Source organism: Atractosteus spatula, chromosome 4 (genome assembly GCF_055471065.1).
Source record: "Atractosteus spatula isolate fAtrSpa1 chromosome 4, fAtrSpa1.hap1, whole genome shotgun sequence".
Lineage (NCBI taxonomy): Eukaryota > Metazoa > Chordata > Actinopteri > Semionotiformes > Lepisosteidae > Atractosteus > Atractosteus spatula.
In genome coordinates, this window is record NC_142709.1 from 11,021,937 (window position 1) to 11,310,294 (window position 288,358).

General features: G+C 38.0%; 7 protein-coding genes across 14 annotated transcripts; 4 read left to right on the top strand and 3 right to left on the bottom strand.

Moving 5' to 3' along the window:
- Positions 1-38,140: 38,140 nt before the first annotated feature.
- On the bottom strand, positions 38,141-45,521 carry LOC148835809 (transmembrane protein 182-like). Of its 2 annotated transcripts, XM_088913264.1 has the most exons (5): positions 45,305-45,521; positions 43,612-43,732; positions 41,467-41,565; positions 40,945-41,082; positions 38,141-39,840 (listed from the first exon to the last, which is right to left on the bottom strand). In XM_088913264.1, exons 1-5 carry the CDS (start codon positions 45,461-45,463, stop codon positions 39,617-39,619), a joined length of 741 nt encoding a protein of 246 aa, XP_088769390.1. In that variant the 5' UTR covers positions 45,464-45,521; the 3' UTR covers positions 38,141-39,616. The 2 variants fall into 2 exon arrangements, with proteins under 2 accessions (XP_088769390.1, XP_088769391.1); XM_088913265.1 differs by lacking the exon at positions 41,467-41,565.
- Positions 45,522-49,555: 4,034 nt separating this feature from the next.
- slc67a2 (solute carrier family 67 member 2) lies at positions 49,556-60,322 on the top strand. The gene is made up of 6 exons (XM_088913263.1): positions 49,556-49,648; positions 51,674-51,761; positions 52,727-52,770; positions 55,568-55,697; positions 56,166-56,375; positions 56,976-60,322. The coding sequence occupies exons 1-6, from the start codon at positions 49,565-49,567 to the stop codon at positions 57,758-57,760; spliced, it is 1,341 nt and encodes a 446-aa protein (XP_088769389.1). The 5' UTR covers positions 49,556-49,564; the 3' UTR covers positions 57,761-60,322.
- A 999-nt stretch (positions 60,323-61,321) lies between these two features.
- On the bottom strand, positions 61,322-83,054 carry slc9a2 (solute carrier family 9 member 2). Its single transcript, XM_088913267.1, has 12 exons — positions 82,469-83,054; positions 81,065-81,528; positions 75,876-76,126; positions 75,197-75,414; positions 71,199-71,398; positions 70,855-70,944; positions 70,486-70,556; positions 69,913-70,077; positions 69,261-69,357; positions 67,844-67,960; positions 66,740-66,815; positions 61,322-64,087 (listed from the first exon to the last, which is right to left on the bottom strand). The coding sequence occupies exons 1-12, from the start codon at positions 82,731-82,733 to the stop codon at positions 63,666-63,668; spliced, it is 2,436 nt and encodes an 811-aa protein (XP_088769393.1). The 5' UTR covers positions 82,734-83,054; the 3' UTR covers positions 61,322-63,665.
- A 6,728-nt stretch (positions 83,055-89,782) lies between these two features.
- On the top strand, positions 89,783-167,248 carry LOC148835812 (inositol polyphosphate-4-phosphatase type I A). Of its 4 annotated transcripts, XM_088912434.1 has the most exons (26): positions 89,783-89,915; positions 108,124-108,234; positions 123,257-123,472; positions 124,028-124,072; positions 128,530-128,648; positions 128,973-129,089; positions 129,761-129,840; positions 131,041-131,152; positions 132,397-132,487; positions 136,207-136,354; positions 137,427-137,557; positions 140,400-140,504; positions 140,983-141,091; positions 142,623-142,640; positions 144,301-144,487; positions 145,007-145,225; positions 146,431-146,713; positions 149,871-149,903; positions 151,246-151,418; positions 151,594-151,717; positions 152,730-152,856; positions 153,341-153,481; positions 153,851-153,948; positions 155,150-155,262; positions 155,742-155,896; positions 158,895-159,155. In XM_088912434.1, the coding sequence occupies exons 3-26, from the start codon at positions 123,373-123,375 to the stop codon at positions 159,073-159,075; spliced, it is 3,009 nt and encodes a 1,002-aa protein (XP_088768560.1). In that variant the 5' UTR covers positions 89,783-89,915; positions 108,124-108,234; positions 123,257-123,372; the 3' UTR covers positions 159,076-159,155. The 4 variants fall into 4 exon arrangements, with proteins under 4 accessions (XP_088768560.1, XP_088768558.1, XP_088768557.1 ...); XM_088912432.1 differs by lacking the exons at positions 142,623-142,640; positions 158,895-159,155 and adding an exon at positions 163,092-167,248 and having other exon boundaries at positions 146,431-146,569; XM_088912431.1 differs by lacking the exons at positions 142,623-142,640; positions 149,871-149,903; positions 158,895-159,155 and adding an exon at positions 163,092-167,248.
- Positions 167,249-171,866: 4,618 nt separating this feature from the next.
- Positions 171,867-180,434, top strand: gpr161b (G protein-coupled receptor 161b). Its single transcript, XM_088912436.1, has 6 exons — positions 171,867-172,024; positions 174,295-174,697; positions 176,267-176,991; positions 177,844-177,951; positions 179,066-179,194; positions 179,676-180,434. Exons 2-6 carry the CDS (start codon positions 174,339-174,341, stop codon positions 179,969-179,971), a joined length of 1,617 nt encoding a protein of 538 aa, XP_088768562.1. The 5' UTR covers positions 171,867-172,024; positions 174,295-174,338; the 3' UTR covers positions 179,972-180,434.
- A 3,755-nt stretch (positions 180,435-184,189) lies between these two features.
- dcaf6 (ddb1 and cul4 associated factor 6) lies at positions 184,190-231,536 on the bottom strand. Of its 4 annotated transcripts, XM_088912437.1 has the most exons (21): positions 231,233-231,536; positions 221,555-221,616; positions 219,234-219,326; positions 216,259-216,444; positions 215,353-215,466; positions 214,177-214,312; positions 212,220-212,431; positions 208,493-208,586; positions 207,598-207,717; positions 206,796-207,110; positions 206,013-206,171; positions 201,674-201,733; positions 199,007-199,121; positions 198,079-198,194; positions 195,284-195,665; positions 193,591-193,632; positions 191,541-191,679; positions 189,090-189,246; positions 187,637-187,725; positions 186,008-186,113; positions 184,190-184,448 (listed from the first exon to the last, which is right to left on the bottom strand). In XM_088912437.1, the coding sequence occupies exons 1-21, from the start codon at positions 231,318-231,320 to the stop codon at positions 184,387-184,389; spliced, it is 2,847 nt and encodes a 948-aa protein (XP_088768563.1). In that variant the 5' UTR covers positions 231,321-231,536; the 3' UTR covers positions 184,190-184,386. The 4 variants fall into 4 exon arrangements, with proteins under 4 accessions (XP_088768563.1, XP_088768565.1, XP_088768564.1 ...); XM_088912439.1 differs by lacking the exon at positions 206,013-206,171; XM_088912438.1 differs by lacking the exon at positions 201,674-201,733.
- Positions 231,537-233,084: 1,548 nt separating this feature from the next.
- mpc2b (mitochondrial pyruvate carrier 2b) lies at positions 233,085-243,549 on the top strand. Its single transcript, XM_088912962.1, has 5 exons — positions 233,085-233,472; positions 239,242-239,282; positions 240,099-240,183; positions 241,771-241,882; positions 243,040-243,549. The coding sequence occupies exons 1-5, from the start codon at positions 233,373-233,375 to the stop codon at positions 243,092-243,094; spliced, it is 393 nt and encodes a 130-aa protein (XP_088769088.1). The 5' UTR covers positions 233,085-233,372; the 3' UTR covers positions 243,095-243,549.
- Positions 243,550-288,358: the final 44,809 nt, after the last annotated feature.

The window sequence follows — 288,358 nt, forward strand, 5'->3', positions numbered from 1 at the left end:
ACTGTGATTCAACAGTCAGTTATTTATATCTAGTCATAAAGGTGGAATAGAATTTTAAAGATGTGATCCTCAAGAACATGAAGATAAGCTTGCTTTTGTCAGAAATGTAAAGTTGTAGAAATATTCTATCAAAATATATTTGATAAAGGTTTGAAATACACTCGAAAAAGTACATTATATAGTTTTATAATATATTTAAATGGAATTATCTAATGCTTATACAGAGATCACAAGTATAGAAATGTTACCCAAGTATAGATGCTCTAGTTTATCAGAAAATAAAATACATACAAACTGATTAAATTAAAGAGATAATAATTCCTTACACTTATATAGTGTGTTGCTGGACACTCCACTCAAAGCGCTTGAAAAGAGATGTAAATCTCTTGCAAACTATAGCTTATGTATTGCAATTTTACTCCTGCCAATGAATGAATAAGCAAACCAGAAATATTGCAGGCAATAAAGGATCAAATACTTTGAACAGCTAGTTAACTCTACACTAATTTCTTACTGACCTATAAAAATAAAGTATTGGTAGACCTGACAAATGTATGTCACAAAGATTAATACCTACAGGATGGAGCAGTTTGAAAAATTATGTAGAATAATTCAAAAACAAGAGGAGTGCTTTCGTGAGATTTTATGAAGTGTACTTATGTGGGTGAGACAAGGTCAGAATTAGTGTCTCACAATTCAAGTGCGAAACTTGAGGTATGTTATATGTCTTATATGTGTATTTCTATTCCAAATGGGTTTTATGGTTTCATTAAATGTAATAGAATTCTGATACATACCTATCTTAAGCTTGCAGGCTAAATCTTTTATTCAGTCTAATCTGACAGTGTCATCGAGCAGTGGTTAGGTCTCTAGACTCTAAAATGGGGGGGTTATACAGTAGGTGTAAGTCCTGAGTGGAATTCTGCTGTTGTACCCTTGAACAAGGTACTTTACTCAGATTACTTTTGTAAATGCCCTGCAAGTATAGTAAATGGGTGCTCTCCAGGTCATTTGTAACTGAAAATTTGTTCCTAATTGAGAAATATGTTTAAATGGAAGATTAAAAACAATGCAATGTTGAAGCTTTCTTTACACGTTATAATCAATAATACAGAATAGATGCCTATAGACATGTTAAAATATGTATTCAAGAGTAAGGTATCTAATGATATGCATATTGGTATGCATTTTGTAATGAAAATTTTTAAATACTATGCTAGTCAATCATCTGAATTAATAGATAATAAAAAGGAATTCCATTTTTATAATTAAATGTGTTCAATGATTTGTGAATTGTAAATACCCTATTTAGGATACATGCAATATTTGATAACTAAAGAAAATCAAAAGGAATTTGGTCTTTATCAAATTATGTGCATGACATTTCATGCAAGAATTTGGAACAAATTGCAAATAGTTTATTTCTAGTGGTAAGGGCAGCAGTGTTGGTAGTAGCAATAATATTAATTTGGAAATTAACAAAAATGATATGAAACAGTTTCTGTATTTGCTAAGAAAAAAAATCTATGGTATTTAAGATTTTTATTCCATTATGTTTTTGAGGGTTTTTTTGTGTCTTGAACAACAATTAATTAATTGTAATTAATTGGACTTTCACTCTTTAAATACACCTCACATTGTATTTCCATTTGTAATTGCCTGACAAAATTTTCACTTCCACCCTTCAGTCTGCAGATATCCATCACAGCACAGAGAGATGAAGACTTGTTTTCCCTGATGAATGAGGGTCCAGCTCCCTTGCTCAGGTCAACACAGAGATGGGGTCAGGGACAGAGGAAGAAATCAGAACAAGGAATCCTAAACCAGAATCTCAGGGACTGTAGGTAAAATCCCTTCATTCAACATGGTAATCTGATTTACAGGTTCAAAAGCTGCAGCTCTGCTCCAGCAATATTTCTATGAAGTGCTGCCTTTTTGACAATTATTCTATTCCATGTACAGTAAGCCGTGTAGTTCTCTGAAGTATCAACAGGGAGTCAAATTTGCTCCTCCGACTAATGATTTTAGCAAAAACAAAGCACCCAATGCACCAATGGGCAAAAATGCCTGGTGTGACCAAGCATTGCCTGACAATACACATTCTCAAGGGTCTATTTGAAAGCCGTGGTTCCCTGCATAGTTAACTGGCATGGAAAATTAGAAAATAATAAAAAGACTCACACTGACAGTAGTCTGCATGTTGTTAGAAACCTACGGAAGGGGACATTGGTTTGGTAAGAACTCAAAGCTAAAAGCTTTGAACAGCTTTGCTGTAAGCAATTTCATCAAAGCACTGTTGACTGTATACTGTAGGAGCAAAACTTATTTTTTTATTTCTTTATTTAGACCTTATTTCAGTCTTCTACTTTAAGATAATTACAATTCCTTTCTTTGGAACAAACCTTATTTCAACTGTTTATGAAGTGTGTAAAATGGTGCCTTGTGAAATTAGCAGCAATCGTCTCAACCCACTTTTGTTCAGTCTAACTTTTCTAGAAACATGAAGTCTAATAATCCTGTGGTCTTGACATAAAAAAATTGAAAAGATAATATGAGATTAAAGTTAGAAGTGTAAAAAGCAGGATTACATAAATTTATACTTACAGTAAATTAATCTGAATAATTACTTTAGTCAGGATGATTCCATGTGTCTGTGATATTCATATTTAACAGAATGATTCAGTCAATGCTAGAAACCCAGTTAAACAATTTGTCAGGGAATAATAGACATCTCTTAAGAATGTTGTAACAGTTCCAAGAGATAAATTATCTGCATTTTAAAAAGGTTTTCTTTTCAGGAGGAAATTAATAGTTACATTATTACTGACACGATGTTGACTGATACTGTTCCTTTAGGTTTGTGTGGGAGGACTATGTCTTATGATACATTTCAATAGATTTGTTACACTACAAAAGAAGACGAGCATGGGGCCACATTAGCCATAGGAATCCTTCAAATAAAGGTAAATCAGCAGCATCCTATGCTATGCCAGAAGCAGGTCACCCTGAAGTAAAAAAAACAAATTAATACATACAGTACTCTTGACCAAAGTTTAATTACATGCTATAAAATAGCACCAGCCTGAAGACAAGATAGTTTTTTTTATAAACAGGGTAGATGTAAACCTGTTGTTACACTATGTGTCTGAAATTAAAGAGACATTCTCATGCAACTGCCGAGTAACTAGAGTTATTTAAATGGAATTGTTGGTAACGCTGCTTATTTTCAGTATGGAATGGCCACAAAATTGTATCGGCAATGTAGTTCATTCTAAAGTTCAAGTGATTGTCATGCACTGGTGGAAGAACCACAAGGTCAATACATGTCAAAACAGGGATGTTTTTCCAAAATGTGTTTTCAAAGAAATTTAACTAAAAATGACAAGAACAAGAACTTCTTTGCCACCAAGCTGGCTCCTTGTTGCTCTTTTCCTTGTCGCCTTGTCTCGTTGTGCGGACCCAACAAGGATCACGGCTTCTTGTCAGATTCAAGTCTGTGCCAAGCTTGTTGTCACCAGCACAGGATGTAAGGGCGCATTGAAGACTGCCATGTCTCATTTCTTTACAAGTGTCCCCTGCTACTCTCCCATGTTTCTTTCTTCATAGATAATTTGTAAAACACATTTATTCACTGATGCAGAGACACAGTTGAGAGGCTCCTGCCTGAGCCTGATAATTGTACACCATTTACAAAAGCTTTCCTCAGTTACATTGTGGAATGCGGTGGCTGACTGCTCTTGACATGAAGGGGATGAACTGTAGGTATGGCAGCTCAGTTTTGAGTACCTTTTGCAGTACTGTGTTTACTGGAATTACTGCTGCTGTCATAAAAATAGTAGAGCATTACCATGTTAAAGCGTAAATCACATGAAATGTGTAAGAATGAATTTAATGGCATTTTTAGATGGCTTTGTTTAACCTTTCACGCTTAAATCCATTAAAACCAATGGAAACACTGTGGTTTTTTAGATTTTCATATACAGTTGTGTTAGTACTTGTGACATAGTGTGAAACTTCACTTTTTTTTCTTTTTTTCACTGGTACCAAAAACCATTGTGAAACTAGGTTTGGTGTGTCAAGAGCTCCCCCTACTGCAAATTAGATGTAACGTCTATCTTTCCATTTAAGTATTTTCTGTCCCTCTGTAGCTCATACTTGAACTAATGAAAACAATGACAATGTACCTTCTTTTTTTCTTATGTTTTACTGTTAAAATAGTAATGGTGGGATATACTGTCCTATGCCATTGCCCTCCCTTCACCACATCTGTATAGCAGGAGTATCTACAATACTGTATATGCTGTCCAGAGTGGGAGCATACCTTAGTGCTGTCTGTCTGATTGGAGCAATTATTTCATTATTCTACTGTCATGCCATTCTGTAATTATCATCCAAATTGACAAAAATTGTCTATTTTTCTGCCCTTACATTAATGTAAAAAAGATGATCGCAAATCTGAAAATCTGTACATACACATGGTAAAAGCATTATATAAACACCATTGCATTGTAATCTAGAGTTAGAATTAGGAGAGAACTTGGCATGGTAAAAACTTTATTTAGTCGTTCACAGCAAAAGACTATTGCGCTTAGTACTGTATTTGTAAATATGGCTTTATTGAATTTGCTTTTATCTTGAACATAGCATTTCCCTATTAATTTCATTCAGCCAAACCTCACTGGTTTAACTTTCAAATGAATAAAGTCATTCCTGTCTTAACTTACCCTCCTTCTTTTCTGCATACAAATGAATGAGTATTCATCAGTCAGATAACAGCATGTTCAGCTATCACTGCACATACCATGGCCCACTCCCACACACTGGTGTAACTTGCAGTTAAAACTCTAAATAGATAAGCATTGGCAAGTCATTTTCTATGTACTGTATGGGTGGTGAGTTGATAAAAGTCATTTTCTATGTACTGTACGGATTGTGAGTTGATATTTGAGCACTGGGTACTACATGTAGTACATGCTGTACAATGTGTATTTCTTCAGTCATATTGGTTTAGTTATTGACACAAACCTCTAATCTTTTCTATATTTGGAGTAAGCACAGAAAAGCAGGGAATTCATCTTTTTTTTTCTAAAGGACTGTATTAAAGATGCACTAACAAATGAATCATAATTTAACAGTAATCCTTTCATTAACAAAATATATATTAAGCGTTCATACAACTAAATTTGTACATGCAATTAACATAAATTCTATAAAACATAATAAGCCTACTTCATAGTAACTAGGGGGCATTCTATTATCGTCACAATGCAACAGAACTCTTTATTTTAATGATGTATTTAAAAATATGGAAGAACATACAGTAACATCTTTTTCTTTCATGCTCACTATTTGATATGTGAAAATGTTTTTAAAAGCCAAGACAAAAAATGTTTTACATCACTAAAATAGATGGTAGGATAATATCCTAGAAAATTGTAGATTAGTTTAAAACCCAGAAGGTATCACTTGGCCTCTTAGCTCAGGTGACCTGGTAGTTCTGTTGAACTTATTGTGGTAGGTAGTGGATAATGTCTTGTCTTCATGTGCAGTATCATTTCTCTGTATTTATCTGGCTACATGCAGGACCTTGTGCTACAAGTTATGCTTGTCATCTGACACAAAACTTCACCTTTTCCTAATATTAGTTTGAATTAATCAGAGCTATAGTATGGTCAGTTAAATAATAAATGACTGCCAAATCATCTTCAGAAAGGAAACTAACTGCTACTGCAAATTTTACATTTTAATGCCTTCAATTCATTGAAGAAATAAAGCAGTAAGAGCTAATCTATAAACATCATTCTAGGCCTATAAATAGTTAAGCCTCCTTCCCCTGCTCTTTAATGTGAGTGGTAAAGATTGCATTGGGTGATTGGGAGAAGGTGTATGGCATAATTAGAGAAATATCAGGGCTGTTGCGTGTTTCTTTCTTTTCTTGATGATGAGCTTTACAGGAGAGACTGTTGTTAGTTAATTCCCTCTAACAGCAATCTGTGTAATCACAAACCCCAATTAGCTGGCTGTGCTCTCTGCTATCCTAACTATTTCCTTGCTGCTTCACATCACTACTTTGTAATTAGCTTTCATCTGCTGAAGCAAAATATAAAAGGACTGCAAGTGATTGTACTGCCACTCAATACCCAGCACAATAATCGCAAGTGATTTCAATCAGATTAATTTTATCGCTGATATTAGGAAAATTACCTCCCTCTCCAGCCTCTTCTGAAAACAGGCTATTCTTCTGTGCTTGCTGAGGTGTTGTAGTAAATGTTCCAGTGTAAGGTGCTTCTGCTTGCAAATGTCTCCACCAAAGTTAGCTAAAATGTAACAAAGAATCCAGAAGCTTATACAATATCAAAGTCATAAATGGTTTATGCCAGATCTAAACAGATGTGTTTCAATTTCCAGAATTCACAATGGGAGATAAGTAAATTTGTCATTGTATAAAGTAAGCCTAATTTTTGCCTGGAATTCAAAACAGGTGTATCCTTGCGCTCTTTGGCCTTTTACCACTTTCCAATGACTTGTTCTGCCATTGACCAGGCACTTTCAAAACCTGAGGAAGACAATGTAACAATGTCAACTCCAATTGGTTCAATGGCCTGCACAACATCAATTTTGGAAGGACCAACGATTTCAAACAGTGAAAATATTTAAATCGTGTTCACCAAATGAGTAAAACAATTGAAATAAATGTAAATGTATTTGAAAATAGTTGAAACATTTCATTTTCAGCAAGTTTTTAAATTGTAAATTAAAATTGTGGAATATTGCGGAATAGACTTTATTTTGTACAATAGATAAGGAGTCGCCTATCTGTGTTGCTTACCTGGTGCCCATTGAAGAACTGCCATGAGTGATAAACACAGGGCCAAAGGGGTGGATCTAGTTGTCACAGTCCATATTTGAATAAATTAAATAGGAAATAGGTAGGAAAATGTCTGACAAGTCTGTGAAATGTAATTATGGACTTAGCTTGTCATGAACTCTACAAGTGCCATGTTTAGGGATAAAAGAGTAAAATAGATATTTTAAATGTGGTTTAAAGGTTTTTGTTTATGGATTATCCTCTTTATCGTTGTCAAAAAATCTGACCTGTATGAGCAGGACAAAGTACTGAGTAAGCACTGCATAGTGCACTAGAGGAGTATTTAAACTAGATATCCCAGAGGGCAGAGCATAGCATGCCAAATCTGATGGCATCAGGAAAGGATCTAATATCTTCAACCAGCTGTTTGAGAGCTTGTTGCTGCTTGAGCTAAGATTCAGGTAGAAACATAGAACATCTTCTGAAATATAACACAAAGAGGGTTCCATATTGTTTTTCACACCTTGCTAAAGTACTGAAAAAAGCACTTGTCACTGTCACATTCTAAGTTTCTATTTCCACTAAGAGAACACATATGTACTATACTGTATCAGTGTCAAAGTCTCTGTTGAGTTACTGTATGAACACAACCTTTATTTAATCAGTACTGTACGTCATTACCAAGACTCATTTTCTGCGTGTGTGTTACAGTAATATCATGAAACCAAGGATTTCACACAGTGTGGTTTCATGTTCTTATTGTAACATGCATAAGTATAATACATTATACTTAATGTTTTTTTACTTTAAATGGCAATATATACCTTCAAGGTGACCTGTGTACATTGTCCAGTTGCTACGAAGTGTCTTTCAGGACCCTGTGCAGACAGCACAATCCGGAAGGGAGTGAACTGACACGGGGAGGAGACAAGGAACTGGGCTGGGAGACGAACAGGGGGGCATGACGAAGGTGCTCGGGGGGCATGGTCCAGGCAAACAGTCCAAAGGGAGTCCGAAGGGAAATCCAATAGAGGCAAAAGTCCAGAGCTGGGTGATCCAATCCGAGACAGACAAGACGAAGTTAAAAGCTGGAGTGGGATTCGGCGAGGGGTCAAAGACAGACAAGACAAAGTTAAAAACCAGAGCGGGATCCGGCGAAGGGTCAGGGAGAAAAAGGGGGAATAGGACCAGGCGCTCCAAGTCCCAGACTCAGCTGGTTTGGGATGCCGATAGGAGACCAATGCCCTTAAGCCGCAGACCTAGGGAGACTCAGTGTTAGGCGGGCCTCCGGGCGTCCGTGTTCCAATGCAGAGCCCGGAATAGAGTGAGTGTCTGGGTTTTGTAGGGAGGCTGGAACAGGGAGCAGGTGCACAAAATTAACTAAAATGTGAACGAGCCGGAGCGCCCTTAAGGGGGAGAGATTACAATCGTGACACAAGTACTGCATTGTATTTTGTCGTATTTATCCTGCTATAACTATTTTATACCTGTTCTCTTTCCAAAGTGGTGGAGTTTAAAATTCAAAATAAAAATTGTTCACAACAACTACATTCAATCACAAATTACATTTTTATAGGCTGGAGAACAGATGGATACAGAGTAATGAAGGAGGGAAGGACTGATTGACTGTTTCTCAATCCTGATATGCAGCTTAATGTTTGACAAATGAGCACATTTATCTATAAGATTAACGACAAATTAAGCAGGATCTATGGTAAAAATAATGTGGATATTTTAGTGTAGTACTTATTTTATTACACTGTATATATCATGCTTTTGAAACATTTCAAATTCAAACATATTTCACTCTCTATTAAGAGGGGAAATGAAATCTGAAATGAGCAAACTTACTTAACATATTTTTTTACAGCCCATTGGGTTATCACTCTGGACTTCTTGGTTTATTTAATCTGTCTTACTACTCAATGGAATAAACAGCAAGTACAATTCATATTATTCAAATCCTCACTTTCGCTCTCTGTCAAGCCCCAAACCTGTCGTTACTTTCTGGGTCGAGTATAGCACTGGGGTAACTAAAAAAAGAAGTTTACAATACGTCTGACCACACCAATAATCAACTTCATTCCTCACTGCACAAATCTAGTGGTGTCGCATGGTGATGAGGCTTGTACATTGCTACACAAATGTAACCACGTGTGACAGTTTGTGATCAAGTTAAATAAGTATGAGCAATGCCACACTGTTGTCCATTTCATGAGTGTCTAATATTTTTGTATTTCATTTAAGCTTTGAGCTAAAATAAGATCAGTTTAAAACTTAAATCATTAAAATTGTTCCTCTGACAGATTGTTCCTTAGGGGTACTTGCTTTGTACGCACTCTTACCAGACGCACATTTGGAAGACATTTCACAAAGTAAATTATAGCAATGACAAGTAACAAAATTAAGAGATAATAAAATTAATCACATTACATTCACATACATGTTAACATGGCTACAGGCAGTTTTTGGTTATGGAGATTCAGATAAATGGAGAAATAGATTTTTTTTGTTTTGAATGCATATAATTAAATATGATACTAATGACTCAGAAATATTATTAGATTGTAATTCATATTCATCAAAACCCTTTTGTTTCCCAACAAAAAATGAATATGTATATAGTAATTGAAATATTCTTTTTTTTTACATAATTTGTCAGTGCACTAGCAACATTTAAAGAGACAATTGCATTGTCAGAAAATTCTCTATTTTTAATTGTCACTTTGTCCACCACAGGCCTGTAGTTAGCAGGCGTCTTACCCATCAGACAAGGGACACAATGTAGAATACATCCCTGGACAGGATGCCAGTCCATTGCAAGACACAAACCTGGAAAGCACCAGTTAACCTAGACAGTGAGCCTTTGGACTGCGGGGAAGCAGGAGCATGTAGGAAAAGTCAAATGGGTACCGGAAAAGCAGGAAAAGTTTAAGGCACCTCAGTTTGGAATCAAACGCTGGCCCCAGAAGCTGTGAGGCAGTGCTAACCACCATTAACAGAAACTGATGGACTAAAGAATTGAATAATGACAGTATATGAGAGCAAACCCCTCTGTCACCTAGTTATGTAAAAAAGGACCGTGTGTTTGTAAACAATGCTAAGAAGTATCATAGTAAACAGCTGAAACTGAAAAAAATATATTTTTTAACATTCCAAATAGCATTTTTAAATTACACCTTTGAAAGTCACCAATTTGTTTTAAAAACTGAACAATAGATAACATCATATGAAAGGTTACAAATAAGAGAAAACCTTTAGGTCCATCTAACCCGTTTGGAAGTTCCTGTAATAACTAATTAATCCAAGGATCTCCTTCAGCCTGTTCATGAACAAATCCAGGGAACTGGCTTCACCAACATGACTGAGTAACTTATAACACACACCCATAACTCCATTTTGACATAGTTTTAAAAACTGCCATGTCATTTTTAACATTAAGCTGCAAGGTTTATTTTATATGGAAAGAGAAAATCATTGAATATAATTATGTGTTTATTAGGTGTTTTTTCTTAAATCATTTGAACACATGATTACCACACACAAGCAGAGGCCACTCACCTAACTGTGCACTGAAACTTATTTAAGCTTGTCATAGTTAAGAGGGTGAATACTTAAGCAATCTACTCTACATATTTTAGTTTTGGGTTTTTATTTTGGTAGTTTTTGCCACCGTTTTATTTCTTTCACCCATAAAAGAGTTCAGGTCAAGAAAATCAAAGTTTTGATTAAAAATTTCACTTTAAAAATGTGCATACATCATTATAATTCAATAAAATAAGACAAGATTGAAAGAGGGTGAATACTTTTACAGGGAACTACAGTATATATGCTGCTGTACCAAGTGCCTAAAATTCTTATGGCACAATTAGGAGTTATATGTATATGTAAACTGAAAACATCGGAAAACAGTGAAAATAATGGAACAATGAAAACTTTCTAAAACCTTTTCACATTGCTATAAATATTTCATTTGGTAATCCTAATACTGTACTCATTAATTTTTAGTTTTAATGTAAGACCCAAGGTGTTGAGAATATTCTCAGACGCAATAAGAACACATTTACGTCTTCTTAAAGGAAATCATGCAATAAATCCTCAGGTCCCTTTCATCTGAATTAAAAATAGACGCTCAGGGACTGCTTACAGTATATGTGTGAAGCAAAATTGTTATCAATTTTATCAGGTGTGAATTGGTGACATACAGTATGTGCAACAAAAGCAACACAGAGTAGGTTTAGTGAAATATCATTTGGTTCGAAGATGTCATGATGCATGTGCATAGTGCAAGTTCCAGCTCTACAGAAAGAATGCTTTAATGACTTGTCCCATTTTGCTGCTATGGCTGACGATTGCAGAAGGAAACCAGGCACTTGAGATGCCAGAATGTAGCAGTAGTTCTTTTGCATGTTGTAATTATGCAATTATATGTATTATTATTAGACTGTGTTAGGATGGCAGGTGGTGTTAGTGATTTCTTTGTCCCGATATCCCTCATGTCATCATGGCTAGATGAGACCAAAACATTCATCTTCAGTACCTTGAAAATCACTTTCTATCTACCAGAGCTAATGCTACCCTTTGGCCTCTAAACAGGCAATTTTGCACAGCAACTTTGGGTGACAAAAGGAGGTCACAGAAAATGAGAAGATATCATTTGATTTGATGTATTGAGGCTTAATCCAGTTTTTGCTGATGGTTAACTCTGTGTCCATTGATGCCAGGGAGAGAAATGTACATGGAAGTTTCTGGGTAAATAAATCATTTGACTTCATAAAGTGAGTTCCTTCCCTTAATCTTTCAACTGATTTGCCACAAACCTTCAAACCTTCAATTCTAAAATGATTTCACTCAAGGAATTACATTACATTTTTATAACCTATAAGTATCGTTTGATGTTCCTTCATATGCAGTTCCCAGCATCAGCATGGATTATAATCTTTTGCTTTGAAAAGTTTGTCAATGACTGCATGCAGTGCACAAACATTTTCCTCATAGAACTTTGAAGCTTTTTCCTTTTGGATGTGAACATAGATGGATTATATGCTTAAAGCTGCTCATTAAAAGCTCAAATATTAAATCTGTGGAATCATTTGTTGAATGCACTGTTTCTTAAGGAACTGTTCTAATACCGTCCTAATGCTGGCTCATTGAACCAGGTACAGTTTGTTTGAGCATGGTCCTGATAACATCAAGGTCTGAATGTTCTCATCATGTTACTAGTTATTGGTTGGTGCCCAGTTCCATGAAATTTCTTAGGCACAGATACTACAGAATTGACAGTACCATAGGGCACTCTGCCATTTCCAAGAAGGTAAAGAAAAAAGTTCTGATAGAATTTAATCACTTTAAAAAGATTACGTGGGTTTTTTCTCCTTAATGCCACTTAACTGTCCACAGTTCTATTAATTATGGGGCAGTGAAAGGAGGCAGTCCCATGGTGTACAATGTTCATCACTTATCCCTCAACACATTTAACATTCTTTTAAATTTACCTCAAAATGGCTTGTTTTGGTGTGTTTCATATCAAGAATTAAATCACAGGGATCTTAATTATTCATATCTATTAGTTTTTCTGAGGGGAAATACATATGCACTTCCATAAAGTCAACTGATTTTTCTGGTTGTTTATAAAAGGTTAAAACCCAATAGTTTAAATTCAATATGGACTTTAGTCTCTGCATATGCCACTTGAGAATGATAAAGACATTTCAGTGGTTCATGTTTGCCTAGGTGATGTGCAGAGGGTTACAAAGTAATGGATGCACAAGAGCAGAATCCTCTAATTGCATTTTGACATCCATCTGCTATGACACTTAAGTTTCTAATCTTTATAAAAAAAGAAGACTGGCAATTGATTACGTCCTATCCCATTTTGAACCATATTCTTTCTATCTTGCACATAGAGGTCTTCCATTAAGTATGATTTAATGATGATACACATTTAAAGATGAATTATTTGTGAACTACCTTATAGTGTTTGATGTGTTATTTGCCATCCCTGCTGAGATATCATTGTTATGTATTTGCGAGAGACTTCACCCTTAAACAAAGTGTCACTAGAGATCTAAACACATGAAATTTGATTTATGTGATTTACACCCAAATTAAAAAGCCTCCCCAGACTGCTAGCAAAACCCAACCACCAACTAATACCATGGAATCCCTTAATACTCCCAAACATACTCTACCACTAATTAGCCTCATGTGAGACTATGAAACTAAATACCACCAATAATCTAATTAGTTACCCATTTAACAACCAGTAAGCTTAATTACTGATGCTGACGGCCTCTAGTGGCATGCTGGCTGCTATTACAGTCTTTTCATACTCAGGCCTGCTGCAGTATGTTCAATCAATGGGAAGCCTGATGGTCTGGGCAGCAGAATCTAAAATTCAAAGGCTCGATATAGCTATAAAGGGAGTGGGTGCATCAAATAACAGCAACAAAGTGAATTGGAGGAACTGCAAATTGAATAGCGAATTGTCTTATTACTTATAAAATTTGACTTATAGTGACAGATGGTGATCTGTCCGCACTGCATCACATTGAAAAGGCCCTGGTACCTTACTTGCTTCCCTTCTTGTGTCTTCATCCTGACCAGGGTCAGTCTTACCTATCAAGCATCCTAGACAAGTGCCCAGGACCGGAGGACTGGTGAAGGTGATATACTGTACTACTACAGTATATATTAGCCAGAAACAATGAAACAAAATTATCTATCTGGAGCAGAAATACGCAGAAGAAGCATTGGTTACAACCACTAGCATCAATGCATCTGTCAGTACAGAGGGACAGAGAGTATCAGCAACAGAATCAAACTTCACAGCAAGTCTGGACTGGGGTCGTGTCTGAATCTCCTCAAACATGTGCTGTAAACTGCATTCAGATATTCCTAGATCAGTGGTTGTCAAACTTTTTGGACCAAGTACCACCCCTGATCAAACCAAAGCATCAAAGCACCAAAGTACCACCTACAAAATCATCTTCTCATAGGAACCCCAGAAAATCTCAATGACCAACATGAGCGCACGTCCGTGCACACACTCACATACACATATAATAAATATTATAATAAACTTTATTTGATATAGCGCGTTTAAAGGTGGCTTCTCAAAGCGCTTTACAAAATGACAAAAGGAACAACAACAATTACAAATAAAGAATAAAAAAACACCATTTCAGTGAGAGGGGTGAGCCTGTTTAGTCGAGCAAAGCAGATGTAAATTAATTGGTCAAGCCTTGATACAATTCACAACAGTCTTAACAGATTTTAAAGCCTCAGGCATTTTCTTGATGTCCAAGGCCTCACGGTGGATGCTGCAGTGCGTCCACTTCATATCTAGAGCAACCTAATTCGTGCAACTACACCGATGTCTCGGCTTGTCATCGCTCTAGTACCGTCTGTACAGCTGTTTAGCAGTATTTTCTCCACACATAATACTGTACGTGTCAGCTCTTTTGCCAACGGTAAACAAAGTTCTTCACAAGTAGTGTGGGGCTTACCTGCTTTAGCAATCCGCAAGCTTGCATTTTTCCCCGTTTCCGTTTCAAAAGTTAAAAGAAGTTTTTGTTTCATGCGCATGGGAGCGAAACACAGTGTATTTTTTAATTAACCTAGAACAGTCCTTAAATATTCCTGTTATCTACAGTATCACGCTTTCCTTTGCTCACAAGATTGCCAGTGTTCCAAAACCACGCACATTCTCCTACCTCCCTATTTGCTGAAGATAACTTTTTAAATGCAATTGGTCACTTACGTTTGTAGTACGCATGTCTACGCTTTCCTGTGCTTACAAGGTTGGCATTGTTCCAAAATCACGCACATTCTCGTACCTTCCTATTTGCTGGAGATAGCTTTTTTTAAAATACAATTGGTCACTTGCTTTGGTAGCACGCTTTTCTACACAATGGTATACTGTATAATTACATAGTCCTCTCAAGTATTAGTGCGCGGTGTATCGTAGTACGTATTCGACACAAACTAATTTCATTAAAACAGAAAATATGAAAACCCGTCCCAATTTTTCAGTGCACATGATTTCCAGGGTCATATGGCGTACTACCTGGCGGCGCTCCGCGTACCATAGTTTGAGAACCACTGTCCTAGATGACCCCGCACTTTTGAGCTCAAGGCAGAAGCAGCTCAGAGCGCTGTGGCATTGTTAGATGAGGAGCCAGTCCAGATAACAGAGATGGATTTTCTGAGATAATGACTCTGTTCCTTGGGTTTACCAGAGGCTATTACAAAATGACAATGAAAAATGGTCACTCAGACATGACTTATTCAACAATAATTATCAGTGTTCTGATCTAGTGTATTGATTTTACTACAAAACATTCAGAAAAAAGAAAGAAGAGTTTTCCCAGAGATGGCTTTTGTTCATGTGAACACCTCCATCACTGGTTAAATGACCATCAGCTTTCTAGAGTACGCATAACAAACACGGAGAGCTGGCACCAGCAACAACTTACAGTATACTGTATTAAACACAGGCATAGCAATTGACAGTTCTAGCCAGGAGATGTTCTATATCCAACACAGATACTGCAAATCCATCTTTACAGAAGTAGTTGCTACTGAGTGTCATTTGGCTGAAAGCAATAAATCATTTTCCAAGATTCAGCCCAGAAAACTTCCATGACCTCATAATGAAACCATCCATAGACGGATAAAGTGAATGGTCAAGTTTGGTCATGAGTAAGCATGTCAAAGGAGGTGAGGAGGGGGCCATTAAAGATCGTTAGATAAATATATCCGGAGTGCACTTACTGGAGAAAGTATTTGCTGGATCTTTTTGCCAACTTCATCACTGCCCTGTGACTTCTTCCTGCATATCTCTATCACAGCTGCCTCAGGTGAGAGAAGGTGTTGCTCCTTAAAGTTCATCAAAATGTTTTTGAGTTCAACACTGTCATAGGAGCAGCTGGTGGACTGGCACAGATTTCCAATGAACGCCAAGTTTGCTGATCTTTGGACAGATGACATTGTATCAACACTTCTGAAACTCAGGCCAGGAGGGTTCAGCTTGTTACTTCTGCATTTTTACTTCTTTTACAAGTAAACATTTCTCCCTTTCTAACTTTTTCATTTTTTTCCTAGTTATAGCTAGAGTGAGTTTATTTTTCAAGCCAAATACAGTGTACCCATACTGAGATGTCAGATGAGTCAGAGACATTACATCATAATGTTATCATTATATTAGCTTTAAATTACTATTTCAAATAGAATTCAAGCAGGATAGCTTAAGTGACAGTTACTGTATGTAATGGATACCCTCCTCTCCACATATGAGCCCCCTTGAGATTTTAGGAATTTAAGAGAGGGAGGAGTCCTTTAAGCCCATCCAGCCGAGTTTGTAATAGCTACAGTAATTGATCAAAGGATCAAAACCAGACATTTCTTGAAAGAATCCATAGTATTGGCTTCAGCCACTTTGCTGAGTAACTTATTCCATACTCCCAGTGCTCCCTGTGCGTCCTGTTCTCAGTTTTAATTGCACTTCCACATATAGTATCTTGAAAGGATTTAGACCCTTCCTATGGTGTCCTTTCTTGTGAAATTACAAATGATGCACGCACATCTTTTTAAACATAATGTTTTTTTTTTTCAAAACCCAAATGCTCAGACTGTAGACTTCTAAGGATAGGTTCAAGTGAAACTCAGAAAAAACTAAACTAAAGAGAATAACTGAAATGTTTTGATTGGTCCAAGTATTCAGACTTCTGAATTCAATATTTGGTGGAAGCATCTTTTAGTTTACAGCTGCAAGTCTTTGTGGGTAGGTCTACCAACTTTGCATCCTGACTTGGTGCAAAATATTTATGTTCATCTCAGTCAGAGTATTCTGCTATGGTAATCTTAATTTATTGTATGAGTTTACTCTCCTTGATTCACTCACTTTCTTATTCTTAAGCCACTCCAGTGTAGTTGGCTTTGTGCTATGGGTCTTTCTTCTGCTGAAAGGTGAAATTTTTTCTCAGGTTTAGCTCTGATGCAGGTTTTCCTCTAAGATTTGCCAGTAATTTGCTCTATCTATGTTCCTATCAGTCTTGATGAGCTTCTTAGTCCCTGCTAATGACTGAGAAGCCTAACGTCAATATACGGTAATGCTTCTAAAACCAAGCTTGACAGAAGGGATGGTGCTGTAAGTGAAGCATCAGATACAGTATAACACTTTGCATTTTGACCAAAAAGTGTCAGTTTTGTCTTGTGTTTTGTTTTCTGACCACAAAGCCATCTGCCACATGGCAGCACTATTACTTAAATGCTTTGTTGCAAACTCCAAGCATGATTTCAGTTGAGTTTGCCACTTTGCTGTACAGGTTTGTGGAGTAATATTGTTGACTAATGCACACTTTCCCCCATCTCAACCAGTGAACTCAGTTGCGTCCCTCATCAGTTTCCTCCTTGATCAATGAAAGGCACAAGCAGATCTAGGCAGTGTCTGGGTGGTGTGAGACACATTCCACTACTTAATGATCAGTTACACAGTGCTTGAAGGTATATTCATTATATCTCATTTTTATATAACTTTCTTCTCATCTGTGCTTTTCTACAATCTTACCTGTGAATACTTGCATCCAGACACCTCCCAGTATTTTTGTTGGATGTGCTAGTATGGCACACAGTATCTGTGCGTGTGAACAGGCACATGCTTGCCTACACAAAGGAATAAGAGAACAACCAATACCTCACACAAGCTGTACAATAACTGCACAGCTTATAAGCTGCACCCCCAAAGAAGGCTCCACAGCCGAAATGTTGTGTTTCTTTTCTTCTCTTTTCAGCATGGAATAAATCTTTACTTGTTCCTTTGCAAGCTGTACAATGATGATCTGGAGGGGCCCCTTTTCCAAGATCTTGCCTAAGGCCTCCAAAAAGTTAGTGTCATGCCCTCAGTAGCCAGAGGGCGCTCCTTCTCTGTCTTGTCTCTCATTTCCGGTTCTCTGCTGTCCTTCCGGTGTTTCTCTCTCTCTGGGACTATATGTTTCTGGGTCTTTCAATCTGCCTTCGCTCAGCATTGACGTTCGGATGTCCTGAAACCCGCCTAGCACCAGGTCGCCCCACGTCCACTACCTGAGGGCATAGGTTTCTATACAGCATTCTCTGAACAGCTAAGCCTGGGCTAACCCCCGTCTCGCCGCTACGCATAGGGTCTTTTGCTCTCCTGCCATTCCACGGTTCGTCCTTTCCGACATTTTCCTGCATTCAAGACATGTTATGTTGCATACTCATTGAAAGGCAGTGCCTACTGAGCACCTTGTTCCAAAATGTAGCTTTACATTGTAGTTTTATTCACTGCTAGGAAACTAACAGCACAAAAAATCAGACGATTTGGCTAAAACCTTTTTTTCCACTTACATCTGTACACTTCCTGGATGATTCAATTTTCTTTTTTGACGTCTGATTTTGTTTGTTTTTTCTTTCTCAACAGGTACTTCTGCTGGAAAAGAACCTCTTATTTCTATTTGCACATAATAAATGTGTTCATAATTAGATCCTCAAGAGCTGTTATTTTACAGAAACAATATAAGAAATGGTTACCATATTCAGTCTGCTTGCCACATAAGATTAAATAATGCAGGGTTTACACTAAATGTGTCCAGAGAGGGCATTACTTGGAGTAGATTGGGTCTAAGCGTATCAAAAAAAAGGCAAATGGTTTCAGAAGGAAGTAAAAATGTATGGTACTTTAAGAATAAAGTTCCAAAAAACACATTTTACTGCAATTGACTGGCGTCCTGTCCATGGTGTATCCTGCCTTGCACCTGTTGCTTGCTGGGATGAAGCAGTACGAAAAAGGATGTATTGATAAACAAATTTTATTTGGTGTATATTTAAAATAAATGTAATAGCTAAAAAAGGTAGTTTAAATGACTGAATTATGGTAAGTGGCTACATAGTATGTGTGATCTCTCAATCAGTGACTAAAATTCCGAAATGGAAATGGGATATTTGTAAATATATAGAATATTTGTGCCAGTTAAGTGTAAGGCTGTATTCAACAACTAAACCATAACAAAAATAATTTTTTAGTTGAGTTAAAAGCCCTTTCAGAAAGGTAACACTACTCTAAGTATTCTGCTATGTTTATCTTTATTTTATTAGTATTAGTTTACTTTCCTTGATTCACTAAAAAAGGATTTTCAAACAAGGATACTAAGAAGTTAGAAGGATTTGTATGTAATTTTCCTTGAGCTTTCTGTGATAAACCCCAGAGAAAGCAGAATGAGCAGGGCTACAGATGTTCTTTTTAACATAAACACATTTGTAATTCCTTTTCTGTTTTGATATTCCATTTCTTCACCATAACCTGAAAAGGCTTTTTATAATGTAAAATGTAAATGTTAGTTACTAGCTTGAAATGGGAATTCCTGAAGCGTTTTCTGTATGCCTTAACTGTCCATCTCCCAAAACATATTACTAACATACAGTAATAAGATAAAAGGGAAAATAGGTTTTCTTGAATACTGTGAGAAACAGATTTTTTGCACAATAACGTTTTTGTTGTTGTGTTAAACTGTAACACTGTAAATTCAAGGGTAATCTCCACCTCCCCTTTCCTTCTCTCTTTCGCAGGTAAAAATAGCCTGTGCTTTTCTAGCCACAAATTGGGAAGTCTGGACTTACAGTAAGAAAGGCTGCCAGCTGGCTCTCTTAAGGGTGATTTACCTATCTGAGCCAAAAAGCTTTGTAAACTGAGACCATAGTAAATGTACAGCAGTACAGATATTTTATAAATGAAAAATTGTGAATTGAAGATAGGTTGATGAAGTATTCTCTATCAACAGGTTGATTAAAAGACTTCACATTGGAATCACACTTCATTCATGTGATTTGTTTTTCTAGAATTCGCCAATTCAGTAACCAAAGGATAGAATTTCAAGATTTGCATGACTTCTGGATTTAATTGCTTTTGGGGAAAATGCTCTAACTGTCCAAAGAAAGATGTATAGAAATCGATCAAGTAAGTTCATTAACCACGTTTAGACTCCTATGGGGATGTGGTTTCTTATATTTAATATTAAAAAATGTCATCTTTTTTAAATTTCTTCACACTTCACCCACAAAGAGTATTGGCAATACCTGGATTATGTTTCGTATCACAGTCTGACACACACAGAAAATCAGCAAGAGAAAATAAGTTTAATTGTCAAGCTAAATATATAGAACAAATGCTTGGAGAAACTGATTTGACATGGAAATTTATTTCCTCTCCCACATTCCACATGTGAAGGAAGAAATTGATTTTTTTAACAGAGTAAGACTAATCCCTATTATAAAACAGTCCTTTCTATTTAAGGCTTGTTAGGCAAGGGTTTTAAACCCTTGCATAGCAGGTCTTAATGCAGTTATACCACGATCAGACCATCAAAATAAAATAACGAAGCGTGCAAGATGGCTGATTAAATATCCTGTGGGCTAGGTCCACATGCATGTCTCCTGCTGTTTTGAAGTTGACCTCAGTGTCAAAACCCACACATCAGCATTGTTGAAAAAAGGCAGGATAAAGCTCGATTCCTGTGCTGGTAGCTTCTTGACTCACTCCTGCGCTGTTTGTTTAGGAATCTCCCCGAAATTGTATTTCACCGACCATACTCGCTATCAACACACAATTATCTGACTTAATCATGTGGAACAGTAGCAAATTCACCTGGGGCTTAGGAACTAATGACATTCTCGTCTGAGCTGCTTTAGTGAAATGGCCTAGCACCTGAAGCAGGAACACTGAGATTGCTGAAGAAAATTTGGTTTTCTTTTTTCTCTTTTTTTTTCCTTTTTTTCATTTCACAGCTTAGGGGCTCAGCTCGCATCAACAAACGATCCTGATTAAATAGCTGGTCAAGTTATTTTCACTGGCATGTGTTGCGCGGAATGTACACCAAGACTCTCTAAATGAGAGAAAGGTTGAAGGAAATGTCTGTGACTCCACGCTACCTTCCTGGATTAATGTCGCTGTCAACAAAATCTGCACTGAATAATTACAATATGATTACTGCAGTCTCCTCTGTAATGTCATCATACTTGGACTACAGTTTAAGGGAACAATGCAGTTTTATGCAGAATCTTATAAAATCAATATTACTAAAATTTACAATGAGTCTAGACTGACTCATATAGTAATACTAATAGTAATAGTACTTATAGTAATACTGTAAGTCTGAATGTCCAATGAACTCCCTATGAGCTTTTCTGAAAATCTCTGAGTGCCCAAACTCTAATCTTAACTGGAATTCTCATTACAGTACTTATATATTTTAATCGTCCGATTGCAGTCATTGTTAAGTAGCATGATTTTTCAACACTAAGTGCATTTCCCATCATATAATCTGTCAAAATATAAAACCTTTGTGTATCTATGTATTTATCAGCCTTTGAAACTGCACTTAAGGTCAGTTTTATGTAGCCTATTGTATGATGTCTTCTAAAACACTAATGTTTTCAATAGAAAAATAAAAGTAACATTTAGTAGAGGATGTACAGTACAGTTTATCTATAATCATTATTCTAACAAAACTAAAGGAAACTAAAGAAGTTCAAGTAGGTAGCTGCATCAGCATGCGTAGGCTGCAAAGGCACAGGTAAAGGTTTATTCTGTGCTGAAAAGAGCCCGTGGAGCCTGACAGGTATAACGTTGTGTCTCTTCTTTTCATGGAATAAGACTTGGAATAGCATAGAACATACATTTACCTGTTTCTAAAGGAAACTAATTTACACTGCAGTGCGCAATAAGTGAGAATTACCCAAGATAATTATACATTATTTTGTTAAAAATGTAAAGAACCACATTTTTAATACACTAAAACATACAGTATCTGTAGCTGCACAAGATATTCACATTTCCTTAGTACACTTAAATTTCTAACTTGTAATAAATAAGAAAATATGTTCACTATGTCCTAGTACTAGTAAACCATGAATTAAAATGTCAAATGTGCAGAACACAGGCAAAAAAGCTTTTCAAATTATCTGTTACATGTGCCCTTATGAAAGTGGTGTCCTTGTACAAAATTCACATACTGTATAGTTAAAAATCTGTTATCGATATGTGAAATCACACTGAAGGAAACTTCATAAAAATCTGGTGTGACACTTAATGTGTCAGGGTTCCATGCATATGGTGATATAATTAGGCCTTGATAATAACACAGAACACTTCTTAAATTAGTAAATGCACGATTCTTCCTGCAAAGCAGAAAGGTAAATGGATCAGAAACCTCACATGAATAAAACATTTTGCAGAAAGCTGCTCTGATGGCATGATAAAAAAGCAAAGCTGCCTACCTTGTAACGTCAAAACAGAAAACTCTAACTGTAAATGTACTGTAGTTTTGAAGTGAAGTAAAGCACATCATTTGAATTTGAAAGTGCAAGCAGGGTTTGATCATGTTAATTTCACTTTAGAAAATACCATTCCTACAGAAAAAGCAAAGCCATAAAAGCTAATAAGGAAGGGCTTATGTAAAATAGCTTTCAATTTAGATACATATACTGGAGAAGTTCAGTCTATACGATATGTCTTTGATATTAGTAATGCAAATTGGCCTCAAACATACACACACATATATATATAAACATGTAAGCATAAATAAATGACTCCTAGTAAGATTTCATTTTTAAATTTCAGTATTTGTCAGCCTTTTTTCATTTGTACAGGTACACAATGGTGTCCAGTAAATTAACACTGAATAATTTCTATATCATTACATGTAACACTTTCTCCATCCTTCATAATAATTTCCTTTTGGAAATTATGTCAGGTTTAGTTCTTTTCTCACACTTTGCCAGTCAAACATCAATATAGAAAAGCAATTATTTTAGAGGCTTTGTGGGTATTACAAGTCCATTTTCATTATGGAGTTCTAGAATAGTTAATGTTACATTGTTTCTGGTAAATCAGACTTAGAAATTGTACAATGAAACCATGCAGTACTTGTTCTAATTTGATTCTGCTATGCTTCGATTTGCAACCTGCTGTTAATATGTAGTGGGGCTGTTGGTGCATAATGATTGCTGCAAGTCACACAGGAGGGTGTTTGACTTCAGTAGTAGATGAAGTGGGTCCCCTCCTGTATATAAAGCACTTGTGATCCCTTGGGATGAAAAGTACTACACAAATGCAAGCAAAGGTGATTGGTGATGATGATGATGACAATGATGATGATTTTCACAAAAATGTGTCACATTTCATGACCAAAGAATATGTAGTTTTAAAAGTACTGTATAAAACTCATTTACAGTACGGTTTAGTACATTTATTAATACTGCTGGCTGATTGAGTAGCATTACAAATTTGTCATTAATCATAGCACTCCTCCAAAATATATAACAGAACTGCTGTCCCCCTATATAGATTTCTTAACATTTAGAAGGCAGCAGTAAACATTGTTTAAAGAGTCTTTAATGCTTCTTATGTTTGACTGTCCATATAAAATGTGTTTTTTTGAGGACTGACTGTCCTTTTTTAAATATTTTTGTTCATATAAAGACTGGCTGCCTGTCTGGAGTTCAGCATTGACGTTTTTGCTAATTGAATAATACAACAAAAGGACCACTAATTACCACAATAATGCCAAATAAAATCCCTAATTTAGGTGCATACTTCAATTTTTTGTTGCATATATATATATCTGCAGTTGTAATTATGCCACATACATGCCACATGCCACATACAGTAATTACAATTTATGGTAGAGCAAAAGGAAGTCGTTGAAAAAATGATTATTCACTGACTTTGGGTTTTACTGCTCTCTCTAAGCTCTCATTCTATCATTTCCTATCGCCTATTACTATAATCTGGGTTTGGGAAAAAATAAAAATGTGAAAAATGTGATGTTTTCACACAGCATAAAATAAATATTTTGTCATAAATAATTAAATCAGAATTAAGTCCAGAAAACATATTTATTCACAACCCTGTACTGTAGTTAATAATATGTTAACCCTCCTCTGACATGGATTACACTGACAAGACAACTCTGGTAGTTTGCTGTGATGTTCTGTCACTTTTGAGGAGGGCTTCTAACCATTCCTCCTGAGAGAATTGCTCTAGGTCCATCAGACACTTTAGTTTCCATTATGAACTGCCTTCTTGTGTCTGAAAGAGAAATCTTTGAATATTTTTTGGTGTCTTGCTAATAATGTTGATCTGGATGTACTGTTAGGATCATTGCTTTATGGGAATGTCCATTTTCACTAAACTACTGTATATAGCCAGAAGAACTAAATTTCCAAGTAAGTGCTGGGGTTCCTGATTTCCCCTGCTAAACAACCCCAAAGCCTAACAGACCCCCCCAATATTTCACTGTGGGCATGGGTGTTTCGTTTACTTCAGCTTCAACTTTTCAAGCCAAACATACTGCTGATGAGCAGAATAAAAACTTTTCATCTCACCTCAAGACATGGTCCCAGTTGTTATTGAGATGTACAGCAGATGAGTCAAAACATTTTGTGATTCACCCTTAGAAGGATCTTCTTCCTAATAACCCAACCATGAAGGATAAATACATGCAGGCAACATTTAATAGTAGTTTTCGACACTTTGTTTCCAAAACATGTCAGGTTGTGCAGCAGAGCTTGATCTGTTGCCTTTGAATTTTTGGTTACCCCATGAACCACTTGTCTCACAGCCCACGTTGGCAAGATACTCTTGCATCTTCTTCCCAGCAGTGTTGCCACCAGTAGCCCTAATGTTTTTAGTGATGGACACTGTAGTGGAAAGTGGTAGATTCAGTTGTTTGTGGATTCTTTTATAGCCATTCTCCAACTTATAATATTTGCCCGAAGCCTACAGAGAGCTCACTAATCTAAGATAACTACAATTAAATAAAGAAGCTGAAGGACTAAAAACACTTTAAACAAAAACCTATATGATGGATTTTCAACGTCATTGTTATTATAGACATTGGAAAGTCTGTCTGGTACTTGCTGTAGCTGCCTTTTACAGTGTGTGTTCTGAGAGTTGTCCTCTGGAATGAAGAGTTCACAACTCCTTCACATGAAACACATTTGTTCAGTGGCTCCTGACATGTTGGTGAGCTGCCACACAAATATTTCTAAAATTGTTTTAATACATTTGAACATCAAAGTAATTTAGAAAAAAAGAAAAAAATCAGAGCAAAATCAGGGTCTCACCACTTTAAATTAAAGTTTCCTGTAGTTCACACAACAGTTGCTTCAAAAGAGGGTGAAACGTTCATTCCCTGCAATTATCATTATAATTTAGGCTGCCACATGTCTTTGGCACTATTTTGCCATTTCTTTTTTTAATTAAAATAGCTCAAAATAATAAAATTTCAATTTTTTTAATGCATGTTAGCACACAGTAAAACACAGTAAAACAGTAAAACTTGACATGGTTTAATATCATCACAGAAATCATAAATACCCCTCAAGGATTCCATATCTTCTCTTTTCTGCCTAATAGAAGATAATAAGTGTGTGTCTGATGAATCAGTGTGCATCAGCAGCCTTGGTTTGATGATTAATCCTAGAAATGAAAGCAGATCCCGGATTTGTTATAGTTGGGCTAGCAGATGATGATACAACAAGATCTTGTAACACGACTCCTGTTCCCACCATTTCAGTTATCTCATTTTTTACAATAGCATTAATCCTTTAACTCTATCTCTTATCACATTTAACAGCCCTGAGATGGTGTCTGATGGGTTTATGATTTAAGTATTCATTTGGTCTTAAATGTGACACAAAATGAATGAAATAAACTCACACAGTATATACTGTATATATATATATGTCTTATGAGATCTAACAAAATATTTTTTTAAACGTGATGACCTCTGTTGGAGCTTGATTATTGTCAGGTTAGTCACAATTATAGGAACCCCATGTATTTTACTAACCCAGTGGAACATTACATTTCAAATGACCTCAGTCATTTATTCCCAGTTTACACTGTCTTACAATATACAACTGAAATAGGAATTTAAATTATTAAATGATGTTACTGTATATAAGTAAGATATTGAAGAAATGACTACAAGTCAAACTACCATAACATGTTTGTTTGGCTGGAAATATGAAAGTAAAGGTAGGAGAAATGGAAGATCATAAACACTTTTGCCATTTTCATGACGCAATTAATTAAAAAAAATGTTCTCTACAAACACACCCTGATAAATTTCTGGTTATTATTGTACCCACAATAACTTTTGTAAATTTGTCATAGTGGTGAGGCTGCATAGGTTTACTATGAGGTTTTTATGGTTTATGATTATTAAGATTATTATCAAGATGGAATAGAACATGAGTTTCCTTTCTCCAGAAAGCTAGACATGGAAAAAGCTTTGGGTATGATAGGTAAAAATGCTAAAAGGGAAATCTAATCTTAAACTCAAATAATAAAAAGCTGATTAGTCAGAGTCCAGTTTATTGTGCTACATTTCAGCCTACAGTGTAGGTCTTTAAGGTTGCAGGTTGAGATGTATCACCCCACTAAATTTTTTCTAACATAATTTAATTAACATTTTGTTTTATGCCTTGTGGTTACATTATTTCAGCTGAAAAACAATTCAATGTCTTTGCTGTAACTTGTTTTAAAAGTAATTCACCTGCAAGGTAAATATGCAGTTATAGGTAAATATATACAGTATAGCAGAACATAATTGTATTTTTGCTATTGTGCTATTTTGCAATTTTAACAGATGTTTGAATCATATTATTTTATTACATACAATTTTAATTTGCTCATTAAAATGTATTTGGAACAGTGTACTAGAAAGTGATAAAAAAAATTAAATTGATCTTCTTCTTGAAATATTTTTTTCATAAGAACCATTTTTAATGTTATGTTTTATGCACCATTTGTGATAAGGGGGTGAAAACTTCAATATATGGTAAACAAAGTCCCAATGTAAATTTCTTCGGCACTGAAGATTTTATGTGAAATGAGTATCTTAAAAAACAGAAATTTGAGAAAACAACACCTATTTCTTCTCATTAAAATATGTGTGGAAATGTGAATATTGCAAAATGCTAGATATTATGCTACATATCAATGCAAAGTATCTACCGAGAATTCACACATTTAGAGATCTGTGCAATGTCTATAATTCTGTATGTAGCTTTAGAGTTATGCTGGTAACTGATGAAGCTTTTGAGAGCACTTGAGCAGAACCTAAATTCTGGACCCATCCTTGTGAATTCAAGCCTTAAGAATTCAAAACCTCTGCTGTGACTGCTGCAGAAACAAATGACATTATAAGTCACACAGCAGGTGCCCAATAAATAGCATATCCAATCACCAGCTCAAAAAAACTTTCAATATATTCTTATCCTTTTTTCACTCATATGGACTGAATCTCGCAGCAGCAGTGATAATTCCTTGTGTTTGAAAAAGAGATGAAAGCATTCATGGATGAAAGAAACTTGGATTTAATCTTTTTTTTTCGGTCTCTCATCCAACACACTATGCTGATCATTTTCTTTAAAAAAAAAAGAAAAGGAGAGGCTTAAGCTCATTTTTGTCACCAAGGAGGGAAAAGAAAAACTCGTTAAAAATAATCAGATGGCCATTCCTAATGTACACAGTTCCTAATATAATCATGGCCAGGCAAGGTAAAGAATGTTGCTATCTGCAGATAAAAAAGCCCTTATTTCTTCTTCCCAGTTTTCTTTTTTATGATTAGTGTCTGAGAATGTCTTATTTGTGCAAGTAATCAATCTTTCTGGGACCTGAATAGTAATTCTTTGGGAAGGATGACAAGGACCTAGAGACAAGAAAAAAAGGAGACAATAAGAGTTTCATTCTGTACACAGCAGGTCAGCCAAGATTGACAAAGCTCATCACACTGCCAGCGCACAGAGAATAATCCCAGTGCTGAAGTTTCATTTGCAGCTGTAGCTACGTTAATGGCATGTTTAACAGGCGCTTGTTGATCTCTCAGATCTTCATTAACCTGCAGTAGGGTGAACAAGAACAGAGCAAGGAGCAATCAGAGCCTATTTATGCGGACAAACCGGGTCACACAGACAAGATGAAAGGACAGAGGGACTGGGAGAGACCAATCAATTGGCAGGAGCCGATTGACAGCTGTTTAATTGCTCAGTCAGCTGAAGACACCATTCAGGTTAATCAGAACTGATACAGGGAACAATAAAGAGAGCCACTTCTGACCACAGCACAGACACTTGTCCTGTTCAAAACCAAATCGCAGATATTACAGAAAATCTTTTCTCCTCTTTGTTTTTAGCAGGCTCCACACGCAAGCCAATTAATGCTTGACCTCCCATTTTCTGAAGCTTTTGCCATTTTGCAAAGCTCTCCACCCCCATGGTTCTGCAAAAGAGGAAGACAGAGCAGCCAGTACCATTTAAACACTGATTCTACTTCTCCCTTTCAGTGCACAAGGAATGGATTTGTTATTGAAACAATTGTGTTGAGTGGACTGTTGGGTACTTTGACTTTATCAATCAGTGCCTCATTGTGAACAGTCCTATTTTAGTGGTATTATATGGTACAGTGAACTGAGGAATTGCAAGAACTTTGGAGTACTGCAGTCCCAAATGAAAAAAGGACTGCGTTTTCAATGCTATTTTTTTGTTTAAGAATCAAGAATGTTTCTTGTTTGTGTGTAAATAATATTGTGTAAAGCAAAGGTGTAAAAATAGATAACAAACTGGAAAAAATTGTTTTATAAATAATATCTGACACGAAATGAACGTCTTCTTTATTTTGTTTTTGGAATTATGCACCTCTTTGCACTATTTACTAATAAAAATTATAATTTATAATTATGATTTCCTTTATTATGGAATCCCCAGACTAAAAATGTTCTCCTCTAGTTGGTGATACATTTTTAGAATAGGGAGATGGTTTCCCATTCACATTTGGGCATCCATGTTGCAAGAAGGAAGAGTTTGCTCTAAGTAGTATTTATTAGAATACATTTTTCTCTTTGTCCTTAGTTTACTGGGCCAGATTTCTATATTTCTTGGTCTCTAGGACATAGGTCTTGGAAACATGTAGATTTGTATACTTATTGCGTATTGTTGTGTAGTTGCGTTAGTTCTTTGTTAACAAATGAGCAGTATGTTTGTCCACGTTTGACTCTGATTAATTACTCTCTAACCAGAACTGATCAGGAGAATGAAAATAGCTTACATGCCATTTCCCACATGCCCCTGATTTTACCTAACACTCAGACATTTTCCCTGACCTTGCTATTATGTAAAAATATTGATATTTTATATGTCCAGGTATTTTGGTTGGAGCAAACAGCATTGTCTTTTCAAACAACTTAGCTTGAAAAAAGTAATTAGCTGCCTTTCTTTCTTGTTTGTATGTATTTTGATTTGCTGTACAACAGCACAAGAGTTGGTAAGTAATCAATTGACTTTTGACAGGGGAAACTTAACTTGTTTTTTGTTTTGCTGATAGTGTAGGGTGTGCAGTTGGACCTTGGACTGAATTTGAATTCTGTTAAATAGCTCTGTGCACCAGACACCAACCAAGCCTGCAGTGAACAAGACCACAACCTGAATTGGTCAGCCTTCCAGCAAGAGATGTTTGAACATATTTGGGAATGAGTTCTCTATTACAATCTCTTCTTACTCCATGACAGTTGTTAAACTGTTATTCTTATACTATTAAACTAAGCTCCCTAGAAAGGAATTAATTTGGATTGCAGCAAATACTCTAGGAAAGTCAAATCTTCAAACCATCTGTCACGACCACTAACCTGCCCAGACCAGCCCCCAAGAGGACTAATCAGTTCCAGCAGCAGGGTGATAATTACAAACGTCGCCGCACGTGTTAATTTCTCATCAGACGCCTTACCGTGCGGCAGGCTGCATTATTTAAGCCTCCCTTACCCGCATATTGCTGCTCGGTATTGAGTTCACTTCTTGTTGCTCTACCTAGCATTTCTTTACCTTTTGCCTTACTGGAATTCTGACTTCACCTTTTGCCTTCGGACTTCGGATCTCATCTCGCCCCTTGGATTGTTTGCTACCTGTGTCTATTTTCGGATTTGACCCTGCCGCTCTCGTTTCGACCACGAATCTGTCTTACGTCCTGGATTGTTCGTCTCCAGTGCCTTTACCGGATCTCGACCTACCTTACGCCTTCGGACTACGACTCAGCTCCTGGTTTTGCTCTGTTCGCTTACTCACCTCCCAAGGACTCCTGCATCTTCATCGGATCCTTTTTCACCTCTACCAAGCCGCATTACACCATCACATTTTTTTATTTTTAAACACTCTTATCACACATACATGCTTCATCACAGTTTGTCTTGTTTTAAAACGTGGTACACTGAGGAAGACAAAATACTTATCTCTCTCACACCGAGAGTCATAAATGATGAAATCGATGACCACAGCATTTCTCACACTTGCCAGGATAGGCTCCAGCTCCCCCATGACAGTCTATTAGATAAAGTGGTGAGAGAAAGGATGGAATATTTCTCACTTATCACAATTGTTTTACAGAAGATTCCTAATTGCATTATCCACCCATCCATGTTCTATCCACTTTATCCAATACAGGGTTGCGGCATAAGGCGGTATACACACTGGACAGGATGCCAGTCTATTGCAGGGCCCACAAAGTCACAAACACACTCATGCTAGGGCTAATTTTCCCAGAAGCCAGTTAACATACCAGCATGTCTTTGGACTGTGGGTGGAAACCAGACCACCCAGAGGAAACACACGTCAACATGGGGAGAACATACAAATTCTTACACAGACAGCAGCTCATGAATTGACCCCAGGGCCACAGCACTGCGAGGCAGCAATGCTCGCCACTGTGCCACCACACCACCCTTAATAACGTATAACATTTTAAGTGGTTAATGTGTCTGATCTGAGAGCACCTTAAGTACTACAGTCCACATGTCACAAGTTTAAACTTGGGTCACAGAGGGGCAATGTGCTCAGCTTCACGGGAGCTAAAGTAAGACTTACTGTAGTCAAAACAGGACTCTCTAAGCTCCCAGCAAAACAGAAAACTCTGCAACACAGCATCTACAGGCTTGTAGCGACAGTAGTGACTCCTCCACTACTCATTCAGTGCTCCTGTAAGCTGCTGCAAAGCTTGCATTATATCACTAGATACTGTACATGGCTCAATAGGTGGATGGGTTGGAGGAGCAGGCTTATTCTAATTTTTCCCATGTAAGTCCGGGAGTTGTTGCCGTGACCCGAGATGTAAAAACTCAATTTAGATTGAGTGGATATAAAATAGAAAAATAACTGGTGACTCAATATTTGAAAAATAAAAGAAGAAACATATTACATAACCAACAATTCACTTACTTAAAAGTCTTCTTACCTTCACTAAAGAAATCAGGAACTATAAAGAGAAAATAGTGAACCTAATTGCTGCCAGGATCGAAACATTACCAACAAAGTTGTTCAGTCCCTAAACAATGTATGCCAAAAACATTCGTTTTTACACTTTCAACAAAAAACACAAATATGTAAAGCTTTATTTATGAACATTAAACAAAGCGATAAGTATCTAATAGCAAGAGTACACAAACCAACAGGAAAAAGAGAGGAGCGGAAGAAGTTGTTTTTGTCTTGCAAAAAAGCAGAAAAATAATTACGGAAAAAGTTTGACCATATCCATAGTGCATACAGAAGAAGGAAAAAAATCAGAAGGAATAAAATGGTCCCTGCTGAGGTCTCTCAAATACATGTAATTGTTTTTTCTCCAATTCATAGACTATGATACTGATGGAGCAGTACAACCAAATCTACACCCAGAGAAAAAAGGAGCACAGACAAAAGATTGATCAAACAGACAGATGAACAGACAGATAGTTAGGCACTGACCGGTCCCTGCCCACTATCCCCTCAGGAGTGGAGGTAGTGATATGGTGTCATGCTCTTTACAGGCCAATCAATGCCATTAGTATAAAAACTCAATTTGTCTTGCCTTGTAGGAGCAACATCCCATTGGATGGTGGCTACTGTTCACATTAAAAAAGAACCTATTTTTACAAACCATTTTACAGAATAATGTTTAAAAAAATAGAAGAATTATTGGATATGTTGATAAATATTCAATTCAAATACCTTTCACAAATGGAATATGATTGCTGGGGCCCCAGTAGTAAAATCTTATTACAGATCCAGACAGCTCATACAAACACAAAACCTGCCATACTAAAGGCTGGTTCCTTGTTGCTGGTGATCAAGGAGAAGCATCACTATAACAGCTGTATCTTACATGTTATTCAGAATTGAAATCAATTCCTTGTTGTATAATGACACAGCCTTCTTGTTTAATTACACATGAACAGCATATCATTTCATTATGGCTTAAACGTCTCCATTATTTTTAGGCCCTGGCAGTGTTTTTCCCTCACTCAATAACTGTAAGCTCCCTGCAGTTTTTTGTCTCAAAATCTCCCAAGTGAACAGCTCTCCATCTGGACCTTCTCTTGTTGTGTAGTGTACGGAACTATGGATTCAGCTTGCTTGAATGCCATCGATTAATTTATTTCACCCTAAAGCCTGCTAACACAGCATGCAGCTCGAGAAACCAAAACTAAATAGGAAAGAGTACAATAATTTGGAAAATCAAATGGCAATCAGTTTATTGAACCAATGAATTTATACTTGTGTTCAAGTCATTCTTGTAAGTAAACATTTGAAGTCCAGAAAAGCACAATGTTTCTTCCTGGGTAAACTTACCTGTAGGTATATAACTGTGTCTGCTGGGTCTACACTTAGATTTAGATTTTCCTTAGAAAGTCCACACATACAGTAGTTATGACAATTGGAGATCAAATCCAAAATGACTCCAAGTTGGATACACAGTGTCCTGGCACATTACAATTTTGAAAATATTCGTTAAAATTAAGTATAAATGGCACTAACGAGGATGTGAAAGATGTACAGTATCTCAAAGATATATACTGTATAAGATAATACGTTTTGCATTAGTAAGTACAGTGTTTTTGAAAGCCACTCTCTGGACACCATTGACAATAAATTAGAGTAAAATAAGAGCTAACCTAACAGAAATTATACAGCATAACTAATAATACAATCCCCACAAAATGAAAGGTTAATTGGTGTCTTTTTTTTTGTCAGAATTTTACTTCTGTATAGTCTTTGTAATTATAAAGTGCAGTTTTTGTTGTTTAATTGGGTTAATTTATGTGGTAGCATTTTGCGTTTGTTCGTCTTTTGATGGATTTTTCAAATATTGCCAGCCAGAACATAAGACTGCATGCTGTAGCAATCACAGTGGCATAAATATTCTCTAAGCAATTAGAGTAAAACCAAGGACACAAAGTCAGATGGGGAGATCAAAGCAGAGTGAGAGGGCAGACAAAAGCCAAAATGTCATGCAATGGAATGACATCTCTGGTTGGTCAGATTGTTATTAAGGGGACTGCCATGCTGTGTAAATCTATCAACGAAGAGAAAATCTCATTTGTGTCTTTCAACCAGCACTTAGGCTGCAGTAAATGTTCACAGGTTAACTCAAATGTGAAGGCCTAAACATAGTATGACAGACGTAAATTGAAAGGAAATAATGTTTCATTTTGTATCCAGAGCAATGCCTTGCTTCTTTATAGGCCTTCTGAATTGTTCCATTTGCCTCTGTCAAGCCATCAGTTTCAAAACAAGGCCTTGTGGGGCTTTTTACTTTAATGCAAATAGGTTATATTTAACACTAAAACCGAAGTAATATAATTCTTCCAAACAAAAAAGAATCCATTCGATATGCTGATTAAGACAATTAGCAGAATCTTACCCTTTAAATAAATATTATAAGTGGGTTCAAACACCTTGTGTACCATTAAAACTAAAGTAGCCTGGACATTACCTGAAAAAAAAACATTCAGAAGCAGGTTCCTTTATGCTTTAAGATGAATTGCATGGTGATTACTGACTCAGTTTGACATTTGGCTTCATTGGAAACAAGATTTTTTCTTAAAAAAACAGCAAATGACACTGTACTTCAAAACTACAGGCTCTCTTTTAATGACATGTTCACCAAAAAGATTAAAATGCCTCACCGCACATGGATTTAATGTTCAACCAGTAATTGCAATGGACAGTCCCGTCTACCAGAGACAAAGAATTAGATTACGGGAAAGACAAATAGTGAAAATGTACAAGACAGAGGAGTTGGGCGAGTTTCATATGAAATTCAGGGGGCAATGTGATGCTAATGGATCTGCCAAAAGATAAAGCTGAACTGAAAGTTATGATTGAATAAGCCACAGTATTCATTAAAATCTGCCTTAAAATATCAATTTATTCCAACAGTTTCAAGGGGGTTAGTTGCCTTCTGTGCTGAATGACAAAGATTTTTAAAGCTGTGTTTCATTACACCAGCAATTGTGACACAGATGTAATTATGCTTTCCTTGTACACTGTTGAGATTAAGAGGGCTGAATGGTATATTATTCATCAAAAAAAATGAAATAGTTGTAAATTGCATTACTCTATTTGCAATCAACAGTTTTATCATCAAACTCTGGTCTGTACATTATATGTTGTATAGGTTTCACAACCTTTGAATCATGCAATGAAATCCTAATCTATAAAAAACACTGTGAAAGAGGAATTTCCTTTCAAAATGATTTTTTGCATAGCTGCAGAAAAAAGAGTTAAGATATTTAATGACATTTTACTTACGTTTTATTCATTGTATCATTATAGTATTTAATTTAAAACCTCAGACTATGCTATATAAGGCATGCACTGTACAAAAGTGTAATTTGAAGCCTTCTACGATGATTATATAGTAGACAGAAACAACAAAGAACAGTGCTGTTGCGCTCACTTGCAATTCCTGTATGTTGACAATTCTCAGCCAAAAATACCGTATAAACCTCAAATTCAAACATTACTCTGGACATGAATGCTTCTTATGGCAAATGTATTTCTGCATTTTTGTAAAGCTTTTTAAGATTCAGTGGCTGTTATGAGTTTTGAGTTTCTGATTTTATTATCACTGTCCATTTTGACAGGAGACTTTTTTTTATCAAACGTTAACCATGGCGGGTTTCCAGAAGTCTATTTTCTGTACTAAAAACAGCCATTATTAATTAATGTGTACTTTCCAGACACGTCAGACTACCTTCAACCCAGAATGTTCCCTTTGAATATACTGCTTTCTACCTGTCTACAAATATTAGTTTGAGTAATAATTATACATTTAGAGATATTCCAGCCAGTTCTGTCTTTTCTGTCACAAGCAAACCCAGACTGCCCTCTAGTGGGGGAAAAGTATTCAAATAAGATTACACCTGACGAAGCCAGACCCAAATACTGTATATCCCTGTCTTTAAGTCAATGCTTAGTACTGTACCTCGCACTATTATTAAGTAATGTAGGACAGTGGGTTATTATTCATGACTTGCTGCACAAGTGCACAGTTTGTTTTGGGTAAACAATGTAAGATCAATATCCCAAAATTGTGAAGATCCTTTATTTCTAGATTAATTGATAGAGCTTTTCCAATTGATAGACTTTTGGTGAAGTCTGGCTCTACTGTTTTTCTTTTTAAGTGTGTGATACACTATGTGTTTCCTAACCTTTCTTCATATTATTTTTCCCCTGACAGAGTTCACCATGGAAGATACACTGTACTTGTGGCCCTTCTTGTGGAAAATCAGAAGTGGTGCTTGAAGAAGTGCGAAACAATTACAATGTGTAGCTTCATATGGTTTTGTACACACAAAAGAGGTTAGAACTTGGCAGGTTTACAGCAGTATTTGAAAGTTTATTCTGAAATCCACAGGGAGCCATTGCAGGGACAGAAAAAAATGAGATATCTACTCATGCATTTTAGTTTTAGTTAAGATTTCTGGTCAGCTTCTGAACATGTTGCAATTAAAAACTTGTTTGGATATACCAGAAAAACTGCATTAATCAACATACAATAATCGAGAAATGACAAAACAATGTATTTTCTTTTTTGTAACCAAAAGGGAGAGTTGTGATGACACAAAGGTTCCTTGCCTGAGTGCTTGCTCTAAGATCATCAAACTAAAGTGCTGCAGAGCTGCTAACCAGAGCCTATGTCAGTGTTCAGAAAGAAAAAAAGTATATTACATTTAATTTTGTGATATACCTTATACAAAGTAATATACCATAATATACAGTATATGATCTATTAATATTCACATAATATCACAATGTACATTAGCATAATAAAATGATCAACATTATTAAAAGCAGCACTGAAGTCCAGTAAGACAAAAACAAAATTATATATGATATTAATTATTGACTAATAATAGTAGTTATCAGTAAATCGTTAGTGACCTTAATAAGAATCTGTTTCAATACCACAATATCTGCTGTTCTGAAATAGACTTATTGAGATGGCTTATTCATCATTTTTCAGATATATGTAACTGAACAGCAATAGTACTGTATGTTTATAGTCTATCTTGTAATTCTTGTAATCTTTTATCATATTAAAATCTGCATTCTTGTGTGTATGATGTTTCTGTTTTAATAAAAATGGCATACTGCCATCAGTGTGTCATGAAGGGCACAATATAATAAGTATAAAAAAACCATGGTAATAAAATAATCTTTCTGAAAATAAATTTAATAATCTGAGAAAAAATTATTTTAATTGATGTAGTGGAAAACCTATATATTGGGCTGTCTGTATATATTATTATAAAGGAAGAATCTTCTCATGAATCCTATGACTACTGAACTATCTCAGTTTAGCTACAAGGTAAGTTGATATGTTGATATGTGCCGACTTTAAAATAGCTGCCAAGCAAGCACAAGGTCTGTCACAGTTATGTGTAACATTATAGCTACAGACAGCAGTCCAGACAGCTGCTTCACAGTATTCAGTTGTTTTAGACTGAATGACAGAACTCTATGAGACCTGCCTCAAACTGACTCAGGTTAAAAAAAGTTTCACTTGATTCTCAATTCTCTCATGCAGGCTTTTCTTTTTAAACCCAACATTGACATCATTGCCTAACGTGTTTGATTTATTTTTCCATTCATATCACATCTGGGTTTACCGCCTTGTAGCCTATTCTCATCAGATCTCAGAAACTACACAAAGCAGGGCCGGGGGAGGACTGGGATGAGGACAGTGCACTTTGAGGAAAACCATTTTGCTGCTGCAGACTAGACTACAATTTCCAAAACCCAAGCCCCAGAGACACTATGATGTAGGAGGTGCTGTGTGTGTAAGAGATTCAGACCCCTTGGTTATTAAACATTGCATGGTGCCTGACAGATTCCACTCTGAGTTTGTACAATACAGTCTTTCTAATGGTCCCCTTTGATTCTGTAGTTAAAGTAATTTGTGACTTTTGCACCTGTTCTGTTGTAGGGGAAGACCTGATAGACATGCCCAATAAATAACGAGTTTTCTAAATTATTGTCCAAAGCAGCTGAAGGGTGCTGCTTATGTAGAGAAGAATAAGTTAAAAATAATTTCTCTGACAGAAGTACTGGCACTCTCATCACCACAATTAATGTTTCCTCTAAGTCAATCTCTTCAAATCAAAGAGTAGTATGTATTTTCTTTTGTTCTGGTTCTGTGTAGGATTTTCATTCACCATCTGGTTAATGCTGTCTTTAGGAAGACAGTTCAAAGAGTAGTAATATAAGAGCTCAACCTTCCAGCCACCTTTCAGCACCTGCTCAAGACATGTCATCTTAAACATCAGGTGTGATCTCTTAAATCTGAATATTATTTTTTAATACTGTACATTCTTGACTCTCAAACTGGAAGTGAGAATTGCTTATTGATTCTGTTCAATGTGGATGTGGACTACATGACTGCCTTCATTTACTTAGTATCTTCAGATTCTTAGTACTGTATCTTCACTATCTGTATACTGTTTTAACTCTTATTACTTCATTTTGCTGAGCATCCCTTCTTGCATTGAACATGTAGTGTGTGCTGAACTTGTGTTTTATTTGATAACTTATTACACATGATTGTCACTTACCTGTTGTAACTATTATACTGTACAGTATATGCGTTATAAGTCACACTGGACAAGGGTGTCAACTAACAACACTAGAAATAAAAAGATAAAAATTAACCTAATGCTGACAGAGATGGGGTAGTCTTCTATTACTGCATGTGGAATCAAGGGAATTACATGAATGTTGACAACAACAAGCTTTGCTGGGACCTCACTACTCACTAACATGTCAGACTTGAGCGCGTTTTTCTCTCAGGGAGAGAAAACCCAATTTAAGAGATGGTAACAGACAGAAATGACCTAGGTAAAATTAGCTCCACCAATACACAATACAATAAACCAATGAGATGAAAATATCCAACCATCACTGCCTACCTGAATATTTGTACATATGTAAGAAGTGACCAATAAAACGTTTTCAAATAACATTTTAATGGCAACTTTAACATAGCAGTATTAAATCACTTTACACAGAAAAAAGAAACCTGAATTTCCAGAATTTGAACCCTTTTGCTAATCAAGAGAAAACAGAGGATTCACTAATATTAATATAAGTCATTTAAGTAACATTGTTACATTTAGTAGTCTGAAGTCTGGTCATTTACTGCCATATTTAATATTTAATACAAAGATTGTAAAGAACACCATATAACATCTACCTCTTACACACAGTACAGACATCCAAAACAGAGTTTGGTAACCTTAGTGCTTCTGTTTAATGCATTCCACTGCAGGATTTTGATACAAGCCACACTTCTGAAGATCTGGCTGAAGTCACTGAAGATCACCACTATGAAAGGGAGGACCTGAAACAAGGTTACCTAGCCCTGTCCTGGAAGGAGGCAAATACAAGAAACAGCCCTTTGATAACTGAAAATTCTGAAAACTGAAACCTATTTAATCATATGCTGCATCGAACAAAACAAAGGCATAATTGGACTCAAGGATCCTTAGCACTTCTATAGTTCTGTTTACTGAATTGTACAGTGAGCTGATGTTTTTTGGCTACATACCAAATGAGATGTGATTATACAGAAGTACCTTGAAAGTCTTTTCAACACATTCTACCCCCAATTCACTGCAGTGAACTCTTTTTCATTTTCTGAATCTAAATTGAAACAAAAATAAACGTTTTAAAAGTCACTCAAATTTTAAAACGTGCATGGAAAAACTCACTAGCAGCACAGTGGTGAATCCAAAACGAAGCAGGAAGGTCTGGTGCCACAGTGTATTGTTATCACTGCATTATTATACTATTCTGAATAATATAATAATGTCCATATACCATTAAGATATAGGAAAGAGTAGTGGCACTGTTACAGGTACCATGCCCTATTGTTTAAAAGAAATGTGAATAAATCCATTTCAAAGCTAGTTTTGTGCATCAAACATATCACAAATACTGTGCTGCTATTTTTGCAAATTAAGTAGATATTAATGATTGCAGCAAATTTGAAAGATTTTGAAGAGAAGTGTAACAAAATTTCATCTTAATTATGATCTTTTTCATGTTACTGAAATGTTGTGTAACACATTATTACATCAAATGATAGAAATGTATTATTTATTTAATATTCCCTGTGCTGTGTATAAATATAATGTATAACAGGTAACACTAATCTGTTTAACATTGAAACAGACATGTTTCATTTACGTATCTAAATTATTTTAACAAAGCATTCAACCACTTATTACTATTTAATGTAATAAGACTTCATTTACAATAACCAGAGGCAATGTACTGTACACAGTATGTGTAGCCACACTTCATCAGATGATCCCTAACCTGTCATGATTCAATTTTTTCATGCCATGATGTATGAACATCGAGAAGAAATATCCACAGTCAGTGCTCATACAGTATGTGCGTGTTACCTGCAGATCTTTGTGATTAGTTGTAATGCATTTGCACTGTACGACCTATTAAAAGGAAAAGCAGACCAGCCAGTAAGCAAAAGAAAACGCCCACTGGAGCAAACATGAAGGACAAGCCATATCTGATGTTGATGTGAAAGTCTCTGCAATGGGACTCCTTCTGAACAGTGTACTCAGTCACCCCTTCTAACCCATGGACCCAGACGACATACATGATGATGACTGCTAGGAAGAACATCCCTGCAAAAAAATTAAACTTAGTTAGATGCATTCAATGGCTAATAAACATCCCAAACTCGAATGGGAGACAGGGTGTATATTTCCCACTTCATTGAGTTAAGTTAAACATATTTTTGCCTCTAAGTGCATTTGTGATATTGATTACAAAACAAGTTGAGCTCGTAACCAGTAATGTATTACTACAACAAGAGAAAAGGGTGAAGGACAAAAGAGGATAAGGACAGACAGATAACTCTCAGATTTCCCCACAGAGAGCCTCGATGTCCAGTAGGGTTGAAAATTAGACTTTTTTATGCGTCTGAACAAGCAATGGCAAAAGGTCTTTATATTTCATATGACTGATTAACCTCCCTTTGCTTCTTAGTGGAGAAGAAAAAGAAAATCATCACAAAAACACACAGCCAGTACAGGTGAGATTTTATCCATGTCTGTTTGGTCCTGTTTTATAGCTGCTGGACATTGGTGGCTGTGTGGGACTAGATGGAATCCTACTGCAACAGGAACTCCCTTTGCTGTTCTGGCACAGACAGTGGAACCTCTGAATAACGTCTTCCTCATAACACCACACCAACCAAATAAACTTTTCTTCAGTCAGTCAAGACCTCACCTGGATTACTAACCAAGCGCATTTACCTATAGAACCGCCTCTGTCCTTTCACTATCTAATTCAAGAAACACATTTAACCACCAGTCAGAGCCAAACTAAAGGCATGAAGTCAGCCCCATACACAGGTGTCTTTAGTTGACTACAGGTGGCTACAATGTGAGACAAAGTGGCAAACTAAACTACAGTTCTAGCTATTTCTTCTGAGTTTTGTACTAGAATATGTACTAGAAAAGTAGAATATGGGAGGCAAGTCCCACAAGCTCTGAATAATTGGAATTATTAACTGAGTCATTGACATAACAGATTTTGTTATCCTGCATGGGGTCTGAAAGTAATACAGAGACTATCAGCATCACTTTGCAATTAGCAGATTTTCACATTCTTCAAGAAAAAAGGACAAATTGTACACTTAACAATTACAGCTTGAATGCTAGCAGATTTATCATAAATTATAAAACAAGAAAGAGTCCGCTAGCCGTGCAAGTACTGTGACTTACCAGCAGTTAAAAAGAGGCCCCCTCCTGCTTTGTAAAGCTTATGGCTGGCAAATGGAGCAGCACAGATGATGATGAAGCCCCCCATTATTACAGCAGCCACTCCAATGAGCATGAATACACTCCAGAACCCTCGGTAGACTGCAAGAGAAAAATGTGCCCCATACTGAGAGTCTTGATATAACAACTAAGAGAGCCGAGACTGACTCATCAGGCATTTTATGCCAAATATGATTTCACCGTTCCTCCCATGAAAGGCAAGAAACTTTCGGCTACAGTGTTACCTTTTTTAGTTTTTTTTTCAGGTAGCAATTTTCTCACTTGGGTCCTCCTACCAGCAAATTGTAATAACAATTATGTATACCATCTAAATTTATGCCATCTGAAAAAAAATCCTATCTCTTTTTTTTATATTTTCTTCTTCATTCTCTTTTAACAATTGCAGCTTAATATTACAGTCTTAAATTATTGTAAGTTTTATATGTATGGAGTTGCAGAGAACTTAATTCGGCTCATAGTACTTACTGACAGCAGTGTCATAGGCCGTGGAGTTGTGAGACTGTGTAGGAACAGGAAATGGGAAGAGGTAGGCATGTGTACAGACCTTTGAAGGTGGCTGGTTGGCTGGGAAAGAACAAAAAATTATATTATTTCCCTTCATACGAACAAATGAGGCTTAATCTACATGCAGTGTGCATACAGTATGATCATGAAATCATACCATATACCAATAAAAGAACATGGAATGACACATAGCTAGTTGAACTATTCTATATCATGTGCTTGGTTTCCATGACATGTGACACTGGACAAGGGCAGAATGCTTTGATTGTATTTGTCCATAAATAAGGAGTAGCCTTTACAGGACAGTAGGCAAAGCATGCAGATATTCCTTCGATGTACATGAATCTCTAAAAATTAGCACTATTCACAGATTATTCCTTTTAAAAAGCTATACAGCGTAAAGAAAATTACAAATGAGAGGTGGCCATTTCATTCAATTGTGCTAATTTGGTTGTTAGCAGTTCTTTAACATGAGAAAATATCATGAGAACTTCAGTTATTTCACAAAGGCATAATCTTTTTCATGAGCTACAGAAGTAGGGAGATTTTACCCTGTTGAAGTCAGTCAAATTCCATTTGTTTTCAGTTAATTTTTCCTACAATCCATAAATTCACAAATTCCATTTCTTTGTGTATTAGGAACACCTATCTTCTAGAAGGTAGGACCTGTATTTATTTTTTCCTTTCTCACTTGGGCTTCACTTGGTTATGCAAAATTTGAATTTTGTATCCATGTTAGTATTTGATCATCAAAATGAGCTACCCTGGCTAACAATACTTCATGCTAAATTGCAGATAAACTAAAACTTTGATACTTTCAATTAAAAATCCTACAAAGGAGGTACTCCATAGTAAATATTTGGATTTTTTATTATATATTGTAAAATTGTCCCTATATAGTGTATATATAAAGTTGTGTTCAGCACAATTCTGTGAGTGAGTTTCACCTCTATGTGAACTTTCAAAATTAATACCCTAGTTTGGTAATGCTGATTATAAAAGAATAAAAAAACAGAAGAGTGTTAACTCCTTTTGTCCTGAACAAAAGCATATACAGTATACCAGCTACACTAAATAAAAACTATCCATCTCAGAGGCCTACATTCTACAGACCCTGAAAACACAGAATGCCCTGTAACCTGAAACCCTATGCAATGTCTTCACAGGCCAACAACAGAAATGCACTATGTCCTACATTATACATATGACCCAGCTCTAAATCTTCCTTCTCTCCAACACAGATGCTCACAAATGAATGGGAATCAATCTTCCTATTCTAATTATGTACCAGGAGGAGAACAATTTTGACCCCAGGATTCCACAAAAAAGGAAATCTGAATTGCATAAAATAAATAGGACAGCAAGTTCTTTATATCAAGGTTCAAATTACTTAACCTAAATCTTGTCTCCAAGACCAGTCAGGACAGGTCCTCTTTCACGGCACAAGCTTAAAGGAAGCGAAGAGTGATGGTGTTTCTCTCAGTTTTCCTTCCATTTCCTCCTTATTGTGTCCTATCTCCTTTTTCACTTGTCTTGTCTTATTATGCAGTTTCTGTGTATTGGATAATTATTCTTTATTATGACTAACCAGATTAATTCATAAGAAACCTCTCTTTGATCATCTAGGTTTACCTGTACGTTCAGCTGCAGCTTGGTAAACATCTCAACTGAAACTCATTGTTTTTATATTTTACAATGACTTCATTTGTGGCAATATTTGAAACCTCTTGCCTTAAACATTGTCTTAAGCTCATCAGTTGTTGTTTTTTTTGCATGGGCATTTTATTTGTTCTTAAATTAAACCAATTTCTGTTGAAGAAAATCAATTGCCATTGGCAGTGGCTTCAGCAGACAAATATGAACACATAAAATTATTTACAAAGCCCAGTTCTTCTCTTTAAAAATATAACCAAAAACCTACAGGCAAATAAAAGATAGCGCAGCTTGTATTAAATTATTTTTGCCAAGCAGTAAAGAAGGCTAAAAGTAAAAATGAATTCATTAATAGGGCGAGGAGTATATTTATAAAGCTTTGGCAAGCTTTTTAATAACCAACTCTAACAAATTGCAGGTACCATTATGATCACACTGGTAAAGATTACTTACTGAACCAGAACTTCCACATGTTGTCCTCTGCCATTTTCCCACCAAAACTGCATCGCCAAAAGAATCCCTCATGGTAAAACGTAGTATCTGTGTCCTTCTGTGAAATCATCCCATCTCCACGCTAAACAAAGGAACAACAAAGTATGTTCAAATCATCTTAACTTACACCTTTCTGCTCATTATGACCCTCCTTGGTTATTGTTGGAGTTTGGATAGAGACAGCCAAAGTTTTTCTTGTCCACAACTTTTCTCTTCTAATGTTAAGATCACTTTATTAGCCATATACAATATCTTGCAATAGAAATGTGTCTTTTCGCATAAGCCAGCTTGCTCTCCATGAGAGACACAGGCACACAGATGGGGAGAGAGAAGCTTGGGGTCAGAGTGCAGGGTCAACCATTTATACGGCACCCCTGGAGCAGTTGGGGTTAAGGGCCTTGCTCAGGGGCCCAACGGAGTAGGATTCCTCTGTTGGTCACAAGATTTGAACCAGCAACCTTCCAGCCACAGGCACTGATCCTTAGCCACATTGTCACTGCTCTGCCCAATGTTAATGGGAGACTAACAAATGGAGGGTTCAAATACTGTCATATATGAACATGAACAGTATAAGGCAGTAAAGGCATAAACAAATATCTGGAATAGCTGTGTCTATTCATCCAGAGAGATCAGCAGGCGAGGCTGCCCAGTATACACTCAGATTGCAGCTGTTGTAATTTTTTTCATTCTCTCTACACTGGAATGAATTACTGTACATTTCATGAATTACATTTTACATTACTGTGTGGTGGTGTTGCGCCAGACAGCTATGGCTAATTCATTTTGAACCTCACTAGAAGAATAGTGACTTGTACAAAGCATATAGGTGTCAGATTATTCCAAATTGTACAATTTTGCCATCTTAATAAAGATGTTAATATAATTATAGATATAACAATTTAATAATGATTACATGTACATACATTGTTTAATTCTTGGAAAAATATTAATTTTCACAGATATTCCACTTAGGGGATATTTATAAAAGTACTTCACAAGGCTGTCTTACTTTATAAGGGTTGAATTAAGATTTTGATGTTCAAAAATTGAGCGATATTATAACCAATGCTTTAACCCCAGAGCAGAAGTCCCTGTCAGAAACACACTGGATCACCTTACAGAAGTATTTATTACTTTAAATACTTAAGAATACATGTATATTTTTAGAGCAATGGTTACTTACTACAGGGACAGGATGTATACTGTATATCATTATTCACAATTTTAATGGACTTTTTAGGTAACTGCCATATAGTGATTACCATGTTTATCACAACCAGTATTTTAAACCATTTCTAGCAAATAAACTCATGGAGAATACTGTGGTCAGCATTTATGGCCTTTTCAATGTTTCATTTTACTGTGTAATATTTTAATTAATTTCAAATAATTTAAAATAATTTCAAATTTTTTACGTTTTCACTGACATTTTACATGAGTCATTACAAGTAAAATTAATCCTATATTTATTATTAAACGATTTAAGCATTTGCTCAATGTTAACAAAATAACAAAATTATGTCATTACAAATTTACATTTTTTTTAAATATCTTTACTTAACAGACACAGCATGCCTAAAGTAAGTTAAAGTTGTTCCAAATAATCAGTTAACTCAGAATCCTCCTCCCCCCAAAAAAATAAATTATCACACACCTCAATAGGAGCGCCATTTAATGTTTTTTTCCCAGTCTGGTTAGATGAACAGGTTTCAGATACTAAGAGCCAGTAATCTGTCCCAAATGACGCCAAGAAGAATACTGCACCCAAAGCACCAAAAAAACCAGCAAAGAACAAGGCAACACTGAGCTTCATAGCTGTCAGCTTTGACCTCCTCCTCTGCTTTCTATCTTCTGTCGGAAGGATCTCTAAGTTCCTGTTGCAGTAACTTTCATGTGCTTGGGCTGCCAAATGGTACTGTCCATCTATTTTTGGATATTGATTGAAGATCCTTTCTCCTTAGGGGTGTGGTGAAACACAAAAATAACTGGCAACTGGCCTCTACAGCCACTCTGAAAGTGGAATCACTCTAAAATACTTCAGCAGTCAAACCCTCCTACTGTACATACCAATCCTAAGTAAGTACCTGTGATAACTAGCAAAGGTTATGACCTTATTGAAAACAAATATAAAAATAAGCCCACTAATCTTATTAATGTGTTATGAACAGGGGTTTTCGAATCCAATCCTCAGGATTCAGAATCCAACATGTTTTCCAAGTTTCCTTACAGTCTCTTCCAGCTCTTCACTTGGCAGAAATGTTGAATGCAACCAGTTAATGTTTAACTTGACTGAGGTGTTCCTTCTCCAGAGGTTATAGCTGTACACAAATTAAAGTTACATGGAAAACCTGGATTCTGAACTGAGGAACCTGGAGCTGGAAGCTCCCATTCTAACCTGTTGGGAAAGGTTTAATTTAATAACAATATTTCTGATATTTACAGTACAATAAAGTACACATATATACACAGATACTTTTTAAAGATATTTTTTTTATTTCAGAGGTATGCAGATAATGAGGATGTGCACTGGGTATACTGAAACAAAAACCTTCATGAAAATAAAATCATATTTTAAGTTAAGTTATAGTTTTTAACTTTTTTTGCCAAGCAAAGGTCTGCTTGGCTTTGAAATATGAAAAATGAATGAACATTATAATAAATACATCTACTGGTTCACCAATCCATGGAAATTTATAAACCCACCCAAATCATATTGTGGTAAAAGTATATCTAGAAATATACTGTATGTACATCAATCATAAAAGAAGTTTTAGTACTCTATACTATCTATCTATACTATCTATATACTATATACTATCTACCTGTATATACCTATATAAAAAATAGTCTGTGTTGTGTATCTGTAATTTTAGTGCTTAAGTATTTAAACACTGAAATAAAAGCCATAATACTTGGAGCAGTTGTCACATTTCTGCAAAAGGAAACTAATTATCAAGAAGGTGGTGCATTTAGCTCGGGCTAAAGAAAAGCACAGGTTAATAAACATAGTAATGTGAAAGTACAGGCACAGGCTTACACCCTAGACAGGACAGGCACAAACACACGCCTACGGGAGCTCCAGTTAACACAACCAACACATCTTTCACGATGAATAACAACACCCGAGAATGAAATGTACTGAAAAATGTACGTTGACACACATTAATAACTGGCTTAACCTGCTTGGCTGAGGGCACATCTGGCCATAGGACAAGGACCAGCCTCCTCCTGCAGAGCGCCGAGTTAAACAAGGGGTCACACAGCTGAAGATAGGGTGCAGGAGGGATTCCAAAAACAAATGCCACAATTGTCAGCAGCTACTGTATATCACCCTGCAATTTACAACCGGTAATTCACTGAGGTGAAGCAGGTGTGAGCCTGGACAGTACCTGCATGGGAGACCTCCTGGGAAAAACTAAGGTTGCTGCTGGAAGAGGTGTTGGTTGGTCACTTAATTTTAGGATAGTACTTTAATGATGAATTATATCATATAGAATTAATATATATTGTTACAGTTATAGAGTAGGTCACTAGGAAGTGTCTCTTGTAGCTAAAGTGTGTGACACCTGACACTTCCAGCTTCAAAGCAGAGGGGAAGTTTGTTGAGATGTGTGGGATCCTCTGATGAAAAGCAATTGGAAAGTTTACTTTGGTGTACCCACTTAATTAAGTTGTAGGTAAATGACTCACAATGAGCAGCCCAGAAGGACACCATATAAGACCATATTTAGACAATAGAGAAGAAAGAGAGAAGAATGGAAGGACAAGAAGACAGTGGAAGAGAGAGAAGAGAGTAAAAGGAGGAGAAAGAAGGTCAGATCTCCAGACAGGAGGAGTTGGAACCTGAATCTTGCGCCAGGCCAGACCCTACTTCATGATCATCCAGACAAACCCTGATTGGGGCTAAATATCTGAACCTTGCGAGAGAGAGCTTGCTATTCTGAGTTTTTAGGGAACTTGGGTTTCCTGGGTAGAAGATACCTCGGTTAGAGAAGTCTTTCCTGCTTGTGGGAGCATTTCTAGAATAGGGAAATAGACTCTCCCTTTATTTTGTGGCATCCTGGTTTGCAGAGAGAGAGATTTAACTACAGGTTGTATTGCATTTATTAAGGAGGCAGCTTATCTCTTATTGTGGCTTCTGTGGGCATTATTTAAGAGTTCAATGCTTAGTAGCAGTCTGATTTTCTGGGTGATTAGAAAATCTGAAATGTGTTTTTGTACATTCTGTATATATAGTAATTTGTGTGTTGTATGTTTTGTTGTGTGTAGTGGTGTATTGTAGTGTTTGTATTGTCCTTTTTCAACATTTATTTATCCAAGTACGCCTGAATTATTGCTCTTTTCACCAAACCTGTGCCAGAGAATAAAGAATTCACATGCCTCTAATTATACAGTACTAACGGCTCAGGTACAGTATATATTATGGAGAAATCACTTACAAGTTGGGTGTTATGAATATTTATTTTACTTATTGTCTAAGCCCCCCAGCCAATTCCTTATTTTCACCATTTTCGTAACCCCCATTTGTATGCAATATTATTATAATTTATAAAATTATATATTATATACTGTATGAACCATTAAGAACCCAATTTCCTTAGCAAAATGATTACTTGTTGGATTTTTTAATTACTGTAGGTGCAATTGTCCCCATGCTTTCAGAGCAGGTGCTGCAGAGAGACCTCTAAAACATAGGGAATTAAAGGAAACACTAATCAACAACAGTAATGTCCTTATTAGGTCTACTGACCAAAACAGATTTTCCTGCATTTTTATAAGTACCATAAAAACAGCTTCAGACAATATTCAGAGGGGAGCCACAAAATAGGGAAACCATACAAAATTAATCATCCCTCTGCCCTTTTGCCTGTACAAAAAACATAGTAACCCTTGACCTCTCTATAACCCCCTTTCCCTTAGCCAGTGTCAGAAACCTCAGTCCCATTAAATTTTCAAATTTAACAAGTTTTATTGTTATGACTGATAAATTACAGTTTTGCCAATGCAGATAAAATCAACATCACCGACTCTCTTCCCTCTCCCCTAATAGTGTAAGAAGCCATCCTGCCCCTGTATTATACAATTTGTCCTAGTCTGTCCGTACTGTTTACTCACAGCTCTTCCTCACTGCAGTGTCTATATACTTCCTCTCAGGGTCGGAGAACAAGATTATTTAGCTACTATTTTTGCTGTTTTTATGGTGGTTTGCATTAGGAAGTATCGTTTATTTAGGCTTCAGGGGAATGCATGATGAAAATATTGCTTGAATTGATAAAGCTGGACGAAAGCGTTTTTATTTTTTGTTTTAAAAGCATCTTTCTACACTGTGTTGGGAGGGAAAAAAATAAATAAAACACAAGCAATCCTCGCAGTGCTTAATCAATGTACTCGCGCGACGAAATCCGAACAAAGCTTTTTTTTTCGCAATTGAAATCGAAGTTGGAAGGGCGAGTTCCAATTCTAGACCTCGACAGAACCAAAGTATCATGAGAATTGCAGAGGCACAAGACAAGATACAAGAACACGAAAGCTGTATTGACGACACCTTGGGACTCGGAATCTGCTCTTGTTTGGGAAGAGCCCTCTGTTTTCAAATCCGCCGCCTCTGTAGCCTTGCCACCCACGTCAACAAAAACACAACTGGACTGTACCACTTCCACATTGCGTTGTAAAATACGGGACACGACGGCGCAATAGAATTAAAGGATAAAACGGTATTAACGTCTGATGTTCTGAAATGAAAACGGACGTGACATTTTGTAACTCCTCTTTGTCTTAGTTTCTTTAAAGCGAAATGCACACAGGAACACGTAAAAACGGCCGAGACAGGTGGGAATGTCTCTGTCACTGGCTCACCGTAGTGCTTCTGTGCACATTTCCGCATTATTCATTGCCGGTTGTGGCAGTCGGGAGAATGTTTAATCCAAAATGTAGCACATTTCAGAGACCACTCAGACAGAGGCGATTTATACTGTGCATGTATTTTGTAGGATTCATGGTAAGTGAAACGTTATACAACTCTGCAAGAAAACGTAAGTAAGAATACAGCTTCTACTTGCCAGAAAAGCATATCTGAAGATATCTATGAGAACTGTATTTTCCACTGTCATTTTACGGAGCAAAAAGTGTATAATGCGAAAACGGTGAGGGCACATAATACATTAGAATATCCCTGTAAATCTCCAGATTTGTTTATTCTTAATGTCAGTCGTGTTATTGATAGTATTTCCGTGCACTTCTTGAAACGCTGTATCCCTGGTCTTTTTTGATGCTTAACGATTGTAGTGCTGGGAGTAAATCACCTGCTCGTCGAATTCTTTGACAGGTGACAGTTCGCACTTCCTAAAAGACCCGAATGATATTAACATGTCGTGCTATTTACATAACTTAAGTGATTTAAAACTGGATTTGTAATACATATTGTCTACTTGAGTCTACTCTGTAGCAGAAAGGTTTCCGTTCATACCTATCGAGAGCGTTTCCTTGTTGAAATTACCATTCACTAGGGGTTATACTATTTTGTACTCTGCAAGGAAAAAAGGTCATATGAAAAAAATAAACACCTTCAAGTGATGACGTTTGAGAGTGTTTGATATACCGAGCGTCAACAGATTTTAAGTTTCTTTTTTAAAAAATAAAGGCTTTAAATATTGAAAAATGTTTTTGGCGAGATTTTGATGAATTTACCATTAATGGCTCAGACTGACTGCAATAACACCGTGATTGTCTCTTTTCTGATAGTACCTTTGTGAATTTGTTGTACGTTTAACTGATATTTTTTAATGCTCTGTGTACAGCATGTATCTCATTCTCGGTCAGGACCGATCTTATACAGTAATGTATGTTTTTTAAAAGATTTAGTGTTGCCAAAATAATAGCCTAGGGTGTGAATTATGTTATTTCAGTATCCTCTCTTTGCGGTTAGCAAAAAATTAAGCTGTTAGTGTAACAGAATGTGAAATGTGCTAGCATATGTGGTTGCTCTTTTGATTAAATAAGAGTCTATCAATCCATTCTGCTTTGAGGGTGTTTTTTTATAAATACTACAACCCTTTAATGAGGAGATATTAGTATTTACACACTATAACCTTGTACTGTACTGTATGTGCAGTGCTGATCTTTTTAAAGAAAAGGTTTGCTGTACATACAGTATGAAGTAACCTCATAACTTTTTCTGTAACTTTTAAATAAATAACTTAGAGGCAAATTAATTGGAATTATTTGTACAAACATTTGATGGTCACATGGCTACCTAAAAATACTGATTAGGTTTTCCTTTTTTATTTTCCATGCTACTTTTGCACTGAAGTTTGAATTACTTATTGATTTGGACATGAGGTTATTGTAGCATGTTTTGAGTACAGTAACTACAGGAAGACATGAAGAGAGCTTTTAGGCATCATATTTGCACTGGTCTGTATTATACTGGTGGCTCTCTGGTAGTGCAAAGCATGATGTACTTTGTTATGAATCAAGATTGAAAATTAAGCTCCTGTTCTTGAGAATCTGCACCAGTAGTAAACAGTAATAAAGTGAATGATACAACAGGCACACTAGTCAAGACTTTTGGAAAGAGGATCATCTACAGTATGTAGTAGGTTGTGGATGGTTTTTCAGTTGATGTCACTTCCTAGGTAGGAGACGGTAGTCCTCAAGGCTGGCCTTATGAACGTGTCTCCTCTCCTGATGGGCTGGGCCGGTGAATTAAGACATTATATTACAGTATATACAATACAGCCATGTATATAGCATGGACTGTAAACATTGTATCATTGCGCTGTTATAATATTACAATGCAGGTTATAAGTAGGACACTCTGCAGCTGATTATGGTTTTAAAGAAAAGATTATGGTGGTTGGATGACAGAAGCTTTATTGTTTACTCTTTTGGTTGTAGGATGCTTCTAATGATCCCTCAATGTTAATGGCTGCATTATAAGGAGCCCACAGTTGATATACATTTATTGATTATGTAGAGTGTGTTCCTTATACAGCAAACATGTCAAAATCTTTTTTTTTTCCAGGACCTTTTTGGAGTCAGCATGATTGTTCCTTTACTAAGTCATCATGTAAAGTCACTTGGGGCAAGTCCTACAGTTGCTGGAATAGTGGGTAAGTATTATGTTTTCTTCTTTATCTTTTTTATTCCTATTTAAAGTCTTTAAAGATCAGACCATGGAAAACTGAAGCAGTGCAATTGTGTGAGTTGGAATACTCTTTTACAGTACATGTTGAAATGCAGCAGCAACACGGTCTGATGAATGTTTTGTGGAAAAATAAAGTACAGGGAAATTAAACAATCCAAAGATCATCTGATGGTCTAAATACAAAGTGTATTAATTATCACATTAAACCTTCTATGTCATCAAAGCTGCAGGGTATTAGTAATTGCATTAAACCTTCAGAATGGACAGTGAAATATGACTCAAGTGCACAAAAAAAGTAAGTGGAATGTAAGTAACTCTGAAGCCTGGGGCTTGTCAAAAAATGCCCTCGGTTCAAAATCTGCATACTGACTCATATGGACCATTTCTGGGGCTGTTAAGAGAAGGGCAACATTCCTCCCCAAAACTAATGATCAGGAATTATGTGGGGTTATTTTTGTTTTCTCATCAATTTATATCCAAGAACAGGGGGTGCTTCTTCATCCTAAGGGTTGTGGGAGTGTCCAACAAGCTATCCAGCCATGCGGTTGAGCTGTTTTGTTTTCAGGAAACTGTTGGATGAGATCGTTGGATGAATTAACTGCTAACTGTTTTTTTTTTTGGTAATTAACTACGAAATGTGCTAGACGAACCGAATGGCCTCCTCTCATTTGTTCTCATATGTTCTCATTTGTTCATTTGTTCAAACATATATTTTTCTTTTAACACATTGAAGTGGTAGTACTGTGTTGAAAAAGCAAGTCTTTGGGGAAGTAAGTATCGTAAAACAATAAAAAGAATTGTGATTTAATATAGGAAACTGAAATCATTCAAATGTAGTTTAAGTGGCATCATTAATTTGTTTCTCATGTTTCAAGCTATCTTCAAAATAAGGTACAGTATGGTAACATTATTTATTTGATATGGTTTCAGGTTCCACTTATGGTATCCTTCAGCTTTTTTCCAGTACATTAGTTGTGAGTATTATCTCTTTTTGGAAAACCTTAAGTTGTATTTTTTTGTGTTGTCACCCTAAGACTGTCTGATTGGTTGATTGGCCTATAGTATAATGCCTTCTTCTCACTGCTCAGGCAAATTGTCTTTCACACTTGATGATTGCTTTATGATTCCTTACACTTATATAGAGCTTTTTTCAACACTCCATTCAAAGAGCTTTACAGGTAATGGGGACTCCCCTCCACCACCCCCAATGTGCAGCCCCACCTGGATGATGCAACGGCACCCATAGTGAGCACAGTACACTCACCACACATTAGTGGGAAGGAGAACAGAACAATTAAGCCAATACATAGATAGGGAATGTTAGGAGGCCATGATTGGTAAAGGTCAGAGGGAAATTTGGCCAGGAAGCCGGGTTAGACCTCTGCTGTTTTCGATAAATGCCCTGGAATTTTTAATGGCCATGGAGGTTTTATGCCTCATCCAAAGGACAGCGGCTTTTTTTTTCTGAGACAGAAGCCTGGATCTGTGTAAGGCTGAGTCCGCAGCCTGCTTTTTAGTTCAGTTTTGCACAACTGAGCAATACTTCTGAGCCTGGTACCTTAGTGTACCTTTCATGAAAACCCAGTGCACTTCTTTTTATTTAATAACTTAACAGGTGGTTACCCTAGGTTATTAACAGTCCCTTTTTTTGTGAACAAAGCATTGTTGTATAATTTTGAGCTTCTATAGGGTATTCCAGATCCTCCTTGCTAATGTGGTCAGGATCACCACAATTAATATTTTCAAAGGGCTGTATGTCATTTCTCCTGTTCTCGCTTGAGTGGCACACAACAGTTTTAAGCATCTGTTGAATGTCAACTGATGAACCTTAATTGCATAGGCAGCATGAAAAACCTTAACAGATAGCACCAACCTGAGACTAAATAGAATTTACTGTGAGGGAAGAGCAGCCTGATGCTTTTGTGTGTATTGTTAAATTTGGAGAAGCAAGAGTTCTGCAGTAATGAGTAATGTGTTTTCCCTAAGTGTATGGTTTATGGAGGCTCATAAGTATAAGGCAAAGCAATCTACAGTAAGTCTAAACAAACACAGACAGATATAATAACAGAGAAATACATATACTGTATTTTACTCCTTCAAATTAGCATGTTCAAGTTGTTGAAAAAAAATGATTTTATTTTTTTTTATGGACAACTTAATGTGCTACATGAACCATTATGTCATTATACATAGTATACTATATTCTATATTGTATGCTATACTATACTATATTTTGCATCAGAAGTCATATGTATTCTCAAGCAGGTAAAGTACCATCTCATAATTATTTAGGCTGTGAGGGTCTAGATATTAAGTTCTATCCTTGTTAACATTTTCACATCATATAGGGCTCTCAAAAACAGATATTCTTTGTGAGCAAGTTTACTTTTAAAAAGAAAAAAAATGGTTTTTAATTAGTTTAAATCACATGTGTCATGAGACTGTATACTAAAAGAACTCATTTATACTATGATAGCACATTTTACATTTACACATTTAAACTATGCCTTGTGACTTTGAATAAAAACAGCCAGGTCTATGGTAAGCACAGATTACGCACTTATTAAGGTAAATTCAATTGGTTTGATCTTATTACACAATTATGCAATATATTTGATTTTCATACCTAAGAGATTAAAGGCAGGAATCAAGATGCCTATCTAATGTTGCTAAGAAAGCCTTGTTTTTCAATACTAAGTTTTTTACTACATTGAGTTCTTGCTCAAGTGAGTGCTGTTTTCTCTAAAAGCGAAATATTTCTTATTACTTCTTGTTGTGCTGTCATGCTGCATATCACACCAAGACAATTACCGAGCTAACATCTCAGTTCTAAAACAATATTGTAAGAAGTGCTCTATTTTTCTAAAACTGAAATCCTTAAAATCTTTTTTTCTGACAACCCAAAGGTTGTCAACATTGTTGTAAAACAAGTCAAGCCGATTGATTTCTTGAACAGGGTTTTAAAGGAGATGAGAAAGGTAAACACTTGATGTCGCATTTCTATCTTTCAAGGCGTACCCTTAGCTACAGCTGCTGTGATGCAAGGAGTGAATTCTACACCAGATTGTGTTGCCTCTTTGCCCTGTGAAAGACAGTTTTGTGCTGTCCTTTGATCATTGGCGGTAGTGACTCAAACCAAAAAGGCTACACAGGGTCAGGTTTGGGCACATCTAATTTAATTATCAGATACTGTAGCTGGCATGGTTCTCAATCTGTTGAGCCTTAGATAATTGATGCTGTCTGAACTTTTCTGATCTAAATAGTAGAAACTGGACTGTACTGGACTGAAGTTTCATTAATGTTGTTTACCATAAGGCATTATTAAAGAGACATTCGGGAGGTCAAACTGTATTCTCATACTTCCACTCTCTTACGTTAAATACTTGCCTACTGGGCACCTTTTGGTGCGCATCTTCCCTTCCCTCCACACCATCACCACCTTGCAGCAATCTTACAGGTCCACTCTTCACAAGTGAGGGGGGCTTTGTCAGTCTTGACCTTTCTGACCAGGCTGGCACTTCCTCAGCTGGGCATGTTAACTCCAAACACTGAAATCCTAAGTGCACTGTCCTTACTATTCAACACCTCATCTCAGTCTAGAAGAATTTGACTGAACTGTTGAAACATTCTACATATGACTTAATCCATCATAATTGTATCTACACTGTACAGTATGTTTAGTAACTACAAAGCAGCAAAAACTGCCATACTACAGTATACATTATTGTGTGTTTTAGGGTGTCTTACATGCTTCTCATATATGTTTACCAGGGCAGCTGGAGTGATGTGGTAGGGAGACGTTACTCTTTGGTGACCTGTATTTTGCTGAGTGCTTTGGGATATGGCCTGCTTGGGCTCTCCACCAATATTGTTTTATTCATAGTGGCAAGAATTCCAGTGGGTAAGTGTGTCACTTAGCAGAAGAGCTTTAATGCTACTAAGCCGAACATTGAATAAAGGCATGACTTGCAGCACCTCTTTAAAATAAAACATATTATTAAAATTCTAAAGACAGCATGTGGGATGTGTATTTTGTCTTGCAGTCTTGCTTTTTTAATGACTGCAACCACAGACTTCATTTCTGAAGATAACTCATAAACTTATTTCTGAAGATGTGGTTTCCTGGAATTTAGAATTAAAGAAAAATCTAAATCAAACTAAATATCTAAATTCGTCTCAAGGTTTTCTCCAGATAATCTTTCTTTAAATTTGCCATATATATAATGTAAAATATTCAGTTTTTCCTTTAGTAAAATAGTTGAAAGACTGAAAGTTACCAAATCTCTAATATTTAGGTAATTTTACGCTATAGCAAGATGTCTGTCCAGTTTTATTTTAACTATTTATTTATTTTAATCTTTTTTTTCAGGGATCTTCAAACATTCCCTTTCCATCTGCAGGGCTCTTTTGTCTGACTTGGTGTCAGAGACAGAGCGCCCCCTGGTGATGGGGCATTTTAATGCAGCTTCCAGTGTGGGCTTTATTTTAGGCCCAGTGGTGGGAGGCTACTTCACAGAGCATGAAGGTGGTTTCTACACCTCTTCATTCATCTGCTCAGCAATTTTTCTTTTAAATGCAGGTACATTGTGCATGAGGTTATCTATGGTAGTGGTGTTAATTGGTTGTAGTTTTATTTTAATGGGTATAGGTGCTCTGTCACTCTGTGGTTTATAGTAGGCAGAGCTTTATCATATCATAGAGCAGGTTCATAACTGGCTGTGTGAGCACAAAAAGGGGAGTCTATCTACAGATGAGGGGAAGGTAGCTCTCTCCTTTGCACCACAGCTACTGGGATGGATTTCAGCTTGAGGTGTTGGTTTTTTAAGTTTTTGCTGCATGCTCCGGTTTCTTCCCACCTCCTAAAGACTTGCAGTTAAGGTGTGATTGGCTGCTCTGAATTGTCCTTTCCCTGTCTACAGTGGGTTTCACTGTGTTTTCATTTTGGAAGGATGGGTGGCTATAGAGCCACAGAACCAAATAAGTATGACAGGAGAAACGGTCTCCTCTCATTCATGGTTTTTCTGATGTTATAAAAAACATGGAGCACATGTTGCAAAGTTGATGTGGAAGTCAAATTCCTGTGCTTGGCTTTTCTACACATAAAATCTCTGTAACCCTATAAGGCACTCTGATGCAATTCCGCATAAAAATTGTAATATTTCTTTGTTGAATTCTTTAGGTCTTGTGTGGATGTTGCCATGGAACGACACTTTTAAAAAAACTGACCTTGCCACCGCTAAAACCAGCGAAGGCAGTAGCAATAATATCAAACGGAAACACGAGGACAGTGACCGCATAAAAGAATCTGCAGCCTCCCGAGAGAGGTTTTTCCAGCCTGCTTGGAAGCAGTGCTCCTCAGTCCTGCTGAAGATCAGAGCACTTTCCTCTTCAGATATGTGGGACGTCTTCTTGGTCCGACTTCTCATGGCCATAGCCATCATGCTCTACTACAGCAACTTCTCTTTGGCCCTGGAAGAAAGGTTCTCACTGAAACCGAAGGTGACGGGCTATCTTATCAGCTACAGCAGCACCCTCGGAGCCCTTGCGGGCTTCCTGGTGGGGCCGGTGACCAAACTGTACCACAATGACATGTATTCTATGCTGTTACACTCAAGCATCCTGACTTGCTCACTAATATTCCTGTATGCCACAGCCCCCAGTGTGTGGCAGGTGGTCCTCTGCTCCACGTTCTTCGCCATCTCCACCACGATTGGCAGGACATGCATCACAGACCTGGAGCTGAGGCTCGGGGGGGCGCAGGCTAGCGGCACTTTGATTGGGGCGGGGCAGTCAGTGACAGCGGTGGGGCGAGTGCTCGCTCCTTTGCTTTCAGGCTTCGCCCAGGAGTTTAGTCCGTGTGGCCCTCCGAGCCTCGGAGTGGTGTTGGCGCTGGCGGCCGTGTTGCTGCTGATCTTAAAAAAGCCACGAGGCGCTAAGGGCGAAAAAAGACATCCGAACCTTTGACAAACGGGAGGAGACGAACGAGGGTTGGACATTCCACTGTTGTCTTCCTGTGTACATCCAAGGTTAATTTGTTGGAAACTCTGGGTTTATTCTGTAATACTCATCAGGACTAGCTTGTTTCCACATGCTCACCAGCGTCAGTTTTTTTATTAGTATTATTTTTATTGATTTATTTTATGTTCTGGTCTAGGTCCTTAGTGGAAACTTCTGGCTACAGTATGGGAACTCATAATACATTTTAATTTGTTGTAAAGATGAGAAGTGTAAACTAACTTGACATTTTCACAACAGAAGCAATATCTTTTCTTGTCTTTAACATAAAAGAGTTGTTTAAAATAATAATTAAGCAATTATAAGATAATTATAATATGGTCAGGTGTATCTAAACTAAACTTTGCCTCTGTTTCTGTGTTATGGCTGTTAGAGTAGCTGTCTCACAACTGTTGGGCCCTGAGTTTGCTTCTGTGTGTGTGTAATTTCATGTTTTCCCTGTATTTGCACAGGTTTTTTTTAGCTTTTGTGGTTTACTCCCAGCTCCCAAAGACGCAGGTTTGTTTGGCTTGCTCCTTCTAGGACATACTACCTAGGACCAAACACAATGTCATATACTGTCACCTGGTCACCCATGGCATATGAAACGAGAAGAGTAGGGAATTGGCAGAGATTGTAATTGCTCAAAGAAACAGATAAAACTGAAACTATGATCTTCACAAAGAAGGGCAGTTTCATCCCTGCAAACAGCCTGGATGCTCAGTATTGCTTTGTGTTCTAACTTCGACCTATAACCACTAATCATGTCACTTCTTGCTGTCATTCCTATTCTACAATAATAGGGATTCCTGAAGAGCAGGCTGGAATAGTAAGCTGTACATGCGATGTTTACAAAAATACTGAAAACAGTGCCGATTTTTAATTATGCATAGAAGTATAAATGGTAAAATATTACCATTAAATATAAGTTTTCATGTTTCTTTTGTTATTTATAAACAATTATAATACACCATCCAAATATTAATAATAATTATAACATCATCACTTTATTAACCCTTTACAATTTCTTGCATTAGGAATTATCTTTTCGCATACCTCAGCTTGCTCTCCATGAGACACACAGATGGGGAGAGAGCCTGGGGTCAGAGTGCAGGGTCTGCCATTGAACGGCACCCCTGGAGCAGTTGGGGTTAAGGGCCTTGCTCCGGAGCCCAACAGAGTAGGATTCCTCTGCTGGCTGCGGGATTTGAACCAGCAACCTTCCAGCCACAGGCGCAGATCCTGAGCCACAGAGCCACCGCTCCGCCCCAATACTGTAATAATACAATATTCAAATATTTATAAACATGAAAGTGTTTTAAAATCTAAGTAGAGCTAAATGTTCCAGGTTCTTAGTGTTTTTTAGTGTATAGTATACTGCAATATTGTGTGTTTGCATTGCAGGGATACAAAGATACATTCATTGTTGTTTATCTGTTTTGAAGATAACTTGTTCAACACTTGTTCTGTTGAAACAACATGTGCCCAGTAACAGGGGTCAGTCAGAACTAGGCAGCTTGGCATTGAGTGTTAAAATATCTTTACTCTCCAAAAACAAACAGATCCACTGTGTCACGACCTCTGCAGCCCTGAGCCTCTGAACTGCTGAGCCCGGGCCTTTTTCCCGTTCTGCCGCTACGCATATGGGTCTTTTTTCCGCTCTCCTGCTCTCCACAGTTAGTCCCTTTGGACGCCCGTGACACACTGCTATCAATAAAGATACACCACAGACTAAAGAGTCAAGTGATTCTGAAGGCTGTTTGTGTATTGCTGCATTATGTACTCTAACAGTCAAATACAGTATGTTTTGTGTGTTTTTGTTTAATTTCAAGTGTGCCACACATAGCTGTATTCTTTTTTTATTTTTTGATCATGGAAAAATAATGCACAGTAAGTGTTGGTGCATCTTCGCTGAGGAACATACTAGAGCCACTCTAGTGGCACAGAATCATTTAAGTGGCTGATTTTGTTACTTGAGAGAGCGTAGGAGTGAATGATTCCTTTTTTCTCTTTTACTCCTTGATGAGATGACACCCTTAAGTGTGTGAGATTCAGCTGTGGAAGCTGATCACAATCAAAATCCAGCCTTATTTCAAAAGTATTGAGTCTATGAAAGTTTATGAGGCTGAGCAAGGAAATAGACATGTTATGGTGGCTATGTGTATTCTACTGGTATTATGTGGTATTACAGTATATAGTGCTATATTTTAATGATTAAAGTTAAATTGAATAGCAAATTCTAATTTGTACTTATAAGAACACACCTTAGATAATTTCAGATATACAGTACTTAGTGCACATTTGCATTGTAATGCTCTCTTAAGAGCACTGATTCAAGGTCATTATGTGTATCTTTTCTATTCTGCTGTTCACAGTTCCAATGTCTACTTGTTACTACAGTGTATAAGTTATAGTTCTGTATATAAATCAAAATTAAAGTGGAAATTTTTATTTTTTAATTCCCCCAAACAACTAATTGTGGAAGAAATGATGTCCATGTTTAGATCTACTCAAAATACACAACCTAAGTAGTTTTTATGGCCGAAAAAGGAAAGCATCTTTATTATAAAGCTATTTTTTCCATGCAGTATCTGTCCTGTGTTCCAAAGGTTCTGTAACATGAGCATTGTATAGACAAAGTTTTCTCTTTAATACTTAAAATGCTTAGGGTTATAGTTGTATAACTACAAGTGTTGTATTAACCTTGCCATTTAATTAGTCTGACAGGGAAATGTGCAAATGAAATCATTTAACACCATTAAGTGTGCAATAACGATGGTATTGTTTAACATTAGTATCCATTTCTCTACTAAAATGTTAATTTATAAATCAGTGGTTATAAAGTGCTGTGTTGTACAGTTGAAATCTTGGAACCCTCAATACTGCCACACCTCACTGCGACTCTTCTGAAACCATACACTACCACCTACCATACCAAAGGAGCAGTGCCGGTGACTCGCAATAAACGCTGAGGCCCACACACACTTTGACTGTACTAAATTCCTTTTGTTAATTATAATCAGCTGGAGATCATTTACAGCAACCATAAATAACCCTCCTTGTCTTAATGTTATATAGATACATCTGTCTTTGCTTCGGTTACAGTTTTGTGTGCCAAAATAAGGGATGCTTGGCATCTTTCGCTGGGGATAAACTTGAATTTAGTGATTTATAATAACTCATATTTTAGAGACACACTTGTTTATGTGTATGCTTGCTTGGAGGAAAACACAGCTGTCCACTAGGTGTCAGTAAAAGACTGCGATTTAATCTATATTGAACCATTTGGACAGAAACATACGTATTAATTAGCATCATAACCTTTAACAGTTTTCTACATTCAGCTCTCCCTTTTGCTCACATTTCCATCTTCTGTCTTGACCGGTTCAGTAAAAAGGTAAGGTAAACAGAAAGTGACTGTGTATTTATGCAGGTTGTAATGCTTTTAAATCCATTTTCATAAGAGTACTACTAATTAAAGGAAACCAGATTTATTTTTAAAAATCACATTATGCTTCATTACACCGTTCATTTCAAAGTAGATCTTTATTTTTAAAACTACAGTTTGAATAAAATAGTTTCTGTGTTTATGTGAAGTGTTTCCAAATTTATAGCATAAATATTTGTGATACAGTATACAGGGGAAGTCTTCCTTCTTAAACAGAAGACTGCTCTGTAGGATTCTTTAACTTTAGCTTAATCTACAATATACCATATATATAGTAAACCATTGTGACAGCAAGCATATTTATAACCTTCAGTAGAGACCAGGAAATGGTGTGTTGTATCGACATACTGCGAAAAGATGTAGGAAAGTTAAGTTAAGGGACAACTTTACTGACACCTTCCTTAAGCACAATTCTGATACCCCTGTCCCTTCACGTTTCATAAACTAAAAAAATATTTCCCATGAAACACTTATTTTTCACAACATACAGACATTTCAGAAATATCCATGGTGTCCACTTAGTAAAAAAAAAACAGTTTAATCTAGATTCCATACATATACGTCCCTTTTTCAGAATGCCAGTGAAGTTAATACAATCTCTCTGAAACTTCCTTGCATTCAGAACTGTGCATCAATGAATCACTTCTACTAACCTTTCAAGTTAAACCTGTGCTTGGCATTAATGATAAAAATTACAACCATGGTAAAAATAACTTATTGCTTTCTTCACATATTCACTTAGAATGGTAATATACAGTAGCATTCTTAGTAGCTCCTTGCAACATTAGTCACTAGATGAACAGTTACTGAAGAACCTTTATTCATTGGCATTAAAATTCTACTTTTTACTGGTAAAAATGCTCATTTCTACTAAGTAGCTCAATTAATTTTAACGTGGTTGTCAACTCCAGATATTTATGTTGTTTTGGAAACACAATGAGCACCAATTTCCACTATGAAGGCACCAAAGCAACACTGGAGTCCTCTTGTGGAAAGCACAAAGAAAGTACTGTGCTGGAATTGTCCATGTGCAATCAGTAGTTTCTGCATTTCTTTAATCAAGAGCACAAGGAGTGAAGTAGTTAGCTTATCACCTTGTGGTACTGTAAGTGCAAGGTTTTCCCAGATGCCTTATCAGCTACAGGACTTGTTTAAAAGGGTGTAGTATAGTACACATGCTTTTCCTGTTCATTGGCTGTATGTATGATTCTTTAAGTCTAACAAAATTCTATCAGAAATGTGTGTATTACAAAGTTTGAAAATAATAGTAAATATTTTCCAGACCTAACCAAGTTTCATGAAGGAGTGCAGAGTAGGGAGAGGTGCCCTGCATATGAATTGTTATTCTGAAGAAAAAAATATTGAAGGGAATAAAAAAAACGACCAAATTGTCCTGAAGAAATGAGACAGGTTTTCAGCCAATCCAAAAAAAATGGCTGTCATGCAAGTTACATTGATATTTTTCACTATTTTGCAATTTGTACAGGGTGGAAGTCACTAATTGTAATGTTGGTTTAATTTTTATTTCTGCAACATCAAGCAATTATTATAAGGACATGTAGGTTTTATCACAGATGTAAAGTGGAAACGCAGAGGCTCTAGTCCAGTATAGCGGGGCTTAGACAATTTGATATTTTCTACTACATGGGAAATGCGCATTAGATATAGTAATGTAAATAAGATTTTAATTATGGACTTTTCTAAGTAGAACATTAGAGTCCACAAAATACAGTTTCCATACAACGATAATAATAACAATGATAAACTGATATGGCCTTGCATGAACATGACTGGATTTTAAGGTACACATGTTTAAAAGGGAGCAACTTCATGATCATCATGATCATTCAGAACTCCAAAATGCTCAAATATACTTTAAGGTAAAAAAAATTGCTGACCTGTAATATAAAGAAAGATTGTAGACACTCAAATAAAATAAATGGGAAAAGGGACAGATGACAAATTTAAATTAGTGGTAGCTTTCTTTTAAGAATTACCATTTCTTTTAAGGATTATTCACTCATACAGTATGTGATCTTTTCTTCCGTCTTACTGATGCTTCTAGAGACATGTATGATTCTTTGAATAAGAGTGCACAGAGGTTTTTTACTTTTGATGTGGAGTAAGCGTAGTGCTCATCTTATCATAAAGTCACATACAACATTATACTGAATATTGCATATATTGAAGAGCACTCATTATTATTCTTATATAGCATATATATACAGTACATGTATGATTCTTACAGTGGAAGATTCTAATACATTCAGTTTAACTGAGTCTTTCAAAAATGTAGCAATTACTTATCAGAATGAAATATTTAAAAGTTTAAAGTACTAGGCTCACAAGCTAACCGTTAGCGCACCTGCTAGCTCTAATCCCAGACTGAGGGGAAGAGACTCCCAGGTCCACTGTGGGACTGCTTGCTCAGGGCCTTTGTGAATCCCATGGTCTTCGCAGCAGAGGGTTGCTAGCTCCATTGCCCCTGGGATCCTGCGACTCTGGGGCCCAGCCAACAGGCGGCTGAAGTTCCTCCTCGATCTTATTTTGGTTGTTGTCTGAGGCTCTGTCAGGGAGAAAACCGAACTGCCGCCTTGGCATGGAAACCCACGAGTCGCTGGCGCTTGAGCCTTGCCTCTTGGAGCCCAGACCCCTCCGAGCTTCTCCTTCAACTTCAATATGCAACAGTGGGGTCTGGCGGTTCCTGGTATTGGGCACCTCCCTCACAGTGTTCAGTCTCCTGAGTGGCATCATGGGCCTTGAAGGGTCTGGTGCTCTGGCTGGTCGTGCAGCTCTGGGTAGCACACTGGGACTGCCAGAAGAGTTCTTCAGGGGTAGGACATCACTGCCTGAGATTAAAAAAAGGGTTACATATCTATCTTAACACCTGGCAATCCACATACAGTAAAATCCAATACAATAAAAATGCAGTAGATTGTGGAATATTGTGCCACGTCCACCACGTTTAACGCAGCGTACCTCGCTCATTTTGAATGGCTGGATTTGTACAGTCAGTGCATAATAAGGAAATTATGAGGAGAGTAAAAAGCTCAGTGAAATACTAGTCTTCATATTGATGCCGAACAAAATGAGTTTTGATTGACAAAACTACAGCATACATTATACTGTATTTACATACAGTGGGTTCAGGTTGTAGAGCAGTACGTACCTACCTGTGTCTTGGATTTTTTAGACCAGAATTGAGAAGTTATTTTCATCCAAGCGTATTTTCCCATTTCCTATAAAATGTTTTCTGTATCTGCCAATAATAACAGCTATAAGCTTTTATACTACATAACACATTTCATCTCAATGGAGGTCATGTATGGGACAGGACCCACTGCACACTCCTGGGAGCTGAGTGGAAGTCATCACACACCACAAGCTCCACTGCACAGCACATCACGTGGAGAAGAGAAACTGATTCATTAACTGAATGAAAGTGGACCTTTAGGAATTCCAAAACATTTAGAGATCTGAGGTGTAAAATATAGACCATTTTCAATATATTTTTTTGCATTTTAAAAATGTAAAAAAAGAGTATAATATGCTTACAGATGTCAGTGTTAACAGTAATATTTTAGCTTATTTCTTTAATAATGGTGTAGATAATTCTAGGTTCTGGCAGCATGGCTCAGGGGAACTTTCCACATTAAAGCTGTATCACAGATGTTTTCCCAAAGGACCTGGAGGTTCCTGACAAACTGAATTCCCACCTGGAGGTTCCCAAAGTAAAAATACTTTATTTTATAGCTCCTAAAAAGGAGCTTTAATCTGAAAGTTGCAAATTGTTGATCAAGCTACATTTAAACACTGCCATATTTACAACCAAATATTAAAAATAAAGATTGCATGCAGTTAAGGCAGTGCAACTTACAAAATAAATGAGAACGTGTTAAGAAATCATTCAAATACAGAAGAAAATAAGCATAAAATGATTGCAGGTAAACACAATAGAGGTGCAATGGCTATGCAGCACAGACTAGAGTGAAAACAAGGGCCATTGAGCAGTAAACACGCTGTAGGTAAGACATCTACACAAGGCTGGGAGTCTTCAGGAGATGCTGAAAGCAGACACTAAGCAGCTCTGATTTCAATGGTTAGTTCCTTCTACCACTGTGAAAATGAAAAAACAGGTCCTGAAAATGAGGGAGCATAGCGGAGGGACAAACAGTGTGGCAGAGGAAGAGGGGCAGAGAGCTCGGGCTGCCATGCTGGAAATAGAGTGCGGCAGAGTGGGCTAAGACACCAGCAGCCAAGAATGAGTGTTAGGAAATGTTAGAGTCAATGGAGAGTAACGGTATGGCACTAGATAGCAAGGTAGAGAAAAGACCATGCAGATTCTAGAGTTCTGAGCAAGCTGAGAAGGTGAATATGGATGACCAGGAGTCATTTGCAATGGTCCAGGTGGGGGAGCATGAGGACTTGACCTAGCTGTAGTGACAAATACATAAGGTTAAATCCGGCAGATATCTCCCAAGGAGAAGTGGCAGGAGCAAGCCAGGGCAGAAATGTGATGGGAATGGGCAAAGGGCTTAAAATGATTGATAGGTTCTTGGGGCAAAGGGTGGAGGAATCAAGAGGACTAGAGATGGAGAAGTTGGCAGAAAGGGAAAGAGAGGGAAGGAGAGGAAAAGGTCAGGTTTAGAAAGGCAAAGTATGAGAATGCATCCAACAGGAGATAAAAGGAGTTAGAGGTAAGAAAGGAGAAGAGGATCTTAGAGTCACCCATAGAAACGTGATATGGAAAGCCTTTGTCCTTGGCAGCAAGTACAGTATAAATAGAGACTAGTGATGTACCGAGCCTTGGGAGACACCAGCAGAGAGCGAGTGAGGTGCAAAGTCACAATAGGGATCCTGGTTAGTGAAATTGCCAAAGCAGATGTAAGAGTTACCAGAGATTCCAGGTCAGCAAGTGCTGCCGCCAGAAGGATAGTGTAACATACATTCAAAAGCCGCAGGTCACGAAAAGAGAAAACAAAAAGAGAGGTAGGCAGAATTAACTAATTAAAAAGCATCAGTAACTCAGGTTTACTCAGCAGAGTCTGCGAGATGCAGGCTAGACTGGTGGATGTCAAGCAGTGAGTGCTAAGAGGTAAGCAGAGTTTGCAGTGTGCTACCCATTCGTGTTTTTTAGAGGAAAAGGTGAGAAGAGAGTTACTTTCTGAGGACAGTTTGGAGAGGCTGCACAATACTTCACCATATCAAAGGAGTCACCAATCAGAATTAACAGCAGATAACTTTAATTGAAAGGTTATCACTAAATAATTATTCAAGAAACTGAAAGACAGTAAAGCACCTTTGCTTCTGGTCTTCTGGGATGAAAAGTGTTACATAAATACAATGAATAATTAAGTAGTATTTCAAAATTGTGTTTTATTTAAATTTTTAAAGTTTTTGCGTCCCAGAAATTTGCATGGGACACCAGGCTTTTCCTACAATTCATTTGACTGAACAAATGATAAATTCAGAGTAACAAAATGTGACATTTCAAACCATACCTGCAAAACTGGTTTTTCTGTGCACAAGACTCTGGCCAGCAGGAAGTGAAAAGTATTTGTGGGACTTGGCAATGTCCTGTGAGGAAAATTACAACAATGTAATGTGAATACTTCTCATAGTACACAGCCAGAATGGGGGAAAAACAAAGTATAAATAAAACGGAAAAGGTGTGTTCCATTCAGGTGCCTATTGAGGTTTTGAGGTGGGTGGTTGCTGTTATGTTTTAGAACATAAATCATACAAACGAGAAGGGCCCATTTAACCAGCCTAGTTTGTTTGGTTGCTAGCAGTTAATCAATCTGAGGATCTCATTCAATTGCTAATGGTATCTGTCCACAACCCTTATGCCAATACACAGTTCACCAAGATAGAGCCATGAAACCACTGTAGAAAAAGGATAGTGAGTACTGCTTATTAGCTGACATGCCTTGGCTGAGGAAAAATAAAGATTTCTTACCACTAATCCCATGTTGCTTTGGATTAATGCTGTAGTATTGATATTAATTAATTTTATACGACCTATTCAAGAGTAGAACATATTACTTTTAAGCTCCTACACAGTTTGAAACCCATCTTGTCAAAATGGCACAAGTCCATTAATGCTGCAAGCATACTCACGTTGCTTATTTTAATTCAACGCTAGGGACTTTCTGAATTAAAAGTTCAACATGGAGCAGAGAGAACAAGAGTCTATGTGGAAGTGATTTTAAAACAGGGAACAGGAGGTATTTGTACCCAGAACACTAGGGGTGGGAGGGGGGGCATCAGAGAACGGCTGGTACAGATGCCAGTGTCTTCAGGATGCACCTCAGACCATCACAATCAAGTACAAAAAGGCCTCATGCAAAAACAGAAATTTTCTTAGTCTAAATTATAGTATTTCCCTGGAACCAGCTGTAACCTCACATTAAAAATGGGTTCTTGTGAAACAGCAAAATAAACCTCTTTTATTTACTAAGGCCCTGTTTTCCCCCATATGTATCAGGATCAGATTGCACACACAATACATACTGAGTCAAATTAGAATACTTCCCAATCAAAACAAAGCTATTCCTTTAGAAAGCACATCTGATCTGTGTAAAGTATTATTCTCAAAAACTCACGGGTCTCTGTAAGCTTCTTCCTCTCAAACTTCTCCTCATGCTGGCATGACGGCGAATCAAGATTTCTTGTGTTTTACTGTCATCTGGCAGAGCATACTTGCTGGTATAGGATATGGTCTACAAGGCAAGGAAATGAAAGTGCCTGAATTGCCAGAATAAAACCTTTGTCATCTTTCTTCCCTACAAACTATTCAAGTTTTAGATTCTTGACATTTGCCTGAAAAAATGCCCCGTACATTAGAACTGTCAACAATTATGTAAGGCAGATGTGTTTCCATGTAATATCACAACAACAATTATAATATGATGTTTAAATGCACTCATCAAACTATATCACAATAGCCCAAAAAAACAAGCAAATTAAGAAAAAGCAAAACCAGAAGAAAACAATGGCATGGAGCACCCCGTTTGGGATAGTCTAAAGTTGAACAACAAATGCCAGATACTCCAAACCTAAGGAGCCTAAGTTTAGTTGTAAAAAAGCATCAAAAGATACTGCACAAATAAGATGAAGCAGGTAATGTGATAGGAGACCTTAGCTTTAGCAACAGTTTTATGGCTAAATCAAGCATTCTTCTTTATAAGAAAAATAGGTGGATCTAGGCATTGACACTGCATCCCTATATTCTATGAAGTCATTTTTTCATGACTCTTTAACTAGCAATGTGCCTTCAGTTTACAGTAAACCGGCTTTGTAGATTCTGGTCATTTTGTAGTACAGTACTACAAGCAAAGCAAGGCAACAGGCTGTATTTTAACATGGGTCCAATGCATGTATTAGTGACACACGGAGCAGCTGCACACTTCCAAAACATCAAAGACAAGAAATTATAGAAAGACCACAATCAAAAAACCCAACATTGTCAATTTATCGCCAGGTGCAATTTTGCATTTGAACACAGTTTGAAAAACATGGGCATAAAAAAAAAGAGACACAGGAAAGGTCAGATCAAAAAGAATAGTCATGTGATCAGAAAACCCCAAATCAAAACTAGTCAGATAAGAAATACATGAGCTGTTATTAATAACTAAATCCAAAAATAGTCTATTCACTATCTATCTATCTAGAACAAACAAACCACCCCACAAAGCACCCCAGGAATGGAACCCAGGGCCTTGAGGTAACAATGCTTATTACTGCACCAGTGTGCCACCTACTACAGTTTCTGAATATGTTGTTTTGAAATTCAGACAAACGGTGTGACTGTTAAGGTGTAGAATCACCCTTATGGCTACTTCCACAAATTGTAAGCTGTATACTGTTGCACAATAATATTCCTCTTGCCTTAAAATTCACTGTTTTCAACACATCTCCTGAAATAGCTCTTGAACCCCTTTTTAAGGAGAAGACATTTAGATTAAAAGATCAAGAAAAAAAACACAGATAACCTATTTACTGAATATTTGACTGGCATACCCTTTGTCGGATTTTGTACATATTCTTGGTCAACATGTCATGCATGTTCCTCAGCTCATCCGGTAAGAAAGTCTTTGGTTTAGAAGGTTTGTCCTCACTGTAGATGTACAAAAACAAATACAGTATGTTACATCCTAGGGGCTTAACCACTTCTGAAATGTTCCAGTGTTTATTGTCCAATCTAAATTCGAAAGAGGTTATAACCAGTAGTCATTTCACCAACATCTGGATCTTATGAGTTTTCTGATGCTAAGACTGGAGACTAGGCCCTTCTGGGATGTGAATGATGTGGTTTGGGATCAGCAGCTCTGTTTTTATTTGGGGACTCTGAAGAAGCTTTACTATAAAGAAGCTTTCAATCCTTGGCTAAGAAGATCAGTTAAAAGTGTACTTTTCAGGTCAGTATCCTGTATTGCAATGAGATTACAAGTGTCAAAGTGTCTTTTGAAGGAAAGTACAACTATTGATTTTAAAAGGATAATACATTGTTTTATTTAGTAGAAAGCTATGTATATATTTAGTGATTTCATTTACAGTGCCTTACAAATACATGCATTTTACAGTCTAGGTCTTCTTTGGATGCTCCTCAAAACTATTTTGAAACCTTATTATTTATGAGCATGAAGATCTTCAATAGAGATGAAGCACTTACTTTAAAGATATCACAGAGGGAGCAGCGCTTAAGTCTCCTGTAGTATCCAGCAGCTCCATGGCATTCTGCAGTTCAAGCTTCTTGTATAATGCAACAATGCTGGACTCTGCCTTGTTTTCTTTAATGAGAATTCTCCTAAGGATTTTGTCATTAAATTTTTTAAACCTGTCAGTGAATATAAAACACATCTCTTGTCACTTTTTATGTAAGGTACCGATATGATGCATGTTTTATAGTTTAAAAATAGTGTGTAGCAGCCACTATTTCTAATGTGACCCATAATCTTTTTTCCCCTCAGAAAATCTGACCACAGAGAAAATCCCATTCTTATAAACCTTGGCTATCCAAAAAGGGACTGAAGAGTAACGTGGGTGTTCCTAATATACAGTACTCAATACTGAAAGAAATTGTGTAGATATTGTCAGTCTATTAATATAGGATGACATAGCTTCATTTGAGCAATTAAAAAAATCTTACTTCAAACCACATTTTAGTTTATTGATCACCACGTTCATCTTTTTTTACGTGTCAGTACTAAAACAGTACAACCATGATTTAACCATCAATTCTTACTTGTCTTTCCAGTAGTAGTGACTCCATTGTCCACAAAGGTCTTCAATACCCACAATCGTATGCTCCATGACCTGTCAAAAGGAAGGTGACACTTATCAGTTATAATCAGTATTTACATTATGAAATCATTACAGAAAATTAGAATGTGAAGGCTATATCATATTTGCCATAGTTTATCCATCCAACTGCTTTATCCAACACAGGGTCACAGGAGAAATGAAGCTTATTTCAGCATGACTATTTTTATTTATTTTATTTACTATCAAGCAGTAATTTCACCATGGTCAATAGTGAATCAGCAGCATTTACTCATGGGAAACCAAGTTCTGAGATAATGTAGAAAAAATAAACAAATTGGCCGCCACTTGCCCGACTGTGAATCTCCACATTAATGGTACCCAGCTTCCTGTTTGTCCTCCTGACATTCATGTACTCTATCAAGGGCCGAATGCTGATGCCCTGTAGTTAATGCAGAAGAAACCATTTCATTCAACGAAAAGCACAGTAAGCAATGGTTTGTATAACACTCCCCATACACACTCCTAGATGATTCACCACTGAATCAAAACCAAAGACCAAAGGTTTAAGGTGTAATTTCTCAGGTTAGGTCAGTATTCAAGTGTCTCTACTTTCTACACCAGGACAGCTGACCTATGTGCTAACAAAAACAATCTTAAAAATGCAGGCAATGCTGGTAACAAGGTGTGCAATACCTGAATGAAGACAGTGAAAATGATCACTGCGATGGTTGCGGTGACAAATAAATTCTTTCTTGGGACACTATCGGGCAAGAGAAACACCAGGGCAAAGCAGATAGCCCCCCGAAGACCACCATAAGCTATGCCGAACTGGTCCTTGAAGTTGAAAGGTATGGTTCGGAAAGGGTTGATAATCTGGGTCAGGACAAGGACACCTGGAAGAAAAAAAATGAAGGTTATAAAAAAAAAACAGTTCTCCCAAATAAAGACATTTATAGTGATTTCACTTTACAAAACACATGCATTCTTTTCTAATGACAATTGGCATTATAGTTTGACTTTAAACACTTGTAGAAATGCAATGATCCTGGTTTCAATTCCATACAGGGAACAATTATGTGCAACAGCGTTTATATACTACTTAACAACTGCTAACAAATAACTACTTTTCCACATTTTGTGAACCAAAGAGCAGCCTTAAAGTTCCTGGCTCCTGGGTTTGATTCTATACTAGGGCGCTTTCTGTGCAAGTTTGCAAGTTGAGTTTGCAAGTTGTATGCATGGGTTGTCCCTACAGTATGTGCTTTGGTTTCTTCCTTGTTACAGTGGGTTTGAAGAGCTGTATCTAGTTCCTGGTGATTATTGTTTGATCCATATAAAATCAGTGTTACCTTGAGGTTCAAAACTGACAAGTGATGAATGAAGCAGAACTCTAGTAATAGAAAAGTACTAGTTTGAAGGACAGATGTACTAAGTGCATTGAGCAAAAAAAAAAAGATTAACTAGGTAAATAAAGCAATTATCATGTTGTTATATATTTTATTTGCAAAATGTTCCAAAATGCTTGGAACCCGTCGCCCAAATACAAACACAAACTGTCAGGACAAACGTTATTTGCATAAACTTACTTTTACATGGTTTAAAATGCAAATTTTAAACTGGTTTGATGTTTTTATCATCTATGCCTGCTGTCTTCATGCTTTCATAAAGCAATCCATTTCAGTACTCAGGAAAGGGCAAGTACTGTACTGTGGTGTCGCCGGGGGAAAACAAGTGTAAAAGAGATAATGTAATAATAATTGATGTGGTAGATTTGATGCTGCCGTCTTCGGTCATGCTGCTTGACCTTATAGTTGACCGGTCCCACCTTTTCCACCACCTCATAACGACCCTGCCAGGAGGCCAAGAATTTACATTCGGGGGTTGGAACTAATACCAGTACTTTATCACCTGGTTGAAATTCTCTCACAATAGCTCCCCTATTATAAACTTGTTTTTGTTGAGCCTGTGCCTTTTCCAGGTTTTCTTTCACAATGGGAACAATAACATTTATTCTCTCTCATTTGTTCCACATGGTCGATAATGGTCTGTAAAGGTTTCCCTTTCCCGACAGTACTTCTCAATGGCCTTATAGATCCCTGGCCAAAAGAACCTAGAGAGTAGTCTCTCGGACGTCTTCTTCACCCCTAGGTGTCCACCCAGGAGGTGGCTATGGGCCAAGTTAAGGAGCTTCATCTGGTAGGCCTGGGGAATCAGGAGTTGTTCCACTTCTTCCTGTCCCTTCTGCTGCACCTGATAGAGGAGATTATTTTTTATCACGAAATAGGGGTAACTCAATGTACTAGGGTCAGTACACCACTTCCCATCAATTTTCCTGACATGTCACCACGCATGCTTCAAATTTCCATCTTCTAATTGGGCCGTCCCAAACCTACCACAATGTTCAGGTGGCTCCAAGTCCGGTAAATCCATATTTACGAATTCATCTCCAAGTCCAGTTCCTCCTTCTTGTGGGTCTGTCTCAACTGGGAGATCGTCACCTTGGCCTTCTGGACAGGGAATTGGTCTTCGCCTAGCTGTTTGGACAGTGTTCCAAATTTGGAGGAAGTGGGGACAGTCTCGTCCCAGTACCACAGGGTAAGGCAACTGCTCAACCACTCCGACAGTTGAACGGTAGGTCCCCTGTTCCGTAGAGATGCTAATTTCTACCATTGGATAGACCTTGGTATCCCTGTGAATGCAAGTAATGGGTATCCCCTCTGCTCTCCGGATCTTCAGTTCTCCAGGAAGTATTGTAGGGGTCGCCAGGGTCACAGTACTGCCGGAGTCCAACAAGGCCTCGACGGGTTCTCCCCCATCTCGATTTTCATAAGATGGGGATCCTCGCAGGTTGGGACCCGTGCTGCAAGGTAGTTACACTTGGCTTCATCTCTGGGGTCTACCTGCATGGGTTCGGACAGGCCGGGGCAATGGCTGGCTAAATGCCCTTCTTCATGACAATTAAAACATCATCGGGTTTTCTTTCCATGGTCGGGGCCTTGAGTCTGATCTTTCCCGAAGGGGTTTCTTAAACTGTGTAGGTCCTCGATAATCGTTGTACTTTATTGGCTGATACTTCATTTCAGTTTCCAGACTCTTGGGGCTTCTTCTCTCCTCTTTTCGAAAGTCCCCCTTTTCCTCCCTAATCAAGGCCTTTGTGGCATGGTGTCAGTCCACTAAATCCACTGCCTGATCTAGTGTCTGGGGATCCCCATCACTCACTTTCCTTTTCAGATGAACAGGCAGACTCCTCACGAAGTGATCCAACACCACCCTTTCTACCACCCGTCCTGGGTTTAACTCTTCTGGCTGGAGCCATTTCTTTGCCAGATGTCCATTTGGTATCTCCAATTGTGAAACCGGACCGCTCGTATTGCCATGGTTACCCCTAGCCTTGCCAAAATCTCCTTTTTCAGAGTCTCATAATTCTCTGCATCTTCTTCTTTTAAATCATAATAGGCCTTTTGGGCTTCTCCAATTAAATAAGGCGCTACTCTCCCGGCCCATTGCTCCTTGGGCCATGCATTCCGAGATGCAGTTCTTTCAAATGTGGTTAAATATGCCTCCACATCATCAAGTTCTGTCATCTTTTGTAGCCCAATTTGTTCAGCCTGAACGGTGTCTCTCCCTGTTACTGGGGTCTGCCTGAATTCTTCCCCTAATCCTTGCAATTCTTCCCGTACTAATTTCTGCCCCTCTATAATTCGTTCGTTAGTTTCAGTTTGAATTTGATTTGCCTCCCGTTGCGCTTGGATAGCTTCTTGCCGTCCTTTAAAGCCTGAAACTGGGCGAGGGTGGCCTGGGACAATTGCTGTATTAGCTGATCCATTGTTTTTCTCCACACACAAAGCGAAACCTACACAGCACAAAAAAACTTATTTTCTCAAACCCGAGCAGCGAGTGCCCGCATCCTCCACCAATTGTGGTGTCGCCGGGGGAAAACCAAGTGTAAAAGAGATGTAACTCACACCACACTGATCTTCTTTTGTCCTTCGTCCGTATGTTTTCCAAATCCGTTCCTTAATCCGTTGCCAGTATCCTTAAACGATCCAAATATCCGAGCCCGTATGTCCACACTAATCCGCACCGTATCCAAGTCGAAGTCCATAAATCTTTGTCATATACCGTATCCAATAGTCCGTTATTCTTTAGTTCCTTCCAGCACAATCCTAAATCTCTCCTTCCACCAAAACGCCTTCACCTTATCAGCTCCCGCACCTGCTCACTGCTTCTGGGGCATTTATATTCTGTTTCCTGACGCAGCTCACCTGTGTCTCATTGTTTCGCCGCATAGATCTTTTCCAACAGCGGGTCAGCTGGTTATCCTTGGTGGCCATCTTGCCTAGGTCTATATCTAGTATATCCAGTGTTTCGTTACGGAAATACTGGTTATAAATGACCCTTCCCCTGGTCCTCTTACAGTACATAATTCATTGTAATATTTCTCTGCAACCTGAGAATCAGATATTTTTTTTCTTTGAAATGCAACACACAATCAACGATATACTTTCTAATTCAAATGTCGGTAACTGACAGATACTTTATCTACTGTATTTGATCTTTTTATGACATTCATAAATCCTACAGTAGTCATGCTACTCTATTCAAGAACCTTTGTGTGGTATCCCTTCTTTGAAAGGAAGCAGTTACCATCTGTTGTAAGAACAGCTGTATAAAATTAAAACAAATATCACCTAATCCCCTCCAAAAAAAGCAGAAGAAGATGGTGAAGCAGATGTAGCCCCAGTTACACTCATGGTCAGTTGTAATAGTTACAACGCCGAGGAAGAAGAAGATGAGGGTCTCTGAAACAGTGCCGAACATCTTGATAACGTGTCTGATGGTGGTGCAGGACCTCTGGGACACATTCTCCTCCACGTAGTACTTCATCGTCAAGGCACACATTATAATCCTAAGGATAAGCGGAAAAAGATGTCACTGAGAAGTTCTGTCCTCCAGTGCACAGAACATTTAATTAAGAGAATGGATTTACTGTAAAACATATTTATAATGAGTCAGGAAATGAGTGGGACATCTCTTATAACTGAAGAATTACCACTGGTAGTTGTGCAAATCAGATTCACAACAAGAAATAACACACTGGTTGGATCATATTAATATATTTGTATATATGTCAAGGATAAAGATTTTATTACAAAATATACTATACATAGGCATATTTCTAATAACTTCTGAAAGTTTTATACTTTTGTTGTATCTACATTGTGTGCTGATCTACATTGATTGTATAAATATAAGAGAAGAATGAGTTAAACAATGATTTCAGATTTTCGTAGTGTTTTATCTATTTTTAGCATGGTCTATGGTGTATCCTGTTGAATCTGTGCTAATTAGGCCACTATGTATACTTACGCCATGATGCTGGAAATAGACAACATCTCTGCTATCAGATAGGCAAGGTAGCTGTACATGAAGACAAAGAGAGGCTCGATTGATCGGACATTGGTTGTGAACCGTGTCGTAAATGCCGCCGTAAACCCAAACAGAAATCCAAACAGCATTCCTCCAACCCCGACAATAAAAAACTTTGCAATGCCAAGGAAGACATCGACAGATTCCACTTCTGGCATATCTGCTACAAAGGTGAACATGTTGTATAACACCTGAGGAAAGAGGAGAAGCATGTTCACTAGGAGAGGATGGTAAAGGAGTGCGTTGACTTTCACTCCTTTAAGCCTAAACATTAGTCTTTGGGAAAAGAAGACATGTTTGAGCAATTGTGACATTCTATAGCAATTGTATGGAGATGAGCATGTAGCAAATATAAACCATTACAGCTATAAGTTTTTTCTCTTCAAAAAGTATTACCACACAGATAGCTTTTCCAAATGCTGAAAGTCCACTGGCAAAACGGTTTGTTTTGATTATGTTTCGTATAATTAAACAAAATAGATGTAAGACTTCATGACTTTGTGATGCTGACTCTCTGACTCTACCTGATATTTATTTTTGCATTGAGAATAAACTTAGAGGTAAAACGTTTAACATGCTATTTATAAATCTTGTCATTTTTGCCCTTCGAGGAAAGAAACATTTATTAATATGGTGATGAATTTCATAATTGTGAGTATCAAAGGATGGCGGCCAATGGGAACTTTTGAGAGGAAGATCAGGTAGAGTCAGAAAGATTTAAGAGAAAACCCTATAAAAAAAACATGGCAGAAATACAAAGAAAACAGAATTAGACAAGAAAATTCCCTTCAATAATTTAGTGTTGGAGAGACAGTCTTTATCCAGTCTTTCAAAAGCTTCCACTTTACTGTACATTATGTAGAGGTCTTTGTCACTGAAATGCAAGCAGCCTTTAGACAATTAGTATAAGGCAATGTGTTCAAAATGGAACTGACACAATTAGAGCAGTAGATGATATTTTAGCCCTGTGCATACAAGTCTGACACAGTGCCGAACCATGTCTCTGATGCAAAAGTGGAAACTGCAGTACAAAAAAAGATTTTCTACAATACAGTCTGTCTTACAGTATATCTCTAATTTAAATATTATAGAGTTAATACAAAGTCTCAGACACAATAAATGGGAACTCAGTAAGAAGCTGAAGCACTTAATAATCACTGTATAAAGTGCTTTTAAACAATATGTTCACAGATTGTCAAGAATCATGGCAAGACATATTTCCAAAAAAGAGAAAAATATAGCAAAGTGTTGGAAGTCCAAGAAACATATAAAAAAGTAGGACATCAAAAGTCTAAGGAAAACCCATTACATCTCATGACCTACAGTATGTCCTAAAATATAAAGATAGACATTAGAAGAATGTGGCCAGAATTTTACAATCTGAAATCTGAAAATTAAATCACAGTACTCACAATTACTGATCCTTGTAGGCTGAAAGACAAGGGACTACATGGTAGACCTTTTACAGATAACTAATTTCTAAGGTCTGCAGGATATTATGCAATATAATAGTAGTAGTATATTTTTATAAGTGGCTAGTGAACTCTAAAGCCTAAAGCCAAAACAGTGGTGATAGATCTCTACTTTAACTTTCTAAACACTTTTCTTTTTCTGTCATGAACCATTAAGAGGCTAAAGAGGCTCACAGTTCGCTGCAGAAACCATTTTTTTAAATACATGCAAAAGTATAAGGAAATGCATGCTGGCAACAAACATTAAATATAAACAATTTACAAGGAAATGAGATAGAATAGCAGCTGTTCTCAGGAGTAAATTTCCATGACATATTAAGAAGTAAATTTCCATGACATATTAAGAAGTAAATTTCCATGACATACTGAGATAACAAAGCAGCTATTAATATAGGTAAGACTGATGCGACTGACAAAGCTAACAAACAGAACTAACGCCCACTTACTAGGAACAAAAGAGCTAAAGAAAACAAATTATGAAGCATCTCAAGTTACATAATATAAACTCTACCACTAAACTACTTTATCTGCCTGCTTTAAATATTACCTGTACTTGTACTTTCCATATGCTACATACAGCCAAATAGATCACTGGCTTTATTAATTAAATCAAGTGTTTGTACATACTGTATATATCAGTAGAATCTGACATCCAAATTTTGTTTTTCAAAACTTTTAAGGATCTTTTAGTAATCAGTATTAGTTTAATGCAAATACATCTTCTCTGTGTTGCTAAAACATATTCCTTTTGCTGCCAACAGATGGTGAATGATTAATTACAGCCAATTACACTTTGTTGGAAACAGGTGAATCAGTAGCAACTAAACACCAAGACAAAGTAGTATCATCTTTTTTTACCTAAAGTACAAAACCTTCAGACACATTACATGGCATTTCGAAGCGCTATTAATTATATCACAGGTTCTGCTAAGATGAGCCCTAAGTGAGTAAAAAGGGACACTTTAAAATAAGAAATGTCACACAAACAAATTTGCAGACCTTGGAAACAAACTGAAAAGTAGCCTTAAATCAGTGATTATCTTCTACAAGAACTTTTTCAACATTGATTAGGTACAACTGCACACGTAATCAATGAAGAACACATGGCTGAGAAAAAGTATATTAAAAGACTTCAGCTTTCTCAGCCATTCAAAACCATTCTTTTGCAAAAGTTATCTCAGATACATATACATATACAGATACAATGAATTATTGAGATAAGTACCAAATTGCTTGGAGCACAGATATACAGAAAAATGCAAGACAATTTAGAGTGGAATAGCTAATTCAAACAAATTCTCAAATATGAACTTTGAATGTACCTCATTTAAATACGGAAAAACCCAGTCATCAGCAGCAGAAACTGAAATGGTAGATATTCATAATAAGTGCTTATTTACACTGTAAGAAGGACAAAATGTTTGATAGGGCAAATATTTACCAGATGTTGTTTAATGTGTTGCTATGAAGTGATACAATAGTATCTAGATAAAATGGAGAACTAGTGTCTAGTGTCAGCATTTCAGCTTCAAAGCAAAGGGGGATGTTTGCTGAGATGTACAGTATAGGTCCCAGATTCAATGATCAAAAAAGTCACAAAGTTTACCTTGGTTTACCTTACTTAAGTTCTAGGTAAATGATTAAGTGTCAATTAACAGTCCAGGAAGACAGTGTAAAACAGGCAGTTGGGAGGCCTAAAGACAACAAAGAGAAGAAAAAAATAAAGGTGAAAGCTCCTTGTTCCAGACCAGATTGGAGCTACAGTAAGTATTTAAACCTTGTTAAAGGGAACTGCAATGCTAGTTTTACATTTTGGAGTTAGGAAGAATTGTTATTGATGAGTCCATTTCAAATCACAATGAGAGTAAAATGCATGTAGTAAAACTTCCAATTTACATAACAAAGTAGTGTAAATTTTCAGCTATGCACAGCACTGTATCACCACTGCTGTCTACAATTCACAGGCAACACAACTTCCAGTGACATGAAGCGCCCGGTTACTGTATATTGTAAACAAGCAGTGAATATATCTCTCTTAATCCAATAAAAATATTGCTCTCAACTTTTGAGACTGTTGTGCCAACACACACTACTTACAGTTCTAGTTAAACCTGCTTGCAGGTCACGTTGAAACATTTCTGAAGTGAAATGTCTGCTTGCACAACCTGTACTAATTTGTTTTATACTGTACATCACATAACATCAGTCATTACAGTGTTTATTGAGTAGGAAGGGACGGTTTAAGTCACAATTCGTATAAGTCCATATATTCTGCTATATCTTCAATACATTTATTTTGTTACTGAGATTTAATAACCAGAGAATTTGAGAATGTGATCCACTTTAAGAGAGCTTGTTATTCTGTGTTTTTTAGGGAACACTGATTTCCTGTATAAAGAACCCTTTGGTACTGCTGGTTTGTGGGTGAATTTTTACAATAGGGAGAGGTTCCCATTTATTGTGGGGCCTCTGGGTTTGTTGAGAGAGATTTATCTGCAGGATTTATTATATATAGTTTATAAGGCAGCTTATCTCTTCTGCAGGCCTTTAAAATGAGATGAGTTGCAAAAGGAAAGAATATTAGAATATACTGTATAGTTTTAGCCAAAGAACTTAAATATCAAGATTTGTTACCTTAAAATTGTAAGGCCTCATATAAAACATTGTGTACAATTTGGTTACCTAATAAAAAAAACATATCAATGTACAGTATTCAGTCCATGGAAGAGTGACCACATACTGTACATCTTTTGTCACAAAGCACTGTCCTATTTTGACATGATTTTGAAATGAATATCTAAACCTTACAGAAAATACTTCAAAGTGATTTGATACCAGATCCACAAAGGCACTAACAAAGTCAACCCTATGGACTTTCAGAAACAAAAGTGACCAGGGGATATGTGAAAACTATGTGGAAGTGTATTTCACACTGAAAACTGGAGGGAATTTCATTGGAGGAATCTTTGGAGGGTCATAGAACAGGCTACCCATCTGTGCTGTTGAAGCTGGGTCCCTAGCTTCTTTCAGAAAATGACTGAAAGAGATCCCTGTATCTATTTGATAACCAACCAAACTATTTGAGCAGAGTGACCTTATCTCATCTGCACCTTTTTTCTTATAAGACTGCACTCTTACTGAAAATGGAGATTTGATTATGTAGTTTTAAGTCAAAAGGAACCATCTGTCAAATATTGTCAATCATGCTGAACTACAGCTGAATCAAGCTGTAGCCTCTGTCTTTGTTTTACTTTATAGGATCCTGGAAAAATATCAATAAATAAAATAACCTTCTTGTCGGTCAATGCATTAACATAGCACTATACATAAAAGTAATCAGATTGTAAAGCAGTTTCCTCCTTATTCATTTTTATTGTATAACACGCTATCAATCACCAATCTTCAATTTTTTTAACAATCACCAATTTAAAAAAAACAGGATTTCATGTATCTTGAATCATAACTTTGTGGTGTATCAGAAAGGTAGTTGCAATGAGCCAGTTTAGGTTGGATACTGCTTTTTTTAAATTAATTTATGGTAGATCTTATTTGTTCAAGACATAGCAGCAGGTGTAATACGGGACTGGTTAGGTTTGTCATCTTTTTTTGCTTTCTGTGAAAAAAGAACATTCAACGCATTCTCCAGTAGAGACTTACCACAGTGACAGCATCATTGAACAGGCACTCTCCAAAGACCACAATATAAAGCTGCTCATTTACATTGACGTCTTCAAACACAGTGAGCACTGCCACGGGGTCCACTGCTGAAATTATGGAGCCAAAAAGCAGGTTATCCTGCATGTTAATGTCCTTGAGACCAAGAGCCTCAATTTGACAGATAGCAAACAGGGAAAGCCCAATTCCAATGGAGTTCCACAGAGTCCCCACGATGGCAAACCACAGGACTGTGCCAACATTCTGAAAGAAAGGCCGGGTGGGCATAAAATAGCCAGAGTCAAGCACAATAGGAGGCAGCATGTAGAGGAAAAAGACATTTGAGCTCAACACTGCGGGCGGCTCCTCGTGAACAGAGTGCATAATCCCTCCAACAATCAGTCCAATGGCAATTAAAAGGCACGACTCTGGGATCCATACTGTTATTTTGTGGTAAACATGGAAACCTGCAAAAAGCACACAACAATTGAAAGTGCACATTCTAAACACATTAACAACATCTCCCACTGTAAAAAGTAACTTTGAAATATTTCATCATGTTTATCAGTGCTGAGTGGTTCAGTGGCCAGCATTGCTGCCTCCGGCACTAGGGCCCTGGGGTCAATCCCAGACCCTGGGTGCTGTCTGTGTGGAGTTTGTATGTTTCCCCTCTCTTCAAGTCAGTTTCCTCCCGCAGTCCAAAGACATACTGGTAATGTACGTTAATTGGCTTATGGGAAAGTCAGCTGTGTTTATGTCTCAGTGCCTGCCCATGCATGGAATAGCATCCCATTCAAGGTGTGCCCTGCCTTGTGCCCGCTGCTTGCCTGTATAGGCGCTGGTGCCCCCATAACTCAGACCATGACCCTGGTTGGAAAATGGATGAATAGATTTTCAGTGCTATAAAGAATAATACGCAACAGGTATCTGCGTTAGGTCTAAAATGCGCTTATCATTGACTTGGTTTGTGAACTCTTTGTGATACCAAGAAAACAGAAACATTATACATGTTCACATGGAGGGACAGCACGGTATACGAAGGCCTACACCTCTGTTTTGCTTATCAAGATATTTGTAAAAGTATCACCTTAGACCCCTTCCAACCCACACAGTTCCTTTATATATATCTTAATGGATACATTCTGTGAACTAGGATCTAAGAAATGTAATAAGATGTAAAAAACTTATTGACTTTTTGACTATTCTGATCAGGCAAGTTTTTCTTCATTCATTTTTTTTACCATCAGCTGATTATCAAGAAAATAATTTGACCTCCGCTTGATGGTTCTGCACCCAGTATCATATACAGTAAAACAGGCATTTATGAAGATTTACAGGTCATCAAATAGAAGTTCCTATTTATTTCATTCGAGATAAGACAATTTCATAAAAAAAGGACCTGCTTACCAATTTTCGCGAATGAAGCTAAAAGCACCCACAGCGTGATTTCTAACGGAACCTGTACGCGTGGATAGTTAATAGTGAAAAGTGGAAGGTTCTCTTTCTCCGCATTTGGGTATGCCTGTAAGCCTTCACCTGGTCTGCCCGTTGACGCTTTAGCTGCTGTAGTCTTTTCAGCGATATCCCCGCGACATCCATTGCCCTGACTGAGAAATATAATCCAGAGTGTTATAAAAAACACGGACAGTCTCCCACGATCTGAAGAATGCATTTTTTTCCCGTGAAACTTTCAGTGCTAGTGTCCTTAATACGCAAGTTAAAAAAAAATCAATGTTATATGACTCCACTCCACAGAGGCAGAAAATGCGACCATAACGAGGAGACAACAGTACAGGTATCAGTGCGTTTGTGGGCGTTCGGTGTTGTAAACGCAGCTCCACCTAGAATATGAATGTCATCCAAAATGCCAATTTAACTTGTTTTGGCTGCTTATTAAGAGTGCCACATCATTCCCTTGTTTCCGTCTATTCCTCTGCCGATTTCTTGCTCCTGGACATTCCTAGACTCTTCTAGGTTTTACCTTTGGTATGTTAAAGGTAGAGAGGGTGGGGCTGGTTCATTTTCCATTGTCAAACTAATTACAGCAAAGAACAGAATCTAGTGGAAGAACTTGTTAAACTGCTCCTTTTCAATGCATTCATAAGGACATCATACCTGTGTGTGCACTTTCAGTAAATTACCTACCGGGTGGCACTAGAACATCGTTGTTATAAAGTATAGAAATACAGTATTATTTTCGTTACTTTGTGTATCTAATTAAATCTCACTACAATTCAGAATTCAGTACTCTTAGGTACAGTCGTCTTTTTTCGCTCAGCACAACGGTTGCCTTTTCGGATTATCAATGACAAAATGTCCTGATTGATGAGTTTCATCCGGATTAAATCAAAACGTTGAACTGAATTACAATTTAACAAATGATACTTTTTTTTTGTTCAACTGGAAGTCGCCACCAGGATTAATCATTTGCCTTTGGCAGGTTGGAGGAAATTCTGATTTACATCAGTACTCAGTCTCTTTTGGAAAGTATGGAGCGATCAGACAAATTTCGTACTGTACGTACTGTATTTCCTATCGTCTTAGTCATTTGGGTATTTACATTTGTTTAAAGAAAGCAACATAGTTTCAGTTAAAAATTTGTGTGAGGCATAAACCTCAGTATATGTCATGCAAAATAGATTAATATATTTTCAAAGTCAGATCTGAGTGGGAAGATTTCTGACATTCTGTGACTTGCTTTCAATTTGTAGACGTCTCCCAAGAAAATAATCAAAACACCGTCAATTAGATTTTTACATTTTGAAAATGAAATATTTTACTGATGAACAAATATTTAGGAGGAGAAGGTTTCTTTTCCATCTTTATCTTATGTTGTCACACGGTGACTGTAATGAACATAACGAGGTATGAGGTACATATGTAAAACCAGAGGGCAAGTTCTGCTATAATTTACATAGTCTATCTGAAAAGATAAGCCACTGGATCTAAATTCTTTTTTTGTTTCCTTGTTTTACACACCTTTTGCTCCTGATCCATTCTTTTACTTTCTTCCACTCTGTAGTGTGGGTTCATGTGGTATATAGCAAAGGAAAGAATAACAAAACTACTAGTTAAGTGACCAACTAATACATCGATTAATTACAGTATTGGTCAATGACAACGTCCCTTAACGAGAGTCAGCAGGAAGATATTGATAATTATATTTTCAATAGGCTTAAGCCTTTCCCAAAAAGTAGAGGTAGTATAAAAGATGCTTTTAACATACAGTATGAATGTTAAATATTGTTCACATTACGTGCACCTGAATTTTATTCTTTCTTGCTGTACCAGAGGCACTTTTGAGTAATAAGGTGCTGAGTTCCCAACTAAAAGAGCCCAAGTTCTTGTTTCCATTCTCACTGACCCCCGTTGTGCTCCAATTGGTGTCAGGAGCAGGAAGGATGGACAGTGGTCTGTGACACGTCGGAATCCGAGCGACACCCTAAAGTGCCTTATGAGTGCTACCCGGCGGAGGAGAGACTACTCCCGCGTCTCCTCAGCCGCTTGCTCTCGAGGCTCACCCAAAGATGACCTTCTCCATCGGCCAGGGGCTCTGGCAATTCACGGTCATGCCTTTCGGACTGTGTAATGCCCCGGCAATATTTGAGCGGTTGATGGAGCAAGTACCGAGTTGAAGCTCAACCCCGGGAAATGTGAGCCTCTGATCCGGGAGGTTACTTTCCTGGGGCATGTGGTCGGCCCGCGAGGGGTGGCCACGGACCTGGGGAAGGGCGCCGCAGTGCGCTACTGGCTGATGCCCCGCACCATGGCGCACTCGCCCGGCGCCACAGGGCCTGGAGCATTTTGTCTTTAATGTAGCTGGGTTATTTGACATTGGCGGGACGCCAGACATCTCAGGTGGGGGCAGTGTGGCACCCTCGCCTGGCTAAGTTGCGTGGCGAAGGGCAGGTCGGGAGTAGTAGCCAGGACAGGAACTAAGGGGGCCTCTGGCCAGTGTTGCTGACCATCTGGAACAGGCGTACACCGTTGCCCAGATCCCTGTAAATAGTTCTACCTGGTTTTGCACCCCCTTTTATACCTGTACCTCAAATGACCCTAGTGTGTTGTACTCTGCTTTCTCCGGTTTTTCCTTCCTCAGCTGCTGTTGCTGTGCCAGACACACGTCTGACTAATAAAGCGCCGAATTCTTAACTAAGAGAGTCTAAGCCCTTGTTTCCATCCTCACCAACCCCGTCATGCTACAATACGTTAGATTGTACGTAGAATTTCAGTTAAAGAAATAATAAACTCTGTTTCAGCATTCAGGTACTATTTGCCAAAATGTAGTGAGCAAATGAAAGCTTTCCATTCCGTCATAGAGTAAAAAAGAAAATGTTATCACAATCGAAACTTTACCTTCATCTACGACTGTTCAGATTGTTTTCCTTGGGTGAAGTCAAGATAAGCTTTTATTTCATGTATTTCATTGCATCATAGATGAATACTCCTCTTGAACTGCCACAGAAGGTGAAAGGCATATTTCACTTGTTACTTTTTCAACTTGGTATGGGCTTAACATAAGTACCATTAGTTTATCTGAATGCATGAGGTATCACTTATTTTTTGTTTGTATGCTTTAAACAAATGAAGCATAAAAAATGTACATTTTAAGTCTTTTTATATTTGTGAGAGCATTGAAATGGGGGCAAATTCAATATTTTCCCGTCTTGAGAATGTCTTAAATGTGACTGTAAGCCAGGGCAGCTCAGGAACACCACTCATATGGAAATATGTAAGTCATTTTGCCTCCTTCATACACAGAAATATAAGCAACTCATAGAGGAAAACAGCTGAAAACTTTAGGAAGGTAAAGGCTATAGTTAGAATGTATTATTAAAAGAGTTTAGCCTTCATAAAATGAACAATTGATTCAGAAGCTGTGAAAACTGAGCAAAACTGAGAAAAATAAAAAAGATTGTGTTTCTGGAAAATACAGAATATGATTACAGAACTCCAAATGTCATAAGAGTCAACGAATCTTCTGTTACACCTCATTGTGTTCTCTAGATGAACCAAAACAGCAGAAATGTTTGAGCTTGGTGGGTTAAGTCTGAACATTCTTTGCCTGTCACAAATATACTGTACATCTCTACTTGTTTTAAGTTATTGGTTCATTGTGAGAGATTCAGAATCCTAAGTGAATCAGATTTCTTTGGATTGATGGATTAACTACTTCAACACTTCACATTGACTGCTCATGTACAGTTTACATGGAGTTGTGGAAGACTGACCATGTGAATTAAAGATGGTTAAATGATAAATTAATTTTGTTATCACTCAGTTTAACTGTGTTGGTAATGTTATAATAATGTTATAATAGTAGAAAACAGTAGTGCGGCCTTTTAGTGAACTGTTGATGCTCATAATGTGTATAATGTGAATACCACTTAAGACGTCTGATATGTTTGCACAGCAGTGTAAATAATGACAAATTACTACTAATGAAAATGCTAAGAAATGCATGTCTGTGAATTGGTCAATTAAACTGTAACCATAGACAAAAGTTATTTTCAAAATTAAAACATTTATGATATCAAAAAGTCACAACAAATACAAATTAAGTGTACTAAATTTAATATATCAATGAATTTATCCTCCGTGTACTGGTGCGCTCTGTGAGGGATAGACTGCAGTCCCTGTGCTTGGTGTCTTAGACTCGTTGTGACCGTACTATGAAGATTTAATACCTACTACAAGAGGTCCCTTTTTTTGACCGCTAGATGGAAGTAGTGGATCGAATTGGTCTTTTAATACGATTTAAATACACACAAATGGTAATAAAAGCGCTGTGCACTTGAAACTTAAAAAAGAGTCGGTCTCTCATTTCTATACAGTAATCGTTGTGGGAGTGTGGAAAAGATATCTTTAGGAATGATGTCGAAGCTGATACCGAGAAATCACTAATTTATTATGGGTTTTTTAAAAAAAAAGTGTTACGTGAAACGTGTATCTTTAAGAAAGTGCGGTTGAGGTATTGAGAGAAACAATAGGTCAATAACCGAAATACTGTTACGTATTCCAGTAAGATTATAATTTTTTTTATCAATTTTATACTATTATACATTAGTATTACTGTATTAGTATTAATATTAGTATTAATGTACAGTAATTGAACTTAGCATTTTTCTGAAGCAATCTAAATGAAGTATCTTACTCAAGGTGTACAGAGTATGCTCCCCCCCCCCACACACACACTCCCTTAGATCTAAACCAACAATTATTTTGTTAAAAGCCAAATCCTTTAAAACCTCCCTGACACACTTACAGTATGCCAGGGGTTTTATCAGTGAGAATTATATATTTTACACTCCAAGGTTTAAACAGTGTGTTTAAATATCATCAGCAGAGCTGGAGCCCTGGTTCAGTTCTGGACCTGGGGTGCTATCTGTGAGGAGTTTGTTTGTTTCCTCCATGTGCTCCTGTTTCCTCCAGTGTCCAAAGATTTACTGCTAGCTTAATTGGCTTCTGGGAAAACTGGCTCTGGTGTGAGTGTGTTTGCGTGTTTGTTCTTGTGTGTGCCTTCTGATGGACTGGCGTCCCATCCACGGTGTACCCTGGACATTTTTACAGTAGGTGTCAGGTTTCTTCAAATGAATACCAAGGGTAAGAATTATAATGTCATAAGATTAATTTGCTCTCAGCTTTGTATTGGTACAAAATATAATAACCCTAATAAACTAGTTAAGGTTAAATAAGACAAGTGAGAGTAGCTCAATAATACCTCTTGTTTGAATGGGTGTTCACTAAATAGTACATCACCTACAACCTGCAGTAGAAGTATTTTCTTCCATGGCATTAGTATGGCATGGAAGCATGACAGTTGATCAGATCAGCAGACTGTCATGACAGTATCTCTGCTGTTGGCATACAGAGATCTCCATCACCTCTCTGACTTTCATAAAGAATGCAAACAGGTGTGTGTGTAAATCAAAGTGGATTATGCAAAGCATGTACAGTATAACTAAAAACTAGTTGCAGTAAAAGTAAAAATATGAACACAGATACATATGGTCATTTTACTCAATATATTGTCTGCTCAAAACAGGGAGTGCACACATTTTATAGTTACTATCATACATTTATCACAAACTCTTTATTAGGTCATGTCAAATTATCATTTTGTAGAGCACTTGATCCCAGACTCATTCTTTTCCAAATTTAAACTATACACGTTTTGCCTATATAATTAAGATGAAACTCCTGGAGGACAATAAATGAATTTTCTTAGGTAACCTCTTGTGCATCATTTTATGCTAATGACCTATATAGTTAACGTGTCAACTGGCTTAAAAATAGAGGAAATTTTAAAAGCTCCAGATGGTTCTTCTTTTTAACAATTGATTTGGAGACATTTTAAATGCAGAGGGATTTTTCTGTGGTTGTGTAACCATCTTGGTTCTCCAAATCCTGTATGTTTGAGAGTTCTGGGGAAAAAATGACATTTCAGTGAAAGATAGTCTAACAGGCACCACTTAGCACTGGTGATTAAGGGCCCCATTGAAACCAAAAGCAGCTGACAGGGGTAACACCAGGACCAGGACTGAGACTCTCTGTTTTAGAGCACTGTCCTTTGCTGGATGTTTATTGTGTACCAACTTTAACTGCACTCGACCCAGATTTTCTGTGCTATGGCTTTATCCCACTCTAGTCTTCTGTAATCCATACTTTCTCGGACAGGCCTTGATTTGCAAAATGGCAGTAGGCTATGTTATGTTTTTGGCAACATTCCTTTCCCTCTATCCATTCATTTTCCAACCTCTTTATTCAGTACAGGTCCATCACAGGGCACCCACAGTGACAAACGCACACACTCACACCAGGACCGATTTTCTTAGAATCCAATTAGCCTACCAGTATGTCTTTTGGATTGTGGGAGGAAACCGGAAACCCATACCAAAATCTGGAGAACATTACAAACTCTACACAGATAGCTGCACAATAAACTGAACCTAGCTCTGCGTGGAAGCAAAGCTAAGCACTGTGCCACCATGCTAAACCAAAAATAGATTATGTCCCTCAATTTACTTGTACCAGGGGTCTGCAATCCAGGTTCTGGACTGCCACAATTTATTTAATTGGATCAACCAATTGCTTAATGGCAAGGGATTAATATGCCTTCCAGATCTTTACTTACTAGGTCTGCCTATAAAACATACATGAAAGTGTACTGTTAATCTTTGCGTTATGATACTACTGCTATGTTGTCAATATTAGTGAACTCAGAAGGTGAAATTTTATCTGAGCTAATTAAGTTGGATAAAGTCATGACCCACATAATAATCATCAGCATTTCACCAGGCTGCCTCATGCAAATTGAGATGACAGTTTCGAAGCCAACCACGTTTTCTCTGCTTAGCTAACATAAAACGCCAGGGGACTGATTTAACACAAACACCTTTTTCTTTACAGCCACCGATTGACATATACTGGCAACCAATACGCAGTTCGCCATTGGTTGGTTGTTGGTTCACATTAAACGGTTCACATTGTCGAAGCGAAGTCCAAGGACCTCTGGGAAAGCTATTGTATATTTTTACAATCCTGAAATAATCTGTTTTCGGGTGTTCATCATGCACTAGTTTTTAAATTGTTCCATAATTCATGTAGTGCTTTTTGTTGTCCGCTGTGCAAACGCAGTCCGTAAGGCCCGCCTTAGGCTATCAAGCAGGGCTAGAGGAAATGGGAGGACCAAAGCGACTGCTTATTACGTCAAAATGTGTCACAGAAAGGCAGGGCAAACTGAGGTTACTGCGGAGACGATCAGACAAGGAATTGAGAAGAATGGCTTTGAAATGAGCTAAAAAAAAGCGATTACTGTCACCCAGGAAGGAACATTTTCATGCCTCGTCAAAATGTAAGTGTAGTTATATAATGTTTGATACGCATTTGTTTTGTGTCTGCCCAGAAAAGAAGCGGCTTTAAAATGTTGATGGCTTTGTGTTCCAAATCCCACAAGAATATTTCAGGTTAGCGGGTTGCAGGCAGAGCGATGAACTACTGTATAAGCATTATTGTAACGACGATTAATTCTGATGTTTTCGGTGCTGAGAATGGTTGTTTGCCGTCTGCTGTCCAATCGAGAAAAGCACTGTGGTTTTGCCAATCATTACTTCGAAATGGAAGAACATGGATGATCTCAACATTTGCTCAGTAGAACGAGTGCTTTTAACTCTAAAGGTTTAAAATAACGTTTCTTCTCAATTGACATTGTTACTTCATACTATATCCTGTCTGACACTATTTTTGTTGATGCTAACCTTGTCCTACATGTAGCAGATCTATTTGTTCGAAACAATGTCTTCGGTAGTTTCTGAATTATTGCTACATATTTTAGGGCTATGCAACGTTTTCAAAGCGCATCCAACGCTAAACCACAACCTCCACAAGATCGTGTGCACGGTCCTTTAGATTCCCTTAACTGTCCCTCCTGAATCGGAGCAATTAATGCGTTAGCTTTGTGGTGTGCCAGAAATGCTGTTGATATTCTGTACGTGTTCCAGACACTTGTCAGTACAAAATGTATCGTAATTGCCATTTGTAATTTAAATCAATTAGCTTTACATAGAAGTGGCACAGTTTTTTGGTAGAGGACGATCATAACCTCATCACCACATTTATCACCTGTTGAGATTCAATTCAGTCAGATATGAGTGTCTTTTCCACAGCTTTAACTGATGACCATGAGCTCAGTATAGAAATGTACAGTAGATTAATATTTTGCTTAAAGCTTACACAAAATGAGTAAATAAATCCTGCATAAATGTCTGAACAGCAGTTCAACAACAGTGCTTATATAGAAAACTAGGAGTAACAAGAGCTCTATCAGGAAATCCAGTCCAGTTAAGTTTTATATTTCATCTCATATATTTTAAACCCCTGTATATTATATATGATAGCGATCTATCAAAGAAGCAGTTTGTTCAGCTAAGGAAACTTCTTGAGGATTAAAAAGGTTAAAAAAAACTGTTAAACAATATTCTGATTTTTGATCCAAATAATATCCAGTATTACTACATTTCATTATAAATTGGTGACCTACAGTAATTCCTACCTACCAGAACGCTGGATTGGGGCTCCCCAGGGGCAGGGCTGGACACCCCAGATGTAGGCTTTTAAGTTGAAGGCCATGGGAGACTGTTTTGGTAGTGGTGCAGACATGAGGATGACAGAATGAGAGATGACTGGCTTAATATCTTTAAAATAAATGTTAAACTGTCATAAGCTATGGGAGGGCAAATACAAAAACATTTTTATTTTGCTTGCATATACAGTATACCTTTACAATTCCTAATTGTATGTGGGCTAAACTGCAAGTGCTTAAACAGTGCATTATACATAGTACTTGCTTCATGACACATCTTAATAAGTGCTCAGGCAGTACGCTGTATACATTGTATACAGAGTAAGATAAGATCACTTTATTGGCCATATACAATTTCTTGTATTAGAAATTTTTCTTTTCACATACCCCAACTTGCTCTCCATGAGAGACACAGGCAGGAAGAGAAGCCTGGGGTCAGAGCACAGGGTCAGCCATTTATACGGCACCCCTGGAGCATTTGGGGTTAAGGGCCTTGCTCAGGGGCCCAACAGAGTAGGATTCCTCTGCCAGCCATGGGATACGAACTAGCAACCTTCCAGCCACAGGTGCAGATCCTTAGCCACAGAGCCACCACACCACCCCAGAGTACTGCATATAGACTCTGCGCTGCACATCTGGGTACTGGCTCTCATTAAGCTGTTGTTCAGATCCAGACAACAGAGAAAAGAAGTGTTCTTTCAGGTGTCAGTGGTCACTAAAGAGTGTTTCATTGTGACATTCAGATATAGAGTTTTACTGGTCATTTGTTTACTTTCTGAGAGAAAGGTACTGTATATGGATGAGAACAATACAAGCTTTTATCAAGCATTTTTCTTTTTCTGCTGGCTTTATCCACATCAGTGTCTCGTTTATGCGAGACACATTTCTGACATGTTTGTGTGCATGGGCTAGCATTGTGCTAAATGTACAGTGAGTTCAGCTCAACTGATACTAATGGAAAGTGGGATTTTTTTAACAATGGTCATTACAGGTGTCGCAAAGTATTGAAAATGAACGAATGAAGTGTTAATGACACTTACATGTTACTTAACACTTAAACATGTAAAACTAAAAATAGCAAATCCAGTTTCCACCTGAATAAATTGGAACACTGAAGACATTGTGGAGATTTGATCTACTGTAGGTATTAAAACTCTATAAGTAGGGGGTTTTTAACACACCCCACCAGACTGTTGAAGCTCATCCTAACTTGTTTTAAGGAGTGACTGTATGTGATCTTTAGACTAGGCACCAGCAATCAGACAAGACTGATGGATGGAATGTTCCATGTTTGTACAGTAACTCTTCTTATGTCCAGAAGGAGTCTTCTTCATGATATTCCTCTCAATAAGGACTGCCAGACTGAAGTCCCATTGAAGGTGAATAATTTGTTTCTGGAGACATGACAGCCCTTGAAGATCTATGATTTTAAAGCCCCCCCAAAATAATTTGTGTGTCATCCCAAAGCAGGTTTAGAACTTGTTATGGACAGAGAACACTGCTATTTCTACTGCTTAGAAGATTCATGAGAAAAGGCTTAACGAGTCTTTTGGGCCTTAAGTTAATATCAAACAGGAAAAAAAAATGTATTTTCTTGAACATACATTAGCATCATTTTTATACTTAGTATATGTTATACTTTGTAGTCAGCATTTCTCAGTGAGAAGTGGTTTCACTAGGCCTCAGAATTTGCTTTCAGTTTTGACTAACAAGCTTAATTGATTTTTGGGTAAAATTTTTCTGATTGTGGGTAGATAGATAAATGATTGTTTGCATCATAACATGATTTGTATGAAGATTAAATTGCCCTTTGGACAGCATTCCCAATAGTTCCATTTTTATTATCTAAAGATTTGCATAGTGATAAGCTGTGTAAAAGTGACAAATAGTTTCCAAGATTCAATTAGTGTCCAAGGGTAGAAAGATAGTTTTTACTCCATTTATGTTACCCTTCCTTCCATCTATTTCCTAACCTTTTTAACCAATCCAGGGTAATAGGGGAACCGGAGCCTACTTATCTCAGCAAGCAGAGGGTACAAGGTGAGATACACCCTAGACGGGATGCCAGTCCATAACAGGGCAGATGCACACATGCACACAATCGAACCAGGGCCAGTTCTGCTAGAAGCTATTTAACCTACAAGTCCATGTGAACACAGGGAGAAAACACTACCTCCATGCAGAATGCACCCTAGGTCTGAAATTGAATCCAGGGCCCCAGTGCTGCAAGGTAACAGTGCTAACCACCTCTACACTTTGCTGCGCATTCATGGTGGCATTTATGTTCTTAGTCTCTTTGTCTGTGCTGAGGTTGACTACAGTAGCAGCATAGTGCAGTTAATGTTTTTCTTGTCTGGCTGCAGGATGGCATGGAGTTCCATTAGGCTCAGTGCTGTCACAGCGTGCAGTATTTGCTGTAGTGCCAGCTTCACAACATGTTACTCTTGCTGGGTCCAGATTATACTGCATTTTTAAGGCAAAAGGTCCAAAATTAAACAACACTGTGTAAATTATACAGGATTTTTATTGTGATGAAAAACGCATTTCCTAAGTGCCTAGTTAATCCTCCTTGAAAAGGCAAACAGAGAATTAGTTTTATGATCTCCCTGTGGATCAAAAGCCATCTATAAGAACACCTCAGGCAAGACTGAAAGCAAGGTACAAAGTAGTAAGTAGGTTGCATCAGAGCACAGAGGGACCAGCCTAAAAGCTTCAGTCCTCTCTATGGCTGAGCATTTCAATTTACGTGATTGGAAACTGAATATGTCAGTGCTTTGCCCCCTAATGCTTTGTTTGATGTGATACCTAATGGCAGAGGCAGCAGCAGGAATATAGATTAGACAAATTGAAAACAAATGACATACAATATCATATTAATGTGCGCAATCAAATTCATGGTCTTTTAGAAGGCTTGGAGAGGTGCCACATTTCTCAGTCTGCAGTTATGTTAAGGCTTAGATGCAAAGGTTATTTAGTTTTTACCTTAAGTTTTCCTCATGCACAAAGCTCAACAAACTGTTGGGCAAGTAAAGGGACTGATGCAACTTCTGATGAGCTGTTCAGTTTCTTACCAGTAGAGACTGGGAAAGTGTAAAGACTGGTGCGAATGTAGGAGGAGCAAAGTACTGACTAATCCTAGAGGAAACTTGGTTTTCACATCTGAGTACACAAAAGATTTTGCATGTTCCTTACAAGTGTGTTTTATATGTTCTGACAATAAAAAAAGCAAAATAATTTATATATTGTAGATATGACATTTCTCAGTTTTCCTGCACTGAAATTCACAAACTTTGCATGTTTTGTTTCACTTGCCCATTTTTAACATGGGCGTATACATTATACTTATGTCAGGATAATAGAATTGTTTTTCAGTTCACGGCTGAATTAAGACATTTTTATTGTTATGTTTTGTAATTAAAGGTGGAAATACTGAATAAACCCCACAGCTTGTTTTTTATGTTAAAGTGTCATAAATAAAATACCTAAATATTACATACTGTATGAGCTTGTGTTTGGAGCTTAGACAACAAAAGGATTTTTCTTCCAGAAAGCTGAGGTAGCTAGAAAGTAAAATCATGTTGTGCTCTTTCTGAGTATATTGTGATAAATGTCAAAACCATTCAACAAATTGAGGAGAATTCAGGCCCTAACAAATCATATGTCCTGCTACTTTTCTACTTGAGAGGTTTTGAGGCATTTGCTGTAAAAGAAGAAAAAAACCATGAAAGTTCACTGAAAAATTTACTGTTAGCACTAGTTTAAATGGTAGATAAGAGACAGGCTGTTTTAGTAGGCCTTTGTGTGTTTTACTGTACTAGCATGCTGGGTGGATTCTGCTTGGCAATTCGGACTTTCATTAGATGTGTATTTAGGTTTTTACTGGTACAGTCTCGCATTTATGCTTTATTTGAAAATGTATGTTTTGTTTTAAAAAAATAGATATTATATTTTATTATCTCTGGTACCCAAGAAATGTAGGTGTAAATCAATAATATGTATTTCTCTATCTGCTTAGTAACAATGTACTAGGCTAAATGTTGTAATAACCTTCAGCATATACTGTAGGTCTCCTAAAAATGCCAACATTGTTTTAGGCTAAATTAAATGCATAAATTATCTATGTGATTTTTAAATTGGATTTCTTATTCAAGAAAATAACTCTGTTCAACACTTTTATGGGCAGCAGGCTCCTGAACAGACCCCTTTACAGCCATGTCTTTCTGCTCATCGGACTGTGGCCTTCTTTCAATCAGCATGAGGCTCTGGCCAATGGGAAACCATTCTTGCTCTTCTGTTGCTCCAGTGGAATGATATACCAGCCAAATCCGGTTTCAAACTCACTTCTTGCTTTTAATGCTGTCTAATTTACTGTTTTGATATGTGTATATCTATTTTGATTCTATATTCTACAGCATTTTGGAATGAACCTTGAAAGGTTCGGTATAAAATACATGTTATCTAGCCGTCCATTTTCCGGTCTGCTTACCCAGTATAGGGTTGTATGAGGGAGCTGGAGCCTAACCGGCAAGCAGCAGGTGTAAGGCGGGGTACACCTTGGAAAGGACTCCAGTCCGACACGGGACACACACCCACTCACACCCACTCGCATCAGGGCCAATTTTCTCAGAAGCCATATGGTTAAGTTATAACCTTCCATCTGTTAGTGCTTATTTATGCAAAATAAGAGACTCTAGGTACACATGTATGTATCCGGACCTGCACCTTGTAAAAACTAATGTGGGTGAAACTGTTGTAATATGAGAGCCTTCTTTCCATTCCTTAATGTCTTAATGTTCTTTCAACACAGTGCTGTTGGACTTTAAATGTCCAGTATAAACTGAAAAAAGACAACTTTGACCTGTTCCCCTGTGCCCCCTAACTGGCCTTGGTTCTCCTATGTCTAAACAAGGACAGAATGTGTCAGGTAAAGGTGGAAATAAAACAAAATGCACATGGAGTGATGTTGTCCACTGATTTAGTTTAGAGAAAAGCGGGGTGTTGTGTAGGAGGCTGGGTCCGAACTGACTCAGCACGCTCTCCCACTCCTGCGCGTGGAAAATGATGTTCCTGACAAGAGGCTCTTGATTCTGCTGTGCTCATCTCGGTGTTTATCACGAGCCACTTAAATAGATGACCTTCTTCCTTTCAAAATACAGTGCATCTGTACTTGCATGTTGTATCTGCATTAAATAGCTAATATTGAGGTGTTTTTTTTATAGTCGTTTTTTCAAGCACTAATTGCTGTACAGTGATCGGATCTGATGAAATGCAAACCAAAGACCCACACTCTTCCAGTCACCTCAAGTGTGATTTTGAGCAACTCGTTTCCACACTTAGCTTGAAAGTGGTATACATCAACTTGGATGTCTTGGGTTTTGCAGAGCACATGATGACATATTGTTCAGTTAGTTCACTTATACCCCCAAGATCCCACTTCAGAAAATCTGCAGATTTTTTTAGAGTGTTTGAGATGTTAAGAGTAAAGCATTTGTTTGCCTCCAGTTTTAATGCTGTACACTCTGGTTATGAATTTAAATCCGTGCTCCCTCTGTCGATGGTGCCTTGAGTGTTACTGATATTGAATTTGATTTTCCTTATTATCTTGAATGAGTCAACGTTCCTAAGTATGACTCACTCACTGGTGGGCAATTATGTTTTCCTTATATTGCTGTAATTAATTGTGAGTATTAAAACTTCGCTTATTTTAAGTCTTAACACGAAAAACAGTGCAGACTGGCAGGCACGTGGTTGCACTCCCTTATACAAGTTCTGATGTTGTATAACAGAACTAAATTATTAATAGGGAAGATTATAACTTATTTAGATAGCCAAGGTTGAATTTGTGGTTTAACCTGGGAAAATAGAGAAAGAAAAGCATATTGAGATTGTTCAGAGGTGTAGTTTGTAATTATTTTGTTTGTCTTTGTAGCTGTTTCTTTTTGTTTAAAGCTTTACTTGTCACATGCAGTAACAACAAGAAACACGGTTCTCTCGTGCTGCTTATGTTAGTTTATCTTTATGAAGAACTATTACTGCATGCCTGTACCTTCTGAAAAGATTGCTGAATGGGTTTCACCAGGAAGTGAAGATGGAAAGCAAGCTGTTATTTCACAAAGTTGAAGCAAAAAAAATAAATAAAATGTGAATGCAATATAATGAGGGGAAGTGTGGTGTTTCACAGTGTTTTACGACTGATTTTTGCTTTCTCCTGTGAACCTTTCAGCTCTGCAAAAGTATTATGCTTCCTCCTTCCACTTCCTGGCAGTGAAGCCAGGAAAGTGTATGTCTGCTCTTCTGATGAGGTTGGTGCAATGTATAGTGATCTGAAAATGTACAATTTCCAGTGCAGCTTTGGGGTCAAAGCACTGGGATCCTGGTTGTCACATTATCAGTACATGGTATTTACTGACAGATAATGATGGTAGCCAGTGGTATCCAGCCAAAGGGTGAGTGATTTATCTCCTTTAACTTAGTTCTGGCTTGTTATGTGACAATGTAACCTGGTGTTTTTTTGTGTGCAGTGTTTCTCTGCCCATAACACGGGTTTTTGTGCATTATGACAAAGCTTTTGCTCTTTGCTTAGTTCGTTTGGGATCCCTTTCAATGTGGATAGGATTTTGTTTTAAACTTCAGTCTGCCATTATAGAAAATCTTTTTGTAGTTCTTGTACATTGTCAGCAGGAAGCAGGTACCAATCTTCACCTTGTGCAATCCCTTCTTGAATGTTCTAGTGTAAGACATTATAACCAAGTTATTGGTTCACATTAGTTCTGCCTGTACTATAATTTCCATGTGCATGCCAAACTAGACTGTACTTTTTTTTGAGGATTTCCATATCTGAGTCTTGTCTCATGACTAAATCTTCCTTTTGAAGGGAGCGTAGGTGGAAGTAAGTATCATGTATTTTGATCTGGCAACTGTAAATGTGATTAGTGGTACATTTTACCAAAAACAGGATCACATCCAAGTACATGCATACAACACAAATAAAGTATAATATTAGGATTAACAATCAAATCGATCTTAATATTTAGAATGTTCGCTATCTACTCCGAAGTGATAACTCTACTAAATGCCTGGAGTATATAATAAAAAAACACAAAATGACTGTAATGTTCTCTGTATGTACCCGAAGAGGCTTAACAGGACTTCAGAATGAATGCATCTGTATCTGTAAGTTAAATCTTGAATTTAAAGCCACAACACACATAGCGATATTACTACCCATGAATGCTAATAGGATTTTGAAACAAGTTAGCAATGTGGTGGTAGAGAAGCATGGATCAGTGTTATACAAAAATGTAAAAATTGCAGGTCATAAAGAAAAATAACAAGTATCATGCCATCCAGGCACTACCCAGATCATTACACTCTTCCGTGCTTCACCCAAGCAAGCAGGAAACTGGCTAGAAATGCACTTATTGTGAAGCCAATGGTAACTTCACTGAAGGGTTTGCAAAGTTCTTCAACTGAGACAGGAGTCGGTATTTATACATCAACAGTATTCTGATCCATACATGATGGTGGCATTAGTGAAATTTGTAACAAAGCATGCAAATAACACTGCAGGTGTAGCAGAAGGTTTTGTGTTTAGACGGGACAAAAATGTGTTTCAATTTTGTTCTGAAAAGAAAGCTTTATGTTTGGTGAACTGAATGGCCATTTCCCATTTGGAACCTTTCTTTTGTTCTTATAAATGTGTTAACAATCTGGATCAAAGAGACAGTCTAACGATTTTACAAAAAAAGTTGTATTTGCTGAGTAATGGATCTGTTGCTTTGGTGAGCAGCTGGCTTTTTTAACATAAATCCCAAGCATCTCAAATACCTTCCACCAAAATCTGTTTGGCACCAATTAAAGTAAATTACTGATTGCTAGTCAGTTAATCATCAACCTGAAGATTGAACTCGATGTCTGTGTTATAAGATAATGATGAGATATGCCAGCAGCCATATCGCTCTGCAACTCACAACTGGCTCCCACTGAAGCTAAGCAGGTCAGTACCTGGATGGGAGACCTCCTGGGAAAAACTAAGGTTGCTGCTGGAAGAGGTGTTAGTGGGGCCAACAGGGGGCGCTCAGGGTCCTAATGCCCCAGTATAGTGACCAGGACACTATACTGTAAACAGGTGCCTTCCTCCGGATGAGACGTAAAACTGAGGTCCTGACTCTCTGTGGTCATTAAAAATCCCAGGGCGTTTCTCGAAAAGAGTAGGGGTGTAACCCCGGCATCCTGGCCAAATTTCCCATTGGCCCCTACCAATCATGGCCTCCTATTTATCCCCATCTATGAATTGACTTCATTACTCTGCTCTCCTCCCCACTTAATAGCTGTCTAAATAGCTGGTGTGTGGTGAGCGCTCTGGCTGCTGTCTAGGTGGATGCTGCACATTGGTGGTGGTGGTGGAAGAGGGTCCCCATTACCTGTAAAGCGCTTTAAGTGGAGTGTCCAGAAAAACGCTATATAAGTGTAAGCAATTATTATTATTATTAATTTAAATTAATACCTTCAAAACCCCGGTATCTGAGGGTTAGATGCCTTGATGTCTCCGCAAATGACAAATGTGGGACCTAATGTCTTATAGGGAAAATAGGGTGTGGTTCCTTAGTTCGTGAAATAAGCATTTCCCATGTAGAATTTTTGTTGTAACTGTCAATTATTTCTTAAAGAGTATTTATCGACAATACGTATTTGTAGCAAAAATTAAACATTATTTTTCCCCTATAATTCAAATTATGATCTTGTAGTTTACCGTGTAGTTATTTTTACGTTCTTAGTAGGCCGCATTTTCTTTGCTTTTTGCATCTTGTTTTTATTCGTTATTAAATGAAGCACTGTTGTACCATAGTGAAGTTTATTACAGCACGTAATAACAGACAAGTAAATTAAGTGTACTCACTCCTTTTACACACAACCAACTCAACCTCCTGCTTTAGCGGATTTCTAAATTCTTCTTCTCATTTCCTTTGTTATCCTTTTCTGCGAGACACAAGTAAAGTGAAACTTACTTTTAGGGGACTACAGAGATTTTTGTTGTTGTTGTTTGTTCTGTTTCTTTTTTTTAAATTGTAACACTTCCTTTCAGGCATTGCCCTCTTAACAAGTCTGCACACAAGGTACATGTGCAGTTTTCGTGCCAAAAAAAGACTAAAGCATAACTCATAACCCATGATGCAATTTACATCAACGTTACCTCTTTGGTAAACAATCTGTTTATTTACTACAGAGCCCAATGCAGCTCATGTGAAGCAGATCCATGAGGTAAAGATGAATAGAGGGTGCCTGTATTTACTCTCCTACTGTTAAGCCCGTAGATAGGTCATTTTGGTCGACGAACGAGGATATAGTGGTCACAGATCGTTTTCGCACCAATAGGTGAAATTGCAGATGCAGAACTAGTGAATATCAAGGTTTTACTGTACATTTGTTGTAAATATTCTGATTGATTTATTATTTTGTTGTCTGTAGATAGATATTTCCCTACATTTCAACAGACCTAGGTGATTCTTCTCGTGAGATGAATATATCTTATATTATCACCTCGCTTCATACAAAATACGGAAGACATATGGGAAAAGACGGCAAGACGGAACATGTTTCTGTTGTTCCCAGGTAATTTAGATTCCAAATAATATATATACAGTATATATAATTATGTTAGCTGTTCTGTTTCTCACTCTTTTACATAGGTTGGCATCTTTGCACGCACCCTTTTTTTTCTCATGGTTCCTTTGGCTCAAACTAGGACCCAGTTGTCACGATATTCATAACTGTAACTTAGTATTGACACATTGTCATGTGTTGCTTTATCAGGAGCGTTTTTCCCAATTAAGCAGACTGTGAATATTGTAAGAAAAACGTGGCTGAATTAATATCAGAATATATTTTAACGTGAGCTCAGGTTAACAAAGACCCTTTTCGTAGTAGAGTACATGTCTATGTCTGAGGTTTGCACCTCCTGCCCAGCTCTGGACATAAGATGTGCACTTGAGGAATTCGTGTTCTGGTTATGCGGAAACTGCATATGACTGATTATGTCAAGGCAGAAAACATTATATCATTTGTCCACCCTGGTGTAGTTATCTTGTGGTCGCACACTTCATTAAGTGTGCACAAGCTAAAAATATTTTTTTACAGATAAGTAAGCTTGTCTGGCTTGTACATGGATACTTTCTTATTGTCCTTGGAGATTATTAAACGGTGCTCTTCAACAATGGATGAGGGTAAAATCTTTACACCAATTTCAAATCTGAAGAATATTATTGTTGTACTGAAAAGGATAAATTGGATTGGGTAGGATCCTGTTTTGGATGGCATGAGTCCTATCAAAATTAATTTACTGGGAAACAGCCTCTGAGGCACACACGTGACTCATGGTCTTCAACACATATAGAAACATATAGTTTCTTGTCATTACTGTTGTTGTTTTCTAATAATAAAACAACTCTTCAAATCCTTGAAGCTGCTGTTAATGCCCAAACAGCTTAGCGATGGTTGTGTTCAGAAAATGTGAATTGAATTGGCCTGCTCTGCGTCCATGCTTAAGCATAATCTCTACATCAGGCCTAAGAAAAGACTGAACTTGTTGCAGTATATATTAGAGTTTGAATATTATTTTTAAATGGAACATTACTCTCCATTGGGGAAAGAAGCTGCTGAGGTTCTTAAGCTTTCTCTGTAGTGAAAGGTATATGGTATAACATTTTACTGTCTGAATTGCTGTAGGAATGAATTGGTGGCCCTTGTTAGTCCTGTCCTCCAGGTCACCATTACCTTTATATACCAATACAAACCTACTGTGACAGTACAGTACAGGTTTCTTTTACTTCATTTGCTAACTCTTGAAAGACGGACCTTTGAGGGAAAGTCTTTTCAATGGTTAAAGCTAGCACTGGTTGAGTGACATTTCCTCATATACAGCGCTTATCTTCTGAGCTCAGTCATATATTCAGTAACTTTGGATTTCCAGTAATTTAAGTGACTTGCGAATGTCATGAGGCTTTATTTTCAGGACAGTCTGCCAAATCTCTTGATTTGTTATTTTTTTCTTATGAAAAGGGTATTAAAAGTTCTGCAATTGAAATATCTACATGGGCCCTAACTAGCATCTGCGGCAGTTGCTCAGTTGGATCTTAAGCTTTCTATAGAGGATATTCTTTGGCTTCTTTGCCTAGTTTTAAGGAATCAGTTGGTGGTTTAAATATTACTTCATCGGTCTCCAGAAGGATAAGCAGGCAACTGATGTGACTGATTTTAAAGAAAAAGTGAAGATCCCCCCCCCACACACACACACACACACACCTCTTGGCCTGAGATGTGTCTTCAAGCCGTGTTGCTGAGCTCCCCAGCTGCCTGTAGTAAAGCAGGACTCCTCCCCTGTATCTGTGACTCGCAGCTCTTAGTCACAACAAGCCGAGCCTGCAGTCACAGCAGCCTGCTTGACTGGAGCAGCATCCGCTTCGTATTGATTATCTGTTGCTGCTGCGGCGGAGAAGGAAAGCAGCCAGATGCTTTTGTGAGGATGTAGGGCTGTGACCCCTCTGGCTCTCGTGATCGCATGGAAGGATGCTTCACTGCACAAGGACATGAGGTAAGAATCATTTCAAGGAGGGTAGTCGTAATGCATCACGCTAGCAGAAGAGGAGCAGCTCTCCTGGCGGAGTCAGTAAAGTCTGAGAATTCAGTTGTAATGCGGTGCCCGAGCTCGGCTGTGCTTCTTGTTTTTGAATATTATATTATGGATTGCTTCTCAGACGTGAGTAGGCTGATGCAGAGGGAGAAAGACGTGAAGATGCTGTGTGAGTGGAGCGAGGTGTGTGATGCATTATGCAATGCAATAAAAGGCAGCCATGTTAGGAGGTCTTTAGAGGTCTTCATAGGAATGAACAGATCTCAGCCCAGGTAGATGAAGACCTCTCAGCATCTTTGTCCTTGGCAAATACTGTTGCACATACGTTGCAGAACACTGCAGCACTTCGGGCCTGATGAATGGTTTAAGCCTGTGGTGGACTTAATGCTTAAACACGTAAATGCTATAGATTGTAAAACCTTTTTCTTCTGACCCGTTTTCTGTAGTGTGTAGTCCAGGTTTTTGTTCTAAAGCCACCCATGTAACTCTTAAAATGTATCTTTGCAGTTTTATTTTAAATGGCGTTATAACAGAGAATTGACCTGATTATCTTTAAAGTGGCACCTGTTTCTTCAATTCATTGTGGCAAAAAAGGTACTTAAATAGTTTTGGTGACAGAGAAAAATCTCTTCACTTTATAATGTGGTACGGCTAGCACCACGGAACAATATTTTTCCTCCAGTGTTCAGTTTAGTTACTGTGAGCAATACCTTAATTTATTTTTCCCATTGTCATGTTGTATGTATCTGGAACATTTTAGAAAAGTGCTGTTCAACGAGAAGATGAGGTAAGACATAATGAGTAAAGAATACAATTGCAAGGCATTTTGTAATTCTCAAAGATGCTTGTGTGGTGTTTTTATAGTTTGTGGTTTGGAAAAAACTGGTTTCATTTAGATAGGTGCGTAGCACCCGCCAGAGGCTGTTTTTATTCCATGTTGTCTGCCCCTTAAAATTTGAATTTAAGCAAAGTTGACTTCGATGTTCGAGAATATTTGCCTTTCACCCTTGGGTACATAGGAGAACCCCTTATTGAAGATGTTCTTAAAATCACTGCCAAGGAGGCAGATCACCAAAAACCCAGCAGTGACGTGCCTCAGTCTATGATTGATTTACTGGTGGTGGCCATGTGCTACCACACTGCAACATGCCCGTCTGATAATGAGGCTGGAAAATGGAGCTTTCCTGGAAAAGTTGTTTGCAACTTGCTATTGGCAAGCTATTTAAGCAGCTAATTGGGGTTTTGACAGCACAATCTGCACAAATCGAAGTCAGATTTGAATCTGTTTCTCTTTCAGTCATTCATAGTAGTTTTATCTTCACAGCCCAAACGCAGATGATGTGGTTTATGTATTTCCTTCCTTTTTTACAGTCTAGTTTGAGGTGACCGGGGTGGTTGAGTGTGGAATATGTAATGCATTCTACTTTGTGTATGTCATGAGTGAGATGGACTTTGTTAGCAATATGTGCTGATAGAGCTTCCAAAATGTTTGAAAGTAATTGGCAGTGCCTTTTAGGTTACAGTTAGATCAATTTAATTATAAATTACTTTGAGGGCCGTAAGTAAATTTGACAGTATTGTACTTAAATAAATAGGACTTTTCTACCCTCACTAAAATATTTATCCTGTTTACATGCTTTAATTTCAGTGTGACAGAATCACATCCATTAAATTTTGTTTAGTTTTACCCCAGTAAATGCATGCAGTCTCTGATTGTGTTGTTAGTGGACATACATTGCACCTGATACAAATGGCTATAGCCCCACTCTCAGGCACCTGAAAGCTTGCAAGACTCCCACATGAGTGGCATTAGAGGCCAGGCTTAAAAGAGAGTTGTGCTAAATTAATTCGGTCTACACTGAACATGCAGCTCATATAGAATTTCTGTACACATCTCTAAGGGTATTTTGTAGACATGAAATACGTGGTTAAAAACGGCATTGTTTGCAAAATTACAGTGTACTCTGAATTTCAAGTAACAAACTTTAAAAAAGCATGTGAAATCAAACGTTTAATTTTTGCCTGGAATTAGTTTGTATGTTTTTAGAAATTCTGTAGCCTACCGTACATCTTTCAGAAAATGAAGTTCCTGTTTCTTGTTGCAACCACTTTATAATTACAACTGGTTTAATTATGTTGTGGCCCAGCACTCAGGTTTTAGATTATTTAATATTCAGCTTCATAAGTGAAAAAATGGATGAATGAAGTTTTTTGATTCATGTTAAAAACAGAGAAGCCTATGAAAATCCAGGGGAGTGTAAGAAATGTATTTATGATAGAACAGGGGAAGATATCCAAGAATGTGGATATCTTTCTAAATGTTATGCTTATAAAGTCTTTTTTTGTCCCTCATGCATCTTTTTGGATTTAGAAAAAGATGATGTAACTATTTTTCCTTGGTGGATCATTCAGGATTATTTGCCATTTTATTTTTGTCTAAGGTTATGGAAACAACTGTAAAACTGTATTTGGCAACACTAGTTTAAATTAAGCTCTTCAGCTTTGTTATTGTTGTATTGTACATTAAGATCCAGGGTAATTTATTGTTCAAATTACTCTTAGTCTTTCTACTGCAATACTCTAATTTCAGTGTCTCTTTACTCACTGGTTCCTCTTTTTAGTTTCTCATGCATTTTCTAACAGCTACAGGCCTAAGTTTTTAAACCATAAAAAGTTAGTATGTATGAAAACTCTTTCTGAACTTGAAATACATTTCAAGTTCAGCCAGAATCAACTAGCTTATTATTTCAGTAATTTTGTTTTAATTTCCAGACCACACTTCTTAGTCCTTCTTAGGCCTTCAAGGATAAGCCAAATCTTTAATGCGTTTCAATAATATTTTGAAAGGTTCCTTTTTTAACGTTATCTGGTATTTTACCTCCGTTTTCTATTCTTGGAGTGGTGAAATTTTACAACCTGTAGTGTGAGAAGCCTGGTATCACTACCCTTTTTTTAAAATTTGGAACCAAATACTGATCAGTTTCTAAAACTAGCCAGGTTTTCCATCCAGAGTGTATCCTGCTTTGCTCCCCTTGCTTGCTGAGTTAGGCTGAAGCTTCCCCCACAAGCCTGAATTGGAGAAAGTGTTTAGAAAATAGACGGATGGTTAAGATTAATGCATATAGAGCTATTAATAAACATTCTTAACATAGATTATGAAGGGAGAAGTTAACTCAAAGAAAAGCATGTTGCATCGAGAAGTCCATATTTCTCTGTAGCAGTGGATATAAAGCTGGAATGTTTCATGTGTACAGCAGCTAGTTGTTGCCAAAGAGCAATAGCAGTAGCTGAAGGGAATTTATTGTTGGTTATATATTGGTGCTATTTAATAGTATTTCATAGTTGTTGAGCTTACTTTTTTTTGTCAAATGAGATACATTTAAGCTTAATACCAATATACCAATAATCAAAATTTCTTAGAACAAATGTATTATTATTATTATTTACATGTAAATAAATATTTTTTCCAGAGGTCTAGAAAATCACTGTATTTTACTTGGTTACCTAAGAGGACTGGATTGTCAAAATAAGAAAACTCTTGCATGATGATATAGATTTTACTCAGTACAGTAGTTAAGAAGATTATGTCAAATTTGCAAACTGTTGAAAATTGGCACAGTGTAGCTTCGTTCATGGCATGAAGGAAGCTTGTCTTTTTCAATCCATTCTGTCACTTTGCAGCCAGGAAAAATACTTTTCTATTTTTTGTGCTTTTGTAACACCTGAAGCACTTGTAATATGTTTTGCTGACATCTTCAAAATCAAGACCTCAAGGGAAGAGCCTTTGTTGTAGCATATATTGTTGTGAAAATGGGTTCTTACAGTGGGAAAACAGGTAATTAAATACATGCTTTGTTGTAACAAAAATTCATAGAAAATGTTACAACATTTTCTCCGTTTCTCAAGTTGTTGAAAAATATGGTTTTCAACACATCAAAGGTTTACATAGTGTACTATAATTACAACTATGATATTTTAAATTAAGGTCCTTATAAGGTAAATATTTCATACTTGGAGGCTAATGAGTAGTATACATTAGGCTAAACTGGCATCTAATGATGATGCAATGGGTGCTAATTGAGGGCAGCATGCTGTAAAATAAATGCCCAAACTGAAAAATACTACTAATAATGTATGTAAGCAGTGCCTGGTATTTTAAAAATATTCTTGCCCACAAGAACAAATGAGTTTGACACCCCATTTTAAGCAGCCAAAGCTTATTACTTTTAGACCTGTGTGGCTTCCCTACTGCATATGGAAGGAATGGAGTATTCTGCATCAGGCTGTAACTACACCAGTGATATTTACACCATAACCAGTAGCAGTCAGAACAATTTTTGATTTTGATTTTCCATTCATGTATTGGCACAGACTGGAGATTTTACTTTTAAGGTGAAAAGGCAGCTTCTCCTGTAGAACTGTGTTTTACTTTTTCCCAAAACACCCCATTTTGACCTTTTCCAGATCATTTGTTTTCATATTTACAGTATAAGTTTATGGGCTCCAGTAATTACTCCAATAAATGTAAGAAATGTAACTTTGGAGAACAAAGTCTTCAGTGTAACATTTGGAAATATGTTTTTTTTCTGTAGCACCAAAAGGGGTCATTTTAAATAGCATTTGTTTTCTACACAGATCTGGCCTACTATGCTGTGGAAATTAAAGTGATTTCAACCAGATCATCTTTATTCATGTTGGTGCACTAAATTTCTTCATTAGGCCATCTGGAGAGCCTCTGTGGTATTCTGCTCTTTAAAAATAGAGCACATGGACAGCATGACTTAAGAATGTAAATGTTTCTGAAGAGGTTTGAAGCCTTAAAGTGGCAGTTCCGGTTTGCAGGAGCAGTTACAACAGCTGAAGGACACGAATAAATTAACCCCTAAGATTTTATTGGTTTAGAACAGAATTACTTGACTTCAAGGGTGGAATTAAAGAGTTCTATAATATAGCTTTATGAGCTTCTCTGTGTCCAGTTTTATAACATTTACATTTAATACACACTTTTTTTCTTTTAAAAAATCATGTACTCTTGAAAATTCTCATGACTATGTGCATCTGCAGTACCTTACCAATATAGTATTCTTTACATAAACCAATCATAAAGCTACTGGTAATGATCATATGTTTAATAAACTAGTAATTATAACTTTTACCTTTTTCCATCAGTACATTTAAATGAGTAGGATATCCATTATTTGCAGTGCTTGTTTCACTGTAATGCTTCTGTATTGCATTAGGTGACGTTATCATCCCGATTCACAGGAACAGTTTGAAAAGCCCTGCTTGGAAGCAAAATTTTAGCCTGTGAATGTTTCTGCCTAATTTGGCATTTCTCTTTCTCTTCCTCAGTGCCTCAGCCTGGGTCACCCTTCACAATCCACAGAGCAGGACTTACCTCTTTTCCAGGAGCTGTTCTCATCTGACTCCTCGCAGAAGTACAGCTACCACCAAGCCCTGCACGTAAGTGAATCGACAGCTTCAACCTGCTAGACTCTATTCACGTTGCTGGCATTCCTGTTTTGATGCTGTGACCAGGGCATCTTGCCCCAGTCGGGAGAGGAGATAACTGGGCCGCAGTTGAACTTTTCTCTGTCATCTGGACCAGTAGAGGCTGAGCAGAGATTGTATTTTTTCTTTCCTTGAGACAAGCATTGCGCTGATGGGAGATGAAGTTAAGAATTTCAGTTGGTACACAGAGCATATACTGTACAGTAGAATAGCATGTGGACATTTCCTAACTTTAAGAAAAGCTCTTTTTGGATGCATGTTGTGTAAAGCCTGGGTCACCCTTAAATGCTAAAATTACCTGATGGTGTATTTTCATGAGCTACATAACTTTCTGTGGTTGCAATACAAGAGTGCAGAAGTAGGTTTAGTCACAGCCGAAAAACTTTTTTGAGTGATGTGTGTTTAAAGAAAGGGTTCGCTTTTTTTCAGTGGACAGACAGATAATGTATTCCCGCTTCTTTTATTGTATGAACTGCGAAACCAATTTCCTTGCCAGATTGGCAAGAAATTGTTACAGTCAAATGTAAGAATTGCAGGCCTAAAATATAGTCTAGTCTTGACATACAGTAATTATAATTTGTTCCTATTGATGATGTTTCTTATGTAGGTTGATATTTAATGTTTTTATATTTAAGTTTGAATGAATACTGTTTTTTTTTCTGATGCTTAAATAAATAAAAAGAAAAACTTGGATGAGGAATTGTTCATGGCATATTTTTGTTTTACTAGATTTCAGTGTTTGTTCCCTCATTTCAAAGTCCGTTGTATGTAGGCAATGCAGCTTTTTATCAGTGCTTTATTTTAGATTTCTGGAGGAGGCACTAAGGAAAGTTATGAAGCTCATGCCTTTGTAGGCAGATCGTTTGCTGGGCTTATTAAGGAAGTAAAGACAGACATGAAAAGCAATATGATTTGTGGAGGTATAACTTGTTTTTTGGATTCATAACTTGGCTCAAAGCTGAAAACTGTAATTTTATTGTATGTTTTTGCCACCTGCTCCTCTGTTTCATTTCCACCTTGTCAAAGTCTGAAAATAGAGTCTGCATATTTTGGGTGTAGCGTTTCTGACTTTCTCAGTCCACTACAGCTGCCAAATTTGTCAAAATATCACATTTGTCCTTTTTTGGGCAGCAAAATCTCAGAATGGTAGAGATAGAGCTTGGAGGCAAAGACCAAGCACTAAGACTAATGTGAACTGATGCAGAATAACTCCTCTGCTCAGTATTAACAGTGCATGCGTTTACTTTATTTATAACCATGAATATCAATGGTGTCCCAATTTTACAGTACTATTAACTTTAACAGTATTCTTTCAGGTTCTAGGCATTTGATATTTGACAAATAGCTTTGGTAGCTGAAGGTTACTATCATTTATTGTCAACAGTTGACTGAGCACTGGTATTTTTGATGCAATAATTGGAAATTTACTGTACAAGACTTCTTTGGGACATACAGTAGTTCCTTAAGAATCACTGCAAGTGAGTTTTAGGTTGTTAAGCCCTCCATGGAAGCCATCCATATTGAGAGCAACACTGTTGAGATGTTGGGATGTTGTTAATCACAGATGGCTTAGTGGTTATGCTTTGCATCTGGGCAGTTTATCTGTGGTCCCCACAACTGGAGGTTTTACAATCTTAAAGACACATACCTAATAATACAGTGTGACTTCTAGCTCTTCAGCACTGAGTCTGGTAGGTGGATCGTAAGAAAATCACAAATCTTTTGAGTGATGTTATAATAAATATTGTTTCTTTCATTAAACAATACTTTTTTTTTAATACAGAAGTGTGGATGGGTCAATACAATACAACTGCAAGGAACAGTTCTTGTAGTAGTAGTAATGACAAGCAATAGAAACCAAGCATGAGAGTGTCTTCAAGCCGTCCACAATAATCAGCTATCACAGCAAAAGAAAATGTGTCAGAAGGTACAGGAATTGTAGATCACCAGGGTTGGCATTTTTCTGTTATTGGTCTGAGTCTAGGTCACATACAGGTGTGTCATTTGACCACAGGGCGAGAGAGTTAAAAATATACAGGCACAGCTGCAGCAAGATTTAAAAGATCTAACGAGGTACCTCACTGCAGCTGTGCCTGATGAACACTCTGGACTTAACACTTTGCCATCACAAGAAACTTTAAAAATCTGTGGGATGAAACATGATGCATTTCATTTTGGTGCAAAGTGCTGCAACATTTCCTGCCCCCCCCCCGGTTTTTTAAAGCTGTGAGTGATTGCCTGAGTATTATATTACACTCTCGACAGATTTTGTCAGAAAACAATTTTTAGAGCGAAACAAGCTCAGTCTTTGCTTTGAGCTGTGAGTATCAGGGCCTGTAGTTATCTGCCCGTGAATGATTTGTAAGCCAGGATTAAAGATTGATAAATGTATCTAAGCTGAAAAAAGAGAGTCCACGAAATTTACTTTATACATTAGTTAATTTCTAAATACTAAATGTAACTACATTATTGTACAGCCTATATAAGTAACATACAGTCCCTATGACTGTTGTTCTGCTTAGGGAAGAATAAGGTCACATTTGCTCAGGTTACTTTCTTGTAATTTCTTAGTCAAATGCTTTGGAGAACATGATGTGTTCTTTTGGTGCTTACCTTGCAGCTTGAGTAATGGTATTACTAATTCAGTGCTTCCGCCAAACTCTGAAAGTCTTGTTTTTTTGTTCCTCCAGTGGCCAGCTGCAGGCTTAAGTCTTTTGCTTTCTCTTTAGAACATAGAGAACAAATACAGAAGTATTCTGCAGAAAACTCAGTACAGCGCTGACATAGTTCCCATTTCAGATTTTGAACTACTTCGAAGCCCCAAATCTAGTTTACAACCGAGAGTCAACAGCACAGCCTTATGGAATTGAATGAATCACCAAGATTGTGGAATTCTTTAATTGCAACTTAACCTTTTTTTTAAAAAAAACTTTTTTCTCTTAAGTTTAATCATGTTTTGCTATTTAAAAGACTGTTTTTCATTTTGGTTTTAAAGTTTGGTTTGCTGTTGCTCTTAATATGGTTTCTTTCATGGTAGGATAGGTGTCTAGTGTCAACCAAGATTCATTTTTAGCAAACCAAGTGCACAGTGCCACATGCCAACGGTCTTCCAGACAGTGCTTGTTGACATTATCTCCTAGGTAGTTTCACATAGTGACAGCTTTGATTTAATGCGATTACATATTACATTGTTTGTTCTGATGGCAGCATTACCATCGTATAGCTTGATTGTGTCAGATCGAAGCAGAAGCAAAGCAATCTGGAGCCTTGTCAGTATAGGGAAAGGAAAACTGGAGGTCCCCCACATTCCTTTAGGGCCAGAATATCCAAACCAATCTCCTAGTATAGAGGTAAGAGACAAAGTGCTGTCTTTTGCATTAAACATTAAACTATGGACCAGAGTACTTGGTTATTTACCATGACACTGTTAGGAAGAGTAGGGGTGTATGGTTTGCTAGCTAAAAATCACTCTGGTCTAAGCCAACATGGCCTACCTACAATTCAGCTAGTGAACCAATTGCTCATTTCAGCAGCTGACATGCTGTGCAATGGAGCTGCTGGCAATTAATGGTTACCATGTGTAACCCAGGTGGGTTCTGTACTTCAGTAGGACACTCCTATAGGTAAAGTGCTCTGTAATCCTTTTTGATGAGATGTATTATATAAATATAGTAGTATATGCATTTTGTAATGCAGAACAACTGTGTTAATACATTTCATAAAAGGAGAAAAAAACGTAATTGATGAACCATGCCTTATTTATGGAAAGTTTAAAATGCATAATTGGTTACTCTGTTCTACATCTTGTTGTAGCCTAAAGATAAAAAATAAATTATCTCATTAGTTGAGAGGTACACAATGAGCTGTGATTTCAGCATAAGCAGTCTCTGCTGAGCCTCGGAACAAGCTACTGTACTGTATGTCTGCGACCTTTTCTTGCAGAGAGAGAATGCCTTCCTCTGGATACTTATCAGATTTCTGTTTCAGTTCTTGCCTTTCTAGGATTTCTGTGAAATATGTGAATTAAAAAACACAAAGCTGAAGTATATTGGTTATAAAATACCATAAGCTATTTAAGGTCCTGCTTAATACATTTTTAATGAACACTCGTAGGGATGATGCACTGTGCACAGGTAGCACAGGCTTACTGGTCTGTCCTGTGTGCTTTAAGAATTCTTTTGAGAATAGTTTTTTTTTTATATTTTTGGAGAGTAAATCTTATCAAGGCAAATAACACCAAACTGAACTGATAGTGGCTGTCTATCAATACAAAAGTCAATAAAAAGTGTGTTAAAGTTGGTAGGAAATGAAATGGCATGAAAATGCAGTTGCTGGAAGCTGAAAGTTAGTTGACACACTGCAGCGGACTGAGCACATCTTCAAAATGGCAGATTTGGCACAGCTGCTGGAAAAATGCTGTTTAGTGCAATCTTCAAAGTCAGAACTGTTTCATTGTCGCTAACCTGTTAGTACTAGGACGTAAAGTATGTAAAACAAGCCTCCTATTAATCTGGGCAGCAATTCCAAAAATAAAGTATATAAAGTAACAGAAGCATGAAACTTCCAACACATTAGCAAAGTCTTGCAATGTGATTTTCAACTTCGATAAGAGAGCTGTTGCTAGTTGATGCACCTATTCCATTTTGCCATCTTACTTAAGTTGCCATCGTACACCAGTTACTGGATGGATCTCAAGAAATTAGCTTCCAATGCATTTCTTACACAAAGATAATATGTGTACTTTGCAATTCTGAATAATAAACATAATGTAGGGCAGAGGGGCATTCTTTTGAGGCTGCCGTATAATTTTAGCTTCTTTTTTAAAAAATTTTGAAGTCTGTTTTACAGCAGAACACTGGCTGGCTAGAATTATTGAATTGATGATGGCGGCATCTTTCTTTCCTTCTGTTACACATTTTATGATTTTAAGTTTAAGAGTAGATTAGTCTAAATAGTAGTGTGGATAATACATTTCTTAAATTCAGTAAGGATGAGTTGTATGATGACTGAGCATTTAAGGTTTATGTTTTGACTTTGAAGAATTGAATCTTTTCCTGTTTAAACTTCTGGCTGCTTATATTGGAATAAATACACTGTAGTGAGCCAGAGAATCACACAGGGCCTTCTTTTACATACTACTTTTAGCCACTTCAGGTTTTTCACTTTGCACATACTGATGAAATAGAATAGCCAAATAGAGGACATAATTTTACAAATCAGTCTGTAGATTAACAAAATAAGGTAAGAACTAGTTTTTGCACATTCAGTAAGAGCCTATCTTTTATAAAACCAGAAACAGATACAGCTCTGCAATAAAATGAAAATCTTTCACTCTGTGGACTCAGAACAGGTTTTCCTTGTTAAGAGGCTTAATTTAATGACTGTTCTTACTGTTTTCACAAAGACTTGGGGTTTAGAGCAAATATAATGTATACTGTATTAATGGCCATCTCCTTATTTCAGGTAGGTGCACACGTGAATGAAAAACAGTTGGCTACTATCTCTATTAAACATTCATTTATTTTGTGTTGGCTTGCTCCCAGTTATTTATTTTTTAATGCAGAAGGTGGGGGAGCTTTGGGCTGCATTACTCCAGCATTTCCCTGGAAGGTGGTCTACTGTATGTCAGTATTTGTACTGGGGAAAACAGACATCTGGAAGCAGACAGGTTGGTCTGTGTCAGTACCAAGTGACACAAAAGTACTGACTTTTTCAGCTGATGAGCATATTTTATTCTGTGGCATAAAGAAATAAAACTTTTTTTGTGTAAGTTTTTTTTTATCCATTTTCCAAATGATTTCCTCGAATTAATATGAAAGCATTTAATGGTGGCATTAACAGAACATGATTGAGTGTGAAAGCCATCACTGTCATCACAGTGGAGCAAATTGAAATACAGAATTATATACAGTACATGCCATCTTTAAATATCAAAAGTTAATATACTTTTTTGAACATCACTGAGAAAAAAATGTTAGTGTTATGATGTAATTTCAGTTACATTTTCTTTGATTGATTCTTTTGTACATATGTTTTCTGCTATTTGCATTTGGTTGTGGGGCTCTGGTGAATGTTAAAGAGAAAATTTTACTTTAAGACAGTCACACTTATCATTTTCCGTACATTCTGACACAGAGCAAATATTTTTGTTTTGCTTACATAAAAATCTGTTAAAAGAAACAAATTTACAAAATGGCCCACACTAACTTATTTTCCTTTAACTTTTGTTCAACATTCTTCTTAAAAGCACATGTACAGTTTTAAGAACATGTATTAAACGTGCAAATGAGTATTTGTGGATGTATGCTTTGTTTTGACTTAAAAACCTTAAAATCTAAAACTCACAACAGTAGACAACTGTAAAATAATTTTACTAACTATAACAAAATCAAGCACTGTGTAATGTAAACTGATTATTTGCTTGTCCAGATTTAGGTTTTGCATACAACAGATACTGCTGATTTCTATCTTGTGGGCTCTTTTTTGCTTTCCTAAAAGCTTTGTATAAATTGATCTAGAAAAATTGACCCCCTCCAGAGATTCTCAGTTGGGCAAGAAACTCATTATCTCCCAGTTATAATGAGGGCATTCCTCTTATGTATCAGTATCTAATTTTCAGGCAAAACTGTATTAATTAGGTCTTCATTAAAGTTATTATAAGGGTTAAAACTGTGAGCCTGTTAAGACCAAAGGTTTAAGCACCTGTTTTTTTTAGATTTATTGTCTATAACATACATCATAAGACTATAGCTTGCTTCTGATGTATATTTGTGAAACCACGAATGACCAGCAATTTATTGATTATTTCCACAGATGCAGGTTTATGTAATAGTGAGGAACAAAGTCCTTTCAGATATCATCACACAGATTAATTAATCCAAGATGTACATTTTCTTGCATGTGCAAACCAGGCTATTATTATTATTATTATCATTATTAATTTCCATTTGGATCTTTTATTGTTTGCATTGACAAAATGTAATATGGTCAACTTTCATAGTTCATTAAGGAGTAAATTACTTGCCATTCAAGGTTCACTAAGAATAATACTAAGAATAAGTATGCACCTGTAGCAAGGCAGTTGAAACTTGCTGTTCACATCGAGTCATGCTTTCTGCCTCATTTTCATAAACTTTCAATGACAATATTATGTAGACTGTTTTCTCATGGCTTATAAGCTGCACCGAAATGTTACAATAATACAACAATTCGTCAGGTACACAAAATCATCTAATTTGTTGTTTTTATTATGAATTATTGGTTTATCTTTGTCAGTGTTCTGTCTGTTTAAAGCTTAAAGGTACTGATTTTGGGATATGCAAAAGAAATCGGGAATGAAGCACAGAATTCTTAAACATCAAAATAAGGAAGGAACTTTCTCACCTATTTTCAACAGGACTTGGCTTTTAGTATATCTTTGATTATTCATGCAGGTACTTGTGGGCAATTCTAATTTTGCTGTAATTGAAGTAAAAAATTTGTTTTTTCCTCCCAAATTACTGAAGCAACATAAGATGTTGAAAATAAACATCTTGTTTTGCAAACAGGATTTCCTGTTACTCCATACCTGTCACTGTGCTTTATTAGTCCTGCAATGGACAGATGATGACACGCAGAGCCTGCAGTGTGAAATTGGTAATTAGCTCTATTTAATGTAATATAGCTTTACAAAAATAAGTTGTTTTTTTTCACCAGGGTAAAAAAGCCCTGGTAATTCTTGCCCAAAGTGAAAGAAAGCATTCAAAAGTGTCTCGGTCCCACAGGTGATAAAACCAAATTGATTTTTTTTCCCTCATGTCATCTAAAAGATTAATGAGTCCTTATTAGCACTCTTTCCATTTCATTCTTTTATTTGCATAATGGCAAATCAGATTAATTAAATTTAGAATACAATTGAAGCACCATACTTTTAAGTAATACAATTGCAATACTTTAATGCCCTAAAGAGACTTGCATTGTAGATTTTGCATAGGATCCTATAAGATCACAGGAGCATAAGAAAGTTATACATGAGAGGAGGCCATTTGGCCCATTTAGCTTATTTCATTGCTAGTTTCTCATCCACAGATGATGGCTGTGTAAGTAATTTGAGAAGATAAAGAATTTCTGCATTACTAATGTATGACCAAATACTTTATTAGTGTTGATTTCCATAATAGGTCCTGTACGACATAGAGATTCCAGAGTAGTGTCTTGCATAGAATCATGTAAAACAAGACTCAGATTGTTCCTAGATTCTCCAGGATTCTGCAGAATATCTTGAATGTGTCCTGTTTGTGAAAGAGTTAACAGCAATACGATTAAATTGTGCTTTCCTACTGCTACAGCAGAAAAAAACAGCTTGCAGAACATTTTTGGAAGAAATGGCCTTTTTCACTTAAAGCAAAAGGCAAATATCTATTTTATACTGTTATGCATCACATTAGTAAAACAAGTTGTTGCTTGTATTGAAAGGTGTGTAGCAGTACTCATAGTAAAAACGGTTTTGCTTACAACAGTGACCATTGTTTGACAGTAGAATTTACATGCCAACAGGTGACCACTTTTACTTTAGTCTGTCTTACAGACTAGTCTGTGGATTCAGCATAAACTTAGCTCTCTTTATGTTAAAGAAGACAGGCATTGGTGATATAGGAAAAGGATATAGACAACTGTTGTGTAGTATCTTTCGTTTCTCTGACTGAAAAGGGTGTGTGATATTCTCAAGCTACTGACAGAATTTTATATCCTGTGTTGGTGTTTAAAAATTTTTTCATACCATATCCTTTTACATTCTGTATTTAAATGTATATTTACGCTACGCGTGTCTCTGTCCTTAGTGCTACATTTATGGTAACTTGTGGTAATTTATGTTCAGGGCTGTATCGATGCCTAAAAAGTATTTGGAAGTTGTTGTATTTAAGTGTGAAATGGGTGGAGATACAGTGGTATAGCTCTGTAGATGGGTTTCCGTAATAAATGTGTTTCAAAATTACACAGAACTGCACTGTGACATCTTGTATCCCTTACAGTACTGCATTTCAAATCATTTGCAATGTTTTTTTAATGGTAAAGTGTTGTTATTATTAAAATACTAGGTAACCATGTTTAAAAAATCAGTTTTTGCCACCTGGCCTCATCACAGATGCCTTGGTCGATTCTGGTATTTGTGGTTAAGGTGCAAGTGCACAGGTGAAGTGCAGTGCATAGTTGTTTATGAATCCTAAAAATAACTGCAAGCCCTAAAACTGCAAGACCTGCATGCTAGACAAAGAACACAGTTTGTTTTGAAAAGGGAGAGCATCATTCAACTCATCTACCCAGTTGGTAGCTAGTAGTTAATTGATCCAAGGATCTCATCCAGCTGTTTCTTGAAAGAAATCAGGGCTTCCATATCATGGATGAGAAGCTCGTTCCATATTCCCACAATCTTACGTGCCTCCCGTTATCTTTTTTTAAATGCACTACCACATTCTTTCCACTTGTGCCCTGTGGTTCATGTTCCACTGGGTTGAGTTTGTCAGGGCCTTGGAGTATTTTGAATATTAGTATCAAGTCCCCTCTTCTCTGTTCAGTTCCTTCAGCCTGTCGGTGTAGATACATGTGACATCTATGACTCAAGGACCATGGAACATACACATGCTTGCTCAGACTCTGACAGGAATGGGACAGAATCCCAGCAAGACAGCCTGGAGCAGAAACGTTGGCATCACAGTAGTACAGCTTATATTGCTTCCAGTGGTCGCTGCACAGGCTTCTGTTCTGTGACTCTCAGTAAATACCGCATTGATGACAAATGTTAACCAGCATAATGCATTTTCTTACAGTATGTCTTATGTATTCAGTAAATAGATACAGTGCAATAATAAGATTTTACCATTTTCACGCACTTTTGGAATTTGTTCATATTTTAAATGGTACTATAAATCACCTTGCATGAAAGGTTGTGTTAAGTAAAGATTATATTGTTTAATATCACTGTGTCATTCCCAAATTACATTAATTAATTCCAATATCTTGATATTTAAGGAGCTTAATCTTGCTATTTTGTTCAAAATCTCAACAAATCAACTACTGTGGGGTCAGGAAATGTCAGACAATTCTCAGCTTCATGATCAAGCTTCTAAGCATTAAGGATTGCAATAGTATCATATTACACACAGGATTATTGCTAGGAAATCCTTTTACCATATAGGATAATAGTTCTGCTCCATTTCACGATATTGGCCCATGGGTCAAACCTTTTTCAAGAGTAATTAAATGTATGGTTTTGTTACTTAACTCCCATAAAAACTGTCTGAAATCCATAAATATGAACAAAGACAAAACATCATTTTTCAAGACAGCTTATTTCTCTGTTCAAGTAGTCAAAATGTGGCAATCAATAAAGAGCAAGATGTGAAACAGGGCGAGATGGTGGCACAGTGGTTAGCATTGCTACCTTGCACTGCTAGTGCCCTGGGTTCAATTCCTGGGCTGCCATCGTGCTATCAGCTTAGAGTTTGTATATTCTCCTTTTGTTTGCATGGTTTTTCTTTAGGTGCTCTGGTTTCCTTCCATTTCCTCCCAAAGACATGCTGTTAAGTTAATTGACTTCTAGGAAAACTGTCCCTAGGTGTGAGTGTGTGTATTTGTGTCTGTGTGTGCCCTGCAATGAACTGGTGTCCCATCCAGGATGTATCCTGCCCTGCACCCATTGCTTGCCAGAATAGGCTGTGGCTCCCCTACAACCTCTTCCTTGATAAAGTAGTTTCAAAAATGGATGAACAAACATCATGTGAAAAATCTACAGTATATTTTTTCCTGAAGAAGATAACAAAATGTCAAAGGAAACGCATTCATTTTTATTTAGAAATCCGTGTATGTTCAAGGTGGTACACAAATGGCTAAATCTGAGAGCTGCTGTTAGGATTAGTGATGTACTGTAGAATGAAAAAAGAGCCAACTATTTTTATTAGGCTTGATAGGGCTAAAAAAACAGAAAGGCAAGGACTGCCGCCATTTGGATCACAGCAAAGTTAATCAGACACTGTTTAGACCACATTAAGAATTTGGCAGATTTGAGGCCAATGCACTTTCACCATTTGAGCATCAAGGCTTTGCAAGATAATATAATAGATAATATGAGCATGAGCTGTAAACTATCAAATGCTGCATTATTTGGCGCTGAAGATTCAGATTGGCATTTATTGATTTAGATTGGCAAATAATCTGTAATGTTTTATGATATCTCAGTTTCTCCATTTGTACCCATCCATCTCATGCAATGCACATTTTAATGTTTTACGCTTAAAATGACATGTATTTGTCAGTACATCACTGTAAAAAGTCTCACGTTTTGTAACGTTTGTAACGTTGTAGTTTTGGCAGTCTAAGATTAATAGGCTGATTTCTCCCTCTGATTACATACATATAAAGAAAGGTCTGCATTCTCAGGACAGAAATTGCTTCTAATTATTAATAATTCATTGCATTGGGGTTGGGGATCTGCTTCATCCAACCTTGAAGTACACAGAATTTGTTCAATTTAACGTCCAAGAAAAAAATGAAATAAAGAACAAGATGAAATTTGTCAAAATTGAAGTTAAAATTGGGAAATGGGATTATGATCAGGGATAAGACTTTGCAAGTGCTTCCCAATTTTAGGATTTTCATGATCTGAGATTTACTATGTAGTAAACACTTTAAAAATGTCTCTCCTAGTTACTGTTGTCATGTGCAGTAGTCACTCTTTGTCTGTGGTGACTCAGTGTCAACATGCATTTGATATCTTTAAAACTACACTACTCCTTAATTTAATTTTTTGCTATTTTTTTTATTTACAGGCACAGTAGTTTAGAAGCTGCTGTCATTGTATCTATTTTTGTCATTGCAGGATGGCAGTTGGTATATTTTCACAGCTGTGGTCTGAATCAATATGACCATTGTCAAGCCTGTTTTTTCGTTTTTAACCAGCTCCAGGTCTCTGGTCCTTAGTTATGTCAGGCACATTTTTTACATGGTACATGTCTATAACTTCAGTAAGGGTAGCCTGAGTCTTCTCTCTCTGGACCTTGAAGTCAAACGATAAGAGAATGCTATGAAGTTAACTCTAGACAAGGAGTCTATATGAGAGTTTGGAGTGAGAGAGTTTTCTTTATTGTAACGCGTCCACATTTTTCAACAAACAGTAGTAATTGAGGTCTTAGGAAAAAAGTACAAACTCCACTTCAAAATTACAAAATTACAAGTTCAGTTATAATTTTCCCAGTTTCCATGTTCATACCATACCAGCTGAACATGCAGTACCATTCATCTGTGTCTTGGTTTGCCTTTGTAAGTCTTCCTAAATCACAGTAGTGCTTGGGCATTTCCTCATAGAATGCCTGTGAAATAAGCAGCTGGGATTTTGACCACAGATCCCGAAGATCAAAAACTTACTGAAGGACTCTCAAAATGTTGTTATCCTATGTTTCAAAACAATTTTCATCTGATATGAATTTAATTGGAAGCAGATAGTGTCCACCCCCTCCTGAGTTTTTCATTGTCTTTGACAACATTACAGGTTGTGTTTCATAACATTCTGCAAACACTGGCTTGGTTCCGTAATGCAAAACATTACTGTCTGCTGTAATAATAGAATTGTTTTCAATTCATTGAATTATTCATGGATTGTTTAAAAATTGAAATAAGTTGTTTTGTAATACATGTTTTTTTTTCAACTGAAAACCTTAGCAGATCGTTTCGAATGCAAAATGCCTTTGAATTTTAAGCTCTGCCCATACTCTACCCTTTTTTGTTATTATTAATTTTTAATCCCTAGTGAATAATTACTGCACAGGCAACACTGTTCACACTCTTCTTTTGACAGAACAGGTTCAGTAAGAGCAGCCTGTTCTTTCTCTCTGGCCCACTGGTCTGAAACATTGTTTCATTGTTTACAGTACCCCCTCAACCCCTCACCTTTTGTCACCAAAGAGAAGATCACTTTATTAGCCATATACAATTTCTTGCATTAGGAATTTGTCTTTTCTCATACCCCAGCTTGCTCTCCATGAGACGTACAGGCACACAGACAGGGAGAGAGAAGCTTGAGGTCAGCCATTTATACGGCGCTCCTGGAACAGTTAGGGTTAAGGGCCTCGCTCAGGGGCCCAATGGAGTAGGATTCCTCTGCCGGTCGTGGGATTTGAACCGGCAACCTTCCAGCCACAGGCACAGTGTCGTGTCTTAATGGATGGATAGGTGATTTCAATCTACCCCATAAGCTATGGATTATGGGGTAGATTGAAATCACCTATCCATCCATTTTCTAACCTCTTTATCCAAAATATGGTTGTGGGATTGCTGGGGCCTGTCCCTGCAAGCATCACCAAACTAATTTTGTTTAAATGAATTTCGAACTTGGGTGTCCCAAAGTGAAAAGCTGGCTTGTACTCCCAGCTCATAATGTAAATGTTCATTATTCAAGTGGAAATAATGTGAAAAAATCTGTGCTGCTGGAGACATTTTTCACGGTCATTGCCTGAGGAAGATGTTCCAATACATTTAAGTTCTCGGTTGTCAGGTAAACTTTTGTCTTCATGCAGACACACTTTTATGTTGGAAGGGAAGAATAAAATAACTTAAGGATTGAAAATTACATAAATAACCAGAAATGTAAAGTCTCCCTCGAATGTGCTCTTCAATAGGAGCAGTTTATATCTATAGATATCTATAGACAAAATTGTTTTAGTTTAATTTGAATGTTTTTATTGAAGAACAAAACGTGAAGATGAACAACTGAACGAAGTTTCCAAGTTCTACAGCCCCTAAATTAAGTGTCAGTTTATACCAGGGTCACTTGTGTTTATTTTGTAAGCTGCCCAAAAAAGCCATTTTTACTCATTGAATCTAGACCACCGATACCTAGGGGAACTGTTTCCCATGTCAAACATGGCTCTTTGCAATGTTCCTGCAGTTATGTGGATTGAAAAAACAATATTTCAGAATATCAGGAAAATATGGCACACAGTTTCCTCTTAATTATCAGATATCCTGTGCATTGTGTGATATTCTGGTTTATCCCTATTTTGGTATATGTGCCTATAAGTATTGTGTCTGTAATTGTGATAGTTACAGCTATTGAAGTGACTGTTGGGGTGTCTCAGTGTCTAAGAGACAATGGTGAAACACCTGGCGCATGTCATCATTTACAGCTCTCAGGGAAATTGAGATGTTTTCTTAGTGGTCAGGGGTCTGAGGGATATGAAGATAAATGCAGTATATAATGTTATATCTGATACTCTGTACAGTTGTGTATAGGTTGTCTCTACCATATAATTCCTGGCACAAATGTTGCTTTAGAAGCTTTTTAGTGTCTTTTTCTCTATTTTTGCTGCCCACCCATTCCCCTAGTCTGGAGTGATCCGGTCAATCACTCCAGCTCACTGTTATAACACTTATTCATGCACCGGAGGGGTAAAAGGTGCTTGTATGCTTGGAAAATTGCATTGTAATCTACACTGCTGGTTTTCGTACTGTAAGCCCTGGAGCAGGTCTGAATGCAGTTCTCACTGTTTGCACTGCAATCAAAGAGGTGTCCAGCAAGCCACAGACGTTACTCTAGTTACATGATGAGGGTACAGTAGTGGACTCGGACTTAAACCCTCATTACTCTAATAGCACTCCACTTGGGAATTCCAGTCACAGCTGAACATTCACCAGACTCCAGCTGGGAGGTCTTTGTACTATTAGGTCTCGACCTGCTGTCTAAACAAAGAACAAAGAAAGATAATATGTATGCTAATCAAAACAATACTTGAGAATCCCAGGGAACAACTTGTGTGCGCTAGGTCTTTTAAGATTACTATTGATTTTGAGCGATTGGCACAAAATAAAAGCCAATTAATTCATAAGATCTCAAGTGGATTGAAACTTCACTGTCCCCTCTCTTGGCCACTCCCTGCTGTTAAACACAGCTTCTTCATCTTCTGCTTCTGACCGTTCATTCTTCTGCTTCTGTTTCTGCCCGCAGGCTGGTAGGGAGGGACTGAAGAGGGCAGGCAGGTGGTACGGCTCCCCTCCCCCCCTGCTGTGAGTGAAGACCCGTCCGCTGCAGGAGTGCAGGAGGCCCCCTCTCCTCATGACAAGATGTCTGCCAGAGAGCGCAGCCCTCGCCACCGGCCGTGGTCCGTTTACCGCGCCACCACCTTCGACCTCTCCTCCGAGATGCTGGGACTCACCCTGGCAGGTGTGCGCGGTCCGGTTTTCCCCTCTTTCGTATAGGCTACGGATGAATGACAGGTGGCTCGGAGGCACAGTGGTTAGCTTTGCTGCCTCACAGCACTGGGGCCCTGGCTCCAATTCCAGCCTGGATCTGGGGTGCTCTTTGAGTTTGTGTGTTCTCCCGATGTTCACGAGGATCTCCTCCAGGTACTCCGGTATGCCCCCACAATCCAAAGATGTACTGGTAGATTAATTGGCTTTTGAAAAACTTAGCCCTGATGTTAGTACCGTATGTGCATGTCTGTGTCTGTGTCTCTGAGATGCACTGGTGTCCATCCAGGGAGTACCCCGCCTTGCTTGCTGGGAGCCTGAATTGGATGATACCTTAGAAAATTGGTGAATACAAAATATGTCGTTCCCTTGTCATTCAGGGAGATTTTGCTTTTCTTTTAAAAAAAATGTCAGGAGGTTTTAGGAAAAAGGAAATTGACTGTGGTCTTTCTGCTGCGTTTCTTTCTTTTAGGTTTCAAATATTCCAAATTGCTTGGAGTTTATCATCCCATTTTTTTATGTCTTTCAGGAAACAGCAAAGATCCAGATGAACCGGTGTTGGAATTTAGTTTAGGTGAGTCGTGAGAACTCACTGCGGGCCTGTTGGATAGATTGGCAGATATTGTATTTTTCTTGTTAAATTATCACAAGCTCAAAATGGTGGAAAAGATGGCTTTGTTCATTTTCAAAGGTGTGTTGTTAAAAATATAACATTGTACTGCTGTGCCAGAGCTGTGTGTTGGGAGCTACCTGTATATGAGGTTACTGTTAAATCCATTGAGGTTACTGTTAAATTCATACCACTTGCCAGGGCGAAGGGATGAAAGTTATCTGAAATGTATCCCTTGCAGCCCACAGGTTGGTCCAGTATAATGAGAGACTGTGACACAGGATCAGTGAAATATTTTGAAGTCTTGGTTAAATTGTAGGTATTTGAAGAAGCACTTTTCTTCTGTATTTGAGTATTATTAAATGTAGAGTATACTGATCCTCCTTAGTTGCCTTCTAGTGACTGCAATTCCCTTTCAGCTTTGCTGTAGCGTTAGATCTCCCCCCTAGACTGTTACACCATGTACTGTAGGTGGAAAACTACACAACCCGGTGCTGAAAGTCAGCTTTCTCACTGGCAGCTAGAAAGCACAACAGCAATGCTGTACTCGAATGAGGCTCTAAGACTTCTCTCCTATAAGTCAATTTCCATTTGAATTTGCTTCAAAAACGATAACTGTATGTTAGACATTGATTCAATTCATTTTCTTCAGCCATGATGTCATGTAGTGTTTAATACACTGTTATTTAACGTCATCCAACGTCTTTACTAGCACAGCTCTCACTTGGTGGGCCCCAGTACAGATTACTGGGAGGAAGGCGCAAACCCTCCATTTTTCACGTTTTCCTTCCTGTATGGCACAGCTGCAACAGAATGTACTTCCAGCCAGAAGCAAGGCTGCTGAGTCAAGAAGTGTTTTTCACAGAGCAGCTGTACATCTTCATCAGACAGCTGGGAATGGATTTTTATAAATATGCTTTGGGCTTTACGGGCATCTAGTGATTGCAGTGATCACCCATCTCAGGAGATTTCGTACATATTGTCTCCACGATGTTAGATCAGACTTGAAAAGATCCAGATGTGCTTGTTCTCGTTTAGTATTGTTAATCACGTTTTCTGGTTTATCAGTCAGATCTCCGTGATGACAGCTGAAAAGCGAAGCGTTAAATTTGATGAAGCGTGGTACACTATGTCTGTTTTGACACAAATTGTGTACCACAGTGCAGACACACCCTACAGAAGCTATACTGTTCATGCTATTTTAATGATTTAAAAGCCAGACATTTTAGGTAATAGATAGATAGATAATACTTTATTAATCCCGTAGGGAAATTGATGTGTTACAGCAGTCCAGCCCAAGACAAGCAAAACAGACATCAGAATAGTTATAAAACAAAAGACAACAAAATAAATAAAAATAAATAAATACATAGGTGTGTGCAAAATGTGCTGATCATAGTCACTGTAAAAACAATAAAATATGTGCAAAATGTGCATAGGTTTATACAGACTGATTGTCCAAAAAGTACAATGGAGTAAACATGCTGTCCATAGAGGAGCAAATGAAGGGCTAACAGTCCTAGCCTAGGGCAGCGTTATACACCCTGACAGCCACCGGGAGGAAAGACCTGCGGAAACGTTCCCTTGAACACCGTAGCTTTAGAAGTCTATTGCTAAATGTGCTCCGCTGCCCAGTAACAGTCCCATGAAGCGGATGAGAGGTGTTGTTCATGATGGCTGTGAGCTTGGTCAGCATTCTCCTCTCAGCCACCACCTCCATGGGGTCAAGGCTCATCCCCAACACAGTGCCAGCCTTCTTGATAAATTTATTGAGCCTATTTGCATCTTTTGTCATGATGCTGCTGCCCCAGCACACAACAGCGTAGAAGATGGCCGCCGCCACCACTGATTCATAAAAAATGTGTAGCAGTGTTCCACACACACCAAAGGACCTGAGTCTCCTAAGAAAATAGAGTTGGCTCTGACCTTTCTTGTACAGGGCGTCAGTGTTACCAGACCACTCCAGCTTAACATCCAGGTGTATCCCTAAGTACTTGTAGGAATGTACGCCCTCTATGTCCTCACCCTGGATGGAAACAGGGTTCAGCGGAGACTTATTCCTTCGAAAGTCAAAGATCATTTCTTTGGTCTTGCTGGTGTTAAGCTGGAGATGGTTAAGATGACACCACTCCACAAAATTAGTAACCAAGCTCCTATATTCCTCCTCCCTCCCCTCTCTAATACACCCCACAATTGCAGAGTCATCCGAAAACTTCTGCAGATGACATGTCTCAGAGTTGTACCTGAAGTCAGAGGTGTAAAAGGTGAACAGGAATGGAGCAAGGACAGTCCCCTGTGGAGCCCCAGTACTGCTAACAATCTGTTCGGACACATAGCTCTGTAGCCGTACATACTGTGGCCTGCAGGTCAGATAGTCTATAATCAAGGACAGCAGGGGAGTGTCCACCTGCGCCGCCCTTAGCTTATCTCTCAGTAAAGGTGGATGGATGGTGTTAAAGGCACTGGAGAAGTCAAAGAACATAACTCTCACAATGCTCCCCGTCTTCTCCAGGTGAGAGTTAGCTCTGTGTAGCAGATAGATGACTGCATCCTCCACTCCCAGGTGTGACCGGTAGGCAAACTGCAGGGGGTCCAGTGCTGTACTCACCAGGGTTCTGAGGTGGTCCAGTACAAGCCTTTCCAGAGTTTTCATTAGGTGTGATGTAAGTGCCACTGGTCTGTAGTCATTCAAGACTTTAGGGTGCCCCTTTTTGGGTACTGGCACCAGACAAGATGTCTTCCAGAGCATCGGAACCTTTTCTAATCTCAGGCTGAGGTTGAAGATGTACTGTAGCACTGAACCCAGTTGGTCCGCACAGATCTTTAGCACCCTGGAGCTGACACCGTCAGGACCCGCTGCCTTCCCTGCATGGAGTCTCCTCAACTCCCTTCTGACCTGGTCAGCTGTGATGGATAGGCCGAGGAGGGCAGGGGAAGATGGAGTAGGAGTAGGAGGGATCACATGATGGGGTGACTGAGGACATGAAGAGGGTGTCTGGGGTGAAGGCCTGTGAGGTGAATGGACAGTGGACCCTGTATCGAATCTGTTGAAGAAAAGATTCAGCTCATTGGCCCTCTCCAGGCCTCCCTCACTCTGTTGGCCGCCGGACAACTTGTATCCGGAGATCTTCCTCATGCCATTCCACATGCCATTTCTCTCACATTGCTCTCCCTCAGCCTGTCCTCCATTTTCCTCCCATAAGCCATCTTGCTCTCCCTAACTCTCACCTTTAGCTCTTTCTGTGCTCGCTTCAGCTCCTCCTTGTCACCTGCCTGGAAAGCCCTCTTCTTCCTATTTAGGATGGCCTTCAGATCACTGGTGACCCAGGGTTTATTATTGGAGAAGCAGCGCACTTTCCTGGTGGGCACTGCACTGTCAACACAGAAGTTTATGTAGTCAGTGATGCAGTGGGTAAGACCATCAATGTCATCTCCATAAGGCTCACCGAGTATCTCCCAGTCCGTTGTTTCAAAACAGTCCATCAGTGCATCATTAGCCTCAGCTGACCATCTCCTCACTGTCCTGGTGGTTACTAGTTGCTGTAGTACAAGAGGCTTGTACAGAGATAGAGGTGAACAAGGTTGTGGTCAGGTCTGCCAAGGGGGGGGAGTGATGTGGAGCTGTAGGCATTCTTGACATTAGCATACAGCAAGTCCAAAGTCTTGTTATCTCTAGTAGGGCATTTAACAAACTGACTAAAAGTAGGCAGGGTAGAGGAGAGTGAAACATGATTAAAATCGCCAGTTATCAAGAACATGGCTTGTGGGTGACGAGTCTGTAGTCCGGCTGTAACAGTGTGTATGACGTCACACGCTGAGGCTGCGTCGGCAGGGGGCGGGACATATACCAGCACAACAATAACACATGCGACATTGCTTATCTCCTTCCGTCTTTAAAGTAATTCTGTTGCATAATTTCTGAAATTTTCATAATTTCGCTTTCAGTGATGAAAGATGTCTGTTCATAACTGAAACACTGCACTGTAGAAATGCCTTTGGAATTTTTTAAAGAACAGATTTCAGAAGGAAGATGTATATGTTATCACATTCCTTATACAACTAGAATAAGAATGCAGCTGATTTAAGTCATTGTTTAATGTTTCTTTAAAACGTAATTGCTCAATCTGTTCATTCAGTTTGCAAATGTTTTGGGCAAAATGATCTAAGTGTTTTTTTTCCAATATTGAGTCTTCTAGGCTTTAGTGGGATTAAATGTGTTATTAAATGTCTTTCTTCTCCTGTTTTTGAGACCTTATCAATATTGCCATATAAAATGGGAAATCTTTTGGTCAGCTCACTGTTTGGTTGCGGTATCTTATGTTGCTTTTTTAAAAATTTTAACAGTTTTGTCGGCCTGCTTCACAAGCAGACTGACATTTCTGTTGAGTTCCCACTAACTTGTTTGTGGTTTGTCTCCCTAGCTTGCAGTGAGTTAATTACACCAGCTTTGGATCGAAAACCTAACAGCTTTGTGGCAGTTAGTGTGACTACTCCTCCTCAAGCATTTTGGACAAAGCACGCCCAGACAGAGATTATAGAGGTAAGGATAACAATAACTACGATTATTAATGACAGAATATCGAAATAAAATGATTTTAATGGAGAAAAATAGCTGATCACAAAGAGAAGGGAAATCATTTTAGAAAAAGATCTGTGGAGTTGATGTAAAAATGTTTCATTTTCATTTTAACAAGTTTTTAAAGTGTGCATCAATTCCTATCACAGACAGTAAGGCAATTTAGCATATTAATGCACCTGAATAAACTCTTCTATGGGTTAATGAGCACATGTGTCAATACTGTTAATAATAATGAAGAAAATAGACAGAGCAGGAATATTGATGTTCTTGTTTTTCATCCCACAGGGCACAAGCAACCCAATTTTTCTTAGCAGCATTGCCTTCTTCCAGGACTCTCTGATCAATCAACAGACACAGGTGAAGCTCTCGGTGTACGATGTCAAGGACCGATCTCAGGGAACGGTAAGACGTTGCTGTACTTGAGGTCTTCAAAACCTGGGAAAGCTTGTGGCACAAATATGACATGGACATCATTTGCCTTGTGGTTGTATCCACTTGATCAGCTCACTCCTTTGAGTAACTGTTCGAACATTGAAGTGTTCGACCTGTGATGATGACTGCTAACCTCTAAATAAAGCCAATTTTTTTTTTTAGTAAGTTGCCACTGTCTGTTTCTACACTTGTGCGCGAGAAAGGCCCTTCATTAATTTTTGGGTACTGTGGGGGCTGGTTGATGCTAGTTCTTCACCTCTGATTGGTGGATTGCCATTGCCAGTGGATTGGTTAGAGCAAATGGTTATGATGTCAATACTTATGTGGTTCACTAACTAATGACAGCACCATGAAATATGTGAAATCCCCAATACAGTCTTTTCTTCAGTGTTTCTAATGTGGACTGAAATTAATGAATATTTTACCATCTTATTACATAAAAGAATAAATATTTGGATTAAATGTAAAGTACTGGCTACAGTGGTTATAAAGTACAGTTTTCATATTATAAAGCACTTAGCATGGGTGAATCTGAAAGATGCATGTGCAGGAGATATCTGAAAAAGTGAGTTCTACATTTTAACTGTGGCTCCCCCTACTGAATGATTTGTAAGTAACTTTATTTTTATCATCCTTACCAGATGTACTTGCTGGGTTCTGCAATGTTCACTGTGAAAGAGCTATTACAAGAGAAGCAGCACAGGTTACACCTTATGCTCAGGTAAAATAATAAAAAAATAAAACTTTGATCGAGGGCATTTGTGCATGTACTGTAGGCCTGTCTGTAAAAATGGTATTGTTGGTTTTTGAAGCTTCTGAATAATTAAATATCCTCCTACAAAAGTACAAAAGAATGTAAGGATTGTTCAGTGTTTGTGTATTTGTGCCTTATCAATTGGATAGAAAACTCTTCCCACACTCCAGCTTCCCACACTGTAGCTGAACAGTCTCTTGCATGTGTGAGTGCAGTGGAGCCTCTTCAGGTCTCCTAAAAATACTGAAATACTTCCCACACTGACTGCAGCTAAATGTTCTGTCTCCTAGTGAATTTGCTGGTGACTTTTTAAGGTTGTAAACGATTGAATGTGTTTTCTCACTGCAATTGTACCGACTCCTGAAGGCGTAGGTGCCTCTTCAAGTTTTCTGACCATCTACAGCTCCTCCCGCGCTGATTGCTGCTGTATGGTTTCACACCTGTGTGAATGTGTTGGTGGTTTTTAGCTTGGTTAACGGACTACGACTCTTCCCGCTCAATCTGCTACTACAGTATGTGAACTACCACTGGGGTGAATGTGCTTGTATACTTTTTTAACTTTACAACACTAAATTCCCTGCTGAGAATAACTGTAATTTATGCTTCAGGGTCTTATTAACTTTATTTATATGCCAACTTTCAGTCATGCAGTTGCCCTCAACAATCTTTGTAATTTTAAACACAGATGGTATTACCAGTATATGGTGCGTTATTTGCTTTGTAACACGTGCTCTGGGTCTGTGTTCCTGCTTGGGAAAATTCTTTAAAACAATTGCTTTGAGCAGAGCCTTCATGAAAGAGTTTAATTTGTATTCAAACATCACCAGAGAATCTGCTGTCCTTCTGAGATGATACAATGTTCTTGCATATACAGTATACATGCTTTCTAACAGTGGAAATTAGTTCACATAATACTAAATGTTTGGCAAAATTACTGACAGTGTAATGGAAAGCTATAGGGCTCTGGCACAAGATGCTACTAATTCCCAGTCTAACATTAGTGAATTAATAAAGGAATTCTCAGTTTTTTCATGTTGTGGCAATCAAGTAAATTAGAATTACTTCAGTGAAAATAATAAAAACCTGTCATTTAGCTCCAAAATAACAGAACCTGTATTGTATGCCATGAGCTCCAGAATAAAACCCTGGAATTTCCTGTTACTGCAGATCTGCTGAAAATGAACGTGTGGGCAACATCACAATCATAGCCTGGCAGATGGAGGAGAAGAGAGACCAAAGGGCTCCTGTGACAAGGCTACCAGACACAATCAATGGAAGGGTAAATAACAGCTTTGTATTTGATATTGTGCTGTATATTACAACAAGCCGGGATGGGACATTTCATGGCAAATTGTCTCCATGGCAACATAACCTTTTACTATGTGCAGTTTGCATTTATGAAACTGTGAAAGATAAAATCTACCTGTAGAAAGACTAATTGTTTTTGTTTTGTTCTATTTATTTTTAATATCAAATACTTAAAAAATAAATTGTACATTATACGTATAGAAAGAAGCCTATCTCCTTGGTAACAAATGCAGTCCATTTTGTATCAAATGATTTTCTACAGATATATGCTAATTACATGAAAATGTGATTTTTATTTTAATTATTTTTTCTCTGTACAGACATATGGCAGTAAGAAGGCAAACCTTCAACAATTATGGCTTCCCAAATGTATCATCCTAAAATTACATTATCATTATGTACCAAATCTGTTTTAGCGCCCAGGAAAAAAGTGTTTTTGAATAGACTGCGATTTAACTTATAAACAAAGGTTTGACCCAGATTTTAAATAGGGTTATGTTGAGATTGAAAGCTTTGAGACTATTATGCCTTTTGGCATGAAGGGGAAGCAACATCCTGTTGCTGTTACCGTAACATTAGTTTTGTACAGGAGAGGGTTGTTAGCCTTGTGCCCAACCTCCAACATGGAGGACCCGGTGCCCGATGTGGGACACGAACCCACTACCCTTAGATTATGAGTCTCATGCTCAACCAACAGAGCTACTTGGGACCTATGAATGTGTACAAAGGAGTTAAAAAGAGTACTTTCATGTTTAAAGATATGTACGCTCTTGAGAAACCCGTGTCAGACAGGTTTTTTCTCCAAGAGTAAAAGTGTCTAAGCCGCTAATTGTATTGCTGGATTGAATAGATACCAGAGTTGTCTTAATTGTTCCCTGAGGTTTGAGTAGGGAGCAGTGTCAGTGTGCAGCCTGCAAAGTAAAGGTTAATTCCTTGGTGAAGAGTAGAAAGAAAGAAATAACACAACATCTTAGATGTTAAGCACCTTTGACACTTGGAGGCCCAACAGCTGTAATATTGTTTATACTTTCTTGGGAAAACGGATCAGTTGCATCCTCCAACACCTTTTTTTAGTAGGAAAGCACTGCCTTGTACAAACAGGCTTGACAGTATTACTTAATTGTTCCAGGCCTGTTTTGCTTCCTTCCCTTTGCCCAGTGCTGATTTTCTGTTCCAGTGCCACTAATTCAGAACTGTTATCCTTCTGTATTTCAGACAGTCCTCCCCGTGGACGAAAGCCTGACAGAATCCTTAGGAATAAGAGCAAAATATGCTTCTTTATGCAAAGACACTTTACTAAAGTCAGGTAGGGCCCAGAGGGATTTTTATTCCTGCTGCTTAGGAAAGCGTTAATAACCAGCTTCAGCTTTCTATTTTTAGCAATTGGTAAATTAATTTCCTGTGTGAAACTACACTGCTGTGATAACAAAATGGGTAAGCTGTGTAATTAAATACTGGGATGGGTTGAAGTTTTTTGGGATGGAAATTATTTTACTTGTGCTTTTTGAATCGCAAAGTAGAGCACATAGGGCAATCGGGTGTCCGCTGCGTGTCAGTCCACAGCCAAAGTAGTTCGAGTGATTCATTTCCCACTGAGGATATTAATTCAAAATGGATCAATCTGTCTTTCAAGATGTCTGCTCACATGTGCAGGAACAGCGCTTCTGTTAGACAAAAACAACATAATTGATAATTGCTACTACGTCTACATGAAAACTGTACATGTAACATAGAGTTCACATATTTTAACAATTATTTGTTTCTAATGCAATAAGTTTTTTTTTCTACTATTATGGCATTTTGGAAAACAATCAATTAGATGAGGGTAATAGCATGCTGAATCAGAGATACTTACAGTATTTCATGAGGCTACACATACAGTAGCTTGTATAGGACATATGAGAAAATAATGTTAGGCACATGTACTGTACATCTACAGTATTTTGTAAGTTGCATTTCAAAATCCTATTGAAAAATCTAAATTTACAATCGCTTGGTTTTGTAGAAAGGGGATGTTTTTTGACATTTTTGTCAAAACTGATTCTGATCCATTTGTGCCTGAATGTATTCCCTGGATACATTTCATTCAGTGCTTTAATATAATGAGATATACAGTACTTGAACTTTCTCAGTTGAGATTATTTTGAAGGAAGGTGTGAATCATCAGAATTTCCGAGAACCCTTTCAAGCTTATTCCTTAAGGTCGTGGTCCAGTGTGAGTACAGATTTCCTAGGGCTCTTCAATGCACTGGCACCTGAAGAGGTTGTTGAGGAGTTGTCCAGGTAACATGACAGTGAGCTGGTTAAGGTTAATATATGAGATGGAATGAAAAACTGCAGAAACACAGGCAGGATTGGATGCCCTAGAGGACCAAGATTGGATACCCATGATTTCTTTTAATCCTTAGTGTTTAAGAAAGGTTTATTCATAATGAAAAAATTCAAGACCTCAATGATTTTTATATTTTTAAACTGAAATTAATGTCAGATAAACTGCTACTTAAGAAGTCGTATACTGAAACTCCATTATGATCTCAGATTAAAACTGGAAAAGGCCTTGCTAAATGCTTATTTGGATTGCCCTTCTGTAAATTCCTCCATTTTCAAAGTAAAGTTAATGGAGGCCCTTGGGATTCTTCACCTTCTCTGGACCCTCAATTACACCCCCAAAACATTTCATTATTAATTGGACTCACATTTACCCAGGATAATGAAATATTTACTTAATGGGTGCCTAAGGAGATTATGATGCATAAATATAGAGTAAAAATAGCTCAGCCTCTCCTTAATTGAGCTGACATTACTGGCTTCTCTAAAGAGCAGTTGTGGTATATCTGTTGCTTTTTTGTGAGCTCAGTCAAATTAATTTTCAATGCCCTAAGACAGTGATTCTCAACACCTGGTCCTGTAGGAACACTTTGTCATCTGGGTTTTGCTCTAACCAAGTTCTTGGTCACAGGGAAATTGATTTCAGTTTTTTCCCCAATTCTTTAACACGTGTATGGGGTTTGTAACTGTTATCTTCCCTTTGTCTGCTGTGGTATTTCAGGACTCATCTCATTCAACTGTCAGCTTGAAATGTAAGCAATTGGGCTTCAGCAGAAGGAAGAAACATATGTTAATTGTGGGAGCTTGTCATTTGCACCCATGACTGTTCATTAAAATTAAGCCTGTTAAGAGCTTTCTACTCAGAAATAGCGGAGATTAAGCAGTCTGACATATTGTTTTATAAAATTGCAGCACCTGACTGTGACATCCTTGTGTGAATAGCTGAGATTCTCTTTCTCAGCCTTGTTCAAAAAATCCTTTGAAACAACTAAATATTTGAAAGATAACACTTTCATGCTGTATACCATTAAAATTAGATAAAGATTTATTTTGGTGTTCACACAAAAAAGCAAAGCCTGTATAGTTCGTTCCATGAAAATAGCTCTTTAAGTGATGAAGATGACATTTTTAGTTGTATTCTTTTATTTGTAGATTAATACTTCAAATATTAATCTACAAATAAAGATTATACATCATATGTACTGTGGTTTTGTCATTTGTGTCTGCAAGTTAATTCGGAGAATACGAAGGGCTTTTTGAGCTGTTGGACTGGATGATAGCAGTTCATGCAGTTACATATCTGGATGACGATACATTGCCAAATGTGTACATTTTTCTGATTTATTTTGCTAAAACTCAGGACCAGTGTAAAAATCCACTGTTCTCCCCTGGACATGCTATTTAGCTGACTGTTTATAATATTTGAATAGAAATATTACATTTTTAAATTTGGTATGCCTGTTTCCTCATACCTCTTGAGTCTTGGGTTTGATTTCAGACTGACCTGCCTTCTGTGTGGTAAATAGTTCATGAATACAAAGATGTGCAGCATTTTCATAAGATGTCCACATTAATCAATAGCCAAATCTAAAACACCGATAATAAAATAGCCTTAGTTTAGATTGTGATACAGATGTTCTCTGCTGTGTTTGAAATACTGGCTTACAGGAAAATAAAGGTGAAGCAAAATGCATTTGGGTTACTCCGTTATCCAGACCGCAGAGCCTTAGAATTGTTCCCAAATGTGTACCAAGCTTGTCATTAATGGATGTCTCGGAACTGCATTGCAGTAAAGCGGAGGCATTTCTAGCACAAAAAGCTCATATTTTAGGGAGTAATCACAAGGTGTGTGTAAATTTTCACTTACAATACACCTTCTGTGGTATAGTATAATTCAGTGCTTAAAATGGCTGAAGCTGTTATTTTCTGTGTTTCTGACGTCTGGGACTATGTCAGCATAATGGGAAATGGCATTATACAGATGACCCATGCTGTGAACAGAGTAATGGAGAGCCCAGATCAGATATTGCATGTGTTTCAAAGTATCCTCTGCAGAGGATCAGACCAAAATGAGACAGAAATGCTGTGATAAAATAATTGCATACATATTCAAAATGTAAAATGACAGTTTGCTTGAAATACTTTCATTGTTTAGAATTTTACAATAATAAACACATGTAGCCTGTTTCCATCAGGTCTCAGAAACTTAAGAGAGTTTGGGGACTCCTGATGCACAGCTCGAGCAGTATTGCTTGAGATGACCTGGACGGCTGCTGATGTTGTTTATTGGAACTCAGAAACTAAGGAAGGCTGGGCCTGGTCACTACAGGGATGGGAAACCCCCAGTCCAGTTGGTTGCTGTTAGTGACGTTGGTGGATGAGTAGATGGCGTTCATTGGACCAGAATTTATCAACCAAATTGACCAAAGTGCCTGTAAACACTTGTAGGAACTGCAGTCCTTCAGTAGAAAACTTAAACCAAGGTCCTGGCTGCTTAGTCATTAATAATCCCTGACTGTTTGTAAGAGTATGTGTATAATCTTATTGTCCTGGCTAAATTCCGTCATAGACTGGTACAATGTATCCTCCTTGAAGCTTTCCCTTAATTCACTTGTTTTGGAAAAGCAGGGCTGCTCTGGTTCAGGAGCCCATTCTCTTCTACAGTCTTGGTGAATTTGTTCTGTCCTCTATTTGCAGTATTTGGGGGCACCATGAGCAGGATGTACCGTTTACCCACCACAGATGGTAACCACCTGCGGATCCTGGAGCAGATGGCAGAGAGCGTACTGTCTCTGAACGTTCCTCGCCAGTTTGTTAAGCTCCTTCTTGAGGAAGATGCGGCCAGGTAAAGAGCGCGCTGTTCAATTTTTAATTTTTCTTGAAATGATTATGGATGGGTAACTTCTAAAACTGTGGTTTCTTTCTTGCTTCGGAATCTGGAGATCTTTCCACATCAGCCTTTTCATTATGTCTGTCACAGTTAAAAAAATATATAATTTCAGAGCCATCATTCATTAGTCATTAATTTCTCATCTCATCCCAAGTCTCAAAAAGATCTTAATTTTGTTGTCTAATGATCATAATGAAATGGGTTACAAACCACTAAAAACATTTGATGGTCGATTTTAACATCAGGTTCTAGTAGGTTTAAACCTTATGAATTTACTGGCCTAATGTTGTGGAGGGGCAGAAACAAGGAGCACATAGTTTAACCTTGTTAAATGTTAAATTATGCGGCCCTCTTACATGTATATAGGAGTGGACATTTCTCATTTAGTACCGAAGTTAATACCCCTAGTCTCCTACCGCATTAGCAATGCCCCTTTAATGACCATGTAATCAGGATCTCAGTTTCCCTTAGTTTAATTTCTCATCAAAAGGAAGGCCCTTCCAACAGTCCTGTGTACCTGGTCACTATTTTGTGGCCTGGTTAGGAAATATGTGTCCATAGCGAAGACTGTCACCTACTGGCCCGCATGCACCACTTTAAACCGCAACCGGGTTTTCTTTAATCCCAGTCCTGACCAGGCCCAGACTTCCTTAGTATCTGAGGTCTGACAAGCAACATCAGCAGCCATCCAATTCATCTTGAGCAATACAGCTAAAGCAGTGCGTCAAACACCCCCATGTCCCTTCCTTTTCTGTTTTTTGCTTTTGGGTTCATTTGGTTTTTTTTTTCCTGTTCGGAATGCATGATCATTTTTTCCAACTAGTATATCTCTGCTGAGAGAAGGGACAGATTTGCTTTATGTGATTAACACTTTGTATCAACACAATCCAGCCGGTTGCTGAGTTTGCTAACCACTGTTACTTCAGGGGGATCTTGGCTGGGGTAGCTCTCGGCAGCGATTCAGATCTCGTAAGCTCTGTGCAGTGCTGAGGGCCAGAAACTCAGAGCGTGTTTCTGTGCTTGTCAGGGTGTGCGAGCTGGAAGAGCTAGGAGAGCTGTCTCCCTGCTGGGAGAGTCTGCGCCGTCAGATCGTCACTCAGTACCAAACCATCATTCTCACCTACCAGGAGACCCTTACAGACCTTCATCAGTACAAAGGTCAGCACTTCCTATTAAGTCTCTAATCTGCCTTAGCTCAAACATGAAATTATTAACCAATGCTTTTCTGATAGCTTTGATAGTCTTTACTTTCAGGGATTTCACATTTTTCTAAATTATCATGTCAGAACCGACCTGGAGTACTGCTTTTTAACATGGCTATCATCAAGTTATCTTTCAGATATAGAATCAGCATCCAGTTTTTCTGTGAAACACATAACATGTAACAGTGTTAAGAGCACAGTAGTTCCAAGGATTGCGATGTTCCCATGATTTTCTCAGGTTCAAGGCAGACCACAATCCCAGTGCAACATGGGAATAACTCTCCATTTCTGATGATGCAGTGCTTAAATGTTGATTTGAGTCTAAGCATTTTTTCGTTGTTGCTGCAGCTTTGGGGCTGCTGTTTAGCCTTTGATTTGATGCTTTTGTAGGCTGGGAATCATGGTCACATCGGATGTTATCAGCAATTCTACTCTCATCCAGTGAACAACAATGGCAACACTTTGCAAAAAGGAATGGCTTCAGGGGGAAATACTTGCTCTTGTCCTGTTACCTTTATACAGATGATGAGCAAAATACAGTAATAGAAATATCTTAAAGGATTTTCCTAATTTAATTATACAGCATATGTTTCTGATACTGAAATGCTGTCTTTTCAAGTGTATAATCTAGTTCAGTGGTTCTCAAACTGTGGTACCGGCAGTGGTACGTGGAGTGCCGCCAAGTGGTACGCCAAATGACCCTGGAACTGTATCGTGTGCGCTGAAAAATCGGGACGGGTTTTCATATTTTGTATTTTAATACGTGTCGAATACGCAGCCTACGTACTACGATACAGTGCGCGCTAATACTTCAGTGGACACAAGAAATACTCTGTAATTCTATACCACTCTATAAGAATGCGTGCTACGGATGCAAGTGACCAATTGTATTTAAGAAAAGCTACTGTATCTCCAGCAAATAGGGAGAAAGGAGAATGTGCGTGATTTTGGAACAGTGCCAACGTTGTAAACACAGGAATGCATAGAAATACGTGCTACGAACGCAGGTAATCTTGTGAGCACGCGAAAGCGTGATAACAGAAAAATATTTAAGAACTGTTCTAATTTAAGAAAAATACACCGAGCGTCTCTGTGTTTCGCTCCCATGCGCATGAAATAAAAACTTTAAATAAATACGGAAATAAAAACGGAAACGCGGAAAAATGCAAGCTTGCGTATTGCTAAAGCAGGTAAGCTACACTATTTTTGAAGAACCTTATTTACCATTGGCAAAAGAGCTGACACGTATTATGTGTAGAGAAAAAGCTGCTAAACAGCTCGACCTGCTGCCCCCCCGAAAGACGCAGTCATTCATAGAATTATTGAAATGAAGGATTATATCAAAAGTACACTGATAGAGCGCGTTAAGATGAGCAGATGTTTTTCACTGCAATTAGATGAGTCTGTAGTAGATTTGGCCAATTTGCTCGTTAACGTTAGATACGAGTTTGAGGGCATGTCCCATGAAGACTTTCTGTTCTGTAAACCGCTACCAACAGGAACTACAGGAGAGCACATATTTCAGCTTCTGAATGAATTTATCGTAGAGAATGGCCTCGACTGGATAAAATGCGTCTGAGTTTGTACAGACGGTGCTAGAGCAATGACAAGCCGACATAGCGGTGTAGTTGCACGAATTAGATAGGTTGCTCCAGAAATTAATGTACGCATTACAACATCCACCGCGTGACCTTTGCCGTCAAGAAAATGCCTGACGATTTAAAATCTGTTAGACTCTGTTGTGAATTGTATCAAGGCTCGAAAATTTAATTCACATCTGCTTTGCTCAACTAAACAGGCTCACCCCTCTCACTGAAATGGTGCTTTTTTATTAGTTGTTGTTAATGTTTTTTTTCTGTAAAACACTTTGAGAAGCCACCTTTAAAGGCGCTATATCAAATAAAGTTTATTATTATAATATTTATTATATGTATGTGTGAGTGTGTGTGCACGCACACTCATGTTGGTCATTGAGAATTTCTGGGGTTCCTACTGTATGAGATGATGACTTGTAGGTGGTACTTGGATGCTTTGGTTGGATTAGGGGTGGTACTTGGTCCAAAAAGTTTGAGAACCACTGATCTAGTTAATTTGGTTGCTGCCCTTTTAGCTTAACTTTTATATTTTCTGATTTTTTACTAGTAATTGAATATTTTGTCATGTTACCATGCTGGCAAACACTGCCCAGACGAGCAGTATCTTTTGGGTTTAATGTGCTACAGAAAACCAGAACTGTGCACTGTGGATAATTACATACAGGTGAAGTCATGCTTTGAACATACGTCAGCAGTTTCTTTTTGCAATTCTTATTATTTCTTTACGTCACATTTTCGCTTGCTTTTTACACAAGGATGTTCAAGTATTTGTATAATAAAAGCTGACATACTGGACTTTCTCAAAATGCTTTTCTGCCTGTGCTTGTACTTGTTGGCACTCATGGAGCAACAGTGCGAGTGCAGAACACAAATGTTGTTATTTAAAAGTTTTAAACAAGAAATTAAATCTGATCTGTCTGTACTGTGTACACTATCCAAAAGAATAGAAACAGAAAAATCTGTGAAAATTTATAGATCAGAGAAAAATTAGCCAAAAGTGGTAGGCTAAGAATTAGACTGTGGGGGATTCTATGAAATGGTCATACATTAGTATTGAAAGAATACTGTACAATCATTAATTGTAGAGTTTTGTCTCTTTACTTTACTTCCTTAGCTCTGAATTTAGAAATGTAAAAAGTCATTGAGACACATGTATGACAGAAAACTTCTAACAGTTTTCTATTAACATCACTGTCTCCACAGGGCCCTCTTTCAAGGCAAGCAATCTAAAAGCAGAAAAGAAGTTAGAATTCATGCCAACAAATCTCCATATCCAGAGAATGAGAGTACAGGATGATTCTGGCTCAGGTAAGGCCAAGTTAATGCAAAAGATTTCTTTTAATTATGACTTGCTAGCAGTATTTTTAAATCACTGTTCCAAGGCACATTTTAAATTTCAGTGATTAGCAACAGATGAGCAGTGCAACAGGAGACTCTGTACCTTTGTGAAACTTGTGAAAGACAGTTGTTTTATCACTCCATAGCACATGAAGGTGTTATGCAACATATGTTGCCAGTGTAACTCATCCTCGCCCTTGGTTTGTCTCTTTAAAGAGCATGTAGTAAACTGGAAAGATTCTTACAGAATATAAATAGCATGAATTTTGGCAGTTATTCATTTACAGAGCTCACCATCCAACTAGAAAGAATTTCTGTATAAACTATCGAGATAAACAATGTGGCAGATTCAATGTGTCTTTGTTCTCACTGTGATGGAAGTCCTTACATGTGGAAAGAGCCTGTTGATACGGCTTTGATGTATTTTTGATGTAACCCCGTTCTCCAGATCACACATATGACATTGTAACGATTGGGGCCCCAGCTGCTCACTGCCAGGGCTTCAAGAACAGTGGCCTCAGGAAGCTCATCCACAAGTTTGAAGAAGCCAAAAAGCAGTAAGTCGATGGGATTGTTGTAAGAAGTGCTGTTGGAATAGCAAAGCTTGCATTTCTGAAGTTTTTTTCACCTTCTATGTCTTTAGATATTTCAATTTTTTTGAAGATTTTCAAGATTTTTTGAAAAAACATAACACACTAGGGTCTCGACATTCACGAGAGTTCGATGTGAAGAACTGTTGCGAAGAGCCAGTTTCACTTATAACCAAGTCCACCCCTATACTGTCACGTAATGTACTACAGCATCTAGCATGGAAGGTTAAAAGACATGCGTAACCCTCACTTATATGATATTTGAAGCACTAATGCATCGGCTTTAAAGTAATGAAAGTAACATCTCCTCTGTGCCTAGTGGATTCCTGCACTTTCTCTCTGCACCAGTCCCTGCTCCTTGATTAGCATGCCCAACTGTAATTAAAAAGGGCAGTAAATCTGTCAGTGAGCATGTAGAGTTGTCTCCAGTCTGTCATTCCACACACTGCTGACAGAACCTGGAGCGTTCGTTACAATACAGCAACAAGTCCACAATCAGATGCTGGGTAATGGGGACTTGGACAGGGGGCAGGGAGAAGCTCACACTCACTAGCTGGATCCTAGTCTGCTGCGCTTTTAATTTGAAATTTATCCCGCTCTTCTCGTCTTAAATCCAAGACCCTGTCAGCCAGACAAATCACAAATAAGTGAATTTTAAATTTGTAGATGGTGGAGACCGTACTGTACATGATTTGTTATTCAAGAAAATGGAACATGATTGGAAGGGAGTGGGGAGAAGATATAGAATTGCAGCTATTGTTACTTATTATCCCTTTTAAAAAAAAAAAAGACAGCTGTTGGTGAAAGCAAACCTTTTTGAAAATGAATAGCCTTTCAAGTTTTGCTTTTTTTTCTGTTTGGTCCAAATTTAACCCATGTTAATGAGTTTGTTACAGAACCACTTACCGAAGCTGACAGATGTACTGTAGCAGCCATTGGTTTCCTTTGTGTTATTTTCTGTAACTGAGTCTTCATTATAAGTCTACCAAACATGCTGCTCGTTCATATTTTTTTAAATACATATATTTGAAATGCAATTTAATTGGTTGTCTCTATCTAAAGAATTCTCTTAATTTTTTCCTCTAAAATGCTTTTATTAAACTCTTGTATCCATATTTGCATGTATACAGTACCTAGTACTACCTTTCAGATAAATTCATGTTACGTTCCATTGTTGCAATATATTTAAAAAATAACTTGATCTGTTTTTAATTTGTTAAATGTATAATTTAACAGCTTTATATATGTATAGAGCAAACTTATGCTTTATGCTTTCTCATTTTGAAGTGTATTGTTTGATGAGTATAGTTTGAATTTCTTTCTTGTTAACATTAATAATTGCATGGCGACATTAGAACTGCTGTTTTGGCTTTATTTTGCTTTAAATTGCTTTTGCCTCGCATGCTAGTTTTGCAATGCTGCCTTAAACTGCAGCATTCTGTCAAAAAAAGGTTTCTTATTTGATTGCTTTTTAATTGCTTGTTTGTTTTCTAATCAGCGTTTATGAGGAGGGTTGGTGAGTTCCTAGTATTTAAATTATTTTTTTCTTCAGTTATTTCTCCATTTTGTGCACCAGCCTGCATGAAAAACTTAATTATTTGTTTTTCATGCAAATATGTTTCAGCCTTTCTTCATGTGTTCTGATGTGGTCTGGTTTGACTTCAGTTGTCTTCAGATGTAATGTGGTACTTTCTTGGCATGGTGCTGCTTGTTCTGAGACTCCTTGCATCAGAATAGACAACTTATCTCAGTCGGATTGTGGTGAATGTCATTTTGCCTTGTAGTGGATCTTCTTTGAAAATCTTTATACTGTACTTCACTCTGTTACACAACCAAATAAGATTTGTAATGATATTTTACACGATTCTCTGAATGTGAGGTATTTCATTCTAACACTCCAGTGTTACCCAAAAAAGACAGTCTGGCAGCCTTTTTATTCTGTGTTAATGGTAAAACTGTATGAGAGCTGTATGTTTTCTTTCGCTTCACATTTGCACACTTTTTCACGATCAGTTTATTTATTATATGGAAGGTCCGTAAAGTTCCAGAAAGCGTTTTACTGCTGTACACAACACAGAGGTGTTTATTTTAGCTTATTTTAGCTTTTGCTTGTAATCTAACTAAATCACCAAGGCTGCTGTTTACCGATTTGCACAGTTGCAGAAGCATTGAAGGGAATTTGAAATAAGCATGTGACTGCTGTCTCACAAATGTCAATCAGGATATACTTTATGTGCGATGAGCTACTATGGACAAACAAGACTAGCTGCATGGCCTCTTCTCATCTGTAATGTTTCATACATGATTATCAAGAATGGTAAAGCATACTTGAAGTGTCTGCATGTTCACGTGTCTTGAGTTGAAAGTTTTTTAATGTGGCCTTATCACTCAAGGGCTCAAAATGAGCCTTAGTTTTTGCAGATTTTTCCTTTTACAAAGCAGGGCTCAAATTACAAGGAAGTCCCATCCTTGATTTACTTTAGTAAGTATAGCATGCAGGGTTCATGTTCCTTTGTATTGTATAAACTGCCAAAGCCTAGGTACGTAACATATCTTGGAGCCTGTTGCCTTAGGCATCTTGTGGAATAATATGTGAGTAGAGCCTTTGCTAGGTCAGTGAGGGATGTTTACAGGCTTTGGTCCTTGTGTAGTGTTTCAGAGTGTCCCAGATCTTTGTCATACATTTCTGCATCGGACTGCTCACTGCTAGTTCTGGCGTGCTTCAAGGGATCAAAAGTGTTGCTCACTAATGCACACCTTGCAAAAATAGGTTTTAGAAAGACATCTCAAGCTTGCTACCAGATGCTTTGTACAAATAAGCATCACACAAAAGCATAATCGGTTCCCGGGATTACAATGTGGATGTCATTTCAAGATACCTGCCTTTTAATTTGTCTGGTTGTTGGCATTTGTAAGCTCTGTGTGCTTAATTGAATGAATAGCCACGGTGTATACATATGCACAGTAAATGAGAGAGTCGCTAATCTCATTTTACTGGCCATTCCACCAGTGTGTGATTTGTACCCTGCTTCTGTCAAAGGAAAAGACAACTTTAAGTTCTCTTTTTGTATTAAAGAATGAAAATTGTTGTAGAAAACTGGCGACAATCATTGTTCTGTTGTGCAGCTCGTGGGGTTAACCTGACAGCTGGCTGATTTGCCCTTTCTAATCTCTAGCAGCTCCGTGTCTAGCTCGCAGTCCATTGTCTACATGCCACAGGACATCATTCGAGCCAAGGAGATCATTGCACACATCAATACCCTGAAGACGCAGGTCAGCTACTACGCCGAGAGGCTCTCCAGAGCAGCCAAGGAGCGCTCTGTTAATGGGCTAGAGAGGACCTTGGCTATTTTGGCAGATAAGGTGAGGTGGACTTTGCTGTTTAGATGCATTAAAGAAAAATAGAGGACATATTAACATATTATATTTCAATGCCTCTAACCGATCAAGGGTATAATTCATATTTGTTCTCTCTCTAGAATTACCTTGGTGTTTTTTGACAGTAAAAATTATTATTGCTTTGTATAGAAATTATAAATGACAAATAAAGGAAAGCTATATATATATATAGATCATTTCACAAATAACTTTTTTGTCATTGTGAATTTAAAGCAAAATTTTGTCAAAAAATATGACTTACGTATATTAAAAGTCTGTAAACCTACTTGCAGTAATACTTGTTGGGTTTTTTTTCTGATGTTTACTAAGGTCGGAATAATGATCGATGCTTTTCGACTTCAGTTTTGATGCCTTGTTTATTTTTGGGGTACACTCAAGTACTTTTAAACCTGCAGTTTCCTCTTCCATCTTTAGTTCAGGCATGATTTGGGTTTGCAGCATCTCCTGTTTTCTGAGCGTGTTTGTGTCACATTTGAATCGCAGACCAGGCAGCTGGTCACTGTGTGTGACTGCAAGCTGCTGGCAAATTCAATCCAGGCCTTGAACGCCGCCCGGCCCGAGTACATCGCCTCTAAAGCCTCACCCACCACCGGGGACTCCGACCAGGTGGTCCTGAGGAACGACCAGGATACTCTCGTCGCCAAGTGGGCAGGGAAGAACAGCCGCTCGTCCCTGCATGCCAACTGGCACGAGGAGGAATGGGTGGGTCAGCCCTGCTCGTCTTTGCTGTCCTGTGTGGCAAACAACAGCGGTGTTAATATTAAAGATAACTTCTTTTGTGTAGAGCACATAGTACGTAATCCTAAGGCGCTGTCCGACAGAGCAGTCAAATCAAAAGAGACCGGTATACAAAAATGAAAACTGTAAATTAAACAGAATAATAAGAGGAAGTAAAAAAAGTAGTTTTAAGACAGGATGTGAAAGTGCCTTGCACGTTCTGATCAGGCTGGGACCAACAAGACAGAATTAGGAAGTGAAAGAAGACCAGAGTCCAAAGAGCGTAAAGTGGAGTATGTGTACGGGCGTTAGCAGTTTACTGATGTAGTCAGGAGTCAAACTGTTCAAGTCTGTACAGCTGTATTTGAAATCTTACTCTGAAATCCCCAGGAAGCCCGGGCAAAAACGCGAAAGCAGCTGATAGTCATGTTAATTCGGGCAACAGAAACATGAATTACGAATATAAGGTGGAAAACACTGAGCTTGAAGAAACTACCTTTGAGACTATAAGGCTTAATTATATTGATGGTGATGCATCATTTTCACCTTAGAAACAATGTAGGAGAGCTAGAAAAAGTACAAACAGATTGTCATGATATACTGCAAAAAAAGTGTATGATTTAAATGAAGAACTGTACAAAGTGACAGGAAGACCTAAATTGGAATATTTTGCTGTAATAATTTTGTGGGTCACCACATAATAAGAACAAACATGGCTTCTCTGGAATTAGTCCAGAGAAGGGCAACCAAACACATTCCCAGGCTTACTGTGTCAAGTTGAAATTATTTTTTTTTCTTGACAAGAGTCTTGACAAGAGAAGAGAAATTGGGGACCTCATTCAATTATTGATTCCTCAAGGGCATTGACAACATCAACCCAGCGGACTTCTTCAGAATCAATTATGAAAGACAAGAACACAAATAATGCTTTGTGACAGTTTTAGGTTTTCAACCAACTAGCAGTGCTACTTTTATGTTTGTATGTTAACAGAATATGGATGATCAAAGCATTTCAGATCAATCCAGTCAGGCTTACTACTTTTTCTGTCTTCCCCTAACTTTCTATTGGTTCTCAAGGCTTTTTTTTATCATGGGATGCAGTCAAGGCGAGAACAACCAACTGATAAACAAAGCCTGGTTTTCTTAAACACAGCCCTAACTGTTTAATGCGATACTGCTTCGCCCTGCAGGAGAAGGTGTGGTTGAACGTTGACAAGAGCTTGGAGTGCATCATCCAGCGCGTGGACAAGCTGCTGCAGAAGGACCGCCTGCAGAGCGACAGCTGCGAAGATGTGTTCCAGTGCGACACCAGCAGCACCAGCAAGAAAGGTAACCTGGAGAGGCGAGCGTACTGGATTAATCCAGACTGCATGGAGGAAACTAGCTCGTCTTGTTCATCTGCATCGCCATCATCTGCCACACCATCCTCATCTTCTCCAGCACTCTCTGCATGCCTTGCTCACTCTGACAAAAGTGCGTATTGGTGAACCTTTTTTTTTTCCATTTGCTTTCTTTGAGTTGACTTTTGTAGTTACAGCCGTCTATGCCAAATATAAATACTGGTAAACACTTTGCAGTGGGAAAAACTGTTCTGAAACCAGCTTGCATTTAAAAGTAAATCCCTAACAAAGTGTTGCATGAGTGTGGAGCTAAAGGAAGAAACTCTCTTAGATTCTCCTTGAATCTGAGATAAATTCTTAGATTAACAATATTTTTTCATTTCACATGGCTTTCAGCAGTAGTAATTTTTATTATAATTGCAGTGGTCAAGGAATGCAGACCTTAAATCAAGGAATTAACCTTAGCTCTAACAGTGCAGTTTCTACTTTTAGTCAAATCCAACCATTCCGAGCTTACTGTCCCTATAAGTTTCTTTAGTGATGATATAGTAATTAACAGAATTTCTCTTCCTTGTTGTGCTGCAAACATTTGGCACTGGTAGGGGTGATTTCTCAAAAGAGCCCAATATTAAATAAAATACAATAATTTGGACACATTAAAAGGATGTTGTGGAAGCCATCTTTAGATTATTTGGTAAAGTAAAACAACAGGGGCGATTTCACATCACTGTGGGGCAATAATAGGCATTCATAAATGTAATTGCAGGTTCCACATTCTTATTGGTTAAACACTGGATGTTTTGAAGTAAGCTCCTGTTGTATAATTACCTAGCACATTCTGAAATGAGTTTGGGATGGTTTGTATGATTTTTGTTTTGCACTAGAATTTCCCAGTAATGTTCACTTGTGTACATAGGACGGTACTAATTAAATAAAGTTAGGAGCTCTTAAAAAAAAACTTAATTCCAACTTCTGTTTGGAGATGCTTGTTTTGTAGTAACAGGGCTCTGTGTGTATATATATGGTAAAAGTGCTGAAACACTGGTGATGTCCATGCTGAATCTTAAATGTCTGGTTTCTGTTGTTTTCCAGACAGAAAGGATTTGTAAGGTTGAAATAGAATATGCAAGCCCTCAGACTGTAGCTTTTCAGAAATGGTTCGAATACAAAGATGACATTCTGTCTTAGTGCTCCTGTTGTGCAGGTATTCATATTTCATAACATTCTTAAACCAGATTAACCCGAATAAAAATAAAAACTCACAGGAGCAAACTTTCACTATATTCAAACCAAAGTCCCTTGCTTCTGTCAGCATGCAATTTTTTTTTCTTTAAGCATCCTCTCAGTGTTGTGCTGGGGTGCAGGTTTACAGCATGATTTGATAACTCAAGATCATTTTTCACAATGTGACTAACACTGCTTTAGTTTTTTTTAACCTTGAACTGTGGTTGCCAATACACACCGCTATTCATTTAAAAATGTATGTATACACTGTTTTTCCTTAGTTCCTCCTGTTACGTACTGTATGTTTATTTAGTTTTTTTGTTGTTCACATACTATATGTTAACTGTTCCTCTTAAATTGCAAAGTACTGGTGCATTTGGGTAGCTCACAGAAAAATGCGATAACCTACTAGTGAAGGCCTTTTGTTTCGAAACATTTATTCACACATCAGGTTTGTGTTTATCAGGTAATCAGGTAAGTAAATGTTTTGTGCAGTAAGATATTTTAAGGCTAGCATATTGGAAACATCTCCAGCATCTGCATTTGTGCATAGTGAGAACAGTTTACATAAGAAATGTGAAACATCGAAAAACATTTATTTTGCTCAAAACAAGACCCTTGAAAATGTTTACTGTTATTTTGGGGGAGAAGGGTACAGAGGGATCCAGGGCACTGGTAGCTTTTCTTCAGTGACAAGCAGTTGAATGGCAGTTGAATCTGTGGCTTTGTGAATAATTCTCTATATAAACAGCATTAACCATCTTTTAACTAATCTTAGTGTTTAAATGTTGAGTAGGTAGATATATTAGCTATTTTTATATATCATATTACATTTTGTTTAAATGTTTAATTAGGTGTATTGCATTTATTCTGTTATATATACACTAAATCATAGTGTGAAATCAGACCACAATAAAAAGTAAACTACAGAAACTGTGCATCTTCAATTATTATTGCATTCATGCAGACTGTAGCTCAGAAGGATATATAGAGACTGAATATAATTTAAAAACATGGTTTTATGAAATACTGTGGGTTAGAACAGTAGTCCTGGTCTTCAGCAAGGCAGCTGGGTGTAAATTGTTAATGAGGGAGTTCTTGAAGTGGGGTTTATTCTGAAGGAATAGGGTTTGGATTGCCAGTGTGCACTCAAAAGGGTTGTTGTCTGATGATTGTTCAGCAATGGTTGCTTTTGCTAGGGCTGCATTTTCCTAATCCGTGTCTCGTGACCAGTCTCTCTGTATCTCTGAAAAGCTTTGCTGCTCCCACAGTATTTCCTTCCATTTTCTCAGCTTGTGCAGCAAGCACTGCTACTGAGAAACTGACAAGCAAAATACCTTGCTTTGCTTCATAATTGTTGTTTTAGGCTTTTCTCATCTCAATTATGTTAAACTTAGGTTTGGTTCAATGCAAATAGTAATTCCCTTACACATATCAAATGCTATACATTACTTAATCATACATTAAGTAATTTGTGGTTGAGTTACAGTAAGTGAGTTTCTATCTACAGACACCTTGAAGAGTTATAGTATGTTCTGTTCTGGCATTTATCTCAGAGAAGTGGTTCAACCAAACTTCCTTGACATTACTCAGTTTTTAAGTTATTTGAATACTTACTTCAATCCTAGTTTGAGTAGTAGGATTCTCACATGAAGTTCTTGTCACCTGCAAGCTCACACACACACACTTGTTCACATGGATCAGGACAGACCAGGCAATACAATTACTTGGTTCCGCGACATAATGACACGGCGGTGATGTCTGACAAAAAGGCGGATCCAGTGAACCAAGATAAGAACTCCCATTTTCTTGAGTGGTCTCTGTACTTTCACACGTTTCAAGGTTTTATTTTTCCTCTGGCTTTTTTTCCCCCCCTACAGATTCTCTCACATAGGCATATCCGTTTCTCTTTGAACATACCAGCCTGCTCTTTGCTTTGTTATTGCCTTTTTCGACTGCTCAGTTGAAGCTCAGTTTAGCTCCGAGTGCAGCCAGTGTTTTCAGAGCTGCCCATGTTGACAATGCTGCTTCCTAACCATGCATGTTGCGCCTCCATTTTTGTTTAGATTGCAGCCCCCCTGCTGAGGAGGCCTCTCCAGGTATGTGCTCTTTCCATTCAGCACTTCTGCTTCAGGGCGCGTCTCCTTCTGTTGCTGCAAGGCAGTGCTTCCGCTAGATTCAAGCAGTTCCCTGCTCCTTGGTGCTTAGAAAAAGAAGGCGCCCTCGTGACGTTTGTTTTCCTTTTCCAGTGGAACTGATGACTGCAAGTACAGGGTTGTGCTGAAGGCAAACTCAAACAGGAATAATCTCCCTTTTGAACATTCTCTTTGGGTCCTGCATTTAACTTTTAGGAGCTTTAAATTCCCATTACGTCCCTTTTATTATGTGCTTTGAATATTTTAAAATATAAAATATAAAAATATTTTTATATTTTAAAATATAAAATATAAAAATATTTTTATATTTTAGTCTTCTTTGTGTCTGAGGCAGTTGATAATTATACTATCAGGTTTGGGTTTTTTGTATTTTCAATAACCGTTTTATGACAGTTGAATTACAAGTACAGTATATTTTATTTGTAAATGTAGCCTTTGTTTTCAATTTTACTAATGTTTGAACAGGGCATCTCGTATCTTACACAAGCTGGAGCAGGAATAAGACACGGTGATTATTTCTGAGTTCATCTCGGTCCCAGACATTTCTTAAAATACATAAAAGTTCAAATGTATAAAGTGTCTTTTGCAGCTATGTTGAAGTTTCCTAATTATTTTATCTTTTGACTGTTACTACTGTTACTTATAACATAATCATGTGGATACGTTTTTTGTCATTAACTATTTTTAAATCTCACAACTGGTCAGATTAATTTAATTAATTTTGAGTTGTTCCACATCTTGGAGATTCACTGCACATAGAAGGGACTGCTGTGATTATAGATGAAGCCCTGTTGGTTTTTACATGCTACACCTGGAAGCTTAAAAAACAGTTTTGCTTCCTCTGTGTGTCTACAAGACAGTTCTACTCATGTGATGACCATGATACCAGACATGCTGTCTAGGTTAATTGGCATTATTAAATTGTCCCCGGTGTGCATGTTCCCTGTGATTGACTGGCACCTGCTGAGCTAGGCTCCAACTCATTGCGACCAGTTTTGGAATGAGCGGTTCTTGAAATTGGATGATTCATTTTTTGGAGATTATTCCCATGAAAGTCTCAGTATTCTCCACTTGTTAATTACAGTGTCTCAGATAGGAGCCGGTATCGTAGTGTAATTACTGGGTTTTATTGCAAGTTAAAGAGTATTCCCATTTTTCAGAGAAACTGCTAACATTTGCTTAATTGCGTAATTAGGATTTAGAGAATGAAGGAATCAGGTGGTTCTGTGTTTTTGATGACGGAATAGGGAGAGAATGTTTAACTAATCCAGTCTTGTCCTTCCAGGGGAGTGGAGTGAGGCCTTATATCCTTTGCTCACAACTCTTACTGAATGTGTAGCCATGATGAGCGATAAAGCTAAAAAGTCAATGGTCTTCCTGTTGATGCAAGACACTGCCCCCACAATCGCCATGGACTTGAGCCTGCAGTATCGAAGGGATGTTGTCTTTTGTCAGACAGTGAGTAAAACAAATGTCCAGTCACTGGATTTTGAGACAAAACATTTTTCGGGGATGTATCTTATTGAAAGATTCAGTCTTCACTGAATCACGTTTCATCTGCTGTAATTGTTTTATGAGTTCATTGCGAAACATCATCATCTCTCATTAATATATGTATGTATTTCTCTTTCAGCTTACAGCCCTTATTTGTGGATTTATAATCAAACTAAGAAACTGTCTTCGTGATGATGGATTCTTGCGTCAACTGCATACCATTGGCTTGCTGGCTCAGTTTGAGAGTCTGCTTAGTACCTACGGTAACAAAAATTAAAGCAGTAAATGTGGGAGACAATGTTACATTTTGTTGTTAGTAAAGTACAGCAGCAGCTTTTGGGGAAAAAAAAACGATTAAAGCTAATAGATGTTTCCTATAGTGATTGTTTTTTGACATGACCATAAACCTGCCAATAAGGCACTGAAAATGTGTGAAGATTTTAATTAAATACTTTACTAAAGAAATACTTTTTTAAAGAATAAATTACTTTAACATTTTAATTAAAAAACACACTATCAATAGTGACAGTGTATTTTTATTACCCTTCTACAGTTTCAAGAGGCTTTAAAATAATATTCCAAATTCATGTCTTACCTTGAATTCAGTAGCTTTAATCTTAATCTTTTTAAAGTCTTTTCTTCCTGTGAGACAAACAGAACAGTTTGGGCTTTGAATCTTTGTGATTATATACACAATAATAGACTTTAATAAACATTTTAGCCAAATTTAAACTCACTGTTGAATATTTTGAATTTTTAGTTGCTCATTAAGCTGTATCATTGCTCCTCTTCTCTTCGAACTACTTAAGTTTGACCAGCTTACATTCATTTGTCTTCCCATGTACAATATATAATGTGTGGTATGTAACTTCATGTTCTTTTGCAAATTCAAGCAATTTTTTATCACTTGAGTATTTTTCATACAGAACAGAAGAAATTGAACTTGTGACTCAATTCATCTTGTGTTAGGAGTTGTGAAAACACTGCAGCCCTAATATTTAGTACAGTTGTCTAAACCAGTGAAATTGGGACATAAAAACACTGTATAATCACCATTCGTCAAGAAGTATATTGCTGCATTGGGCTTCATCAATATCCACACCATAATTATACCCACATTAACGTCTAAAGATCTCATTCCTGAGTGAGTTGTAAAAAAGGTGCCTACTACAATCTCCTGTCTGTGAAGCCTACTATTCTCTAATGCTTTTCATAACTTATACAGGTTATACCGATTGCATTGGTGTGACACTTCTTCTTTCTTTACTCTCACAGGAGAGGAGCTGTCTATGCTGGAAGATATGAGCGTAGGAATTATGGACATGAGAAACGTTACGTTCAAGGTGACCCAGGCGACTTCCAGTTCGTCTGTGGACATGTTGCCAGTCATCACGGGAAACAGGTACGAAGCCATGGACGGCTGAGCGTTCGCGCACATGTCATTGAAGCTGGTCTAACAACGTTAAGGCCTGCAGTCTGGTGCAGATAAAATCATATACAAGGCAGAAAAGAGTCATAATGTCTCTGATTAACATGATAGATTTTCACTGGTTAGTTGCTTGCGTTAATTGCAGCTGCAGTTCATCGACCTGACTGATGATGGATGATGGACAGAGAGGCGAGTGGGTTCAGGGGTTCTGCGCTTTGTGGCCTGCTGCTGAGGTGGAGGAGAGCAAATTCCTAGTAACAAACAGCATCAATATCAGAAAGTCCTCCTATGTCTTCCATTAAAAGAGGGAAAGGATGATGATGAGGACGATTGTGATTGTTAAAGTCAGCTCTCCCACTGGGGGACTGCAGCACAGAGCTTGCAGTCTGAAACCGTGTCCCTCCTTGTGGAATAGTAATCCCCGGAGCGAAGGCTATCACCCTCCTTCTGATTCCAGGGATGGGTTCAACGTGCGGATACCGCTCCCGGGCACCATGTTTGACGCATTGCCGCGGGAGATCCAGAATGGGATGCTGCTGAGAGTCCAGCCGGTGCTCTTCAATGTGGGGATCAACGAACAGCAGACCCTGGCAGAGAAGTAAGGCTCCCGTTTTCCAGAGACTCGTGGACACTTGTACTGGTCTGTGGAGGGGAGGTGACTTTTGTATTAATGTTTAATGAAGTCTCTCACGTCAGATGTCTGGATTTCTATTCCTCTAAAATGAGCATGTTACCACCAGTCCGGATAATATTTATTACCTATAATATTTATTGCATCTTTTTTATTATATCAATATGAACAGCTGCTCCAGACTTAAACAGCCTCTTTGCTGATATAAAAAAACATAGTCTGTGGTTGTTTTAGGAAAACTATACTAGACTGACTAAGTGTGGGTTATAAATATATGTGATTTACTATACTCTAGGTTATTGCACACTGCTTATTATTAACCTCTTTATTCATAAGGTTTGGAGACACATCACTGCAAGAAATCATTAACACGGAGAGCCTGGCTCGCTTGAATTCCTATTATGAACAATTCAAAGAAGTTTTACCTGAAGACTGTAAGTATAGATTTGTGTATATTTCTAACCATGTTGTTGTGATCATTGCTGTTGTTGCTGCTGTTAACCTAGTTTACCGAGACTGTTATCCAAGACAACATTGAGCTCAAAGAACTGTTAAAAAATATCAGAGCAAAAATACATGAAGCAGTGGATATCAATTGTATGAAATATTGGCTTACAATAATTCGGTATAATGAAGTAACAAATGTGGCACTAGCAGAGGCGGATCAGGTTCTAAAAGAAATAAGGTAACTGAAAAAGCAATAGTTGCACAGAAATAAACCATTTACATTTAAATTGTGATTCTCATGCCAAAGACTCCTAAAGTGCTTCTCACATAGGAAGGGACCCATTTTACCACAGAAGCGCAGTACCCTCATGGATAGCATGCGGTTTCATTGTGCACCAGCAGCCTCCCCACACAGCAGATCATGTGGAGATGTGAGAAAATGCTTGAACTAATGGTAACCAAGCCCAGATTACAATTAAGCCAGTAAACTGGAGTTAACATGGCTGCTCTTTCAAGAAGTGTCATGGAATCTTTACTCAGCATCTCATCAAAAGGAAGAGCATTTCCTATAGGGCAGTGTCCCTGGTCTCTATTCTGAGGCGTTGGTTCTGAAATTCTGGTTCACACATACAAGAGCTCCCTTCTGCTGCTAAAGCTTCACTTACAACTGCTACCTGGTTTTCCTTAGACATGTCCTTAGGCCAGGCTGCAAGGCAGTAACTTTAATGTAGACTGAATAATAAACACTGTACTCGGAAGCTTAAAATTTGTAATAGTAATAAAACTCTATAAAGATGGATATGTTTGAACTGTACTGGCGCATTCTGGGATATTTGTTTCCATGTGAAGTTGTCCAACCTGACCAGCTAACGGAATATAACTAACAACATTTACAAATGACAGACACTTATGATAACTATACATTTACTGTATCTTTGTGGGCTATATGGTATGATGTAAACTCACCAACATTTTATTGCCTTCGCAAAATAATTTTGTGTGAAGAATTTAAAGGAAAATATAAACGGCAGGATATTGATATATAGAATAATTATAGTCTAATTCATAAATTGTGATAAAATAGTCACTTTTCTGTGTCCTTATCTCATTGTAATTCCCCAATGTTCCATGTGTCTACAAAGTAGAATGGCGAAAAGAATTGTCTCATTCTCTGGTTTGTTTTGGCAGGCCTACCTCGGTCCCGTAGTCAGACATGCCTGCCTGAACTGCTACGATTCCTGGGCCAGAATGTCCATGCAAGAAAAAACAAGAATGTGGACATCCTGTGGCAAGCTGCGGAGGTACATCAATCTTTTATATGCACACGTATTGTAGGACTTTTACCGGAACAGAACCAACAACGAGAAAAAGTGGTTCAGTTCCTCAGTTAGAATAAGGAATTGCCTTTATACCTAACTCATGTAGTAAACTTGCATGTCCGACGTCATAAGACCTTACCTGTGAATAATCTCTTCACAATAATGGCAGGATTCTAGGTCTTACATTGAGCTAAAGCAGTAGAGTAGCAACAGTGCTCTCTCCGTCTGTAGGGGTGTCTGTAATGCATCAGTGCATGATGAAGGCTGTCAGTGTGGGTGTCATCCGTCCTCGAGCTGGAGGTTAAGCAGAACTCAATGAATATATGTCTGTCGTCTAGATGTAAGGTCATCAAGAAGAATTTGGGGGCGGGGCGTTTGATGATTTCAAAGTTTGAAGGGAATCACAATCAGAACAGTCGTGTAATGAAATGCTGTGTTGGCCCCTGTCTGCTCCTTGTCAGATTTGCCGGCGCCTCAATGGAGTTCGCTTCACAAGCTGTAAAAGCGCCAAGGACAGGACGGCCATGTCTGTGACTCTGGAGCAGTGTCTGATCCTGCAGCACGAGCACGGCATGGCTCCGCAGGTCTTCACCCAGGCCCTGGACTGCATGAGGAGGTAGGTCTATCACTGCTTGATGCTCCTAACATGGGACAGTGCAAACTACAGATGAACCCCTCACCCGCACCAGTACTGATGGCAATGAGTCACTCTCCCATCCTCACAGCTAATTGAGGTATGATAGTATAGATGTGTCTTTACTGTATTTAGTCTCCTGGTTACTTCTTTCATCTGTTTCAACAATAAGCGCCTACTGTAAGTGGTGTTCATTGGCATTAACCAGAAACTGATAGATTCATCACAAAATTATGTATTCTGAAATTAGATATTCTTTAACAGTCATGTTCCTTGCAGGAGTTTTTATTTTTTTATTTGGTTACATCAGGAAAGACGTGTCGTATACTGTATAGGGGTGTACACAATTTTGGTGACTCAAGAAGTGAATATGAAATGCTATAGAATGGACTGTCTTTGTCTGGTAGATATTTGTTTGGGATATTCATAGTGCATAGCTCATAATTTACTGCTAAGTTCCCAGATTTTATTCCCAAGACATCACAGAGATCAGTAAACATAGAATATCCAGTTTTTAATATGAATGCACATTGCGAAGATGTAGTGAAAAAAAGAACGCCTGACAAAGAGAATAAGAGACATCACTTAGACAGGGCTGTTGAGACTGTGCTACAATATCAATGTAGGAATTTGAAAATAATTGTAATTAGTATATATGTTAATTGACGTACTGTAATATTGTATGATATTTGACATAACTGGAAAAAATAGCAGAGGAGTACTACTTTTTATATTCATTATCGAGGCAAAGAAGGTCAAACTGAGTCAGACCAGCATTTAGTAGAAGACCTCATGGTGCTACAGACTGGGATAAGGAAAAAAAGATTAAAACACAAGTTTGGTGAAATGCCCTTCTGGATTCTCCAGATGTCCAAAAAAAGCTTTTTTGCCTTGAATGTAAAGAGAATAATTGGCTTAAAGTCTAGAAGAGGAACTGTTCTCTTCCAGATTATTTGGAAGTTTTTTGTTCCTGTGAAGACAAATTTGGTGTTTTCTGTTATCACCACTATAGGCGAATCACACCAGAATAATCTAGTTTGCTCAAATTTGGGCACTGCGAGGATGCCTGGCCTATGTGCATCCTTTTTTGAAATTGTACCTTGTTTGGCCAAAATCAAGACAGCAACATTCTACATTTAGAACACATTGTGATAATGGATACACCATAGCAGACGTGCACTGAGCACGATCCTTATGATCCTTCTCTCTCTGCAGTTAGCACTTGTTCCTTATGCTTAATATTTTTTTCAGCAATAACACCTGCTTGTTATTTGTCCAGCAATGGCCAGCAAGAATGTTTCATTAACTACAGACGGAGTGCATACCTGTCCACGTGCATTTTTCATCTCTCATGTCTCATTCATACCATCCTCTGTCTGCTGAAACACTGCTTTCTCAATGATAACCAAAATACAATAGGCTACAGCACCTTTTCAATCTTTCATGATTAATTTGAAAGCCCCCTCCCCCGAAAAAGAAAGGATAAGACCCTACACCCTCTTCTGTAGTAGTACAATGCTGTTTGGTCTTTGCCTGCCCTCATTCTTACATTCCTCTTTGTGTATTGTCTCAAATTTTCTGGCATTCAGTTTTCTTATCCTTTCTATATTTCTTTGTGATTTGACCCTGCCTTGTCTGAAGTAATACAGTTTTATGGCTTACAGTGAACTGCCATTACATCTGGATTAAAAGTAGTCCTTTAGCAGATTTATTACTCGCACGTCTAGTAAGAATTTCGTTTCTGTCAATCAGCCTCCATGACATTTCATTAGTTGTTCAATTTAAATCTTGAATTTACATGATACTCTTAGTGACAGTTTAGTAAACCACAGTAGCTTTTGACCAAATCATTGCAGCTGTGGAAGAGGGAAGGGAACATACAGCAGAGTTAGGCTCAAGTTGTTCCTGAAGTCAGCCTCTCAGCAACGCCTTTTAATAAGACTTGGTATATTGGCCAGAATAGGCCACAGGAGCTTTCACAGAAGTGTAGGGGTGAGTTGAAGGCACATGTAATTGTGTGGCTTTGTGCCACCTGAAGTTATTCCTCAGTTAACAGCATCACACACAAATGTGGCATAACGTTTTAGTGTTAGGTAAGTAACATGACATAGCAATGCAGGGTACGGATATAGTAATGTGCAGACCTTTTCCTGGAGATCCACAATGTCTTCTCATTTGTGTTTCTGCTGTAAAACCTGTAAAATATGTGAGACTGTAAAACCTGAAGGACTGTGGTTCTCCAGGACCCAGATATCATACCCCTGCAAGCGGTTTTATTGAATTGGATACATGAAGTCTAAGGCATTTGTATCCTTACCTCTGCTAGGTGTAGATCTTTTAAACCACCAGAGTAATAGAGTTTAAGACATTTATTACAGTTTTAATTGTTAAATATTTGACAGACAGCAAGCTGTTCCCCAGCGCTTGGGATAAGTAAGGGTGAAATCCAGGATGGTTGTTCACGTTCCCCTGCCTCCCTGCCCCTGCCGCTCGCTGACCGCAGCATGCAGACGCATGACAGTGCTGCATGGCCCTCCGTCCGGCCGCCCCGCGTGTGGGGAACGTGAAAAACCATCCTTTCTTACCTCGCTTTTCTTTTACGTTCCAAAGACTACAGAAAATTGCTCTTATTTTTGTCTCTTCTTTTTTATCCTCTCTCTCTCTTTTTTTGGGTGATTGGTGTTTCTTTCTTCAATTTGCGTTGGTGGTGTTTGTTTGTTTTTTCCTCCCCCTCATATTGCGTTTCCACCCTGGCCTCATAATTGTTTCATTTTTCCGTCTAATATTTTGGCCTCCACGCCATTTCACCATGCTTTCTCCCCCTTTATCCGACCCGTTTCATTGATATCCTTTGTTGTTTTTTCACTATGATTACTGTAATTCTTATTTCCATAACTCCCTGGCCATCCTTGTGCATGCCCTTTGTTTCACGCCTCCTCCTCTCTTGCTCCTTCTCCTTCCACCCTCTCCGTTTTCACAGCATTGGAACTCGGGAAGTGGTCACACAGAAGAACTTGAGTGGCCTGTTGCCCATCCGCGATTGCAGGCTAGACCCCAGCCTTCTCTACTCTATCCCTTTACTGGCCCTGAGCCCCAATTTACTGGTCGTGTGGCTGTTTCTGAGCATAGCTTACCTGCTGGCTAAAATGCGTTGCAAGTGAAGACAACAGCCCCCAGGCCCTGCAAAGGTTAATTTGCGAACGATGGGGGAAGTGTGCAGCCCTGAGGCCTGCCATCTAAATATTATTGCCTTACTTTTATTTCAAAGAAACACTACTGAACCACTGAAACTGAAAAGCTGGAAAAAAAAAAGATTTGTAAAAAAACTTTGATGTAAATACACATTAAATTATTTTAGAAGATATTCTAAAAGATGTATAAGATATTATTTATCACAGATTCCCAGTACCTCATAGTGGTCATATATACACAGAGTTTATTATATAGTCCAGTTTCTGTCCTGCTGTGTCTGGACTTGTTGTCGTTGACAGCTTGTTTTTTCAGGTCTTCCTTGCGTATCTTGTTTCTTATGGCAAGAGCCCAATCAGAGCTATTAATACTATTTTTAATTAGCTGACTTTCTACGTTTGCCAGTTTTTGAATAATTGCAATGTTGTGATATTGGCTGTTCTAATCGGGTCTTCCCATCATTTGTCAGGGAGATTCTGGCTGCTTTAGTTAAACTGATGCACTTTCTATTTTTGTGAAGAACAGCATAACTTTGCCAGGTTAGGATCAATAATGTTGAGCATTAATATTTTTGGGAAATGTACAGTATATCAGAACATGCTTAAGGATGCATCAGTGCCACTGTACTTTTTGTGTGAATGCCATTCTTATGCTTTGTTTATTTACGTGTTTTCGATTATTTAGAGTGGATTCAAGTCTTTAAGTGGAGTTCTGTTGAGGATGACATTTTATCCCCAGTTAATGAAAGAAAAAGTAGTTCTTTCCTTAAAGGGCAGAAATCAATTCAAATCAATCATTTTTTAATTGAAATGACAATTTGTATTGTGACATCCCCAGATGTGGAGAAGCAATTTCTAAACATGTTGAATTGTATCGGAAGAGACTTCTCTTTCTGTTCCATTCATTCCTGATGCGATAATTAACTCCCTGTTCATGATCATGCGTCATAAATTGAGTTTACTTCAGTATTGATTCAGATGCTAAAACTAGTTTGATGGTATTGATGAAGACATCCACACAAAAAGTCATTATAAACAAGACTTCCCAAAAGCTCATGTTGTATAACAAACTATGCAGTCCTTCGATAAACAATCACTGAAATTGTATGAGATTGAGTATGAGTGCAGTCATTTGCTGCTGAGCTCATAAGTAAACTCATTCATCTGAGAGACAGACACTGCTGGCTCAGGTCAAGGGTGTATCGTTACCTTTGTGTGATCAACAATTTTTCAGATATTCCTGGAACAGATGGACTGGACTAGGCCTAGCATTGTGACAACAATGTCTTGCTGGGCTCCTGTGACTGTGGCTTTGGCAGTGAGTGCAGTATCTCTCCTGCCATCGTTGAACACTCTCCCATAGGAATTGTGAGGTTCACGGCATGAAAACGTGCACTTTGATGAAGATCTCTCTTCATGTACATTTTTGAATGGCATGGTCCATAACACTGGAAACCTCTGATCAGCATGACGATGGTTACTGGTATTCTTCTGAGTTTCACGGTGCCCTTTGTGTTGTACCAAAGATTGTCTCACAGAATAGTATGGTTAGTGCTTATGGTTATAAACCTAGCCATTTTGTACAGTGGTGAGCAGGGTTTAAGTGGTAAAAAGCATGAGTCATGGTTTAGAGGTAGCCCTGCATCTATCCATTACAATAAGTACAAGTCTGAAGCAGCTGTACTCTGGCATGCTTCTTTTTGTGTTAGTTGCCCAGGATTGAGCTGTATTGTCTGCCTTGAGCTATAATGTGAAGTAGTTTAAACTGATGTATCATTTGATATTAGAAATATTTTAAGAAATGGTGGTCTATCATACAGTATGTAACCCCTGAGTGTTAATGTTTACGGCTGAACCAGTCCAATCTAGGAGCATATTTTGTGGTATAGAATAGGTATAGCTATTGGATTGGCTGATATTAAACTCTGTTAAGTAACTCCTCCTGTTTAACACATAATCCTCTTTTGATTTTGAGGAAAAGGAACCAAACAATTGGTCTTTCCACAAAAGGCATAATAGAAAAATCCCAGGCAGGAAATGAAACACATTCCTATAATACACTTCCCTGTAAGCCAAACAAGAGGAAAAACAAGCTCTCCTAATCTGAAATTTCAGAAAATATTTTGTTCTTTGATCATAAAGTGCACCCTCCTCAGTGCTTATCTTTTTAACTCAAACTCTCAATCAAGAAGAGAAAGTTAGTGGCTTGTGCTTTGTGAGTCACCCAGATGATTTATACAGTATATGATAGCAAGTTCTCTCCATCTTGTGAATGTGATGAATCTTCTGCATCTGCAGTTCTGGTAAAAATAGTCTAAAATAGTCTAAAAAAAAGTCTATATGTACAGTATTCTGGGATGTGTTTTTTAAATTCCAAGTTAAATTAAGTATTCAGTGGGATTCATATCCTGTGGAAAATATTAAGAGTCTTAGGTGTTTAGGCAACTGGTCAGTGGCAGTTGGGGTATCTAGTAAGAATTTGTCAATTGTCCTCAGTGTGTCAGCATTCTGAAAAGGCAGTCTAGGACAAAATGAGTTTTCATGGGTAGTCAATATCTGATGATTCTCATGTAGTATAAAAGTGGAACCACAATGTGCACATTTATCATTTATGTGAATACTATGCAAGCTGTGTGGTCCACAAGCAGAGTTTATTGTGTAAACTGTAATATACAGTATCCCACAGAACTCTGTTACTGGCTTGCTTACAAAATGAACTGCACTCCTACTTTCAGAGATTGCTGATCTCATTCTTAGGTTGTATACACATACTGTAGTGATCCTTTACATACGATGAAAGGCAGACCCCTAAGCAACATATTTTAAGATTGTAAAAGCTAATTACTTGTAAAAGCGGGTATCTGTTTATCTGTATGTGAGCAACATACAGTAGTGGAGCTAAACAATCCTATCTTGATTTGAGAATTTAAAAAAGAAAAGGGAACGTCATGCAATGCCTGTGACAAAGACAGTAGTGTACATATTTGCTTTCTAAGAACTTCTTTTTAATGTATGCTCCTAATAATAACATTATTTTATTAAGCATGTGACATTAATTATATTTTTAGGTTAATACATTGTGTTAAAACTTTGCTTAAGCTAACGTGGAAAAGGCTGTTACAACTGAGCCTTCTTGTGGACAGGTATTGGATGAATTTACAATGAACCTTTGTCAGGGGAAAATGGTAGCATTTTTAAAGCAGATCCATGGACTTTGACCTATGTAGAGAACCATTGTGTGTTCCACAAAGCTCTGAATTAAATCTGTAGTGCTCTGTATATTTCTACACCTGTTAAATTCTCTAGGCACTGTCTCTTGTCATGGCAAGACTCCGCCTGCTTATCTCCTTATACCCTGTGGCACTCTAAAGAAAACATAGTAAAAACGATCTGGTAACTCAGATCCTCTGTAGCAAAAACAACCCCCATCTTGGGTTGAACACCTTACTTTCTCTCACTTGACAAACGCAGCACAAGCTGTTCTTTTACTGTATTTGTGGTGTGTGCTTCCGTGCTTTCATCTGGCTCCCTCATCACTGCTCTTTGGTCTGCTACATGTGGGGGCTTCAGCCTGCCTTGTCGCCTAAGCAGGTGTGCACCAAAGAATGTATCGAATTAAATGCGTCTACACCTGTCATATACCATAAACCACATGAACATGAGGGGCATTGTCTGAGTCTCCTGAATGGGTATAGTAATGTGTTTTGATACAACATTGGAGCCAGTGTCTGTAGGCATAGGCCCCGTTTATCCAAAGCAGAACTACACCAGCATGAAAGGATGGTGTCTATTCTGTGTTTATTTCTTCTGTAAAGCAAAACCTTTTGTAGAGTTTATGTTGTTGACAAATAAAGCTGTGTCCATGAGTCACTCACTCCTGCCATCCACCATTACTGTTAGCGCTTGGTAAGACTGTTCGGTTTGTCATTGTCTTAACAGGCTTTTTGTTTCTCCACTGCTATCATTCTCTGTACTTGTTCTCCCCCCAGTGAGGGTTGTCGGCGAGAAAACACCATGAAGAATGTTGGATGTCGCAAGTATGCTTTTAATACGCTGCAGCTGAAGGCTTTTCCAAAACATTACAGGCCTCCGGAAGGAACCTATGGAAAAGTTGAGACTTGATAGGACACCTTAAACACAGCATAAAAGCAACAAATGTCCTTTGCTTAATGCAGATCACTGTTAAAAAGATAGTTGTGAAAGTTCTGTGATATATATATATTGTACATGTAATTTAAAAACCTACACACATGCACCCATTCGACAAAGCAGGTAGAACCAAAAGCATATCGGCAAGTCTTGTTTTTTTCATAGTCTTCAACAGATGTCCTCCTATAGAAGAATATACTGTAGATAGAGCATGCTTTTTCAGGTTTAATAAGACAGAAGAGAACCCTTAAATGAATAAGAGTTCACTGTTTGATAGCGCATTGATACAGTTCCAGTAATTTGATGAAAAGGTGATTTGTGACAAAGCGAGCCTGTAATACAAAACGTGTTGCTTTAATATGCACCCACATTCATTTAAAATGTCACTGATTGCTAATATGTTTGCTTTGGCAGCTATACAGAAACACTGATTTGTGACAGTAAACACACTGTAGGTCAGATTAGGTAGTAAAACTCAAGTGCTGGGCATGGCAGATCATCATTGGGAGTTTCCAGATCACTATTTGTATCATTTTGGACATTTATTAATCCTTACATTTTAATGAAATCAGGAAAGACTTAAACTTACATAATTTGTAAACATTAAGATATTTCCTTTCTGTGATTTCACAATAACTCTTGTGTTGTTGGTAAGAAAGCTTTTGGATTTTGCTTTCCTGCAAACATTTAAGTCACTGCGACTGAGGAAGTCCATTTGCAGTATGTGATCTGGGAACACTACCGAGTGATGATGCAGAACAGGGGTGGAACAGTCCAGGAATTGATATACAGTAGTATTCAAATGCAGTCCATATGTTCTAAACAAAATTATTATGGTAAAAAATAACATTAGGCAGAGATACTAACCAAAATATACTGATCATTTAGAAATTTCTTTTCTAATAATATTTAGTTTTCATTTAGAAATATTACAATAAGAAGATTTACCATGCCTAGGACCTCCTGAATTACCCGGATTTTGAGATGTTCTGTGGTTTCAGAAAAAAGTCTCTGTATCCATTATGGACTGCATATCCGCTTGGAATTTGCCTCCTTTTTGGTTTGCGTAAATGCCTGCAAATCCCCCCAAATTTCCATTTTCCTGGGAGCATGCTTTGCTGAGCTCCTGGATGTGCTCTGTTCTTGTGTCTCAAGAATCGCTTCACTGCAAAGTTTAAAAACTAAAACCAAATACCAAATTCTAAACACAGAACATGGCACACCCATTTTGACTTGTTGTTGTCACTTCCCATTACTGTCCATGTGCAGTTGCTTGAATTAAATACCATGTTACATGCTCTCATATAGCTTTACTGCCTACATTATATTTGCCTGTACCATGTGGTGCACAGCCTACACAATGCAGTGCTATTTAAATCTAGTTTATACTTTATGGTTGTGTAAGAACAGTGCAATGTAAATCAGGCCTGTGGCTGAGCATGAGAGTTACTCGGTTACAATATCAAGTGCCCGTCTACCAGTTCCAAGTTGTAAAACCTTTTTTGTGGGGTTAATAAGGCTCTGTAAGATTGAAAGTCCCCTTATTTCTGGAAGCTTAAGGTGATTGAAAAAAGAAAACAAACATCAACTGTTCTGCCTTCATAGCCACAGACGCTCCTGATTCATGCAGTATTGTATTCATTCTCAATATGAGAGTCACGCTGTGCTTTTTCTAAATCTGTATATCTGCATGAATTTGTTTCCAAAAGTAAGGACTGGAAGACAGGCTACAGATCATTTTAAGCCCTGAAATGCACAAAAATATCAGTGTAATACTCAAGCGCTGAATATTTAAAATGTAATGCAATGTTTCTTTGTTATTCTGTTTTTTATGGTATTTGGATTTGAATATGAAGCTGCCGAGTGGAGCTTTGCCTTGACACCTTTGAGAAAGAGACTGAGAGACAATCTAGTCTTTCACAATCAAGACAAAATTGGAATGTACAGAAAAGAAACTGCCTTATCAGTGCTTTCACAATTACATGTTTGTTTGGTGGAGAGTTTTGCAGTGTTCAACTGATGCAGTAATTTTTGCCAGTAATTTTCTCTGTGATCAGTACATCAGTCTGTTACAAAAATCAGATCTGATAGCCAGATGTTGGTGCTACTCCTCGTCTCTGAAAGAGCTGTCAGACCCTCAGGCCTGTTGCTTTACAGTAAGTCAGCACTCTCATCTTTGTGAAATTACAGCTGAGCTGATTATTTGGGTATATTAAATGTACCCTTTGCTGACATTAGCTGAAATTTTCAAAACCTTTTGCATTTTAAATTTAAAAGCCATTATTCTGCCCAGTTTCAGCTTAGAGTTCTAGTCTTACTGAAAATATTTTTTCCATTGCAGAACATTTAAAAAAACTGTTCCACAATTCTGGAATTCAACTCTTCACCTGGAGAATGATTTAAAAAAAATAAAAATAAAATGAAAATATCTGTCACTACTTTGTAGTACTGGCAGAATTTCAATCTGTAAGTCATTTATCATCAGCCTCAAGTCTTCAAAATGTGCTTTGGTTCTTCTGGTATGTAGGTTTTTACTTTTAAGTTATAAAGGGAATAAACATCCAGTCGTAGATGAAGCAGATGTATGCTGTATGACAGGAAATTAAAACAAGAACTGCAAGTGTTTAAGGTTTTTGACAAACATTTCACAAATGATTAAATTGCAAGTGAATTTATGGAGAACAGCAAAGACGTTGTGAAGCCAAGGAGATTAGCAAATGTTCATAGACTACAACCATTTTAACCAGGTACTGCCCAGTTTCTAACTGTATGCATGTGAACACTGTTGTCACCTTACAGCAGTTTGAGCAACAATCTCTTGGCATGCAGTGACCTCATGCTACAGAACAAATTTTCATCAGAAGGCACAGTAACACCTCACATATTAACCTGCTAAGGCACAGCTGCAGTGTTTCTGGAAGTGCAATCTTCAAAATAAAGATGTTCTGAAAGATATGCTGGAAACATTGATAATATGGGCATATCCGTGTTTCTTGTGCATGTGCCTCCCCTGTTCATCTGCCAAATTATTTCAGCAATAACTGTGATTATCTGTCTCCTGTGATCAATAATAAAAGTGTACATCATTTGATTAGATAAGTAATGTCCCACCCTAATTACATTTTTCACCACACCCTCCAGGGAATGAACACATCCAGAATCTATGTGCAGTCGATCTACACTTGACATTGTTGATGAATGCTGTCTCGTACCTTTGATTTCTTTTTAAAAAGAAACACTATGATTCTCCTTAATTCAGCCATCTTCTTATGCTATTTCATAGTGCCCTTCTTTGATATAAAAGAAAGTAAGCCTGTCCATTCCAATAAAGTAAAAAAGAGGTTGTGTACAGTCAGTCCTGTTTTTTTTTTTTCCCTGCAGCTTTTGTTTGGGCTGTCTGTATGAGTTAGGCCTTTAAGTGGGATAATGATGAATACCACAGCAATTTGCACTTAAAATATCCCTACATAGCATTGATAGCCCTATATATAAAAGAAGTTTGGGAAATACAGTGACCTGCAGGTCTGATAGGACATGATTAAGGTATTTACAGTGTATATTTATTACTAATGAAATGCATGTAGCAGACCTACCATAATTTTACTTAAAAGGAACAAATGTACTGCTTCAAAGGGTCGTATTGATAAGAACTGTGAACTGCAATTTGTATTGTCTAATTGTACTGTGTACACGTTTTATTTTAAAACATGTTTAATTGTAAATTATTCAGAACCATACTTTTTTTTATTAGCATCCAGGTTGCTCTGTATGTTGCTTTACATTCTTTAAATACAGATACTGTATAATTTAAAAATATGCTCTTTCACCATGTCGTTTGCCAAGTTTTATGCATTGGACTTTATTTTTATGTTTGTTTTAATGTATTAAACTTCAGTGTTTTAATTCACAGATCTTTTTAGATTTAATTTTGCTGTAAATGTGCTTTTCCCAATACCTTCCCCTATGACTTAAGCAATTAAAAGAACTGACTATAGTACCTTTCTGCCTTTTATTGTTTTTTTTTTATTTGGTCACCTAGAACTGTGAACTTGCTATCACAAAAAACAATTTTCATGGAAAAAACACATTTGAGAACAGAATCGTAAAACGGTGACTGAAAAAGAAAGCAGCAGCATTTCAAAATCCAAAAATGCAGCATAATACTTTTCTACATGATATTAAAAATATTAACTTTTTGTGCCTGTGAATATATTTCTTGTTCACAAGTGTACGCTTCCAGTTCACTAAGTTTCACAATCTCTTCCTGCATTTGTGCAGATGAATGGGGTTGCCTTCTGTACCTTGAACTGATGGAGGTGTTTGAAGTCATTTTTGCCATACCCTGTAAATGGAAACTGATGTCTCAAAAGTGAAAAAATGTGAACAAAAAATAAAGTCACATTACTTAAACAGTATATCATTGTATTCTGCATAATCACGCTACTTGCTGTTTAATTTGAAGACCACTACTTTGCTAAGAAATTGCATAAATACTATAATTCCTCAGCAATTATAGCTGTAAAACAAAAAGATCTGTAGTTCGTCTTTTAAGACGAAACAAAAAGCCATAGAATTGTCTATTCCCATCTTACCGAAAAGGAAATTACCAAGGTTTAAAAATGTATTAATTTTAAGAATAAAAGAAGAGCAGAATGAAAGGGAAGAGAGTTGTAGAACTGGCTAACTGTCAAGTAAAAATAAAAACAGAAAAAAAGGAAAGAAAGTTGCAAATTAAGGGTTAAATCAATTTTACCTTTCTGACATGTAAGCTGAGATTAATGAAAATATGTCTCTTTATTACCATTCTTGGTCACATCTTCAAAAAAATTATCATTGGGATGAACAAGAAATATCAGAAATGTTAACAAGAGGCTTTTGGTTCATAATTATCTACTTTGTCCTCATTGGTTTCAGGGTATTGGTTTATGATCTTCATGAAAATGTCTTCAAAACTATGAAATTATCATCTAAACTGTGGTCTAGTTTTCCAATACGTTTGTACATATTGTTTCTCTGGAGAATCACATTTTTACCTTCCACCTTCGGGATATACTTCCTTCTTTTCCAAGTGCATTCTGAGTCCAAAGCTTTGTCGTCATTTCTCACTTCAAGGCCCCTTCTTCCAGGTAAGAGATTTTATTTAATTTTACGAAGAGGATGCAGTATTTATAGTATACAGATGTTTGTAAATAATAACCCAGAATACAGTGTACTGTGCACTATCATACATAACAGGAAAACTAACTGAAATGACCCAAATGTAAGACATTATATCATATTACAACATGCTGTGGTCTTTATTTAGACTTGACTCACCGATCACAACACGTGGAGTCAAATGGAGTGGCTGCAATGGAGAGAGAAATACTGTTGTTTTCAAGGTCAGAGTAGCTGATGAAATCTACCAGCTCTGCCTGGACAGGTAGGTTTTGAGGAGAAATTGGCATCTGATGAAAGAAGAGAAAGACAAGAAAAAAGTAGTTAAATTTCACACTGGCTGGAAGAATGTACATTTTAAACATTAAAAAGGTTGGTGGTTAACACAAAAAGACAACAATGTGCTTATGTAAACTCATCAATTCCCTCAGCTAGACTGGGAGGTAGAACAAGGCATACAAAAGTCTAGTATATTTTTTTAAGAAGATAGAATTTAAATCAAGTTATGTGTGAAATCACACAAAACAGTAGTTAAATCTCAATTACAAAACTTGTGTTCAGTTTAGATCACAATTTAAGAAATACACTGTTGCTCCATAGTATGAGGGAGAGCAACCAGACTGAGACTAATTCCTGAACTGGGAGCAATGTCTTGCTAACTCAAAAGAAAGGAAATGAATCTCTTAACCATGGAGCAAAGGAGTCAACATGCTGCTTTGATGCAGGTATTCAAAAGCCCTGAAAAGCATTGATCATATCAATCTACAAAATAAACAAAGACTGAAGACTCTTGTTAATCAGGTTATGGGACATTCAGAACATAAGTAGAAGATGATCCTTTATTAAGAGAATCATAGCTGACAGTGCAAACAGTTTGAAGAAACCACTTGATATGTATTCCCGTACATTTGGGAGATCTGTTCCTCTACTGTGGGGCAATTTTACATTTCTCAGGTATGTTTTGTTCTAAATGTCCATTTTCCATGGAGAAGCTTGCTGTTTTTAAGTATCACTAATAACAGGGTAACACTATAAATGGTAGGCTAGAACATAAGCATCTTGACTTCTCTAGAGCTAGATGTTGACAATTTAAGAATCTGTAAAAAACATGACTTTATTTCAGGAGACCCGTGACAAATATGCTGATGTCCATACATTTTAAAATTATTACCAGAAAGCCATTTATCATTATAACGCGCTGAAATAAACAGGGGTTCCAGTCACAGTAGCTAGGAGGATAAATGTTACTCAGTTTTCAGACCCTTGCACAACTTTCTACATTTTGTGCCTCTAAAGCATGACTCTTGTAAAAAGCAGTTACACTTCATGTGAACATGGCAAGGATATTTCCTAAGGATACTCTTTGTGGAGCTGCCACTTGGTGGAGTTGTTCGCTAGCTTTTGTGTTACTAAGGAACAAGTAATAGGTTTATTCCATGCTGAAAAGAGAAGAGAGGAAACAGCGTTTCGGCTGTGAAGCCTTCTTCAGGTGTGAGAGCCACACACTGACACGTTTTGTGTTACTACAGTATGTGATTAAAAAGAACCGTTAATGAAAGAACTAAAATCATTTAATAAAGGAAAACTCATTTCCAATTGAAATGGTATTGCTCTTCTAAAATCCATCCATCCATTCAGCCATTTTCTAACTGCTTCAACCACTTAAGGGTTGCCGGGGAAGCTGGAGCCTTTCCCGGCGAGTAGTTGTCCATGTGTCTGTGTGGCGGTGGTCAGCACTGCTGCTTTGCAGTGCTGGGTCCCTGAGGGCAGTCCTGGACCTGGGGTGCTGTCTATGTAGAGTTCTCCCTGAGTTCACATGGTCTTCCCCCAGGTGCTCCGGTTTCCTGTCACAGTCCAAAAACATACTGGTAGGTTAATTGCCTTCTGGGAAAACTGGCCCTGGTATGAGTGTGTGTGTGTGCCCTGCGACGGACTGGTGTCCTGTCCAGGATGTACCTTGCTTTGTACATGTTACTTGCTGGGATAGGCTCTGGCTCCCCCACAACCCTAAATTAGGTGAAGCGGTTAGAAATTGGGTGGAAACATACGTTTTTGATTAATTAAATATTCTGCTACTAAATAAAGGCTGGCCTGGTCCTTGAGGGCTGAAGGGTATTCTAATTCTTGGTCCGAATGATCCCTAAATTATTTCATTAATCAAAACATGGGTGTGATTCATCAAAGTGTTCCAGGACTTTACAAACCGATTATTAAATGGATATCCACAAAACCCACTGGACTGGAGTTCTTCAGAACGATGTCTGAAAACTTCTCCTTGCTGCTTTTCTGCTCCTTTTTTATCATTAAAACACTTCAAAATTTGAAAATTAGCAAGGACCTACATCTCTCCTGAAGAAATTAACCTTGCTTCTACAACAACCAGATCGTTCATCCACAGTTATTGCTTTTATTAACGTTTAGAACAACTGTGATTGCTGTGGGCAACAAAAATACCAAAACCAAACATGACTTTATAAAATGGTGTGTCTTAAATATATTATCATTAACTAATGTTGTTTTTGTGTGTGTGTGCATAAAGAAATAAATCTGTGACACGCTGAAAACAAGAAAAGTGATTGTTTTTGCTTCTACTGAGAAGTAACTGTTTATTATATAACTGCTTATAGGATACCTGTAAATTCAGCTAAGGCTTTCTCTATTATTACAATTCATTTAAAAAATCTGAAACGGCAATTTCGTCGTCTGTCTCCACCATTTTAAAACCAGGTTTGCTCTTGCGACATGGTCACGTTTTCAGCAGCTCACATATCACTTTTCCGGCTTAAGCGAAAATGCTACGCAAATGTAGTATTTGGTTCGTTCGTGGACTACCAAAGAAACCCCTTTGGTTGAAAATCGGGTATTTTTAATTTTCGATGATGACCAGTCCCCACCACATTTTGTCTCCTGTGTCAATGGCGACTTCCATTGCGGCTTCAGCGCCCTCAAGCTTGATAGGTTAAAATCGCCCCATATGATGAGAGTGAATAACGCTGCGGGAATGTTTGATCTTCCTTGGTGGTCCAAGGTGCTGAAAGAACTCGGGGTTGGTGTTTAGCAGCCAAACGTTAGGTTTTTGTTCAAAAATCGAGGTATTAATGCACATGCATGTATGCCCCTAATTACATACCCTTGATAAACATTACTTGCACTCGAATGCAATGAGAAAAACCGACTTGCTGAATGTAATATATCAAAGGGAAAAGTTGAGTTTCGGAATTTAAGTGCAAGCGAAAAGGGGAGAAAAAAAATGAAACCCCATTTTAAACCGTAGATTGCAGGTAAGTATAGCTTGCGTCGAGCTAAGGGTTTTTTTTAAGAGGTGAGCTGGGGTTGAGGCGGCGGCTAGTGCCGGGCCAGACCACCCACAAACTGAACCAGTGCGGTGGGGAACTAGCCCAGATGGGAGTGAGAGAAGTACGGAGTCGGAGAAAGAGAGGCGGACGCCATTGTAGCCGCGAACTGCCCTTCTGGATTTCAATCAGCTGATTTGAGAAAAGCAAAGGATCTGGCAATGAGGGAAAATAAAGTTCCTCTCCTGATACCACGAAAACACGCGGCGTGAGGGTTGTTTGCATCGGAAAAGATGCGAGTTCGCTACAGCCAGACTGAAACGGTGAGAAAAAAAAACTTTTCAGGGGGGATTCGAGGAGGCTGTTTATTGTGTAGAGCAGACAAAGGCATAGCTGCAGGACCTTCTCGTGGCTAAAAATCTATTGCAGAAAAGATTTTTGCAGCCGATTCGAAGACATCGTGTCTGTGTGAGGTTAATAATGGGTGAATTTTGGTCTTCGATTGGAACTAAGCTCTGTATGAACAGTATGAGCAAGTTTTTTCTGTTGCTTAGATATTTTTACTTTTTGAACGTCTTTCGGTGAGAACGTTTATTAAACAAAAACGAAAACCGTTCATAAATTAAACTTGGGCACTGAAGTCGTTTTCATTTATTCACGGAACAGAACGGAGACGATACAGAAGCGTGCATTCTGGTGATTACATTTACAGCTGTGATTACAGTGATTTTACCTATTACTAAGTACAAATGCATACGATTTAGAGGCAAAGGCAATCTTCTGCCAGGCTCTGTCGGTTTTAAAAAAGACTGGCTCGCTCTATTATCGTTCGGTTTGGTTAGAGAGGAAGCGAGTGGCTAGACTTGAGGAAATCCCCAGGCCATTCGAGGAATGAAGCAGATGTTTTCAGGGAGTCTTGTGAGTAAAAATAAACATAACTCCAAATATATAAGTGGGAGATAATTCTGAGAAAGACATTAGAGCGGATATTCCATCCACTGACCTATTTTAACGTTCCCATTTTCCCAAAACGTCTAATGATTACTCACTGTTTCCTTGTGTTGAGGATATAAGAAATCATTTTGCATTTTTCGTAAAATGAGCCGAAGCATCAGGAGCAGTTGCAGTTTCTACTGGTGCCTTGATTTTGTAAAGTGCACCCAGTATATTTTTGAGGGGCGTATAAAGAGCTCTTATGTACAAAATCGCCCAGTCGGTGATGTTTATGTTGTTCTTTTCATCATATAAGACAGAATGGTTCGTAATTCTTCTTTGTTGTCGAGTAAATCGGTTTTGTTGATCTGCTTTAGCTCTTAGAAATCACAAATTAAACTACTTCTTCATAAATTCGCTTATTTTCCCTGTATTATCAAAATAATTATTTCAATTTAGAAACACGAAACACGTTGACGCTGATAATTCTATAAATCTTCAAATGTTATTGTAAACTTGAAATGTTATTGCAATAGCGTAATCCCTTGAGGTTGCCGGATTAGGAGACGCTATGTTTTAAAGACTATTTTGCAGTCCAGAGAAGTTCGATGTGCTCCAGTTTTAATGTTGATGAAAATAGCATAACCTACTATCACTCTAGGAGACGTGGAATTTTACTCGTATTACAATGTCATAATTTTGGCAAACCAAATAACTACAACAGTTGTGTATGGTGGATGTGGTGTTTTGCGATTTCTGCTGTAGTGGAACCGGGCACAGAGAGATAAAATAAGATCTTCTCAGATAGTGCACAAATATGAAGTTAACCATTGCCGCACTGATTTTAGTCATTTCTTCTTTTAAGCAGTATGGGGTATACAGAAACATACTCTTGATACTTTCAATACTAGCGAGGTTACAGTTTCTACTAACATTAGTAAGTCTAAATTCATAAAAAACACTGAATAAGGTGTGCTCCTTGCAGTGCATCAAGGACAACAGTACGTGATGTGTGTTATGGCTCTGAAGTTCCTTCGGCCCAGTCAGATCCCCTTCTGCCTTTGGGATGTAGCCTATTATTACTGTCCTAATCAATGCTTGGGACGCAGTAATATGCAACTGCTGCATTCAAACAAAGATAAATAATACCGTTTACTGCAAAACGCTCGACTTTTAGTGCTTGCGAGAGAAATGAGAGACTAAAGTCCTCGGTTGCCAACAAAAAGAAAAAGTAGCGGCTGGCTTTTGTGTTGTTGTTTTTTTTATTATTGACCGGATTCTATGGGTTACTTACAAAATAAGTTATTTTAGGGTTATTGTCTTGATAAACCACTTTCATTTATGCGATTAAATTAGACGTGTTAGCAAGTTATTTGTTCTAACGTGTTAAACAAGGTGTGCATGAAGTGTAACGAATGTGTTGTGGACAAATTGCAGGGCCTGTTTACTGTTTACCAGTCACGCTGCTGGTATTTTTTTGCCATTGTTGTAGTTCTATTAACATTTTGCAGGTCTCATTTGGACTCCCGTTTCCTGAAATATATGAGGCCCTTCAGTGTAAATACAGAACACAACTGAGTTAAACAACCATTAATCTCTGTCACACCTGGGGTTGGTCTCGCATCATGTCGGCCTAAGGTTTTGAATATTCTTCCGGCAGTTACTAAGGATGTCTCCCCCTGCACGGTGTGCCAGTCTCCCACAATGAACAGCAGCAGCAATGGGGCGCACCCACAGAATGTCTCGGCTTTGGAGGGTGGCGGGGCCATGGTCGCAGAGTCCTTCCTCATCATCGCCATCACCCTGCTCGTGTTCCTGGGAAACCTACTGATTGTGGTGACGCTGTACAAGAAGCCCTACCTGCTGACGCCCAGCAACAAGTTCGTCTTCATCCTGACGTTGTCCAACTTGCTTCTGTCCCTGGTGGTGCTGCCCTTCGTCATTGCGACCTCGGTGCTGCGCGAGTGGATCTTCGGCGTGGTGTGGTGCAATTTCAGTGCCCTGCTCTACCTTATCATCAGCTCTGCCAGCATGCTCACACTGGGGGTCATTGCAATTGATAGGTGAGGCTACTGCTACTCTGATAGTCCAGTGTCCTTCAGTTGTCAATGTTGTGCCCTACCTCTCTAAACAGTCCACATTTAGTAATGCACAACACAGACAATGATGGATGGTAAGGTGGCATTGCCATCTTCTGTTTAAAAATAATAATTGCTTACACTTATATAGCGCTTTTCTGGACACTCCACTCAAAGCGCTTGACAGGTAATGGGGACTCCCCTCCACCTGGAGCCATAGTGTGCCAGAACGCTCACCACTCACCAGCTATGTGGAGGAGAACAGAGTAATGAAGCCACTTAATAGATGGGGATTATTAGGAGGCCATGATTGGTAAGGGCCATTGGGGAAATTTGGCCAGGACGCCGGGGTTACACCCCTACTCTTTTCGAGAAACGCCCTGGGATTTTTAATGACCACAGAGAGTCAGGACTTCGGTGTAACGTCTCATCCGGAGGATGGCGCCTTTTTACAGTATAGTGTCCCCATCACTTTACTGGGAAATTAGGACCCACATAGACCGCAAGGCGAGCGCCCCCTGCTGGCCCCACTAACACCTCTTCCAGCAGCAACCTTAGTTTTTCCCAGAAAATGTCTCACATCCAGGTACTGACCAGGCTCCAACCTGCTTAGCTTCAGTGGGAGCCAGTTGTGAGTTGCAGGGTGATATGGCTGCTAGCATATTTATTCTGTTCCTCCTAATTGTTTCACTTTCTTTGTAGTAAGTCCATTAACAGTATGTGTGCAACTTCGTTAGGATAACAGTTTTACGCTACGGTGTAGCTAGGAAGTGCATTATCAATACAAATACACAAGTCATCTCTTCCCTGAAAGGCATGTGGTCTGATGAGCCAGCTGTGTGATGCAACAAACCATAATACAGAAAAGTGCTGCAGAGACCAGAACTGTCTGTACAAACTGTCATCTTTTTTATTTCCAGCTACCAATTGTATCATCTCGGTTCGCCGCATTCTCATTAAAACTTCTTTTTAGTCAGGTTGTGATCTCCTTAGGGGGAGGAAAAGCAAAGTCATAACGATTTATCTTGTCACAAAGTACTTCTCTCCACACTCTCTTGGCAGAAAGAGCGGGCAACTCATTAGAACACGCTGCCAGTTCATGCTAAGCAACTAAAATATCTCATCTTAAAATTGGGCCTAAAAGAACGACAACACGAATACACTACACTTTCCAGCCCTGAAAATGTTGTGAGTTGTACACAAAGGGGGGTCACAACCAAATGAGAATTTGTATCAAATTCAATTTTTTAGCAGTTTGGAATTCTAAAGAAGACCTGCATTGTTTTCCAGACAGGCGTCTGTCTGCACTGGATTTACGTCACAGGGATGAAATACCAGACATTCCAGGGCATCCCACAGCGTGTTTTTTTCACGAGTAGCTGGTTAATCGTGTGACTAGTGGATAATTGATTAAATTACGTACTTAAGGGTCTAATTATGTCACAGGTATGCAATGGAATTGATTAGAAGGTCTCTGGGTTGTTTTGTTTACCGGTTCTTTTGCAGCTCATCCTCTGAAGTGTGGTTGATTTGTGCCTGTTTGTGGTCCCGCAGATATTATGCAGTACTCTACCCCATGATTTATCCAATGAAGATCACCGGCAACCGCGCGGTGTTGGCCATCGCCTACGTATGGCTGCATTCCCTGGTGGGCTGCATGCCCCCACTCTTCGGCTGGTCCACCTTTGAGTTTGACCAATACAAGTGGATGTGCACCGCCGCTTGGTATAAGGAGGTGAGCTACACCGCCTTCTGGATCTCCTGGTGCAGCCTTCTTCCCTTCGCGGCCATGGTGATCTGCTACGGATTCATCTTCAGGGTGGCGCGGATCAAAGCCCGGAAGATCCACTGCGGGACAGTGGTCGTGGTCCAAGAAGAGTCTTCCTCTCAGAAGAATGGCCGGAAGAACTCCAACACCTCTACCTCTTCGAGCAGCAGCCGTAGAAGCAGCGGGCTGGTGTATTCGGGCAACCAGTGCAAGGCCTTTATCACCATCCTCCTGGTGCTCGGGGCCTTCATGGTGACGTGGGGCCCCTATGTGGCTGTGATCAGCAGCGAAGCTCTCTGGGGGAAGGGCAGTGTGTCCCCCCGCCTGGAGACTCTGGCGACCTGGCTGTCCTTCTGCAGTGCCGTCTGCTACCCTCTGATTTACGGGCTGTGGAACAAGACGGTCCGCAAGGAGCTGCTAGGGCTGTGCTTCGGCGACCGCTACTACAGGGAGTCGTTTGTTGTTCGGCAAAGGACCTCCCGCCTTTTCAGCATCTCCACTCGAATCACGGGTAAACATCCGAAGTCTGTCCGTCTGAGTTACGTCAGGGTGGGAGGGACTGGATGGTTTCTCAGGTACAGAGGCTTTGATTAAGTGTTAGTGATGGATAAACTCCAGGGTTGCTATAGAAACTGGGGGAAATTGTCAATTCATGTTGACTTTGTTGTGGCGAAAGGTTTCAAGTAACAGTTTATTTAACAGTTTTCATAATTTCAAATACATTTTTAAACGAGCCCGAGTGACCACTCAGTTTTTCAGTTCCAACTGTGATTCTCTAACCACCAGCCTTTTCACTAACAAGCATAGGAATTGTGGAGATTCAGAGAATTATTCCATTGAAAAACGTTTCTATACTGCAGCCTCACAGCCTTTAGGCCCTGAGTCAAGTTATGAACTGGGGTGCCTTCTGTACGGAGTTTGTTCTTTTTCCAGGATTTCTAATCCAGGTTCTGCTTTGCACCCTGTTTCCAGGATAGGATCTGGGATTCAAGGGCTGAAGTTGAGAATAAGTGGGATTCTGATAATGAATAACTGAATGAAACAAAATGGGATTAGGTGGTGTCGGCATTTCAGTAAAAAACAGAAATGGTAAAAAATTATATGATTTTCAAGTTAAAGAATCAGTATGTGTGATTCTCATATCACTGTTGTTAAAATCACTGTATCTTTCGATTAATGCTTTTTTTTAATAGTCAGTGGAAAAAATAGCACATTTTGCATGTTAAATATGAACATTTTTGTACTTAGTGGTACTGCAGAAGACTGGTAGAGATGCTGTTCCCACTACCTTTTCCACTGATTGAGCACATTGGTTGAAGTCTGGAAGGCTGTGCTCAGCACTTGCCTCTGTTGTGTTTTACAGACTTGGGGATGTCTCCACACCTGACAGCCATGCTGGTAGGAGGAGGGCACTTACTGGGACAGAGCAGCAGCACTGGAGACACTGGCTTCAGCTTCTCCCAAGACTCAGGTGGGCAGTGCAGATGGGTCCTCTGTGCACCTGTCAGTAGTGACTTCAACTTGCTTGAGGGGGAACTGAAATCTGTCAGCAATATGTGGGTGTGAAAGCTATTGTATTAGAGTTCACAGAGTAACAGAAATTGAGCTATTTGCTGGTGCTGTAGAGTATGAATGAGTCTGATGCTGTTTTAACATTTTTTAGGACATTCACAGACACTTATTGCTATTTGAAAATTTTTTATTTTTCTTGCTGTCGAATGTGGTTGCTGACAAACATGAAATATTTTGCAGAATTGATTCTCATGTAGTTTTTGTTTTTAGATTACAGGATATTATCAGGTAGTTGAGCTAAACATCCCCTGAGACTGATGGGAATTACATTGTCCCTCTTGTCAGGATGGGATGGTATGACTGCAGCTTTGTGAAAGTACTGTATGGTTGCCATGTTGTCGAGAGTTTGTGAGCTTTGTGACTTGAAGCAGCCCTCCCTGCTCACTAGACTCTGTAATGGCTAATGTAATAAGATGTACAAGCAAATAAGAACACATTGTGCAGCAAACTTTTTACAACAGAAATGTTCCAATGTGGTCTGCAGAGTTAACAAGTAAGTTGTTTTTGTCAGCAAAACCGTCTCGAAGTTGAGAGCAATATTTCTATTTGATTAAAAGAGATGATTTCACAAGCCTGTTCGTTCTGCATCGAAGAACATGGCGCTGTGCATGCCTGGAAACTTCAGCTATTTTGTGAAGTAAATTGGAGTGTTTACATGTTACTATGTACATTTTACTTTCATTGGGGTTTGAAATGCAGTCATCATTGCCGATTCTTCAGAACCGCAAAATAAAAATAGCGTTGCAGTTCCCCTTTAAATTCAATTGAGAACATTTTCGGAAATACAGATTCAATTATTTAAATAATTAAATATTATTTAACCAGGAAACGGGGTGGCGGGGAGCCTACATCTAATGGAAGGTGCCTACAACTTCACATCTTTCTAGTTTGTTTGAAGGAGCTGTCTGGGTTACCTTTCTCAGCTCCATTAAAGTGTTTTGAATGCGTGAGTGCGTGAAGCGTATCTCTACATCATGTTTCCTGATCCAGGCTAAAGAGGTTGTTTGTTTCAGGTACAGATGTCATGCTGCTGGATGACTTTACTTCAGACAGCACTCATGTTTCTCATCACGGGGAGATTTCAAACAAGAGGAGAAGCTCTGTCACCTTTGAAGACCAAGTGGAGCAACATTCCAATAAAGGTAACTATTCATCATAGGATAAACCTAAGGAGACACCATCGCCAGTCTAACAGGCATGCCTATATGAAAATTCAAATTCATTTTATATGATAGCAGGATTCACTTGCAGTGTTTAATGATAAAGCCTGCCTGCTGAGAGAGAATAGCAATAAACTAATGTATATTTTAATCAGTCATTCAATCATTCATTGTTCATGATTGACTATATTTTGACGATCTGTTCAGTGATACTAGTCATCCACAAATATAGAAGAATGAAAACTACCACCTTTGTCCTCAGTATCTCTATAACTCATTTGTTCTTCCTTTAATTGTGAATTAGAGTTTAAAATGGAGAACTGAATAGGAAATTACTCGGACGTTTCAGTGATGTAGCTCTCTGATTGTTTATTGCCTGCAGTTATTCTTTTGGTTTGGAAATACAATAGTAGCATTTCCAAAACATGCTTTGAATATGGGGATCTTGATTTTTTTTTTCCAGAAAATTCCAGTTCTTCCTTAGTCCAAGTCAAGGCAGAGATCCATAAGTCTCTGGACAGTTACGCCTCCTGCCTGGCCAAAGCCATTGAGACAGACGTCAAGCTGCTGCTGTTTGGGGAGGAAGCTCTTCCCCAGAGTGCGTCCGCTGTGTGGACTGCGCCGGGCATTGTGGGAGGGGTACAGAGAGGACCCAGATATCTGAACGAGCAGAGACTGCGGCTGGAGAGCATTGACGAAGGAATCGGAAACGATGGCAACGAGGTGGACGAAGAGGAAATTGAAGAAATTTGTGCCTGATTATACACACATCAATCTTTTTTTTTTGTTGTTGTTGGCAATTCTTATTTTCCTCTGGGGAAGCAACCACGTTTATTGGAAGCATTCTTTTGAAGAAAGGTACATGTTCTTTCCAGCTTCTATCAAAAGAACCTTTCAGTACTTTTTTTTCCAAACTCACCACTAGTACATGTTTATGGTACTACTGTTTTCTGCCACAGCATAGTTCAGTTGACATTACTAGATAAAGAAATTGTAGCAATGAAAGATATTAAACCAAATTACTGTTTATTTTTGAATTTCAAAATGCCAAATTCTATACACCCATTTTAGAATCACCAGTTGTACAAGACAAAACTTACAGTAACGACTCCTAAACCTATGACTGTTGAACTGGCAGCAGATGATCCATGGGGCTTAATGTGTGCTCTGAGCTTACAGAGCTCTTAAGGAGTCTCTTCTCAATTTGAAAGGACAAATCTGATCTCCAGTTCTATTGGTAGCAATTCTCTCATTTTACTGAATTAGAAATCATACATTGAGATTTTTTTCTCTGTGATATTTTTATTTAAAAGCACTGAAACGTATAAAACAATGTCACGTTAAAAAAAAATGTATTAGAAAACATTTAAGAAAAATAAAAAACTGAAATATGCCGTTTGCATAAGTATTCAGTCCCCACGCTTTAATATTTTGTAGAGCCACCTTTTGCAGCTATAACAGGTTAAGTCTTTTGGGGGTAAGTATGTACCAGCTTTGCACACTGTTCAGGAGTGATTTTCGGCCCTTTCTTCCAGGCAGATTTGCTCCAGGTTGTTTGAGTTAGTTGGATGACGCTTGTGCACCGCAATTTTCAAATAGTGCCACAGATTCTCAATTGGGTTGAGATCAGGGCTTTGACTGGGCCACTGTAGGACATTCACCTTTCTGTTCTTGAGCCACTCCAGTGTTACTTTGGCCTTGTGTTGGGGATCACTGTCCTGCTGAAAGATAAAATTTCTCCCAAGCATTGTTTTCTTTAGCAGACTGAAACAGGTTCTCTTGCAGTATTTCCCTGCATTTTGCACCATCCATTCTTCCTTACGTTTTAACAAGATGCCCAGCCTGCTGATGAAAAGCAGCCCTACAGCATGATGCTAATATTTTCTAACAAAATTAATGTCACATTAAAATAATTAATTTTGAGCTTCAGAGCCTAGAAATAAAAATATCACAGAGAACTAAATTTCAATGTAGGATTTGTAATTCAGTAAGATAAGATCTCGTTATTGGCCATATACAATTTCTTGCATTAGGAATTAGTCTTTTCGCATACCCTAGCTTGCTCTCCATGAGACACACAGGCACACAGATAGGGAGAGAGAAGCTTGGGGTCAGGGCGCAGGGTCAGCCATTTATACGGCGCCCCTGGAGCAGCTGGGGTTAAGGGCCTTGCTCAGGGGCCCAACGGAGTAGGATTCCTCCACTGGCCACAGGATTTGAACCGGCAACCTTCCAGCCACAGGTGCAGATCCTTAGCCACAGAGCCACTGCTCCACCCCCAATTGACCAATGAGAGAATTGGTCAAGGGTCTAAATACGTTTGCAAGGCACTGTATATCTCTCTGTTGTTTGAAAATTGATCTGCATTGTAAATGCTGTTAACCTGGAGTTTTTGGCCATGCTTCTGCAACAGACATTAGAGAGGATATGTGCCTGCTATAGTACAAGAGACATGACCGTTTCTAAACCATGGGCCACTAACATACATAGTAAGCAATCGAATGTAACACGCATATGTATAAAAATGAAATTTCATTTTTTTTCTACTACAAATGTGTGTAACTCACCTGTTTTTAGTGTGATGGCTGAGACTGCTTTTTCTGTGCGAGTCTGCTGGTACTGAAGATGTTGCTGCTTCTTTACAAGACCATGGAGTCTCACAGTGCATAGTACCAATCAGCGATGCCGTTTTCAATGCATGTTTCCTTGAAACTTTCATAAAAGTACATCATCATAGTCCTTCAATCTCATTTCACAACAGTAATCGCCATACTCTAATGCAGGGTAGTTCAATAACATTAAATTTGCAGCTGTTTAATTCTCAGCATTACATTCTCTATCACATGTACATTTCACACTGATTATCTTGCTGAATAATGCAATGACACTATCAGCCTGTATCAATGCTCAGGCAAACACGTGTCTTTCTTGATTAGGGCCTCTACACCCTACTGTAATCCAACTGTAGCTAGAGCACTCATACTGTATCTTCTGTGAGTAAAAATATCTCCTTTGGTAATGCCATGCCCCGATGTCAAATAAAGCATAACCGCTCAAGCCATGAAAAAAAATAACCAGCTGGGATGTACTTATGCCCTTTGTCTCATTGGTCGACGTAGAGTAGAACTCGTAATCAGCTACAGAATTTTCCTGGACATTTGAATATCTTGGGCTGTTTTGTTGATTTGACCCGGCCTTGACAAGGGAAGTTTGCCACTATGTACTCCTTCACAGCTTCTCTTTTGAATGAGTCCCTCGGCACCTAACTGGCTTTCAGAAATGTCCATCTCCTGTCAGTGTCTTGTAAAAATTACGTGTTCATTTTAGGTACTTCAGGTTTGTCGCACCTTCACTGAAAAAAGGATTATATAATTAAAAACAGTGCTGCGTCTAAATTTTCATTTTTTGGTTGCAGAGACTTCAACCCTCAACACCATTGTACAGTAGTTGAAAATGAATGTTAAGATGCAACCAATGTTTTTGGGCAGAAATGACACATCACACAAACAACATTGAAAACATCGGTACACTGTATGCTTGGGTACCTTATCAATATAGAATTGCTAGTTACTTTTTGTTACCCATTTGTAGCTTGATGCTACAAATCATAGGACTACCTACATTTTTTGCATTCTCATCTTTGTGTAGACTCCTCTGGCCTGCCTACCTTTAAGCCATTTGTCTTTTAACAAGTGATTATACAGTTCAGCCTGCACTCAGGCAAGCATCTTTACCTACATAGTACTTTTATTAAGGTTCATGGTCTGTTTTTTAAAATACTCCCTGTGGACGACATTAAGCAATGGGCCAGATCCCCACCCAAGGACTAAAGTTTAGTTTGACATTTAAAGTTGGTTTTGACATTATGCTGTAAACAGTTTTGAGGATTACGTTTTTAAATTGTGCTTTCAAAAAGCATGACACTGCATCTTAATATTCACTAAAGGAAGCACTGTTTGATATTAGTGTTGTGTTGTTTAGAATAGGATTTTTCAAAATTGTGATTCCATAATTTTTTACTGATGTTTTTTTTTATATATATTGTTCTTGTATTAAAACAACAAAAAAAGAGCCTGCCTGTTTTTTGGATGAAGTACATATGAATTTCGGAGAATAATACTTTATGGCAATCATGAAAAAAATATGCAATGTGATTTCTCATTTTCAGTACATTTAATTATAGGCTCATTTGAAAATGTTCATCTACTGATTTCACCCTTTTTCACATAACATCCAAAACGACTCTGAATCCTCAACATTAATTCAGTTTAAAAATGACAGCAGATTGGAATGTCATTCAATGAGTTCAATATCACAACCTTTTCATTAGAAAGTCACTTGTCATTGTTCTGCTAAAAGTAGGATTTAAAAACGTTAGGTACTTTAATGATTTCTGTAAACTACAAACTGTTAAAAGGACCCCATTACAATTAATTAAACATCCACAGTAAGACTTTTTCTGCCAAAATTTTAATTTTAATAAATTGTAATGGTGTTTAACTAGAACGTAGTCCTCCTTTTAACCCTTTCGGATTGATTTTTGTTGGACAGGGCCTCATTAACTGTGAATGTAACTCTTTTTGTCTCCGTTAACCACAAAGTTTGAGACCCCAGTGGTGAGAGGCTACTGTAGAATGAATACTACTTAAAGCTGAACTCCAATGACTGAAATCAGAAAGCTGGTTTAAGAAGAAAGCACAGGAAAGATGCTAATATCTGAATTTGTATTTTTAACAGGCTGGCTGATCTATAAATAAATAATCACCAGGAAATATTTAAACAACAAAATTATGTACTTGAAAAGCATATTTATCCTTAATGTTTACATGCATAACATCAGGTATACAAAGTTTCTAAGTTATTTAATCTTAGCTATAATAATGAAACCCACTCCATAACACTGATCCAAGCTCAGATATTTACTCTTGAAAAATAATATTGCACTTTATATCCTTAAGCACCCGTCATCCAGATCTGTTTTTCCATTTTCACGTTTTTATTGCCACAGCTTGCATTCACACTTTTTCAAATGCAGTTTAACCACAAGGAAAATTATTAATAAAGTTATGGTTTAAAAAAAAGCTAAAAATTGCACTAATGTTCTGTAAGGAAAATATTCTACATTTTACTTGTACAAATCTCAGTCTTCAAGTGCTTTGTAGCAAAAAAAAAGACTACTCGTCTTCATTCTCATTCTCTTGACCAGAACCCTCTGAGCGATCACCTTCCAAACGGTCTGTGGGGAAAAAGAATCTGTTACCCGTGATCCAAGGATTATCATTGATGCCTCAGGAGATAGCACTTGTCATACTGCTTTATATTAGTTGACTATATTAGTGCTTTACCCCCAGGCCCTGATAAATGAACACTGCATAAACAGAACGAGTTTATTAGTTTGCAAAATATACAAAAACCAAATGAACATTTTTGGACATTTAAAAAAAAAGTTGTTTAGACTGAGTAAGTGTGCCAAGGGAATTAAGAGAGTTCTAAATACAGAACTGAATTTCTCATCCTTATCAGCGCAAAAGAGCACACAGCACCTTTTAAAAACCCTCCAAAAAAGATGTTTTACTGCAGGAAAATAAATCATACACATAACAGAAGTATAGTGGTATTTTGCTCTTTAGTATTAATCAGCTATAGTTAAATAAGGTTACTAAACCTTAAAAATCTAAGATATTTCCCTCATTTAAAGTTGTCACATTTGCCATTTGTGCTCTTGCCTAGAAAAGTCAGTTTCAACACAATTTATGCCCATTCCTTGCGGCAGTGTCACTGAACAACTCAGGGTTTCGAATTTAATGTAAGTGCATTCTGTACTGACAGGCTTGTGATCAAAGTCCGCTTGAGTTACACACTGTCTCAGGTGACCAACAATATCCCCCGGAAAAGCTTAGTGGGGTTTAATTTGGGGGAGACCATTGGCCAGCATCCTATGGGAAAAATCTTGTCCTAAAGACACAGCTGAAGAATCATCATGAAGTAGTATCTGTATCAATCAAAAGACAACACACTAAGTGTTCTGTATATCTAAACTGCTTTTTTTCCTAAACCATTTTCCCTCATCCACCCCAGCAATTGCAGGTTGAGTGCTACAATTGCAGATATTAATTAGTTCAAGATTGAGTAGTCAGCTACATAATTTCACTTGCACCACATCTGAAACCCATTAGAGAAATCTTGAGTTTTGGATTTCTTGTCAAAAGTCTTCAACAAGGACAGGAGGACCTTAAAACATGCTAAAACCTTTATATTTTACAGTTGAACGTATGCGTTTCCAGACCCCTTTTTCTGAAGGAAAGACTGTCTCTACTGAAAATGCACTAGGCCGTTCACTTTGAACTAAGTCACATGTGGTCCTACTTGTATGTTACCGAGACCACAAACAGTGCCACTACACATACTGAAAAGACCAACAATACACTTAATTCAGCAGAGTCCTAATTTCCTAGTTTCCTCTGCATGTTCAACATCTATAGCATCATAATGCACTAAGCATGAAGACAATTTCAAAATTGCAAATAGCCTCAACAAGAGTATATAATTACACATTAAGCTTGATAAGTGATGGGGAAATGTGAAATCTAAAAAAAACTCTAATCCTAACCCAGTTATTAAAATACATGGATAATTTAATGGTATTCTGTTAAAAGAATGTACATACTGTGTCTAGTTTGTTCTTGCTCATCTGTTTTTACAGACAAGTAGGGTGATGCCATAAAAAATCTTTAGAGCCAGTGCAGAGGATCCATGAAACTGAATAACATTTAAAACCACAGGAACTGCATTTACCTGCTCTTATATGATTCAGCGAAGCCAGCATTCGCAGCATAAAGGAGGCAGGCACTGTGATTGTGTTTCTTGTCTCCTCAAGCATCAGCTCATTGCGGGTAATAACCTAGGAGGCATTCAATAGGAACACAGTCACACAGAGTTTATGGACTAAACTGCAGTGCCACGCACAAGACATGAATCGGACATGATTATGGGTACAGGTCGACTTTACATACAGAAATATTTTGTTAATTAAGCCAGAATTATTTTTGTTCTAATCTACGATGAAGATTAGAATTATTATTAAGATTATTGTTCCAGATTGGGACAATAAACCATCTACATGTAGGCTAGACCAACAATGTCCTCTTGTGCATATTTATTCCAGAAAACAACATACAATTACAATTAAAACACTGCAGGAAAATGTATTTCTGTACACAAGAGATAATTTCAGTGAGCTGTACTAGCTGTGAACATATTACTCATCACTTTAACAGTTCCCCAAATGGGGTCAAAGATTTAGTAGTTTCCGGATGGCAGAAAAGACACTCCTGATTTTCATTAAACAGATGTTCAAGATGAGTAATGGGAGGCAGTTCTGAAAATTGCTTGGCGTGTTCCTAGTTACAATAGAGCCTTTCAGAGACAGGAAATATTTAACTGTCAGAGGGACACTGGCGCAAAACATTATGTTTTATAATTCAACATCTCAAAAAAACAGGAGGGACAGTGGGGCACCGGTCTCATGTCTCTTGGCCATGTTTTCAATTCCTGGGGTACTATCTGCATGGAGTTTGTATGTTCTCCCTGTATTTGTTTGGGTTTCCTCCAGGTGCTTCAGTTTCCTCCCACTGTTGAAAGACACACAGTACTGGAAGGCTAATCGAGTTCTGTAAACATTAGCCCTGGTTCGAGTGTGTGTATCTCTGTTTGTGTCTGTGTGTGCCCTTTGATTGGCTGGCACCCCGTCCAGTGTGTATCATGCCTTGCCCCTAATGCTTCCCAGCAAAGTTTCTGGGCCACTATGACCCTGAGTTATTCGAAGTGATATAATGACGATCTCCATAAAAAACTGCTCTGCAACTACAAAGGAAACTTTTGTCAAATCAGTCTATCTGAACCCTTTACCATGATTGCTTTGAATTCAAGTAGTGCTCTCAGAGATGTATTCCTTAAAGCAGTGTTCAGAATCAGGTCTGTAACACATTTTAGAATAAAGGCTTCACTCTAAACACAGAGGACTCAGATGTCCCATTAGTTCATTTGTTTTTGGCTGTCTGTATTGGACCCAGCACAAACTCCTACCAGGTCACACCCAGACTTAAGACTTAAAACTAGAATACCAGTGAGAATTTCACCAGCCGACAATCGCATCTTTAAACTCAAAATGCAGCTAATTTTGCTCCACATATCAATGTGGAATGTGAATTTGTCATGGGCAAAATTAAACCAAAATGCAATAGGCTTCATGCAGGATGTGTGTCAGGAATGGCAAGAGAGTTAAGAGAAACAGGGTGGTAAATGTCAGAAAAACTACTCGGACTGTGCGTTAGAACAACTCAGCTTTTGCCCAAAGATGAATCCTAAGTAGACTAATTTTCCATGTACAACATACCCACTTAACAAACCCCCCCGAGAATATACCTCTTCAGCAAGCTTTCTGTTAAAAGATGGAGATTCTTCCAGTGGTGACCAAATCTTGATATCATAGTCTATTCCCGATGAAGCGAGAACTGGAAATGTAGATGTGCATAGAAGGAAATTACACATACATCACTCTAGCAACAGCATTGTTCGCAGTCCAACCCTTAGATATTTTTTAATAAAGCTTATTGAGCGTCACAAATTAAAACTCATAATTTCTCCCCACAGGCATTTTCATGCCTAAAAGATTTCTCATACTTTAAGTGCATAATTCACATTTATTATACTTGCATGGCGGACACAATCGGTATAATATCAACCATTACTCTTTCTTTGCCTTACTGCTTTGGAACTCTGTTCCATCAGTAAGCCTTATTGACTACCATCAAATATTTTTTTCTATACTAAACGCTATACTGGAGATAATTACAAAAACAGAAACAGTGTCTCTGTTATAAAAATTACACATTGTTATATCATTTTTTGTGTAAAAACGAATCTCTCGGTTATATTCTGTGTACAAAAAAATGTTAGTTTCATACTTAGGTATTTATATAAAACAAAACAATATATGTTGTCAAATACTGGCCAGTGTTTACTATTAATAGCAACTACGCCCTGTTGAGACAACAGAATAATGCAAACAGATGTTTGTGTGACAAAGTGCAAAGCCCAGCATGGGGAGGTTGGCAGTAGGCCTGCTTTCTCACTGGACACACCTTCTTCTTATGAGAAGAGGTTAGCTTTGATTTTTAATGCTGTCCTAGAAAATGTATTCCTAGCAACCTGAATAGTACTCCTGGAATTTTCATTAAAGCAGCTGGGAGTGCGTTTAAGTTCCTGCCTCTTCACAATTCATTGCACAACATACTCTGCTACATTTACATTGCTGTTTTTTCTTTAAAAATAAACAAGTAAAGGCATATATAAATTTAATTAGTGATCTATGCAAAGGTACTATTTAACAAAGAAGTGTCAAAAGCCATACAATGTGCTGAGTTGATCAGCTCTTTGCAATCTGGCAAGATGCATGACAGAAATTCAAAGAACGCAGGATGTAATTTGAAAGCACTGTGCAGTGTCAAAAACAGTCTGGACACCTTTCTTTAAAAATACTTTGGATATTAGTTTAGGTTTCTAGTTGTTAAAATCAGAATTAAGGACTAAAGCAGTATTTTCCAACAGGAAGTTCTTTAGACAGTAATTGGTGAATTTTGCGAAAAGTCACATTCAGAGAAATGAAAATAAATTAGTTTAAATTCTTCTTAGATTCAAGAATAAGACAAACCACTTTTTTAGAACTTTCCTCTTGACAAGCAGCTGTGGGATTGAGGGACTAATATGCTGACACAGATGTTTGGGCCTTTGACTGAATGCCTGAAAATCTGAGCAGCCTTATTTGAGCTCTAAGGTACACAATACATTTTAATCTTCTAGGACATACAGTACTTACTGGGATCAAAGGGGTGGGGCTGGAGGCAGTTTACCACATGGTTATCTGCCTCCAGCAACATCAGATGTTCGGCTGTGTGTCGATCCCAAATAAAGATGTGCCCACAGTCAGAGCCACTCATGACAAAATTACTCCCCCAGAAACTGGATTCCTTGATCTAAAATAAAAACGTCAAACACAGGTGGTAAAAAGCATACATAATTAAAGCAAATACAACATAAAAGTAGCATCTGAACATCCTTACCCCGTCATTCCACCCCTAAAAGCCTGCCAGCTAGCTGTATTTTTGATCTCCTAGCAATCTCTCTCTCTAATAACAGACATTGTAGGAACTGTTTCTTGGTACATGTAGTGGACAAAAAAAATGGGAATGAGTGTAAAGTCACTTAAAAAGGGTGGCCTGGACAGCCTGTGTGCACAGCAGTATAGAGTCTACCAGTGTCTGCAATGCTGCAGGAAGGATGTGGCACCACTCCTGTGTGTCAGGCACTGTTCCAGAACATCCCATAAATGCTCGACTGGGACCTGGTAACTGAAAAGGCCGTGGCATATGGATAACATCACTGTCATTCAAATAAAATACCCTTTGGCCACATATGCTCTGTAGATGGGCACGTCGTCATGCTGAAAGACACCCCTCCAGGCAAGACAGTGATTACTCATTAATCATTGAGGAGTGATTAGCATTGACCGTGCCTCCTAGGGGATTGAGAATCTCTATAGCAGGAAAGTGTGCTCCACAGAACCAGCAGAACCCTTCACTATTGAAGCTGGGCATTCAAGGCTGTAGAGGTCTTTAGCATGGTGCCACATGACCACACGTCCATTTGTCCACAATATGGTGAGGGATGGTTCATCTGACCAGATCGCATTTCTAGACTGTCCCACTGCTCGTTCTCTTGGCAGCACTTGATATGCAAATGTCTATTGCCAAGTCTGATGAGTAGTTTGTGTACTGCAAGCCCATTTCGGCCATGAAAAGAGAGATCAACAGACTGCTTTACAACTTTGCACGCCGGCTGAATGCAATTTTTGCCCTACCCTTTCTTCTTAATATATTTGTTCAAACTCTCTCAAGTGGACTGAGGATCAGGTATGGACGGCAGTTTGAGCCTTTTCACAGATTCCAGTCTGATTCGGTTGAGGACTTTGACTGGGCTTCTCAAGAATACACACTTTCTTATTCTTAAGCCACTCCAGTGTAGCTTTAGCTTTGTCCTCAAAGGCAGACAGAAACAGATTCTCCTCCAAGATTTACCTATATTTCGCTCTCTCCACTTTCCTCTCAGTCTTTTCCAGTCCAAATGGACGAGAAGCACCCCCTATAACATAATGGTATCATCACCATGCTTGACTGTAGGGATGGTGTTGACTGAGCTATTTGCTGTGATAAGTCCACACCAAACATTTATTAGACAAAAGTTCCAATTCTGTCTCTTCTAAATACAACACCTTTTGCAACAGCATTTTTGCAGGCTCACTAGGTTGTTTTGATGGAAACTCCACGAGTCCCGGAAATTGTTGACTTGTGTACATTTGTCTCTCATCTCAGTCACTGAAATCTATACTTGTTTCAAAGAAGTACTTCACTGTACAGAAATGGGTCGTTCTTTCAAAGTTGTTGTTGATCTCTCAGGGAAATCCCTCACCAGTGTCTTGTCAGGTTGCTCAGTTTGGAGTGACAGCCTGATATAGGCACTTTAGGTGGTAAGGTATACATTGAAATTGATAAGATATACTGATATTATGAGACTTCTGTATTTTTTGTACCCTTCTCTTGATCAGTGCTTTTCAACGACTTTATGCTCAACTTCCTTTGAAAGCTCCTTAGTCTTTATAGGGTTTTAGCCTTCATAGGTTTTGCTTGAAATTCACTATCCTGCCAAGGAACCTCACAGGGCCAGGTGGTTTTATTCAGAAATCACAGGAACTACTATTAGACACAGACAGAGGCCGATAAACTAACTGTCTTGTAAGAGTAATATAGTGCACTTAAAGTAATTTTGGCTTGTCACGGCAAAAGGGGCTAAAAAGTAATGCAATCATGACTTTTCCATTACATTCTCATATTTTTCTTAGTTTTCTTTTTTAAAAAAATCTCTTTTGATTTGAATTTGTGGAGAAGGTTGTGTGTATAACCAATATGAGTTGTACTTATATCATGAATAAATATCATAACTGCAAGCTTTAAAACAACAAAATGTGAAAACTAATCAAGTCTCTGAATACTTTAGCAAGGCACCACAGGTAATATATATATTCTTCTTTCACAACTTGGAAAATGTAGCATTTTAATCACAATATGTTTCTTTCTAGAGATCGCATACTGTAAATGTAAAACAACAGGTCGAAGACTGAAATATATCAAATAAAACATGTAAATCTAACCACCTAGCTACACTCATGCTAGGCTCAAAACAGTTATATTTGCAACTCTGCACAATGTTGTACCATGGTTCGGGAGTTGCGATGGCCTTTGTAAACCATCTTGACTGCCGGTCTTCTGATATTTAGGGTCTCATTCTCCTCCATCTCACGCCGCTCCTTTCTCCTCCTGAAGAGCTCCTGGATGCGGGCCGCAGCACTGCGTCTGTGAAAGGGGTAGGGCAGCTGTTAACCTTCCTAAACTGGCCCCACGTTTCAGCCTTTCTTCCCTCGGGCTGCGGCGCTTTGTCAGATGACAGAGGGTAAAGAGGCTGGTGTTGGGTATTGTTCACATGCAGCCAAAGCCCGTCACAGAGCTTACACACCACCACACGACCCTCTTCGTTAATAACACCGACACAGAGTTTTTTTAAAATAATTTGTATCTATAGGAAATCGAGAGTGGTTTCCAATGGGTTGCAGACAAACTCATGTAAAAGCTACAGAAAATGACAGTTAAGTCGAACACTGCAGGTAAACGACAAAAAATGTAAAACTTTGCATGTGGACATGTCATGAAGGAATGTGACATGATGTCATGACCTGATCTCAATGATGGAGCTAACTGTTATTACAATTATTAAGGCAGAAATTCAGAGAGCTGTGTAAACGGTTGTTGCAGTAGCTATAATCGCACTACTCAAAAACTAGGAGTTCCAAGGGTCTTTAAGTAGCTGCTCACCCTGAAATCCCCAATGTTTTTACAGTCTTGCTTAAAAGCAGGAATAATCACAGTAGGTAGAGGATTCAGACATTTAAATAAAGGTATATGAATTTTTTGCTGATCTTTGTAACAACATTACATTAGATCCACAAGAGGTAAAGTTTTGCATCGTCGTTTGCAGATTGCTTTAAAAGCATGGAATTTAGGCTAAAAAGCTACAGTACATTTCTCTTACTGGAAATACAAAGTGGAATGTCATTAAGTTTAAATTTACAGAGTGCTCTTCATCGAATCGAAACATTCCATTAAAAACTACATACATGGATGAAAAGATCAAGATCCCATTCACACTTTAAAATAAGCAAGGAACTAATCACTGTATAATAGAACCTATTTGAATTATTTTGTAAGAAGCAGTTCTTGAGTGCAAAAGGCTAAAGACAGCATGTCCAAGGAGCCTTGTGTGTTCCAACAAAGGAATGTTTTTTTATTGAAATGCATCCGACTTGTTGAATTCCATGCACTGTCCCTCCTTACTACACATTCCTCCTCTCATGCCAGCTTTCAGTGGTGCCCCTCAGCAGTGAAACGGCTGCCCCTGCTGTGTGATGGGTCTGATGAAAATCTCCTAATTAAAAGACCAGGGGTAGCAGCAGTCTCCAGTGCCCGAACCAGCTTGAAGCAGACATTTTCAGAACGCAGCACATTCATCTTACCCATACATAATGGCTCTTTTCATGGTTTAGATGGTCAATAATCAAAAAGGCATTTCAAAAGTTTAACAAGTAAAGAAAGGAAAGATGTAAGCGTTTAAGCACCGAATAAGTCCATTTTACAGGATTTATTGTATAGTATAATTGAGTTGTGTATGCTTCTTATTTACTTAAAGCTGGAAGGGAAAAAGTGTGCAGGAAAATATAAATATCACATTTTCAAGGACTAACAATCTGTTATATATCCACAGTATTTTGTTTCAAATGGTCAGTAAGGAATTAAAGAACAGAAGATTAGCAGAATTCTTTGTATTTTCCTAAAGATGGAGAAAGCCAACTACTATGTCATTGGGTGTATCATGTTCCTACAAATATCATCTCTCGTATTATTCATATCTGTGGACTACGCCTTTTACTGCAGTGTATCTGCTTCCTATGGGTTCCTAGTGTCTGAATAATTAGAACACAAAACCGAAACTCATGCGCACATGCAGTTCAACACAAACGGAGCGCATTGTCACACCACACGTTCTATAGATTAGTGCTGTTTTACTGATCCAGTCTAACAAATTCGGCACAGTCAAGACCACATAAAGCATTTCCACTTGAAGGTCTGTCTCCTGGAATTTCTTTTTCTAAATGTTAATAACATCACTTCTAGCAGTTAATTACTTTAGTAAGAAGGAAATTTTAGAATTACCTTATCATTCTATCACCTACTGCTGATCCTCTGAAATTAAATCTATTGGAAGGAACACAATATTTATAAACTTTACTTATAAAGCTAACTACAAAATATAATGTCTGTTAAACACATCTGTACATACACATTTACCAATTGCAATTAGCTCCACAAATGTTTATAATGATTATGAATACACACATGGGTCAAATCAATATAGAATACTGTTATTTTCCACTGAGGTTACTGTAGGTAATCACCATGTAAATACTATCTTTACACTTTCTACAAAATGTGAACTAAAGAACCTTATCCGACTTAATCTGCATTTTCTTTAGAATTAATCTACAGCATATTAAGGAGACACAATTTGTAGTATAAGCATTGCTCCAGGTCAGATATACTGCTGAATAATAAAATAATCACAAAGATATATGAAATGGTTTTGTGATGCACTAAACAGGAAGCTTTCATAGAGAGCTGACACAACCAGACTTGGTCACCAACTTTAAATTATAGGTCAGCAGGGGATATAACAGAAAGAGCAATTTATGTACAACACAGCTCTTTCAGAATGGAACAAAAGTCCATTCAGGGGGTCAGGCTAGTCTGCCTGTGAGAGAGCTACACTATCACAGAGCACAGAACACATTAGATTTACATGGCTTGTACTACAAGTTCATCTGCTCTTGTAGTAATGAAACTAAAACAACGCCGCAGGCACAACCTGCATCTCTGAAGATTTAGAGGTTTCCAACCAGTGACAAAGGACAACAAATCCTCAAGACCCTACAACCTAAGGTGTTTTACAATACCAACATCTTTCTCTTGCCGATATCAGGATTAAAACTACATTTTTGAACAGCAACTTAAAAGGATATGTGACAGATCAATTTTCATTGTCATCTAAATGTTCTCTGGGTATCGTATGATAAACTGTGACAATCAGCATTGTGTTAATGAATTCGTAAGTTCAAACTGGCAAGAGGAGTGAACAACAGGGAGATATGGGAGTGAGCATCAGCAAGAGCAAAAAGCTGAAAAGCTTAATGGAACAGCAGTAAAACATTTTCATTTGGAATCTATTTTCGGTTTTGTCATCTATAGATATACTGCATGTTGTGCAAGGCTATGCAGTACAGCATTTAAAGCTGAGTTTCAGAATTGTAAAAACAAGAAACACATAGTCCATCAATTTCATGACTGTACATATACTCAAAATGGCAACACAACTCCAATGAAACTAAAAACAAGAAATATGCTTAGCCCAAATGCTAAGGTGCAGTGAAGCAATTGACTACTGATGGTTACAAATACTTCAGCAGCACAGCTAATTCTGATCCTCAGTGCTTTAATAATTAATGCTCCTGATCATATTCCCATTCCTTTAAAGAAAAAAAAAAGTTTTTTGCCCTTTCCAAAAAATAAGTAATAAGAAAAAGATAATTGGGCATATATAACGTGTGCAACACAAAATACCAATAAAAACAACTGGAGTAAAATTAAAATCTTCAAAATTAATCAACCACACTAGTGCATCACCATGTTTAAAAAAGACCAATAAATCTGGTACCCTATACTTGCACAAACGATGTGAAAGCTTTTGTCCACAAACAGCCAATCCCGGGAAAAACTATTTTGTCTGAGACGATGCATGAAGATGACAAGTTCTGTACAGCTGGTGAGTGTGTCTGACAGCAGTTGAACATACCTCTGACCCTGTCCGGCACGATACCTTGCTGACGGTATTAAAATGGGGTCATCGTCACTGTCGTCTGAATCCTGGTAGCTGCGGGTGGCCTGCTCGCGACTGCTTTCTCCCGCAGGCTCGGTGCGCCGGCACGACTCGCTAGGGTTCTCCAGGCCTGCCCCCGCCTGCTGCTCCTCCTGGGGCTGGGAGGAGGCACTGTCCGCTCCCTGAGGGAGCTCTTCTGCCGGCCCGGCCGCGGGGCTCTCCGGAGAGCTGGGAGAGGCCTTTTCCGTGCTGCTGTCCGCGCTCTCCTCGCCTCCAGCTCCAGCCGGTCCCGCCCCAGTCTGCTCGGCGGGCTCCAGTGCTTTGGACTGCACGGGCTTTTCCGCTAGAGCTGACGGTGCTGCCACACAGAGACAAATGCACTTTAAATCGTCTAAAAACATTTCGGTAATACATTCAGCTGGTCCTGCATAACAATTAACCCCCGTCTGAGTTAAGTGAAATAAACTGACATATGAAAATCGCCAAGAAATCGGAATTGTTGTATCCTTTTTTTACTTAGTATATTAAATATAAGCAAAATTAAGTTATCTGGTCTAAGATGCATCTATAGGGAAAGTGAGCATTATCATGCACAATGCTTTGCTGCTCCATGGAGCTGTTTTCAAGTGAACTACTTTTAGAAAACAAAAACATTAGGTTATTACTGCCCTGGTTTCTTTAAATAGCAACAAAGCCGTCACCTCAAGGGTAATTCTCAGATTAACCTACTATCTCAAATGGTTGATATGGACTTTTAGCAAATACAAATACATGTCCAAAAATCAGTAGGGAGGACACAGTGACCTCAAATGGTAATAATTGTGTTGGTATTGCAGGGAACCAGGGCTGAAGTGAGAACCTAACGTCCCTTTCAATTACATAAATACAGAAAAGATTAATCCCAAGAGTAAGCAAATCCCTGATTTAAGGACCAGTAATGTTTAATATACTATAGTACTTTTCAAAGTTTACGGGCTACATACCCCTTTCCTAACTATAACTGGTGATACTGCAATGTCTATATCACTGATTACCAGAAGAATGGTATCCTGTCTTCATGAACACATTACAGTTAAATCAGTCAAAATAATGGTGCTTAAACAGGGCAGTCACAGGTCAAGTCATTAATACTATGTGCAACAATAAGTAAAAAAAACATTCCTGCACAACATTAACCTATATTAAGAGTAAAAGCTGAGGTTTCTTGTGATAGTTGTCTCTACTTGAGAGTGCATTCTTCTGTAAACCATTGTCTGCATTTTGCCTTTGTACATATATTTTTTTAAATCTTGATTGCTTTAAGTACAGAAATCTCTCAAAGATCCGCTCTGGTGAAGGGAATCATTATCTTTAAAGTTCACGTATGACTGGTCCATAAAGTCCTGCATTCTATGCACCCAAAACTCCACCAGAACTTTGTGTGCAAATTTTAATTTTAGTCAAATTAAATTTAGTCAAGGGTGTTATTATCGCTGAGGGCATGAGAGCCAAGGAAGTGTAGGAGACACGATTCTGTACCCAGACATTTTCTGATAGCTCTATCCATTGTGAGGAATTATATTAAGTGGCTGTCGGAGCTGTAGCAAGTGTTACATGACTTCAGTTCTCATTTTCTCATCTACATGCATTCCATTTTTCTCTCTAGCTGCATTCTCCAGATGGAAATGAATTGTTTGAAAGGTCACAGAATCAGTGAAATGGTTTCAGCCTACATGTAGTCAAATTGGTATAACTTCTTGGTATAATTTCCCTCGGGTATATAAAGGCTTTCTAGATGCAGAATCAACACTTAAAGAAAGCAAACACGAAGAGCTTTTGAAACAAGTCAGCAATAAAGTAGTAGTGAGGTACAAAGAAGAAGGTTTTAGAAGTGCTGATCAGCCCTCTCAGCACAGTGAAGTGCCATTAAGAAGTGGAAGATACATCACCCAGACACTACTCAGATCAGATCACCTTCCCCAGCTGAACAGCCAGACAAGTGGAAGGCTGATTTGGGTTATCAAAGTTCTGTGTCTGAGATGGAAGTCAGGGTTCACAAACCGATGATATCCCTAACCCTAGCTAGCGTTTGTGGGCAGGTGACAAGAATGAAGCCTTTACTGAAAATAACTCGTCTTAAAACTCAAATGAGATACACTGCGGATGTGGCAGAAAGTTTTGCCATCACGTGAGGCAAAAATAGAAGTTTTTGCTCAAAACCAAAAGGATTACATCTGGCATAAGCCTGAAACCACACATCACCCCGTAAACACCGTCCTAGGATACCAAGCATGGTGGTGGCAGCATCATGTTATGGGGAGACTTTGCATCAGTATGGACTGAGCAACTAAGGAGAACGTAGAGGAAAATGGACGATGAGCACAATCTACTTGAGTAAGCCATGAATCCTAGTCTGGTTGCAGCATGCACAGTGCATCAACAGCAATCAAAGCGCAAGGCTGCACGCCATGTTCTGGTTTTTCACACTTTGAGTCGATTTTAATGCGTCTATGAAATTTCGTGTCCCAGCGGCCCACTAACCCCGCTCCCCAGGCTACCCCAGCCACATTGTAGAAGTCGATAACCAGGCTTCTTCTTGAAATGGCTGGTGATAGGGTGATGCTTATGCTACTGTACGTACTTGAAAGGGAAATCTGAACTGTGAAGTGAACTATCCCCCCTTTCTCAAGGTTCCTATTAAGCACACAATAACTTTTTGTTATACTGTATCATGACTTGAGTCTTTAGTGACTCATTTTGAAACAAAAGAAGACACCAGCATCATGTCCCACCTGCCTCCATGCTCTCCGGCGAAGACTCCTCTTTGCTCTGTGTTTTCTGGGGCTCCTCAGGTTTGTCTAGCTTGCTGTGACCCCCACTTCCCCTGGAACTGGAGGCAGTGCTGCTCCTGTCAAATGGGTGGAAAAGAGACACAGAATGACCCAGTGAACCCACTGCTCCACTGGAAGAGAAAATCCTTCACACCTTCACTCTATCAGGTGGATGCTACAGAATACAGCTTTCCACACATCTCTGCAACAACACTGGGTCCCTGGGTTCAGCTCCTGGAGTGCTATCTGCATGGAGTCTGCATATTTTCCCATGTTTGTTTGGGTTTCTTACAGGTGCTCCAGTTTCCTTCTGGGAAAACTGGCCCAGGTGTGAGTGCATGTGTTTTTGTGTCTGTGTCCCCTGTGAAGGACTGGCATCCTGTCCAGGGTGTATCCTGCCTTGTGGCCAGTGTTTGTCAGCATAGTATCCAGTTCCCCTGCAACACTGAATTGGATAAAGATAGAAAATGATGGATGCACAATAGCTATACTAAATGCAGTCCATATAAAAAAATATTATAAGCTAAATGTGATTGATAAATTATGTTTCCTTGATGCTCATCATTGAAGGGAACATCCAATTATGTTTACATCAATTAAACAATAATAATTATGTAGGTATAATTTACAGCATTTAATTATTCTGATTTAATTTTAAACTCAGCGCTGTTGGAAAATAGGACACAAAAATAATGAATACTTATCACAACAAGAATGAGTGTAAAAACTCCTCCAAAGCTCAACTGTGCTCTTTATATACAGTATATGCATGAAAAACCCATCATTAGAAAATATGTTTAATAAAGAAAAAGAAACTGTTAGCATCCAGAAAGAGTACATCACATCCCCTAACTGAAGAGTGAATGTTGGCACCCCCCCTGGCACATACCACTCATCAGTGAAGTCCAGTTTGATGGTGCTGGTTGTGGTACCCTCCGTGCTGTAGTGCAAGCTCAGAACTGGCTCCCCTGTCCCACTGCGGGGACTGGCACCTTCTGTACTGCCTGAAACAGTTCCAGAGTGGGCAAGAGGGAAAATCAAAGCATGAGACTCCGACCTCATCCCTTCTGACATGTTACTGTAGCCAATATTTAAAAAAAAAACACAAAATAGATTTAAGTGTAAGTAAGGGGTACGCCCAAATGAGCCATAAACGAAGTACTGAAAAAAGTAATAAAGCAATAAAGGCAATTATGGCAGAACTGCAAACCTTAAAACTAATTTTATTCTGTGATTTTTGATAATACCTTCTACATATGAAGAATGGATTTTCATACTATGCAGTTTGACTCTCACCATAAAAATGCATTAATTTCAGTGACAGCAGGAAAAAACACTGGAAAATCAGGTTTTTAACACTACCCTGACATATCTGGAATACAGTTCTTTATATATACACTAGTAACAGAAGTCTTCCCAGTTACCAACTATAATATTTGCACTTTTAGGCCAGCAGAGCACAGTAGTTTTTTGAAAAAAGATAAAACCTCACTATGAAACTGGATAACATTACTTTCGCCAGTTTCTCATCGGCTTATGGTGCATTTAAAAGTAAACCTTGCAATGTAACTAAGCGAAATCCATTCAAAAAACAGGCAGCTAAACTTCCCAATATTAAAATAAGAAAGCAGACATGGCTCTCAACAAGCACCTTTGAGGTAAATGTGTTCATTTTCAGAAAAAGCAGGTTCTTGCTCTCAGTACAGGTCATTTTTATGCTTTCAAAGCAGGCTGCTTCAACATTAAGAATGCTTGATCAATTAATTGTTGAAGCAATAGCAGAGACTAAACTATACATGCTGATTCACCATCAGAAGAGTGGGCTCATTATGACTGTTACTTTTTGCCAAGATCCACTTCCTTTTCAGGTATGTCATTATTAATCTATCTTTAATCTTGATTAAGATTATTATTAATCTTCACTTCGAGTATCACTCGATATTTTACACACCACCAAATTTGCACATATACACACATGCACACATTTCAGAGGTAGGCATGCAGTGCGTGACACGGCAGATTAAAAAGAGAGTTAACCGACAAGCATTTCACTACAACAATTATAAATATAAAGGCAAAAAGGCAAAACTGATAGGACAGTATACAGCACTTACAAATCAGCACCATATTCTGTACTAAGTTATTCCCACATTTACACTCAAGTCAATGTCTCACACATTGAAGATAAAACTGAAGGAATCCAAGCCTAGTATACAAATGCCATTTTAGTAGGCAAGACTGAGCTTGACTTTGCACTTTCAGCTTTATCTACACTTCAAATACATATTTAGAAGTCATATCAGTTCAAAGGGGAGAAAAACTTCAGCAGATATTGTTTTTTTAAAGGAAATAGATGATCTCTTCAAAGCTTTGAACTGATGCGAGAAGAAAAAGAAGCAAAGCAGAATGAAAATGGTAAAAGTAATCAAATGATGAGAGAAAGGTTATGCACAGCTTTACAGTAAGACAGAAGCAGCTCAAAGACACTGATGACCGCTCAGTCAAGACAAAAAACAGGCCTATCTGGCTAGCCTCTCTTTAGAGGGCTTCTTGCTTCCAAACTAATCCTATCCTTTAGGGCTTATACAGTTTTCACCACAGTTTTTGATATACAGTTTTTATATCAAAAGTCAACGTCAAGAGACGTAAAACTGGGATACCTTAACATTAAATGGACGGGTATTTGAAAAGTCAAAAGTGGATGGGGCATGGGTACATTTCAAATGGATAAGAAAAGATAGTAATTAATGTTGACAGCACAAATGGGATGTAAGTGAAAGACCTTTATTAAATGCAGACAGGTGAAAAGGAATAGAAAGTTTTGCACAAAGGTTGGACTAATTATGAAAATGGAACAGTTAATGCAAGGTGAAAATTCATCACAAGGAGCATAACTCAAGGAAAATACATACTTTTAAACAAAACCCATAAAAAAATACAGGAGTTATTTGTGCAGAAACACAAGGTATAAGAATACCTAAATCTCCCCTAGGCGTTTTCAATTTAAACATTTGCAAGGATTTTAAAATGAGGACTGAAGAAATACGCTAGCTTTCTTTTGCAAGAGAAAAAAGGACAAGCACTTCTGTAGCTATGTCTACAAAATATGTTGAATAGTTACAGATCCTCTGGTCTATCTTATGCCAGTGTATGCCAAGATAATAAACATCACATTAGATGGCAAGACTGATTAAACCAGGAGTTTTTTTTAAATAATTTATTCTTTAGTATTTGTAGCACTCCATCATTACCTGGGTATTATAATCATCTCCAAAATCATTTCCATTCTGCTTTTCATCTGGGGAACAGTGGGGAGGTGGGGTAATAGGAGGCAGAGACGTCATGATTTCAACCAAAAATAAAAACACGATGAAGCTAGGTCATGCAGTATCTTTGACCCGTTTTCCGACCTGTGTTCTGTGAGTATTATGTATGCAACTAAACAAAATGCAGGAAACAGGCACATTTACTTGCATGAAATGGGGTAAAGAGAAAAGGCTTAGCAAAATGTAAGCAGAGATGTGACGAGCTCGCCATATCTCTGGGCTGAACGCACCCTGTTGCTCATCGAGAGACATGGATCCAAGCTGTTTGTTAACCACGGAGGAGGGGGAATCTGTAACAAAAATGAGACTTTAACTAAAAATTAAAATACAAAAAGTGAGAAAAAAAATCTAATGGAAGCAGCAAAAACTTGCAAAGAAAGTCGAGCCATGAATGGTGTAAAGCAGCCATGTACTATAAATCCTGAAAAAACACAAAAGGTTATTATTTACCCATCTTGTGGCTTCAATACTTAAAGCTCTGACGTACAGTGTACCCTCCTGAATCACGATCCTAAATAAAAAGCTAGCAGCTCAGCTTTAATAATATTAGGTTCAATAGACAAGCCGATTTGAACAAAAGACAAACGTCTTTAACCAAGTGTGGTTGTTTAACCACACTTTGTCATCTTTCTTTGTTTTCAATTATGTTTTGTTTATAATTATGTTTCCACTGTTATCATGCCCCAGTCTGCATCAATACAATGACCCATAACCCAAGTATAAAGGTACAAACGGCAAAGCTGTTACCCGTGATGAAAGCTTTGATCAGCAAACCTGGCGTTTCCCAAGCCTGACTCTATCCAAGCCAGCTCAGCCAACAGTTTAAAGTGTCCTGCCTCAGCTAAGCAGTGGTGTAGCCTTGTTTCCACCTGTATTCTGATAGCGCTGGCACCTACACAAAAGCTTCTTTAAAACTGACTCTGTGAGGGTTTATTTCTTGCATTGTAAATGCATTCCTTTTTTTGGCATTTACAAATTCTAAAAAAAAAAATAAAAAACTCATCCATCAGTGATGCAGATAAATAAAAAAGAATGAAAAATCAATTATGTCACTGCTTGAAGTCCATAACTTAATAGAAACAGGGTATCTTGGAATGTGTTCAAACTCTATCTTCAATAACGTCACAAAATATGGTAATGTTTTTGAAAACTGGTGTGCTGGTTCTATTTTAATAGGTACAAGCTAAATTAATATATATCCTATCAGCACCTGAAAAATAGTTCACTTTTGCTAAGGAAAATAATTCAAAAGAAACAATAGCTAACATGATTTTAGCACAGTCCTACCAAAGGGATTTGTTGCACACTGCATATTGTAATCACCAGCATCAGACAACTACGGGAGGAAGATAAGGTGTTATAATGTGTAATACAGCCAAACCATTGTTATGTCATGTAAGTTGGGACCACAATGTCTATTACACACTTTCGCAAAGCGTGACACAATCATAAGCTGGATTTCATATGACTAATGCATGTCATATCTCAACAACATTCCCGCAAATACAAAACACACATAGACTATGATGAAAGGGCAAGCAAACAGAATCTCCCTCTGATGAAGAAATACTAAAACAATAATTTGAATTACTCTTGAGAATTGGTGGGCCTGTTCAGACGTTCACAGATCCGTGTCAAAAAGAAGAGCTGTACATAGAAACTGATCGCCAACACCATAGCAATCTGACTCATGTAACTCCCTACACAGGAGAGAGTATCGATTCAGTACACGATCATACTAAGCAGACTTTCAGTCAGAAATTAAACATATTTATACACAGAAAATTGCAGTGAATACTAAAAGACAACAAACTAAGAATTTATTCAATAATTATTTTGTTGAGTTTGAGTTATCAATAACAAAGCTGGTCAAACTGCCTATTAAATAGTTGGGAATGAAGTTATTTAGATGTTTCCTTCTATAGTCCTTAAAGTAGGAATCTTTTGATATATCTATCACTGTCTGCTGTAGAGTGTACAGACGTTGTGCAGTCTACAATCTACAAAAATCTACATTTGATAGTAGTGTGCCCATCATATTGAACAGAATGATGAGAGCTATAATTAGACATCAAATCAGAGGAAGCTAATAAAAACACGTCAAAGCAACTGATGGCAAAGAACAGCAAAGTTCTCTGTGATCCTTCAACCAGCTACTCAGTAACACCTTAGTAATTAAGTTCGTAGGCCAAAAAGAGATCTGGTTTTACAGGAAGCTTAGATTACACTCAGACAGCCATCAGTCATGCTAGTTTACACATACTGTAGCTTCTCACCAGGCCAAATGCATTTTAACCCTTCAGAACCTACTTCTCATTTTCATAAATTAAGTCTCAACACTGTGGCTAAAATTATACAGAAAGTCCTCTATGTACTGCTATGTAATCAGACTAAACACAAAAGTGCTTTCCCCTTTTATATGTATTTTTATTAAGCATTTCTACCAATAAATGCTTTATTTACACTGTCATTAAAACTCAAATTAAGGTACAGCCCTTTTAACTATCCTAAAGTTAAGCCAAGGACCTGGTTAAAAGTAAATGCTCTGTAAATTCATAATTCTTTAGAAGAAGTTAATCTGAAAGCTAAAGTGCAGAGTTGCTTCATTTAAAACTGGAACTGCAGCTCAGACTTAATCTGTTATTTATTTTATTCCCTGAAATTTAGCAAGCAAACAGGAGAATTGGGATCGAACACATCTGAAAACACTATCTGCTTAGCAATTACATTTTTTGTTAAAATATTTCATTATGCACCTCAAACAAGCACTTTGTTTAATTAGGTTGACACTTTCATCCAAAGTAACTTACATTTGTACCTATTTAAACCGCTTGATATTTTAATAAGGCAATCTCCTTAATCAAAGGTTCATCAGCAATGTCCTACCCCAGATTGGAACCCACAACTTTCTAATGAAGAATCTAGAGACCTGAGAAAGTTAGCCAGGAAATTTAGAATTCAATGTCTATAGGGCACAGACATTCTCTTCACTAGCCAGCAAGACAAAAGAAAATCAAGACCATAACTGAACGTCTCCAAACAGATGTAACACAATTTGACTGAATTGAGATTGCCCCTCCAGGAATATAATATAGAATATAATACAGAGAAACTAATGACCTTAACACATAACTTTCACATGGTTTGACAGTAATGTCAGAAATTAGATTTCCAGGTATGGAGGGATTCCATCCCACAGAAAGGCCAACCCTGTTGTCCTTGTTTAGTAATATATATATAATTATTGTGATTGAACATAATGTAAAACAAGATTACACAAATATCTATATAAAATGATCAAAACGTTTTTGTTACTATAAAAACAGCTGGATGCCTCAGACAATTCCATCTTTGGATTTTTATAAGGAAAGGAGCAGCGAAAGAAAATATCCCAACAGGGGGCGCTGTTTACACAAACTTCTATCTGCTTACTTGAAAGTTTAGGAAATAATTCTTCAACTGTTTACTTCAGCTGAAGAGAACACGGTAGCTTGAGGCAGAATGTATACTGAATTATCATTTCTGCCATGATGGTAAAAAATAGATCATAGCACTTTAGAGAAAGCTCAGACAAAGGGACAGGGGTTTACCTCTATGTAGCTAATAAAGTGTTTCCTAATTCTCTAAAGACACTATATTACAATAATTTTTTAGACTGATTTTAGGGTATATACCAATGAGTTCATCAGACTGGGATAAGATCTAACTCAAAAGCCAAGAGTTAAAAGGTAACAAAAGACAAATGTAGCATCTGCCCTTCCTTACTTCACATTAAGTGGTAAGCAGCCACTGGATCATCAGGTATATCTTGCTTTAATCACATTCTACAAAAATTAAACAATTTTTCCCAAGATAAAAATATAGAACATTGTAAGAAATGTGTATAATACAAATATTATAAAATTGTAACAATGCCAGAGAAGTAAAACCGATCAATACATTAAAAATCTCCACAATTTCAAATAAAGAAATACTCTTCCCAGACCAGCAGCACTATAGCTGTATATAAATAAAAATCTCAAAGGTCCTGTTAACACTCATGCGGCCTGAAGCAACACGTACATTTAGCAATTTACACTGATTGTAGTGTGAACTTTAGTCTTCTTCTACTGCAATGTCCTTTAAAATACCCCCCCCAAAAATTGAAAAAGAAATGTAGTGAGGTTATTTTTTCCTGTGGATATTATGCAGAAAAAAAAACCTCCTGTAGCAAAAGATGAGTCACGCGCTTTGCCTGCCTGACAGAAACTTAATGATTAATGACATGGTGCAGGAAGAGTAGAACATTTCGTGGCCAAAACAATTTCTACACCTCTCCTCTTTTTTTTTGGCGAATTGTAAAAGAATGATCAAGCCCAGCAGGTCGGCCTAGATGCTGTGTAAGTACACAGTTAATATCAGGTGCTCAAGGTATTAAGTGAGTGGCTGTCAAAAGCATGGCAGAAGCAGCTCTGGGGCCGTACAGTATGTGCAGCACGTGAGGAAGCCTTTTCCGATTGTTAAGCGGCCAGTAAAGATGTTAGGAAGGCCTGGCAGGTGCTTGAGCAGTTCTTTCAGAGAGGAGGTAACCTGCTGGGGGGGTGGTCAGTGCTGCCCCCCTGGTGGAGGATCGCTCGGGGTGGGGCCGGGGGGGCGGTCGCTCGTCCCGTCCCGGGTGGTCAGCCATCAGAAGCAGCCGCTGCAAACGCCTACACACTACACTTACCGGCACCCCGCGACGCCTGGGCTCTGACAGGGCAGAAAATAGAGGCAGAGGGAGACACCGTGAGATGTGAAAAGGAAAGAATGTGCAGCTGCTGCTTTGGTGGGGGGTGGGCTCCTCTAGGGGAAGGCTGTTCAAGCTTGGACTCCAAATATTATACTAACTGACATCCACTTCAGCTCCAGGAGCAAAAGTGAAAAACGCCGCAGCCCATTTACAAATAGAAAGGAAATGATGAGATATGTTGGAAATAGCGAAGCCTGGGATAACGAACCCACTCTTTCTCCAGGGAATTCAACGCGAGATACGGTACAGCAAAGCAGATCAATGTATTTCTGCCACGACATTCTTCGGTGGTCGTTGTGCTTTTCCACAAGCCTCCGACTGCCCGCAATTCATACCCAACAGCAACCTGCCCTTCTTAATTTGCCAATATCTGTGTGAGGAGGAATTTTAAATTTCTTGGCTGTAAAAATAATATTCCCCTAGCCAGGGCCGCCTTTGACAAAAAGCCCAGAAGTCTAGTTTTATGTAACATTTCAAGCTGGGGCATTTCAGTGACAACAGGACAGGGGAGTCGGTGTAACCGCCCTGGCGGTGAGGTGAGCTCGCAGCCTGCGTGGCGGGTGAAGCAAGGGTCTCGGCCTTACCAGACTGAGCCGGCTCAGGCTGCGGGGGAGTGGCGGCGGTAGCGCCGCCGGCGGCTGGCTGGCTCCTCTGCTCGGCGTCGGGGGAGGACAACAGGGAGGAGGAAGGGGGGCTCTCGGTGGAGGAGGACGTCGAAGGGGCCGGGGCCGTCACCGTGGAGGAAGAGCCGGAGGAGGAGGAGGAGGAAGAGGAGGTAGACTGCGGGAGCGGGGTCTCGGCTGGGGTCTCCACCTCCATGGGTCCCTCCGAGGCCCTTGGCTCCTGGGCAGCAGCTGGCTCAGGGGCGGGCGAGGCTCCTTCTGGTCGAACCACAGAGGCTACAAAAAATAGGTGTATATTCTCTGAAGTGGTACCCCTCGGGTATAGGTGCTCCCTAGTAGTTTGGGGAGGGAAGGGTGCATGAGGACTGCAGTGATGATAAAGAAACGCATAAACCAGCAGGAGTCGGACATGCAATAAAGCACGCAAGGATAAAAATGGAATAAGCGTCAATGGGTTGCTAGGAAAAAAAATTCTGATGATGAGTTCAGTAGGATGAAATAAATGCTGTTGCTTAATTTTCATGTCTGATTGTGTGGGCAGGCACTCACAATGAACCCTCCTTACAAAAAGTACCCATTGTTAACTGTTACATATTCCACTATATGCATTCGTTTTTCTCTGAGAAGTTTCAGGTCTTTTCGTTTTTCTCTGGTGTATTGGCGTTTCCAAGGTACAGCCCAAGTGGCATGTGCTGTATATGTAGGATTTGATCAGTTCCTACCAGTGGGACATGTCAATGCTATCAAGAGAGAAGTGGCTTACCCCTCGGGCGTGGCTGTGGGCGGCCCCTGCTACTTTGGGCCACTTCGCTGGCCTCTTCAAACCATCGGGACAGCATGTCGGACATCCTCTGCATGAGAGACACGTTGGGACTCTGCTCCCCTGAAAAAGGCAAAATGTCCCCTGAATGCAGGTCCATTAGGAAAGTGGCAAACCCCAAAAAGTCACCTTCAGACAACCTTTGAAGATGTGAAGAATGTGTTCTCTATCTGTATCTCACTAGGCATTGATCATGACGGAATTCACAAACTTTGCACCACGATAAAAAGCACAGAGCATAAATGAATGTTAACGTCTGAATGAATACTTATTTCAAAAAGAAAACTTAGTACAGTCTGTCCCAGTATCTTACCACCTGTGTCTAACTCATCTCCCCCTCAAAGCAAGTTCATTATTGTATCTCTGCCACATCTGAAAACAAGTATTGTTATGGTAAATAAGGGTCCAAATGATACAAATTAATTTATTTTCTCAGCAATTATTACACACTTGCTACACAGACCTGGTTAAATGAGCAAAAGCCAGACTAAAATAAATCATGAAAGTGTTTTGGGGTATATTCTTAAAAAGGGTAAAAGTATTATCATGCAAGCGGAGAAAAGATCTGGATTTTTTATGAGGCTATTTTTCTTTATTAAGGCATGTGCTTGGGTAGGATCAGGAAACATTAAAAGACGATAATTCCTTTTGAAAATACGCACGCGATCATTATGTTGAAATTAGATTTAACCAACTAGAGCGACAGCTGGTGTGGGGAGAGATAAACACTAAAAAAACACCTGGATGGTTGATTTATTTATATATTTATTTATTTTTATACGCGTCACACACAGTCAGGTTCTTTCAGGTCTTTCGGCGCCTATTCCTGCCTTCTTACCATCTCTCTCTCGTTCGCTCTCGGGCCGCGCTCTCGGCCCCGTGTCCGACCAGTCGCCCCGGAGTCTCAGGCGCTTCACCGGAGGTTGCCGCAGCTACACAGACAAAATAAACATCCTGTCAGGACTGATAAGTGCCAGCTACAGAGACCAGCGTGAAAGAAGTGCCAGGGCTAAAAGAACAAGACAGCGTGGAAAATCGTCTAAATTAAAACACAAAGAGAATGACAGATTATTCTCCTCCCATGGAACTGAACCACAGTTCCACTCTGAATATAAGATGTCATAAGAGATATATGTGACATGGCAAGACAACGAATATTTAATAATAAGAGCATTTAAATGAAGTGAACATCTTGGCAAGCTTCTTTGCGTCATTGCTGTACTCTCTCCCTGGAGTGTCTTCTGGCAGAATTTTAACCATTCTCAGTGTCACTGAATTAGACCTCGAAGAAACTGAGGGGACATGCACATTTCTTGTTTGATTTTCTTCATAGAGTCTTTCAACTGATCACCTTTTTAATAATTACATAAACTCTCAATTAAAGCCATTTCTAAACAATTCTGAATTCTCTCAACGTGAGGAAAAAGAAATCAATATGCCACCTTCTCCAAGCAGTGGATCTTCTACAGTAGGTATAGCCAAATATTACTCAGTCATTCTGCCCTCTCCCATTATTTTTGCTTTTCATAAAGACTGAAGAATCGCATTACACATGTCACACTCCAATAAGATCTCTCCTTCCAAACCTAGAAGTCTAAGAAAGAAGGGAAAAAGAAGTCACCTAAAATCCTTTGGGTTACCTGAATCATTTGGGGGTGAAAACATAAAAGTAGCGTCAATGACATGATGTAATGCTAAAGACTGATATTGCCAATTGCCAAAGTTCATTGGTACAAATGGAAGCAACACAACCGCACAAATATATTGAGGGTTCATCAGTTATACAGAAAAGCTTGCAAGAAGAAACCTGAAAGACTTGTGAGGATGCACTTCACTACAAGATCCAAGTGGGCACGATGAACCTTCTTACTGGATCACTTCACATCTGTGGACAGGTCTATGCACTTTAAAATCCAGTTAAAAATGTGTATCTAAAATTTGCAGCAAAGTATAATTTGCACCAAACATTAAATCTATATATAAATATGCATACCGTTATAGCCTTTTTCAAATAAACCAATTAGTTAACTGTACTAATTTAAATAAAAGATCCCAATATTTTGACTGTGATGGAACATTTATGCAGATATCTGGGTGGAAATCCTTTCCTTTTAAAAACTTGCTGAAAAATATCCCATAAAAACACAGTACCATTAATTATCCTAAACAGAACTGTCTATACTAACAATGGCCTTTTAAAAAAAAAAAAGTATTTTTTCATTCTGAAAGACAGATTAGATAAGACCACATACGTAATGCAATCTGATAGGCAGGGAGGCAAAAAAGGAAAGAGAAGGGAATGCTCTCCTTGGCTCGCATTGTGCTTGATTTCCAAGGCTATTTCAGTCAACACTAGCATCACATGCGCCTGTTGCTGTATTTGGAAAGGAATCTGAGATTAGGAAAGCCAGATGCAGCTGAACACATGCAGACACAGCTGAGGAACACAGTGTATGATCCAGCACATTTTGTCCAGGGCCTCAGAGTGAATATATAATGCTGCCTCATTCACATGAGAAAAGAGAAGAAGACAGTAAAACCAAAAAGAAATCTTTCTTTAGAAACAGCACATGGGACATGGGTAGTAAATGGGTATAAACAAAGATAGTCAAAATAGTAAAAGTGAAAAATGTGACACCAAAAAGATTCAGACTGTTTGCCTACCTTTGTCCCATAGTCTCTAAACCTGCTGAATCTCAAATAAACCAAACGAATATCGCATGGGGTTTTATTTTTTTCCCCCCCAATATAAAAAAGGATAACATACTTTAAAGCTTTTGTTATTAAACAATATAGACCTTGCATGCAGATTTTCAAAAACAAAAATGAAGATGGAACCAAATCCATTTCACAGTGAAGGATACATAAGCCCAGAGTTTTCAATCCATCTGTCCACATTCCAATATTGCATTTTAACAAGCTGGTCACACTGGTAGCATTTTGAAGCCAGCATGGAGAACCACTGTTTTCTCTCACTGGTGTAGTTCTGCTTTCCTCACACACTTCAACTAAAAGCATCTTTCTGATGCACCGGTGTCCGTCGTTTGTGATTTTAAGACGAAGAGCGTTTGTGACAGACTGATAGGCGCTCAGCAGTTATCTCAGGGTGACCACAGATTGCGGCAGCTGTGGCCTTGTCGTCGGCTCTTGCAGCTCCTGAGCAAGGATTGGCAGAAGAAAAGCCACCTCAAGCACATCGGAAAGGGGGCATTCAAGAATTTGCCCCCCCTTTAAGGCTTTTCCCTGGCCTGTCCAACAATTTAAGAACTACAATGGATTTTAAAGAACAAAAACACCATTTAATAATAGTATTTATCTATTTTCAGCATTAATTGCCTATAGAACCTTATAGTTGCAAAGCTAAAGCATAGTCTTCCATTCAATATTTGTTATAGATTTTTAGTTTAAAGTTCAGCAGCACCAGGATTTTGTCTTTCTCAAAGTGAAAAGTAAGCTATTTCTCATTCGTTACAATATTAAAAACTGTTTAAGGTATGCATAATAATTTATTTTGTATAGTACAGGTACGTCTCATGTCAAGACATCAAAAAGCAATGGAGGAAACAAATCAAGAGGACTCAGGTAAAAACAAAATGTTCAGCCATATAAGCAAAGGGAAAAATGCATTTCTGTGTTAGAAGTTAGGAAAGGCCAGGCCAAAGTAAAGAGTTTTTAAATGTCTTTTGAAGATGGAGAGAAATGGGCAGGCTGCTATGATCTCAGGCAGTGTGTTCCACAGGTTCCATGCATTTCTGTAGAAAGACACATTGCCTGTTGTATACAATATTTTCATGGGGTCACACAGCAAAGACAGAATGTAAAGAGCAGAAGAGTCATGGTGAAGTATGACAACTCAGAAAGCCTCTGTAGTAGATATACTGATAGTGCTTTGCAGGACAGAAGGATTTCAGTCAACTCTATAATACACTTGATGCCCATGCAGGGAGTCTAGATTGGGAAGTGGTGTTTATGTGGGTCTTGAATCTAGTGAAGGTAATACGGGTTTGAACATACTGCTGTCTGTTCAGTGTGCTTAGAAGGAGCAGCAAGCAGCGCAGTGCATTCCAGTCTAAAGCAAATAAAAGTATGGACCTCAGCATTCGACTGGGACAGAATAAGTTGAAACAGGGAATATGATTGGTAAGAGAAGGATGCCCTTGTATCCTGGATACTTTCCAAGTCTCAATTTATACACCAAAGGATTTAACCTGGGCAACTGACCTAATGTCTGAGCAATCGATTACCATGCTAAAGACATCCTTTTTGAGTGGTTTGTATGAGCCGGTTCAAGAACATCCCATCTGTCTTGTCCCTGCTGAGTGGCAAGACATTTTGCTGCATCCCAGTTTAAAATCTGCCAGGTAGCCTGAAGGAGGCTAGATCTAGATCTGTGTCTGTCTCAGCCTGCTCGCAAATCTAGGTGACATCAGCACAAAGGTGGAAGGTAATACCAGTTTATCATCTTGAAGTTGGAAATTTGATCAAACACAGCTCTTGCTTATGAATGGTATTGAGAAACAGACGCTGGAAAAACAGCACTTAGCGGCAGTGCTGCAGGTACTCACCTCCTCCCTCCTCTCCTCAGAAGGCCCTTTCAGCTCCCGGGCCTGGTCATCTTTGGGGTCAAACAGGTAGATGTAGTCAGAGGAATAGCTGACTAGGATCTCCTGGCCATCTCCACTATAGCACAGGGACGTCACGCGGCACGACTTGTTGGAGAGGTGCGCTGGGACAAAGCGCACACACATCCCAGTCGTTCCACGGCCCATGTAGTTACCTATCCAAAATACCGGAACAAACCCAAGTTTCAGGTCTTCAGTTTAATGTAATAGTCTCCATTTGTTAAAGTGGGGAGCTGTGTCAGCGTGTGGGCGAAAAAGGAACAATAAGAGGCTAATTCCAAGCTCAATAGCAAAAAGAAAAAAACAAACATTTGCAAATCTTTGTTAAACTTCCATACTCGCAAAATTCTAGATCTGTGATTTTCACAGGTGACTTTTAGTGACTGCTTTTCCCCCCATTTGCAAACCAAATTTGCCTATTTGTGGCTGGGCAGTACGAGCAAAAACCCACGAATCTTCGCCTCACATATCAACTTCACCAGACCTGCATCAGCAGTAAAAGCACAGCTTGGTTTAACAAAGTTATCATGTTTACATAGCAGTGCATCATGGGTTATGCTTTAGTATTTCAGTCGCCTTCTGGAAAGTGTGTGTTGTGCTGCAAAATAACAGAAATGTTAAATTGGAAAAAAAAAATCTCTATCCCCTAAGTCATCACATTCTTGGTTCTTGCAGAAAAGGATAACAAAACAGAAGAGAAACAGACAAACTACAGGAGCAAAAGAGAGATTGCTGAGTGAAAAGGGAGTGAGTACAGTCAATATACTTTCTTGCCATTACTGTGCTGTAATAAAATGTATTACAGTACAGTAGTGCTGAATTTATAATGGTAATAAAAATGTAAGTTTCCATTAAAAAAATTATAAATACAAACACTTTTGTGAACAGTTATAAAAAAAATATTGCAACAGAAAACCATACCCTATTTTCCATATGGTATTAAGACCCACATTTGCAGATTAGCTATTGGCTGAGATTTTGAAGTACCTAGCCCTTCCGATTATCAAGGTTTTATTTTGTATTTCTCCCTTTCAGCACAGAATTAACCCCTACTTTGTCCTAATTATTCCTGTTGTTCACATGCAGAATGATTGTCCAATGCCCTGAAATGCGCAAAATATAAAAAGCTGTATCAAATCAAATACCTTCAAGTGATCGCTTTTATTTCCAAAAGTATGTGTCAAAGCAGCACTTGAGGCTTCAACTGGCTCAAATGCTTTGTGTTCATCTTTCCTCTTGGCCAGTCTTACTTCACACCCAAATTAAATTGTGATACAAGCCCTCAAACAGCTAGGTTCAAACTACCAGTAAATTCAATCCCAGGCTACTTTAATGAAATCTGATCTCTAAACAGGAAACCATCACAGATAATTACTCTGGGAGGGAAAGCCATTATTGACTTGACTTTTTACTTTATGTGAAATAGGGAAAAAGACATTATTTAAAAACAGCCCAGTAGTGACACTATTAACTCTTTTATGGCTATAATGCATAGCTATGAACTCTGTAATACAAATTCATTTACAGAGAGAAAGTGTTGCGTAACAAAGGGGAAAAAATACAGACTGAAATACTGAAAGTTCTGTGTTGAAACAACAGAGTATATGCATTGTTCAATTAATCTTTGAAATATGAAATTTGTGAACTAAGACCAGATTTTAGGCAATACAAAAATAAGCGTAAGTACCCTGAGAGGTGTGTGGAAAATACACTATTGACAAAAAACAACAGCTGCTCACTGTGTGAGTTGCAAAATAAAGAGGAAAACTGAATTTTGGATTGCTCCTAGCCGAGACATTTCATCAATAATTCAAGCAGAATACACCAGAAAAGAAGAATCTCAGCAGAGGTCTTCCTGGAGCACTGTGCCAAGGGTTTCAGCTTAATGAACTCTGCTTACCTGTTGCTCTTGTGCCTAGCATTCTTCGGTCATAGATTCTAACAGAGCTGTCTGAGCATCCCACTGCTAGGTAATAGGGGACCAAGGGACAGATTGAGATCGAGGTAGCAGCACGCCGACAATTAATGAGAATGTCCTGATTAAAAAAAAAACATGGAGATTGACTTACTGGCCTACTTAATTGTCAACACGTTAATGGTAAGTGTGAAAAACTGCAAAAAGAAACATACGGACAATCTGAGTGTTGCAGGTCAAAATGATCCTATCAACAAATGGTTTTGTTGTTGTGTATTTCTATCAGGAATATATTAAATAAAACGGGGGGGGGGGGGGATAATATTTTATTGATAACGCACAAAGAGCAACTATTTCATCAGTAAAAAAGGTCAAATGGGGCTGTCACCATTTAGATTTTAAAAATGACTTACAACATTTCAAAAACATGTTTAATTCACCTAGCTGCAACTGCACCAATCAATGAAAAATGATTGCCCCTTGGAAGGGTTTCAGAATTCAGAAAAGATGAAAATCATACTCTAAATTCGGACACAGTGGTGAACAGTCACACACTGTCTTATACAGAAGCTCAAGATCTTCACAAGACATAGTATATGAAATCGGCTTTGTTCTTCACAATTTTGTGTTTGGCCATGAGAGGGATAATAATAATGGCCATTACCAATATCTTTTACAGAGTTGAGCTTACGGATCTTAAAATGAAACGAGAGAAACAACTGCAGCAGAAAAATACATTGGTAGTTTTTCTGAAGATACAACCTAGTTCTATGACATTATGCCAAAAAATGTATTAAGAATGCATCCAATTTCTCTGCTTGGAAACTTTACTTAAGAGGAATACATTTTCATAACGTTTTGGAGTACTTTTGACCATCATAGTTCTTTGTTAAGCCCATGCACATATATGAATGCTTTTGGAATAACAAAAATTGAGCAGTATTTACAGGCTCAATGACAAACTTGAAGGACTTTAAAAACATTTTTCATTAAACATGGAAGATAACACCACTCTGTTACTCCTCACTTATACAAAATGTATACCGTCGATCCAGTAACACACATCTAGAATCATTTTTGGGGTGCAATGTATTTTCCTCTACTGCTTTATATACATTAAACCAGAGCTAGTGCACATTAAAACTTTGGAAAATAACTTACATCTTTACATTCTTCTTTTGTGCAGCTGGTTTTCATTCTGACATCAAACCACCGAACAGTACCATCTTCCCCACAGGACAGGAAGGTGTAGGGGTCATTGAGTACTGTTATAATCTGCCGGTACAAGAAAAGTTACCAAATTGCTGGCATGTAATCATCAGAATCCTGACCAAACAACCTCCCGAAAACATCAACTCGATTCGCTTATTCAGAATCACAATGACATCACAGAGTTCAAACACCCGAACACCATGATAAAAGAATTTACTTCATAACCATGCCATGAGCTTGAGCTATATTCAGGTCTAAATGCACACTGCTCATAGTACTTGAATATCTTCTATCTGCTATCTCCAAATCTTGAAAATGCTTCTTTTTCTGCCACTGTATAAACTGCCAATTCAAGTACCATGAAATGGTAAGCCAGCACACAGAAAGTAATACAGATGCTCCTTTATTATTACAAGTATTTATTAACTATGATTGACAACTATTCTGTATGGGAACAAGTAATAGGTTTATTCCATGGAATAAACCTATTACTTGTTCCTTTGCAGCCTACGCATGCTGACGCAGCTACCCACCTGAACTATTCTGTATGTTACACAATTCCTTAATTGCTATATGTTCATAATTTAAGAGCTCTTCTCTTAGAATTTAATGGTGTGTCTAACAGTACCCGTTACAGGGATACTAAAACTGTCACACAAAAATGTGTGTGAAACCAGTAATATTAGAAGAATAAGACAAAAAATAAATTAATGCCATTTTTCTACTTTTATATAAACCAAAAATATTGTGCGTCCAGTTCATTATGCCAGTAGATAGCAGAAAAAGTCAAGTTGGCATTCCTGGAGTTCCCACGACTTGACCTTTGGTAATCTGGTGTGTCATGAGCTGCCTTACCTCATAGGCAGTTCCATAGTGGCAGGTGAACTGGCACTGCCTGTTAATCTCTGGGCTCTTCTCTGTGTTCGTATAGAATATGATTCCATCTCCTGAGCAGGAAACAATCTGTTGATCATTGGTTTGTGGCATAAACTTGGCACTGAATATGTTTGCCCTGTGCCCTGAACGAATGGTGGCCTTGACCTGCAGTGGGAAAAGTGAGAGCCTAAGGCAGAATTCAGTTTTCAAAAGCTTCACAACCACTCCTACATTTTGTCTTCCACGAACTTGTTCAGGACAGCTTAGCCTTCATCCCCTCTGCCTTTGAGTGGGACACAGGCATGCAAGAAAGCATTTATGCTTCTTTCATCAGTGCCAATCAAATGTGGATGGATGGATGGATCTTGCACAAATGCAATAACATATAATTGATAATCCTACATATAAATGAAAATCAATGCCTACATTTACAAATGAACAGCTGTTTATTGTGGAACCATCCACAGCACTGGCAAAATATAAGAAGATTTGCAAGGGAACAAGGAAAACAAAATGCGCCACACAATTCCACACTCCTACCAAACACACACTGCAAAAAAGGACTGCAATTACTGCAAGTTAGTTAAAGACCAACATGTCTCTCATCTGCTGTACAATTGTTAAATTCATGGCAAAAATTCAGTTTACTGTTATGCCTTTAAAGCAGGCAAATTAATGAGGCAGTCAGATGTGAGCTATGGCTTTATTTATAAGGTTAGAAAAAGGAAATTTGCTAAAGACACTGTGGGATTAATGTACTGAAGAGACTATTTAGCAATGTAAACATGGCAACATGGGCTTTATTCAGACAATTCTCATAGTATACATCTTGTCTTATGTACTAAGACATGTTCCATATATATATATAACATTTTACTAGCTTAACATGTATTGTCATAAGATAATGTGTCTTTGCGATAGTGCTGAAGCACTGAATTACAGAAGGTGTAGTTAACAGGACATGCTGACCACTCAAGGAATAGCACGGTCACATCTCAGATAAATCAGACAGCAGCTCAGCAATTTAGTGGCTGTACATTAGTTACCAATGTACTAAAGTTACTTTAGTGTTCATTTAAATAGGAGCAGAAGATTTGGGAATGAAAAGGGTTAAAGCAGGCATGGGGATTCAATCGCAAAACAAAAAGCAAATGTCACAGAACAACCAACCTCAAACATACTGTTACTACTGCTTTTGTGCAATACCAGACATGCATATGTATAGCAAAGTTTCCAAGCCCTAGGTACCCTACTGAATATGTTTTGCAAAGGTCAGCTATAAAAATAAGCTAGAATGCGATTATAGAATTTATGCTCATAATTTTTAAGAGTATGAAAAAAACAATACATCCTTGTAGATGCTTGAATGAATTAAAATGGAACAAAGACAAACCCAGCCTTGATACTAGAAGGTCTGAATTTTTTAACAAAATCATACACTATACTGATAAAAAAACAACAACCTCAATTTAAGTGTATTTTATTTTCAAATAAAAACTATTTTGTGTTACAGAAATAATCAGCCTACCATCCCTTACCGATTGTAAGTACTTAACTGCTATTTTATTAAAACTGCGAACAGACTGTATTTGGTTTTGTGTTCTTAATGGTGGCAGCCATGTAGATAAATTACTGCTCAACCCTACACGATTGTACCACATGCTGATAAAATGTGAAAGCATAAAGGTTAAATATTATAATATCTGTTGAGTTAGTAGAGACTTTATTTGAACTAACAGCACAGCTGTTGTTTCTTTTAGCTATATTACACATAAAATCCAAGAACAATGTGCTTTAATAAAATAATGATTTACAATGTCTGCAACTCTTTTCCCAAATATGCTGGAGTACTGTCAAAAATCAATTAACCAATTTTTTAATGTTAACACCAAAGCAATTGAAAATGAAGTAATAAGATGTACAAGATTGGTCTAAACTTTGAAGTATAATAGCCTAAAATGCAATCTAATCATAAAACATTGTCTAAAGGTACATTTTGTGCTGTATTAATATTTTGTATATACTGTACAAAATCCTATTTTATGCTAATAATGCAACCCCAGCTGCCAATGGTACCTGTTTTTTTTTTCTTTTAAAGGTTGCCTTCAAAGTTCACAGTGATGCAACTGTAAGTGTTGAAAATGACTAACAGTTTTACCAGATCTCATCACATGATGGGTGGGACCTTAACTGGCACAACTCTCAGCCCATTAGCAAACTCTTGCAGAAACATCCAAAATGACATATTCAGCTAAGGTGAACTGCAAAGGAAACTGCAGGCACAAAGCATTCCCTAGCAAGCTGCTAAGAGCACTGCACATATTTAATAAACCTCGGCTACAATTCCAGCTCATCAGCACGCAGTGTTAACATTGTGCCTTGGCGAGCAACACAGGAAGTCCATTTTGAAATCAACTTATTTCAGTTCCCGGTGGTTTAGAAGAAACATGGTCTTTTTGGTAGAAAAATCATGTGTTTTTTTCCAAAATATACAATTTACCATTCCTTATAATTACGAAATTATCGATTTTATTTATATCTTGCTGTGCTTCTCAATATTTCAAAATTACTCAGCAAATGATTTTGTGCGAGATTCACATGCTGTAGCACTGGAACTACCAAATCCACGTCTTTTTATTTGTTTGCCAAGCCCTTTACTATTTTATTCAGTCCTTGTAGCTTCTATTACCCCTCCCAATCAGCCAGCAAGTATCATGTCCTCTATCTCACCAATTTACATTGAAAACAAATTCATTTTACAGCTAGTAATTCTGCCAAGGTCTAGCCATGTGCTAGGACACATGAACCCCACTGAGCAAATCTGGACTGCCCTCCTCTGAGTCCCGTGAAAGCAGACATGATTTGGCCCGGCTATTTATGGTTCCAGAACAAACAGCTGTTCTTTCCAAACATGGAGATCTATTTACTAGTTTCTCTATGTTCATGTCACTTACCTTTCTGTTGTAAGGGTTTGTTATCACTAAATTAGTATCATCGGATCCTGATAAGATGTATTCTCCTGTGTCATTCCAGCATATTGTATTTACCTGTTATTAAACATACAGAAAATTAATTTTCAAATATTTCATATAGATGTTTGAGTAAGAGGTAAAAAGGAATCATGTAACAATTCTGACAAGACAACTTGAAGTAAAATTAAAATATGTCAGTTTCTGCAAAAACTAAACAAATATATTGCCAGGTGGATAAAATCTCAAAAAGCCTATATTAGATCCTGAACTGACCCAAGAATTTAAAAAGAATATAAAGGAGCCTGTTTCAAAAACACAGATATAAAGACCTACAAACTCATTACTTCAAAATAATCCCCTTGGAAGACACGTCACTAAGCATCTTAAAAATTACAGCAATCCTGAGATGCATATGGGACAAATCATGTACACAGTTAGTTTAGCGCTGTAACTCCACTGAAAAGTTTGTCAGAAGTGTCACCATATTTGAACTTTAGCCTGTAACTGCCTTGTGCAAAATAAACTGATGTTGGTGAAAAAATCCACAGAAATAACAAGTTAACTTGTTTTTACTTAAACATCCACATAATTTGCATTTGGAAGAAAGACTCTCTCTGAGTGATCGTGTATTAAAGTCTCAGATTCACTATGTCAAAATTGAAATAAAGATCCACGGGCTATGGTTAGAAAATCTGGGGCACTGGTTTATGTCAGAAAAATCAGATCTAAAAAATGTTTTCTTCTAAAAAACACCTGGTAAAAATAGCACAAGAAACAAAGAACGGCAAATATTTAAGCAGACTAAAGTATTAAACCCAATTTATATTTACTTAAATCGATATTGTTTGCATCTTAGGTATGTCAAAATGTTAAAGATATCATAAAAGAACATCAGAATACTTCCGCTAATAACTGGAGATGGGCCAGTTGCTGTCAATGCTCGCTGTCAAAACTTGCCAGTTGCTTGCATTTATAAAATGTAATTAAAATAAATATCAGTTAAACCTACAAGTTGAATGGCCTTCTCTAGTTTATAGACTTTCATATGTTCCTATATGCAAATGGATACAAATTCTTGTATGACGTTCATTCGCTATGGTTAGCGACCTACTGCAAGGTCTCCCTCTATATCTTCTTTATTCTTTTGCAGGTTCTCCCTGAATGGTGATACTCTTTCTCCCCTGCTACCCACATCTTCCTAGTTACTCTGTCTTTTGCTCTCCCACGCTTTATTTATCTGCTGGTTTCCCTTTCTCCCTCACACCAGAAGAAGACTCCACAGCCGAAACATTGTGTCTATTTTCCTTTCAGCATGGAATAAACCTCGATCTCCTCCTTTACAGTGTGAATATGCATACAGCGTGTATAAACGGAGACCATCACTCATCTCCTCATAAAAAGATGGCCTGAGCCAGTAACCACTGACAGGCTGGCCTGATGAGGAGGGGCAGCTGTGAAACAGACATCCCCTTAGCCCTGGAAGGAGCTGTCTAAACCCATGTACTGAGCAGCATTCAACAAGTTTAGGTGTTTGTCAGAAATGCAATACATTTGGAATGCCTTTCTCAAAGTAGGAGTCTAAACCTGAAACGTTTGGGACCTGTTATGATCTTAATTTATCACTGCTTTTCACTATAAACAATAACTGGATCATTAAGCATAGGGATATACAGACATGCCTAGCTGGTTTTGTTTCTGATACAGTTTTTCTTTTACCTTTAACATCTTCTCTAATGAGAATGCATCTTTCTGGAAATGGAGCATTGTTTGGGGAAAAAAAACCATTATATTCCCACCATGTCGTCTAAAGTCTTATTCCCTAATGCATATTCTGTAAAGATTTTTTTTAAGTGTACTTATTGATATTACGTCAGCATTCTAATTCCAGAAAGTCCCGTCTAAGTAAGAAGTTGGAGATTAACTTGGCATTCATATTTTACTCTGCTAGCTTGGTTCATGCCAAATAGCTTTTCACAGAGGTCATTCCAAAGCAACTCAACTGGAGCCACTGGCCAACTGCTTCAAATTGTGCTAGAAAAATGCATTAACTGGGTGGTTTTGGGGCCCATGGAATTCAGAAATGCAAATCATTTTATAGACTCAAAACATCTCTCAGGGGAAGTTTGCTGGCAAATTCTGAAATTGCTGGGCAACAAAATTTCAAGTTTATTGCCATGCGTACTTGAGTACAATGCAATGCTTGCTTTCATGTTTCCTCACTTGACAAATGACACAACAGAGGAGACAAAAATGGCAGGACATGCCCCACAGGTATTAAAGCATACACAGGGGTTCATACTTACACAGCCATCATGCACATTAAGGGTTGCTTCAAGTTTTAATCTTTGGACAAACTCTCTTCTTCCTACGAACAAAGAAATAACACCAGTTACATAAATCCCTTTAACTTGTACTGAATAGCACAGTTCTTGTCAATCTCAAGCTTCCTTGTGCGTAACACAAAACCCTAATAATCCCTGTTATTCAGATAAGGCATTTCCTGAAGAGTGAAATGGGTAATGTTTGTTGTATCCTATTGCTAGTGAATTACAATTACATAAACACTACATATTGTCTTAAAGGGCACAGAATAGCTAGCTACAATTTCCCCCTTAACTCAGTCATGTAATGTAATTTCTCACATCACCACCTTATCTTCTGTATAAGGGACCAGTCAGAAAATAATTTTCTACATAAAACACTCAGCTGAGTGCTTACCACCTGTATAAATTATATCACCTACCACCTGGTAGACAAAGTCAAATCCACTAGTATATATGAAGCACTCTGTAATCTTGTTGAAACAGCAAAAACTGCTCCAAAGATGGTATATTAAATGGAAAAAAAACCCTGTACTGTGAGTTATGAACATCTACAAGCAACTGGGGGCAGTACATTGTTAACAAAACAAGAAGAAGCAGCATCCCAGCGTTCACACAGAGAAATGCTTGACAATTAAAATGTTAAGACTTATATCTCTGCTTTGTTCGGTCCAAAACCTATATAAAATACATATTTTTCTCTGACAAGCTGTCTCTTCACCTGCGACCATTATAACTACGATCAGCACACATATCAGAGCCACTCATTTCAAGCAGAGGGCTGCAGGTTGTACAGTGTCTCGGCTTAAACACTTCTAAATCCACCCAGACAAAAGAAAAATGAGGCCACCTCAGTCTCATCCCCATTAGAAACGAACATAGCACATTAATGGCCTAATAAAGCACAGAAGATGATTCACTGATGAGAAGAAAAATCAATCCCAGCACTTTATACTTGTTCATAACACTTGCTTCTCATGTACAGGTACAAGCTTGGACTCTGGATTTAAAGGATTGATTTAAATGTGGAAGGAACACCTCTTCAATCCAATAAAGTAATTCAATAAAACAGCTAGCAATCACTGCAGCAAACAATGTACTTTGTCCCATAGCAATTTCTCTGCAAATACTGAGATAATCACAGAAGAGGAAAGGTAAACACAATATAATTCATGTCCAGATGCCATTTCCTCTTCTACTGCTCATCACCGATTTGAACACATACTATACTGTACCGATAGGCTCACAATAGTTTATTCATCAGCAGTACATAGACTATCACTCTGGTCAGGTTAAGATGGAGTTGTATCCATCATTATATTATCACCACTGTAGTTTTCCAACTAAAATGTGAAATTCTCATGAGATACAGGAGATCTCTTAGTTCCCCCTCCCTTAGTTCAAAGAAAGTGTTTAAGTAAATATTTCAAATTTGTTTTCAAAATCAAGTTTCTCTCTATAGATAACAAAAGCATGGAATAGACATGTTTAAAATAATGTGAATCACCAATTGTTTTCTATTTTATACTTACTCAGTTTGGAACCATTAATTGCTGATTTACTGGGCTTAGCACTACAGTAACCACACAGGGAGTGAGCACTGCCCACTATCCACCAACACAATCACAGCTAATGGCAGAGTCATTCATCTTCTATCAGGCTGCAAAACGAGCTCCACATTCTGTGCAGAAGAGTTAGCACTGACTGAAGAAGCGATGCATCTCTCACTGACCTTACTATAAGGAACAGTTGCATCAGAGGAAGTCCTGTCTGACTCTGGCCTTAGATGTACCAAAAACAAAAGTGTCACTGCTTGGGAAATCCCAGAAAGAGCCCAGACTAATACTACTGAATGTGCACCCAGATCAAACACATGTACTGGTCAAGCCATTTGGAAAATTCAGGTAGGATGACATACAGGCTAATGTTTTAAGCAATAATGAAAAACGCTATCATTCGATGGTCATGAAATATAAATACACTGTAATACAATGAATTTGGTTCTAATACTTACTGTGCACTTGTCACAGTTTACCGAACAAAATTACCTAACTGAACAGAAGAGTCAGTGATACTGATGGCACTCATTGCAGCTCACAGCTCAAAATACAAATACTATTATACTGATTTACAACAAAAATTACTCCTGTGAAAACTCTCCTGTTGTACTCCAGAAGGCTAGGTGAGACCTGCAAACAGAAATGATGAGAAAGTGAATGGGGTTACAAGCCGAGTAGAACCGAGTTGTCCAGTTCATTCGCAACTACACAGGGAAAGAACCCTGAAAAATAAAAACGTAATTTCCCAAGATTATTAAGCAGAGGACTCTGGACAAGATTTACAATACTCTTTTTACCTGAAGAACACTATTGTTAGTATTTAAAAAACAAATCAATGACTTTGGCCCTAGTAGCAAGTTCTTAAATAACTCTGCTCTGGTAGTGGTCATCCTATGGGCAGCTCATCAGATGCTTCAGAGTGAGGCTCATCAATAACAGGCAAGAAAAGAAATACAAGCTCTGTAATGGAACAATTTCCCAGCAGAAATAAGTGATCGTTTTCCATTCCACAGCATGTTTTCTCCTGAGGAGAGTTCCCATTACATTTTCAATGCTGACTGCCTGCACAGCTCAGACAGGAGCTTGGTTTTGAGGCGCAGAAAGAATAAATGGGACTCTGAATGTGCAGTTCTATCACATGGAACATTTCCTGTGTTTATCACACAACCTGAATTGCTCTTTCACTTCAACACAATCATAGCTATTGTGGTTAATGAATGTGTAATTTACTTCTGAAAAGAAAACCCACAGTCTTTCATTAAAGTAGATCATAGCTACAGAAAAGTAGTTTTTCTCCCATTTTAAACAGAATTTAAAGTATGCATTGAAGTGCCAGTATGAAATATTAGATTTCATTCCTAAACATTTAAACTTTCTCTTTTGAACCATTTTAAATGAATTTATTTATATTATTTGACACAGAATATATGAAAAAAACATATCAAGTTCACAATTTGAACATCTTATTAATCTGGAATATCTATTTTTTTCGAGTATGTTCCGGGAAATTTCACAAAGTAACCCTTACTAGCTACTGTATGACTCCAAAAAAAGACTTGATGAAAAAAAAACACTAAAAATGGCACAATTTTGGGGAGAAAAACAAGGTTTAATCAGAAATTAAACATTCCCGTAAAATGTGGTTATTGCCTCCTTGTGCAATGTTAAAGACAGAAAACCTATTCACTTGGAATCACTGTACCAGAGTAAATTACCATTTGATAACAAATGGTTACATAACAGCAACAGCATGTTTAGCATGACATTCTCTGTAACCCAATATTTAGAGAATATTGCTAATAAGAAAAATAAAACATCTCTTTATTTGGTATAATCAATCAAACTGCAGACAAGTAAGCAGCAGGACACGAATACTGGAAATGCCAGTGCTGTGTACGAGCCTGATACTCCTAACCAAACACGTCATCATCACTTTGAACATTAGGCCAGCTAAATAACAAGGCCCCCCTCTCTGCAGGAGTGCCGGCATCTAACAGGGTCACCTCCAGAGAACAAGTGGACGTTTTATAAAATGGGACCAAAAACTCGGCCCCCCACCTTAGAACTCCCTGCAATGCAAACAGCACAGTTCGGCAATCGGTCTTAGGTAAATCTTTTTACCCTTCATCTGGGTTCACATACCACAAATACTGACTCCATGCAGGCCCACGACTATATTTAGACTCCCCAGCAGCCCGTTTCCCTGATCTGGTTACAGCCACTTTTGTATGCATTTGCTCTATTAAAACTGACAGTTCCGAACAACAAACAGAAACACAAAGCAGAACCGCCTGCCGACTGTGATGAACATCTTAACCGCCCGTTCCAGGGATTCGCCACCCTTCCCAGCAGCAAGCTGCATTTTCTAGATGGTTGCTCACACTTGCGCACTGGCTGGTCTGGACACTAAAGAGACAGGTCTTAAAAACTGCAATGTTTGCAATGAAAGAACAGGTAAAAGAAGAAAACCTGGAGTCAATCTGACGAGCGGTCCAATACCACATCATTTCTACAATATGCCTCAGTTTACAGTACATCGTGTACAGGAGATGCAGGTGATCTGGAATACTGAACATTTACATAACCTACTTAAATCACTAAAATCAAATCAGAAAAAAAAACTGGCTTTTGGAAGTTCTTTACCCCACTGTTGCTGATTACTGTGGTTTTGCAGTGGTACTGTAAATACAAAATTTGACTTGGAAATGTAGAGGACATATTGAGAATTTTCACGGGTTTTGCTGCTAAGCTCGACAAGTCAATGTTTAGTGATGATTGCTTGCTTTAAATAGCGTTTCTTCTTGGTGTGATTCTAAAAGATTGTGACAAATGTATCCAACAAAAACACAGAAAAAGCTGTTTCACAGCTGCAATCATTTGCTATCTTTAGTGCTGGCTCTACCCCAAGGAAACCTGTCTTGCCCTATTGATGGCCTCTAAATTTGCACACTCCTGCTTTTTTAGAGTGGCACCAAAGCTAGCCTATATTTAAAACTCAAACTGAATATTTTGGAAGAAATAACTGTTGATTGATTATTAAATCCAGAAGCAAGAACAGGCAAATAAGCCAAATCCAAAGAAATGCATGAAGATTCATGCAAGACTCCTGATCCCACCGTAACAAATTTCGTAAACAACTTAATTTTTACTGCACAAGTTTACTGCTGCCTCTCACAGTGCAGGGCCCAGGTTCAATTCCTGGTGTGCCGTCTGCGTTTGTACGTTCTCTATTTTGGCCCCAGTGCGAGTGTGCTTGTGCCCTGCAATGGATTAGCGTCCAGTCCAGGGTGTACCTGCCCATTCCTTGCCAGAAGAGGATCCAGCTCCCCCACAACCTTGTATCAGATAAAGTGGTTTGATAACAGATGGATGGAAGTCAATATAAAACTGGTATCCTAAATCTCAAAAGGCAGACACTGCCTATGCCCCATATCCAGTCTATATATCACATTATAAACATGATAAAGTATTCTAAAATGTAAACTTTAACTACCCAACTGAATTAAAATCTTCAACAAAGGGCATTACAAAATGTAGAGTTATACTCATCTAGATATATTTAACAGGTATATACCAGATTTTATATTTTCCTCCACACTAAAACTTACCACACTAAAACAGTATTTCCCTGTGGAGAAGCAACTGAATCAATACATCTGCTGGCCAACTCCCAGAAGGCCTTTGTCCACCTAAATGATGCGCTGTACTTGAAGAATGGAATAATCCGAGGACATCAATTTCGTAATCAGGCACTTAAACATGTCAGACAACAAATTATACACTCCAAACATCAGTATCTGGCAATTATTCGTGACACTATGAAAGTTTGTAGATAAAGAAGTTTCTGAGAATTTAGTGGCATTTGCTGTTGAACAGGACTTAAGTAATACTGTCTACTGTGTGATTAATACAGATATAAAACATTAAGTAAACTAAATTACATCGGAAAATTTTTAAAAGTAAAATGTTAACTCAATTCTACAATGAATTAAGGCCTTTAGTAAAATACTTTCATCAATCCATTTTCTAACCACTTTATCCAATACGGGGTTATGGCGGAGGCAGAGTTTATCCTGACAAGCAATGAGCACAAGGCAGGATACACCCAGTCCATCACTGGGCTCAAAAACAAACATGCACACACTCACGCCAGGGCCAGTTTTCCCAGAAGCCAAATCTTCTCCCCATATTCGGGTAGGTTATACAAACTCCATGCAGATAGCACCCTAGGAATTGAACCCAGGACCCCAGCACTGCGAGAAAGCCACTACACCACCATGCCTCCTTTGCCTCCTATACTGCAGGAATATGTGACAGGGCATAATGAGAAGACCTGACCCTCCGATTCACATAGGCTAACCCTTAGTGATACTGAAGGACTATTCGATGCCACATTAAAATATCTTGCATCTCATCCCTGATTTCACAGCGCTTAGTACCTCCACAGTACAACACTCATTTGGGTGACCCGCAGTAGTCAATATGCACCAAACATTCAGGTGAAGAACTGAGAAAGTGCTTCACCCACTGATTTGAGAGGAAACCAGGGTTAGCACCACTACTCTTGCACAAAGCACCATGAGTGCTCATGGGATGAGTTTAAGGTCTCTTCCGAAGGACAGTGCCTCCGACAGTACGGTTCCCTCGGTCACCACACTGGGTCCTTAGGGCAGAGGTTCTGGTCTGGAAGAAACAGCATCTCCAACTGGACCGCAACACCACCTGCACCAGCAGCGTGGCTTTTCAAGGAGGTCTCCCGTCCGGGTTCTGACCCGGCCCAGCTTAGTTTCGGGCCTAGTATTTGATGAGATCAGGCCGCCAGGTGCTAAAGCTGCTGTCAGAACATGTCACTTTCCCCTGTTAAGTATTTTGTCATGTAAATGAAGGCAAAAAGCCATGCTGTGCAAATATCTTTCAGAGCGGTCTGAAGAGACATCCTAAAATCTCTATTCCAGCTACTGGAGGGGAATCTGATTTAGAGGCATCCAATCATAATCCCACAGATGGCAGCTTCACACCATTGGCTCCTCAGCCAAGCACAGACACCAAATGTCTGAACCTGCGGTTCCCCTCACGTTGTACTGAGCAAAAGCAATCCTGCTCAGGCAGTCATCAGCATCATTATATGAAATGTACATCCTAATACCAAACACAGAAAAACACAGAAAATTCAACTGATCTAACAACGGATGGAGCCAAGGACATGCTAAAACCTCAGAGGAACTGCATCCTCGCTTGTGCTTGATTACATCCATTCCCATGTTGGCACACTAGCATCTCCATTTGAACGCTATTAGCAACCAACAAGCAATCAAGTGGTCTGATTAATTGCCAAGAAAGACACAAGTATTTTAAATAGGTATTAGGTACCCTGTACCAATACCCTTAAAAGATACAATTACAGATAGACAAAATTATTGTTAAGAATATGAAAAAAGCCTGATGCACAAACATAACTGGGCTTATTTAATACAATAATGCAGTCCACTTGAACTGGGCTCACAAAGCTCAAATCAGAACCACTCCAGGATTTACTATGCAGAACTGTGCGTGACGCTGTGAACGCACACAAGAGCCTTTGCACACGAGCCGTTGGTATTTTGTCACAGGACATCAAGCATACATTTACCTGGGAGACTTTAAAGCACCAAACAGTGTTTGCCAAGGGGGGAAACGAATATCAAAATCTAACTCTCGCGAATGATTCACTGGCAAGGAATTAAAAAGGCTGTAAGCAAAATTCACAGCTGTCAAACAAATGTATAATGAACCTCTCAGCTCACTGCTATTTTTTTTTTAAAAAAAGATTCATTTTCTTTAATAAAAACTACAGATACAAAAAGAAGCAGTTTTGTTTGGCCTAAAGATGCATTTTAATACTAAAATATCTTTGTACAAAAGTAATTAAAGTCATCTCTGCTTGGAGACCCTTGGGGATTGCAGTCATTACAAAATATTAATGGAATTTAACATCCATTATCTACAATCCTTCTACTGCAGCATTAATATCAATGGTCTTGCCTAAATGATTTTCCTGTTATAGGCAGATATCATAGGCTAGATGCTTTATAGAAATATACAATAGATGTTGAACTGTTACACAAGACTCCTATTTCTGATGTCCAGCAACAATTAATGTTTTAAAACATTTTATAAAGCTGATTTTGTCTTTTTTTAATTCTCTGAAGATCACAGAATCACTAAACATGCATAGATATTTTTAGTGCCTTAAATATATCACAAACCAAATAAGAGACTACTAATACTGTTCAACCTTACTCAAAAGGCTGTGTGCAAGGAACATGGTGCTTATCCTTCAGAGCAGGCTACTGAGATAAATCCAAGATATTTGGTGGGGAGCCCTGGATTATGATCAATTATTCATCCTCTGGCAACAAGCCACTCTGTGAGCTAAAGACATATCAGCCATGTAGGCAGAGCCACTGAAAAGTGGATTATTTTTCATTATCAAGCGTCTATCCTGTTTACTTTGGGACAGTGGCAATGCTAACTTTGGAATATTTGTTCTAATACTTGTGAACGCCTTTCTGCAATTCTTTATCTGGGGCTGAATTTGTCCAGATTAGATGCCGGACAAATTTCTGGCTTCACGAAACCCTTTAAGTCTTCACTGTAAAGCAAAACTACTGCGTATTATAGCTTTAAAAAGGAAATGCGTTTTTTTTCTCCCACTTTGTCGCTAATAAAAGATCTACGGGGATATTCCAAAATCCCTCTCAAACTCAAACAGGAAGTCCTATTTCTCTTGCTGACTCAAGCAAATAAAGAAAATATATTAAAAAACATCTAGCTTTAATGATTCATCAGCATTATACTCCTAAGATTCTTGAGTGATTGCAAAAACAATGTCTAGTATTACAGATTTAAACCACATTAAATATTCCCTATAAAATGTATTTGGAACTGCAATACAAGTTGATCATCATTTTTAAGTGGAGATCTGCAAAACCCACCCATAAACTCTTTAAATCTAATTTGAAATCTAATTGTATATTAAGAATCGTTACAATTCACGCAAGAGGGCGCTTAATTTCATTTGTGAAAATAAAAAAAAAATTGTTTCAGACAATCGCACGCAACCTAAACTATCTGATGCTTTGCAAATAATTGATCCTGTCGGTTAAAAACAAAAAAGGTGGGGAGTACATTAACCAGTAACTTCTAATGCATCAGACTCCATGTTGTCAAAAAAAACTATGCAGAAACTCGAAGAAAGTCGAAATAAACGACCTGTACTTTTGACTCAGTTGTTTACGGTTTTACTCTGCTCAAAACTGGGAGCGGAATCAAGGTAATTCTCAGAAATCCTACCAAAGCAGAATTCATGTCCTAAAGTTTCTTGCGACGGGAGGTCCTGAGGAATAACACTAAAACGCCTGCGGCTGCTCCGTTAGTGGAGAAATATGGAAGGTTGTACGTTCCCTTTTCTGGTGAGAAGGTTTTATCCTCGTCAATATTATCAAGAAAATGCAGCGGGACGGCAGCATAACGCAGAAACGCAGTCTCGCCTGCTCTCCCACACCCTTTGCAGAAAGTTTTGCTGTCGAGGTAAAGGTGAACACCACTCGGCCGTCTTCTCGCGGTCGTCAGACAGACCTCCGCAACCCCGGGCGACTGCGTCGCCTTTGTTAGGACACAGCTGCGGTAAACGAGCTGATGTGAAAGTTGACACACAAGCGGCAGCAAAGCTGTTCAGCCGCTGTTGCGGTTCGACACAAAGAGGACCGTGCGATACCGAGCACAACTCCCCCCTTTTTTGTCTCGGGTGAAACATGCCGAGGAAGACTGGAGATGGTGTCAAAAGCGACTTGGGAACAAGTACAGAATGGAGTGACGGACCCGAGACGAATCGAACTGCTTTTCTGACATGCATACGATTTATTTTTTACATTAGTTGGCAGCGGTCATTTTAGGTTTCACTCCACGTAACTATCGAGGAAAAAAGAAACATTAAATAAAAATCGAAACGCCCGCATGCACCGACCAACAGAAAAGGGAATAACAACGGATTCGACTTGACATCTGTCAGCGCTCGTTACCCCTGACATCCGTCACCAGCGACACGGTTAGCCTGTCTTACCCAGGTAGTTAATCCTGACGGCATTAGGATGATCGAACCCGATTGAGCGCTTCCTCACATCCCAAAGCAGGTTATCGGAGCAGGACATGGTGCTCAGACCCCGTTCCTTCCAAAAATATCATTGAAGGCGCTTGTCACCCACTCCTCGCGGTTCGCCTCTGCCTCTGGGTTCGAGTAAGTCGTGCTGGTGCGCGTTAAATCATCCCCCTTTGCTCCAACTCCCTGTCCCGCATCGCTACCTGCGTCCTCGCTGGCTGTTTGTTATTTACTTCTCTCTCAGCCTCCAACCCCCTGCCAACCTCCCGGCCAATCAGCGCCGCCGCTCAGAAAACGCGAGAACCCGCGGCGTGACGACAGAGGGGGGTTTTCTTATTTTTACATGACGTCAGGGGGTGGGCGAGTTAAAGGTCTGCGCCGGCGGAGTCACTCGCTCGCGTGGCCCGACGAAAGCCCGAAGCTCTCCGCGAGGAGAAAACAGCGCCGACGCAACGAGTTCAATTCGGCAACTTCCGCCGTCCGCGCCGGCGCGGGTAGTTGTGGGATATGGCGAGTTCCGGAGCGCCTACGAGCCCCCGTCTACTCAACGTAAAATTCGTTATTCCTTTAGTCGAGAGTTCCCTTTTTTTAAACCAGTACGTTTTAAGAGCTGGATTCGCAAATATATATATATATTTTTAACAATGATGCGAAAATAGCAATACTATCTGTGTGATCAGGGCGAGATTCAAAAAGAAGAAGCAGACCTTGATGCAGTACAAGCTCAGTGACCACAGCTTGGCCATAAAAAAGGGCAATACAGGCAAAGCTGTCAGCCCAGAGAGCGCTAACTATGCTCTCACTGCTAGCAGAGAAGAAATAGAGACCGATATTCTCTTATCGCTGCACTGCAAGACATACCTGGGTGATAGAGAATCATTCTTCCCCCAAAAAACAAATGAAATTCCCGAATACCCACACATGCCTGAATCAGAACAGCTTTCAGTTCTCCTGGGGGAGGGAGGAGGGGGTATAAATTAATAGAGCTGGTAGTCCGCTATATGGTTTCCTTTCAACAGGCTGAAGGACAAAATCTTAGTCTCGGATACTAAAGTAAATCTCATAAATCTTTATACGCGACATTGTTAACATTGTTGTTTTGGCATCACTGTGAAATTGTTGAACAAGCGTGATTGTTAGTACACGAAGGCGAATCTCATAATTTCTACTGTTTTAATCAATAGTTGTTGTATTTTCGGAGAGCTTAAACCATGACGACCCTGTACCGCAACTCCCCATATCCCCAAACTACCTGCGCCGGCGAAGACACACATTTCACTGAAATCAGTGGTGTTAAACCTGTTCAGCCTGAAGCCGTATTTCTCAACCTGTTTTGAACCAAGGACTAGCTCCTTAAGGTCCTCTTCATTTTTGGGCTAAAAATAAAACCATGGACGGAAAAAAGAGTGTATTCACCCTTTATATCCGTCTTTCTCAGTCTCTCCAACGTCACGGTCAAGACTGGTCAGCATTGCCCGAGGACCGGGAGGTTAGAAACATTCATTTAAATGACCAAGTTTCATTTTTTTTGCTACTTTTAAGGTATGTTGTAAAAAGGAAATTCTGATTTGGTTCACAAGAAATTCAAAAGGTCTGTTAATAAAATTGCAAGTACTATTTGAGTGTATATCGTGTACATAGTGGCCGCACTTGTGAAGTGGGGAAAGTCTGGAGTTCGAGATTTTTTTCAGCTGTCATCGTTTGTGGGCGGTGCTGTCCTTTGCACCATAGACCAATCACCTGAGGGGGTTTGGCCGAAGTCCACCAATCAGACCCAGGAGGACCCGCAGATTTAAGTTTGCTTGCACCGCGCTCAGCGGTTTCTGCATTGTACTTAAAACCCCTTCGCCTTTTGTGGTGCAATTGCACTGCCTCCTGCCAGTAGGAGGAAGCGCAGAGGACGAAACGGAGGGCTTGTCGAGTGAGAAGGTCGAAAGTAGGACAACAACAGCCGGGGAAAAGAAGCCATAGACCGCGTTGTTTCGCCGCTGAGCATATCGTTTGTAGTGTTAAAAGGGTTACTGTTCTGCTGGTGACATTGTCGTCCAGTTCGGTGTTTTCTGCACAGGTCGTTTCATTTTCCGTTTGTAACTGAATATCAGAAATGGCTGCTATGGGACTGCGAGCCTCCTACTTCAGGATGCTGGACAAAATCGAGCTTATTTTGCCGGCTAAACTAAGACCTGTGTACAACCACCCTGCAGGTAATGATTTCTGATCTTAACGCCGTTGTTAACAACGTTGTTTTTGTTTTACAAGCATCACGGATGGATTTGGGAAAGCGGGTAACGCTGATGTGGATCAGTGCATCTATGAACCACAGCGTAAGACTGAATTGGGGTTTCCGCTCAAGTATTGGGTTAGGCTAGTTACTGTACACTTTGCATGTAAATAGCTCAACGCTCAGGATAAAGGTTTTACATGAGCTAAAGAAAAAGCTGTGCAAAACAAGAATAACCTGTTGTGTTTCTTACAGCTCTGCATGAGATTACATTGTTATAGGACCTCTTTGAATGTCTTCCTTTATTTTATACCAGTAATACAAGTCACTGTTTCAGGTATTTCAGGCATCCACTTGAGGGAATAACAATGTCGTACTAATATACATTAATCGTTGTTGCTTTGAAACGGTGTTTGTAGTTTAATCAGCTTAATACCTGTATGTGCATTAATGGTAACTGCAAATCGCAACACTATATCGATATTCAAAGTACGTGTGGTTGTTTTATCGTTGAACAATTAAGTCTCCATGACGATATTATTCTGGCGGAATTTGTGACCGCGATATATTGCTGGACTCTAAAATTAGGTTAATGTAACCGGGGAAAAAAACAAAAGAGGGAATCTGGGAGTTTGTTTTCTGAAACATTTTTTTAATTAACTTGCTTTACGAGGCAGGTGAACTGTTTTTATTTAACACTTGCTTCGATTAAACTTTGTCTGACCACGGCTGGGTTCAATAAGAAAGCTATAATCGACAGTTTATGGAAAGCTTTTAAAAAAGTAACCTTAAAACAATTTCAAACCTATGGAAAACATTACATTTGTAAATGCATTGTAGATATTAATACCTTGAAGCTATCAGCTATTAAGTGTAAAATCTATAACTTGATCTTGTTCAAAAGATAAATTTATACTGCGTTCTATGAATGGGCACACTGTGCTACAGCCCTTTTCATGACGTTTTTGTGAAGGTGTCTATCCCTATGCATTATTAGAATTGCGTTTCAGTAAACCTATGTGAAAATTTTAAAATGCAAAAATTGCTTTAGAGTTCTAGATTTGTGGAATAAGCACTATTATGTCAGCAGTGCAAAAGGCTTAGACATTTTGTAATATTTCTACTTTAAAAAAGAAAAAAACACTGGAAACAACCCAGTTCTCTATAGCAATCAATGTATTTGCAGCCATTGTGATGTATGTTTTGTGTACAAACCATAGATTTTTAGATGTATGGCTGTGTGGTGGGGAACAGTCACTTAATTGTAATGGATTATTTACTACAACACTTCATATCTGCTGCTCATGTGTAGTTTTACCAGGAATTCTGACTTCTAAATGGCAGTCATAAATACATTTGTTTTAGTGAGCATGGCAGATGCTCATAGCCTACATACAGTATATTGAAACTGCTGAATGTGTCTGATGTCTCAGACCTCAGCAGTATGTATAGTGTATAGTGTACTGTAACAGAGGTATTAAGAAGCTGTCTGTTTGAGAGGTGTTTTGTTGTATTATTAAAGTTTTGTCCTTTAATAATAATAATTGCTTACACTTATAGCGCTTTTCTGGACACTCCACTCAAAGCGCTTTACAGGTAATAGGGACTCCCCTCCACCACCACCAATGTGCAGCATCCACCTGGATGATGCGACGGCAGCCATAGTGTGCCAGAACGCTCACCACACATCAGTTATTTGTGGGGCAGAGTATTGAAGCCAATTCATAGATGGGGATTATTAGGAGGCCATGATTGGTAAGGGCCAATGGGAAATGGTCTCCCATCCAGGTACTGACCAGGCTCACACCTGCTTAGCTTCAGTGGGTTTCCAGTTGTGAGTTGCAGGTTGATGTTCTGCTTAGATGCCATTTGTATTGTTTGTTTTCAGTGTGAGGGAAAACAAGGGGCAGTATCTCTCCTAGAAACATGCTGCACAGGTATAGAGTTACTAACAATCTTATTGACTTGATGATGGAGTTAACATACTGTATTACCTCAGTAAAACAGATGGGGGGGAAAAATCACTTTAGTATTGTCTGTTCTATATTATTTTGTTGGTTGTGCAGCATTATTAAAACCTGTCTCCGACATACCTTAATAATATTGATCATCTTGGAATATCTTGGTTAACCTGGATTTTCGTATTAATACAAGATCTATATTCATTCTTTGCTTTTTGATATCCCTATCATTGTAGACTGACCATCTGTTCCTTGAATCAAGTTGTTTTAAAAATCTGATGCACCCACAGTTAAGAATGCTCTTTTAACATTTAGATTAAAAATGGTTATGATATTCTGCTACTCTCTGTGTTAGATAAGGAGTTTTCAACTTCCAATCTAAATGTAAAACCAACATGAAGTACATAACTATTTTAAATAGTATTATAGCTTAATGGAAGAAAATCTGAAGTGCGTAACTCTAAATTATGTCTGTATTGTAATTCTAATATGTTAAAGTAGACCCACTCATCCACAGATTGACCGAAAGTGCTGTTGTTTTAAAATCGACTGTAAAAGTGTTGATTATACACACTACTAAACCAGGCATGAAAAGTTTTGTTTAGTTTTCTACTTTCCAAGAACTGGCTGCAGCCCTGTTGGGGGAAAACGTCTCTTAACCATAGTGCAGGATAGCTAAACACATTAATAAAATAAATAAAATTTGACCATATGTGAAATGGTCATTTATATATAAATCAGAATCCTACTTCCTCCAAGTTTAAAATTAATTTAGCATCTTAAACGTAAGAGTTAACGTTAAATTGATACTTTTTTTAAAAAGTGAATACCTGTGAAAGAATTGCAGACAAATGCACATGACCTCTCGCCTACATCTAGTGCCCAAGATCAATTAGCTGGGGTTATCGCTACAGAGTGGGTTACAAAACGTCCTCATTGACATAAGCTACTGCGTAGGCATTGTTAATATTTTGTCTCCCTGGAGCCGAGTTGATTGAGGGCGCATGTGACTAAGTGGGCAGTGCCGAGGCAACTCCCCTCGTTCTGATTGGTGGAGAGCCCATAGCAGCGGGTCCCGTGCTCTCCGTGGAAGTCAGAATCACTTCCTTGACCTAGAAATGTGTACTTGAGCGTAATAACAGCATACCTTTATGTTGTAGCATATCTAACGTAAATGTTTAACAAAGAAAACTTTCAGTATTATATGGAAATAAAAGCAGCATTTCCTCAGTAATTTATATACACTATGTAAGTAATGTATTAAAACGGTTTTTTGCAGTCATAAACGAGCCTCATTTATTTTGAATGGCCTCCAGTCTTTTTTTTTTTTAGCATTTTGGCAATTATAAATCTTTTACTCTATTTTTAAGATAATGAATGGACTTCTTTTCAAACAAATACGTTACTTAACTAATACATTCAACTAAAATTATTTTGTTAGCCTATTATTCAGTATTGAATGCACATAAACCAACTTTTTCATGATAGCCTGTCACAGGGTATATGCACAGACAACCCGTGCATATATACCACTTGGTGAAAGAGGTACTGTAGTAAGACAGCCAAGATGAAAGTGGCCCAAGAATTCTTAAAGGTCTGGGTTTATTCTAATGAGACATGAAACAGAATAACATTTTACTACATAGAATGCGGTACTGTCGGGCTTAAAGCAAGAAAATATTAATCGTTTCTCAATTTTAAACAAGTTCTTATTTTTCTCAGAAGCGGTGTTCTTATTTCATTCAGATTTTTAGGTTTAAACTTGAGGTTCTTGTTTCAAGTGCCTGTGTAATGGGGCTCAGTGGTGCTGAGCTGGTTCCAGAAGGTGACTTCATCCCTGAAGCCTAGCCAGTGCATGCAGTGTTGGGGCAGAGCTGCACCTGTTGTAGTGGCTATAGCCATTCCATATCAAATGTAAAGGGCCTTCCAAGTGGCTCCACCAGTGCTCATTGAGCTCTGTGGTCGCGGGTTCGAACCTGGGTCGTGTCACATGCTGACTGTGACCTCCGAGGATCTCCCAAATGATGGCACTTGGTCTGCTGTGCGTTGCCATGCGTACTATAGAATTTGTTTTGATGATGGGTGCTTGCAGGCATGAAGTTGGTGAGGGACACATCCTCCAATCATTGCTCCTATAGTCATAGCCTCTGTTACTGGTCTGTGCTGCCTCTGTGTTACAAAGACCAGTGGGTTAGAGAAATCTGCCTACACATCCTGATCCCCCTGCGTGCAGCTGCAGGGCTCATATCTGTGTGCACAGATGTGAAATGCATACAATTGGCCATTCCCAGTTGAATGAATATACTGTAACAGATGAATACTAAATCGGTAATAATTAATAATTGCCCCTTCTTGTATAACTGTTTAATTTTGAAGTGCCATTTATTTTTGCAAATAGGATGTTCTTTCAGTAGGTCTAAGGAGATCAAGGGCATTGCAACTGAGATGCTCTGCAATGTCAAAATTTGCAGAAAGCTTTTAAACAGTTCTAGAACATAACTTTTGCATTTAAAGGTGGGTGTCTTCAAAGCTGTTCTTGTTGTTTTCCATTTGTTTGATGCGAACATGATGTACTCAAGCAAGATAAGCTAGATGACACCACAAATGCTTGAGTATTAGGTGTTGTTTTAGGTCCTGTCAGTGATTTGTTTATGAAGACTATCTGTCATTGATTTGTGACATGGCATTAGATGTAGTTGGATATTTCTGTATTTCATCCTTCTCCTTAACAGTGGATTAGGCAGCACTTATCCTCTTAAACAGAGCATTTGGTATTATACTAGCACTTTGTGGATAGGTTTACATGTTAATATAGAATTAACCTCTTGAACCTTAGTCTTAAATGTAATCTGTTTACTATCTGGACCATTGTGTTAGGTAGTATACATTAACCAGAAAATGGGCGATACAAATGTGTAAGAGGTAATTTCTCGATTACAGTAGGACTCTCAAAAGGAGAACTTTCCGCAATGACAACACAAATGCCAATTGCGAAAAACATTGTAAAGGTTTTGTTTTTTTAGCTGTTTCTATGCATTACAGTGTACACAGTTCCACATTAGGCGAGTGAGTAAATTTAAATGTTATAAATAAGATGATCAGATAGTAGCTGGCCTTGCAAGCATAATGTCTATAGAGACAACCAAGCAGTAACCGTGCATGTTTCCTTGCTTTACCATACTTTGTGCCAAAGTAATAACCATGCGATAAAACATCAGCACACTTTACAAAAACAGTTTTCTGTACAGTCCAGTGTCTTACAGACCTAGGAACACTGAATAATACCCTACCACTGCACATATACAGTATATGGAAGAGAGGAAAAACGGCTTCTTGTAAAAATTCTCACAATTGAAGTATTCCTTAAAACGCATACTGAATGAATGGAAACAATTTTCCATGTTCCAGCAGAGTGCAAATAACCGGTATTGTAGCCTGTAGGATACCACAAATAAGGCATACTGTAAATATAAATAGGCCACTATGCTATATCCTATCCCTGATTGAGTGATATTTTAATCCTGTCTTTAAAAAGGCTGACGTAATGTTTTAATCTTCGTTAAAAATTAGTCCAAATTCTCAGCCAACTGGATTTTTGACCATTGTGATTACCTCAAGTGATGAGATTAGATAAAGGAAAAACTTTGAAAATGCTAGAAAGAATGTCTGTTGTCCCAGCCTTGAGAGAGGTGTATTGTGAAATGTAAACAATTGAAGTTTTACAATGTAGATTTGATATGATTTAAGTTGCCGTGCAGAATGTAAATCTTTTTTTTTTCTGTGATCTGTAGGACCGAAAACGGTTTTCTTCTGGGCACCTGTATTTAAATGGGTAAGTAACTTGAAATAAGTTTGTGTTTTTATGGTGTTTATTTCAATCTAGGGTCTCTGAGGAGTGCCAAACGCATGCCACACTTTTTTCTACAATATTCCATGTCTGCAGCCTCTTTTCAGAGAGACATGTCAGTGGAGCACTGTACTTGGTAATTCTCGTAAAGATGCAAGTTGCAGGCTAAAGGTTTTGAGCAACACAGATATAGATGTTTTCTATTGTACTGTGAACTTCATATTTGATACAACATGCATATATTACTGGAGAGTTTATTTTGCAAGAACTATGTCTTAAATCCTACATTGACTTTAAAAACTTGGTGTGTTTGATAATCCGCTGGTGAAAAGTCTTCACTGATTTTTTTGTGCCTTTCTGGATATAAATGGTGGCATACTTTCTGTGTTCTTGTATTTGAAAGTAGAATACTGTTAGAAACGGGCTGGGTTAAGAAGTTATTTCAACTCAATCTCATTTTATGAGTGAAGGTTGAAATTGAATACATCTCATAAAATGTAGTCGGCGACTTACTAAGATTTTACAGGAAATTGCAAGGAGCAAAGCACAAGAACATGAATGATTACCTCTTTGCTGCTTGCAGAAATAGACATTAAATGATGACCTTTTTGTGATCTTAAATACAATTATTAATAACTACAATAATTCTGTAGTTAATGTAGATAGAAAATATGGAGGAACGTGACCGTTAGTCTAATTTGTGTCCTGGATAAGGAGACAGTATGACGGTATATAACAGATCAGTTGTTAGCATTTGTAATTTGAAGTCTAATGGGAAAAATGTTTTTTGCTCGTCTCCAGGGTTTGGTATTCGCAGGGCTGGCAGACATGACCCGACCTGCAGAAAAGCTCAGCGTCTCTCAGTCCGGTGTACTGACTGCCACAGGTAATAACAGGAAGAAGAACACAATCTTTATTTTCTTCGCGCCTGTTGAGAGGGGGAAAATGAAACCACAAACTGCCTTGGTCAAATGTAGATTTACTGAGGAAACACCACCTGATTTAATGCACGTAGGACTGAACTAGAATATGTTACATTTTCTGTTGCTCTCTCACAAAGTTCAGCATTTTATTCAGGGCTTGCATTTATCAGCAGAATGTTCTTTTCTGGTCTTCTGAAAATGAGTGAAACTGGTTTAGAAAGAGTTTCATATGTAGGATTCCTGAGGACACTGCTATTTTGGCTGCCTGTGTCATCCAATATTCTGGAATCATGTTCTGGCAACTAACTCTTGGATGTATTGGCATGCAAGCAGTGATAGGCCTGAAGATTTAAACTTGTTTATGTAGCCAACCAAAACAAAAAGTAGGTCCATGCTGTGTTACGAAATCAACAGAACTGCAGGAGAGACTATTTTCTCCTGCAGTTTTCTTGCAATCTTTGAATCTGACAGGTTTATTTTTTATAACTGTTTTTCAAACCTAACTTGTGATGTGGTGTAAATTGCAGAGGTACAGTATGCCCTTAAATACCCTACTTCTGCAATGGCTTATTGTATTCATTTGCTGCATCCAGCTTCCTGAGTTTAGTGCAGGAACAGCAATGAGCTCAACCAAATGATTCCTATGTGTTTTGTGGGTGTACTTCACTGTCACTCCAATCAAAATGATCTCGGAAATGTGTACTTTGCATTTAAGGTGAGGGTTTTAGTTCTTATTAACTGAACCATGTAGTGTTGGTTTATTACTGTTAAAGTTTCTAAATTGTATTAACTTTTCACAATTAAATTCTCCTAGCAAAGGTCCTTGATACCTTTAAATTGTTCATGTGTTTGTTTGGCCAGCATATTGACGCAGTGCTTAGCATTGCTGTCTTGCCGCTCTGGGACCCTGGGTTCAGTTCTTGGGGTGCTATCTGCATGGAGTTTGTATATTCTCCCTGTGCTCATGTGAGTTTTCTCTGGGTGCTCCTGTTTCCTCTGGAGACATGCTGGTAGGTTAATTAGCTTCTGGAAGAATTGGCCCTTGATTTGAGTGTGTTTGTGAGAGTTTCTTCAATGGACTGGCATCCTGTCTGGGGTGTATCCTGCCCTGTTCCCATTGCTCATACCGTGACCTTGTATAAGACAAAGTGGTGAGAAAATGGATGGTTTTGTACGTTCTATGTGATTAAACCTTTTGTTTTTGTGTTTTCAATGGTCAGCAAAGCAAGGTTTACTAAATGCATAATACTAGCAAATCCATTGTTCCCTCCTCACAGGTTCAAATGAACTTTAAAAGTGTATATATGGTTAATGGATTTTGGAATACTTGCTGTTAGACTGTTCTTTTAAGTCTACTGAAACTTCTGGCCCTAAAATGAAAGAATAAATACTGGAAATGTACAAAATAGCTTTATAATTTATTATGAGAAATGATTGCCAATATAAAATTGGAGTATGGACTTTCAATAAAGTTATAGTGATATTATTCCCTGCAGGTATTTGGAAATTAGTATGTTAAAGGATATCTTAACTGTTTCCTCTCTTTTCAGGTTTGATTTGGTCCAGATATTCCCTGGTCATTATTCCGAAAAACTGGAACCTTTTTGCAGTTAACTTTTTTGTGGGCTGTGCTGGTAGCTCACAGCTTTTCCGAATCTGGAAGTAAGTGTCATTCTGCCCAGGCAATGTGCCAGCATTGTACCCAGACACCCAGTTAGTCAGCTGTTGTGTGCCAAGGAATCCTGCTACTCAGCTGACACTTTTTTTTAAACTATACTGGTGGATTGTCCTTCAACCAAGAGCTTTATTCCAATAAGATCTTCAGTAGAGGTTCAGATTTTTTAAGGACAGAGGCACAAATCTCACCTCATCCATACAGTACAAATGTTGTTCAAATGTATGTCTAAACTGTAGAATGAAAGTAATCAATGACATCTGTCAAAATATTAGTACTTGTTCTGAACCACGAGGGGAAAGCTGTGATGCATTGATTCAACAGGATAGAGGGAGAGAGAGACCAGCATAAATGAAAGTTGATGAGATTGTGTGTATTAGTATTTTTATTGAATATGGCTAGACATTGGCTTAAACAATAAAGTTCACTTTAACCTGCAACTTACAAATTTAATATATGCGATAATTTAACAATATACAGGACAACCTAGATAATTGTATTGTACGATCACGCATTACCAAGAGATTACCATATTACATGGTAGGTAACATTTATACAACATCTTGAAGTTATCAAGGGCCTCTACAAACGTAATGAGTGAGACTTTTGATATTTGAAGTTGAAATAACAAATGCTAGCAAATCATGCTTGATATCCATATCAATCAATTACCCAAGTTTTGCAAATACGCATTACAGTTTGGAACAAATTGTACTTTGATATTGGTACCAAGAGATTGGGAGCTTTTTCAAACCATTTTACCATTTTCTGTAGCAGTTCTCTCTGCTTCTTTTGTTAACTGACATGTCAGTTATTGCCTTATAGTTCTTAGAAGTTCACACTTTCACATTTATTAACCTGAAAATGTGTCTCGAACAAATACTGTTTGAATGAAGTACTGTTCTGAATTGCTTTATCCTACTGAGCAATGCTTTTAACTGAAAAAGATGATATTATGACTGTCATTATAAATGAAAGCACTCTGCCAGTGAAAGCTGTAGATTTCCATAGAATAAGACGGTGTAGAGCACAGTGTAAGTGTGCACTTAACAATATTGCCATTGGTTTTTCGCTTCAAACGGAAGATCTTCAACACTGATTGACTGTTTGATCCTAAGTCCTCTTTCTGCCTGTTTCTCCACAGATACAACCAGGAGCTGAAAGCTAAGGAGAGCGAGAAAGCAGCACTGCAGTCTTGAGGCTGACTCAAACCAGCCCCATGGGATTAAAGGGAGCCCAGAGCTGGGTTAAATATGTACTGAATTAATCGGTTTAGCATCTAAATTATAATCGTCCTGTGCCTTTCTTGTTAAGAGGAAAGGAGCTGAAAAAGATTTTTATAAATTTGTTCTGGAATGGAGATCGTGTTACTTATCAGGGTTGAAGAAATTGCCAGTGCCACTTAGATTTTTAAAACACTTGTTAATGGTACAATCACTGACGCACAAACTCACAGAACCTTTTAGTTTTTCATCCAATGCACGTGTATTATGTGTTCCTAATTTAATTTAAAATGTCCATTGTGTTAAACGTTTGTTGGAGTAGTCTCTAGATCTTTTTTTTTTAAGATTCCACCTTGTTTTTTATTAATTTAATGTCTGGTTTTGGCTTGAACACTGTATAAGGAATGTCTCCCAATAAATTTTAAAGTAGTTTCTGTCTTCATTTTGTTATGTTTAGTTTTAAGGAAATCTATTTTTGATGACTTCTCTGGTTTACCTAGGAAACTTATTTCAGTAAAAAAAACATTCCACACTGCTCTTGATATCCTACAATCCACCTCGCTTTTCTTGATTTTAAGACTACAGTGTAGTTTATTGTACCTTTATTTTAAGCATGCTTTTAAATAGGCAGTTGTAATATCTGAGTTAAACCTGACTTGTTTTTGTGTGGCCTTTTTCTGCCATCTTATTCTTGGCTAAGAAGCCTAGGTGGATAAGGGTGGTGTTCCTTTTTTTTTTTAAATGCCAATGTTCAGCTATTGAGTCAGAAGCTGTATCCTACATCTGAGTAGAGATGAATTGGTAGGACCCAACCAATAAGAAGGCAAGTCTTGTGTGATTAACAGAATTAGAGTGTTGCAAAAAGTATTAGGATTGATATGCTGTTCCTGCTTATTTCTGTTCAGTTATGGGAACTGGGAGCCTATACTGGATGCCTTGGGAGCAAAGCAGGACTACAGCCTGGACGAGATGCCATTTTATCACAGGGCACAAACACATCATCACACATCACTTTCAATAACCGCTAATCCAATTTGAGGTCATGGTGGCCAGGAGCCTATCCCACAGGGCATACCCTGGACAGGCCATCGGTACATCGCAGGGCACACACAAACCCAAACCCAGAGCACCTGGAGGAAACCCCTGTGAACAGGGAGGGAACCTACAAACTCCAGGCAGCTGTCACCCTAGCAATTGAACACAGGGCCCCAGCACTGTGCCACCTGCCCACCCCAACATAACCATGGACAATTTTAAAGAGACCCATAATCCTTGCCTGTATGTCTTTGGAAGATGGGAGGAAGTAAGAACACCCGGAGGAAAAATAACATAAACCTGGGGATCACATGAAAACTCCTGTAGAATGCAGCCTGGCCCAGAATCAGCAGGACAGCTCCACAAAATCCTTTGAGTTTTCTGTGATATTTATTTAATAAGGCATTGTATGTGTGAATGTGCACCAGTATTTTAGAATCCATCTGCAATTGCTGGTAGCACAAATAAGAATTTTAAAGTAGGTACTATAGGCTTCTTTAAGAAATCTAAAAGGATAGTAAAAAGTGAGGGGCACATCTACCACCTTGATGTCAATCTTCAGTCAAAGAAATTAGTATCGATGGCTAATTGATTGTTTTATGGTACAACCCAGACCAGCATGTTATTAATGCCTAGACTATACTTACAAGAGCAGGCTAATAACTATGACTTGGATCTCTTCATTGTCGTACCAATCTGAGAAAGTGTGAAGGAATGAAACAGGGACTGGTTTTGGTTCATTATTCTGACTTCAGGAAAGAAAAGGGACTGTTCCTGTTTGTGTTATTCACAAACAAGAGGCTTTGTAAGAACTGGGGACCACAAAGATCTTGTTAAACTAGGTGAAGACCATGTGTATTGATTTGCAGAGTGCCATTCTGCATCAGAAACTCATGTTGAATGAGGTAAGTTACTATGAGTGGGCAAAATTAAATTTGGAATTATATATATATATATTAATTTTCAGAATATTATGCCTAAAATGTATTCCTAGAATGTATTGCTGTAAACTGGAATTCTGGTACACAGCATTAGACTGCATTGGAAAAAGATACTGAAGCTAATTAAAAAATCACACAGGACAATACCAAGCAGAATTTGTAAGGAGCAACGTACATTTTCAGGATTCTAATTCAACACATTTTGGCAGTGTAAATCCTCTTGATTTTGGAATCTTTGGTTTGTTGACTTTATCATGAACACCAGAAAATGTCATAAAAGTGGCCATTATGTTTTCTAAACATATTTATCAGAGCTGCACTATAAAAGCAAAAAGGTCTACAAAAAAAGCCTATTTATTCTGTAGGGTTTCCTTGAATGCCTTTAAACCTGGGATAGTTGGACATTACCAACAATATACAATATACAATGCCTTTTACTTACCTTATGTCACTTTCATAGCTGTTATATCTTTAACAATTGCAGGCCTACATGAACCTCGACAGCGAGTATTGGTGAATAGAAGCAAAAGGTGTCTCAAGAGTGGCTTAAGAATAAGAAACTGAATGTAATTGAGTGGGACAGTCAACGTCCTGACTTGAATCCTGTTGAGAATCTCTGGAAGGACTTAAAAAACTCCTGTCTGTAAGCGATCCCAGATTCCCGATCCCAAGAAACCAGTGTGCAATGGTAAAGACTTACCCAATAAGACTTGTGACTGTTAATTGCTGCCTTTTCCACCATATCGTAAAGTCACTGAGTGCTTACACAATGAAAGTATTTGAGGTTTTCTTCCCTTTTGTTTTTGCTGACCTTAACTGTCATTTATCCTATCCTGGGAAGTCTTCAGTTTGAGCACTGAGGTTTTGAATAAAATATGAAGTTAAAAAAAAGAGTATCGTTTTGTAATTTCACAAAATGGGACAGCATAGAAAGGGTCTGTTGGTACTTTACATTATCATATAAAGCATACACTTCAAAAATATCCATGTGCTTTTGGAACTATGCTTTAATCAGGGTTTCTGTTTTTTGGAACTGGAAAAATAAAAAGCTGTAGAAAGCTGTGCAGAAAATGGGGGAGGAAAGGACAACAATTAAATATAAACGAGTCGCTGGATTACCTCAGTCTAACTTCTGACAGTAATGCAATAATGACTGTAGCACAGGACAGTTCAATCCGGTTGAGAAAGAGGAAAAATAAGTGCTGCTAATCTTTAACCTAAAAATCTAATTTTCTAATATCCTATCTTGAAGAAAATATTTTAGCTTTGCTATTGTAAGATTTAATTCACACTTAATGTTGAACATTCGATCAATTGCTATTTAGTTCATTTAAACGATATCTTTATACTTTAAAAATCCATTGTAGATCTTACATTGTGGGACAGGAAAGCAGAAAGTCTTAAACGAGGGAGAAAATCTTGAATGCATCCTTTCTGGATGTGATTAATGTATAAACATGAGCAAAGTTTGTAGAGATCAGCCCAAAAGGACCTCTGGCTGTAATTGCTGCCAAAGATGCTTCCATCAAATATTGAGATCAGAGGTCTGAATACATATGTTGTATTCATAACAATGTATTATGTAATAATGAATTCGTGATTCATATAATTTACTGTACCTTATCTTACTGTACCTGTAGGTATCCTTAGCCTTAAAAGTTATCAGTTTGAGCCGACTTCAGATTTACTTGTGCAAAACACTGTATTATATTATTATTATTGCAATGTATTGCAATGAAAATGTATGATAGCATTTTTAAAGCTGTTTCGTTAAATATGTGGGCATGCTTTCCTTTTAAGTCAGAACCTTGATGTTGTATTTCTCTTTGCACAGAGTAGTAGTTAGGGCTCTGGAGTTCTTCCTGAAAGGTTGTGAAGGTGCCCCTTCAGGGTTCATCTGTTGTTCCCTTAACAAGTTCTCCAAACAAGCCATCCAGTTATATAAATGGGTTCCAGCTTTGCTGGTCCCCCATTGTGATGGATTAGTGTCCTGTGTAGGAGGAGGTATACTCTCAGTTTGCTTAACATTACAAAATCTGCAGGGTCCATTACAGACTTTCTTTTTGATGTAGTATCAGATTAGACAAGGAATTACAAGGTAAATTTACAAAAGAACATTTAGGAAGCATTCAGGCATTCCCAATTCTTATACTGGATGCCGGCATGTCTGCCAATGTCCTCTATAAAGCGCCTAAGGAACTAGAAAAAGCTGTTAAACTGGTCTAATTCAGCCCGCAATGAACTGATTCAGGTCATTACAAGACTAGCTGGATTGCAAAACCTGTGGCCACACCTGCCCTCCAAGAACCTGAATTCGGATCTCTGATTGAGGATTCTGTATGGTTTGGAAATCCTTGAGTATGTTTATGAAGAACTTTGATAGGAAGTCATCTGTTAGTTTTGGATGCCTGAAACTTTATATTATAAAATGTACATAAAGGGAGTTACGGAAATATGCCCAGATAAAACATGAGCAGTATTCTATTTTTGTTACAAATTATTGCAACTTTTTGGAAGAGCAGTGCTCCTGACACGACGTCCCGGAGATTCAGGTCTTATAAGGACATCCAACATCTCAATGACTTTATAACCCAGATAATTAAGCCTACAACTGATTCAGTTGAGTAATAAGAGCCCATTGGAAGGAATCAGAAGAACATTTGACATTACAGGATCAAGGAGTGATATCTTAGAGCATCTGCTGTATTTTCTGTAGACAGCATGTTGCTACTGATAGGTTCCACTAGATGGAACAGTGGATCCATGAAAAAATCTGAGTTTGGAAAATACAGTTCTAAACATGAAATTATGGTAAATGATTTTGTCATACATCAAATAACAGAATTCCAGAAAGACAGGGAACCTTATTCCCACTTTTTCATTTTTCCAGTGACTTTATTCTTGCAGTGCTGTCCAAGATTTTCTCTCGCTAACAATCCCACTGACATGGTCAGAAATAAAATATTTTATTGGATAAATTATATAATGAGAGTATACGTAATGTATCATTTCACTACACTTGCATGAACAGTTCTTGAGCCTTTGTATTTTTAACCTCCGGGACCTCATCTGATTTGTTTGAATTTATCCACTATTCTGTTTTGTTGCCTCATGCTGCACAGTTGTCACTCCATTTAAAATGGCAATGATACTTATTTTTTTATTTTATTAGAATCATAATTATCATTTCATTATAATCATAATTATGAAACGGTTACAAAAAGGAGTTTTTTTCTTGCTATGTTTATTTAGTGGTATCTGGTGTTTTTCATAATTAACGTTTTCATTTGAACTCTTTTGCTGAGTAGGTTTCAATGCTTTCTAGAGGAAAAGGGACATTTAGCACATTGGCTACGATCATGGGTGCTTTGAAACAGTACGCAAAATGCAATATATTACAAAAATGAAAACCAATTTCTTTGAATAGAACAGAGCGCTTTGTGTTAAAGGCAACAATTCATTTTTTAGAAACAAAATAATAATTTGCATGGTTCTGAATTTACAACAGCAATTAGTTGATGTACGCATGGACGACCTGTAGTGTTGACTGTTTGGTTAATACTTATGTTACACAAATAGTCTTGTAATAGTGTGTGTTGGCAAAGTACTCTTCCAAACTATCATGCAGACATTTGAGCATAGATCACGCCTACGATCCTTTCTGACTTCTCGAGTGTCCAATCTGGCATCCTGTGGCAGATTCCCATAGCGACTAAATCCCCAAATCGAAGTGACTGCTCACTAGGTAATCTTTATAACCTAATGTGTAATGTTCCACAATATGATGAGTTGAGTATTATGTACACAGCAAAACCTTATTTTATCTTACATAAGGAAACACATAATTGTGTTATATTGACATAAATGTCACACAAAACTATTGCTGGTAAATGCATACGTTTAGTCTGTTAGTTGGAGATGCGATGCCATCTAGTGGAGGACAACCACATTACAATTTTTACAACCTTGGAATGAACTGGAAAACTCAGTTTGCACGCATCTCATTAGTGAGTTATATGACCAAGTAACCTGGTCCCACTAACACCACTTCCAGCAGAAACCATAGCTTCCCAGGAGGTCTCTCATCCACGTACTGACCAGGCTCAACCGTGCTTAGCTTTAGTGGGTAGCTAGTTGAGAGCTGCAGGGCGATAAAGCTGCGTTGTTACAAAGGCATGTGTTGTGTCAAATTCAAATAATACTACGCTGCAATCTGCGGCCATAATACTAATATTACACTTGCAAGAAAATGTATAAGTATTGTTTTCTCTAAATGTAATTTGACAACATTATTTGTCATTTATATTACATATTAATTATTACAGTATGTACAATGTAATGTAGTGAATGTAGAGTAATGAAGCTGTACGGTATTACTTATTTTATATGCGAGATGTGGGAGAAGATCGTTAAATTATTGTTGAGGTCAGGTTCCAGACACATAACATTTTAGCAGTGCCTAAAAAAAAATTCTCAAACGATCTTATTAGAACACGTACAAAAATGTTGATTTTATTCTATACTAATTCAAGAGGCAACTTAAATGTACTCCCTACACTGCGCTTGGGCGATCTGAATGTAGGGCTATGGATATTGTCACCTGATAGTGTACTGTGTGAGCACTGGGTGTGGTACTCAGTCCCTCCGTACCACATACCGTGTAGCAGATAGTGCTGAAAATCTCAGAGAAATGCCCTGCCCAGGGAAAGAAAGAGCACATCTACAGACAAGAGTGAAAATATTTCCCAGTAATCGCCCAGATCTGGAATTCAATATCCCGTTTCCTTATATACGAAATTGTAAAGCACGCTTATGTATACCCTTGGCTGTATTTTGCCTTAGCCCATTGCGGATGATAAACTCCTTGGAGAAATAAACGATTCTCATTAAGAAGGTTACTTTCATTCCACTGCACTGTTTTTTTTTAAATAACACCCAGTGTACCCATATACATTTAAAAACTAGTTTCGAAAATCCGTACAACTGAAATAAAGAAAAACAAATCAAAGAGCAGGCTACCGAAAGTATTAAAAATAGGTGGCCAAACATCTCCCTTGCAGGTGTCATTTTCATTGCTCAGGCTGCTGGGGAGCAGAGCCTGACTGGAGTAATTTAACAGCAGAACCTCCAGTGGCGGTTGCCTAGGCAACGGGAATGACTCATCACAAGTTGCACCGTCAAGGCTTTATATACTGCAGTAATTTCACAGTTGCTTAATTCGTGACATTATATGTTTCAAAGTCCTGTCGCCCTGCAAAAAAAAAAACAGGAAAAGACCGAATTGAGTATATTTTTCCCTCAAATCTTTTTAGTTTGCTTATGTACGCACATAACTGAAACGTGCACAGACCGCCACCCGGTCAATCACACACATTCAAATACGCACACACTCCCTGCCTTTCCGCAGTGCTTCGTGATGTATGATCCGTCTTGCACCGCAGGTACGACAAGCCGGTGCAGCTTGCGCCTGTGGGAGCTCACGTTTGCAAAGGGCTGCTTGATTAATGTACTGGAGAAAGGGGATACAGAAATAGATTCAAAAGTGCCGGGTTGCAGAACTTTTCCTAACAACACATTTGTAAGAACTGTCCTGTTTTCTGTCAGCTGCGGTGCTTTTTACCCAGCTGAATGTTTTGTTTTTTAGTATTTTTTAATGTTAGATCCAGAGGCAAAATAGTGGGTTTGGCGTTCGTGTAATCACATCAACAGACGCAGGGATGAATGCCTGTAGTATTACATTTACAACATGCAAGTACCCAAGTTCTGCCCTTTGAGGGCAATCAAATGATTTATTAATGAAGTCAGAAAATTAAACATAAAAGTAATATTGCAACCCATGACTCTCACCACACATTAAACCTACCCGAGGACAGCAAGAAACTGATTTGGTTGAAAAGAGTGAGTAGAGTTTATGAGTGAGCTCAGAGTGACCAAATACCCTCTCCTTTCCCATGTGATATGTACTAATAAAGGATAACCATCTTGCCCCCAGTGAAACTGCCAAACAATATCCGTCTCTGCCGTAGTTGGATCATCTCCTGATAAACATAATCAGAGGAGTCAGGGAATATTCTTGTTCAGAACAGCAGGCAGAGTAGCCATAACCCGCAGGGCAGTGCGGTGGCTCTGTGGTTAAGGATCTGCGCCTGTGGCTGGAAGGTTGCCGGCTCGTATCCTGCGGCCGGCAGAGGAATCCTACTCCGTTGGGCCCCTGAGCAAGACCCTTACCCCCCACTGCTCCAGGGGTGCCATATAAATGGCTGACCCTGCGCTCTGACCCCAAGCTTCTCTCCCTGTCTGTGTGTCTCATGGAGAGCAAGTTGGGATATGTGAAAAGGCAAATTCCTAATGCGAGAAATTGTAAATGGCCAATAAAGTGATCTTATCTGAGGCTCAAACATACCCGTTTGTATTCCTAAACTAACCACTCCGGACATCTCCACATTATAGAGTATGCACAAGGGACTGAGAGTAAGCTCCTTCTGAAATTGTCTACGAGGAGTTAACTAAGTTCCGTGTAAGAAAGGTCAAATGAATCATCTGGTAATTAGGGGTTTGAGAAGCATAAAGTATATTATTCCATTCAAAGTTCCAACATATTTCCTGAATTAAGGTTGATAGATTCCTGTTCCAGACAGGGCTCCAGACAATAATGGCTGCTAAGGGTTTGCATGAAGGCCTTGTTTGACCTCTGGTATCCGGCAGAGAATAAAGAGTGAGTTTTGGCAGCCCAGCCCAGCGGAGAATTCCACTGGCACGCATTGCCAAGCAAAAGTATAGATAACAGGAGAAAGAAGAATCCTCTAGATTACACTGTAATTGTAGATCCTGGAGGCTGGCGTTAACAAGATGTCAGTGTGGGTACAGTACAGTATCTCCTTGGATTTACATCATTGGAAGAAGAAACCATTTGCCATGCTATTCCTTCCATCGATTTTCTAACAGCTTCATCCAAGTCAGGCTTTACATTGTGATCAATGGTTCTTTCGAACATGCGATGTTGTGTATTTTTTTTTACTAATACTCCTTGGGAATTCTTTTATGCTTCTATTCAGACAAATCTTGTCCAGGCAGATCAGATAAAACAAACTTTCCCATGATTGAATTCTAAATTACTAATTAACTTCAAGAAATAGAAGTGTCTGTGTAAGCACGGACCTTTCTTTATGAGGCTGTCATGAGCATTTTAATTCAATTGATTAAATTAAAAAGTATGAGGAACTCTGCTTGTCTCCTCTGTTGTGTGAAATGAATCCCACAGCCTGGAGGCTGAGTGGTTGGGACAGTGTGAGGCTGGAGTTGGGAGCTCTTAAAGAGGTGCTAAAGAGCCCAGTGTAAATGATTTGATAGAATCATGACAGAGACACTTACCTCACTACACAAAAGAGCCTTCTGTGACTGACTGAATCGTCGGGGCAGTACTGGTATCAGACTTAACTATGCAATAAAATGGCTTTGAAACACTGCTGTTTCTACTGCACATAACCAGACACCGCAGTACAATGGTACAGTGGCAAAATTTATTTTAAATTCAATTAAAATATTTAATTTAATTTAAATGTTTAAAATAAAACTATTATTTGAAATTTAATTGTAGTGGAGAAACAAACATTAGGTTTTGGCAAGTAACACCAATTAAAGTTGCATTTTAATGGTTGACCCATGATTGGCCACATTGTGCTTACTGATGGAGACTGGCAGCTGCTTAATAAGGTAATGCTGCTTTTGAAAGACAAAGATGAGTCTTCTAATGGTTGTCCACTGATATAGGGAATAATGTCTTATGCTGAACCTTACATAATAAGGTTATTATGAGCTGGTGCAGTGCATATGAGCATACTGCTTTTCACATGCATTCATATTTATTGTCTTTTTGTAGTTGCCTGTGTTGTTCTCAGAGGCTGACTCGTTTGTAACACCTACAGCTTTCAAGCGATATACATTTAGTCATTCAGCCTCTTTTAGTGTAAATTAGATCTGTCCTTAGACCACTTCAAATGGAGGTGCCGTGCTTAATGAAGCACAGCTTGAAAGAATAGCACAGATAACCAAAAAAGTTCAGAAATGGGTACAGAACAAGGGTAAACAGAAGATAAAAATCCATCCATTTTCTAATCCACTTATGACCAGCAGGGCTACAAGAGGGATTTGAACCTATCTTGGCAACAACAGGCTTCAAGGTGGGATACACCCTGGACAGGATGCCAGTCCATCGCAGGATGCATATAGACACAAGCACACACTCACTCCAGAGCCAATTTTACAGAGAACATTTAACCTAGCAGAATGTCTTTGGACTGTGGGAGGAAGGTACTGTACCCAGAGGAAACCCTTGTGAATGCAAGAACATACTGTACTAACTCCAAACAAACAGCAGCTCAGAAAATGTATTCAGTGCCTCAGTGCTATGAGGCAGCAATGCTAAATACTGTGCCACTGTTCTGCCAGATAATAGATTTTTTTAACAAAAGCTGTAAGCTAAGGAGCATGTAAATGGGCTTTCCTCGGTCTCAGCATACACTTCAAAGCATGTGCAAACAGGCATTCAGATAGTACCTCTGTCCACGAAAAGCCATATTCAATTCCCTATGGTAATACAGGCTGTACTTTCCAAAGCTTAAAGGTCAGATCAGGTCCAAAAAATGATTTATAAGCTGTTGAGACTCATTTGAAGCAGGCTGTTGCAAATTAAAATTGCTCCCGGAGTTGAAATTCCTTGACTGGCTGCAATAAATAATGTTGTGTCAGCAATGGGTGGCAGGACAGAGCTGAGCCATTGTAATGCACGGCAGTGCTCCATGCAGGTGGAAAGACATGCGTGATCTCAGAGCAGGTAACCATGGCAAGCTGCAAAATCTGCTGCAGTTTCCTCTGCCTCGTGCTAAAGGGGGCTCAGAGACGAGCAGCATTTGGCGAAGCTGTGTTTCTGAGGAGTGACTAAGCACATACACATAATATGACCAACTGTGCACTGTGCACTGCATTACAATGATGTTTATTTTCTCAAGATGCATTATCAGGCTCTTGTGTTAGACCGCTTTGCTCTCCACTGTGTGTGAGAAGTAATACTAGTGGTGACAGATAAGCACATTCAGAATGTCCGTGGAATCCAAATTGCACTTGTAAGCTGGAAAATGTTTGTTAACTATTTTGTATTTAATCTGTTGAGGGATATTCACAAGGCTCACTGTTGGTATATGCCATTTTGCTTTATTTATAGGAATTACAATAGAGATGTGTATTTTAGATGTCACAGCGGTTAGCATTGCAGGGGTCCTGATTCCAGGTGCTACAGTATATGCGTGGAGTTTATATGTTCTCACACCATGTTTATGTGGGTTTCCTCTGGGTAATTTGGTTTCTTCCCACAGTCCAAAGACATGCTGGTAGATTAGTTGGCATTGGGGAAAATGGGCCCAGGTGTGACGGTGTCTGTGTTTGTGTCTGTGTCTGTGTGTGCCCTGCGCTGGCCTGGTGTCCCTTGTTCCTGTTGCTTGCCAGGATATCCTCCAACTCCCCTGTGATCCTATGTTGGATAAGATGCTTAGAAAAAGGATGGATGTCTGGATTATTCTTATGGAATCATTAATTATGCTATCCATGTTAATATATCATCTCATCATATTAGTTAGAATTTGATTGAACTATGGAAATAGGAAAATTGGTGACAGCTTTCTGTCTAAAAGTTGAAGATCCAAGTAATTACACTACTATTTGATGATGTTATGAAAATAAACTATAAAACTAAACTTAACATCTGACAGTGAATGAAAATATAAGATCATTTTTTAAAATGATCTTGTACTGGAGAAGATGTTCCAGTAGGAAAATTGTACTGTAAGGTCAAACAAATATCTTATGGGATATAAAACCTAGACATGAATTCACACTTTTAAAATATCTTCTGAACTATGCACATTACAATACACAAGGGGCAGCCATAAGTAAAATCGATATTTAGATTCTGTGAAAAATAAGAGGGGTTTCAATTACAGTATGTGAAGTACCTCAATGAATGAGAAGTGCATATCTAACATTTCTGACAGTTATTTAACCTCATACCTACTGTATTTGTTGGAAGTACTGTATTTATAGCACTAAAAAAGAGGATGGTAATTTTCAGCCAACTTGTGCTGCACTCTTTGTACTTTTTAACCAAGGTATCTTATCGATCTATTGTATTTCAAGTATTTTCAGGATGTCTACATAAAAAGACATCTCATCTTGTTCATTCCTAACATGACAGGTACATTTTAGTATTTATAATACTCTTTTCTCCTCTGTAACTACAGTCACTGAAGTCTAGGCTTGAGTGATGGTATTTCAACCAAATATACCCTTTAATTAATTGAATTAATAATTTCTACAAAAATAGATAATATATCTTACTTGTTTTTAAAGAAAATGAATGAAACAGCTATCACATACTTGTTAGCATTAAATGGAATGATGAATAATGTGGTTTCATACGTTCTTGCTAATTTTGAATATTACAACAGAAAGGCAAATTCCTTTTTCTTATTTTTCAGTAGTGCTGAGTATTTTTAGCAAATTGGGTTAGTGAAAGTAGGGTGGAATTTCACAGTCTTCAGATTCAAGGCCCCCATTGTTTACAAACAGTTCTAAAATCTATAGTTTGTTACTGTAGAAATAAACAAACCTTGTGGAAAAACATTCCAAACAAACCAAGAAACCCAAATTGCAAGTATTCATTCAAAAAACAGAGCCAAAAATTACTGTTTCTCTATTTATATCCACATTTACTGTTCATCAGTAACAGTCACGCTGTTTTCAGTTATGAAACACACACATAACTCAAAACAGTGCAATTCGTAATTATTGCACTTAATAATATAGGACTAGTTTGAGGCTGATATAAATCACACACATTGAGAGGGAGACAGACAAGTAGGAAGACCAGTGTCAGAAAATAAATTACAAAGTCTAATTCACCATGCACCGAGGGAGAAATAAGTACATGCAGTAAATAAAATTACATTTAACAAAAACCTGGCAAAAGTCTTTTTATTTTGTTGTGTGGAGCCAAGATTTGCTGTATTGGATGGGATTTGGTTTGTTTCGATCCAGGCCTAAAATGAACAAGTTTGAAGAAGAACACATTTGACTAGACATTAAAAAAACAACTCAGCCAGCCAATGAGAGGAGCACAGACCAGGAGACTGGAATTAGAAAGAGAAGCAGCTGTGATCTCCTATGTACCATGACAATCCAGTAGAAAGAGAGAGCCATTTTTATTTGTCATACAGATTTTTTTTAGATTTGATTGACAGCTACAGTAAAGTTTATATCAGGAAGGTAAGTTTACAGCAACTTGTACAAACACCAAGTTAAAACCATACAAGTGTAGTGAATATATGTACAATAGTAAATCAATAAGTCAAGTGAATTCACAAATTATCCACCCAATACAATACATTTCTTTTAGAGTCACTTGGATCTTGTTGGAAGTCTGATGTTCCAATGGACAACAAGACAAATCTTTCACATCGTAAAATCTACAGTGGAGGTTGTGAGCAATGTGGATCTGAAGTTTTAGCTCACCCACCTTTACAGTCTGAAGTGTTTCACCGACACTAAAAACGAGGGAGCTGTAATTGTGCAAGACTGTTCTTTTTAAAGCAAATCAATTCGTTTAATTCCCTGAAGGCATATTCAGCTTCCATTCATTTCCATCACCTTTGCATTAAAATTGTCACGCCAGTCAGTGTCGGGGGATCTAAAATCTAAATCGACTAATGTTTAATGGCACTGATCTGCTGCTGGTTCAGAATTTACAAAGGTGTAAAACATAGTCAATTTTTCCCTTACACGTTACAAAAGGCAGAAGAAACAGGGTAATGCTTCAATTTTTTAATATGTATTATTCTCCTAAACCATGGGAAGTGATTAAATAGAGGTCATCTAGAGGTGTCTTCCGAACTGAAAATTAAGCACCCCTTATCGGAGATACTATTTGCTTCCCTAAGCATTACTATTGCTTTTTGCTGTTCTGGCAAAGCTTGTTCTATATACTAGAGACATATATGAGGCACAAACAATAGACCTTCACTCAAAGTCTCTCCCAGAAGGATTGTTCATGTTAAAGTGAATAATGGAGGGTGTAACTGATTTTTTTCTTTTTGCTCCTGTGCCTAGTTAAAAAAATTCTCAGTGCCTCTTTGGTTCCAGCATAAACAGCCTAAAATAAACCCAGACAGTTAAGTCACAATGTATCTTCTTTGTGTATATTGAGACAAAATTGCTTCAGGAACTGACTGTGAACAATACATTCACGTATGTTCCATTTTCATTTGGGATGGGAAAACTATCAACTTTCTGACTATTTTTGAAAGTTGTATATACTTCTAGGAAAGTAGCTACATTAGTGTTTCCTGCTGGTTAAAAGGTAGGTTGTATATATTTAAAGGAAGAGACATAACTACAGTTTTGGGCTTTACTTGATGTTTGGCATTTCAGCCAAGATCGCAATCCAGACAACTGAAGCAAAATGTCAGTGTGTAATATTTTTATTTTTTAAGTAATAAGTAATATTGAAAAAGTAACTTCTACGTACATAGCGCAGAGCTGTAGACAGTGTAGATAACTTTCAAGCAGTAGACAGTTTTTTCATACACACAATACACAATTCTGTGTTACTGAGAAAAATGTTTCTTACTCAAAACAAGGAAATACAAGCTTTAATTCCTTTAGTAACTGAAAGTACATAAAAACCCATATCCACGGTTTACACACTGAATGTGGGATATTTTTATAAAGATAATTAAACCAGGCAACATGCCTTTCCAGCAGGAGGGTTGGATACCTTATATCCCTCCTTATATCCCTCTGTGAAAATGATCAAATTTACTTAAACGACAAAGTACTTATTATTAAGTATGGAGCAAGTTCCTGAAAACTTTAGTATTCTTCATTTAATATAACTTTAAATCAATGGATGTAATGTTACAATTGTTAATGTCATGCACACCCCTGCACAGTGGAGCAAGCTAGCGTTACCACAGCAGCCAGGCAATGCCTATACTCACCTGTCAGTCAGTGCTGGTTGCTGTGGTTACACAATCAGACAGGAAGCCTGTTCCACCTGGGAGCATTTTACGACCACTCCCTATCTCAGGTGGATCAGGCTACTTAAGGTCTACTTTGAAAGTGCTCTGGGTTTTGCTCTGAACCACTGCGTAGTCTGTAGCTTTTGCATTCCCTGCTTTGTGTTTCTCTTTGGACTCTTGACCCTGCTTCATTTCGACATTAGGATTTGGATTTCCCTGGTGTTCAACTCCTGTGCACTTAGATTGCTTACTTGGTTTCATCTTTGGATTCCTTCAGTGCTTTACTACAGTGTCTACTTGGCTACAAACCTTGCTTCGTTTGACCGGGACTCTGTACTTGTTTTGCCTGTTTTCTACATCCATCTGCTGCTTGACTGTTTGCCTGCGTTTCTCTCATCTGCTCTTGGGTTTACCTCACGACCCACAGACAGCTGCTTCACTCCAGCCTAAGCAGTGGCATGTTATGGTAAATTTTAAAATTGCTAAAAGTAAGGCCTTGCTTGATTGCAAAATTGTAAACAAAACGAGAACTTTGTATGCATGTAGTAATAATATAAACTACAAATATAAAATGGAAATGGAAAACCATATTTCCCATTGTGTTTATATGTGTAGGGTATCTAGATTTTTATGTTTTCCAGTCTTTGTCTTAGGTGTCACTTTACAGTGGTTAAAATAATAAGAATTTTCATTTCTGGATTTCAAATCCTGATGGAAGGTACCATATGCTGCATGTTGATGTACAAAATGACACCATGAAGAGCAGCTTCACAGTAAAACTCCATAAATGTGACAATTCGTTAATGTGGCCATCTGTGCACTCACTGATTAAGGAGTCAATGTGACCTAGTATAATTTTTATTTCTGAAATGCTAAATTGCAGGGAGATGCTCTTTATTTACATGAGAAAGCAAAGGGCAAAAACCTCTGAATCACAGTCTCACTACACAGGAGAACATTTAGGAATGGCACAACATCTGGATAACTAACTCGATCCATGCTTCTGGTTTAAAATAAATTAGGGAAGTCTATTGATTGCCGGTTGCCCTGGGGATTTAAATGCAAATTCAGACCTCAAAGTTCAAGTAAGAAATTAATCAGCTTCGTTCTGAAGTTCTCATGTTGGTGGAATAGGTTAATTCCCTTCTATTTTCCTTGCACATGTAAAATGCCATGTACTGTATAAGATCTTTGAACACGTCTTATATTAACTCCCAGACCATCAAGACTGACAGGACATTTAAGGCTTGAATCTGTGAAAAACCTACAAATAAAGGTGAAGCTTATTTTAATATAAATATGGTCTTCAATATGGTTGTGGAATGGTAACAGCTATCATCCAAAGACACAATATTTAATTTCCATCGCTAGAAGTCGAGTGTTGTGTTTCAATATGAAACTTGGAATCACCAGCAATGCCATTAATGAAGAATATAATCCTATAGAGATTCATTATGAGTCATCTGCAGAGTTAACTTCAGATATGAAATTTGTGGTGGCTTATTGTTCCAAAATGAGAAATTTTCTGTCAATGATGCTGCTGTATAATTTAATAGGAATTCTCCAGGACTGATCTGTAGCAGAGGTGTCTGGGAGAACATGTTGATGTCTGGCACAAAGGACATACTAACTTGCAGGTGCTGTGAAATGCGCATAGGGAGGATAAGAGAATTACTGCTTGGTATCCATTGTAGGGTTTTACTTATTCTCTGTGATCCAATGAAAGCCTTTTCTAGGTAGTAAAACAAATCTAAACCATGTTTTTTATTTGTCTTTTCTATTAATGAAGAGTGCATTAACCTTGTAAACTAAATCCAGGATAGAAGTTGTTTATTTTTAGAGAATTGTTTCTCCTTAGTTCCCTAAACACTGTGAAGATGTAATGTTGTAACTAAGTACAAGCACTGTTGAATTACAGGTCATGATGTTTTCTTCATCTTTCTCACTTTTCCAATATTTTAACAACAAAGACAGAAATATTCTGATTTCCTCAGGTGACACACGCTACTATATACTACTTAAAACCAATAAGTTATATGTAACTAATAAGGTGACCTTAAATTAGTTCCTTATAATGAAAAGTGTTATACAACAGAACTTTCTGGAATAATGCCATATATCCATTACCAAAAGGCAGAGAAATAAATAGTTTGGATTTGTAAGCCCTTTTGTGTAACAATGCAATGACTTTCTATTATGAAGTGAACATTCCTGTTAAACAATGTCTGAACTTGTTTGTCAGACTTTACTACAATTTATTGTAATGTTGTTTGACATAATGTCAAATCTAATAAAGACAAAATAACAAGTATTATTTTTGGGACCCTCACCCTTCAAAAAGGGAGACATAGTACCAGAAGGGGCTGGATAAATCCATAATTTTCCTTTGGAGTACCTTCACATTAATGTCACATCTTTGTAAAGGACAACAGTTTTTTAATACAATGTTTTAGTTTTTTTCATAAAAATGTTCTGTAATTGATACAATTATCCTTAATTTTAGAGCATATTATATAGTCCTGAAAATATAGAGGACGTTGATGTTCAGTGAGGAGGCATCCCTATAACCACAACTGCATTGGCTGGGGATGTGGTTTGGTGAGAATATTTGATGAGGGTATACCCAAGGGTGGTTTCTGCATCAGTTAATTAGTGTGACTTATGAGCACAGATCTCTTCCTTGAAGCAATATTGCGCTTTGGTAACCTAAGTTTCTTTGACCTTTACAGTGGTTCAAGCCTCTAAGCTCTGCTAAAAGGCTGAGTAACAGCAACCTATAGTACTGTTCACACACTATTCTATTTTAATTAATCCAGGAGCCATCCAGATTTTTTCTAACAGGTCTGGTAGTTAATAGTTATATTATAACAGGAAGTTGGTCAAACGTATTATGTTTCTATATGCAGTATGTTCTGTTTAATTACACTGTACACGCTTAGCACTATGTTCTTTTATCATTGAGTCTATGTCTAGAAATATCCAGCACAACTTTCATTCATCTGTATTATTTCAGAATTGACATGGTAAAAATGTACACATGACACAAGAGTCCTACAATGCAAAATGAAATCAGCATGATAATCATACACAAGGCAGTCATTTGATGTATATTTGAAAGTATTTCATATATTAGAACGGTCTTGAGGTCACACTATATATATATATTATATATGCCCTATATACACCCCTCAAAGATGGAAAGGCCTTTTTTTACATACCGTTAGTGAAGTGTGTTTTTAATTCCATATAGAATAATAACAATGAAAAGTTTTACTCTACATTATGCTGCTGGTTGTTTTTGATTAAATTGTATGCATTATATGTGCTGTACATTTCAGCTTACAGTGGCTAATTCAGAAAATTCAGATAACACCAATAACCTGTGGAAACCTGTGTGCATCTATAACACTGAGCGATAAGCATTTTCAATCAGAGCTGCCTCTCTGCATACAATAAGAGCATTAAAAACTGAAAGTACAAACGAGAAAATATATTATTGTCAGAACTTCAGCAGTATTCCTAAAAAAACATTTTTTTTCTGGATCCACTGCTCCATTATTTTTGTATTTCTAAGTTTTTTCTTATACCCCACATCTATGAACACTTAGTTTTCACTTACATCATGTGGATTGTACTTCTGTTTTAAGTATGAAGTAAGACTTTGTTAAACCTCTTTAGAATTATTGCAGTGAATCTCTTCAAAATTCTTCGGCAGAGGCTGATGAGATGTGAATTCTTAACACTTGTAAGTGTTATTTATTCCCAGTTTGATGTTTTCTCTAATGTAAGCTCTTTCCTTAATGATTTCATCATCATAAAAACCTCCTTTTATCATGTATCACTGATGGCAAGTGTTTAGACAACATTAATATCTGCTTATTCATATTGAGTGTGAGTTTCTTGCTTTTCTGTTATCTTGTTCAGTCTGTTCTTGGCCACAATTACTTTACCTACAGTATCCTGATATTCAGTTCTTCTTCTGTGCAATCTAACATCAACAAGCTGCCTGGCTACAGTATGTGAATATGACCACTAAGTCCAGCATTTTCTTTGTAATCGTACTTCTTACTTTTAAGCCTGTACCTTTACGATCATTGCTCCATCTGGTGTCCTGTATGACAAATGATAGTCACATCACCTGTGAAATCCAGGTCTTCCAATTGTTCATCTTTGGTCTAGGCTAAAGAGAAGAGGTAAAATAATTCATTTTTGATTCATACCTGTTTTGACAGTGGGCCAGCTATTAGACCTTCTTCTAGTTTAATGCAGCATCTGATTTTAGTTTTAAACAAAAAGTGAGAACTGAGAGCTCTGTCCTGATTCTGAGCTTCCTTTTGGGTTTGACTCTAACCCAGTGCATTGTTAGATAGGGATAACCTTTTCTTCAGATACATTTAAATGGATCTTCAACAGTTATATGCTGTTATTATTACAGTATCTTAATTATAGCCATCTGTTTTCCTGTGTATTCACACTTACTTCAAACCAGGTTCTGACAGAACTGCTCTTCAGTGAATCACACCACATTTTACACCAGAGGACACAAATACAGCTTGGTTAACTGATCTCCAGCACTAGCGTTTCTGTGTGCTCTGCTCCTTGCCAGTGGAATGTTTTGTTTTTGCAATACATTATGAAATGACAGTAAGTCACCATATTTTCTGTAATATTAAAAATAATCTAGAAAGGAAATTATTTTATTAACTGCTGTTTAATTTTGTGGAGTTATTATTAAAAAAATACTGCAGTCCTCCTCTTAGTAGGACTACAGGACATCTCAAGATATTTTAAAATTTGGTTACGTCTGGCATATGAAATCCTTAAAAAAGAATCACTTAATATATTTCATGTCCTCCTAATTACAAGTGGGTCTCTGAATCATTAATCATAAATTAATATCCCTCCAAGGCAGCAAAAAACACTTTTTTTTCTTTTAAATTTCAGCATTAGTTTCTTTAACAAAGTCTGTCAGACTTGTAAATGAATCAATAAACCAGCAGGCAGGCAGTCCTGGAAAATTTCAAGACCTTTATTTCTTCACTACCTTTCTTTTTTAACTAATGTTCAAAATCTGAGCTGAATTAGTTTGGAGCTAGTCCAGATACGAAGCTGTGGCAACATTCACATTCAAAGGCCAGAACTAGCTAGACAATGAACTGGAGCTGAGGTGGATTAAATGGCTTTTTAACATTTACAATTTGAGCTTTCATTCTTTACCCTCTACCTGTAATTATTGAGATCCAGCAACCTTCTCACAAGAAAGTACATTACTCTTGTGATTGCAGTCTTATACACTCTTAATATCGACTTTGGTGTTTTCTGCAATGCTGCCTACAGTCAACAGATTCTCTGAAACACGAATGAAAATCTTTTAGAGAGAAGTGATTTTGACTGATCATTTCCAGGAAGAAAGTAAAACCCATACTGAGGTCACTGAAAGCAATTCAAAAGGTTGGATTTATTATTAGCTTTTTAAAGCAATGGGTGTCTATAGTAAATGCAAGCCTTCTAGGATTCCAAATGTGGAAGCTTGAGAAAGGAATTTTCTTTTTAGTTTTCCGAGTTTGGATTACCACCATCATTTTTACACCCACACTGGGTCATCCATAACTTTGTGAAACACATTCAGTAACGCACAGTGATTCTGCTCAAAACGTGGTAAACCAATTAACTTCAAACCTGGTAGTTATCATGGTAGCAAACAAGATGAAAATGTATTAAAACAGCATTCCTGTTTAACCCAAGCTGGTTGCCTGAGCATTTTATAAGAACATAAGAAGGTTACAAATGAAAGGCTGCCATTCAGATACTTTAGTTCACTTAAATGCAAGTATCTAATTGATGCATCTGTTTTTAAAGTGCATTTCCTACAAATGTTTTTAATTGTCAATATGCAGCAGAAAACCACTAACTTCTCCTGTTTGGTCAATTAACAGGAAACTTGTAGTTATCATTCTTTTGACTGTACAATTAATATTTAGTGCAATGGTGTTCCATTGGAAACCAAGAAGTCTCCTTGAGAGGCAAGATGTTCTCAGAATTGAAAGCTTTTTTCTTGGGACCACTGCACCAATTGCACTAAAACCTAGAAGCTTTCATCAACACCCAAACCTGTTTCAGATTAGTACCTCATAAGATGCTGCAATAAGCTCGATGTCCATACTGGATCATGAACCTCTTGACCAGTGTGGCCCAAAAAGCAAACCTTTCAAAAACCATTTAGCCAAATACATCCAAACTTAGTAGGTATCATACTAATGGCAAACTGTGATGGGCCTGGTCCCATACACTATATGTTTGAAGTAAATATAATTCTTACCTTTCTGTAGGTGGTTTATTGGTTGTTTGCTGTCTGCAGCTATTTCACTTCATTTTGGTTTAACAGTCAAAACCACATTCAGAGGCAGGGCCGGATTTAAAGCCTGGGAAGCAATCGCCGGATGGCCACTGGCTTGTTTCCCATTGTGCCTCTTGTGGACTGGAGGGGAACTGGTCTTCCCATCCACTTATGAACACCGGTGTTTTAAAATAATAACCCCTATGTTTCAATAAGGTATTAACATATTATTAAGGGAAATGTGAAATGTAATTGACTTTGGTAATGGATGTTTGTGTTTTTTGAGGTGAATGAGTCTGTTTGGTAGTGGGGTTCTCTAAGAGTGTTGTGGGTGTTTAAAAGGGGAGGAGCCTCTGTAACAGAAGGCAGAGGTTAAGCTCTGTGAGTCACTGTTCTGTTGGGAGCTGAAAGAGGAAGGTGGTGCTGTTTGTTATTTTCTATTGCTACAACTGTTATTTAAATAAACTGAGGCCATTTTGGACAATGACAATGACAATGACAATGACAATGACAATTGGTGGATTGCTTCATTTTTGGAAACTGCTTGGAAGTGGTCTCAACAGATTGTACTGTGGGAAGTTTGCACGGTCACACACACCTTACTGGTATACCGTATTTTTAATGGTCTACAAAAGTATTTTGTGACAAATAAGCCCTCTTGAAAGCTGTCATAACTCTTTGTAGATCTAGCTATTATCAATCATTCTTATTGCTAGAAAGACTTAGCGCAGCTCTGAAGATGTTGCATAAGTAAATCTCATATGGAATGTAATTACTTCACATGTAATATACATTTAAGGTTTGTGTGTAAATGTTTTATGGTATTACCTACCCTAAAGGTATGTGAGTTATTCAATTTAATATGAGTGATCAGAGAGTTTCATTTGCAAGGAACAAATTAATGTTCTATGACAGCAGTTATCCAGGGTATCTTCTTTATGAGATTGTATTGCGCTTTACGATATAACATATTACATTAGTTTCTATCCTGCTGCAAATAATCGTAGCATGAATGGAGAAGAATTTAATATTTACTTGACTTATTTTCATGTGAAAACAACAAGCACAAAACTATATGGTTCAAAGGACACCTGTCCCTGGAACTAGCTCTGATATTGTCACATTTCTTCAGTGACATGGTTTTGTGTGCTGTCTGTGTTCTCTTTTTCTTTGACAATGCTTCACTTATTATTTCAGTAGTTTGCTCAAACTCAAACTAGGCTGAAAATAGAAATGATTCGAGTAGTGAGCCTTACTGGGGTGTTATTGGGGGGAGTTGCTGCAAGGGCAAAGATGTGGGCGTGCAAGAGAAAACGTGACAAGTCAGATATTTATACATTGGTAACCAGAAATGGACAAGATTAGGTATTGACTTCCACCCAAACATTTTCTTTAAAACTCCACAGGATGATTCCACTATTATAAAATATTCATTCCAGTTGGTAAGACAGTACTAGGGCTGCCAGTGTGTGAGTTACCTTTGGTTATCACTTACTGTATATAATGAAAGACATGTCACAGAGAGAAAAGATTGCCTGTTTGGGCATCAGGTGTCGTGCGCTGCATGGATGTTAAATTGCTTTGATAGGCCAGTAACATCCTAGTGTTGGCGTATATTCAAGCCTTATCCTGTGTGTTTCCTGCCCTGATCAAAGGCCCTTTTAATATAAGGAACGGGCAATTATTCAGTGGCAAATATTCAGAGGTTAGATGTGGGGTTTTGACTGTGCCTGTGATTGAGGGGGGGACCTAAAGACAGGCTGTGACAGAACAACCCATCGTTATACCCAGCCATGTATGTACAGCCATATCCTGAATAAGCCCTAGGCAGTTGGCTTGGCCCACGCAAAGCATTGCAGGGAATACTTCTCCCCCCAGGGAGAAGATTCAACAGCCTTTGTTAAAGAGGCTTGAAAAAAGAACTATGATTCGATGGCCAGGGCTAGAGAAGATGCCTCTGAACCACCAAAGTTACTACACAGAGGATGGAACTACTGGACTGCATTATTCTGGGATATTTGTTGGGTAACTGGGGTCCAATGGGGTGCCTGTGGCCAGTTAGGAATTTGTGTCTTTTAGAGTTGTCTTTTTTATAATGTGCTCTGGATGTTGAGTGGACAGTTGATTGAAAAGGAAGCTTTAGCCATACTAGCATCTGTTGCTGGTCTGTGCTTGCACTATTGATTCTGGGAGGTAAATTGAGCCTGTGGCAAGAAAGGAGGGTTCTAGCACCCTTTATAATTTCTGGGTGGCATAGTTGTGCACAAAGCAAGAATAATTCTTGTCTGAGGGGTCACCTGTTTATATTCAATAATAATTATATAACCCTCTGCTTTAGTAGCTTACTGTCTTAGTTATAAAAAACAGGAATGTAAAAAACTTAAATTATTAAAGGAAATTTCCAAAAACAATTTTACATGATCAAACAAAGCACACTTCATCGAATAAAACTCAGTACTATATCAGTATTTTCACATGCATTAGCTAAGAGTATGGTTTTCAAACTCATTTTTGGACCTTAACTGTATGAAACAATCCAAAACATAATCTGCAGCTCATCACAAGTATTTCATAGCACTTGTAGTAGTTGTAACACTTCTCTGCAAAGATGTGCTAATAAATGTATTTAGGGATGGCAATGTGGAGCAGTCCTATCCTCATGTTGCTAGGGCTGGACTTAGGGTACTAGGTGCATGGAGTTTGTATGTTTTCCCCGTATTTGTGTGGGATTCCTCTTGGTGCTCTGGTTTCGTTCCACAGTCTGAAGACATGCTGGTAAGTTAAGTGGCTTCTGGGAAAATTTGCCCTGGTGTGAGTGTGTATGTGTCTGTGTCTTTGTGTGTCTTGCGATATCCTGGTTTCCCATCCAGGGTGAAACCTGCCTTTTGCCCATTGCTTTCCAGCGTCCCTGCCAGCCTGAATTGGATAAAGAGGTTAGATAATGGATGAATGGAATGTGTCTGTAGCTGAAGCTATCACAGCTATTTGAACTTAGAACTATATACTGTTCTAACCTAGCAACATGAACATAAACAAAACAAGAAATTCACCTCAGCTGTCTGCAGTCTGGAAGAAAGAAACATAGCAGCATGAGGTCAAAAGAAAGACTCTATTTCAATGTGAAATTAAATAATTTTGTCTCTGTAGCCTTCTTATAGAATATACAGTATTTTTTTTTCTTTTTGGGAAATTTTAATTTATATAGATCACCTTTTTTAGAGAGCCAGATTGCTTGTTAGTGCAGCTTTGTATATATATTTTCTAAGCTACCCAACCAAGTAGAAATCCTGAAAATGCACAAATAAAGCTTTAGAAAATGTAGAATTTTCTGGAGAACATAAGAGAACAGCCACGAGTTCATTTTGACTGCTTTAAAAAAATATTTGAAAAAAAATTGTACAGTATCTCACCTTTATCTAAGTGATAAAGGAAAATATCACTAGCAACATTTCTGTTAGTTATTTAATGGTCCAGAATATTATGTGTTAACAATGATTGGCAATGTATTAGGCTACTCTGCATAAAATATCCTTAGTCTTTTTGTGTAGATTGGCTACACAGCTATATTTGAATTTTCTTGAATGTTTGGCTGTTTAGTTTCTGTTACAATGGTAGAGCTGTTGCCCAAAAAAGTCTGTTCAACAAAATCTATACAAGACATTGGAAATTCAGTTACTCCCATCATAAAGCATCCAACAGACATATAGTAAATTATTAAAACAAACATATTCTGGAGAGAAATCCAAGATCCTTTCAAGAGGGATATAAATTTTCTATGATTCTGATGTTAGTTTTTGTGATGTTTCTCTTCTGATTTGGCGAAATCAAAGGAGTGGCATTTTTCCCACAGTCTCAGTATGTGATGTTGTTCTCAATGTACATGTTTTTCACTGTTATATCTGGTAGTCATTAGCTGTATTGCGTGTGGTGAGATGAATCATGCAACCTTAAAAATACAGGCACAGAACAGTTGTATGCATTGGACTGTTCTCCAGAGTACTGGAGAACAATCTACCACAAATTTTGAGATGTGATCCAGTAATCTAAAGATTATCTAATGACCACTTCATTGGCAGAATATGAATGAAGATTTATTAATGATGGATCAAGCACATCAGGAAACTAATAATAACTCAGAAGTGGTCCATTCTTTAAAAAATACAATAATTCAAGCTTTATGTAGGAAGTCTCCCATAAAATAGAAATCAATATTCCTTAGAATTGTGTTAGGTAATAAATTATGTTTCTCTCGACATGCAGATGAGGGAAAGCTTGCTGGAACGGAAAAAAAAATGTATTAGACCCAGATGTTTGTTATTAAGGCAGTTAATAGTCAGCTGAGATTTCTTCCCATCTGGTTTTGTTTTTCTGTACTTGTGCAATGAGTAATACGAAATTTCAGGATTGTTAATGGTTTGTGTGTCAGAGCCTTATCCCCAGATAACCTACAGTATGTGTGGTAGATTTAAATGTTATTTTTACATTTTCTTTAGTCTGACTTTTTTTCGTTTTTGTTTCTGGGTTTTCTGTAGACCACACTTATGCATCTTAATGAGTGAGGCACAGAGGTGCAGAACAATTATTGTGAACAACAGACCAATTATTTTAACTGTCTAGTTGTGACGGTCTGGGCTGGAGTGTTGACATGATCAAAGGCCACCTGACTGCACGGTGCCTTCTGCTGCAGGCCCATCCTCTTATGATATCTTTCCAGTACGACAGTAAATATCTTCATGCTGCTCAAGTAACAGCTGGTGCGGAAAGCAATTTTAGCAGTTTTGCAGTGTATTTCGTACTCAACAGACGTATAAGCCATTGAACATTTGTGGAATGAGCTGGGATGCTATGTGGCATCGAATGAGAGGAATAGGACACTCGACAGAAATGAGACAGATTCCCTTAGGACAGCATCTGCAGCCTGGTGCAAAACAGACGAAACAGATGTACAGCATGTATTTCTTCAAATAATGTCCACACAGGCTACAAGCCCATTGCTCTCCTTCCTCATTCCTATTGATCAGCCCTGTTGATGACAAATGTTAATGCACTAACCCCTATACTGTATTTTAGTTAACTAAAGTACCCGTGCACCTCTTACAGAAAAGATTGTGACATTTTCCTGAGAATATATCCGTGAATCTGTCAGAACTGTAAATTCCTTCTGCTGTTCGGGATATTTTCATCACTCACTATGATTGAAAGAGTTATTTTCTGCGAGTATCAACAGAAGAGCACAATCCAATATTCCAAATCAATTTAGTATATAGTAGGTCATAAGAAAACCTGTATATTATAGGGTATACCTGAATTTTCCAAACAGAGGCTAAGTGACAGTTTACAGTTCTAAAATTAAAAATAACACCAAAAACAAAAAGCAATAGTCTTCCTTCATAACACAAACAAGTGCTGTAATAGTAGGGCACAGACAGATCTGGGAAATTCATGATGGAGCCCTTCCAGAAAGTTTTGGCCTGCTGATGTGTTTCCCAAATACATTCACTTGGCCCAGAGAAGCAGCAGCTCTCATTTCCACTGAGGTGTTTAATTTATATGACCAACACAATAAGCAAAACCAATATCAGAGGAAAATATACAGAAGAAAATGAGAAATGAAATCAAAGGATGGCAAAACGTCTTTCAATCCCACCTGGCTTGACTCCCTGTGAAAAAGAAACAGTAAATAAATTCAGAGTTTTAGAAAATAATACAGAATTAGAAATTAAGCAGTATGGAACACAAAACCACTTAATTCTAAAATGGTGTATTTAATAGTGTGGTTGTAGTGTGATTAACTAGAATTGTAATAGACAATATCTGATACTTTATTTTGTGTTGTTTTCAGGGTTCACTTTTTAAAATATATATATTTTTATATATTTACTTATTCAGGGAAAGAAACGTTGAGGAGGGAGTTAACAAAACACAACAAATTTATAACGTATATTTAAAAGAAGTACTTAAGAACAATCAGCAACAGTTGAAATCTAAACATAAAATGGTTGCAATTGTTTTCAAATGTATCAGTTTCAGACTAGTATTAGAAATACGGCTAGCAAAAGTAAGTCTATTTAAAAGACACCAACAACGACAACCTCAAGATGTTGCTACTTATTCATTAGCTACTTTGAGGAACCTCTTAGATTCTGGCGCTCTGTCTCCCAGAATCCTCTTGCTTGGCCACTCCTCGACTGGTAACACAGAAGGTTTGCATCTTTCTCAATTGGGAGCACGATATCCGGTGTTTTTTAAGGTCAGACCTGCATTAAGAATGAGAAATCTAATTAAAGGGAAAGCACACTAAAAACATGATAAATACTGTATGAACTTAGTATAATCATGTGAAAAAGGCACAAATGGGTTGAGGACCTCTACACAATGAATTGATATGGTTATACTACAGTATGACCAGAAGAGGGTTGTATTTGGTAGAAAATGGCTACTGTGTACACACCCTATAACCAAGTACTAACAGGTTTTTTCCCTAAGGAAACCAAGGAAACAAAGCTGTCTGCTTATATTATGGCAGTGAGAATCCCATTATCTAGCTTCCTGGTTTTGCTGAAAGCTGTTGATATAGAACACATCCTAATCTTCACTGGCAAAACCAAGCCAGGCAGATTAGGAGCCACGGATTTGATGGTTCACTTGGGGGGCGTTAGTGTCGTCTTACAAAGACATGTCCTTCTGCAGGGCATAAAGGCATGAGCTGAAAATCCACAGTCTTACACAACAGCTTCCTAGTCATGATGCCTTTAGTATCTCTGCAGCTTTGTTGCATATGTTCTGCAATGGGCAATTGTTGTACATACATACTGAGAATCAGAAGAAATGTATCACTTGTCATGTAAACAAACCCATTAAGATAATACCAGAAAAATGACAAATCTTTCCTTGTAGCAGGTGTACGGACATTTTACTGAACAGGCGTGACATAGGTAAAATTCATTATGTTCATGAACAGAGTTGATCAATAGGGGGTTCACCATGAAAATGAGAATGGTCTCTGTTGGACGTAATGTAACCTGGACACATGCTCTATGCACCAATTGCAGATGCTGTCTGCTGGGATTCTGCCCCATTTCTCAAGTAAAGACTGAACAAGCATATGTTTGTCCACTGGGTTCTGATCCTTCCATCACCTCATCTCTTGCTCACCATACATACATTCAGAAGTAGTAAGTTTCTTTTGATGTTCAGTGTAAAATGAAAAATCATTTTTAAGGTGAGCTCTTCCTTTGAAATGTATGGCGTCATTGCTTAATATATTCCCCAAATGCAATGTTGTTACATTGTTCTTGTATAGTAATCTCTAATTTTGTGGTTTTGTTTTCTGTCTTGTATTTATAAATTTAGATTGGATTGGATTCAATATGTCACACATTCAAATGAGAAATCTAAACAGTGAGGTTTAGTAATGCAACATGTGCTTCTCCCTTCTCCCATATCTTCCATTCTTTATGTCTCCCCACTCTGCCTCCTTGTCTCATTTCAGAATTTCTCTGCCCTCTCTCTGGTTTGTCCCAGAGCATTTTCATTCTCTCCCTCAGCTCCTCAGAGGTAGAAAGAACCACCCACAGCAGTAAAAACTGCTCTGTCCTTGACCAGCGTTTGCACCTGCTCAAGACTTGCCTGTTTAGCCTTAACCTGTGAGCTCACAGCTCTCATTTCCATTCTTCAGCGGCTCCTGAGACACAGTGATTTACTCCCTGTTCCTGTTCACTGGAGAATACACGCCACCAGGCTTCTCTGCTGCTTGGCATCCACATTGTCTGTCTGCTGTTTTAGATCTTACTATTTCATTCAGGCTACTGTAGTAGCATTCCTTCCTTGAGCTTCCAGCTTGTGTAGGCCAAATGGTTCAGTTTCTTACAGTAATCTGCTGTATGTGCAAGTATTTACCTGTGACTTACCTGTTTCATGTATGAATGATGTATTTAGTGCAGAATAATTTATTTTTCTCATTGGCAATGATTTCTGAGACTGCTCTTCTAAGAGTGCTCATAGCTACAGTATATACAGGAAGGGGCAATACTGAAAACATATATATGTTTTTGAATGGCATTTTTAAGTGTTTCAAAGTATTTACTTAAATGCAAATATTTTTATATGTTTCTGATAATTAGGGAATGCCTCTCAAATTTCTATAATTTAATCACTGTATTTTCAAAGCCTGTCTTTGAAAGGCTTGATTAATCTCTCCCCACCTGTACCATGGGCTTCCTGTATTGACAGTAAACATTGCTAAAGCGATCTGAATGTTCAATACTTGGAGGAAGGAACACTGATTGTCACTCTAAGGGTCATCATAACATCTTTCAAGGGAAATCTCTTGTGACTGAGAGAGGGCTGTTAATTAAGAGAGAGTGAACGGGACACTGAGTCACTGAGACTGAGACTTTTGAAACTAAAAGCATCCACCCTAAAACTACTTAAAACACACACAATTTCCCTAGAATTTTTTACAATATGTGATAATAGTTTATAAGACTTAAATATAAACGACAAATGAAAAGAACATAACAACTAGTCCAGGAATTGTCATATTCATCGGAATTAGCAAGATGTAATTATGGACACACAAACTACATGTGCAGACAAGCTTTTATATGAAACTTGTGAAAGACATTATAAGAAATAAAAGGACAATTGTTAATCATCTTCAAATGTCAACTTAGTTCTTTGTTCTTATTTAAATGGACACCCCTGCATATCTATCAAGGCAATGGAAATGAATGTATAATTTTATTGCTTTCAGCACCTGCTGTTATTCTCAAAGATTAAGCACAGAGATATTGTTTATGCACAGCCTTTCTTTGGTTGTTTAGCACAGCCCGTTCTTCAAAATTTACATAGTAGAACTATGCACTTTAAATATGTTTGCATGTCAAATGGAAATTCTTTTGTATTGTCCTCTTTGATATTTAGGCACAGACAATGTTTTATGTTTTCCTCGGTGGGTTTCTGTCGTTTCCAGTTTTATTTACTGTGGAAAAAAATACCAGCACTCTGAGGTAAAGGACAGTGCTTTTGGATTTCGTCCATGAGACTGGCTCATGTGCGACTCTGTTTTTGTACCAAGTGGAGCTGTGATATTGTGACACAAACTAAAGGTCACAAAAGGTCCCTGTCTACCAAAGTATTGTCATTGATAACCTGAGGATCTGAACGTACGAATTCAAGCCATCCAAGAGATTGGCATTTAAGTCTATCCTGTTATCTGAATTAATTCAGTTTTAGCATAAGATTATTTACTAAGTTGAACTTTGTCTTCAGAGCTGAAGCATTGAATCTGTTTTCTTTACTTAGATCCAATGTATGACAAAAAGGAGAGTGGTAACAGCTGACAAGACGTATCTGACTGAGAATGGGTAACAAAGACTTGCCTGAGTTTCCTTAGTTGTTCTTTAACCTTGAAAATATCCCAATCCTTTGGTTTGAGCAGCACTGTACTTCAAATTTGTGAGACAGGTACTGTACTTCAAAGTATCCCTCATAACCCATATAACATCTGTTATGATTAATACAAGGCCCTTGGTGTATGCAATGTACATAGTTTACCATTGTATCTGTGTATACATGTGAAGAGATGTTTACCATGAAAACAAAAATGGTATTTGTGAAATAAAATGTTCATACCCTCATAGTTTGAACTATTACATTTAGTCAAAGAAAATGTAAAAATTAGTAGAAATCTCACAATTTTTTTGTCCTAGAATTAAAAAAAGCTCATATACTAAAAATCTTATAACTCTTCTTTATGCATAAAAAGCTGATTAGTTTTCACTGTTTGTGTTGTAAGCAATGTTATTGTGTTATCAAACCTCAAGACTTTCATCTTGTGCATCCCACAGATTTTGAAGTCAAGTAATACACAACTTAATACATTATATTTACAAGTAACGTTTTATGACTGTAACAGTAATGGCAACTCAACTGTAATAGATTTCCATTCTACTTTATATCCATTAGGTTCTTTTCAGTTGTATGTTGCAAGACTGGACATCATTTTTGTCTGCTTCATGAACTGTTCAGCTCTTTGCCCGGGACTTAAATATCTATCACAAGGACAGACACATGTAATTTCATTCTGTCTATAACAAGGTTACTGTATATAAAATGCAAAATGCCCAGAACCCTAAGGATAAAAAAATAGTTCTTGATTTCTCCTTAGTCACATCATCACCTGTGAGGAAAAAAATGATAATTGACCTTTCCAAAAATAAGGCAGGACTGAAGATTGCTGAATTCATTTTTCAACAGGGCTCAGACCTAAATATCTCTGCCAAAAGATCTGGGTCATGTTCAGGAATGCAAAGGAGTGATGAAGCATCACAAATGTGAGACACAGAAAAAAAACAGGTGATAATGCAAAGGAACAGGTAACTGGTTTATTCTATGCTGAAAAGAAAGGAAACACAACATTTTGGCTGTGGAGCCAGGTGTTCACTTTGTAGCAAAATACACTTAATAATAATAGCTTACACTTATATAGCGCTTTTCTTGACACTCCACTACAGGGTAATGGGGACTACCCTCCACCACCACCAATGTGCAGCATCCACCTGGATGATGTGACGGCAGCCATAGTGCGCCAGAACACTCACCACATATCAGGTATTAGCCAATTCATAGATGGGGGTTATTACCAGAAGGCTATGATTGGTAAGGGCCAATGGGAAATTTGGCCAGGACGCCTGGACTACACCCCTACTCTTGTTGAGAAACGCCCTGGGATTTTTAATGACAGAACAGAACAGAACAGAGAGTCAGGACTTAGGTTTTACGTCTCATCCGAAGGACGGCACCTTTTTTTTTTTACAGTATAGTGTCCCCGTCACTCTACTGTGGCATTAGGACCCACATAGACTCACATAATTCCCAGAAGGTCTCCCATCCAGGTACTGGACAGGCTCAAACCTGCTTAGCTTCAGTGGGTTGCCAGTAATGAGTTGAAGGGTGATACTGTATGGCTGCTGTTAATCATAAATTGTAATTGTTTGTTCATTTATTTAAATATTTTTCCTCACAGGTGAATGCCAGTGTTTCGTTGTGCCAAATCTCATTTAAAAAGAACTGATCAGAAGTTCTTTAAAAGCTTATGCTAATTTATTCTTGTGTGACATAAATTATTTCTTAAAATATTTATTCAAGGTTCCCTGTCTGACAATTTACAGTTTGAAATGGCATTCATTTCTCAGTAGGGGGCTCTCTCTCCTCTGAGCCATGCTCTGCCCCTGTTCTGTGTAGTGGACAATGTACATTACATTACGTTACAAAACTGTGGGAAACTGGTCATGTTTAGTTCACATATTGTTTTTAACAATTGGATGTACAGGCTTTTTATTATGTACTTAAAATTTAAATTTTTACATAGTGTAACTTATTGAAAAGTTGCCATGTGTTGACACAGAGCAGATTATCATCATCTCTGAACAGATTTATAAATGAGTTCAGAATGGAGATCAATGTCACTCTATTAATAGATTATTAGCAAGATTTGTTTTCTGTTTCTAGTTCCACCTTCTGGAATAGGGCATTCCCTAACTTCCCAGAGTATCTGTGTTTGCAGTATGATAAGGTTTTATGTACAAGTCTTTACTTACAGAGTATTATCAACTCAGTGTAATCCAGAAAATCAAAAACATACACTGTATATCTATAATTGTCAATCTGTTCAAGTGCCATATTTTTCAGTTGATGGATACAAACCAATTCAAATAAATGATCTAACCATTAGTATGAACTACAGCTCACTCTATGAACAATATAATGTTAAATAATTACTTTTTGAAACACACAAGTCCACATGTTTTTCCACGTCTGTACAGGTTATGAGCAAAAAATATAATAAAAGTAAAATATTAGTAAAAACTTGTAATGCATGTTTATATGATAAATGACAGGGTAAAGTGTAAGTTGTGCAATAGATTACTAACTATAAATGTGAATATGTTTGGCAGTTAAAATGAGATATCAGTTCTTTGGATAAGACCGGAAATATTGCTTTAAATAAAAAAGCTGTTCAAACAACCTTGAGGAGACAAAGGAGTCTCTCTGGAGGAAGGACAAACACAGCCATGAAATGTGATAACGATTGCACAATCTTGCTTTGCTGCACTTTAATATAAATTGCCTTGGCTTCAGTGATACTATAAAGCAAGAGGTTCTGCTGCTTCTGTGCTAATTTTCTGTCATTCGGGATGACATCTTGTAGGGAACATCCCCATACGCAAAACAAAATGCAGACTCTGCCAGAGATCAATTAAAGCACACCGTGTACCTAGTTTACAGTTTCTGTGTAAATACAGTATCCATTCATCCAGAGCAGAATACACTAGAAGTCCCATAATCCAAATACATAAACATATAAATAGAGAGGGCGTATTGACTGAAACGTCTGCCTCTGCCGATGACTGTGTCAGCTCACCCCTGACAGCAGGAGTGACCTTTACAGATTTCTCCAGTGCCTAAAAGCAAAGCTGTGGCTTTCACTCCCCCTTTGAAACAAAACTTGACAGACAGTGATACATTTATAGGCCATGGAGATTAGCAAGCCTGACCTGGGAAAATCAAGCCAACTCCAGCAGGAGAAGGAGGTGCGGTTGTAGGTTAGAAAGCACAAGTGTCAGCAGCACTTGCACCTTGTACTCGCTGAATTCTCATTGAGGCTACATGTGACATTGTGGGGGAGGGGGATTAGCTATTAAAGGGAGCTGGTCCTTTTAAAAGTAGCAATAACCTGAGGGCCTTTTACTCGACCGATAGTTAATCAGAAAGGTACTGTAACACGAGGAGCCATTCAGGTAAAATTCCAAATCGATGTTGAAATTAATTTCTAAACGTATTAAGATAAAACGACTGTATGACATCCATTTCATGGACTGTAAGTGTCCATTTCGTCTGCACCCTGGAGCTGCAGAGATCTCAAATGCTCATTCACTGAAACTTTTTCGTCCTCTGTTTTATTACTATTCCAATGTTGACTTCAAAGTTGAATGCTGGCCTTCATGCTGGTGCACAAAGGTTAGCCACAGCTTAAGTATTTACCCAAGGGTTTTGTAAGAACGTGGGGTGTCGTCATCCTTTCAAGATTTAAATTCAAGACCACGGTTGAAATCCCATGAAGCGGAATATTCACACTTCTGGACTTTGCTGGTGGTGATATGGTGGAAATTTACCTCCTCTGCCTTGAATATTGAAATGTCAAGTACACATTTCACGCCACCATTTGATGCCTGTAGTCTCTTTAAGTTTGCACATTGTAGCCTTTCATCGTTATAGCGGATTCTTAATTCATTTTTATTTAGACAGAATAAAACTTGTTCGATGTAATACGCGATCAAGTTGAATGACTGGGAAAGACTTTCTTTTACACTGTCCGGGAATCTACTGTGCCTCTACAGGTGTGGTGTGTAGAGAATGATTTCTGTCATCTACAATGGGGTCACTCTTTCACCTTTCAGCATTGAGGTGTTTCATCTTCATCACCATAAATATTCAGGACAGAAAGAACGAAGTGGCGGACCCAGTGTTTGGAAAGGGAAATGTGGTCCTGAGACCAAAGGGAAACTTCTTTGATTCCACAAAACCATCTTCTACAGCTCGTCTGCAGGCAGCAATGGGTCCTCCAGGTCTAAATTCTCATATTGCAGCTCACTCAACCCGATATTTCCCACCACAATTCCTCAGCTTCAGTGCAATTATCATCAGTGTAATCCTCCTTCATTCTGAGTCACTTCATTTATGACCTTATAAGTGATGAATATTGATGTGGTTCATTCAGGACCTTTCAAATTATACTGAAGACGAATGACAAAAAAGTCAGAAATATGTGAAATGCAATATAAATTGTAGCCATTTAGCAGCCCTGTTTCAAAATTAGTTGCGTGGCTTTTAAACAATAAGTAGGAAAAGGGTTTGTATCCACTAATTATCAAAAGTTGTCTTGAAATATATACAGAGTGTATTTTTAGCTTACATGTGGAGTGATGAAAACATTTTTCATATAGTAAACACATACAACCACATACCCTAAGTGGCTCTAATAATATCAAGGTGAATTTAAGTATTTTTAAATAAAATTTTAGGAGGGTGAGTACACTGCTTTGCACAACAGTATAATGCTTACAATGTGTTAATCAAGAACAAGAGGTGTTTTCTACAGCCAGGCAGGGGGTGGGAAGGTTTTTTTTTTCAGTCCTTGAATTTTCAGTAAATGATGAAAGATCTCATTCCCACCCCTGGCTTATCTAATGCGCAGTGCTGTTACCCTGGGAAACAAATGGGAGTTTTTTTTTTCACTTGCCTGTAAACATGTTATTTCCCTTCAGGGAAGCAGATGACCATCCTGGAGTAACTATGTGCCTTTATTTGAGAATTTCTCATTTTCTGTAATGTCATGCATGCATGGCCCTTGTAAAATGAAGTGTTTGGCACATACAGTACAATATAACCTCTATATGGATTAAGTAAGCCATCTGTTTCATTTACACTGTTTCTAGAAATTAAAGTCTCCACAGTAAAAGGCATTACATGACTTACAGAGAACCCAGCTCAATATCATAATGCTCCCCTTGTTTGTGCTAGAGTCCTGTCATTGTGAACACAGAGATCAGGTAACAAGAACCTCCTGTGACAGAGCTCTGAGACAGCAGGAGTGCTCTGTTTTTGAAGCACAGAGCAGTCTCACTCCTCAGTTTCAGGTAACAATAGCCCTCGTCATATTTATATATATGAATAGTGTTGTGTCCTTGTGCACAAAAGAATCCTTGAAGGTGTACAAGAAAGAAAAAGGAAAAGAAAAAAGGGAATAACGCATTTGTTAAAAGAAGGAGAGAATGTATTTCGCACCCAAGGTGACAAAGGCAAAGAACAATTTTTTTCAGGACATAGTGGTTATATTTAAAAATGATACCTAGCTGAGCACTTCTGAAACATCATAGCCAGGTTCACATTCTTTAAAGGTAAAAGCAAACCGTAACTGAGCTAGAGCTCATCGGATTGAAGTAAATTATTTCCTAAGGTCAAATGCAGGTTAGGTCAATTGGCCATTGATGCAACATGGTTATTTTTAAAATGGGTGGACATAGCTAATATTGAACCGTGACATTTTTGTTTGACCTTGTCTCTGTAAAAAATCGTCTTTATGTTATATAGCACTTTTCCTGATGCACCATCTAAACCTGCTATGAAATCAAACACACAACTTGATATGGTAAACTAATCACAAAGCTAAAGCAGTTTATAATCTAGATTATAGTAGATTTAACACAAGGTTTGACAGTTCTGATTTGCAAGATCAAATATGGGCTAAGAGATCTGTCCAAGGCTTTGGAATAATACAACATTAAGCACAGTATGCTAGTGTTTAGAGTCTCATTTGGGTACTGAAAAAAAGTCCAGAGTCTTAAAGAGTCCAGAAATTACATTTGGTGTGTAGCTGAATGGGTAATTAACAGCTCACCGATGCAATCAGCATTTTTATTTTATCCTACAATTCACAGTAAGATAATGCAATTAAGCTAAAGCAAGGCATATACTCTCATGTCTTTTAGTTTGGTTAAGATCTGAACAGCAGAGTTCTGAACATGCTGCAGCTTGCATTACCTTATTCAAGCCTGGAAAAGACTAAAACATTCATGAGTTATTTTTGCATGTTATTTCTGCATTAGAATAGGGGAGATGTGAATAGAAATGAGCAATGACATAAAGATGAATCATGACACCTTCATGAGTTTCATATGTAAGGTTCATATCAAAGATGACACCTGTCTTGAGTACTTGGACTGATTCCAAACTAACTACTGTTCAAATAATAGGTCAGATTTATATTGACTACAAATACTGTTGAAAAATAGTTTAAATCAATCACAAATGAAGTTGACATTCTTGTCCTGTCTACTTTAATTCCGGTCCCAAACTGATTTTCAGATAATGAGTCTAACTAATGTTGACTGTGGGAACTACTGAAAAATAAAGTATCCACATTTACTTTAAATGATATGTACTTTTTTGTTTGCCGCGGTGTATATGATACAACTTGTGTGAATAATAAAACACACATAACTTCACATGCCATTAACCATTGCCCAATGGTGATGTATGTAATTGTGCTTTATCTGAAAGCTCAAATTCTGAATTTACAGTTGTGACAAGGGATTTATGTCACTGTCACATTTGCTATTAAATTGCTGGCTAGGAGGATCTCTTCTGTTAAAGTGTCATTCAGCTGAGCCCAGCCAGCTGGCAAACCCAATTTTTTTCTCCTATACAACCACTTTTAAGTGCTTGGCTTTCAAACATACAGGATAACAATGCATTCTTACTCTGTTTCTCATTTACTGCCTGTTGTATTTCCATTTTTCATACTGACTGAAAGAAACATATATTAATAGTTTATGACAGTATAGGTCAATATACTGGGAATTCACAAACAATGTTGAAGAGATTAAAATATAATAATAAATCTGTCCAAGTCACAGACTTTTACTTTTGTAGAAGTCTGAGATGAGCATTGTCACCCAATCCCCCCTCACTTATGAGGAATGAACCAGGGAGACAACCACAAGGGTGAAGTTGGGGTGCAGGGTGGGGAGAAAAGACAAGTACAGTTTTGGGGAGCCAGCAAGTATTTACACATATGGGAGAGGAAGTGTCACATGAGAATTTGACATCCCCCTAAACTTCTCTTAAATAACTATTTTGTAACAATAATTCTTAAGCACTTCTAACAAATTCCATAACTTTACTGATCCTGTTAAATTTTTATTGACCGTGTTATTTTTAGTTCTTATTGGAATATGCTGAATATGCTATAAGACAGAGGATGTATCTCATTTATCTCATACACACCTACAGTACAACATAACTTTAATAAATTCAGGATTTCAAAATCGTTTAAAAAACACATGAAACTCTATGCTGTAGGGTAATTTCGGTAGTCCTTAATGATCTATAATAACTGTGTACCGTAGTGGACTGTTAATAATATACTATATACAAAGATGCACTGAAATATGCCAACCAAAACAATACAGTCTACTTACTGGTGAAGAGGGAACATTATATTCAGAGCTCCCTATGAAGTTACTGGAATTCAATATATTCTGTATTCCCTAGTAATTCTCAGCCCTAGCACAGAAGAGGTTTGTCTCTTCTAGTTAGGGTTAAGCTCTGAATCTAAGAGATCAGCAGTTGACTATTAAGACCCTTTTTTGGGCTCAAATCAAGGAGGGATGGGGTAACAATTGCAGATAAATAAATTCTGGAGGTTCACAACTCCAGTAATTCAGGTGTGTGGGATGTAAGTATTTTGGATTGTTTATTACAGTCTTAAGCTGTATTAAAGCTTAAAAATTAAGCTTTACTTAATTTCTTTGCAAGGGTAGACCCACAGTGGGGATTTTTTTTAAACGAAATTTTGAAACAAGATTGTTTAGATCCAGGTTAAAAAGGCCTAACTAAATAAGAAGTTCAATTACAGGGTTCAGTTAGCCTCAGGCATTAAGAGCTCAGCTAAACCAGAATACAGAGGTATTCACCCGGACCAGGGTTTAGATCGACTGGTTGTACAGTTTAAATGGCAACAGTAATAGTTTTTGGATGTGTTACTAACTAAATTGAAGTGTCCCATCAATGCTGTAGCTGGATAAAAATATATCTCTTGATCTACAGTATGTATTCTCAGTGGAATGAAGTGTATATGTGACCTTCACATGATTCGTGGTTAGAGCACTCTGTTCCAGTGACTTCCAGTATTTAGTGACTGCAGCTGTTCATATCCCAAGAGAAAGGACCAACATGTCTTAAGGCTCCTTAAATAAACCAGCTGCCTTTTCCCCAATGTTGATAGTTCTTACCCTTTGACGGGGTCACTCTCACTGAAGTGTGATGGCTGGTGTTTTCCCAGCTGTTTTCAGAAAGGGCACGCCGAGCGAATGGGACGAAGACTGCTTCAGGGTTTTGGCAATTCTCACTGGATGTCTGAGCTGTTACAAATGCATCATAAATACAGTATATGATTAAATAATCTTTGTGCCATCTAAAGAAGATGCTCTTAATTTTTAATAATAGATGCTTGCAATTTCAGTTTGAAGTTTGTCGATTCCAGTGAAAGTATTTTCGAACATTTACAGGGCCTGAGACAGTCAACATATCACAAAATATGATTAATGTTGGTAAACAACCAAATAGCTTTGACTGAGACAAGGAAGGTCAGAAATAATAGGCATCTACACAAGCTGGCATTTAACTATGAATGTAAAATTAGAGGCACACCAAAATGCAAGTGTTTTAAATGCGTTTGTGTAACCCCTTCTTTTCTATGTATTCTCAATAAATGTATCCGTATAGACTTATTCTTTTGCTATTAAATAAAATTTACACTGAGGCTCTCCTTTCTTTGTGTGTAGACAATAAAATCTGATTTTTATATTCTTGTCTGTTGCATGTTCCTTTTGCGTGTGCATGCACCACATAGTTTATGGATTCATATTTGGTTCCAGTGAGAAAACGAATAATAAAATGAACAAGGTAATTTAAAACCAATTGTAATTCTAGACACATCTATAATCAATTAAGACAGACAATTATTCCACTGCTGAAAATGTTCTGTCAACAAGCTGCATTGGGGAATGTTCCAATAAGTGTAACGAAGTGTTCTTTCAGGACCCTATGCAGACAACACATCCGGGGAGGAGTGAGGAAAACACGGGGAAAAAGGCATGCAAAGGGACTGGCAGGAAAACAGGGGGCGTGTCCACGGTGCGCTGGTGTTTGGGGGAGGTGTAGCCAAGGCAAACAGTCCAAGGGAGTCCGAGGCAAATCCATGAAAGTAGCAATAGTCCAAGACCGGGTGATCCTGACGAAGACAAACAAAGTTAAAAGCAGGAGCAGGATCCGGTGAAGGGTCAGGGGAATAAAAGAGGGTAATGGGACCTGACGCTCCAGTCCCGGACCCAGATGGTCAGGACGCCATTGTGAAGCCTATGTGGTCGAGTCGCTCCTGGACTCGCGGGTAGGCGGGCTTCAGGGCGTCCATCTTCCAAAGCTGAGTCCAGATTGGCAGGAATGTCCGGCTTTTATAGCACGGGGGGCTGGAACCGGAGACAGGTGCAGGGGATCAGTACAGAACAAGGAAGGGCTGGAGCGTCCTTAAGAGGAGGGGTTTACGATTGTGACATAAGTTAATTAAGTAATAATAAAAAATAAATATGTTAATAGAATTTTGTGTACCCAAAATCTTGGGTGGTTGAAAATAATTCAAATCATTAGTGATTTGTCATTCCTTTGAGAAATATTGTAACTTTATTGCTGAATTGTTTGTAACCATTAACTTATTGACAAAACAAATGGAATCCATCCACTATTCAATTTGTCTAAAGGAGGCCTAACACAAACCTGTAAATAAAATAAAAAACAGATATGTTTTGTAATGATTGGCTCTGCACAAGTGGCAACATCATGGATATTCCATTGACATGACTGAATTTTTCATTGACATGAAAATATTTTTTAGATATAAATTTAAAATCATATTATGTTTGAATTTGTTTTCCAACATGCAGATATTGACAGATATTTTCTAACATGTGAAAGTGGCTTATTCACAGGTATAATAGATACACAAGTGGCCTTCTTTGGTTTGCAAGACAAACAGGTGTGACTAACTAGGTATCAGCCACTACAAAGCCCAAAATCTGGGCAAGGCATACCCTAGCCATGTAAACCAAGGAAAGAGAAATCATGATAAAGAACATTGTACAAGTATAAACACAAAATTGTAACTTTTGTACAAACACAATAAATTAATCCATAAACAAAAGAAAAAGTAATTCACCTTTTATTCTTAAGTTTAGTTTCAGCATCTGTTGTTACTTTACAAAGAAAAATAATCTTCCAAAACAAGGAAATTTGGAGTTCAGACTCATCTACTTCTGTTGGATGCTCTGATGTTCAGAGCCACCGCACCAATCTGAGGGCAGACAATGGTTTTTGGGGCCTTGTGACTTTTGGGTGCCTTGAGTGCAATGGTTGTTGGCAGTTCGTATGACATTCCAAAGAAACAATAGTTCTGTCAATAGACCTTGATACATGTAACTTCCACTCAGCACATCTCACAGTATCGATTTCCATGCATGTGCACACATTCCTGCTTTGAATACTCTGAATTTTGAAACCACCACACCCATCGAATCTGAGGGGAGACATTGATTGGGGGGCCTTATGACTGACTGCAATGGGAGTGGCAGTTCGAATGACATTCCAAAGAAACAATAGTTCTGTTAATAGCCTTTGATAACTTCCACTCAGCACATCTCACTCTGCATCGATTTCCATGCGTACGAACACATTCCTGCCCAGTGACGGCACAAACGTGCAGTGTCTTTCAATTAATCCATCTGAAGGCCCGTAACCATACTGTCACCGGGAGGTCAGGAGGGGTGCCCAAGTGAGTCCTTTTAAAACAGAATGATGGCTCAGCCGCAATTGCACTTATGTGCAAAAGTGATGGTTTATTAGGACAGTGCTCCCCACAATTATATATAGCAAAAAAAACAACAAAATGGAACTAGTACACACAAAAAAAACAAACCATTTCTCTAAGAAATAGAGACCAGGAGTCCTACCACACTTAGGTCCTATCAGCTCCCCACTGCAGCTATAGCAAGACTAATCTCCATCTCGTGTGGCTAAACACCACTAGTCCCTCTAAGAAGTTGGACGCCGACCACACAGGGCCACGTATCTAGTTCGCATGCCGGAGTCTCGTTCGTTATCGGAATTAACCAGACAAATCGCTCCACCAACTTAAGAACTGCCATGCACCACGCAGCCCCGGACATCTAAGGGTGTCACAGACCTGTTATTGTCAGGGGCTGCGTGGCATCAGCTCTGTGTATAAATACAGCTGTGGAACAATGTTTAGCCAGACGAACAATCCATCATTAGAAAAGTCACAGCAAGTCCTTGTTTCTGTATCATTTACCTCCATGCTAAGTTCACACCTGTTCCCGCCCAAATACTGAACAAAGAAACAAAGGAATTGTAACATGTCACATAAATATTTCAGGGTGCAAACTTAAGTCTCCTTATTGGCAGTTTAATAATTTATTTTTGATATGGTTACACAAGGGGTTGTTTTGGCTTTTTTTCAAAAGAAAGTTGATATAACAACAGAGCAGAAAATATTTATGAACTTACTTCTTACTTTTATTGACTTACTTTACAATTATGTCTCCAAAACTTCAAGATAAACAATGTCTTTGAGACATAATTAATTTAAAGGTTCAATGTCTGCTTGAAAAAAAATGGTTAAATGTTTTATCTATCTAGGCTCTGAAAGCTAACCAACAACTTATGTCTTTCTAGGCATGTGGAACCTCAGCATTCCTGAAGCTTAATTTATATTCAGATATTGGATGTCTAAGATTTATTGAATGCCTGTCTCTGACTTTTAAGAACCAAGTTAACTATAACATTTTGAGACCTTATTCTGTATTTAAAACTTTGTTATTTTACTATTGTAAAGGCTCATTTACAAAGACACCAATAAACACCCTGTTCTCCAGCTCTTGTGAAGTAGTCTTTTAAATTTAGTTCAGGCACAGAAATGCCTCAGACTTCAACCGAATGAAAATGGTCACCAGAGTGGCTGGATCCACACAATGGATACATGAACTATTAATGCTGACTCATCTAAAGCATCTGAAAAATATATTTTTTAAAAATAGTACAACTGGGGCGAAAAGGTGAAATTAAAATCTAGGAGAAATGTGCTAACAAATGATATTGTGGATGCAGAAGGCTACAAACTTCAAAACAAAGTTTGTAACAACCTACTGATTTTAATCACTTAATCTGTTTATAATGAGGAATTTAGGTATGGGTACATTTTTTTTCCAAGAACCAAGCATTAATCCCCAATTAGTGTTTGAAGTATCCTGTTTTTTTTAATCATATCTCAACTTGTATTTTCCTTGTCAAGGAGCATTCTTAATGAAATATGTCATTGTTTTACAGCCATGATCAACTTAATTTTTACATTATGTATAAATTTTGCAGTTAAAATGTTTTTGTCCCCATCAATACATATCAACAAAAATAAAGTTTCAAAATAAGGTCACATGTTTTTTTAATTCACTGTTGTGAATGAGTTTTATGGAAAATGGATTAAGCACCTGTGTTGAGCAATATCAGTGTTATAACTCTGAACAGTTAGAAACACTTTCAGGATGTTTGAGTGTTCACTGTGAATTTCACTGTGCTAATTAAAATCTCTGAAATAATTCAATATACAGATGCTAGAATTTTTAGTAGTTTTTTAGTCAAGACAATTATATTTTTAAGTATTAACCTCACTGAAAGATCACACCAGTGTATAATCTACACAGAAACTATTGCAAGAACACTGCCAGTTCTTGTAACTTTATTTGAATAGCTTTATTTTAAAAAAAAGTTATTTTCTATAGGTCTTGAGAGATTTTCTTTTGTGATTTTTTCACAGGTTGTTTTGAGCCATTGCTCCATAAAAATATGTGTCTTTGAGAAGATTTTTCAAGGCTGATGGGAACAAGTTTACAGACAGAAGTACATCAAATTTGCTTGGCCCTGTGGTAAAGAATTTGGGACATTCATGATCGCCTTATACTTTCTTTTGTGTCTTTATCATTTTAGAAGGTAGCAGGGAAATACTGATGTAGATATGAACTACTGCTAAACTAAAACTCTTCAAATACTTAGCTCTGTAGACATTTCACATTAGAATTACTTTAGAGTTCATGAAAACATTTAGGGGTTATTACTCTGAAAGGGGTTTTACTTTGCACTAAAATATTTTATTATTAATTAGGCTTTACATGTAACTGTATAAATATATTGTCATATATTTATACAGTTATACGTTATTTGCAGTGTCAGACAGATGAATATATAGCTTTGTCTGCTGTTGATACTGCTTTTTAGGTTAACCATTCTGTTCTGTGATTCTCTTCCACAAACTTAAATTATACTTTTTGTCAAATATTATGATATGAATGATCAGATTGGACCCAATGTACATCACAAACATAAAAACTGTATTTGTTCTTCCAAACTGTGTTAGCAACGTTTTAAACAGCTTTATTTTCTCAGAAATACTAGGGCTAATGTTTTATAAACCATAGTAATCACTCTGAGAATTCTTTCCGGCACAATTTGACTGGAAATTATATTTATCCTAATTATATGGTGACTGTATTTCTCAACATAAATGGTATTTAAGATAACATTAAAGTTTTATGCTCACTGACACAAACTATAATTGCTGGTGTTTCAATTCAAAACACATTGGGTTTATTTACAACACTGTGTCTTGAGCACATGAGAACCAATCCCTGAACAATTACAAAATAAGCAAAAGTAAGCATAAAAAACAGGTTGTAGAAGAGACAGTCAAATAAATTGGCTGTCCTGTGTGATTTTCTTTCTTCGGTATTCTCAGGGCTTACTTTAGGAGGCTTTTGACTTACAGTAACAGTTACCTCACACAGCGGCACTTTCTATTCAGCACAGCCTTAAGAGGCAGGCATGTTTGGCATCGTGCCTCCGGATGACAGTGACCATAAATAAACATTGAAAGGGATAGTTAAGCAGCTGGCTGGGAGCCAGTGGAATAAATCAAACAATTCGATTTTGAGAAGGGTGTGGAATACCTCCCTTTGGAGCAAGAACCTTTGACAAAGGCAACTCTGTGTCTGTGTCATTGCCCTACCCATGACATATGTATATGTATGTACGTTTTCTAGGAATATGCTGCTTCAGATAGGAATATCATAAATGATTGTTTGTGCTTCATTTAAACAAAGGTTCGGGAGGAGGTCAA

Bases quoted from the DNA above. Each gene is read 5' to 3' on its own strand.
- LOC148835812 (XM_088912434.1), top strand. From the start codon at position 123,373: ATGTCTGCCAGAGAGCGCAGCCCTCGCCACCGGCCGTGGTCCGTTTAC. The intron at 152,857-153,340 runs GTACGAAGCCAT...TTCTGATTCCAG, and splicing joins CCAGTCATCACGGGAAACAG to GGATGGGTTCAACGTGCGGA. The intron at 155,897-158,894 runs GTAGGTCTATCA...CCGTTTTCACAG, and splicing joins GCCCTGGACTGCATGAGGAG to CATTGGAACTCGGGAAGTGG.
- dcaf6 (XM_088912437.1), bottom strand. From the start codon at position 231,320: ATGTCCTGCTCCGATAACCTGCTTTGGGATGTGAGGAAGCGCTCAATC. The intron at 208,587-212,219 runs GTGAGTACCTGC...TTGTCTGTGTAG, and splicing joins CTGAGGAGAGGAGGGAGGAG to CTGCGGCAACCTCCGGTGAA. The intron at 206,172-206,795 runs GTAAGGCCGAGA...CTGCCCTGTCAG, and splicing joins GCCTGAGCCGGCTCAGTCTG to AGCCCAGGCGTCGCGGGGTG.
- mpc2b (XM_088912962.1), top strand. From the start codon at position 233,373: ATGGCTGCTATGGGACTGCGAGCCTCCTACTTCAGGATGCTGGACAAA. The intron at 233,473-239,241 runs GTAATGATTTCT...TGTGATCTGTAG, and splicing joins TGTGTACAACCACCCTGCAG to GACCGAAAACGGTTTTCTTC. The intron at 240,184-241,770 runs GTAATAACAGGA...CTCTCTTTTCAG, and splicing joins CGGTGTACTGACTGCCACAG to GTTTGATTTGGTCCAGATAT.
- slc67a2 (XM_088913263.1), top strand. From the start codon at position 49,565: ATGTTTAATCCAAAATGTAGCACATTTCAGAGACCACTCAGACAGAGG. The intron at 52,771-55,567 runs GTGAGTATTATC...TATGTTTACCAG, and splicing joins TTTTTTCCAGTACATTAGTT to GGCAGCTGGAGTGATGTGGT. The intron at 56,376-56,975 runs GTACATTGTGCA...TGAATTCTTTAG, and splicing joins AATTTTTCTTTTAAATGCAG to GTCTTGTGTGGATGTTGCCA.
- slc9a2 (XM_088913267.1), bottom strand. From the start codon at position 82,733: ATGCATTCTTCAGATCGTGGGAGACTGTCCGTGTTTTTTATAACACTC. The intron at 81,529-82,468 runs GTAAGCAGGTCC...TGCTTTTTGCAG, and splicing joins AGCTTCATTCGCGAAAATTG to GTTTCCATGTTTACCACAAA. The intron at 66,816-67,843 runs GTGAGTTTTTGA...TTTTCCTCACAG, and splicing joins GAAGAAGCTTACAGAGACCC to GACATTGCCAAGTCCCACAA.
- gpr161b (XM_088912436.1), top strand. From the start codon at position 174,339: ATGAACAGCAGCAGCAATGGGGCGCACCCACAGAATGTCTCGGCTTTG. The intron at 174,698-176,266 runs GTGAGGCTACTG...GTGGTCCCGCAG, and splicing joins GGGGTCATTGCAATTGATAG to ATATTATGCAGTACTCTACC. The intron at 179,195-179,675 runs GTAACTATTCAT...TTTTTTTTCCAG, and splicing joins GGAGCAACATTCCAATAAAG to AAAATTCCAGTTCTTCCTTA.
- LOC148835809 (XM_088913264.1), bottom strand. From the start codon at position 45,463: ATGAAGCTCAGTGTTGCCTTGTTCTTTGCTGGTTTTTTTGGTGCTTTG. The intron at 43,733-45,304 runs GTGTGTGATAAT...TCCTTTGTTTAG, and splicing joins TAAATGGCGCTCCTATTGAG to CGTGGAGATGGGATGATTTC. The intron at 41,083-41,466 runs GTAAGTACTATG...TTTCTCTTGCAG, and splicing joins GGCCTATGACACTGCTGTCA to TCTACCGAGGGTTCTGGAGT.